Below are 288,358 nucleotides of genomic sequence, written 5' to 3'. Positions count from 1 at the left end.
AGGGGAAATCTTGCCTGACAAATCTGTTGGAATTCATTGAGGAAATAACAGACAAGGTAGACAAAGGAGTCAGTGGACATTGTTTACTTGGACTTCCAGAAGTCTGTTGACAAGGTCTCACACATGAGGCTGCTTAACAAGATAAGAGCCCATATTACTGGAAAGATCCTAGCATGGTTAGAAGATTGGTTACCTGGCAGGAAGCATATAGTGGAAATAACGGGAGCCTTTTCTGGTTGGCCATTGGTAACTAATGGTGTTATGTGGGGGTCAGTGTTAGAATCACTTGCTTTCATATTATATGTCAATATTTTGGATGACAGAATTGAAGGCTTTGAGGCTAAATTTGTGGACAATGCGAAGATGGAGGGGCAAGTAATGCTGAGGAAGCAGAGCATCTGCAGAAGGTCTTAGGGAGATTGAGAGAACTGGCAAAGAGGTGGCAGATGGAATATAGGTAGGGAATTCCATGGTCATGCATTTGGTAGAAGGACAGAAAGACTTAGACTATTTTATAAATAGGGAGAAAATTCAAAAATCAGATGTGGGACTCCCTGTGCAGGATTCTCCAAAGGTTATCTTGCAAGTTGAGTTGCTGGTAAGGGAGGCAAATACAATGCTAGTATTCATTTCGAGACAACTAGAATATAAGAGCAAGGATGTAATGCTGAGGCTTTATAAGGCATTGCTCAGACCACAGTTGGAGTATTGTGAGCAGTTTTGAGTCTCTAAGAAAAGATGTGCTGGAATTGGAGAGGATCCAGAGGAGATTCACAAGAATGATTCCAGGAAGGAAAGGGTTAACAAATGGTGAGTGGTTGATGGCTCTGCACCTGTACTCATTGGAGTTTAGAAGAATGGGGGTGGGGGTTAAGGCCTAGATAGAGCGGATGTGAAGAGGATGTTTCCTATAGTCGGTGGGTCTTGGACCAGAGGGCTTAGCCTCAGAATAGAAGGATGACAATTGAAAACAGAGATGAAGAGGAATTTCTTTAGCCAGCGGGTGGTGAATCTGTGGAATTCATTGCCACAGAAGGCTGTGGAAGCCAAGTCATTGAGTATATTTAAAGCTGAGGTTGATAGGTTCTAGATTAGTCAGGCTATCAAAAGTTCTGGGTAGAAGGCTGGAGAATGGCGTTGAGAGGGATAATAAGTCAGCCATGATGGAATGGCTGAGCAGACTCGATGGTTTGAGTAGCCACCCTAATTATGCTCCTATGTCATATGGTCTAATGGTGTTATGGAATGTCATGGGTGAAAGTGCAAATTATGACGTTTAGGCCACTACAGAGAGTGCGTCACCAGAGACTCAATGCCAGAGGACAAGTTATAAAACCTGTGGAAGATTATCTTCAGAGAGCTAAATTTACATCAAGGCTCTAATTTTCAGGATAAGAATATCCAGGAGTAAAGAACCTTTTTGCAAGTAGTATTTTGGCTCTTTGGAGAATACCCAACATATCGATGAAACTGTACTGTATATTTAATAATTAACTGAGATTTTCTATAACAGTAGAACAAAGCAATAGGCCTTATTCCTAAGCAAATGCTTTAGCAATCTCAGACCGAGGGCTGAACTTGGACATACAAAATTTGTTCTGTGACAGGCACTGCTTTTGTGTCTGTTTTGAAAACAGCAGAACCTTAGTACCTGTCTCACTGTTAAAATACATTGAAAGTCATGAGAACTTTGTTTTTGTGTGGTAGGTACAAACTTAATTAGTAGATTATTTTATCCCATTCATTTCAACCTTGTTAAACCCTTAATGGCAGCACAACGGTTGCAATTGCTTCAACTCTTAAATAATGGTCTTATTGCCTTGGGTTGTAACTATTTACAACTTTCACAATGTGAAGAATTATAATTGAGAAATTTTTGAACTAATAGGTTTGTACATTTTCTTTTTCTGTGAGTGAACTTACTTTCCCTCTATTTTCTTTCTGTACCTGATCACCTTGCACAACCTCTCATGCTCCCAGAATACATCATCCATAATCAATAAACCTAACCTTTCTGACAAGGCTGAAGGGAGCTTGTTTATGCAAACCAATAATCACTACCTTCTACAAATGTGCAGAGGAGAGCATCCTAAAAATCTGCATCACTTTGTGGTATGGAAACTGGTCTGTGGCAGACAGGAGGGCTCGATAATGGGTTGTCAAAACTGCATAATGTATCATCAGCACCAGCTTACCTGCCATCAAAGACGTTTATACAGAAAGGTGCCAGGATAAAAGGACAGCAGTATCATGAAAGATCTCAGCCACACTACTTATAGACTTCAGATGAACGCAGTCCAGTTTGCCTTCCTCCAAGCGAACACTAGAGGGCAGCACCAGTGGGAGGGCTGGCTCCCAACCCAGCATGGACTCCAGCACCCCAGCCACACCTCTGCTCTTTCTCACACCACCTCGAGCGTCTCCTCTGCCATGTGGTTGCAACAAACAACACTGTGGCATGAGGTCCTAGTGGGTTTAACTAACAAGGGCATGCAGTTTCTCTGCCATCTGTCTCACCAATGAGCCAATGAATCAATGAATCAGAATCTCACCAGCCTTGTAAAACCCACTGCTCACAGAAGAGTTGTCAGGATAAGCAGTGCCCATTATGTTATGATATCTTCTGAAGTGGCTGCAGGTTAATTGATTTAGTTGTGGCAACTGTCAGAGACTCCTCCTAACATACACCAAAAATAAATATTTGATCTTACATACACTAATAATAGATATTTGATCTTCTATAAGAGATAATCAGTTATTTGTCTGTTGTTTACACAGTACAAAAGCTGTAAAGTACTAAAGGTTGAAAAGCTGTAAAGTACTAAAGGTTGAAATGCACTACTGAACAGTTATTCCTTTCCTTTTGGAGAAAACTGGAAATAATACTAAATAGGGCCATTTTACATGTAATTTGAAAACACTGGAAACTATTTAAGGCTGTGATGGGAAAAATGTGCAGCATTCTAAACCGTCAGTGCTGATGTCTACAGCATTGCAGTGGATCAAAGTGGCTGAATAAACAATCCTTCCTTAGTGTGTATCTAAGCATATCTAACCATAATAATAAAGTGCATGTTATGACTACATGGCTTTGGTATGCATCTCTGGGCTTTCTTTTATTGTGGGATGTCGATTCCAATGCACCCTTTAAGTTTCATGATATCTTAAACTATTTTATAATCAGTGAAGTTTTTTGACAGAGAAGTATAGGGATGGATGGGTTCTTGGTGGTTGCACGGACTCATTTGGAAAGAGTCTGTTTTTGTGCTATGATATAAAAACAGAAAATGCTAAATACACTCTGCAGGTCAGTCTGTAACAATGGAGAGAGGAACCAATTTAATCCTTCCCTGATGAAGAGTCAATGATCTAAAACATTAAGTTCTAATTTCTGTCCACATATCCTGTCTGACCCGCCCAGTGTCATTAGTACTTACTCTTTTCATTTTAGATTTCCACTTCCATTGTTGTATTCAGGGAGCAGTAGATTGTTAAGGCTCTGCACTGAGGGATTGAGAGCGATGCACTTCGGAGGGGCAGTATTGAGGGAGTATTCACTGTTAGGGAGCACTACTAAGGGAACAGGATATTGTCAGAGAGGGAATACTAAGGGAATGCACCACAACTGACGAGGTAGTGCTGATGGAAAGCGGAACTATTGGAGGTATAGTCATGGAAGGAGTGCTACACTGTTGGAGGGGCAGTGTGGAGAGTGCACTGCATTGTCAGAAGGTCAGTACTGACAACGTGTGGGAGTGCCATTGTCAGAGTGGAAGGGCTGAGAGACTGGGACAGAATTGAAATGCCAGTGGAGTGGAAGCACTGAGGTATTCCTTTGCAACATCAAAGAAGCTCTATACTTTGCGAGTGGCTTTACACAAGGAGAGCTGCATTGATTACAAGGTTTTGAGATTTTGTAAAAATATTCTTGAAAGGATTTACAGAATTTAAAAAAAATCAAACTCATACTTGTCTGCCTTGTGCCTACCTCTGACTCAACTGAATACCTCATGAATCTCCTACAGTTACAGTTCAAAATGCAATGGATTCCAGTTAATGGGGCCATTGGTTAATTGGGGTAGCAGCTTATTTGGGACAACTAAAAGAACCAAACCTAATTGAGAAAATAACCAATATTCCTTTTGGTTATTTGGGAACTGTGCTGCTTATTGGGGCAGGAGATTGTTGTTGAACAGTTTCTAACAGGTGTCAGTAACTTTCGCTAATGTGGGTATTAGACACTACAGAATTCTTAGAATGAACAGTTTTTATTTGTTGAATTTGTTGTGTTGAAAAGCAGTGATTTTTGTCACTGTTAGTAAGAAATAAGCAGTATGACAATTCAGAAAATGTTTTGCTCACTGTAGTTTCAAGCATTCAGGCTTTGAGACAGCAGGAGTGATTGGAAATGAAAATAAAATGATTTCACTAATTCAACAAGTTCGGAACTACAAAAAATTTGAAGGTATCGACAATCATCTTAAATTTTACAATGAATATGAAGATTTGTAAGATGCATTGTATGAATACTGTCCATTATCTATACCAAGTGATTTCGTTCATTTACAATCTATCGAAAGAACATGGCAGCGTACATTGAATTAATTCCTCTGTTGATCAATATTAGGAACTAATACAGTATTATATTAATGTAATAGTATTGGTAATGTCTAAGTTGTTCTGTAGTTTATTTAAATACATACTCAGTTAAACAGTAGTTTGTTTTTTTTATACCTTTTTAACTGTTTCCATAAAACTTGGGATAACTGGGGCAGCTGCTTAATTGGAACAGAATGTATTGGTCCCGATGTGTTCCAACTAAGCAGAATCCACTCTATATCCCACATTGTCAAGCATTTCTCTGTAAGCAAGAAACAATGTCATTTCTCATTGCTGACGCTTCTTCCTCATTGAAAGTTTCTTAAATCACCTTTATGCCATCAGGTGCAGGTCTCAAAAAAATATCCTTGGCTAGAAGGTAAATTTGCCTAACGTATATGCATAATCAACAAATGCCTTCAAATAATAAAGACCATCCTTGAGGAAGGCTTCACACTTCAAATTTCCAGCACTGATTCCACCTTTCCATCCTTAAATTCAACTTAACATTGGTTTGGGTGACTGCTGCACATATTTATGTTTGTGTGATTGTCAGGAAGCAAGTCTAAATAAGGACAGGTAAATTGAGAGGATGAGTGAAGGTAATTTGGGATGCAGTGGTGCAAATCCCAGCAGGATTCTGGGATTAAGGATGTCAAGAGCAAATCCAAGATCTATTTACTGTGACAGGAGTTCAGGGGCTAATTTAATGAATCTGATGAATTGTGTCAAGCAACTGAAGCTAATGGACTGTTATCTTAGCCATTACAGGCTCAAGATTTGATCTTGCCATGATTCTCAAGGGCTGGAGATGAGCTTAAAGTAATTTAAAACATATGTTAATCTGTTTAAAGGTGCTGTTTATGTGGAGTGATTAAAATAGTTGGAATAAAATTTGGAGTGTGAATGGAATGTAATAAAACACAAGGATTCAAAATGCTGCATTAACACAGATAGTAAATCATTTAGAAATGGGATGATCTGTAGTGTGATTCTACACTTCATACTGAATAAGCAGTCATCAGTCTACTAATTTTATAGTAGTTTTTATGATCTGAGTATGGACTCTGAGTTAAGTACAGACACAATGGATGCCATGCTATTAACTCTCTTTCACTCACAGTCAGCCAGATTCTGCAGTGTGTACTGACACAGCCTTACATTTACTCTACCCCTGCTCTAATTGTGTCTGCAAGACTAACACCAGATTTAAGTTTGCTGATGACACCACTGTTGCTGGCTGGAGCAAAGCTGGTGACTAATCAGCACATAGGAGGGAGATTGAAATTCTGGTTGAGTGGTGCCACCACAATAACAATGTCAGAAAACCAAAGAGTTGATTATTGACTATAGGAGGAAGATATCGGGGTCCATTACTGCTCAATAGGGGACTGGAGGCGGAGAGGGTCAATAACTTTAAATTCCTGGATGTTATCATATCAGGTAACTGGGACCCATTCCTGGGACCATTACACACGTGCCATTTCAAAGAAGCACCTCCACTTTCGTAGAAGTTTACGCAGACTTGACATGTCATCTAAAACTTTGACAAGCTTCTATAAGTGCACAGTGGAGAGTATCCTGCCTGGTTGCATCATGCTCTGGTATGGAAACACCAATGCCCAAGAACAGAAAAACTACAAGAAGTGGTGGCTACAGCCCAGTCCATCAAAGGAAAAACCTTCCCCACCACTGAGCACATCTACTAAGAGCACTGCCACAAGGAAGCAGCATCCATCATTAAGACCTCCATGATCTGTTCTCGTTGCTACCAACAGGACGGAGGTAGAGGAGCCTTAGATCCCATACCACCTGGTTCAGGAACAGTTGTTATTCTTTAATCAGGCTCCTAAACCAGCAGTGTGACATCATTCACTACAACACTGAACTGTCACTGAACACAACCAATCACTTTCGAGGACTGTACAACTCATGGTCTCAGTATTGATTATTTGTTTATTTATTTGTATTTGTACAGTTTGTCTTTAGCACATTGGTCGCTTATCACTTTTTGTGTACAGTTTTTCATTGCCTTCTTTGTTCTGCTGTGAATGGCTGCAAGAAAATGGTAGTATATGCTGACATATACATACTTTGATAATACATCTACTTTGAATTTTACATTCTGTAGGAAAACCTGATTCTTGGCATGAGCATGAGAACAGTGGAAGCTGTTGTACAATGAGGAGCTGATAGATAGGAGTGCAGGGAGGCAGTCACACCTAAGTTGCAGGAGGTTTGCAGCTGAGCGATTGTCAGAGGTAAGTGGGATTGGCAGACAGGGCAGAGTACTCCTGTGGCTGTTCCCTCAATAACAAGTACACTCCTTGGCACTGTGTTGTGAGGTGGAATGACCTACCTGGGAATACAAAGTCTTTGCAATGAGTCTGTCTGTGTGGCTCAGAAAGGAAGTGGGGAGGGTGTAGAAGAGGAGTGCAGTAGCAATAGGGGATCCAATAATGAAGGGAAGAGAGAAGAGTTTCTGTGGACATGACAGTAACTCCGGATGGTATGTTGCCTCCCAGGTGCCAGGGTCAGGGGCATCTCAGATTGGGTCCACATCATTCTTAAAGGATAGGTTGAGCCTCCAGAAGTAGTGGTACTTATTGGTACCAACAACATAGGTTGGAAAATGTTTGAGGCCCAGAAGAGCTGATAATAGGGAGCTGGGTAAAAAGCTAAAAAGAAAAATTCAAAGGTAATAATTTCTGGATTACTACCTGTGCTACATGCCAGTAAGGATAATAATAGGAAGATAAGGCAGATGAATGTGTGGATGAAAGAAGTGGGCAATCCTGTCTACCCAGCTTTCTTCCCCCCATGTTCATCTTCCCAATTTTCACCACCTCCTTCTGGTTCCATCCCCTTTCTCGATTACTCTGTTGTCGCTTCTCCACCTCCGTACCCCCTTGTACTGTTTTTTACTGGCAAACTTCCCTCTTTCTTCTCAGCCCTCAAACCAAAACAGTGATTTTCACCTTTTGCATCCACAGATCTTCTTGTTATTTGCTGATTTATTCAGCATTCTGTTTTTGCTTCCTACTGTATGGGCCATTCTTAATTTTAGAAGGCCAAATACATTATTTTTCTCTATAATTAATTAACTTGTGTAGTGTGCGTAGGCCTCTGTTAGTCTCAATAGACCATGGAGTTTCCAGGGCACAAGCCTGGGCAGGGTTTTTTTTAAATGGAAAACCGGCAATTGCCCAAGCTGCAAGTCTCCCCTCTCCACGCCACCGATGTTGTCCAAGCGAAGGGCATTAGGACCCATACAGCTTGGCACTGGTGTTGTCGCAGAGCAATGTGTGGTTAAGTGCCTTGCTTAAGGACACACGCAGCCTCAGCCAAGGCTTGAACTAGCGACCTTCAGATCACGAGACGAACACCTTAACCACTTGGCTGCACACCAACACTATTTATTTATTTATCTATTGATTGATTGTCTGTGGTCATTACTGAAAATGCTGAGGTTTATTGTTCAGTCCCATCGACCTTTGACTAAAGGCTTGGTTCAGAGGCAGTTATTTCTTGGATCTGGAGGCTCACACAGACCAGACCAAGTAATAGTGGCAGACTTACTTCCTGGTTGGACATTATGGAACCACACACACAAAATGCTGGAGGAATTCAGAAAGTCAAGCAGCATCTTTGGGAGGGGGTGAGGGGGGGGGGGAATGAATAGTCAACAGTTTGGGCCATTAAGACTGGAATGGAAGGGAGCAGAAGTCAGAATAAGTGGTGGGAGGGGAAGGAGTACAAATTGGCAGGTGATAGGTAAGACCAAGTATCGGGGAAGGTGGAGGAGGATAGATGAAGTACGAAGGTAGGAGGTGTTAGGTGGAAGAGTTAGAGGGCTAAAGAAGAGGAACTTGAGAAGATAGTGGTCCATGGAGTAAAGGAAAGGAGGAGGTGATCCAGACAGAGTTGAACAGCAGGTGAGGAGGAGAAAAGGGATCAGAGGGTAACTGGAGTGGGGAAAGGAAAAAGAAAGGAGAGAGAGAAATTACCAAATGTTAGAGAAATCCATGCTCACACCTTTGGGTTGGAGGCTTCCCAGATTTTGCTTCTCCAACCTGAGTCTGGCCTCATCTTATAGGTGAGGAGGTCATGGACAGATATGTCAGAATGGGAGTGGGAAGTTAAATTGAAAGGGGTAGGTGATGCTGCTTTTAGAGCAGACAGAAACAGACTTTTTTTTACATTCCATGTTTTTCAGAAGTGAAACTTGCTTTTCATCATTCCAGATTTATTGAATTAATTAAATTTAAATTCCAGCTTCTTATCTCGTTCTCCCTCCCCAATCTACCCACCTTCCCCCTCACTGGTCTGTCCTATTGTCTACCAGTTAATACCCCTTTCCCCTGAACCTTCTTAGGCTACATCCACACTAGACTGGATAATTTTGAAAACGTCAGTTTCACATAAAAACAATGGGCGCTCACACTACGCGTTTTTGAAAATATCTCTGTCCACATTGAAATGGAGGTTTTGGCAAATCTTCTACAGGGCATGTGCAGGACACATCTACCGAAAACAAGTGACATGTTTGGTGTTGAATCTCGCCATAAAAGTGTGCGTTTGTGTAGTTGCAGAATAGAAAAACTTGAAATGATGGACAGCTGTTGGCTCTCGCACAGGAAAACTTAAAATTTAAAAAAAAAACAAATACTGGCACGTAAGGAGGCAACCGACAAATTGGCCCGGTGGATGACGAACATTGAAAAACTGACTAACTCCGTTGCATTAATAAAGCACATTGTTAAATGTATGAATGCTTTAATATCTGCATCAGTGTTATCTTGTATTTCCATACAATGCTACATTAGGCTGTTACACATCTATTGTCAGAGAAGTACTTGCATAAGTAGCTAAACCACCTTCATACGAGCAAAGACAGAAGACAGGGCAAAGTGAGTATACTTATTTATTCATTAAGTTATGGGTCAAAGTATTTGGTGAGTACATTTCTAACTCTTCTGGCTTCAGTCTCGTTGCCGTCTGTTCTGAAATTGTTAGGTTGCGTTCAAGAAAACAATGAAATGGCGTGCTGCCGTCTGACAGCGTTTTCAGATTTCCCCAGTTACCCCATCCACACTGATCTGCCCAAGCAGCGTTTTCAAAAATACCCACCCTAGAAAGCGTTTCTGAAAAGCTCCAGTTTCAGGGGACAAAAACACTGTTTTTGTGTGGATGGAGGGTAAAAACGAATAGGAAAAGCTTCAGTTATGGATTTATCTGGTGTAGTGTGGATGTAGCCTTATTCTGCACCCTTTCTTTCCAGTACCAATTAGTACTAATTAGTAAACAAACTGATCATTTATGACTACACAATATTTATTACTCTCTTTGTACAAAGACTGCCCTGCATATCTCCTTTGAATTTAACTCCATTCATCTTAAATCCTTGACATCTGCTATTAGACGTTTCAAACCTAGGGAAAATGTACCAGATATAGAATCAGAAATGATCTGGCAAGTGTCGATGGGAGTAGGCTGTTTTCTGGCAAAGGTGAACTTGGAAAGTGGGAGGCCTTCAAAAGCAAAATTGTGAAAGTACAAAGCTTATATGTGTGTCAGAATAAAAGGTAAAGATAACAAGTGTAGGGAACCTTTGTTTTCAAGAGATATCGAAGTCCTAGTTAAGAGAAAAAAGGAGGTGCATAGCAGGTATAGGCAGGTAGGAACAAATGAGGTGCTTATGCAGTATAAGAAATGCAAGAGAACACTTGAGAAAGAAATCAAGAAGGCTAAAAGAAGGCATGAAGTTGTTCTAGCAGACAAGTTGAAGGAGAATCCTAAGGGATTCTATAGATATGTTAAGAGCAAAAGCATTGCAAGAGATGAAATTGGTTCCCTGAAAGACCAGAATGTGTGGAGCCAAAACAGATGGGGGATCTCAGATGAATTCTTTGCATCTGTATTTAGGCGATGGATACAGAGTCCATAGAGATAAGGCAAAGTGGTAACAAGTTACCCTGAGGCAAATCAGCATGAATAAATCTTCAGGGCCTGACAAAGTCCTCTCAGACCCTACAGGAGGCAAGTGTAGAAATTGCCGGGGCCCTAGTAGAGAAATATTCTTAGCAACAGGTCCACTGTTTAAAAAGGCTCTAAACATAAACCAGGAAATTATCAGCCGGTGAGTTTGATATCAGTAATGAGAAAGCAATTAGAAGGTATTCTAAGGGACTGGATATATAAGTATTTGGATAGACAGGGACTGAGTAAGGATAGTCAGCACAGTTTTGTACATGATAGGTCATATCTAACCAATCTTACAGAGTTTTTGAAGAAGTCACCTGGAAAGTGGTTGAAGGTAGGGAGGTGGATGTTGTCTACATGGACTTTGTCAAGGTCCTGCATGGGAGGCTGGTCAAAAAGCTTCAGTTGCTCAGCAATCTGGATGAAGTAGTCAATTGGATTAGACATTGGCTTTGTGGGAGAAATCAGAGAGTGGTAGTAGAGGGTTACCTCTCTGACCGGAGGTCTGTGGCTAGTGGTGTACTGCAAGGATTGTGCTGGGCCCTTTGTTGTTTGTCATCTATATCAATGATCTGGATAATAACATGATTAACTGGATCAGTAAATTTGTGGATGAAACCGAGACTGGGTGTGTAGTGGACAATGTGGAAGGCTATCATGGCTTTCAGTGGGATCTGCATCAGCTGGAAAGATGGGCTGAAAAATGGCAGATGGAATCTAATGCAGACAAGTGTGAGATTTTGGAATACAGCAGAAACAACCAGGGTAGGTCTTACACAGTGTATGTAGTTCACTGAGGATTGTGGTAGAACAAAGGGATCAGGGAATACAGGTTGAAAATTCATTGAAAGTTCCATCACAGGTAGATAGGGCCATAAAGAAAGCTTTTGGCACATTGGCTTTCATAAATCAATGTATTGAGTACAGGAGATGGGATGTTATGTTGAAGTTGCATAAGATGTTGTAGAGGCTCAAAATTAGGGTATTGTGTGCAGTTTTCATCTGCTGTCTATAGGAAAGATATAAACAAGGTTGTAAGAGTATAGAGAAAATTCACAAGGATGTTACCGGGTCTGGAGGATCTGAGTTATAAATAAAAATTGAATAGATCAGGACTGTATTCTTTCTAATGTAGAAAATTAGCAGGAGATTTGATAGAGGTATAAAAAATTTTGAGAGATATAGATAGGGTAAATGCAAGCAGGCTTTTTCACCTGAGGTTTTGTGGTACTACAACCAGTGGTTATGATTTAAGGGTGAAAGCTGAGAAGTTTAAGGGGAACACGAGGGGAAGCCTCTTCACTCAGTTGCTCATGTGTGTGGAATGAGCTGCCAGTGTGAGGTGCTGGCAAGCTCGATTTCAAGGTTTAAGAGAAGTTTGGATAGGCATGGGGATAGTGGAGATATGGAAGGCTATAGTCCTGGTGCAGGGCGCTTGGAATAGGTGTTTAAATAGTTCTACATGGACTAGTTGGGGCTGATGGCCTGCTTCTGTGCTCTACTTCTGTATGACTCTATGACTCTATACCTGTCAAAATCTTATAAACCTCTATCACCTCTCCCCTCAGCTTCCACTCATCCAGAGAAAGCTGCTGAAGCTCTTCTGCAGCCTCTCCAAAGCCTTAATATCCCTCCTATAATGGGATAGCTAGAACTGAATGCAGTATTCCGATGTGGTCTGACTAAAGCTTTATGAAGCTGACTCTCTGAATTCCTCCACTGAAAAGAAAGCATGTCATATGCCTTCTTTAGCACACTGTCAGTTTGAGCAGCCACTTTCAGTGGACTATGTGCTTCTTAGATTTCTTTAGTCTTCTTATCCCTCCTGAGGGATAAATAACTGAAACTTCATGATTGACATAGAATGCTACTGCACAGTCCAGACCCTTCAACCCATGATGTTGAGCCCACCTTTTAACCCACTGTAACATTAATCTAACCCTTCCTCACCACATAGCCCTAATTTTTTCTATCATCCATGTGCCTGTCTAAGAATTTCTTCAATGCCCCTCATGAAACATCTTCTATGCCCACCCCATGCGCTCACCTGCCACTTCCTGTGTAGAGAACTTACTTCTGACAACCCTTTATAATTTCCTCCAATCATCTTAAAATTATGTTCTCTTGTATTAGCCATTTCCACAAAACCAGTCTTGGATCCAAGTGCAAGGAGGCCATTCTGCCTATCAAATAATTGAAAGCTCACAGAGCAATCCTATTGCCCTACAATTTTCCATGCGACTCATTCTCCCTCTGAGAACATACTGTACATACCTGAATCAAAAGCTGTGGATGAACCAGAAAATTCACAGACTGCTGAAGGCAAGGTCTGCACCATTCAAGTCTGATGATCATGATCATATAAGAAGGCCAGGTATGACTTATGAAGCAGGGCAAAAAACAATTTCAGTTGAGGTTAGATGTGGAATCGGATACACGTCAGCTCTGGTAGGGTTCGCAGGCCATTACTTCCTACAAAGTAAAACCTAACATTATAAATGGTGGTGATGCTTCACTCCCAATGACATTAGTGCCTTTTATGCAGGCTTTCAAAGGGAGAATAGAACTACAGCTATGAGAATGCTTGTGGCATCCAGTGACCTTATGACCTTGACTCGGAAGCTAGTGTTACAACATCTTTCATGAGGGTTAACCCTTGCAAGGCGACAGGTCCTCATGGCTTAACTGGTAGGGCTCCAAAAACCTTTGGCAACCAACTGGAGGGTGTGTTCAAAGACATTTTCAGTCTCTCTTTGCTATAGTCGGAAGTTCCCACCTGCTTCAAAAGTCATGCCAGTGCCCAAGAAGAGCAGGGTGAGCTGCCTTAATGACCAGTAGCACTCACATTGACGGTAATGAAGTGCTTTGGAAGGTTGGTTATAGGCAGAATCAATTCCTGCCTAAGCAAGGGCCTGGACCCTCTGCAATTTGTATATCGCCACAACAGGTCTACAGCAGGTGCGATCTCATTGGCTCTTCATCTAGACAATACTGTACTGAAACTGATGTCAAGCTGCTGTTTATTGACTACAGTTCAGTGTTTAACACAATCGTTCCTGCGGTTCTGATCAAAAAGCTCTAAACCCTGGGCCTCTGTACCTCCCTTTGCAACTGGATCTACATCTTCCTCACCTGAAGACCAGTCTGTGGGGATCAGAAATAACATCTCCACCTTGCTGATAATCAACACTGGCGCACCTCAAGGATGTGTGCTTAGCACACTGCTCTCCTCTCTCTATAGCCATGACTATGTGGCTTGGCACAGTTCAAATGCCATCTATAAATTTACTGACAGCACAACAGATGGTGACAAGAAAGGGAACAGGAGATAGATCAACTGGTTGAGTGGTGTCACAGCAACAACCTTTCCCTTAACATCAGTAAGACCAAAGAATTGATTATGGACTTCAGAAAGGGTGAGATGAAGGAACACACACCAGCCCTCATTGAGAGATCAGAACTGGAAAGGGTGAGCACTTTGAAGTCCCTGGGTGTCAACATCTCTGAAGATCTACCCTGGGCCCAGCATATCGATGCAATTACAAAGAAGGCACAAAAGTGGCTATGTTTCATTAGGAGTTCGAGGAGATATGCTTTCTCATCAAAGATACACACACATTTCTACAGAAGTACCATGGAAAACATTCTAACTGGCTGCATCATTGTCTGGTATGGTGGGGACACAGACAGGATCGAAATAAGCTGCAGAAAGTTGTGAACTCAGTCAGCCCCGTCATGGGCACGAGCTCCCCATCATCCAGGACATCTTCGAGGAGTGATTCCTCAAGAAGGTGGCATCCATCATTAAGGACCCCATCATCCAGGACCCCTCCTCATTGCTACCATCAGGGACGAGGTACAACAGCCTGACGGCACACACTCAACGATTCTGGAAAAGTTTATTCCCCATCTGACATCTGATTTCTCAATGAATTCTACCTCACTATATATATTTTTCTTTTTGCGGTACTTATTTAATTTAACTTTCCTTTAATATATAAAAACTTACTGTATGTCATAGTTTTTATTATTATGCATTGCAATATACCATTGCTGTGTAACAACAAATTTCACAATATATGCCAGTAATACGAATCCTGAATCTGATTTTTTGGAGATTGTTCAGAATTAACATGAGATCACAGCAGTAAAACCAAATTCAGTGTGTGTTGATGTTGGGTGAATTAGAACGAGCTTAACGTTTTGAGTTCTGAGCCATAAATCCCAAATAGCTTTGAGTCACAATCTTTTTTCTTGTATTTTTGATGGCAAATTTTTCATGCTTGCTTTTCTCAGCCTCTGGCTTTTCTCCCCAAGACCTTTTAACGATGGGTGTGTACTACATGTAACTTTACAAACACAAGAACTGAAAGGAACATGGAACTTCAATGGCTTTCCAAGACAATGTGATACAGTAACTAGGTTGGATGTACAGTACAAAAGAATGTGGGTTGGTTTAACATGACACATCTCACTGGAATGTTTCCAATTGTATTTACGACAATAGAATCTGGAACCCAAATATATTTTACCTTAATAATACCTTGGTTTTTGCTGTGTGCCGCTCAAACATCTTATCCCTGGACACAATATTCAATTGTTAATTAAGTTTTCAATTAATTTGTTTTATGAAGCTACAGGAGAAGTATTTTTGCATTGTTGCCATATGAATGCTATTAGTGTACACTTGGAATTAAGTTTTGAGTCCTTTACATTTAGCCCTACCAATCCATTTTTGTTTTATATTTCTGTGTGTTCTTGATCCTTCAGCATCTGTGCTTAAAAATCATAGATGGATTTCTTATTGATGAAATAGGATGACATGCTTGCGAGAGAGCAAGTGATAGGGCTGGGCATTCCCACAATTCCCAGATCAAAGCCTTGCTGTTATACCACTTCTAATTATGAATGGTGATGCATAATTAAGCAGCTAAGTAAGCAAGAGGTTACACAGTAATGGCAGACTTAGCAGCTGAGGGTTAAACACAAGTCATCTCAAAGATAGCTTCTATTCCACTGTTCATAAGATTATTGATCAGACCTCTTGTATGATAAGGATGGACTCACCTTCACAATCCACCCTTTCAACTTACTGTCTACTTGAACTGCATTTTCTCCGTTAGTGCGACTATAACACAATATTCTGCTTTCTGTTATTGCTTTTCCCATGTACCAGCTCGATGTACTTATATTGTAGAATGATCTGTATAGATGGCAAGCAAAACAAAGATTTTCACTGTATCTTGGTACAATTTGCCAAGGCCATGTTGCAACCATATTCAATCAGAAGTGCTAAAATGGTTATCTAGGGGCTTCCTCCTGAGATCTTTACCTTCACAGAAGGTGGTCGACAGTCCAAAAGTTCAAAGTAAAGTCATTATCAAAATATGTATATGTCACCATATACAATCCTGTGATTTATTTTCTCAATATCTCCATAATAGAATCAATGAAAGACTGCACCAACTTGGGCATTCAAGTAGTGTGCAGAAGACAACAAATTGCAAGTATAAAAAGAAAACAAAATGATATCGTAAATAAATATCGAGAACATGAAATGAAGAATCCTTGAAAGTGAGTCCATTAGTTGTGGGAAAATATCAATGATGAGGCAAGTGAAGTTGAGTGAAATTATCCCCTTTAGTTCAAGAACCTGATCACTGAGGGGTAATAATTTCTCCTGAACCTGGGTGGTGTGGGTTCCAAGGCTCCTGTACCTTTTTCCTGACAGTAGCAGTGAGAAGAGAGCATAGCCTAGGTGGTGGAGGTCCCTGATGATGGATGCTGCTTTCCTGTGACAATGCTTCATGTAGATGTTCTCAATGGTGGGGAGGGCTTTACCTCTGATGGAATGGGCCAAAATCCACTAATTTATGTAGGATTTTCCACTCAAAAGCATTGGTGTTTCCATACCAGGCTGTGATGCAACCAGTCAAAATACTGTCCTCCACACATCTATAGAAGTTTGTCAAAGTTTTAGATGTCATGCTGAATCTCCACAAGCTCCTAAGGAGGTTGTGGCAATTTGATTCCTTTCTTTTATGTCAAGAAAAGGCTGAGATCATAGACTGCAACACAACCCCTAGAAACAGGGAACATCTCATTTATAGAACAGAAGGCTTGCACCCCAGGACAGGCTGCATTTTTATTCAGCTTGTTCCAATATAGTTGAATGTGTGAGCCCTTGCAAGGTGTCAGGCCCTGGTGGTGTGTATCTGATTCTGAAGAGCAGTGTCATTGCAACTGGTGGGAGTGTTCAGGGACTCCTTCAAACTCTCACTGCTGCAGTCAGAGGTTCCCACTTGCTTCAAAAGAGCGACGATCATACCAGAGCCCAAAAAGATCTGGGTGATCTGCCTCAATTATTATCGCCGAGTTGTACTCACATCTACTGGGATGAAGTACTTTGAGAGGTTGATCCTAGCCAGAATCAACTTCTGCCCAAGCAAAGACCTGGATCCACTGTCATTTGCCTGTTACCAGGGCCAGTAGTGGATGCAATCTTGCTGGCTCTCCCCTCTGTCTGAATTTACCTGGACAATAGCAATACTTACATCAATTACAGCTCAGCGTTCAACACCATCATATCCTCAGTACTAATCATCAAGCTCCAAAACATGGGCAAGCACGAGGAAATCTGCAGATGCTAAAAATTCAAGCAGCACACAGAAAATGCTGGTGGAACACAGCAGGCCAGACAGCATCTATAACGTTGACAGTGCTTTTCCTTATAGATGCTACCTGGCCCACTGTGTTCCACCAGCATTTTGTGTGTGTTGTCCAAAACATGGGCCTTTGTTCCCCCCCCCCCCCCCCCCCGCAACGGGATTCTTGACTTCTTCATCAGGAGACCACAGTTTGGAAAAAGTTGCAGGAAGTTTCAAAGCCTGTCAGCTCTATCATGGACACTAGACTTCCCGGCATCAAAGGTGATGCCTCAATAAGGTTGCATTCATCATTAAGGACACCCATGATCCAAGACATGCCCTCTTTTCATTGCTACCATCAGGGAGGTGGTACAGAGGTCTGAAGACACGTACTCCATGTTTCAGGAACAGATTCTTCCTCTCTGCCATCAGATTTCCAACTGGACAATGAACTGATGTACACTACCTCATTATTCTGTTCTTTTTTTGCACTACTTATTTAATTAAAATACATATATATAGTAATTGTGATTTACATATTTTTATTATGATGTATTGCACTGTACTGCTGTTAGCAAAACAACTATTTCATGACATATATCAGTGATATTAAGTCTGATTCAGATTCTGGAAAACTGTTCACAAAAGGCAGGATAAATCCAGTCCTGATAATCACTGCACCATTAATCTACTCTAAATCATTAGCAGAGTGATGAATAATGTCACTGAGAGTGATCAAGTAGCACTTTCTCTCTGTTTGCTCCCTCACTTCTTTCAGTCTAATCCCCACAACACTACACCTCACTTCCTATGAAAGCGGAGCTAATCCTCAGCACCAATGGGTAACTATTCAACTTACTGGAGTAATTACATTCCAGAACCTGGTGCTTGCCTCTTGATTGTGCCTGTGTAAGTAATTAGGTTGAGTTAAACTGCTGCAGGATGTGTTGCATTGCTTCTGGTTTCTCTTATTAATTTCTTCATTTATTGTCTTGATTTTGGCAGTCTTTTATTACGTATTTTTATATTTTTTTGTGTAACCACATGGTCTTGAATTGCCTTAAAGAACCCTTCTGTTTCTGGCAAGAGATCTCCAACTCTGAGCAGGGCATTCAACACTTCCTTGCCAACATCTAGTCTGCTTAGATCGTGGAGATGTCTTCCACGGAGGGTCATGCTCTTTAATTAGTTAACATTTCTTCTATAGTAATAATCTCTTCATTTATTCTGTGCTGTACTTTCATTTAAGTTCAGTTGTGTGTACCTCTTATCAGAATTGCATATGCTCACATGGAATGCTGAATTACGTTTTCCTTGATGAAACTATATCCCTAGAAGTTTTACCTGACTGTTGTGTAAATTTTTTATGTCTGTTATTCCTCTTCCACCCTCTGTCCTAGGTAATGTTAATCTAAGCGTGTTTGTGTGTACAGGGTATTTTCTAAAGTAAGTCATTTGAGTTCTTATTTCTCATTATAAATTTTCCAGATCAGTTTCAGACCAAGATAGTATGCCAGAAGAATATGTTAATATAGATATACAGAAGTGTTTATTGCCTTAGTTATATTTTTACTGTAGGTAGGTTCAATAGGTACATTTAATGCCAGAGAAATGTATACAATATACATCCTGAAATTCTTTTTCTTCGCAAACATCCACTAAAACAGAGGAGTGCCCCAAAGGATGAACGACAGTTAAACGTTAGAACCCCAAGACCCCCCCTCCAGCTCCCCCCTCCCATACACAAGCAGCAGCAAGGCAACAGTCCCCACCCACCAGTAAAAAAGCATCGGCGCCCCCCCAACGAACACTTGTGTGCTGCGAAGCATCCATAAAGACACAGACTTGCAGTAACCCGAAGACTACTCATTCACCTGGTAATTTGACATACCACAGACTCTTTCTCTCCCTAATAAGGGAAAAAAAGAGGTGTCCCCGTTTCACAGTGAGAGGGGAGACATAACAAAGAGCTCACTGATTTATGATGTTAAAAGTCTGTTGCCCCTTGGTTTTTCCGAGCTCTGCGCCCAGAGAGTTGGCCCCAGAATGCAGGTCTCTGGACACACAGCCCACGGCACACAACCCACAGTTCCCGATGTTCTGTCTTCTCCCATGACGCCTCAGTCAGGGGAACCGGCCTTGAGACAGTCTGTCTCCAGAGCCATGAAAATCCGGCACCTGAAAGCACACTAGTCTTCCAGGCCGCGTCCTTAAGATACCAAAAATCGGCCGATTGTGAGGCCCTGAGAGCGGGTCCCATTCCCGCAAAGAACCGAGGTCAGACTGTAACTTCAGGTCAGGGTCTTCAAAAGAACCTTGAAAAGGGGAAAAAAGAGATATCAAAGACAGAAATAGAGCTGTTTCTGAAGATGCAAGCAAAGGAGTCGCCATTTAGAGCCGTTTTGACTTTGCTCCACCCTCCATATCTATTGAGCTCTGTTTGCCGTATTTTCTTAAGCCTTGAATTAAATTCTTTCAGAAGTTTTCTCTTTATTGCATTATGATCTATTTTCTTTGCTGGTTGTTTTACATTCACAGATACTTGTATGTTTCACATTCATCCATTGGTTGTATTATATCCTGCTGTTCTGTTCTGTATTCTGTTAGCTCTATTGCACCTTTCTTTATGTTTAATGTTCTGCACTTATCCAACCCAAAGTTTCTGTTTATATCTTTAGAAAATAGTTCTACTATTTTAATTAATGGCTTTAACTTTACTGATGAAGGAGCGTATCATTTCAAATCGTCCACGAATAGAAGATGTGTTAAGGAATAATTCGTTTGGGTGTCTCTGATTTGATACCCTTTTTCATCTGATTCATTAAACTAGAGAGTGGGCTTCGAGAGTCAGTCTGGGAAATGCCTTGACTTATTTTAATAATGTGGTTGTTTATATTTGGTTGTTAATAGATAGGGTAATTATAGTACGCCAATGCTTCATCAGATGTTGCAGGAATTTCACAAGCATTGGGTGTAGTGTATATACATGAAGAACTTCCATTAACCATGAATGTGGGACAGAATCAGGTAGTCAATATAACAACATGAAAGATTCCTGCTTTTCTGCTGGGCTTGACGAGAATTATAGAATCTATTGTCAATTGTCTTTACATCATTTCATACTCTTATGGCATCCTTCCTGCTCTTCTGAAAGTATGTTGTGGTTATTTAAGTGAGTGGCGATTAGTTATGAGATGCATGATGTTAACAGTTTTATATATAATTTGTATTATTATTATTTGTAAAATATTTTTTTTCTCAGCTCAAGCTGGAAAAGCCTAACGCACAGATATAGCAAGCACACTCATTTCCCAGTTGCTAAGAAGTTTCAGACTATTCTAGTAGTGTTTGGTATTGTGCCTTTCTGGAGATTTACATAGATATTACTGTGCAGCCCTGTTTGTTTAGTGCTATTGTGTAATGAGTTTGGTATGATACCAATTGTAGATACTACTATCGGGACAATGTATATCCTGTTCAGGTTCCATAGTCTTTCAATTTCCTCTTTTAATTCAGCATATTTCCAGTGTTTTTCACTTATTAATTTCCATATGTTATGTGTTTTTGCAATGGCTATATCGATAAAGTAAGATGTTCTTGCTTGTTTAACCTGTATTATTATATCCGGACTGTTGTTATGGGTTGTCCTACCTGTAATAACCCATTAGTTATAACATAATTTGTGGAAATCTGACTCTAAGCACTGGATCAGGCTTATATTTATAGGAAGGTATGACTTATGAGTTTATATTTTAAAGCAAGATTTTGGTGAATGATGTTTGCCAGTTGATTGCGCCTGTGTAAGTAATCAGATTGAGTTAAACTGCCGCAGGATCCTGTAATGTGTTGGATTGTTTCTGGTTTCTCTTGGCGTTTTCAGTATTTATCATTTTGATTTTGTTGGTCTTTTTATATGTATTTTTGATAATCTTTTTGTGTGTATTGCCACAAGCAACCCTTCTGTCCCAGGAAGAGGTCTCCAATTCTGAGGCAGGTGCTTCCTTGTTGACATCTGGACTGCTCAGATTATGGAGATGTCTTCTATGGAGGGTCATGCTCTTCTTTTTAATACTGTTATTATTTTTTATTATTATGGGGGGGGAGAGAGAATTGTCAATGTTTTGAGTCAATACCCTTGTACCACAATTGATGTTGCTTAGTCTTTGCTAAGGTTCCTCCAGCACCTTGTTTGTTGCTTTAGGTTCCAGCATCTGTAGTCCTTTGTGTCTTCACTAACTTGCTAGGTTTGGATTTCACCGCATCTACTCAGTTGCAGGCAGTATCACCAACTTGTTCCAAACGAGGGCCAAGAGGTGAATTCCAATATGAGCTGAAAGTGACTTCTGAACATCGAGGCAGCATTTGATTAAGTGCAGAATCTTTGAGGCCTGGTTACACGGAAGCCAGATGAGGAATCAGTCGAGGTGAATAGGCATAAGGGAGGGGAAATTTAAACAAACCAGGTGATCTTTACCTCAAATTAAAAGTTTCAAGGCAGATTGAAAATCTACTGCAGATACCGGAAGTCTGAAATAAATATGGGTTTCTTGCCCTTGAGGTTTGGTCAAATATAGGTCAGGTACTGTATCTTAAATAATTAGAATTTGTCCATGCTGTGTTAACAATTAGCAGCCTAAATAGCAAAAATTCCCTTAAATTTCAACAGATATTTTTGTTTGAAATTGTTCACCCTTTGTAAAGAGACTGAAAGTACCGCTGTCGAGCCAAATCTAGCTGTTGCACATGCAACTGAAGTACATTGGATAATGTGTTGATTTGCATAGCTTTAATGGCACATATAGCTCATATAAAATGAGATTTATTACACTCAGTCAACAGCAGCTTTGGCCAGGTTTTCCAGTAAGTTAGACTGCGAGCTTTGTGAGCCAGGAAAACCAAGTCTAAGCACTATCCGACCTGTTGCTGCAAAATGCAGTGTTTCACTAGAAACTCTAATGGATGGAATGTTTTGAAGGTGACAGTTTAATAGACCAATGTGATTTTGAAAATGAGTCAAATCCTTTCTCGGAGCATGACTGGCAATGAAGTGGAATAAGTGCGCCCTCCAGGTAAACCATTTGGTGTTTGAGAAGCGGAGGTTGTATTTTAACTGGCCAAGAAATGTGAAAGTAAGGTTTTGAGTTACTATGGTTTTCCGTTTGTAAAATTTACTGTCCTAGCCATATAACGTGGCTCTTAGAAATCTTACCACTAAACAAACTGTGGGAATAGCCGGCTTGTCAGGCATTTCCCAAACAAATGAGGTAGGTGAAATACTTTTACCTAGCTATTGGCTGATTGAGCAGATCAAACAAAGGTTGGCAACAGATGAACACATCTAACCTCTATGATATTGAGCAAAGCTTTCACGGACCTGTATTTATACACCTTATAGGTACTTGGTTAACTTGTTTGAGTCCTAGGGTCAAGTAAGCCACCTGGTAGATTGAATGACACAGCATACAACAGCTACAATAATATTGGGATCATAAAGTCACAGAACAATACAAAGATGGGCCATTCAGCCCACCTAGTCTATACAGAACCATTAATCTGCTTAGTCACGCAGACCACAGCTCTTCAAACTCCTCCCATTAAACATTTAACCTTTTACCCTTAAACCCTGACCTCCAGTTCTAGGGTTACACAGCCTCGGTGGAAAAAGCCTGCTTGCATGTGTCCTTTCTATACCGCTCATAATGTTGTACACCTCTATCAAATCTCCCCTCAGTCTTCTATGTTTGAAGGAATAAAGACCTCACCTGTTCAAACTTTCCCTATAACTCAAGTCCTCCAGACCCAGCAACATCTTTGTATTCTTTCAATCTTGTTTATGTCCTTTCTGTAGATAGGTGAACAAAACCATATACAGTTCTCCAGATTAGTCCTCACATCAATATCGCATCCCAAGTCCTGTACTCAGTGCATTGATTTATGAAGGTCAATGTGCCAAAAATTTTCTTTGTGACCCTATCTAACTGTGATGCCATTTTCATGGAATTATGGATTTGAAGCAACAAGCACGAGATGCTAGAGGAACTCAGCAGAGCAGGCAGCTTCTATGGAAAAGAGTAAACAGTGGATATTTTGGGCTAAGACCCTTTATCAGGACTGAGAGGGAAGGAGGGAGAAGCCTTAATTAGAAGGTGGAGGGGAAAGAGGCTGGCTGGAAGGTGATAGGTGAGGTCAGGTTAATGGAAAAGGTCAAGGGTTGGAAAAGAAAGAAAGTGATAGGAAGGGAATGTGGACAATAGGAGAAAGAGAAGGGAGAGGTGACCCAGGGGAAGTAATAGGGAATTGAGAATTAAAAGATCAGAGTGAAGAATAGAGGAGAGGAGCGGGAATCTTTGTTCACTGTAAGGAGAAGATGGTATTCAGGCCATCAAGATGGAGGGTGCCCAGACACAACATGAGATGTTGCTCCTCTTCCCTGAGGGTGACCTCATTTTGGCACTAGAGGAGGCCTTGGATCAACGTGTCAGAAAGGGAATAGAAATTAGAATTAAAATGTTTGGCCACCAGGAAGTCCCGCTTATAGTCAATGAGTCATAGAGAAGTACAACACAAAAACAGGCCCTTTGGCCCACCTGGTCTACCCATCTACCCACTTGGAGTACTGTGTTCAGTTCCGGTCACCTTGCAAGGGTATGGATACTAGAAAGAGAATGCAGAAGAGGTTTACAAGGATGTTGTCTGGATTGGAGAATATGCCTTATGAAAATAAGTTGAGTGAACTTGGCCTATTCTCCTTGGAGCGATGGAAGATAAGAGGTGGTCTGATAGAGATGTATAAGATGATGAGAGGCAATGATTACGTGGATATCCTGAGGCTTTTTCCCCAGGGCTGAAATGGCTAGCATGAGGGGGCATAGTTTTAAGGTGCTTGGAAGTAGGTGCAAGGGGGATGTTGGAGGTAAATTTTTCACACAGAGAGTGGTGAGAGCATGAGGTGGATACAATAGGGTCTTTTAAGAGACTCTTACTTAGGTACATAGGGCTTAGAAAAACAGAGGGCTATGCAGTAGGGAAATTCTAGGTAGCTTCTAGAGCAGGTTACAAGGTCGGGTACAACATTGTTGGCTGAGGGCCTGTAATGAGCTGTAGATTTCTCTAATTGGACCATGCAAAAATTATCGCATCGACCTGCACCAGGACCATACACCTCTATGCCCCCACTATCTAAGATCCTATCCAAGCATCTCTTAAATGTTGAAATTGAGCTCACATGCACCACTGGCAGCTCATTTCACACTTTTACAATCCTCTGAGTGAGGATATTTCATCTCATGTTCCCCTTAATCATCTCACCTTTCACCCTTAACCCATGACCTCTGGTTGTAGTCCCATCCAACCTCAGTGGTAAAAACCTGCTTCAATTACCCTATTGATACCCCTCATAATTTTGTATACCTCTATCAAATCTCCTCTTAATCTTCTACGTTCTAAAGAATACAGTCCTAATCTATTCTGTCTTTACTTATAACTCAGGTTTTCCAAACCTTGCAACATCCTTTAAAACTTTCACTGTACTCCTTCAATGTTGTTTGCATCTTTTGTGTAGATAGATGACCAAAACTGCATGCAACATCTTCTATAATGTCAACATAACATCTCATCCAACCAATATATCGATTTTTGAAGGCCAATGTGCCAAAAGCTTTCTTTGCAACCATATCTACCTATGACACCACTTGTAATGAATTATGGACCTCTATTCCCAGATCCCTTTGTTCTACCACACTCCTCAGTGCCCTAATGTTCCGTGTGTAAGACAAACCCTGGATCGTCCTACTGCAGTGCAAAACCTTGTACTTGTCTGCATTAAGTTCCATCTGCCATTTTCAGCCCATTTTTCCAACTGATGCAGATCTGTTTTCATTCCGCTACACCCTCAATCTTGGCGTCATCCACAAATTTGCTGATCCAGTTAACCACATTATCATCCAGATCTTTGATATAGATGACAAGCAACAAAGGAACCAGCACCAAACCCTGCAGCACACCACTAGTCAGAGACCTACAATCAGAGAGGCAACCCTCTACTGCCATTCTCTGACTTCTCTCCCGAATATTCTTGACCAGTCTCCCATGTGGGACCTTGTCAAATGCCTTACTAAAGTCCATATAGACAACATCCACTGCCTTACCTTCCTGGCAACTTACTCGAAAATATCTCCAAGATTGGTTAGACATGACCTCCCACACATGAAGCCATGCTGATTATCCTTAGTCGGTCCATGTATATCCAAATACTTATATATCCAGTCCCATAGAATACCTTCCAATAACTTTCCCAAAACTGATGTCAGACTCACTGGCCTATAATTTTCCTGGTTTATATTTAGAGCCTCTTTAAACAGCAGAACATCATTGGCTATCCGTCAATCCTCTTGTCATCTCCTGTCACTGAGAATGATTTAAGTATCTCTGCTAGGGCCCTAGCATTTTCTGCATCTGTCTCCTGTAGGATCTGAGGGAACTCCTTGTCAGGCCCTGGGTATTTATCCACTCTGACTTGCCTTAGCATAGCAAACACCTCCTCCTCTGTAACCTGTACAGGGTCCTTGACGTTGAAGCTGCTTTGCCTCACTTCTATTGACTCTGTATCCATCTCCTGAGTAAATACAAATGCAAAGATTTATTTTAAGATCTCCCACATCTGTTTCAGCTCCACACATGGATTACCATTCTGGTCTTCCAGAGGACCAATTTTGTCCCTTGCAATCATTTTACTCTTAACATATCGTAGAATCCCTTAGGATTCTCCTTCACCTTGTCTGTTAGAGCAACTTCATGCCTTCCTAATTTCTTTCTTTAAGTGTTCTCTTGCATTTCTTATACTCCATAAGCACCTCATTTGTTCCTATTGGCCCATATGTGTTTATACACCTCATTTTTTCTCTAAACCAGTACCTCAATATCACTTGAAATCGAAGGTTCCCTATAATTGTTATCTTTACCTATTATTCTGACAGGCACATATGAGCTTTGTCCTCTCAAAATTTTGTTTTTGAAGGCCCCCCACGACCAAGTACATATTTGCTAGAAAGCAGCGTTTCTTAATTTACAATTGGCAGACAATTTCTGATACCATCAAAATTGGCCCTTCTCCAATTTAGAATCTCAACCCACGGACCAGACCTACCTTTTGGCAGATCTACTTTGAATCTAATGACATTATGATCGCTGGAGGCAAGTGTTCCCCTACACAAACTTCTGTTAGCTGCCCTGTCTCATTCCCTAATAGTATTGCACTCTCTCTCACTGGGACTTCTACATGCTGAGGAAGGAAATTTTCTTGAACACATTTGACCAACTCTATCCAATATAGTCCTTTTATAGTATGGGATTCCCAGTGAAAGTTAAAATTACCTAGTAAAACAACCTTATGTTTCTTGTTCTGCCTGTAATCTCTTGACAAATTTGTTCCTCTAAATCCCTCGGACTGTTGGGTGGCCTGTAATGTAGCCCTAGTAACGTGGCCATACTTTTCTTATTTCTCAGTCACTGGATATTTTTTTCATGCTCAGCGGGTAATGTTGCTTCCTCACTGATCCTGCAATTCGAGTTTGATCCTGAAGTTGTGCATTGTCTGTGGGCATTTTCACATTCTACCTGTGAGTGAAGGGTTTGCTGTATCATATAGGTGAGCTGGTAGATCAATGACTACTGTAAATTAGACCTTTATTGTAAGTGGGTAGCAGCTGATGGGCATGTGAAGGGCATGTTACAGGGTACAAGGAAACAAAAAGAAATGAAAAGAGAGTAATGGGATTGCTCTCCTGGTAACCAGCAGATACACAATAGAGCAACTGTAAATACAGGACCAGTTAAGAAATGAAATGCAAATGCAGTACATCTTTCACACTTCTTTACCGTTCATTTAACTATCCTTTCCCAGTATTTCTGTAACTTCCACTTTTGAATGAGGCCCCAATATAATGAGGCCCTTATGCAATTTCCTGGTGGAAGAGTGCCAATGCAACCACATTACTTGTAATTGGTGGGCGTCTAAAGGTACTGGAGCCAAAGCAATTGATGAAAGTACAGAAGGTTAAATTGAGAAGTTACAGATCTTTTCGGTTGTTTTTCAAACTTTGCTCAATTTCTGTGGTGCCTTCTTTGTAAGTATTCAACAAATGCAGTTTTACTCCACGTTGATAAGGGAGTGACCCATGCAGTTTGTGTTCTAATGTTCTCTTCGTCTATATTCAAGTGTATGGTAGAATGACAATTAAACTCAAACTTGGAACTTGAACTTGACAAGAAAGACCAACGGAATTATACATGGACTATTAGAAGTGGATTTACTCTTCTTGCTATATCCTATTATTCCTCTTGGCCAACTGTTCTTGGAATATTATTCCTATTTCGATCATTTCTTGCATGAGAACTGCCTTAGTTTCATCTGAGAAGTGTACTGAGCTCTGCTTTCTTTTTATTTTCATGGATATTTTAATTAATTTACAAACTTATCACTGAACTGTCAGATCACTGTATCTTTTAGTGGCTGCTTGGTTTTAAATCCTGCAGCAGACTTCCAAATACTTCAGTAAATGAGCTCTCAACATGTGTGTTTTAGTAGATGGTAATTCTATTCTATTTTATCCACAGCATGGGGACAGTTCCTTCAGCTCAATGGATCCTTACAGGAGTTTATGCTTTTGTTAAGACTTGGAATCTTTCACATTCCTGCAGCCTACCAATATGTCCTACCATTCCTGAATCCCTACCACTCATCTTTTTCAATCTAACAATACTGTTAAATGAAATGTAATCTAGTTTGCTTCAAATGTGATAAACATGCTGCACGTTCCAACTCTTCCTCATGGTGTAAGTTAACGGTATACAAAAAAAGAGCTCTGTTGCTTTGTTGATCTCAAAGACACAACCCTGTCACCAGACACAACCCTAAGATTCATTTTCTTGCAGACATTCATGTTAATCACAACAGGACAAACCCACAGTCAATGTGCAAAAGACAATGAACTGTGTAAATACAAAAATAACAGAAATAGTAATAATAACCAGGGGCAGCCAGCAACAGCACCACCTGGGATGGGATGTGCCAACAGCACCAGCCTCTGGCAACAGGAGGCAGAGTTCAGAGAACTCAGGCGCGTAGACTCAGAGGACGGGTGAGGAGCTGGGGCTCGGTTTCAGGCTCTGTGGGAGGGTCTGGGATGCTGCGACATAGTTTTGGGAAGAAAATATCCATCTGTGTAAAAATTCACCACCCATTCCTCCCACCCACTCTGGTCCTGAAACAAATCCAGACACATCTGTACCCAGATTGGTTGGTGTTCTGGTCAGTGTCATTTCTCCATGTTAGGGATGGCTGTACCTAAAATCTGGCTGCAGGTATAAAAAGCCAAACCCTTTCACTTTAGGAATGGAGAGATGTCTATGAAATAGAGTGATACATCCGCTGCTTGGGGATTGCCAAGGCATGCCTGGAGCCAGAGCTGGGCATGACAATAAGTGAACCACCAGTGATACACTGCTGTATAGGTGGGCAGGCACCGGGAGACCCGAAAAAGTTACAGCCAGCACTCAAAGTAACCCAGAAATACCACAGGTGTTTCACAGGGGAGCAGTCCACTTACTACTGGGACCACTCAAGCAGTTAAGAGCAGAAAGACACGCATGAAGTGGCCATTAGAAGTAAACACATTCATAACGCGTGTATATTTTGGAGTAATGGAACTTGAGACTGACGTAACAGCATACAGGGACAAACTCCATCAACAACACAATATCCGTCCACCAAATAAATGCACAACAAATAGCCTATCAATGTAGAGAGACAGTAGAAAATAACTTAATTCCTATAGACATGATAAACCAAATAAAGCATGAAGTTGCACAAGAGCGTGAAAGAAACCAACTTAAATGCCACGGCAATACTGCACAAATAAGTAATGAAGCTGCAACACACCGAAGCACTGATGAAAATGCAATTATTTCAACTGCTTCACAATCAAACATTAACAGCAACAACACAGATCAAGTGTCTCCATAGAATTCTAACGATGAAGCTGAGTTTTCAGACAAAATTATCATAATATTTAATGCCACACTAACAGAATATATGGGCATTAACCCAACAATAAGAACCTATATACCAAAACAATAGATGTAATCAAAATTTGAAAAAAAATTTAATACTCTCACCAATATTATCTTACCACAACATTTAGGAAAACTTGAAACATTTGAAGAACTACAAACAATAACTTACTGTGCAGCATTAACAGCAGTGCAGTACATTGGCTCCAAAATAGAGGCACTCTTTAATAGAAACTCAAAATTGAGTAATGAAGTGAGAACATCAAATTGGCAGAAGAGTTTAAAAACAAAATTGAAACCTTAAGACCTGAAATAGCCCAACTAATGCCATATAAAATGGATAACCCGAGCAAGAAAGTAAGAGAAAAGCTAAGAAAATACTAAAGAAATATAAGGTCCATACAAGGTATGATCAGCCTAACAAAAGCAACATGGAGTTTATAGATACACTAAAATAAAAACTTGGTGTATACAATGCCAAAGTGAATAGATAGATGAAATGCACCAGACAAAGAAAACAGAATGATCGATTCAGAAACAATGAAAATTGTTTATACAGGATATTGAAACTATACTCAACACACCAAAATGTCACCAACCCCAGCATAGAATTATCCACAAACACAGAGATAATGGACTTTTGGTCTAATGTCTGGTCAAATAGGGTGACATACAATCAAGAAGCAAACTGGATTAGGGAGGAAAAAGAACACACACACGCGATTGAAAAAATGCAAATAACTGAAGTTACAATGGACATACTGAAAGAGGTTATAAAAAACACCCACAACTGGAAAAGTAACAGCAGTAATAATATTCATAACTATTGACATAAAAATTTACTTGCTTTCATCCCTACTTATTAATGCATATCAACAGATTTCTTGGAAATCCTGAAAAAGTACCTGAATTTTTGACAGAAGGTAAAATATATCTTTTATATAAAGGGGAAATCACAAAAGATCCATCAAAATATCATTCTATTACTTGTTTACAAACTACATATAAAGTTGTAACATCATGCATATTGCAACTAATCACCACTCACTTAGATAACAACAATATACTCACAGAAGACCAGAAAGGATATTGTAAGGGTATGAAATGATGTAAAGAACAACTGATAATAGATTCTGTAATTCTAAATCAAGCCCAACAGAAAAGCAGAAATCTCTCATGGTGCAATATTGACTACCAAAAGCCATTTGACTCCATCTCACACTCATGTTTAATATAAGTTCTTAATATACATAAACTACACCCAATACTTGTGAAATTCCTTCAGCATCTGATGAAGCATTGGCATACTATAATCACCCTATCTATTAACAACCAAAAAAGAACAACCACTGTTATCAAAATAAACAGACATTTTCCAGGGTGACTCTCTGAATCCACTATGGTTCTGTCCAGCTTTAAACCTGCTCTCTAATTTACTAAACTGGATAAAAATTTGGCATCAAATCAGAAACAATGAAATGAGCTGTAACTTAACATACCTTCTATACATGGACAATTTGAAATTATACGCTCCTTAATCAGTAAAGCTAAAGCAATTCATTCAAAAAGTGGAACTATTTTTGAAAGATAAAAACATGAACTTTGGACTGGATAAGTGCAGAACATTAAATATAAAGAAAAGTACAATAGAGGCAGAGTATAAAACAGAGTAGCAGGATACAATACAACCGATGGATGAATATGAAACGTATAAGTATGTGGGATATCAACAAGCAAAGAAAATAAAACTTAGTGCGATAAATGAAAAATGCTTGACAGACTACTTCAAGACTTAAGAAAATCTGCCAAACAGAGCTCAACAGTAAAAATATAACAAGGGAAATAAACACTTTCGCTAAACCTATATTAACGTATTCTTTTGGCATAATAACTTCGTCCAAAATAGATCTGGAAAATTTACAAAAAAAAAAGAACTGAAATGACAAGTTTCAGAAAACATTATGTACAGTCAAATGCACTTAGATTAACACTACAAAGGGCAAAAGGGGGATGAGGAATAGCAGACACAAATCTACACAACATTCATATAAAATTTCTGAGGATGTACTTTCATCAACAAAAACAGGATTCAGCTCTCCATGCAACTCTGAAAAGAGATAAACAGTATTAAACATATATTTGAGCACAACCCAGAGAAATGAAGCCATTATCACTATTGAAAGAAAGGCTATCCAGTGGAAGATCATGACCCTCCATGAAAGACATCCCCACGATCTGAGCAGACTAGATGTTGATAAGGAAATATCGAATGCCTGGCTCAGAGTTGGAAACCTTGACCCAGAAACAGAAGGGTTCCTTGTAGCAATACAGGACCAGGTGGTTAACACAAAAATTATCAAAAATACATAATAAATGGCAAACAAATACAAGTTGATAAATGTAGAAAATGCCAGGAAAAACCAGAAATAATCCAACGTATTACAGTATCCTCCAGCAGTTTAACTCAATCTGATTAACTACACAAGTACAATCAAGTGCCAAACATCATGCATCAAAATCTTGCTTTAAAATACAAACTCATAACTGAAATCACACCTTGCTGTAAATACAAACCTGATCCAGTTTTAGAGTCAGAATGCCACAAATTATATAATGACCAAACTATTATTGCTGATAGGGCAATCCATAATAACTGTCTGTATATAATAATACTGGACAAACAAGCAAGAAATACTTACTTTATAGATACAGCCATTCTAAACACAGATAACATAAAGAAATCATTTAAGTGGAAAACACCAGAAATATGCTGAATTAAACGAGGAAATTGAAAGACTATGACGGATGAACAAGATATACATTGTCCTGATAGTAACATCTACAACTGGTATCATCTCAAAGTCATTACGCAATAGCATTAAACAATTAGGACTATACAGTGATATCTATGTAAATCTTCAGAAAGCCACAATACTAAACACCACCCGAATAGTCCAAAAGTTCCTAGCAATTGAGAAATGAGGTATTCTTGGCTATGCCTGCATCTCAGGTTTTACCAGCTTTAGCTGAGAAAAAATAATAAATAATAACAAATAAGTAAGCAATGAAATTCAAGAATATGAGAGGAAGAGTTCTTAAAAGTGAGTCCATAGGTTGACAGAACAGTTCACTGATGGGGCAAGTGCTGCTGAGTGATGTTGTCCCCTTTGGTTGAAGAGCCTGATGGTTGAGGGGTAATAACTGTTTCTGAACCTAGTGGTGTGGATCCTGAGTCTCCTGTACTTTCTTCTGATGGCAGCAACAAGAAAAGAGCATGGCCTGGGTGGTGGGGGTCTCTGATGATGGAAGCTGCTTTCCTGAGACAATATTTCATGTAGGTGTGCTTAGTGGTGGGGAGGGTTTTACCTGTGAAGGACAGGGTTATATCCACTACTTTCTGTAGGGTTTTCCGTTGAAGAGCATTGGTGTTTTCATACCAGGCTGTGATGCAACCAGTCAATATGCTCCCCAGCATGCATCTATAGAAATTTGCCAACGTTTCAGATAACATGTCAATTCTACGCAAACTTCTAAGAAAGTAAAGGCACTGCTGTGCTTTCTCTGTAATGGCACTTAAGTGTTGAACCCAGGACAGATCTTCTGAAATCTGTCCTGGATCCACTCTCCTTCTCTGTCACACTCCATCTCTGATTCCCTCCAACGAGACCTGGCACATGGACCTCCAGTTTCCTCCTCCTGAAGTCAATAATCAGCTCCTTGGTCTTGCTGACATTGAGTGAGCAGTTCTGGCATCACTGAACCAGATTTCCAATGCTGACTTGTCACCATCTTTGATTTGGCCAATGACAGTGGTGATGTCACTAAAATTTAAATACAGTATGGCATTGGAGCTGTGCTTACCCTCACAGTCATAAGTAGCAGGTGAGTAGAGAAGGGAGCTAAGCCTTGTGGTGCATCTGTGCTTATTGAGATTGTGGAGGAGATGCTGTTGCCAATCTGAAATGACTGGATGTCAAAGGTCTGATCTGGTGTTGCCTCTTGTATTGTTACAAGGTAAGGTTGAGGAACAGCTCTTTACTAGGTACTGTAGGACTTTTAGACTTATACCAAATTCTTCAACTTCACATGACTCATTTTCTCAATATCCAAACTGGCTATTTCTGATATAGATCATGTTGACAAGTGGTAGAATCTTGGGGGGAGGGGTGTGGAATTGACAGGAATGTTGGAGAACTAAATAGTTTGGAGCCATAAAATGAATGTATGTTTGATGACTGCTACAGATTATTTGAGATGAAGAGGCAGTATCTGTTCTGTCCCTTTGTATGACTCCATGATTCTACAGTGGTCTCTGCTCCTCCTGTATTCTGGTGGGTAGTGAAATCCAATACCTATAAAGGGTTAGTTAAACCCCAGACGTGCAAATGGATGAATGTGATTTTAATAAGGAAATAGTTTATCAAGAGGCCTACAGATTTCAATAACATTCACAGGAAGAACTAATGAGGCTTTGTTAAGTGAATAGACTGCTGCCTAGTTTCTCCGATGAAAGAATGTGTGTTCTCCATTATCATTTCCAGCTGACATTCCACATTCTAACCTGCCACAGTTGGGGTGTTGCTACCTGAAGTCCCACTGGCCACATTTATTGGAAATGGCATAAATCTCAAAGCAATGTGCTGATTCTGTCTGGAAAATTTTTTAACTGAGGTTTTATTTTCAGTAAAGTGCGGTGGTAAGTTTAAACCCTGAAGGAGTTGTACAATCAGGGAAGGAGGTTCAAAGAGAAAGAAGGGAGGTTGGGCAAGTGGCCAGACTTCAGTTCAGATCCTGTATTGTTTGGCTACTTATACAAACTACCTTTAAAGATTTTTTTGGCTATAATGTGATGTTATTTTTCTGCTCTTGATCACAATGGATAGCTTACAGAGTCATCAGCACAGTTATTTTCTACTCTTGGAATAGAAGTTTGTGGAATTTCACAATGAAGTATCCTTTGTGTTTTAGCTGGTTTCTGATTTGTACCCTGGGTAAAACACAAAACAGTCAACACTGAATTCACAGAGGTAGCAAAACTATTTTCAAATACATACAGACTTCAGAATATTGTCAAGAATGGCAATTGAAAATTACATAATGTTCTGTTAGATTTTGTTGAACTGACTTTCTTTGCTAACACCATTCATTTTGCTGATTTCACTTAGAGTGGAAATTTGATTTTAAGTGCTTGTATCCAGTAAATGTTGTAAGGGGCTGCGGTAAAATAGTACTGAACAATCCATAAAAAATGTAACACTGCAGTGTTTGTATCAAATATTTGGATGTCTTGGATTTACTTTACAATGGTTGGATTTCACAGGGCTTCCTCAATGTACCCATAGTAAATCACTAGACACAGGTTCTATATGGGCAGAACATCCTAATTTGATCGTGAACTTTGCTAAGTTAGTTGACTGTCAATTGGATGATCACTAAGTGCTGATGGAGAGATCTAGTGAGCATTTGAGTTATCGAATCATACAGCATGGAACCTGGTCACTTCAACCTTCTAACTGTTACAGCTTTTGAATTCTTATCCATATTCATCCTATTTCCCATCATTTGGCTTGTGCCACTTTTCAACCATCCTTTGGGTGAAAAAATTCTTCCTGAAATGGTTTATAAATCTCTCATCCTTACCCTAAAGCTATGTCCTCTGCAAAGCAAAAAGGTTTCTTACTTCCACCCAATAAACCCCAGGGCAGCAGGTTAGTGTAGTTGTAAAATCGATTGGGACACAATCTTCAGATTGTGTTGGTTGTTGATGCAAAAACAACACATGTTTTGATGTTTTAATGTACTTGTGATAAAAAGCTAAACTGTATATGCTCATTGCAATTATATATGTGCGTGCGCGTCCCAGAACCATTTTCCAAGGTTCACCACTAGTTGCCTTCTTCTCATCAAATCCTCTGCCTCTGTGCTTTGATGGAAAATAAAGTAACACACTTGAATAATACTATACATCCTGGCCCTTGAACAAAATAATTACAAAGCATCTAGGGCCTTCAACCTCAACTTACTTTATCAGGAGTACACAGAAACTCAGAGAAAGTTTATCTCCCATTTCCAATTGCTTGCTTACCCGGCCAAGTACCTCATGCTCTACCAAAGGCAGTAACAAGAGCAGGACTAGGCCACAAGACCTCTCAAACCTATTCCATTCCAGTATGATCATATCCAATCCATAGTAGCCTTAACTACCCTCTGTGTCATTAATTCCTCAATCTTAAAAATATTCATCCATATCCACCTAAAATATTTGTCCATATCTACCTAAAATATTCCTAATGATCTGGCTTCCACCATGCTCAGGATCAGAGAATTCTAGAGATTGACTGGGCTCTGAGAGGAGAAATGTTTACGCATGCCAGTTTTAAGATGCCTATTTCACTTTTTGCATGAGTCTTCCACGAGTGGAAACATCTCAACATTTACCTTGTCAAGCCCCTTCAAGTTTTTTTTTGCGCTTGAAGAAAGTCACTCCTCATTCTTTGACAGAGAATGTTGCCACTTTGACTTTGTCAGTCAAACAGAACCCATAAGAAACGGAATGGAAGCAAATCATTGTAAAATGTGAGGAGTTGCACGAGGGAGTAGTTTTGTGTGAGTGTTTATGGTGTGCCTAAAGAATTGTGTCGGAACAATAGTATGGGTAGCCCTGTACACTGTAAATAATTGCAGTGCTATCTGTTTTTATGTGTCCATGTTGTGTTTGAGCATATATCCTAGTGAATGTGTGTTTATCTGTGACAGAGTAATTGACTTTCTGTTTATGTCAATGTACACCATGTTGCAGTTCTATATGTTGTTGGTGAGATCACACTAGAAATACTAGGTACAGCTTTGGTCACCATGCTATAGGAAGGATGTGGATTAAACAGGAAGGAGCGTAGTAAAGATTTCTGTGGATGAACTAGAGGGCCTGAAACAAGGAGAGATTGCCCAGGCTCGGACATTATTCCTTGGATTGTTGGAGAATAACAAGCAACCTTATAGAAATGTTAAAAATTATGAGAGGCATAGAGAAGGTAAGGGATACCAAAACTAGGCCTTAGGCATAGATTTAGGTTAAGAAGGAAAAGATTTAAGAGACCTGTGGGGCAACGTTTTCACATATGAGTATATCGAATGAACTAACAGAAGAAGTGGTTGAGGCAGGTACAATACATAAAGAAGCATTTGGATAAGTACATGGAGGAACAGGACTTAGAGTGATATGGGTCACATTCAGGAAGTTTGGACCATTGAGTGGGGATGGACTGGTTGACCCAAAGGGCCTGAAACCATGCTGTATTGCTCATTGACTATAACATTGCACTTTGCCAGGTGGTGGTATGATGGACTGTGCAGTGGTGTCTTGTGCCGGTGCTGTGACAGGTTCCCCATAGACCTGTAAACTAGAAGCCAAACATTTGGTCTCAAGGAAGAATATAAAGACAAAAAGATGTAACTATAAGTTTTAATCAGTAATGTGCAAATGGGGTTATTTATGGGATGTTATGGCATTTTAAAGAGTATTGTACCAAATGTTTAGTATGTTTCACTGTAAAGGAATGATCAAACCTTCCTCCTGCAATGGCAAGTCCAGAAATTAGGTGCAACTCTGCAAAATCAAAGACTTGTCTCACAGAAGCTTAATAAACCCCTGTCCTAAAAGTAAATGAAGAATTCATAGGCGCAGACATAATGGTCGGTCATAGTGTAAATGAAATTTTACAGAAAAGAGCAAGACAAGGCAATGAGTTCCTGCAGTATAATCAAAAGGGTCCAATTCTTAAAGAACTGGGGTGTATGTTCATATATCTAATGTGGATGAAGAGCAGGTAGAGAGCTGGAGTGTATGTTCACATATCTGACAATGGCAAAGTATGTTCAGAAAGTGTTTAAAATGATTAGTTAAAGGGAGTTATGTTGAATTTCAACAAAACAGCTGTTCACCTGCATTGTGTGCATATCCAATTCTAGTTACTGTACGTCAGAAGGATTTAAAGTTCCGAGGGAGGGTGCACAGAATAGATACTGACATATTTGTGTTGCTTGTTTAGATAGAGAGGGAAAGCTGGAAATGTTCTTGAAGCAGAGAAAGATGAGGCATGATTTGATAGAACTGTACCAGATTGTGACTGTCTTGGCAAACTATTGAAAGGTAAGTTATCTGAGGCGAAAGGATAAAGAACTGAAAAATATAGACTTGAAATGTCAGGTGTCAGAAGAGTCAGGAATAACATGAGAGGGGAAAAAAGATAATATTCAGTTTTATTTGCTATTGAGGTACAGTGCAGAATAGGCCTTTCTGCTCCTTTGAGCCTTGCCACCCAGCAACTCCCGATTTAATCCTAACCTATTCACAGGACAATTTACGATGACCAACTGGTATGTCTTTAGACTATGGGAGGAAACTGAAGTATACAGAGGAAACCCTTTGATGTAGTAAAGAGAGAAAGAATTTAGTGTTAAGTTGCAAGGAGCACATGGAAGGGATGGATAGATAAAAGGAAATATATCCGATAGGTGTGATCAGGAATGCTCGGGCGGTTGCTATGCTTTTAGCCATCTGATTAATAGATTACGGAGGATATTTGGTCAGAGCAGAAACAAGGAATATGCTAAAGCTGTGGAAGGAAACCAACAGGGAGAATGCTCTACCCACCCTATTCCACCCTCTGCAACTACAGCTAGCTTATTTTCCCACATTCCTAGTTCTGATGTGGAGTTTTTGACCTGAAACATTAAACGTTGGCATTTCTCTCACCACAGATTCAGTCAAATCTTCAGAAAGTTTCTAACATTTTCCAGAATTGCTCCCTGACAGGGTGGTGGAAGTCAATCCAACCATTGCTTTCCACAGGAAATTGGAGAGCTGCTTGAGGGAGAATTATCAAAGGGCAGCTAAGGATTGGACTGACTAGATTGTTCTAGTGGAAAGCCAGCATGTGTTTGATGGGACAAATTGTTAGGAAGACTCTGTAATTCTAAAATCACATAATAGTGTTGGCAGATAAGCACACTTCTCTGTCAGTCTGCATTGTTTTGCCAGTTGTGTCTTTCCCATCAGGTGAACCTCGAAGTGGTTGTATTTTCCAGTAGACCTACACTGGTAGTTTTGTTCCCTGACTGGCTTTGAATGAGCTTCTGTTTTAAACATGGGAATTATGAAGTTTTTAAGAGAATTTCAGTTCCACATTAGAAAAGCACTTTTTCATCCACTACAAATTCAAAAGAACACTTTCAGCTACAATAGAAATAAGATACAAAACAATCTGTGGACTTTGCCCTTAAGCATGACCTGCTGCTGTGATAGTTTTAGGGTGCTACATGAATGGAGAAAGAACTGGTCCAGTTTATGTGTTCAGTGTATACTCACTGGCCATTTTATTAGGTACAGGTGAGGCACGCCATGTTGTCTTCTGCTGTTGTAGCCTATTAATTATTAACGTGTTATGATTTCAGAGATGCTCTTTTACACACCACTATCGTAGCACATGACTATTTGAGTTACTGTCACCTTCCTGTCTGCTTGAATCAATCTGGCATTCTCAATAGACAATAGACAATAGACAATAGGTGCAGAAGTAGGCCATTCGGCCCCTCGAGTCTGCACCGCCATTCTGAGATCATGGCTGATCATTCACTATCAATACCCAGTCCCTGCCTTGTCCCCATATCCCTTGAATAGACAATAGACAATAGGTGCAGAAGTAGACCATTCGGCCCCTCGAGTCTGCACCACCATTCTGAGATCATGGCTGATCATTCACTATCAATACCCAGTCCCTGCCTTGTCCCCATATCCCTTGAATAGACAATAGACAATAGGTGCAGAAGTAGACCATTCTCCTCTGACCTCTCTCATTAACAAGGTCTTTTCACCCACAGAATTGCCCATCACTGAGTGTTTTTTGTTTTCCAAATCATTCTCGGTAAACTCCTGGGACTGTTGTGTGTAAAGATCCCAGGAGATCAGCAGTTTCTGACATATTCAAACCACCCTATCTGGTACTAACAATCATTCAACAGTCAGTGTCAATTAGATCACATTTCTTCCCCATTCTGATGTTTGGTCTGAACAACAACTGAACCTCTTGAGCATGACTGCATGCTTTTATGCATTGAATTGCTGCCATATGATTGGTTGACTAGATATTTGCCTTAATGTACAGGTGTACTTAATGAAGTGGCCACTAAGTGCATATTCCTGAGTTTTGAAATTATTGTAATCGAAAAACTGCTTAGTTTTTGTAATATCTTAGTTTAAGTTTGAATCATTGTTGATCAGAAGTTCAAATTAACAGAAGAATAAGTCCAATACCAAGGCAAAGGGCAATATGAATGAAATTTGCTGCAGTTTGTTAAAGTATGTTTTGAAGCTTATTAGTTGTTTTGAAAATCAATAGTAGCAGCTTTGGACCATAGGAGCAGAATTAGGTCATTCAGCCCAATTTATATTTTAAAGAAAATGCTTCATCAGAACTAGAAAAAAGAAAGAGAACTACCAGCTTGTTTCTGTCTCTAACGTAAAGATACAGAGGTTCTTTGAGTAGTCACACAGAGAACAATGTTGAATTTTTCAGTCTTTCTGCTCTGTGCCAGTGATTCTGTTCCACATGAGCCTCCTCCAAGTTCTCTCCATCATCATATGATAATATCTAGTTCCCCTTAAGGACCCTATGAAATTTCAGCTTTCTAATTATGTTGATGAAAGTCAATCCCACAAAATATTCACACGCTTATGAGCAGAAATTTCATTTTTTTTTAGAGTTTTAGTTGTAATTAAAAAAAAGAGGATTGTTTTGCACTCAGCAGCACCAGCAGAGCTGGTACTATTTGTATCAAATGAAACAAAATGTAGCATATACAATTAATGCCATTTTTAAAAACACAGTTGGGTTAGTCAGTTCAACAACTTCAAGCTGCTCATTCTGCTTATGACCCTCTGTGCTTTGAGGCTTTTTCAGTCACCGTATTAATCTGAGCCAGTATCTTTAATGATTGGCCTTTATGCCAGTGATCCTTAGAGTTTTGTATTTACCAGCCTCTTTCACAAAACAAACTGTTAGGAATGATCACTTTAAAATGAAAAATAAATGTTTTTATATAATTCTATTAGAAGTCTATTATTGCCAATTAATTTGTGAGCACTTTAATGTATTCTGAAACAAAGTAGGCCTGAAGGCTTTCTAGAGGATGGATATTCAAATTCATTTTATACTATGTGGAGTGACATGAATCAGTTACTCCCAAGGACCCTTCATGGTAATGCACTGCTTTGTACTATTGTTATAAGCAAGATCAGGAGCTGCATTAAAAGTAAACCAACAATGGTTAATTTTCATGCAGTTAATTTAAGGCTTACAAGTAATATCTATCTGTGTGTGTATGCGTGTGCGTGTGTGTGTGTGTGTGAAACATATCCCTTTATGACTAAGACAAATCAAAGGAAAGAGTAATCCAGCCATGAGAAGTTAAAGGGGCAGAATTAGATAAGAGGATAAGACTTATGTTGCCAAAAAGAGCTGTAATATCGATGATTTGGAAAATTTCAGAACTCGACAAAGGCAAAGAAAGGGAAGTAAAATATGAAAGCAGACAGTCAGAAAACATTAAAAGAGATTGTAAGATCTTTTATGAATATGTAAAAATGTAAATGTATCTCTAATGTGAGATTGGAGAATAAGAAATCAGCAGAGAAATTAAACAGTTATTTTGTTCTTTTCCCCATTGACAGAGGACTCAAAAACATCTCTCAGAAATGCTGGAAGACTACAGGTTTCAAGTGCAAGTAATGAGCATCAGTGAAAAGCCAGTGCTGAGGAAATCAATGGCTGAAAGCTGATAAATTCCAACTCCTGCATCTAGGTTTTGGAAGGAATGGCAATAGAAATAATAGATGCACTGGTTGTCATCTTCCAAATTTCATAGGTTCTAGAGTGGCTCCCACATATTACAATGTAGTAAATGTAATCCTGGTATTTAGGAAATGATGGACATTGTAGACCAGTTAGCTAGACAACAGTAGAAAGAGAAATGATGGAATCCGTTATTAAAGACGTTGTAACTGAGTAATTGGAAAATAATGAGAGGATTGAGCAGAGTCACCATGGGCATGAAATGGAAGTTATGTCAGAGGTGGTACTGAGATTTTGTTTGCAGTTATAATTTGAAGAATATATAAATGATTGTGTTGTGTATAGATGTTTAGATTTCCTTCATTAAAGTTCCACACAAGAGATGATTTAAAACATTAAAATGCATTATATTTAGAAAAATATCATAGCATGGATTGAGATGGAAATTGAAGTAAATTTTGAGTTATTTTTGGGCTGTGAGGCTGGATCTCCAGCAAGTTATCCTGGGTTGGCATTTGTTCAAGACTGGTTTCAATACTCCTCTTGAGGAGATTAAGTAATATTTCCAAATTTGGTGATGATACCAAGGAGTGGAGCATGCAGACAGTGAGGAGGATGCAGGGAGGCTTCAGGAAGATATACTACAGATCGCTTTTGAATGGGCAAAGCATTGAAATATAATTATGAAATATGAGATCATTCATTTTATGAGGAAAAAAGTAGAAACATTGAGTCACTTTTAATTGGTGAGAGATTAAAAGGTATTAATGCTCAGAGGGATCTGGGTACCCTTGTACACAGATCACTGAAAGTTAGGATGTTGGTACAACAGGCAGTGAGGAAGGCAAACCATTTGTTAGCCTTTATTTTAAGAGGATTTAAATACAAGAGTTGAAAAGTCATGTGCCAATTAATCCTGGTGAGACTACATCTGGAGCATTGTGTTTGGGTGTGGCCTTTCTACCTCAAGAATGATAGTCTTGCAATGGAGGGAATGCAGTAAAGATTCACCAAATTTATTCCTGGGATAACATTTTTTTTCAGTCAAAGATCAAGATCAAGATTGTTTATTGTCATTCTTCAGCTCCCCAGAAACTGGTGGGGAAACTGTCCTCGCTGGACTTCAACACCTCCTTCTGCAACTGGATTCTGGACAGTCAGTCCATGTGGGCAGCAATGTCTCTAGTCCCATTATGCTGAACACTGGAGCTCCCCTGTGCTGTGTGCTCAGCCGACTGCTGTTCACACTGCTGATGCACGACTGTGTCGCAGGATATAGCTCAAACTGTATCGTCAAGTTTGTGGATGACACAACAGTGGTTGGCCTCATAAACAACAATGATGGATTGGAGTACAGAGAGGAAGTGGAGTGGCTGGTGGACTGGTGTGAGAAGAACAACCAAAGTCTTAACTTGAAGAAAACCGAAGAAATAATTGTGGACTTCAGGAAGGTGCAGTTAAATCATCCCCCTCTGCGAATACATGGCTCCTCTGTAGAGAGAGTTAAGTGCACCAAATTTTTGGGAGTTCACATCACAGATTACTTCAACTGGTCCCTTAATATCACTTCCCTGAACAAGAAGGCACAGAAACATCTCCACTTCCTAAAGAGATTGAAGAAATTGAGGCTCCACGTCCCCATCTCAGCTGTGTTTTACAGGAGCACCATTGAGACCGTCCTGAGAAGTTGCATCTCCATCTGGTCTGGGAACAGCCGAGCATCGGACCAGAAGTCCCTACAATGAATTATGAGAATAGCTAAGATGACACAGGGGTCTCCCTACCATCCACTGGGGCCATTTATCAAGAGCGCTGTGTACACAGGGCGCTTACTATTATTAAGGATCACACCCATCCATGCGGCATCCTCTTTGACTTTCTACCATCAGGCAGGAGACTCTGATGCATAAAAACAAGAACAGTCAGGATAGGAATCAATTCCTTCCCTCAGGCCATCGGGTTTCTGAACTCTAGGCCGCATCACATTCAAAGTGTCATTAGTTAATCTGTTCCATACCTGACAATATTTAATTTATGCACTTAACTTTGTTTATTTATGTGTAATCCATCTGTAGATTTCATCCCCTTGGTTTGGAGAAACATGGTCTCATTTGACGGTATATATACATGTACAGTTAAATGACAATAAACTTGACTTGACTTGATTTGACAGGGAAAAGGGAGAGCAAAATGATTGTAGCTCCAGATCAGATGTAGCACAATAAACTTAGAGAATACGAGAAAAAACAAAATAAATATAGACAGATCTTATGTAGTGTATATAAAGTGACACTAGGTAGAGGCGTATCTGTATTAAGGTGACCGTGATAGAAAATGATAAAGTAGTGGTGGTGGGAGATGTGGTAGAGTGGGGTAATAGATGAAGGAAAAGAACTTGCTTTGCTGTTATTATTTTGTTGCTTTTATTCTGTTGTTGTCTTGTTGCTTCTTTTGTTTTACTGGATATTGTGGATACAGCCAATGATCTCACTTTAAAGACTCTTTATCCCATGTTTTCATTACTTATTGTTATTTCTTTATACTGTGCGAGTATAAAGAAACAGCAATAAGTAATGAAAACATGAGATAAAGAGTCTTTAAAGTGAGATCATTGGTTGTAGGAAAAGTTCAATGATGGGACAAGTGAGTTTTGTTCAAGAGCCTGATGTTTGAGGGGTAGTAACTGGTTTTGAACCTGGTGGTGTGGGTCCTGAGGCTCTCATACCTTCTACCTGATGGCAACAGTGAGAAGTGAGTGTAGGAAGCCATCAATGTTAGAGGTATAAAATGCTGGAAACTGCTAGCATTGTAGCAATGCTTCAAAGTAAGTTGAGTAGAACAAATAGTTCAGATTTCTACTTTCATGCTTGCTCTCAGGACCTGGTGCAATAGATAGAATAGTGTAGTCTTCCGATACACCTAGCTACTTGGATTCAATGTAAGCAACAAAAGTTTCAAGCAATCAGCAATTGTACCAGGAAAAACAAGGTATTTGCAATGTCTGGAGAGGACAATATGGAACAGGAGCAGCAGAAATCCATTTCTTGAGGAGCTATAAAGGCTAAATAGAACCAGTGTATTTTAATTTAGAACTACCATTATATCTGACAGCATGTTGAGGTGTGTCTGCCTGAATGAACATGAGATCTGAAAGATATTGGTTGAAATATAACCTAACATAGCAGTCAGATGTAAAGGTTCTGCTCAAGTGTACCAGATCCACAATTCTTTTTTTAAATTCCTAGAACTCATTGCAGCCTAATTTATCAGATCAAAAGATTTGCATTATATGCAACATTTATTGCAGATGTGTGGAATGTTTCAGGAATGAACTCATTCGCTGCATAAAATGAACTACCCTGAAAGGGAGTGACCATTGACACAGCGGTAAATTTGCAATGATCATGAGCCCTGAAATCTGCATTGAGTTGATAGATGATTCAATCTGTTTCTGGTGATGTATAAAGCAAGAGAATCGATTGTGCTACCATAGGAACCCACTGGCCTCCATCAAAAGATATTAAAATGAATTTTTGGTTTAGTGCCACCTCTAACACGTCACATTACTTAAGTGGGGCATATCCTAAGCGCTGCCTTTCGGGTAGTGTATTGATCTTGGTGCTGCCATTTTCATATCTGGTATTTCCTTACGACATGTAGCAGGAGACCATTTGACTTATTGAGTCCCTGGAAGCTTTAAGCATTCTCATAAGCCCCATTCCCTGATGAAAGTCAGTGTATTCTACAAATCCACTATTGCATGCCTGATTCCACTGTTAGCCTCCTACACCAGGGGCAGCTTAATGTATCCAATGGACTTCCCAGTCACCATATCTTTGTGAGATTGGAGGAAACCAGAGCATCTCAGGGAGAACATGCAAGAGGGCCCCACACAGTCAGCATTAGCGGGCGGAATCAGACTCAGTCCACTGGAGCGGTGGGGCAGCACCACGGGCTGAGCTGTGCGCCACCCACCAATGTGGTAGTGCCCTGCCCCTTGGAAGTGTGACACTCACTTTGTCTGCCACTCAGACTGTGTGGCTCTAGCTCCACACCCTCAGACAGGTGACACTCCCTCCCCCACCCCCTCTCTCAGACAGGTGACACTCACTTGGAACTTCCCTTCAGCCAGTTCTGCCCTGGCTTAGACCTGTTTCTTGCACAGTCAGTCCTTGCTCAACACTGCTTGATTGCCTTGCCCCCGTACAATGTCTCATTCATTCAACCCCTCCCCCAGACTCACCCTGCCTTTCAGAAATCCAGGAAAGGCCCAGTGACTAGGGATGGGAAATAAACCCAAGCCTTGCCTGTCCCTAATTACCTCTGAACTTTCTGGTAAAGATAATGGCACAGTGTCATTGAGATGAGGGTTGCAGAGTTTAGAGCCAGTGACAATGAAGGTATAGAGACATAGTTTGTGATATTTCTATGTACTCACCCTTATCCTCCTTGGTGATAGTGGTTCCTGTCAGTGTAACTGCAGTGTGTTTTGCAGACACTGCATACTGCTGGTAGAGGGTTATTATGGTTGGTGAGGTTCCAGCCACTGGACTGCTATGCCCTGTATTGTCCCAACTTCTTGGGAGTGTTTTGAACAGTAGTTATCTAAGCACATGTGCGGCTAAATGGTGGAATAAATAGAAATGTTAGGAACATAGGAGTTGAGCCACATACAAAAGTCACCTCAAGGCACTGAAAAGTACTAAGTTATCCAGATTCACCAGAAGGACAGGGGAACCAGCATCCATGTCCTCCTGCAGGTGAATATTCCTGTTGTTGAGGACCCTGTTATTCTGGGCTGGCTAACTCATTCACGTGCCCAATTTCTGAAACATACACTTTGTTTCATGCTCTATCATGGGAAGAGTTTGTCAGGCAGATTGAAGAAAAGATTCAGAGATACAGTGTCTATAAAAAGTATTCACCACCCCCCCCCCCCCATTAGAAGTTTTCATGTTTTATTGTTTTACAACATTGGATCACAGTGGATTTAATTTGGCTTTTTTTGACACTGATCAACAGAAAAAGGCTTTTGTGCCTAAGTGATCTCTACAAAGTGATCTAAATTAATTACAAATATAAAACACAAAATAATTGATTGCATATGTATTCAGCCCATATAATATGACACACCAACTCATCACTGGTGCAGCCAATTGGTTTGAGAAGTCACATGATCAGTTAAATGGCGATCGCCTGTGTACAGTCAAGGTGCTTCAAATGATTGTAGTTAAAATACACTTGTATCTGGAAGGTTCAACTGCTGGTAAGTCAGTATATTGGCAAAAACTACACCATGAAGACAAAAGATCACTTCAAGTAACTGTGCAAAAAGGTTATTGAAAAACACAAGTCTCACAAAGATGGATACAAGAAAATTTCCAAGTCACTGACTATTCCTTGGAGTAAAGTTAAGTGAATCATCAAGAAATGGAAAGAATATAGCACAGCAGTAAATCAGCCGAGAGCAGGCTGTCCTCAAAAACTGAGTGAATGCGCAAGAAGGGACTAGTGAGGGAGGCCACCAAGAGACCTCTGACAACTCTGGAGGAGCTACAAGCTTCAGTTGCTGAGATGGGAGAGACTGTGCATACAACAACTGTTGCCTGAATGCTTCACCAGTCACAGCTTTATGGGAGAGTGGCAAAGAGAAAGCCACTGTTGAAAAAACACAAACATGAAATCTTGGCTAGAGTTTGCCAGAAGGCATTTGAGATAGGAGACTCTGAAGCCAGCTGGAAGAAGGTTCTATTGTCTGATGAAACCAAAATTGAGCTTTTTGGCCATCAGACTAAACGCCATGTTTGGTGTAAGCCAAACACTATAGATAATCAAGAACACATCAACCCTACTGTGAAGCATGGTGGTGTCTGCATCATGTTGTGGGGAGGCTTCAGTGCAGCAGGCCCTGGAAGGCTTGTGAGGGTAGAGGGTAAAATGAATGCAACACAATCCAGGGAAATCCTGGAGGAAAACCTGATGCAATCTGCAAGAGGACTGTGACTTGGGAGAAGATTTGTTTTCCAGCAAGACAATGACCCCAAGTATAAAGCCAAAGCTACACAAGACTGGCTTAAAAACAATAAAGTTATAATCCTGGAGTGGCCAAGTCAGAGTCCAGACCTCAATCCAATTGAAAGTTTGTGGCTGGATCCCCATGCAATCTGATAGAGCTTGACCAGTTTTGTAACGAATGGGGAAAAATTGCAGTATCCAGATGCACAAAGCTGATAGAGATCTATCCACACAGACTCAAGGCTGTAATTGCTGCCAAAGGTACATCTACTAAATACTGATATGAAGAGAGTGAATACATATGCAATCAATTATTTCGTGTCTTATATTTGTAATTAATTTAGATCACTTTGTTGAGATCTATTTTCACTTTGATACGAAAGAGCGTTCTCTATCGATCTGTGTCAAAAAAGCCAAATTAAATCTATTGTGATTCAATGTTGTAAAACAATAAAACATGAAACTTCCAAGGGAGGTGGATTGAATACTTCTTATAGGCGCTGTTGTCCAAAGCTTCATTGAAGAAATATATATTTTCTCTAATTCTGGGAGCTTGCCTAGAGGGGAGAAAATGAAAATTCAGGATGCATCAGAAACAGAGAAGGCCTGTGTATGTTGTGGAAGGAAAAGAGCATCTCACAAACTGTACAATCTCTTCTCCAGCAACCATCATCTGCTCTATCTGTGGAAGAGTCTGCAGTTTCCACATTATGCATAGAATCCACAAAATCTGAAAACCATCCATACTGTTGAGGTACTGCCCATGGAGAAGACAAATATATATGATAAAATATTTTGAAAAATAACCATAATACGTCAAAATATTTCAAAGATTATTCATCATCATTCACCTCTGAATATAAAACAGCACTGGTCTCCTGCATCTAATTACATTGGTGTAAGTTGAGAGAATTTCACATAATCCTCTCCAACATGAATTACTATCAGCAAAAGAATTTAATATCAGGAAGTAGTCCAATATGATTTAATAAACCAAAATCTAGAGAGTAATTTTGCAACCAACAATCTCTCTTCACTTTGAATCGTAAAACTGGTTCTTTGTTATTATCGTGTTTTTCCAAAATTTGTTGTCATTTTTGTTCCTTAAGTTGTCCCCTGTTATTGTAACTACAGTTGATGTTTAAAATGTAGTAGATTACTTTTGTTAGTAAAATATCTTGAAGAAAATTAATTGAAATGAGCATGTCTAAAATATTAACTTAATTTTCTGAAGAGAATTACCTAAATGCTGGGAAGTTCTAAACTGGAAATTTCCTTGTTTATTGTTATTCACGTCTTGAATGTGAGAATCACTGGTAAGGCTAACATTTGTTACCCTACCGTTACTGCCCTTGAAAAGGTGATGGGGGCCATTACTTTGATCTACTGCAGTTATTCTGGCAGAGGTGGACCTCGGTGTCTTCAGGATGAAGGAGCTGGTATATTTTCAAGGCATGGTTTATGATTTGGAAGGGTATCTACAGATGGTGATGCTCCCATGCTTTGTCCTTCTTGAAAGAGATAATGGGTTGAAGGTGCTGTCAGAGTAGTCTGGGCAAGGAAATGTGGTGCATTTTCTAGTTTGTGCACATGGCAGCCACTATTTGCTGGTGATAAAGGGAATGGATGTTTAGGGTGCTAAACAGCAGGCATTCATCTGGGCAATTGGAGAATATTACATCATGCACCAAACCTGAGTCTTATAGACAATGGAAAGTCTTTGGGGTGTCAGGATATGACCTACATGGTCCAGGATATCCAGCCTCTGACCTGATCTGTATCCATTGCATTAATATAGCTGGTTCAGTTCCGGTTTTGGTCGGTGGAGAGAAGTGAGGGGGAAGTGGAGGGGAATCTCTGTGATGGTGATGCCATTGAGTGTCATAGATGGTTAAACAATTTCTTGCTGAAGTGGTAATAATCAGGGGGATAGTCTGGCCTTCAATGTTTTGCCTGACCTGTTATGGGAGATTTTATTTGCCACTTATATGCCTCCATCTGAGTGGTATTGAAGTCTTGCTTTTTTTAAAAGGGATTGTCCAATTGTGTTTGGCTAAAAAGGATTGCTTGGAAATAAATTGAAAATGGTAAATGTAGATAGTTGACATTTCCATCACTCTTGCAATCGGATCAAGTGAGGCGCATTTCTTTTCAGTTCCTTGCAATTCTACATTGTGCCTACTCTCGGATATCAATCAACAGCCTATGACCTGAAGGTCAGAATATCCTCTTGGATTGTGAAGTGATTTCCATCAAAGACCTTCTGCAGATACCTATTTCTGGTATTTAGAGGCAGAGTGTAGTTGGTTACATAATTTACAATTATATTTGCAATCTAGGGTTGAAGATAAAAATAACACAGGGTTCAAAGTAAATCCCGTACCAAAGTTTGAAGAGACAATAAAATTGCTATAAATACATTACATAACAGAAGGTGATTTTCAGATAATGCTACGATCATTACATTCTCCATTTGCCTATTATGTAATTAAACAGTTTAGATTTGGCGTTTTGCAATCTATTAAGTCTGTCTACTTAAAGCATAGTAAGGTTCAATGTCAGATGGTTTGGATTGAGATTCTAGCAGTTATGCTTTGTAACTCCAGAAACCAATCAAAAGAAAATCACAGGAGCCGGCATGTGTTTTGTCTACTTAGTTGCTCTTTAGTGAGGTGCTCGCATAAGACGTGGGTTTGTAATGATGTATGCCATTCACTTACTTCTTACATACAACCCATAATAAATTATGTATGACAAACAACAAAAGTTTATTTAAACAATATTATTCAAATATTAATAAAATATTGAATACATTCCTCCCTACTTAGCTATTAACTCTAACTCAGTACAGAATGCATCTCAACTCAAATATGTAATGTAATGCTCTCTAGTCATTATATATATATATATATATATATATATATATATATATATTGCTTCGATCTCACCTCCGTGGTGGTTGTAGGAGTTGACTCTGGGACTGCAGGAAGTGGTTCTGCAATCTCTGGACACCACCCTTCTCCTCTAAAAATTGACTCTGCCAGGGCAATGCAGGCAATTCCCAGGGATGGAGAGGCATTGTTTCTGGCACTTTCTGGATGTTGGCATCACGATCAGTACATGTCAAGCTCATCAATCTGCTTATCTCTCCCAGGCCAACAGACAAAGCTTCAAACCAATGCTTTCATTTTGACCACAGCTAAATGACCGGCATTTTGCTCCTCAAAACATTAGCTCTCAGTTAGGATGTACAACATCTGTTGATTCCTATGTGAGGCAACTCTCATCAAGGGCAAGTTCATCCTGAAGCTAGTAAAAAATGGAGAACTGGAATTCCTGTTTCACATTCCAGCCATTTTGGGTTGCTATGTAGACCTGAAGCAGTGTAGGGTCTTTTCTGGTTTTTCTATATTATCTCTGCCATAATAGGGAGACTTTCGATTTACATTGGGAAGAATATGTCAAGAGCGGTGTTTTTTTCGTAAATTTTTCTGGTATTTCCTTTTCAAGGGCTAAATGGGACAATCCATCAGCATTTCCATGATTAGTTGTCCTTCTGAGTTTGATCTTGTAGTTGTGCCCTCCAAGAAACAGAGCCCATCTCTGCATTCATGCTGCTGCTGCTAAACCCTTCTTTTGACTGAAAATGATCACTAGTGGTTGAGGGATCAGTGATGACAGTAAACTCTCTCCCATTGAGGTACTGATTGAAATGTTTTACACCTCAAACCAGACACAAGGCGTTTGCGTCAATCTGCATAATTTCTCTCTGCGTTGGTAAAGGAATGTGATGCAAAGTCTATGGCTGTTTACTTCTTTCACTCATAACATGTGTTATGACTACACCTATACAGGTGTACGCCACTTAACGTCCATTCGGATAACATCCGACCACATATACGTCCATAGTCCCAATGGGAGAACGTGACGTAGCGGATATAACCAATCTCATGTATCGCGCGTCTCTTGAGTCTAATTCTGTTTAATTCTCTTTTCAAAATATTTCTGTAAAGTGCATCATGGCTTCCAAACGCAGCAAAACCATTCCTAGTGATAGCAGCAGCAAGAGGCAAAGTATATAATACGGTGTTCGCACAACGTCCAAATCACATAACGTCCGATTTCACAGAATGTATCGTGGACGTAAAGCTGTACTATAAGGCAAGGCATCACAGGCAAGTTTCACTGGATGATGTGGATCTTAATGTGTGAGTACAGTGTCTGATGTCACCACTTCCCTTGCCTTTTGGAAAGCCACCTCACACTGCTTTGTCAATTGCCATTTCTTTCCAGTCTGTATTAATGAGTTCAAGGGGTGGAGCACAGTAGCCAGGTTTGACAGGAACCTGTACAGTAATTGAGAAATCCTAATAAGGATCATATCTGTGACATGTCCTTTGTTCTTGGAGCATTCACCACCATTTGAATATTCTCAGGATACTTGTGTAAAATTTGTGTGTCAGTTATGTGACACAGTAAGTTGATTTGGATTGAAAGAACTCACACTTCTTGCATCATGTTCTAAGCCTGTAAACTTCTGGTCTTTTTAACACTGTGCTGAGGTGTTGGAGATGTTCCTTTTCATCCTTACCAATGACAATGTCAGGTAACAATGAGAGCCTGGGCAGCCTTGCAGCTCCTGGTCCATAACTTTCTGCCAGATTGCCAGTGAAGATGCTACTCGAGGAATTAGCCTATTATTGTGATAAAGACCCTTCCAAGTGTTTATGTGAGAAATGCTCAGATGGAGAGGGCATACAGGAGTGAGATATGCCAACTGGTGGAGTGGTGTTGCATTACTGGAGAGTAAGATGAAGGAACACATACCAATCCTCATAGAGGGATCTGGTGAAGAGAGTGAGCAGTTTCATATTCCTGGGTCTCAAGATCTCTGAGGATCTAATCTGGTCCCAACATATCGATGCAGTTATAAAGAAGGCAAGACAGCAACTATACTTCATTAGGAGTTTGAAGAGATTTGGTATGTCAACAAATACACTCAAAAACTTCTTTAGATGTACAGTGGAGAGCATTCTGACAGGCTGCATCACTGTCTGGTATGGAGAGGCTATTGCACAGGACCAAAAGAAGCTGCACAGGGTTGTAACTTAAGTCGGATCCATCTTGGGTACGAGCCTACAAAGTACCCAGGACATCTTCAAGGAGCAGTGTCTCAGAAAGGCAGCGTCCATTATTAAGGACCCCCAGTACCCAGGGCATGCCCTTCTCTCACCATTACCATCAGGTAGGAGGTACAAAAGCCTGAAGGCACACACTCAGTGATTCAGGAACAGCTTCTTCCCCTCAGCCATCCGATTCCTAAATGGACATTGAACCCGTGATCACTACCTTAATTTTAAAATATATATATTATTTCTGTTTTTGTGCAATTTTTAATCTAATCAATGTACGTATACTGTAATTGATTTACTTATTTAACTATATCATTATTTTTTCTTCTTCTATATTATATATTGAATTGAACTGCTGCTGCTAAGTTAATGAATTTCACGATACATGCTGGTGATAATAAACCTGATTCTGATTCTGATTCTGAATTGCTTTGGACTCCGAGTTCTCCCTGTACTATTTATATCGCTACAGACAATATATATAAATATCCTACTATGATAGTTTAAGAACTTAAATCTAAATTAATTACCATAGCTGGCCCTGATGCTGTCAGGTTGTCAAAAATCCAACTGGCTCACTAATGCCCATGTACATGGATGGCAGGGTTACGAAGGACTAGGTCTGGGTGGAGGCCGATAGGACTAGGCAGTTTAAATGGTTCGGAATGAACTAGATGGATTAAAGGACTGTTTCTGTGCTGTACTTTTTTATGACTCTTTGTAGGGCATAACAAATTGATTCCTTACCGGGCCAATAAATATAACTAACGCTAGAAAGGACAGCTAAGATTGGACTTACCTAGCCTGTCCAGTGATGTCAATACCCTACACTTAAATTATTCTCTGATAGTGGAGTAATTTTCTGCATTTGATGGCATTAAAATGACAACTGTAAAAGATGTTGTTCAGAGGATGCTGGTGTCAGCAGCATGGCCAGCATTTGTTGCCCATCTCTAATGTTCTTAAGAGGTGATGGTGAGCCCCCAAGAGCTCTGAAGCTTGAAGCTGGCAGTGAAGGGAAGCAATCTTTGGTGCCCCATTGCAGTGTCTATCTCACACATCCATTCTGATTCAACGGACTACTAATATGAAATTGAAAGGTGTTAGTATTCTGAGGGAAAAGTGCTTGTATATTGATCACTGGGAGTTAAAATGCCAATACAGTCAACAATTAAGAACACAAACATTATATGAGCCTTCATTGGAAGAGAATTTAATTACAAGAGAAGAGACGTCTTGCTTCAATTATGCAGGACACTGATGAGGCCACATCTAGAACATTCTGTGTAGGACTGGTCACTCTATTGAAGGGAAAATATTCTTGCAACAGATAAACTGTAGTAAAAGTTCACCAGATTGATTCCTGAGATGGCTGGTTTGTGTCGAGAGCAGAGATTTTAGCAGACTTGGTCAAAACTTAGAAGAATTTAGAAGAAGGAGACATCCAGAATTCTTATGGTTTTGACAGGGTAAGTAGTTACTGGGATGATTTTTCCTGTAACTACCTACCCTGTTTAGAGCTTGGAATCTCAGTCGTAAAATAAGAGGTGAGGGTTGTTCATTCTGGCTAGAGATAAGAATTTGTTTTTCATTTTAGAATGTCTAACCAGGACTGTGGAAGTTCAGTCATGGAATGAATTCCAGTGATTGATAGGCTTTGAGATATTAAGGGACATGAAGAATATGGGAGTAGAGAAAAATGGAACTATGATAAAGGATTGGCTATGATCTTATTGGTTTATGTTCAGTAGCAGGTGTGAAGATCCAAATGGCCTCCTCCTGTTTCTAATAATTGTATTCTTTTGTAGAAACTCTGTGTTGAATTTTAATATTTATTGTGTCTTATGATTAGCTGGACAAAGCTATGAAATTTGCAGAGCTAGAGAGCATCAATTAAAAAATATATATCTAGTAAGTCAAAATGAACTTTTGATTAATTACTTCGGATGTATAATTTCATGTGGAAAAAGATTGTAAGCCTTTTGTGCTCTACATACCAATGTATAAAACTGGCATTGTTTTGAATGATTAGAAACACCATTCTATTGTATATTCTGCGATCAAGGCACTATTTATAGCTATCAGAATCATTCCCATATGGAGGGGCTCTCTGCTCCCATTCTCTGTGCTCCTATGTGTTACATTAATTACATCTGCTGCTCTACTGTGGCTTATAAACTCACACCTGCAGGCTCACTTAAACTGAAGAACTGCATCCAATTTTACCTCTGAAACTCTGCGATTATGAAAGCTGAGCATTATGTTATTGAGAGAAAACCTTTCTTACTGCTGTTCTGTTCTTGGGGAATCCTCCATTGCATTTTAAGTGTAGTGAATGCAATCTGAAAAGTAACATGTGCATCCCTTTTTACCTTGTTATTCTTTTCCAAATCAAGTTATGTGCCCAGCACGTAAGTGCAATTATGAAGAAAGCTTGGCAGTACCTCTACTTCCTTAGGAGTTTGAGAAGATTTGGCATGACATCTAAAACTTTGACAGACTTCTATAGATATGTAGTGTAGAGTATATTGGCTGGCTGCATCACAGCCTTGAATGCAAAAACCTACACAAAATAGTGGGTACAGCCCAGTCCATCATGGGTAAAACCCTCTGAACCACTGAGTACATCTGCGGAAACGCTGCCTCAGGAAAGCAGCATCCATCATCGTGACCCCCCACCACCCAGGACATGCTGTCTTCCAGCTTGTGGTAAACCATGTATACCTGTCTGGGCACGCCCCTCTGCTGACTGCTCCTGTGGCTCGTCCCACAGACCCCTGTGTAAAGGCAATTGGAGGCACTGCTCCCCCCCTCAGTCTCCGAGATGCTGTGCTCCATTTTGCTGCTAATAAAAGCCTATTGTTCACCTCCCGTCTCCAAGTTATTGATGGTGCATCACAGCTGCTACCATCAAGAAGAAGGAGCAGGCACCTCAGGACTCACACTACCAGATTCAGGATCAGTTATTACCCCTCAACCACCAGGCTCTTGAACCAAAGGGGATAACTTCACTCAAGTTCACTTGCCCCATCATTGAAATGTTTCCGCAACCTATGGACTCACTTTCAAGGATTCTTCATCTCACGTTCTTGATATTTATTGCTTATTTATTTATCTATCTATTTATTTATCTGTTTGTTTATTAATCAATTTATTAATTTATTATTTATTTTTTTATTTATGCAGCTTGTTGTCTTCTGCAGTCTGGTTGAATGCTCTAATTGAGCGGTTTTTCATTGTTTCTGTTATGGCTATTATTCTATAGATTTATTGAGTATGTCCACAAGAAAATTAATCTCAGTGCTGTATATGGTGACATATATGTACTTTGATGATAAATTTGCTTTGAACTTTGAGATGATTCTGAAGAACAGTTTTCACTTTTTGTTTTCTAGCTCGCTAAACTCTACAAATATCCTCATTCCATGTTATTTAAATCTTGATGTAATGTGCTTCCCAATTTGCTTTTCTCCTATCTTTTCAGTCTCTCTTTCATAACATTTCATAGGAATGTGCTTGTTATAACCCTGTTTTGGACTCTAAGACTATAGAATATTCTATTCCCAGCACTTTAGAAAACAATGTCCAAGTCTTTGTCCTTTCCCAATCCCTAATAATATATCAGGATCATTGGCTAAAAATTTCTAGTCAACCCAACTAGTGTGTTGGATGGGCACTCTCAATCAAATCTATATTCCATCCCTGAAAACATAATACTTATGTTACTTCTAGGAATTTGTACACTGAACATTCTGGAATACAGAAATGTGTCCCAAAAGTTTGGAATTAAGACTGGAAGGGAGAAGACTGGTGGAAAAAATGGGAAGAGGATAATATTGAGGGTTGAAGAGGTTGACAATTGGAATAGGGAAAAGCTCTAAAAAATGGGGAGCTGGTGAAATGTCTGGGGAGACTATTCATTGTCCTTACTTGTTGGAGGATGTGGGTTGGGAAATGAATGTGATTGCCAGTGGGCTTCAGCAGAATAGAGCAATCACTACACATGGAAACTGAGATCCTATCTAGAGGAAGTTGAATCCCTTGAACTCTTTGGCTGTGTCCCAGTTAGGGAGGGACCTTTTAACTAAAAACAGATTGGGCCTCTGCCCCCTGGTTAAGACCTATGTTTGAGACCTGAGATGCTTTCAGGGTTTTGCATGAACAGTAAAATTTCAGGCCATGTACATGTGAGCATCAGATGACATATCATGTCACTGCCACACAATGTCCCTGTGTACTTAAAGGTAAGCTTTACTTTAAAAAAAATGGGTTGCTCATAAAATTGTACCACAACAAAATTCCTTACCACCTCATATGTTTAATTTTTCAGTTGAGATTAATACAAAGAAAGCAATGTCATAATGATTTCAATAGACTGGGCAAATCAGCTTTATACTGGAGCCCAAGAAAAGGAACTCGTTGAATGTATATGACATGGTTTTTTAGAGCAGTTAATGGTAGACCCCACGAGGGAACAGGCAATCCTGGACGTAGTGTTGTGTAATGGAGTAGGCTTTATTAATGAAGTAGACTTTATTACACTTCATCAGGTGGCAGTGACCATAATATGATAGAATTCATATGAGAGAGAGATTCCTGTATTACATTTTGAATGACCATTCCAGACCGTGATATAACTTTCAGCAGTTTTAGTGTTCAGTGACAAGATGAACCTCTTTAATCTCGTAAGACACTCTTTCTTTATGATGTGCTGGGCCCAGGAATGTGATTGCCAGTGATCATCTAATATGATCTAATGTGATCATCTAATATGTAAATGATCAGGAGTTTAAAGCTGTTATATAGATGGGCGATATAGATGGGCGCAAGTTTGTTCTCCTTCCCCTTCCTGAAGTAAACGTTCAGCTTCGTAGCTTTGCTGGCGTTGAGTGAGATGCCGTTGTTACAGCACCCCTCGACCAGGTGTGCTATCTCACTGCTACAAGGTGACTCATCACCAACTCTGATGCACAGTGGTGTCACCGGTGAATCTGAAGGTGGCACTGGAGTTATGCTTAGTCACATAGCCACATGCATACAGGGAGTAGAGCAGGGGGCTGAACACGCAGCCTTGAGGTGCACCTGCATTGATAATCAGCGAGAAGTTACAGATTTGCAGATGATACAAAAATAGGTGGGGGAAAGGGAGTCTGCAGGATGACTTGGACAGGTTGGGAGAGTGGGCAAAGTGGCAGTGGAATACAGCAGTGTGATGTGTAAGGTTTCATATTTTGGTAGGTTGCATAACAGTGTAGACTATTTTCTACAGGGGGAAGGGACACAGAAATTGGAGGTGCAAAGGGACTTAAGAATCCATGGTCAAGGATCCCTTAAGGCGAACTTGCAAATTGAGTTGGTAGTAAGGAAGAGAAATGCAATGTTGGCATTTAGTTTGAGGGGACTAGAATTTATAAGCAAGGTTACACTGTTGAGGCTTTATAAGGCATTGGTCAGATTGCATCTGAAATATTGTGAGCAATTTGGGCTCCATATTTAAGGAAAGATGTGCTAGCCCTGGTGAGGTTCCAGAGAAGGTTCACAAAAATGGGACTAGGAATGAAAGGGTTAACATATGAGTAGTGTTTGAGGGCTCTAAGCCTGTACATGATAGAATTCAGAAGGATGAGGGGAGAATTTAATTAAAATCTACCAAGTATTGAAAGGCCTGAATGGAGTAGAAAGGAAGAGGGTGCTTCCTATAGTAGGAGAGTTTAAGATCTGAGGGCACAGCCTCAGAATAAAGATATCTTTTGGAAAGGAGATAAGGAGAATTTCTTTAATTAAAGGGTAATTCTATGGAAACATGAAATTGCAGTGATTTTGCACTAGTGAGCAGTAGATGGACCAGTTGAGCTCACCATTGACCATCAAATTAATTAGAAACCTGCCTTTTGTAAATCCACCAGTGTGACCTGATTTTCTGAATCCAAAAGCCAAGGAGCATCACAGGGAGGAGAGCAGAAAAACTCTCATGAAACAGTGCAGAAAACGTTAACAGCTGGTGAAGCCCTGTCGGAAGGCATAGCCAACCTTCTTTGAATGTGACAGAACGTCACTGAGATTTGCAGTTATTCAGAACTATTGTAAAATGAGATTAATACATTAAAAAATCTAAACAGTTGAGATTATTTGAATAGACTACTCTAAACAATAAATTACCTGATACTTGTCCAACTCCCTCTGTTACCCCAGTGAATTCCTCTCCAGTGAATTGAATCACTCAGGGTCCCCCAATACAAACGCTATGAATTTTCACGGGTTCATGTGAAACTGTTGTCCAGAGTTGGAACACAGACAGGAAATCACCAGCAAGGAGCAGTTTGGAAGTTCAGGGCTTCCGTGCTTCGGCGGCAGTTAAGTGGTAAAATGACAGCTGTTCCACAGGTCTCTCCCAGCAAAATTAGGCCCAGTGGGTGACTGAATGCTAAATTGCAAGAAGAATACTCGTAGAGCACTGATGTGAAAATTACAGAACATATTACTTTCTAACTACAGAACGATGGAAGTTGTGGAAGGCAATTTGTGATTCATTTAGGTATAAAAAATAATCAGAGGTTGGAAATGGGATGCTTGTCTTTACATACGGAGCTTTTCATTACGAGATATTGACCATGGAGGGAAGGTCTGGAATGGTATGTCTACATGTGGAATTTATACAAGCCAGAGTTACGTTCCATGGGATAATTTGATTGAATTTTTAAGATTAAGTGATTTTTTAAAATAAATTATTAAGGGAAATCGGATATTAATGTGCTCACACAACACTGAAGATCTCACTGAAAGGCCTTCTCCTAATCTTAGCGTCCCAGACAACCAGTAGGAACATACAGAACAAGTAGGTGAAGAACTCAACATTGTTTCATGGTCCAATACTGTTGTTTCACCACATTCCAATCAGTACCTCAAACAGCAGAACAGAATGAAGAACAACCTTCCCCAATCTCTGTGCTACTAAAAGAAAGCACAAACTGTTGTGGTCTTTTGCACCAACAGTAATCTAGTGGCTCTGGGTGTGAAGGAACTGTCCTGTATTTGTCTGGAGTTTCAGTCAGCTATTAAGAGGATAATGGTTGCTTTAGAAAATAGTCTCAGTGATTCTGTCATAGAATTATATAGCATGAAACAGATCCTTTGACCCAACTGATCCATGCTGAACAAGGTGCTTATCTAACTCCCTCTGTCTTTCTTCACAAACACTTGGCCCCTAACCCTCTAAATTTTACCTATTGATGTAGCTGCCCAAATTGTAATATTACTTGCATCTACAACTGCCTCTGGCAGCTCGATCCATATAGCCATCACTCTATGAAAAACATTTCCCTCAGGTTCCCCTCCCGTTGTAAATCTGTGTCCACCAGTCTTAGACTTTCTTTCCCTAGGGAAAAGACTGCGCCCATCCACCCTATTTATGCCTCTCACTATTCTATAAATGTCATCCCTCAGCAACTTATACTTCCAGGAAAAAGGCCCAATTTATTTAGTCTTCTTTTAACTCAACGAGTCCTGTTTCAGTAATATGCTCATGAATCTTTTCTGCATCCTTTCCATCTTAATGACATTCGTCCAAGATATGGGCGACCAGAACTTTACATATTAGTCCAAGTGTGGTCTCACCAATAACTTGTACATTGGTAACATAACATCCCAATTCCTGTACTCAGTAGCCTAACTCAGTATGTCAAAGCCACCTTCGCTACCTCGTTTACCCATGTTGCCACTTTCAGGGAACTATAACTTTGAAGTGGACACACAAGGAACTGCAGGTGTTGTAATTTGGAACAAAAAACAAACTGAACTGTTCATCGAATTCCACAGTTTAGGCAACATCCGGGGAGACAGAGGGATGATCAATATTTTTGGTCAAAACCTTGCATTGGGACTATGCTCAAGCCTTGATACAAAGTCTTGACCCAAAACTTTGACCGCCCCTCTGCACTCACATATCTTGGCTGACCTACTAAATTCCTCCAACAGTTTGTTTAACATTGGCAATTTGAAGGCTTGAGTTCGAATCCATTTGCTTCCAGATATCAGAAGCTTGCTAGGCCTTCCTTAGAGGTTAGCCAATGTAATCCCATTGTGAGAATGGATATTACTGTTGAATTTTTGAGGTACTTCCAAAAGAGGAATAAATTGGATAATTGATATCAACATTGTTTGAATTATTCAACCTTGGTTTAGCTGATACCTACTGTTACTCATTCAGATCTGTAGCCCTTTGGGCATAGAATGAGCCATGTTGGTAGATAACTGATTAATAACTGCACTGCTCTTTCTCTTATAGTTGTATTTTAGTGTTTATTTATTTCCACATTTTTTTATTTAACTACAAAAATATTCTCTGGTGGTCATCTGAATGCTACTATCCAAATTAGACCATTGAAGAAACAGTCTTGTTCCAGTGATAGCTTATGAAATAGTCATGCTTCACTTAGCATGATAATGTCCAAAATATTTCATGCTGATTGAAGTAAATGCCCTTTGTATCAAAGAGGGGGTTAAATGGAGTCTAATGTCTTGACAGTTGATGTTAAATATTTTTATGTGCATAGACATCAGCTTGAGCTCACTCTTAAGAAGAAATATATGCAGTATGCTGTTGATATAGTGTGAATTGGCTGAGAACATTTATACATTTATATATGAGAACATTTATACATGTGTTGAACCTTTAGCCAAATTGCCCAGTAGGTTTATATAGATGAGGAAAGATTAACGTTTATTTCACTCTTAAAACTGTTCACATTGAAAACAATTTAACATTGAAATGAAAATGCCTGGAATTAATATTACAGATTCCTGGTGCCCCCACACACTGCAGCCCCAGAGACCACACATGTGGTATACAAATTTGTAAATCACTTATCATTTGCGTAGACTGGCAGACAATCCATCATTAAGAGACCTCCTCCAACACTTCATCGCTGCTACACCTCTGTAGTTTCTCTCAAGAATCTTGACAGAAAAGGAATTGGTTTCAACCATGAATAAGCTGCCTATCCAAATGCAATAACCAGTTATTTTCTATATTATTGGAAGCATGTGTAAATTTTACTGGAAATGCATTTCTTATCAAGACTGTTATTTCACATTTTAATATCATAAATTTTATCCATGCATTCAGAAAACAGTCTGACAGCTTCTTGGATTCAGTTTAGATCTGAAGGATACATCAGATAGGTAAAAATGAAGGTGATTTACATGGAAAGTAGAAATACTTAACTATTTTTCTGATTGACACTCTGTTCTAAAGAGCTGAAGTTTACTTACTGCATTTACCATTACAGATGCAATGAATTACTCAGCACAACCTGTTGCAAATACAAGCTTGCCTTCATACAGTTGCTCTTATTCGACTGTTGTCTCATGGAAAAATTGTCTAATTCAATGCTCTTTCATGAAAGTATTTGTTTATTTTTAAGTTGGGGAGACATTGCATGCAGATCATGGAAACTGGCATTTCAATTAATTCACAAGTTGCCCAATTGATGCTCCCTCCAGATCTCTGAATGTGACATAGAGGACCAGCTGTCCCAGCTGTAGAGAAAAAGATCTACAGCTTTCCAGGTTTTTTTTTGTTCTAGCTGCTTCAATGCACTTGCTGATTGCTTATTCAGGGGAAAAAAATGAGATAGTTAATTATTTGCTTTCACTTATAGTGGTGATCTGTAGGGCAAGTTGGAATGAGCATTTTGAAAATGTCTCAGATAGATGTCTCATTCTTCCAAATGTTAAATGAGCCTAAAAGATGCAAGGCAGAGGTAAAGTATATGATATTTTCTTTGAAGAAATCTGTACAGTCCCTCTAGTCAATGTAGACCAAATTCTTGGTGAGAGGACAAAAACCCAGTGCAGAATTTTTTCAAAAAATTCCAACAATATGTTAATTCAATTTGTAATGTTGTTTTTTGACCCTAAAGGCCATTGGTAAACTTTGTATAACTTGGTCCCTACCAAAGCACCTGGTGTCTAAGACTCCTCCCCTAAATAAAATGTAATGTATGTTCAGATTATCATTCTTACAATGCCGAGGGAGCATGGAATTCTAAATACAAAAAGCAGTTGTATAGAGCAAAAGCATTGTAGCTGAGCAACATCATTGGTTGCCACCTGTGAAAATCACACTGTAGTCAGTCAGATAGCCAGAATGCACAAGTGCTCCTCCCATCTCATTATCTTCAACACGGGCGCCCCCCTCGCTGTGCGCCGTCCCTTGCTGCATATTCTGCTTACACATGATTGCACGGCCAAATGCCCAAGTAGGCATGTTGTCAAGTTCACCAATGACACGACGGTAGTGGAGTTCATCACCAACAGCAATGAGGTGGCCAGTGAGAGTAGGTGGAAGAGCTTGAGGCCTGGTGACAGGTGAGTAAACTCTTCCTCAACGTAACTAAGACAAGGGAGATGGAGTCCTACCGAAGGCCCGAAACATCGACTACTTTTTTCCACAGATGCTGCCTGGCCTGCTGAGTTCCTCCAGCACTTTTGTGTGTAGCATTGATTTCCAGCATCTGCAGATTTTCTCTTGTTTGTCAGATTTGACGGTTATTGTCCTCAGCAGAATTCATACCACTCACACCTCGTTTTACAGCAGTGAAAATTGGGAGCAGTTTCAAATTCCTGGGAGTACACATCACCCACAACCTCTCATAGTCCCAGAACACATTCTACATACCTGGAAACTATACCAATTTTCTGAGGAGACTGGACTATGTACACCTCTACTAATATCACTTTAATGTCATCCTAACAAGCTACATCACTGCATGGTACAGAAACTGCACCGCAGCAGACAGGAAGAATCTACATTGGGTAAAACTGGCCAATGCATCACTGGAACCAGCCCACCCACCATCAAAGACGTAAATAGAGAAAGGTGCTGGAAAAGCACCTGTAGCATCATGTAGGATCCCACCCACCCTGCTCATGAACTATTTGTCGCAGTCTCATCAAGGAGGAGGCTACAAGGCATTCACACCAGGACCAACCATCAGACTCAAAAACAGCTACTTCCCCTAAGCAGTAAGGCTGATCAACAGCTCAATGCATAAAAGCATGCAGATATGAGGTGCAGTTGTTATTCAGACCAAACATCAGAATGGGGGAATAAATGTGATCTATGTGACTTTGACCATTGTTGTTGCCAGAAGGGCAATTGAGTATCTGAGAAATTGCTGATTTCCTGGGATTTTAATGCACACAAACTCTAGAGTTTACAGAGAAAAATGCAGAAAAGCATAACATCCAATGAGTAGCAGCTCTGTGGGTGAAAACACCTTGTTAATGAGAGAGGTCAGGGGAGAATGGCCACAGTGGTTCGAGCTGACGGGCAGGTGACAATAACTTAGAAAACCATGTGTTACAACAGTGATGTGCAGAAGAGCATCTCTGAATGCAGAGCACATCGAACGTTGAAGTAGATGGCTTACAGCAGCAGAAGACCACGAACATACACTTAGCGGCCACTCTACTAGATACAGGAAATACCTAGTAAGGTGGCCACTGAGCATATAAGTAAAAGTCTCAAGACAACACAAGACCTGCCAATTCTCCCAATATTCCATTGTCCAAAGAAAATAAAAATCTCTCAAAATATTCCAAACACACTATTTGAATTAATACTAATTTTTGGTCTATCTGCCGAAGGTGGCAAATTTCCATTCACTTTTTCCTGCAGTTCATAGCATCATGGGAATATTTCAGAAGTCCAGGACCCTGCATTGTTCACTCACTCTTTTAAAAGGCAAACTTACCATATATGCATTCCCCACCGATGTAGCCTAATGTACTCCCAGCATTTTCTGTTTTTACTTTAACTTATTATGCCAACATCAATCATATATATTGTCTTACAGTTCCCAGTGACATACAGAATCCTGTTGGCTGAGTTCTGCTGTTTTCTGAATATACATGGCTAAATAGAAATATATACTTTTGTCAATTTGCACTTGTCGAGATCTGCTTTGAATTTGACCGATTACATTTAAAAAAGATTTGTAAAAAAATAAATTAGCTGAATATATAGCCTGAGTTTTTCAAGGTTCATTTCATTGTTTCTGATTACAAGATGCTATGAGGATACCTTTCTCAATGTGACCAGAAAAATGGACAAACCTGCTAACCTGCTTTCTTAGCAGAAAATTTTACTTTCCTCCCACAGCAGATCAAGGTCTTAGCCCAGTGTTGCAAATGCCAGTTTCCTAAATTCCTAAATCAGCCTCTACTCTCACTGTGTCCCACCATAACACCACCCTCTCTCATGGCATACCCTCCGTAACCCCTTGCCCAATTTCCACTACTTCCTCTTCTAGGGAAGATCTGATCGGTAAAATGGGATGTGTTGCACCTTAACCAGGAAGGGACCAAAAGCCTTGCAGGGAGGTTTACTAATGCCATTGAACCGGGTTGCAGCTCAGTTAACAGGGAAATAGGACTCAGAGCAGGTGTTTGGGTGGAGAGGAAAAATAGTAAGCCCAGTAGGCAGAATAGGCAGGTAAGTATACATCAGGGGAATTCAAAGCTAAGATGTATCTATTTAATGCAAGGAGTCAAAATGGTAAGATAGATGAACCCAAGGCTATAATTTACTCAGGGAAATACAATATTATTGCTATCACTAAGACTTATTTGAAGAATTGAAAACTGACATCTCAATATCCCAGGCTATAAAATATTCAGATGAGACAGAAGGGGAAGTGAAAGAGGAGGTGGTATTCACTGACTGCATTACTTCATTACTGAAAGAGGATATCCTTGAAATGTAGAGCATAAGAACAAAAAAAGCATCATCACTTTGCAGAGGTTGTATTATGGTCTCTCAGCCATCAGAAAAAGATATGGAAGCAGACATCAGAGAGGTGCAATTGGGTTATAGTACTGGAAGACATTAATTTCCTGAATATTAGCTGGAATTGCCACAGCATTAAAGGCTCAGAGGGTGTGGAATTTTTGCAATGTGCCCAAAAGGTATTTTTGATACAGTAGAGATAGATTCTTTGTTGATCTAAAAGGAAATTACAGTGTCACGGTAGCATTACAAGAGAAGTAAGAAAGAATAAAAATTGTTACATCAAACAGTCTAACTTCCCTGGCTATACATTGACTCATTATAGTATCTAATGGCCGAGGGTAAGAAAGACCTCATATTGTGCTCTTCAGAGCAGCACAGTTGTCTTAGTCTATCACTAAAAGTGCTCCTCTGTTCAGCCAAGGTGGCATGCAGCAAGTGAGAAACATTGGCCAGAATTGCCAAGGTTTTCTTCTGCCACAACCTCCAGTGTGTCCAGTTTGACTCCTATAACAGAGCCAGCCTTTCTAATCAGTCTATTGAGTCTATTAGCATCGTCCATGTTGATGACATTGCCCCTGCACACCACCACATAGAAGATTGTACTGTCAACAACAGACTGGTAGAAAATGTGAAGGAGAGGCCTTCAAACTCTAAAGAACCTCAGTCTCCTCAGGAAGTAGAGGCGACTCTGGCCCTTCTTGTATACAGCCTCTCTGCTTGTAGTGCTCCACTTAAGTCTGTCACACAGGTGCAGCCATTGGTACGTGTAGGTCCTTACCACATCTATGTCCTCACCATCAAAAGTAACAGGGAGCAGTGCAGGTTTAGCTTTCCTAAGTACCTTCTTACTACCTTCTATGTAGATAGATCAGTAAGAAAGAGAGACTTACTGAACCTTGGAAAATGAAGCAGGTCAATTGAAGGTCAAATGGGGGAGCATTTTGGGGGTAGTGTCCATAACCCTATATACTTCAAAATGAATATGGGAAAAGGATGGTGCTAGTCCAAAAATAAACATTTTAAATTAGAATAAGGGCAATTTCATTAACATTGGGGAGCACCAAGCTAAAGTTGACTGGGAGCATTTTCTTGCAGTCAAGTCTGCATCTATATAGCGGGAAGCATTCAGCTGAGGAATAACAATAAACTCCATATGTACCTGTAGGGGTAAAAGCCAGGGTAAAAAGTTCAGGGAAACACTCACGCTGAAGATGAGTGAGGCCTATCAAGAGCACATAAAGTGTGGAGTTAGAAGGTAAAACAGTGGTCCTAAATAATTACTTGTCATCAATATTCACTAAAGTAATGGGCTTTGTAGATGAAGAATTTAGAGAAGGGGAGGTGAAAATCCAGTGCAAGCCTTAATGAATAAAGAGGAAGCATTAATGCCTTTGTATTCTTAAAGATGAATACAGGACTGGGTGGGATTTATAAACTACTGGTGAAGGCAAGGGAGGAGATTGCTAGAATTGTAATTGAGATGTTTAAATACATTACACTGACAAATGAAGTTCCAATTGACTGGAGTACAGCAACTGTGGTTGGCCTTTTCAAGAAGGTATGCAGGCAAATGCCTGGAATTTATTAGAGCTGTAAGCCTAACAGCAGTAATTGGGAAGTTACTGGAGAAAGTGCTGAGGGACGGATTAATGATCATGTGGATTGATAAAGTTTGATCTGGAAGAGCCAGTGTAGATTTACCAAGGGTAGGTCATGTCTGGCCAATCTAATTGAATATATGGAAGAGGGAGCCAAGTGTATCTGTCAGGGCAGTGTAGTTGATGTGATTTTCATGGACTTCAGTAATGCATTGCACAAGGTTTCACATTGGAAATTGGCCCAAATGTGTTGGGCCTGTGGGATCTACAGCAAGTTGGCAAATTGGTTGCATAAGTGGCTGGTAATAGGAGACAAGATGATTGAATGCCTATAGCTCAGGGACAATGCTGGAGCCTTTGCTGTTTGTAATATGTATGAATGATTTTGGATATGGACCTAGGAGGCATAATCGATAGGGTTGCAAATAATCTGAAGTCTGTCAGAGTTGTAGATAGTGTGGGGGGCGGGGGTAGTCTCAGGCTATGGAGTGACTTCCAAGCATTGATGAAATGGGCTGAGAAATGGCTGATGGAGCTTAATCCAGACAAGTGTGAGGTGATTATTTTGGGAGATTCATCATGAAAAGTAGGATCTTATGGAATATTGAAGAATAAAGGACTTGGCTGGGTAAGTCCACAGATCTTTGAAAGTAGCAGAATCAGAATCAGGTTTAATATCACTTGTATATGTCATGAAATATAAATTACAATAAGAAATACATACATAATATATATACTCTATATTATGTCACAAATAATACTTAACACTATTGAGCTAATACAAAGCTGATTACTCTTATTCTGTTTCTGAACCAACTTCCTATTTTAACCAATATACAGTACTATGTAAAAAAGGAAAAAAATAAGTAATGCAAAAAGGAAAAAAAAAATAGATGTAATGCATGTGGGTTCATTGTTCATTCAGAATCTGGTGATGGTGGGGAGGAAGCTGTTCCTAAAACATTGAATGTGTGGCTTCAAGCTCCTGCACCTTCTCCTCAATGGTAGAAATGATTAGAGGAAATATCCAATATGCTGCCTTCTTGAAGCATCGCCTGTTGGAGCTGTCCTCGATGCTGAGGAGGCTAGTGCCCCTGATGGAGCTGGCTGAGATTGGTAACATACCAAGTCTCCTCAAGCTCCGAATGAAATATAGCCACTGTCATGACTTCTTTGTAATTACATCAATATGTTGGGCCCAAGATACATCTTCCTGGATGTTGACACCCAGGAACTTGAAACTGCTCACCCTTTCCATTGCTGATCACTCAATGAAGACTGGTGTATGTTCCCTTGACTTCCCCTTCCTGAAGTCCATAATCAGTTCCTTTGTCTTAGTGGTGTAGAGTGCAACCTTGTTGCTTTGACACCACTCAATCAGTTGATCTATCTCACTCCTGTACACCTCTTAGTCACCATCTGACATTCTGCCAACGGTAGTTGTGTCATCTGCAAACAAATCATAATCGGATGATTCTGATTCTGAATATCCTTTTGCTCTGCTGGACAAAATCTTTCCCTACTGCTAGTATGTGTTAGTTTTTTCCTTTACTTGACATATTGGCTGTCCTGTAGTTTGGCTGAGTGACATTGTCAAAGAAATCGTTGACATTTGAAGCAGAGCATTTCACCTAGTGTGCCCACTTCTGCCAAAAATGTGTTATCAAGGTCAATCTATTTCCTAGCACATGATCTGCAGCCCAAAGCTCATCAAGGATTCATCTAAGTTTTTCTCTAACTCCGCCACCTGTTCCAGCAGTGAATTGCAAACACTCACCTCTCCTTGAGGGAAAAATATTTTCTTTATCTTTTCTCTAATCATAGTGTATTACAGAGTCATCCATGCCAACCACATTGCCCATCCAAGCTGATCTCATTTGCCTGTATTAGGCTTGTAGCTCTCTAAACCTTTCCTATTCATGTGCCGGTCCAACCGCCCTAGAACTCTTATCAAAATATTTGTCTCAACCACTTCCTCTGCCAGCTCATTCTATACAAGCATCACTGTCAATGTGAGGAAATTGCTCCTCAGGTGCCTTTAACACTTTCACCTCCCACATTCAACTAGAGCTCTCTAGTTTCTGATTCCCTTTTCCTGGAAGAAGATGACATGCATTCACTATATTATATCTATCATGGTGCTACAGTAGTCACACCCGTAAGGTCATCTCTGAAACTCCTCTGCTCCAAGGAATGAAGTCCTAGCCTGCCCAGCCTCTCCCTATAACTCAGGTCCTCAAGTTCTGGCAACATTCTCAATTGTTCTTTGCATTCTTTCCTGCTTTGACAACTGCAGCATCATATCTCACCCCCTATACTCCAAATGCAACGCCTCAATTCATTCTTGCAACACCAAATCATTCTCACAAATGATCAACAATAGTGGGCCCAGCACCAATTCCTAGTTATGGGCCCTCACTCTGCAAAACAATCTTCCACTATCACTCTCTGCCTCCTCTCATCTAGCCAATTATGCATCCAATTAACGAGCAAGACATTCCCTCATCACAGATGCTGAGCTCCTCCACCAAATTCATTGTTGTTCCAGATTCCAGTATCTACAGTGTTGTGTTTCCTTATCTATCCAAATGCTGATAGATCTTGTCCTTTTTATCAATGAATGTAAGCCAATTTCGATAGTTATTTTCCTTTCAATTAAGGAAAATGTTTCTTTCCTGTTAACCCTTTTGTATAATTTTATACATCTTTAGCTATATCTCCCTTTGGTTATGATTGTTCGAAATAAACAACAGTGGCAGGGAAGCTCTCCTCATATCTATAAATCAATAGCTCGGACAACGTCCTCACAAATTCTTTACTCTGCTCTCTCTAGTGTTATCACATCCTTTCTGTAATGAGGTAGCTGGAACTGTGTTTTGTCCTACATTTTGTGCTGTACATTTCTTCATGCCAAGACCATAAGACACAGAAGTAGAATTAAGTCATTTCACCTTTCAAATTTGTTCCACTATAGATCTCCTCTTTAAATATACTCAATGACTTGGTTTCCACAGACAGACTCATCAGAAAAGCAAATGGTATTCAGTCTGGAGAAGAATGAAGTCAAGCACTTAGAGAGGGCAAACAAGCCAAGGGAATGATAAGTAGGATATAAAAAGTATAAAATAAATATACAAAATACAAAATAAAAAGTAGGATATTAGGACAATGAATTCCACAGATTTATCACCCTCTGGCTAAAGAAATTCTTCCTCATCTCTGTTCTAAAGGGGCACCCTTTTATTCTGAGGCTGTTCCCCTATGGTCTGAGATTCTTCAACTACATTCACACTGGTATGAGAGAGTGGGCAATCTCGTGATGTGCTTGATTAAGGGAACAGGGATGGAGATACTAAAGACAAAAGATGTTGGAAACATTCTGTAGTTCAGGCAATATCTGTGGAAAGAGAAACAGGTAACATCTCCAGTCCAGGTCTCTTCTGACCAAGGGTCCTGAACGTGAAATGTTAATCGTTTCTGTTGTCTTGACAACAGAGACAAGCATTGTATCTAACAATATTTAATCCGCAATCCAAATTCCTGCTACCTGAAGGGATCTGTGGACATGCGCTCCAACATCCTAATATCCTACTTTTTTTTTGCATTTCCTTGGCTTGTTTGCCCTCTCTAAGTGCTTGACTTAATTCTTCTCCAGACTGAATACCGTTTGCTTCTCTGATGAGTCTATCTGTATCTCTCAGTAATCTGGAACATTTTTCCTCACTATTAATCCCATCGCTAACTTTGCTATCAACATTAAACAATTTGATTATGGTCCTTACATTTAGGTTGAAATCGTTTAGGTTAAACATGAAAAGCAAGGGAACAGAGTGACATCAGTGACAGAGTCATCGAGCTTTATGGATGAGGTTTGGCCCAAGGAGTCCATGCTGACCACATGCCCACTCAGCTCATCCCAATTTCCTGCGTTCTGTCCGTAAGCCCCTCACATCTATTTACCTAACTGACTACTTCTTAAATGGTACTATTGAACCCAGGTCAACCGTTTCTTCTGGCAGCTCATTTCATACACTCCCCATCTTCTGTGTGGAAAACGTTACCCTTCGGTTCCTTGTTAAACCTTTCCCCTCTCACCACAGATCTATTTCCTCTGGTATTGGACTTCTCTACCCTTGGGAAAAGACTGCTACCCTTGATTTTATAAATGCCCCTCATGATTTTTATATGCCTCTATAAGATCAACCTTCATTCTCTTACCTTTCAAGGAATAAAGACCTAGTCTGGCCAATCTCCCCCTGTGACTAAGGTCTCTATCAGCATCCTTGTAAATCTTCTTGCTTTCAATGAACCGTCCTTTGTTCTACTACACTCGGTGGTGCACGTTCATAGTGCAAGTTCTATGCTGGTGTGACTTTTCAAAATGTGACACCTCACACTTACTTGTATTGGAATCTATTTGCCACTGCTCAGCCCACTCCCCTAACTAATCAGATTCCTTTGTAATTTCTGATAGCCTTAACTATCAATGGCACCTCCTAATCTTGTGTTAACTGCAAATTTATTGATCAATCCTTGCCCATTTGTATTCGAATCATTTACATAAATAACAAAGGTCTTAATGGTGGACTCAGTGTGGCACATCACAAAAAGCTACCTCCCTACTACACTTCTCACTGCCTCAGTAAAGCAGCCAGTATAATTAAAGACCCACACCCACCCCAGGTATTCTCATATTTCCTCCTACTATTGGGCACAATATACAAAAGCCTGAAAGCACATAACACTAAGCTCAAGCGCAGCTTCTATCCTACCATTATCACACTCCTGAACGGACCTCTGTTATGATAAGATGGACTCTTGGCCACACAGTCTACCTCAATACGATCTTATTCTTTATTGGATGTTTTTGGTTGCTTATACACCATATTTTATATTGTTATTGTTTTACCTGATTCTCACTCAATACACGGTGTAATGATTTGATCTGTATAAACAGTATGCAAGACAAGCTTTTCACTGTATCTTGGTACGTGTGTCAATATTAAACCAAAAAAAAAGCCCTTCTGGCAAACCGCAATTCACTGGCCATAATTCCAATAAAATACTTAAAACCACCACTCTCTGCTTCCAACCTCTGGGCCAATTTTGAATCTACAAAATGAGCTCTCCCTGGATTCCACTGGATATAGCCTTCCAGACCAGTCTATCATGCAGGACTTTGGTGAGGGCCTTGCTAAAGTCCCAATACACAATATACCTTTTGGTAACCCTTTTGGTTACCTCCTCAAAACACTGAAAGGTTCGGCAATTATGACTTTGCGCACACAAAACCATGCTGACTCCTTCTGGTCAGATGCTGTCCACCCAAATGCTGGTAGAATCAGTCCCTCAGAATTACCTCCAGTACAGTACACATTACTGATGTTGTGCTAACTGGCCCACAGTTCCCTGGATTGTACTCGTTACCCTTTTTAAACAAGCAATTTTAGCTACCTCCCAGTCTTCTAAAACTTCATGAGCGCCTAATGGTGAAGCGAACTGCAAATAAATTAGTCACTAATCATGCAAAGGCCTTAACAGTTCCTTCTATTGGCTACCATAAAGTCTGACAATACCTTTGGTACACATTACAAAGGGACTTAGGAGTCATCGTGCAAGAGTCCATAAAGGTTAACTTGCGGCTGAGTTGGTGGTAAGGAATGCAAATGTAATGTTAGCATTAATTTCAAGAGGACTAGGATATAAAAGCAAGGATGCAATACTGAGGCTTTATAAGGATATTGGTCAGACCGTACTTGCAGTGCTGAGGGCCCCTTTTTGCCCCTTATCTAAGAAAGGATTTGGTGGTATTGGAGAGGGTCCATGATGATGATTCCCAGAATGAGGAGTATTTGCTGGAGTTAAGGAGACTGAAGGGTTGCTAATTGTAACCTATCAAATATTGAAAGGCCTAGATGGAATGGATGTGGAGTAAATGTTTCCTACAGTGGGGAATTCTAGGAGCAGAAGACACAGCCTCAGAATGGAGGGATGTCCATTTAGAACAGAGATGAGGAGGAATTTCTTAACCAGAGGGTAGTGAATCTGTGGAATTCAATGCAACAACTGTGGAAGCCAAAGCATTGAGTATGTTTAAAGTGGAGGTTGATAGGTTCTTGATTAGTCAGAGTGTCAAAGTTTACAGGGAGAAGGCAGGAGAATGGGGTTAAGAGGGATAATAAATCAGCCATGTTGGAACGGCAGAGAAGATTCAATGATCTGAATGGTCTAATTCTGCTCCTAGGTCTTATGGTCTTGTGATATAATGTACTGTAAGGCTGCAAGTAACTTCTACCTGGCAATATGAATGTTCTATAATATATCTCCACTTCTTTTTCTTATCTCTTGAGCAATCATGATTTTCTTCTCAGTGAACACCAAGGAGAAAGAGTTACTCTACGCATCTCCTGTAGCTCAAGATTGACAGATGATGCAATAGCCACAGCTCTACACTGTCCTTACACACCTGGAGAAGAGGGATGCTTATGTGAGAATGCTGCTCTTGGACTACAGTTCAGCATTCAACATTATAATTCCTCCCAAGCTCGACAAGAAGCTCAGAGACATCGGCCTTCACCCTGCCTTGTGCAGCTGGATCCTGGACTTCCTGTCAGATCCCTGATAGGTGATAAGAGTGGGCTCTCTCACCTCTGCCCCTCTGACCCTCAACACAGGTGCCCCGCAGGGCTGTGTCCTAAGCCCCCTCTTTTACCTCTGTATAAGCATGACTGTGTCACCACCCACAGCAGCAATCTGCAAATTTAATTAGGGGGCTTAGGACACGGCCCTGCAGGGCACCTGTGTTGAGGGTCAGAGGGACAGAGGTGAGAGAGCCCACTCTTATACCAAGGCGCCTGAAGCTGTTCACCCTCTTAACCCCAGATCCATTGATGTCAGCCTACAAAGAAGTCAAAGAAGTGGCTGTTGCATCATCTGTCAATCTTGAGATACATCACTCTGACACAGTGGTGTCAAGAAAATAACCTCTCCCTCAATGTAAAAAAAAAGGAGCTGGTTGGGGACTACAGGAGGAATGGTGACAGAATCACCCCCATTGACATCAATGGATCTGGGGTTAAGAGAGTGAACAGCTTCAGGCTCCTTGGCATACACATCACTGAGGACCTCACTTGGTCTGTACATACCGGCTGTGTGGTGAAAAAAGCACAACAGTGCCTCTTTCACCTCAGACGGTTGAAGAAGTTCGGCATGAGTCCCCAAATTCTAAGGACTTTCTACAGAGGCACAATTTTTATTGTCCTTTTTTATTGTCACAAAGGGATTCACCCACCTCTGAACTCCTAACTCCTTTGAGTGCTTCGTCTTTCTTGATCAGAGCCTCACAACCTCTCGTCAAACAAGGTTCCCTAAACTTGTCAGGTTTACCTTTTTTCCCTAACAAGATCATGCTGCTCCTGTACTTTTGATAACATACTCTTAAAAGTCTCTCATTTGTTGTTTGTTCATTTCTCTTCAAACAAGCTCATCCAATCTTTTCGATCCTGCTTCATTCCCCCATAATTAGCTCCGCTCCAGCTTTGGTCCCTTACCTCCGGCCAGGTCCTACCCTTTATCATCAATGTCCTTAAAATAATAGAATTATGGCCACTAGAGTCCCTTAAATGTCACTTCAGTATAGTGCTTCATAAAAGGAGATCTCGTTTTGCATTCTTCTGATTAAGTTCCTCTATAATAACTCAGGAAACTTTCCTGCGTTCATTTCACAAATTTCACTTTGTCCATGCTCTTAACACTGTTGATCACCCTTCAACAGTGCTGAAATTAAAAATAAGACCATAAGATATAGGAGCAGAAGTAGGCCATTCAGCCCATCGAGTCTGCTCTGCCATTCAATCATGAGCTGATCCAATTTTTCCAGTAATCCCCGCTCCACTGCCTTCTCCCCATACCCTTTGATGCCATGACTAATCAAGAACCTATCTATCTCTGCCTTAAATGCACCCAATGACTTGGCCTCCACAGCCACTCATGGCAACAAATTCCACAGATTTACCACCCTCTGACTAAAGTAATTTCTCCACATCTCTGTTCCTTCAATCCTGAAATTGCGCCCTCTTGTCCTAGACTCCCCTACCATGGGAAATAACTTAGCCATATCTAATCTGTTCAGGCCTTTTAACATGTGGGATGTTTCTATGAGGTCCCCCCTCATTTTCCTGAACTCCAGAGAATACAGCCCAAGAGCTGCTAGATGTTCCTCACATGATAACCCTTTCATTCCTGGAATCCTTCTTGCGAATCTTCTCTGAACACGCAATAGTCTCTGGAGTTTACAGAGAATGGTGCAAGAAACAGCCAGTGAGCATCAGTTCTGTGGGTGAAACAGCTTGCTAATGAGAGGGTTCAGAAAAGAATGGCCAGACTGGTTTAAGTCAAGTCAAGTCAACTTTTATTGTCATTTCGACCATAACTGCGGGTACAGTGCACAGTAAAAATGAGACAACGTTTTTCAGGACCATGGTTTACATGACACAGTACAAAAAACTAGACTGAACTACGTAATAAAAAAACACAGAGAAAGCTATACTAGACTACAGACCTACACTGGACTGCATAAAGTGCACAAAAACGGTACAGGCATTACAATAAATAATAAACAGGTCAATAGGGCAAGGTGCCAGTCCAGGCTTCGGGTATTTAGGAGTCTGATAGCTTGGGGAAAGAAACTGTTACATAGCCTGGTTGTGAGAGCCCAAATGCTTCGGGGCCTTTTCCTAGATGGCAGGAGGGAGAAGAGATTGTATGAGGGGTGCATGGGGTCCTTCATAATGCTGGTTCCTTTGCGGATGCAGCGTGTAGTGTAAATGTCCATGATAGCAGGTAGAGAGACTCCGATGATCTTCTCAGCTGACCTCATTATCCGCTGCAGGGTCTTGTGATCCGAGATGGTGCAATTTCCGAACCAGGCAGTGATGCATTTGCTCAGGACGCTCTCAATACAACCCCTGTAGAATGTGATGAGGATGGGGGGTTGGAGATGGACTTTCCTCAGCCTTCGCAGGAAATAGAGATGCTGCTGGGCTTTCTTTGCTATGGAGCTGATGTTGAGGGATCAGGTGAGATTCTCCGCTAGGTGATAGTAATCAAATAACCACACATTAGAAAAGGTGTGCGCTAAAGGGAAACTTATAATGCATAACAAATTGAACCTTCAAGTGGTTGGACTTCAGCAGCTGAAGACCATGAGCATATAATCAGCGACCTCTTTATTAGGTATGGGAGGTTAAAGGTCCAGACTCTTTTAATAAGCTTCGCCATAGGTTAAACCTCAGTGATAAGATTCACCTTATGATGAGTACCATCCATATTGATGATTATATGTGATACAATAAAAAATCCAATAAATAATATATATTAGCTGTTTACTTAGTTTACTGGAATATTAGTTATCGAGTGGCCAAATTCTGACATAGTTAGAAGATTATTAGATAGTCACAGTTTGTCCTTATTGCTCATGTCAAATTAGTAGGTTCTATTGATACAGCGGCATGCAAAAGTTTGGGCACCCCTGGTCAAAATTTCTGTTGCAGGCAGTCCCTGGGTTACAGACGAGTTCCGTTCCTAAGTCCGTCTTTATGTCGGATTTGTACATAAGTCGGAACAGGTACATCCAGTATTATTTCGCATTAGTCAGTCAAACACTTGTCTTAGTATATAGTATATATTTTACCTCTCTATGCATATAAAACACTTTCGAAACCACTGCGTTGCTTGGTAATAATTGTAGCTTTCATCTGGGCTGGGCCTTTCACATGCTCCGTTATTCTCACTTTATCCTTTAAAATTGTTCTGATCATTGACCAACTGTAGCTTAATGCTTTTCCAATTATGTTTTCACCTCTTTCCAATTGCTTTATTATTTACACTTTATTTTCAATCGTGATTGTTTTCCATCAACGGAACAGAAACACAGTGGATTCATCAGCAGCTGCGGGCGGCGGGTCCTGAGCTCCCCTGGGTCCTAAAGTCCACCTGCAGTGAGACAGGTTAAATGGGACAAGTGGGGACGGTGCTGACTGGAAAAAGGGGGGTCAGGGTGAATCTTGCTAAGAAAAATTTAAGCCAAATACAAATTTACACACTCAACACTGTGTCAACGGCAACGTGATCTGACTTAAAATGGCAGATGGTGTTCTCCTTCCTCGAGCTAATGAATTTTTAATATAATAGACTTTATGGCAGGCCATTCATAAGTATGAGTTGTTTGTAAGTCAGATGTTCGTAACTTGGGGACTGCCTGTATTGTGAATAGTTAAGCGAGTAAAAGACAACCTGATTTCCAAAAGGCATAAAGTTAAAGGTGGTTCCTGGGAACCACCATCTCTCAGGATCTGAAGTGGGAGCAGAACATCAGCTCCATCCTGAAGAAGGCCCAGCAGCGGATGTACTTCCTGCGGCTCTTGAGGAAATATGGTCTGCCTCAGGAATTGCTGCTGCAGTTCTACACTGCAGTCATTGAGTCTGTCCTGTGCACCTCCATCACTGTGTAGTTTGGAGCCGCCACCAAGCAGGATAGAACCAGACTACAGCGCACAGTGAGGACTGCCGAGTGCATCATTGGAGCCTCCCTGCCCTCTATTGTGGACCTGTACTCTTCCAGGTTGAAGAAGAGGGCGGGAACATCATAAAGGACTCCTTCCATCCCGCGCACGGACTGTTTGAACTGCTTCCGTCTGGTAGGCGCTTTAGATCCCTCCAGACTAAGACTAATAGGCACTGGAGAAGTTTTTTCCCTACTGCGGTCACTTTGCTGAACAGTTAACTGCTGGTTAACTGTCGGCTAACTATTACTTGGATTGCACTACTTGTATGTCTAATCTATATTTTCATTTATATTTATCATCTGTTATAAGCAGAGAGACAACATCTGCCGGAAGTAAATTCCTTGTATGTGCACAGGTACTTGGCGATTAAAGTCTGATTCTGATTCTGATTTCTTTAATATTTTAAGCAAGGTTACTTCTTTATTTCCATCTTTTACAGTTTCAAAATAACAAAATAGGAAAAGGGCACCCTGCATAGTCAATACTTAGTAACACCCCCTTTGGCAAGTATCACAGCCTGTAAACACTTTTTGTAGCCAGTTAGCAGTCTTTCAATTCTTGTTTGGGGGATTTTCACCCATTCTCCTTTGCAAAAGGCTTCCAGTTTTGTGAGATTCTTGGGCCGTCTTGCATGCACTACTCTTTTGAAGTCTATCCACAGATTTTCGATGATGTTTAGGTTGGGGGTCTGTGAGGGCCATGGCAAAACCTTCAGCTTGCGTCTCTTGAGGTAGTCCATTGCGGATTTTGAGGTGTGTTTAGGATCATTATCCTGTTGTAGAAGCCATCCTCTTTTCATCTTCAGCTCTTTTACAGACGGTGTGATGTTTGCTTCCAGAATTTGCTGGTATTTAATTGAATACATTCTTCTCTCTACCAATGAAATGTTCCCCGTGCCACTGGCTACAACACAAGCCCAAAGCATGATCGATCCACCCCCATGCTTAACAATTGGACAGGTGTTCTTTTCATGAAGTTCTGCACCCTTTTTTCTCCAAACATAGCTTTGCTCATTGCAGCCTAAAAGTTCTATTTTAACTTTATCAGTCCACAGGACTTGTTTCCAAAAAGCATCAAGCTTGTTTAGATGTTCCTTTGTGAACTTCTGACTGAATCTTGTGGTGAGGATGCAGGGAAGGTTTTCCTCTGGTGACTCTTCCAAGAAGGTTATATTTGTGCAGGTGTCACTGCACAGTAGAACAGTGCACCACCACTCCAGAGTCTGCTAAATATTCCTGAAGGTCTTTTGCAGTCAAACGGGAGTTTTGATTTGCCTTTTTAACAATCCTACGAGCAGTTCTCTTGGAAAGTTTTCTTGGTCTTCCAGACCTCAACTTGAGCTCCACTGTTCCTGTTCACTGCTATTTCTTAATTACATTACAAACTGAGGAAACGGCTACCTGAAAATGCTTTGCTATCTTATAGCCTTTTCCTGCTTTGTGGGCATCATTTATTTTATTTTTCAGACAGCTAGGCAGCTGCTTAGAGGAGCCCTTGGCTGCTGATTGTTGGGACAAGGTTTGAGGAATCAGGGTATTTATAAAGCTTTGAAATTTACATCACCTGGCCTTTCCTAACGATGACTGTGAACAAGCCATAGCCCTAACAAGCTAATTAAGGTCTGAGAGCTTGGTAAAAGTTATCTGAGAGCTCAAATTTCTTGGGGTGCCCAAACTTTTGCATGTTGCTCCTTTCCTTTTTTTTACTCAAAAGTTGTACAAAACAAAAATAATACACTAGTCTTGCTTAAAATGCTGAAAAGAATGTTTCATCTTTAGCTTTATGACTTTTGGAGGTCAGTTCATCTTCTACTCACTTAACTATTCACAGTAACAGAAATTTTGACCGGGGGTGCCCAAACTTCTGTATGCCACTGTATCCTCAGATAATTTCTGTACACATTTTATTAATTTCTATGCACAAAATTGAGAGACTTTGAGTATCCATTGAAGCAAACTGGCACTGTTGAAACAGTGCTCATGTGAAAGGTGATCTTCTATTTTGTCAAGCAACACCATGAGTGTTACATAAATAGAGATCATTTATTTATAATGCTTAGAAAAATAAAATTGTACAAGAGATTATTGTTTTTAAAATAGCAGTTAATTCACTTGTGAATTGCCACAAAGGTTTCAATGGCCAAAGCAATTTTGACCCACTGGCAATTCACATCTTCTTTGCTGAGATCAGATGTCATTCGTGCTGAAAGTTCATGTTTGATCCAGTGGCTGCGGTCATTAAATGATATTTAATAACTGCAATTAGGACGGCGTATTGCTCTTATCCACACACCCAAATTCAAAACCACTACTGTTCCTTTCAAAAGTGGATCACAAAGTACTGGGAAAACGCCCCCAACACTGTCTCTGCAAAATTCTCTAGATTCAGTCAAAGGATAAGTGAATCAAAGTCACTGTCCTCTCCCAGGCTAACATCCCCAGTACAGAGGTCCAGATAATACTCATTTACTTTGAGGGGGCCACTATGCACATGAAAGTCACAAAAACAGGAAGAGATTAAAAACTGAACTGTGAAAAGTAATTCAAAGGTGTGCTCAAATTCTCCACGAAGATGTGTAACATCTCCACTGACTCCTGGGAATTTCAGGCTCATGAGTTGCCCAAGTAAAGAAAGATAGTATTGAGAAACTTCGGTGAGCATCATGAACAGGAGAAGTATAACTACCCTGCCACCTGTTCCTTCTGCCACCCTTTGCCCATCTGATAAAAATATCTGTGTGTTCCACATTCATCTTACCGGTCAGCTCAAAGAATCAGAGAGCCATTGACCCATCATGTCTATGCTGTCTAGGGTTATTGAAGGTCTCTCACTTACCAAGTACACCTTTGCCAGAAATCAACCTGTCCCAATCCACACTTGCCAGATCCTTTCTGATATCAAAAGCGGCCTTTCTTCAATTCAAAATCTCAACCTGCAGATCAGACCTACCTTCTTCCACATTTGAAACAAATGGCATTATCATCACTAGATGCAAAGTGTTCCCTTACACAAACTTCTGTCACCTGCTCTGTCTCATTCCCTTAAGTGAGATCGAGTATCACACACACTATTGCTGGGACTTCTATGTACTGATTAACAAAACTTTTTCTGAACATACTTGACAAACTGTATCCCATATAGTCCTTTTATAGTACGGGAGTCCCAATCAATATGTGGAAAGTTAAAATCACCTACTATAACAACCTTCTGTTTCTTGCAACAGTCTGCAATTTCTCTACAAATTTGTTCCTCTAAATTTCACAGGTGGTCTATAATATAGCGCCATTAATTTGGTTATACATTCCTGTGCCACCCATAAAGCTTCACCAGACGAGTTCTCCAATTTGTCCTGACTGAGTACTGCCATGACATTTTCCCTGACTAGTAATACCACCCCTCTCCCTTTAGTCCCTCCCACTCTGTCGTGTATAAAACAACCAAACCCCGGAATATTGAGCTGCCAGTCCTGCCCCTCTTGCAACCGAATCTCACTAATGACTACAATATTATAATTCCATGTGTTGATCCATGCCCTTGACTCATCTGCCTTTCGTACAATACTTCTTGCATTGAAATATACACAGTTTAGAACATTAGTTGCACAATGTTCATCCTTTTGATTGCTGACTGTTACTGAGGTCTTAACAATATGTCTCCACTATCTGTTCTTGCACTCTGGTTCCCATCCCCCTGCAACTCTAGTTTAACCCCACCCCCTGCAGCACTAAGAAATTTCCCACTAGGAAATTAGACCTCTCAGTTCAGGTGCAAACAATCTCTTCTGCCTAGGTCCCACCTTCCCTGGAAGAGAGCCCAATGATCAAAAAATCTGACACCATTTCTTCTACACTAATTACTTAACCATGTGTTATACTGTATGATCTTCTGATTTCTGGTCTCACTAGCTGCTCACAATCCCACTTAAAAATGCTGATGTTTTGATCCAAGATGAGTGAGAGAGGGAGAGAGAAAGAGAGGTTTACATTGGTTCTATCTGTGGTTTGCATTGGTATTATCTGTGGTTTATTGAATGAGCAGCACATAATGGTGGTTTTTTGCATCTGCTGGGCATGTATATTGGGTGACCAGTTGTATTCTATTCTACATAGCAGCTGTTGTAGTGCTCTTGAGATTGGTGAGCATATTGGTGTAAGGAGTCAGGGAAGGAATTGCTGGGATCAATCCCTCTGAGCAGTGATGTCCTTTATGCATGTTCACGAGGAATTGCTGCGTTTTATGTTTCATTGCAAAATGGCTCACTCTGGACACGTCAGATCCGTTGGTAAAAACTGATACACCAAATGGACCAGACTGCTAGTTTGAAGAAGCAAAAAATTGGGACTATGTTTCATGATAAACTCTTTGCGGTGCTCGGCCACAGTAGTCTTGTTGCACTCTTGTTCCCCCCATCTGGAACCTCCAATGATTATGTGGCAACTTATCAAGACAATTCTCCTCTGTGATCCTGACTACATACCACCAAAGGCAGATGTTAAGCAGGCACTTGAGATACTGACTGTTGCCATCAGCAGACAAGAAACACCTTTCACCTTTCAAATTATTGTCGGACCTTCATTCAGGCTTGTGTGAAGAAATTTCTGCCCAATTATCATCATATTAACTGCAGCACCAGGGATACCACATTCTTGACCACTGCTATACCATGCACTTCAGGAAATCGGATCACCTGGTGGTCCTCCTCCTTCCTGGATACTGATAGAGGACAAAGAGGAAGGCTCCAGAGATAAGGTCATCAAAGAGGTGGTCATAGGATGCAGAGGAGCAGTTAAAGGATTGCTTAAAGTCAGTGGACTGGGCCATGCTCAAGGACTTATCAGAGGATCTGAACTAATGCACCACTACTGTCACAGACTTTATCAAAACAATCATAGGTGATTTGTGTTCCCACAAAATTATCAGAAGCCCCAGATTAACCATGTGATCCGCAATCTGCTAAGGGCTAAATCAGTGATGACCAAGTAATATCCAAGAGGTCCAAGTATGAAGAGACAATTCCAAACTGAACGAATCCGTGAATGATGCATGGCAGCTGTGGCAGGGCTTGAGTGCTATCACCTCCAACAAAGTGAAACCAAGTGATATAGGTGACAACAAGGCTTTGCTCCCAAATGAGTTCAATGACATTTATGGTCACTTTGACTATCCAAACATGGGGGCATCTTCACAAACTCCCACAGCCCTTGGTGACCCTGTGATTTCAGTCTCTGAAGCTGACCTGAGATCATCCTTCAGGAGCATGAATCCACAAAAAGCACTCTGCCCAGCGGGATACTTGTCTGGGTATCAAAGACCTATGCCGATCAACTGGCTGGAGTGTTCACTAATATCCTTAATCTCTTGCTTTAGCAGTCTGAGGTACCCATCTACTTCTAGCAGGCCTTGATTATACTGGTACCTAAGAAAAATGCGGTAACCTGCCTCAATGACTATCAGCCAGTAGCACATATCAACAGTGATGAAGTGCTTTGAGAGGTTGCTGATAAAACATATCAACTAGTGCCTGAGATATGGCTTGGATCCATTCCAATTTCCCTACTGTCACAACAAGTCAACTGTAGATGCCATCTCATTGGCTCTTTACTGAACCCTGGAATACCTGGACAGTGAAGTTGCATACATCAGGATGCTCTTCGTTGACTACAGCTCTGCATTCAATACTATCATTCCCCCACCCCCCCCCCCCCAAACTAATCAATAAGATTCAAAACCTGGGTTTCAATATCTCCTTGTGGAACTGGACCCTCGATTTCCTCAACTGCAGACCCCAGTCACTTCGGATTGGCAACAACATCTCCTCCACAATTCCATCAGCACAGGGTACACACAAGGATATATGCTCAGCTCCCTGCTCCATTTGCTTTTGTACTTATGACCCTGAAGCTAAGCACAGCTCCAATGCCATATTTAGGTTTGCTGATGACATCTCTGTCATTGGCTGTATCAGCATATAGGAGAGAGATCGAAAAAATGGCTGAGTGGTGCCACAACAGCAACCACTTACTCAATGTCAGCAAGACCATGGAACTGATTATTGATTTCAGGAGGAAGAAACTGGTGGTCCATGAGCCAGTGCTCATTGGGGGGGGGGGGGGGATCCGAGGTGAAGAGAGTCAGCAACTTTAAACTCCTTGGTGTTATTACCTCAGGGGATCTGTCCAGGGTCCAGCATGTAACTGCCATGATGAGGAGAGCACAGCAATGCCTCTACTTTCTTAGAAGTTTGCGGAAGAGTTGGCTTGTCATCTAAAACTTTGACAAACTTCTACAGATGTGTGGTGAGGGGTAGATTGACTGGTTGGATCATAGCCTGGTACGGAAACACCAATGTACTTAAGTGGAAAAGAGTACAAAAAGTAGTTGATACAGCCCAGTTCATTATAGGTAAAGCACTCCCCATCAAAGAGCACACCAGGACTGAGTGCTGTTATAGGAAAGCAGCATCCATCATCAGTGCACGCCACCATGCTCTCTTCTCACTACTACCAACTGGAGGAAGATACAGGAGCCTCAGAACCCACACCACCAGGTTCAGAAACAGTTATTACCATCAACCATCAGGCTCTTAAACTAGAGGGGCTACCCACTCAAATTCACTTGCCCCATCACTGAATTGTTCCCACAACTATGGGGTCACTTTTGAGAAACCTTCATCTCATGTTCTCAATATTTATTGTTTGCTTATGATATTATTATTTCTTTTTTTCTTTCCTTTTGTATTTGCACAGTATGTTATTTTTTTTGCACACTGGTTGTTTGTCCATTCTGTTGTGCGCAGTCTTTCATTGATTCTATTGTGATTCCTGCATTTACTGTGAATGCCCGCAAGAAAGTGAACCTCAGGTTTGTGTATGGTGACTTATACTGTATGGACTTTGAAAAGAAATTTACTTTGAACTTTGATTAACCTAGTCTACCCCAGGAATGAAGGAGTCATGTGTACTTCTTCGGAGCATAGGATTGACCATGAAGAAATTTTCATCATCCATAATTTCATAATGACCTAAAGATGGAAAGGTCAGCTGTACAAATTGTCACCCTTAAGGATTGTATCAAATGATTTTCAGGTTGATAGAAAAATGAAATGATGATCTGCAACGATCCTGTGAATAGACTGCTCTTTGTATTTGGTGTTCCTTGTGTCTAAAGTGGTTCAGGAGGGACAGATTGCAGTGGACTTTGTTAGATCCAGTGATCCTACAAATGTTGGTTACACTGAGTCCCTGTATGTTGGAGCGCTCCCCATAGTATCACCACAGAGGAACCCATAGAATAGATGTGCCAGCTAGATAAAACATTCCTACTCACTGGACTTTAGGAGGTTTTGTAAACCTCAAAGCCGTCCATTCATCAAACCAGCAGCATGTGTTACTTGTTCTACAAGTACTGTTTCACAACAAATGTCAGTGGAAGCTCATAGAATCAGAATTATTATCACTGATATAAATCGTGAAACTTGTGGCAGCAGCACAGCACAGTACATTAAAAATACCATAAGTTAAATAAGAAATATTTTAAAAAGTACAAAAAGAGAGTGAAAAGTGAGATAATGTTCATGGGTTAATGTTCCTTTCAGAGATCTGATGGTGAAGGGAAAGAAGCTGTTCCCAGAATGTTGAACATCCTCCTTGATGGTAATAATAACAAGACACTGTGTTCTGAATGGTGAGGGTCCTTAGCTAAAATTCAAGGCAATAGTGGCAGGAAATTGGCATTATGCAAATAAGAGTTTTTTTAGTACATGATTGACACTAGGAAAATGTCAGGCATACTGACGTGAAAAGCGCATGCCAATTCCCACTGCAATTTTGTTCCTGGCTGATTTAATCTGAACGTGATTGCCAGTGCTAAGCTAACCGCACTGCATGGAATTGAAATTGGCCTGTATATGAGAGGGGTTCATGCTGCTGAACAGAATTCTATCAAACAAGACTGACAAGAAGAACACTGTGTTACTATCATTGTACTAAAACATGGCCAAGCAGAACGGTATGCAATGCCTACTGCTTGTGCGTTGGACTGCACTTACCCGGCATCTGGCATCCCAACTCACAAGAGTAGTCTTACTGGGCTGGTTTAAGTGAGAGGCAGTGCAGATGAGAAAAGAACAGCAAGGGCAAAAGTTACTGTATATGAATTTGGAATTAATTTGTTTTGTCCTCCATGGTAGGCAAATAGCAGGCACATCAACACATGTATCACATTCTCCCTTCCACATGCCACACGGACACTTCCAATCACTTGCAATTTCTCTGTCCTACCTCAGTCACTCACGCCATTCCTTTCTGCATTGATCTCTCACACATACGTCATTTCTCCCTCCCTCACACACATTTTCTCCCTTTCACACAGACCCTTTCCCTCTCTTACACATTTGTATGCATTCCCACTCATACAGACACACCCACACTCCATCTCACCCTCTCTTATACACACTCAGTCATTCTCTTTATATAGTCTAACCACACTTTGTCTCTATCCCATGTACAAATATCTTACTATGCTATCTCCCATCTCTCTCTCTCTCCCTCACACACACACACACACACACACACACACACACACACACACACACACACACAAACACACACACACACACACACACACACACACACACACACACACACACACACACACACACACACACACACAGTCTTCCTCTTTCTCTGTCTCCTACGCTCAGATGTGCAATGTCCTCTCTCTCAAACACACACAGCTCTCACTGGAACACTCACTCTCCCTCTTGTGCTTGTGCGCACACAGGTACACCCTTCTGTGCATAAACACGTGCTCTTGCACAAGCTTCAATGTACCAAGCTCATGCATACATATCAATACACAAACCCTCACCCTCACTCTCTCACAGACTCTCTCACATTCACAGAAGCAAATATTACCACATGTACACAAAGCTCCAACTCCGTGTCTCAATACCTCACTGTGCAACTGGATCCTCGATTTCCTCTCTGGCAGACCCCCAGTTAGTACAGATTAGCAACCATACCTCCTCCACATGCTCCACCAGCACACAGGGCTGTGTGGTTAGGTCCCTGTTCTACTTATAAATCTATTTAGGATTGTATGTCTAACCACAGCTCCGACGCCGTACTTAAGTTTGCTGATGACATCACTGTTGTTGGCCAAATCAAAGGTGGTGACAAATCAGCAGAAAGGGAGATTAAAAATCTAGTTGAATGGGGCCACAATAACAACCTTTTCCTCAGCTTCAGCAAAACAAAAGAGCTGATTATTGACTACAGGAGGGAGAAACTGGAAGTCCATGAACCTGTTCTCATTAGGGAAGTGAAGGTGACGAGGGTTAGTTGTTTAAAGTTACTTGGTATCAATATATGAGAGGTTCTGTTTGGGGACCACCACGTAAGTATTATCACAAAGAAAGCACAACAGTATCTCAACTTTCTTAGAAGTTTGCATAGGTTTGGCAGGTCACCAAAAACTTTGGCAAACTTCTATATGTAACCTTCTCACTGGGCTCATATGCAAACTTGGCTCGATAGCTAACTCGGCTAACAGCCACGTGACTCAGCAGTAAGAAGGCGGCTTTTCATAACTGATATATGTCTAGGGTCGGAATGATTTAGGATTCTACCAGATAGGAGAATCGCGATGTTCCAGTTAAAGAAACCTTGATTTGAGCGAATGCTGAATAAATAATGCTCGTTCACAATTGTCGGTTGTCAAGAAATAACAGATTGTTCACTGCATAAAATTATAAAGAAAATATATTTACCAACTTCAGCTTTATCAAACAGTTAATAGGGAAAGAAAAGAAAAGGGCCGATTACAGTTAAACTAGCCCAATATTCACATGACTGTTGGAGGTCATACTGGAGTATTCCAGGGTGTATCTCTTATTCACGTGCTGGACTCATAGTCTGCATGAAAACACCCGCCACATTTCCAAACTCCACTCGAAGACCATCTCGAGCGAGCTGGCCCTCTCTCTCTCTCAGGAGTATTTCCCTTCCTCCTTGGAGCCATTCATCTGCACAAAGCACTTCTTGCAACAGGGACTCTCATTCTAATGGCATTCTTCCCTTCTGTCCCACTCCACAGCTCCCATCAGAAGACCCCAAAACAAACTATTGTCCTTCAGAAAACTCCTCCCTACAGCTCTCTAGAACCTTCTCTCATATCCTACAGTCGTGATTGGCTGACTCACATTCCTAAGCTGGACAACATGGGTCCTTACCTTAGCCGAAGCCAAAACGTACTTTCCAACATGGCACACTGTTTTTACAGAAAACTTCTGATATAAACTACCTCACAGCATAGCAGTGGAAGTCTTAACCAGGGCATTGCACTCTTCCCCCACCAAAACTAGTCATGGCTTTGGAACTTATTAAACCATTATAATAACATAGTATTCAAATGAATTGTAGTTTAAGCGGGTGCTGCTGAACATCATTGACCTCGGCTGGTGCTAACTAACAAGACGTCCCTCTGAAAGGTGTGTCCCCTGTTACTTTAATAGTGTGGCAAATGGAGCAGCCAACATCAAACTCGTCAGTAGAAAAGATACTTTTGTGCTCCAGCATCTTCTCAGACTCTTCTTCCTGATCATGAGGAACATCAACCTGGACAGTCGATACCAGGGAATTGGAGGTTTCCATCACTCTAGCTACTCCTCCAGGATGTAACATGACAGGTTTGGACTGGGTGTTCCCCACAGTTTCTTGTTTCTGCTCATCGTCCTACTTGCACCTTCTCAAAAGCAGCTCTGAACACAGGGTGAATGGACAAGGTTTTCAAAAAGTCCTCTCCATTTCTCTCCCAGCATGCTCCCATGAGCCTTCTCATGATGGAAGTATTCATTCCCTCAAGAATGGAAGCTTCACTCTTTTCAACAGGATCCGGACACACCAACTCTGATGTGTCAAAAATCTCAGTTACTCCAACATCTTCTTCCTAAAACTCCAGTTTCAATGACAAGTAACCATCATACGGGTACACATCAGTACTAAGCCCACAAATCTCAACGGTAAATGCGTCAAATACCAATTGTAAGTGGATCTATAAAGCAAAGTAACTTGAGAACCTGTGTCAAGTATGGCTCAAGTATAAACACCTTCAATACATAAGGATACATCAGAGCTTGGTCCCACTTCAGGAATAGTGTTTTGCACTTCAGTATTTCCCTTGAAACCACTGACTTACTTATTGAAAATTTTCCTGTCCCTCACAGTCTCGTTGTCCCCTCTTCTCCACAGTTGTAACCGAAAATACCAGTCGCTTCTCTTGTCAAGCAACCCTTTTCATTGGCATCGTAGGTCCTATAGGTGGGTCAGGTTTCCTAACAAATGTGACACGTTTAGCTGAAATGTTAGTAGAGTTCCATCGAGTCAGCTCAGCTCGAAGGTTTTCCACCTCATTCCTCAAAAGCTCTATCTCTGTTGCATCAGGGGTCACTTTAGCAGCAGAAGCAATCACTGAAGACACTACTTGGCTTTTGGAAATGTTCTGCTTCTCGGTCAGGTTTTCCTGCTCTCCAATTTCTTTGACTAACTCGGTAAAAGATGGAGGATGGTGCATATTGCGGGGCATTCACAGACAATCATGTCATGTGACAGCATGATCTTTATAACTTACATCATCCTCAGGCAATTTCTCTCAGACAGTTGAATGCCTCTTTGTGGCACAAACAATGCAGCAGCTTCTGCAACCTGAAAAGGTAGGCAGACAGCTTCTGTCCTTCCTCTAGGAATGTGTGCCTAAACTTCATCCTAAGATCAGCTGTTCTTTCCCCGTACTTTGCAGAAATGAGAACAACTTGCCTTTAAAGTCTTCATCCTCTGCTACATGCCCCACTTCTCTAAAAATACAGACTGCTCATGCCCCTGCCACTCCAGAATCTCTCAACCTATCAGTAAACACCACTTCAGTTACATCACTGCTAGTCTGGACTAACATGACATCCTCACCAGCTGATTGGTCAAAATGCCATTCAATCAGCATAACTTTTCCCCACACAAATACAGAATTTAGCACTCTCAGTGGCAGTTCATCAGGAATTTGGACATTAAACCCACTCAGAACACAAACATTATTTGTGGATAATCTCTTTGAATTGAACTAAACCTTAATCCCTGCAGCATCCATAACAAAGTACCTTAATCACTTTCTCCAACACTAGTAAGAACGCAGGTTTTAACACAGAAACTGCTTAATCAACCATAAAACACCATTCAGACAGCATCGAGAATCTCCAGACGAGCCCCCACAAACATAACCCTCTAACCAGGGCTCATGTGCAAACTTGGCTCGCTAGCTAACTCAGCCGACAGTCACGTGACTCAGCGGTGAGAAAGTGGCCTTTCACAAACAATATACTTCTAGGGTCGGCATGATTTGGGCTTCAACCAAATAAGAACACCATGATGTTCTGGTTATTGAAACCTCAATTTGAGTGAATGCTGTGTAAATATTGCCCAAATACTGTCGGTCGGCAAGAAAAAACAGATTGTACACTGCATAAAATTATAAAGGAAGTATATTTACCAATTTCAGCTTGATCAAACAGTTAATAGGAAAAAATAAAATAAAATAAAAGGGCCCATTATAGTTAAACCAGTCCAATCTGCTCATCACTGTGGCAGCTCATACTGGAGTATTCAGGGTATCTCTTATCCACATACTAGACACAGGGTCTGTGTGAAAACACCTGCCATGTTTTCGAACTGCCCTTGAAGACAGTTCAAAAACTCTCTCTCTCTCTCTCTCGTATTGTCCTTCCCCCTTGGAGCCATTTATCATTTTTTGCAACAGGGACTGTCCTTTTAATGGCATTCTTCTCTTCCGTCCCACTCCGCAGCACCTGCCAAAATACCCCCAAACCAGACTACTGTCCTTCAGAAAATTCTTCCCCACAGCTCTCTAGAACCTCTCTCCTATCGCACAGTTCTGATTGCATGACTCACATTCCTAAGCTGGACAACATGTGTCCTTATCTTAGCCAAAGACAAAACACACTTTCCAGCATGGCACACTGCTTTTACAGAAAACTGCTAATACAAGCTACCTCACAGCATAGCAGTGGAAATCTTAACCAGGGCATTACAAAAAAATGCATAGTGAAGAGTATCCTGACTGGTTGCGTCGTGGCCTTGTACGGAAACACTAGGAATGGAAAAGGCTATAGAAAGAAAAGACCTCTTACTTGTAACACTGTGACTCGAAGGCAACGTCCATCAATCAATACACCCTTTTCTCACTACTACCATCAGACAGGAGGTACAGAAGCCTGAGGTCCCACTTCATCAAATTCAGGAACTGTTATTATTCTCCCATCCTTGAAGTGGCATGGATAACTCCATTCACCACTACTTCAAACTGATTCTACAATCTATAGACTCATTCTCAGGACTGTTTACAACTCATGTTCTAGGTACTATTTTTTTTGAACAGTTGGCTTCTTCTTCACATTGCGTTTATTAGTCAGCCTCTTCACATATAGTTGGTTCATAACATTATATTATATTTCTTTTTTTTGTTGTGGATGCCTGCAAGGAAGTGAATCTCGCAGTACTAAATGGTAGCATACATGTACTTAGATAATAGGATCATAAGGCGTAGGAGCAGAGTTAGAAGGAAAACAAAGGAAATGTTTTGCAGGACATTCCTTTTGCCAGGGAGGAATTAGTTGCAGCCTTACAGTACATTATACCATATGACCATAAGACATAGGAGCAGATTTAGCCCTTCAGACTATTGAGACTTTTCTGCCGTTCCATCATGGCTGATTTATTATCCCTCTCAATCCTATTCTCATGCCTTCTCCCTGTAACCTTTAACACCCTGACTAATTAAGAACCTGTCAGCCTCCACTTTAAATATACCCAATGATTTGGGCTCCACAGCCAACTACGGCAATGAATTCCACAGCTTGACTACCCTCAGGCTAAAGAGATTCCTCCTCATCTGTATTTGAAATGAACATCCGTCTATTCTAAGGCTGCACCCGCTGGTCCCAGACTCGCCCCACTTTCGGCAACATCCTCTCCACATCCACTCTATCGAAGCCTTTCAATATTCGATAGCTTTCAATGAGATTCCCTTCATTTTTCTTAACTCCAGTGAGTACAGGCCCAGATCCATTAAATGATCCCCATATGTTAACCCTTTCATTCACAAAATTATTCTCATGAACCTTCTTTGAACCATCTCCAATGCCAGCACATCTTCTGTAGACAAAGGGCCCAAAACAGCTCTCAACACAAGTGTGCTATGTCCAGTGCCTTATAAAGCCTCAGCACTGCATCCTTATTTTTATATTCTAGTCCTCTTGAAATGAATGCTAACATTGCATTTGCATTCTTTACCACTGGCTTGCCCTACAAGTTAATCTTCAGAGAATCCTGCACGAGGACTTCCAAGTCTGTTTGCACGTCTGATTTTTGAATTTTCTCCCCATTTAGAAAATTGTCTGCTCCTTTGTTCCTTCTACCAAAGTACATGACCTTACTTTTGTAGATTTTCGTAAATAAAATAACAGTGGCATTTTACATTTAAGTGAAACCATTACAACTCCCTTTATTGTCAACCAAACGCAGACCGTAAAGTATGATAAAAGAACTTCATGTCATCGTGTCAGACCAGCCTCTTAAAGTAAACTCCAACTCAATGTTGATGGCTGTGAATTATGCTCATGTTTCCACCCTTTGCATTACATACACATTTTCCAACACTGTATTCTATCTGCCACTTCTTTGCCAATTTTCCTGATCTGTCCAGTTCCTTCTGCAGACCCCAAGCTTCCTCAACACAACCTGCCCCTCCACCTAACTTCATATTGTTCGCAAACTTGGCCATGAAGCCATCAATTATGTCATCCAAACTGACATATAATGTAAAAAGAAGCGATCCCTACACAGACCCCTGTGGAGCACCACTAGTCACCAGCAGCCAACCAGAAATGGCTCCCTCTGCCTCCTGCCAGTCAGCCAATTTCTTATCCATGCTAGTATCCATGGCAGATGGATGTAAGTTTACTTTGAACCGTACACTACACATTTGGAGTCTCTCACATTAGTATTCACACACAACTACCCTCCTTTGCTCTCACACATTGCCACCGCTCTGGAATTTCTTTTCCCTCCCCTTTTCCCTATTAGCATGTCTGATAAGGTAAAGCCTGATTGGGCAGCTGCTGTTCCTGGGTCTCCACGTTCAGAAAATGTGCAGCCCCTTCTTCAGGAAACAGCAGGCTGCTGATGGGGCTTCAAATAGACAGGGCTGCAGAATGTAAAGCTGAGCATTCTCTGTGACCTTGCCCAGAGTAACTGTGTGGAGTTTCTTCAGGTTACCAGGGACGCCAGTGAGCCCACAAAACATGGATCCTTGTCACTGGGCAACAGCTACAATTTTTCTTCATATTCTGCTCTTTATGCTACTGGTAAATAACATTAAGTCATTGTTAATCTAACTGAATTTCTGAGTTCCAGCTTCTAACAGTTCTTTTCTACATTCTTTACCGCTTTTTTGTAAAATACTTTGGAGAGTTTGATATCAACTTTTGTACAGTGTGCAGGTTATTACAAGCATTATTTTTACTTGGCAAAGTTTCACATTTATATTCCACAAATTAAACTTTCTATTGAGTGTTTAAAAGTAAGTCTGTTATCAAGCAATTGTCATCTGTTGGTAGTTAGGTTTGAGAACTGTAAAAGGGTTTTGCCCTGTAAATGTTTTCGAATGTGCATTAACTGTTGTATGTGGTGTGAAGAGTAATACTTTGCACACGCCAGCACGTCCTCCAAACACCTTCAGAAGCACTGGCAAAGGAAAGGAGATAGACACTTATTTTTATTTTGTTCTTCCCTACTCATTTGAAAGGAAATATTGAAACCTGCAGTGCAGGCATTTAGGTGTAAGTTTTCTGCTCAAGCTATTGAAATAATAGTAATGTAGCACAAAGTATGCAAAAGGTTAACGGCTAATCGTGATTCTTATAAAGTGGAAATTTAGCTGTAACTACTTTGCTGTCGGGGTCATTGTTACTGTAGGATGATTTGTTATTTCAAATGTGGTGAAATTTGAGAACTGGCACTCTCAGTTTCTTTCATTCCTACCCTTCGTTCCTTAAGGGATGGCCTTCTGGTAAATCGGTAACTCTGACAAATAGCACCAGGAAAGGGCTTTGCCTTTTTTGAGTGCTTTTGGCATGTTTGATCATATAAAAGGTGCATAGCTGTTCTTGCTATCCTAGCTTACTCAATTTAGTTAGCGCTTTAATTTCTTTTCCTGGACAGCTAATACAGTGGTGCTGAGCTGGTGCCGACAGGATTCCCCGAGAGAACCTTGTTAGTGTAACATTAGAAGGTTGTTACAGCACTGTCCGCTTTGCCAGAGCTGAAAATAAATAATCATTAGTGCATTTATACTGAGGTGAGAGTGCTCAGCTCCTCTGCCCTACAGTTGTTGGAAGGTGTGTATGAGAAGACTGGTGAGACTATATATGAGTGAATGATATTTGCTGCGTTATGACCAGACGCTACCTCCTAGTGAGGAATTGCCCAGAGACTGGAATTAGGAATGCTCCAGACTAAATAATGGAGCACAGGACAACGTTGCCAGAGAATGGTCATAACCAGGATTCCAAATACTCTGGTATTTTTAGTTACCTGAAAAGATATTGAGATCTTTGTATGGTCAACCAGCTGTTGGAAATTGGGCCTCAGTTAGAAAACAAAAAAAAATATATAGCCACTTTCCTTCCCCACTTTGGTGTCAAAGGAGGGAATAAAAGGTAGTTTAAAGCAACTACAAAATAGAACTTCAATAAATACATTGCATGTCTGCCAAGAATTGTGAACTTGGTTTGGGATTATGATTAGAGTCTGGCTTTCTATATGTTGGGGATAAAAATAGACAGTGCTCCATGGCTGAGAATGGAGTTGAAATACCCAGAGCAGGAAAAGCTAATTTTCATTACTGTTCCTTGTGAGTTTGCTCACCTCAGCCTTTAAGACCTTGGGCTAGGAATCAGCTGGTGTGTGTGTGTGTGTGTGTGTGTGTGTGTGTGTGTGTGTGTGTGTGTGTGTGTGTGTGTGTGTGTGTGTGTGTGTGTGTGTGTGTGTGTGTGTGTGTGTGTGTGTGTGTGTGTGTGTGTGTGTGTGTCTGTTATTTTCTCTTTCCTATGTCTCCCCTTGATTCACTATTATTTCTGGTATGTTTTTGCACCATTTGCAATATATTCAGATATAAAATATTTCTGTAAATGGTTTATATTTTGATGTAATTTCTGCTGTTTCTGCCTCCAAGGAGCTCAGAATTCTTTTTTCATTTTTACATCATTCTGTAAAATCTTATTTTTTTTTATTTCTTGATGAGTTACCCTCACACTCTATTTTCTCCCCCATTCACAATTGTTTGGTGATTCATGGCTGCTTTTTCATGGCTGCTTTTTAAACTCTTCCACTTCTCAGACTTGTTACTCTGGGTAACTCTACAAACCCAGCCACCCCCTTCTTTTAATCTAATGCTCTTCCTTAATTAACTGTGACGGATCACTTTGTCTGATTCACTTTCATTTCTTCATTGAATATATGTTTGCTGAGAATTATGTGCTTTGAAAACAAATTTCTCTTATTTTTATTATTATCATTTGGCAAGGACCCCAAGGTAATTTCTTAAACTTTGGGTCCTTTTAGTCTCACACCCATGCAAATACCTTTACTTCAATTCATTGTTCTAGTTGCATAAATGAAATTCTGTTATACTGTGATTATGTTTCTCTAGAGAATAATTTTTCTAGTTTCTACCTAATCCTCTTGTATTACCCAAGACAGTGTTAAAACTAGACTGATTCCATGACCTATTGTTGAGAAAGCCTTGCATATTGCATTCTACTCACGCTTTTTTCAGCATTAATTTGTTTATATAAGATTGATATCCCTCCCATCCCTTTGTTACAATATTTTAAAAAATTTCTTGATTAGTCCTCCATGGAGACAATACATTAGTCCCACTTCTATTTTTTTGCCCCTCATTTTCTCTGATCTTTGTGATTTTGGGTATGATTGTCGTTTTATTAGAGGTCCCCAACTGAAACAGTATTAGGCATGTTAAAAATGATCCCATACCACAGTTTAAAGGACACCAAAGGTTTTCTGGGTCTGCTTTCCCTCTTTTCAGACGCATTATAGCAATAAACTGTTGGATACTGAATCAAAAGCAGAAGAGGCTGGTGGTATTTAGCAGGTCAGGCAGCATCTTTGACTTTCTACCATTAGGCAGGAGACTCTGATGCATCAAGACAGGAATGGTCAGGATGGGAACAGTTTCTTCCCTTGGGCCACTAGGTTTCTGAACTCCCTGCCGCATTGCATTCAAAGTGTCACCGGTTAATCTGTTCTGTAGCTTACAATATGTAAGCTGTGCACCTTAGTTTGTTTATTTATGCGTAGTTCATCTATAGATTTTATCCTTACCTTCCTAAGTTATTGTATGTTATATGTGCATTTTGTACAGTACTGTGCCTTACACCATGCTCCGGAGAAACACTGTCTCATTTGACACCTATATAGTTAAATGACAATACACTTGACAGGGAGGGACACAGGTGAAGAGGGCGGATATCTCTTAAAGATTAAAACCAGAAAGACCATGGATGACCTAGTCAATGAATGGACGGGAGCAGTTAAAAGAGTGATAACATAGACAGAACAATCTACTCAGAATAATGTAGGCATTGTGAAATGCAGAGCAGGAGATATGCCCAGCAGGTCAGGCAGTTTGTCTCCTTTTGCACTTTAGTTGCTTGTCAGCAATTTTCTGTTTCTGTATAATTTTTCATAAACTCTTACATTTTTTGCTGTAAATGCTTGCAAGAAAATGAATCTCGGGGTAGTATAGGAGAACATATATGTACTTTGTTAATACATTTACTTTGAACTTTAATGTATACATTGATGGGATCTCTGAGGGTAATTCATCAGCCAAGATCACCTTCTAATTCTGAAGACACATGTTCAAGGGATATCTCACAGGGGCCCGTCCCATTTCAGCTGAGGCTGCAGGGGTAAGACCAACTGGGAGTAGTGGATATAATGCAGAACAGGTCAGATTTTACCCATGCAAGTCCTTTCCTCCATCATCTCTCAATATCACAGAGAGTGGACTTTGCAGGTGAAATGTGTTGAGCAATGGGCTGAGGGTGGATTGAAAATGGGAGAATGTGAGCTGAGATAAAGGAGTAGGGAGAGGATAGCAGAGAAAGCTTTGAATGGTGAGCAGAGGGTAATGCTGATATCCAAATAAATGATTGGAAAGTAGATGAGAAGCTTTTTTTTGGGAGGAATGGAGTGATGAGGGAACTAGATGGGAATAAGGACTAATTTTGAGAGACAGAACAGAAGCAGGAGTGTTAATGAAAAGTTTAGGAATATTTGTGGATATTTTGCTGAAAGGTGTATGGATTTAGGAATGGTGAGCATTCCTACAGGGAGACTGGTTGGTTCTTCTGGCTGTCCGGGAAAGAAACTGAAATACTCTATAACTTTTATTCAAAGAAAATGCAGACTTTCAGCTGGGGCCTAAACCTGTGTTTGAGGTCTGCAAATCATGTGGATCCCACATGAGTTAACTTTCTGGACCAGCAGTCTTTGGAGGCACGTCAAATACCTTACTAAGGTATGGAGAGTCAATATCCACTGCCCTGCCCTTATCGATCATCTTTGTCATTTCCTCAAAAACTCATCCTCAAAACTTAACACTTCACTGGTCAACATTTAATGTACAGTCAGTGATTTTCACAGTAGTACTAATAAAAAGTGCAAAGTCTTGCTCACTTTATATGTACTTGCACAGTTGTCACATGACAAAAAATTAATGTTTGTGATTGGAGTTTGGCTCTGCACAAGCTCAATGACAGACCCTCCAAGTAAGCTTCCAGAACTTCCAAGGTTGCATCTATTGCATCGTACTGCTGCTGCTAATTTAACAGATTTCACAACACATGCCGGTAATAGTGAACCTGATTCTGACTCTGAACAATTTACATGTTCTTCCTTTGTTTTGTGCCTATCTGGAAAGACAAATTTCAGAGTTGTGTAGGGATGCATGTTTTGATGATAAGTGAAACTTTGAACCTTTGAACATCACTGGTCACAGAACTCAAGCCAGAATAGTAGCCTGCCACCTCTGTCTTCTATAGGCAAGCCAGTTATGAATCTAAACTCCAATTCACGTCCACCCCATGCATCCTTATTTTCTGAATCAACCTATCATAAAGGACCTCATCAGATGTCTTGCTAAAGTCCATGTAGATGATGGCCACTACATTACACCATCAAAAAACATTCAAGTTTGTAAGACGTGACCTTCCCTGTCTCTAAGCAGGTCATGCTTTTCCAAATACACTTAAATCCTATTCCCAGTACCTTCTTCAATAACTTCCCTACCATTGATATGAGGCCCACTGCCGTAATATTGCTTGATTTATCTGATTTCCTTCTTAAACAATGGCACAAGGTTTGCTACTGCCCATAAAATTATGAGAGGCACAGAGGCGGTAGACGGTCAGAATCTTGACCCCCCACCCCCCGACGAGAAATGTCAAATATCAGAGGGCATGTTTTTAGGGTTTGAGAGAGGGAAGTTTAAGGGTGATGTAAGGGGCAGGTATTTCACACAGAGAGTGGTTGGAGGCAGTAGGGGAAGCAGGCAACTTGGTGAAGTTTAAGAGGAATTTTGATAGACATGAAAATGAAGGGAATGGAAGGATATGGGCAATAGTCAGGAAGGGGAAAAAGGATAAATTAATATCAAGAGTGACACAACATAGTGGCATGAATGTCTTGTCCAGTGCTGTACTGTTCTATAAACTGTACTCAAAGGTGGAAAGCACAGTGAACTAAATCCTAGCAGGATGAACTGAACCTACCCAACATAGCTGAAAACATCCCAGCATAGAGAGCTGTACCCCAACACAGTGAACAATGTCCCAACATAATGAAGTGAACCCCAAATGAGTGAACTTATCTCAGCAAAGTAAATGCCAACAGCATAACAATTGTACTGTCCCATAACGATCAACCATACCTTCAATGCAATGAAGTGCTCTCAGACACAGCTAACATAATGAATTATGCCTGATCATATTGGACTACACTCCGATGCAGAGAACCGTGACCAGCGCAGTGGAATGCATGACAAAATATGTGACCTGCATCTCCATTGCTTGTGAAGTTTATCCAGCGCCATAGAGTGAACTCCATTGTGGACCCCTACAACCCAATGAAAGGACCCTAAACCTCTTATTCCTGTCAAGCCTCCACTTGGATGTATGTGCTGTATGTACTGTATATTATGTTAAACACTCCCCATTGATGTGAAGTCCCATTCTCACTGTTCTTTGGGTAAAGTATCACACCACAAATCAGAATTCCTCAGCATAAATATTAACAGAATATTTGGGTGAAATATCTTGCAGCCACAAACCCTCCTGAGCTCGTTCTCAAATTCAATGGTTCATTACTCGTGGAATTTGTATAAAAATGTAAATAAAGCTAGCATAGTACTTTCAGCATTAAATGCTTATTCAAATTCCTTCGAAATGTTACATGGGGTTACATGGGATGTAGAGCACAAAAACAGACCATATTGTGAAAGGTTACTGGTTATAGATGGAAATGTGGAGTTGAAGTTACAGTCAGATCTGCTCCAATCCTACTAAAAGATGAAGCAGGCTTCAGGGGCCTATTCACCCTCCTAATCTCTGTGTTCATTTGTAACCTGTCCACTTTGGTGTTTATGCTCCATTCAAGACAACCTCTGTCTTTCCCCATCTTAGTCAGCATAATCCCTGTTCCCTTCTCCCTCTTATTCCTGTTGAAGCTCACTTCGGAAGTACCTATATCTCTTATTCCCCATATTAACTACTCCCTGTGATGTGACTTCATATTCTTACAGCCCTTTGGTTAAAGGAGTTTGCTTTCAAAGTGTACGTGTATTGGCCTCTTGAGTTATACTCTTTCTTTGAAGTGGAAAAATTGATATATAAATTCTTCTTGGGCTTCCAGCCGGGTATAGGTATTAATTATAATAGTTGTTTCAAAGACAAACTCTGCCATCTTCTTCAGGGATGATGCCTGAGCCTGTCTAAAATGAAGGCCAAAGAACAAAGAAGCCTTATCTTCTCTTTACACAATGATTCAAAGCAACGAAACTTGCGCTGACCTTCCTCTCTATAGAGGTAAGTTATAAAGAATCTAATGCTTTGCGCAGACAGAAGAAAAGCCTTCTTTGTTCTTTGGCCTTTGTTCTAGACATGCTGATGCGTCATCTCGGAAGAAGTTTGCAGAGTTTGTCATTGAAACGTTGAAGCCCAAGAAGAGTTTATTTGTCATATACGCTGGGAGAGCACTAGATCTTGGAAATGCTTGCAATGCATTCTACTCCATTATAACCAGATGTATTCTGACATTTTAGAATGTCTACTTACTGTCATTTGAAACTTTTAGCCAGATACCTGATGTAGAAAATGACAATGTAACTAAACAGTAACTAAACAGCTACAGAGGTGAGATGCTTGAAGTATCATGCTGTGTGTTTACAACCCTGTAATCACCCCACATCCATCCACCTTCCCCCGCCACTCCACTGCTAACTTATGTATTTGGCATCTAATGATTATTTCCCTTGAGACATTTATCCCTAAGTTCCAAGTGACTCTTTTTAAAGATAGCAGTATTGTATGAAGAATAGATCTGTAAACTAGAGTTGGTTCAGCTTTGGGTTCAAAGTTTGTTCTTTCATTCAACATGAAGGAATATTTTCTTCGTAGTCATTCTCATCATGAGGAATTGTCACTAATTCAACAAGGTAAGGCTGATACTTTGTGCTCAAGTGCCTGATTATACTTCAAAACAACTGATCTGTTGGATCTCAGCAAGTCAACGAGCATATGTGGGAGGAAAAGAATTGGCAATGTTTTAGGTTGAAACCGGATCCAGGTTTTTGACCCGAAAAATCAACAATTCCTTCCCTCCACAGATGCTGATCAATCCACTGGGTTCCTCCAGCAAATTGTTTGTTGCTTCAAATCCTGGCATCTGCACTCTCTTGTGTCTCTGCCTAGTTATACCCAGTGACCTGTGCACTGCTCAGCATTCAGTTCCATACCCGAGAGAAGAGCTCGTCTGTCTACAGCTTATGATGATTATTTAGTGACTGAAATAGGTGCTCAGAACTATTTGACCTGCTGCTCAATAGTCTTGCATGAAAACTTTGCAGCCCTGCTGTGTGATTTGGTAAATGTCCACTGGAAAACAGGAGAATGCACACAGGATAAATATGTTAAGGTATGTAAGAGGATTCTAGGTGGCATTGTCAGGAAGGAGAGGTAAATAAAGAGAAGGATTGAGAAGTGATCAAAAAGGGAAGGGAGTCTAGGCAGGAGTTGTTGGGAAATGGAGACGCCAGTAAAGAGAGGGGAATAGGATGTGTGGTAATGAAGGGGAGAAGAGTTGACTTTGGAGTCACTGCCACAGGAAGGGCTAGGCTTAAGTGTCTTTGCTGTGCTTAGCCCTAAGCTGCAGCCTATGTTATGTCAGCCTCATGGTTGGTCTTTATCTGGAGTCAGTACTGTTGCAGTTGAATTCAGTCATTCTTGAGGCTAGATCTCTGTGCACCTGGATTGGATCTCTGTGAGTGAGCATTCTTGATCTGGACAGCTGTGCAGCTCCCTGAGAAGGTGCATTCAAGATTTAAAAAAAGTATTTTTTCTGACTTTGATTTTCCTTCCATCTGTGACTATCACGGGATTGATTGCATTCTGTGTTGGTACAAGTGGATTTAATTCTGGAGATCTGAGAGTATGTTAGTATAGAAGCATAGAAAACTTACAGCACAATACAGGCTCTTCGGCCCACAATGCTGTGCTGAACATGTACTTACTTTAGAAATTACCTAAGCTTATCCATAGCCCTCAAATTTTCTAAGCTCCATTTACCTATCCAAGAGATTCTTAAAAGACCCTATCGTATCTGCCTCCACCACCATCGCTCACCAATTCTGTGTAAAAAAAACTTACCCCTGACATCTCCTTTGTACCTACTTCCATGTTGAAGCATAATGTTTAATTCCAAAATGAGATATCCTTCTGAAGAAATGAATTATGATTAGGAGTAGGTCACTTGGATTCTCAAGCCTACTGCACCATTTAATAGAACTGTGATTGACCTCAACTCTTACACTCCAATCTATCAGTCATTGGAGTTGCGGAATCAGAATTCATGGGGAGACGCACTGTGGAAGCTTCAACCCACTGAGCCCTTGTTGCTCAGCAACAACCCAATTATGCTAATCCTATATAAGACCCATTTTAGTTTGCCAAACTTTCTTCTCAACTGCCTCCAAGATTATGGCAGTACTATCGATCCTTTGGTTAAATTTGAAGAAACTTGGAGGTCATTTACTCAACATATATGATGTAAGCTGACCTTTTCCAAATCCTTTTCAATAACTTTTTGTTTGTGTATAGAGGAGCTGAGTTAATGAGAAATAATGATTTTAACCATGGCAGCCCAGCTTCTGTTTTGGTTTTTTTTTTGTTTAGAGGGACTCTTTTTTTTCTGTAAAAATATTTTTTGAATCTTTTTCATGTTCAGTTCAGTTATTAAGAGATTGGGAGGCTTAGAATACACATGTCACTCAGGGTCTGTGGCTGTACACGTTAACCGTTATTAATGTAATCCTGATCTCTTTGTATCATTATCATTGTTATGTTTATCAATTCAAAACTTAATAAAAAAGATTGAGAAAGAAAAAAAGATTATAGCACTCACCTACACCTAAACAATTTACAGTGGACAATTAACCTACATGTCTTTGGGCTGTAGGAGAAAACTGGAATACTTGGACGAAACCTGTAGGGTCACAAAGAAAACATACCAACATCACATAGCCAGCAGACAAGATCAGGATTTAGCTCTACATTTCCACCACTTTGAGGCACCAACTCTGCTAGCTTTGTCACTTTGCTGCTTTGAATGTTTTTTTATATATATTCTTGATCTATTAAGAATGTATCCACCTCCTTCTTCTTTAAAAATATTCCAAATATTCAATCCCCATTTGAGAAAAAGAAATCCAAAGATTCGCAAACCCTTTGAGAGAAAAAATTGCAACTCCTCTAAATGCCTCTAGTCTTAGATTCTTCTACAGGTGGAAACATCTTCTGTTTACCCACTGTGGTTAGACTTCTCAGTTATCTTTGCTTCAGTCAAGTCGTCTCTCACTCTTCTAGATTCTTGTAGAAACTAACACCAATTGTATCAATCAGTCTAGGAGCTTTCTTTCAAGTGTTTCCAATATATTAACACTTTTCCTTAAACAAGACTAACACAGTCCATTGCTCCAGATGTGATGTCACCTGGAGCACACAAGATAACTAAAGGATAATCTCTGATTTTAAGTTACCAGTAAGAGATCATAACATTTTGTCTGTCTTCCTCACTACCTGCTGTATTTGCATACTAGCATTTTACAAATTTTACACTGGGTTGTCTATATCTTTCTACATCTCAGAACTCTACAATCTTTCACCATGTAGATAATGATTTTTTTTTCCTTGTTAAAGTGGAGATTTCACAATTCTCCACATTATACTCCATTTGTCAGATCTCTGCACATTCTTGTTACCTATCTATATCGTTTTATACTTTATTTGACTCCCTCACAATTTACTTAACTAGCTACGTTTGTTCCATTCACTGGAACTATCTGTATCCCAGTAATGATCTTTGTGACACACTGTTCATTAGATTATGCCAACCAGAAGGAGAAACACTTATAAGTACTCCCTGTTTAATGTTAGCCAGGCACTCTTCTATCCATGGCTATGTGTTTCATCCTACACCATGAGGTTTTATTTGTTATAATAATTTTTGACGTGGAATCTTATCAAATGATTTCTGGAAATCTAAATATAGTACATCTATTGATTTTCCCTGTAGCCTTAACAAAGTCATAAGTACAAAAGGTTCTTCCAGAGTAACACACCCAAAATGCTGAAAGAACTCAGCAGGTCAGGCAGCATCTATGGAGAGGAATAAACAATTGATATTTTGGGTCAAAGCCCTTCATCAGGACAGGAAAGGAAATGGGAAGAAGCTAGAATAAGGAAATAAGGGGAGCAGCTGGCAGATGATAGGTGGGGGGAGGGGTAGTGAAGTGAGAAACTGGAAGGTGATAGGTAGAAGACGTAGAACTGAAGAAGAAGAAATCTGATAGGAGAGGACAGTGGAGCATGAGAGAAAAGAAAAGAAGAGGGTCACCAGAGTGGAGGTGAGGAGAAGAGAAAGGATAAGAGGGGAGATAGAATGGGAGATGGAAAAAAGAGGTGAGAAGTGTAACTAATGAAAATTAGAGAACTCAATGTTAGTGTCATCAGGTTGGAGGCTACTCCAACCTGATGGGATCCCACTCTATGTGACTCTCTTGTTCACTTGTCCCTCCCCACTGACCTCCCTCCTAGCACTTCGTTTAATTCTACTTTCCATTCTGATATCTCAGTGCATGGCCTTCTCTACAGTCACGATAAGGCCACCCTCAGGTTGGAGTAGCAATACCTTATACAGTATTCCATCTTAATAGCCTCCAACCACATGGTATGAGTACCGATTTCTCTAATTTCCAGTAATTACTCCCACTCCCCTTTATCTTTTTCCATCCTCCATCCTGGTTCCCCTCTTAGACCATCTCTTCTCCTCAGCTGCCCATCACCTCCCTCAAGTGTTACTCCTCCTTCCCTTTCTCCCATGGTCCACTGTCCTACCAGATTCCTTCTTCTTCAGCCCTTTTCATCCCTTATCACCACCCAATTCTCATTTCATCCCTCCTCCCTCACCTACCTATTTTCTCCCTCACCTTGATACATTTAACAATCTCAGCTAATTTCTGATGCAGGGAATGACTAAGGGCATCAAAGGTTACAGGGAAAAGGCAGAAGAATGGGGTTGAGGGGAAAAATAAATCAGCCATGATCGAATGCTGGAGCAGACTCGATAGGTTGAATGGCTTAATTCTGCTCCGACGTCTCATGGTCTTATGGAATAAAAATGGTATATTTTTGGACTTTCATTGTCAGCTCATTGAATATTCAAAGATAAAGCTGTGAGACTATTTGCAGGCACTTGATACTTCTATTCTCCAAAACTAAGTATATCTGTAGAGAAAAAAATCTTCATGTGTATTGTACTCGTGATAAAGTGGATGAGCTGTACCATACAGTCAAGCACTGCGGAATTACTGATGGAAAGTCTCTCTGAGCAGTGAATTGGAAGGTAGCATGGCCTGATAGGCACTGAAGTGGGTAATGGCCATGACTGCAGAAAGCATTGAGAGCAATTAAGATTCACTGAAACTTCGGAAGTGGCCAATGGAGAAGAGAAACATGTGAGTAGAGAGTATAGAGTGTTGGTGTGTAGCTGCATACTGTTAACATGCCAAGGTTGGGGATCACATTTCAGCTTACCCTGTTCATTGCATACCTTTTAGTATTAAAACCAAGCTATCGTTCTAAGCATCATGAATATTGAACATCAACTGAGTTTGTTCATCTGTTCTGAATAACAGCTCCGAGCCAATTAAAGTAATGAATTTAAATGCCATAATTTGCCCTTTCATATTATCCTAATTTAAACAATATACAAAAAAGCCAGCAAGTACCCTCAGGCTGTGAGACATGGCATGTATACTAATTCCCAATTGGATTGAAAGCAGGGTGAGAGGGAGATGAGCCCCTGTCTGGTCACATGTATTCTAAGTGGAAAAAATGGGCCATACTCCAGCAGTGAGGAGGAAGGGTTTTGTAATCCTAGGAATGCTGACCTATTACAGTGAGGGAAACTACTGCTGTTTGCAATTAAAATATGGTATGTACTTGGAAAATGTGTGTAAGTTTATTTGGAGGAATGCATAGTTAAACTCTCTACAGGTAACACTGTGTGTTTTTTTAAAATACATTAGACGGCACCACCTGCAGTTTGCAGAATTCAAATCATTGTGTTGATTCAGTGTAGTTTATTTGTAGAACAAAATATTTGTTTCAAAATTGTTATGAATATTTCTGCATAGATCGATCTATGTAAAAATTGCAGGGTTCCTTTATAACATGTGAATATAGGCATTGCTGATCATTTTTTCCTTGGTGAAGCTGGAGTCAGCCTTTGAAGGACGTTGCAAATTTTGAAATAGTGCATTCATCTGTGACAAACACTCCTCGGACAACATGATCCGTGTTCCCCTTCAATATTCCAAAAGGAGCATTGCACACAGAATTTTGTAACATCATCCTCTGCACCCCTGAGGTGGAAGTTGGGTCAGGTTTGCAAAGGTGGCCCATTTGTGAAAGAGATTGACTGGAATTCTGGAACTGAAAGACCCATTATGTTCAAAGGCTCTAGGAGAAAGTGCTTTAATAACCTTCATTTATCTGTGTCATAGAATCATAGAGAAGTACCGTGCAGAAACAAGCCCTTTCAGCGCATCTAGTCCATGCCAAAAACTATTTAATCCGCCTATTCTCAGCGACATGCACCAGGACTATTGTCCTCCATATCTTACTATTCAAACTTCTCTTAATGTTGAAATTGAGATTGCATGGGCCACTTGTGCTGGCAGCTCATTCCACACTCTTAAGACCCTCTTAAGTGAAGAAGTTTCCCCTCATGTTTCCCTTAAACTGTTCACCATTTAATCCTTAACCCAAAACCTCTGATGCAGTTCCAGCCAACCTCAGTGGAAAAAGCCTGCTTGCATTTACCCTATCTATAGCTCTCATAATTTTGTATACCACTATCAAAAGCTCTTCTCAATCTTCTACGCTCTAAAGAACACAGTCCTAACCTATTCAATCTTTCCTTATAACTCAGGTTGTCCAGACCTGGCAACATTCTTGGAAATTTTCTCCGTACTCTTTCAACCTTGTTTACATCTGTCCTGTAAGTAGGTAACCAAAACTGCACACAATACTCCAAATTAGGCCTCACCAACATCTTATACAACTTTAACATAATATCCCATCTTCGGTACTCGACTCATTGATTTATGAAGGCCAATGTACTAAAAGCTTTCTTTACGACCCTATCTACCTGTGATGACATTTTCAACAAATTATGTACCTGTATTTCCAGATCCCTTTCATCTACCACTGTGTCTTTATCCATCTTTAGTAAATCCCAAATCCCGAGACCAAAAAACCAGAAGACATACTGTAGGAGCAGAGTTAGGCCAACAAGCCCATTGAGTATTCTCCATCAGTCCATCATGGCTGATTTGTTATCCTTTTCAATACCATTTTTCCTGCCTTTTCCCTTTGACACTTTACTCATCAATAATCTATCAACCTCTGCTTTAAATACTTGGCCTTCACAGCCATCTGTGGAAATGAATTCCATAAGTTCACCACCCTCTGGTTAATGATCAATTGCAGTCCTGAAGAATGGTCTGAGACAAATGTCGGTTGTTTATTCATTTGCATAGATGCTACCTGACTTGCTGAGTTCGTCCAGCATTTAGCATCTGCAGAATCTCTTGTGTTTACGAAATTCTTCCTCATCCTTGTTCAAAAGGGACGTCCTTGTATTCTGAGGCTACACCCTCTGGTCCTAGACTCATCATCTCTAAGAAACATCCTCTCCACATCCACTCTATCTAGGACTTTCAATATTCGGTAGGTTTCAATGAGATTCCTCCTCATTCTTCTAAATTCTACCGAGTACCTACCTAGAGTCATCAAACCATCCTCACAGGTTAACCCTTTCATTCGCAGGATCATTCTTGTGAACATCCTCTGGACGCTTTCTAATGCCAGTACATCCTTTCTTTGATATGGGGCCTAAAACTGCTCAGAATACTCCAAGTGCTGTTTGATTAATGCCTTTTTAAGTCTCAGTATAATATAAACACACAAAAAACACTGGAGGAACTCAGTAGGTGAGGCATCATCTACAGAAGTTAATAAACAATCGACGTTATGGGCGAGACCCTTCATCAAGTCTCAGCTCGAATTGCTAACTGTTCATTCATTTCCATAGATTCTGCCTGACCTGCTGAGTTCCTACAGTATTTGTGTGTGTTCCTCTGGGTTTCCAGCAGCAGTAGAATCTCTTGTGTTTGTGCTCAGCAGCATATCTTGGCTTTCATATTCTAGACCTATCGAAAAGAATTCTAATATTGCATTTGCCATTCTTAGTACTGGCTCAAACTGGAAGTTAACTTATTGGAAATCCTGCACAAGGACTCTCAAGACCCTTTGTAACTTGGATTTTTGAATTTGATGGGATAATAACATGGGTTTAGTGTTACATTAATGTCAGTGGATCCTCGATGGTGACATGGACTCAGTTGGCTGAAGTGTCTTTTTATATACTCTATGAATGTACATTGCAGGATTCCGGAGACTTGGCATACTTCCTTCAGCCAACATTGAACCTTATCTCTTACGTAGTATCTTTACAGGTTCACCTTTAAAATATTCGACTGAATTCATTTGTTCAGTACATTTCTAGATTAATGCAATATGGGGTTAGGTTCCACTATGAAACTGCCTCCAAGAATTCAAAGTTAGGCCTCTTCTACTGTGACCTTTATCCCTAATCACTAATGGAACTGACAAACACTCCGGTGAAAAGCTGTGTGGTCCGGTATCATTGGCATCCATTTCCAAGCCTCCAGTTCGAGATACTTTGCAGCCCTAAAATAGACCATGTGGTGTTGGTAGGTTTGTCTCATGAGGAGAATTTAAGTAGATTGTCTCCAATCTCTCTTAAATTTGCAAGGATGAGGTATTTTCAATGATACTAGAAAGTTCTAATGGGCTTGATGAGACAGATGGAGACATAGTGATTCCTTTGAATGAATATCTAGAAGCAGGGATCAGATCCTTAAAATGAGGGGTCAGCCATTCAGGACAGTGATAGAAGGTTGTGTAGAACAGAAATGAGCCTTTCAGTCCACCTGATCATTTTGGCCTTCCACTCTAATCCCATTTGATCTATGTCCTTCCATATCATGTCTGTTTGGGTGCCTGAAATGTTGTGGGTGTATTTAATTCCACCATCTTCTCTGACAGCAGGTTTCAGATATCAACCACCTTCCCTCAAAATTCTTTTTTTTCCTCAAGAAGTCTATGTCCTCTTGTTTTTAATGCCTTTATCATGGGAAAGGAAGAGTACCTACTCTGTATAAATGGCTCCTATAATTTTATTTACTTCTATCAGGTCACTCCCTCAGTCACCTTTACTCCAGGAGAACCAATCCCAGCCTTTCCGATCTTGCTCTGTAACTAAGATTCTCCAATCCCGCAAAAATTCTGGTGAATCTCTTCTGCACTCTACAGTGGAACTACACCTTCTTATGTGATGACCTCAACCACATACAATACTCCAAGTGTGGTTTTGCCAGCGTTTTATGAATTTGCAGCACAACATCCCACATCTTCAAAGGCAAGCATTCCATTTGCTTTCTTCTCCACCCTCCTTAACTATGTTGCCACTTATAGAGAACTATTATCTTAAACCATTTAAGGTCTCTCCTCTGGACCAGAACTCAGAGCTGAGAAGCATTTTCTTCAACTAGTGGAAGGAAAACATTTAAAAATCTCTATCCAAGATGATAATGAAAGTTTATTTGCTAACTAGATTCAAGATAGAGACTGATACTTTTTTTAGCATTAAGGAACTCAAAGTTAATGCAGTAAAGTGACATTCTGTAAGCTCATAGCACCAAATGCGCTACTCATGCTTATACTTTCTATATTCTTTTTATGTATTCATTTACTTTTATCTAGGTAAGTATTTGTATTTTTCAGAGATGTTATTTGAAATGCAGCATCATGCAGTTTGTAAATGATATGACTGATAATAAAATCTACAAAATGTTGTGGATCCTTGCACAATGCTCAGAGTAACTAGTGTCTCTACATCTTAACTGTGAACAGCCAGACAGAAGCACTAAGATCTGGGCAGACCAGTTTTTCATCCTCGTTTTATATAGTTGAACCCACCCGCAATGTCCATTCAGTCCCAATCTCAATCAAAACCGACACTCCACACCATCACCACCCAAACACCTCCACAGCCCAAACCCAATCCTTCCTGAAATCTCATCTCCAGTCCTAACCCTATTCCTTGCCCCCAAACAATCCCCAAAAAACCCCCACCTTGCACCTCATGTTACTCAAATGTCACTGCAACTACACCACAACCCAAACGCAACCCCACCTCACACCGCTTTCCCAATCCAACCTAAGCCCAGTCTGCACCCCTTTCTACCTTCAACTCCTCCCCTCATCACCCCAACTGCCCCTCTACTTCCACCACACTCTCATTGCCTTTGAATATGGCTGAGATGGAACCGGTGAAGAAAATGAAGGGCAATACTTGAAAATATGATGTAATGTAAATTGTGTTGACAAATTAACACGGACCTCCATCAAAGTTTAGCCTTTTGTTGCAACTCCTTCACACTTTGTTTATTCAGAAACATTATTTGCTGCATTAAATGTTTCATCTGAAACTTAAAGCCCCTTCATGAAAGAAAGAAATGCTGAAATAAACACTGATCTCTAGCATTGGGATCTAATCTAATTAAAGTATCAACATGCACACATTAAAGGACTTGAATTGCCTATGAATGATCCACTTAAACTGTGAGAAAAACAATTTAATTTTATTTTTAATTATGGATAATCTACCTCCAGGGCTAAATATCCACCAAACACTCAATCTGACATGAAGCTGGGGATGTAATTTTCATGGACGTTCTCTGCTATGGTATCTGTTGTATTGAATGTCCTGTGCCTTTCAGAGTTGGCAGACAGCCCACTCAGAGGAGGATGGAGATTCACAGTGGGATGCCTGGGGCCAGTGGAGTGACTGCTCGCGGACCTGTGCTGGAGGTGCTTCTTACTCCCTGCGGCGATGTCTGAGTAGCCGGTAAGCGCCTCCTTTCCCTTTAGTTCCCTGTCTGGTTGGCTCCGCAGCGTTGATGTCAGTGCAGTGTGTCAGGCTAAAACCAGAATCCTGCCTCAGTGTTCTGCTGGCCTGACCAATGAAAGGTGCTCCTGCCACATGAGCTGTACTCTGGGCCTGTTTGGAACAACTGGTGAATGGCTACTAAGCTGCAAGCTATGTCACCCAGTGCCTTTACTCCCTGTTCTTTTATAGGCAGATTGAGAGTCTGTGACTGATAGCTGCAGAAGTCAGAAAAAAGTTTGATGCCATAACTTCTCTCAAACATAGATGTTGCTGGGGGTCAGTAGAGATCAGCGCTGTGGGAGGATTCAATCCCTAAACTGCCCATCAACTGCCAAAAAAATGGCACCGTCAGAAGGCTGAATGCAAGTGGAAGTGAAGATGAATGAATGTTACCTGGCGATCACCTTCTTGCAGAGTAATCACAATCACGCAGAGTAATATTACATTGTTTTGAAAGCCTTAATCCTGAAACAGACTGTTAAGTTAGAGAAATGCTATTCCTCAGGACTGAAGAAGATTATTAACTCATAGACTGACTGCCCACTTCGCTCCGTAGGTGCTGCCTCACCCGTTAAGTTCCTCCAGCATTTTGTGCATTGCTCCAGATTTCCAGCATCTGCAGTCTCTCTCTGTCCTGATTTCAGCCAAAGCTCTGCTGAATATTGGCTACATTCTAAGACGTGTTGTTCGGTTGAATGAGCCCATATGTTTTTGATGCCATGGCCTTGGCAGCTGATGTATTAGGGGAGGAATAGGCAGCCCATTCCTCATGGCATTCAGTCATTGCTGAGTGATCTTGCTTGGTGCAGACCCAAACGTTTCAATAGTTCTTAGCTAAGCTCTTTTAATTTCCACAAAACTCTCCAAGTTATAAATAATTTATATTTGTAAAGCTGAAGCAGGTGGCATTAAAATCCTAAACTGTTAATTCTTTCATGTTATAACAGAAAATTTCAAACCATTCACTATGAATTAATTAGTGGGGATCATATACTATTACACCTCTTATTCTTGCTGTAAATCGTTTCCAAATGTAGAATTAGCTAAATATATCAATTTTCACTGGGCTCATACTTAATCTGAACAAGGTTTCAGCAATTCTTTCCCTTTCCAACCATCCCTGCTATTAGCTTAGTTGATATTTTATCACCAGCAAGCACAGGAATGCCAGTGAAAGCACACAAAGGTAGTCCTACTAAAAAGCTGTGGTTGCAAGAGTTTCAGGAGACGTATGCAAAATAATGTATTTTTAACCGATCTCAGACAGTGTTGCTCACCCTCTCATTCCTGTCCCATTCCTTGACCCCTGTCCCGTTCTCTGACCCCTGTCCCGTTCTCTGACTCCTGTGCCGTTCTCTGACCCCTGTTCCACCCAGATCCTAGTCCCCTTTTCCATGCTTGCAATTTTGCTCTGTCTTTTATACTGTGCCTTAAGGTCTTCTTCTCAGCTGACCTTGCTGTTGTGGTATCCTTTTTATGTGTGTCAGGTTTGTGTGTTATAAGTCAGGTCATGCATCTGATGTTTATGTGTATCTGTCATCATGATTTGTATTTTCCTTGTGGCTGTCAATTGTCATCCATGATCTATAAGTTGTTACCTATTGATGTCCTTCCTTGGAGGTGAACACTTTGTTGTTGGGTAATGATGCCCTTTACTGCTGATGATTCGTTCCCATTTTTAACTTGCGTGTGAACTTATTGCTCATTTATGCACAAAGCTTGTTGGTGCCTGTAACAAGGTCATAGAGCCGTAGTGAAGTACAACACAGAAACCGGCCCTTCAGCTACTTCAGTCCATGCCAATGCCATTAAACTACCTACTCCAATCGACCTGCACTGGGACCATAGTCCTCCAACTATCCATGCACCTATCTAAACTTCTCTTAATCATTGAAATCGTGCTCACATGCACCATTGTTCTGGCAGCTCATTCCACACTCTCATGACCCTCTGACAGAAGAAGTTTCCCCTCATGTTTCCCTTAAACTGTTCACCTTTCATTCTTAACCCATGACCTCTGGTTGCAGTCCCACCCAACCTCAGTGGAAAAAGCCTGCTTGGCATTTACCTTATCTATACCCCTCATAATTTTGTATACCTCTATCAAATCTCCTCTCAATTTTCTATGTTCTAAAGATCACAATTCTAACCTGTTCAATCTTTCCTTATAACTCAGGTCATCCAGATCGGGCAACATCCTTGTAGATTTTCTCTGTACTCTTTCAACCTTGTTTATATCTTTCCTGTAGGCAGGTGACCAAAACTGTACACAATACTCCAAATTAGGCTTAACCAACAGCTTATACAACTCCAACATAGCATCCCATCTCCTGTACTCAATACATTGATATATGAAAACTAATCTGCTGAAAACTTTCTTTACGATCCTATCTACTTGTGGCATCACTTCCAATGAATTGTGGACCTGTATTCCCAGATCCCTTTCTTCTACCACACTCCTCAGTGCCCTACCATTCTCTGTGTAAGACTTACCCTGATTGGTCCTACCGAAGTCCAAAACTACGCACTTGGCTGCATTAAATTCCATCTGCCATTTTTCAGCTCATTTTTCCAGTTGATGCAGGCCCCCTTACAAGCCACAATAGCTGTCCTCACTGACCATTACACTTCCAATCTTGCAGTCATCCACAAACCTGCTGATCCAGTTATTTTTGATATAGGTGGCAAGCATCAACACCCAGCACTGATCCCTGCAGTACACCACTGGTCACAGGCCCAGTCAGAGAGGCAGCACACTCCTACCACTCTCTGGCTTCTCCCACAAAGCCAACATCTAATTCAATTTACCACCTCATCCAGAATGCCAGGTGACTGAACCTTCTTGACCAACCTCCCATGCGGGACCTTGTCAAATACCTTCCTAAAGTTCATGCAGACAACATCCACTTTCCTGGTAACTTCCTCGAAAAATTCTATAAGATTGGCTAGACATGACCTTTCACGCACAAAGCCATCCTGACTATCCTTAATCAGTCCATGTCTATCCAAATACTTATACTGTATATCCGGTTCTTTAGAATACCTTCTGATAACTTTGCCAGGATGTAATTTCCTGGTTTATCCTTTTTAAACATTGGCTATCCTCCAGTCCTCTGGTACCTCTGCTGTTGATATGAGCGATTTAAATATCTCTTCTTGGGCCTCAGCAATTTCTGCATTTGACCTTTTGTAGGGTCTGAGGGAACGCCTTGTCAGGCCCCGGGGATTTATCCACCCTGATTTTGCCTCAGGTAGCCAGCACCTTCTCATCTGTATTACCTCCTCGTTTGCATTCTGTACAGGGTCCGTGATGTTGATGCCGCTTTGCCTCACTTTGTGTCTGCCTCCTGAGTAAAAACAGATGAAAAGAATTCATTTAAGATCTCCCCCATCTGACTTGTCTTCACACATGGATTACCATTCAGGTCATCTGGATGACCAGTTTTGTCCCTTTCAATCTGTTTGTTTTTAATATATCTGCAGAATTCCTTAAGATTCTCCTTCATCTTGTCTGCTAGAGCAACTTCATGCCTTCTTTTAGCTTTCCTGATTCCTTTACGTGTTCTCTTGCATTTCTTATACTCCATGAGCACCTAACTCATTCCTGCTTGCCTATACCTGCTATACACCTCTTTTTCTCTTGATCAGAGCCTCAATATCTCTTGACAACCAAGGTTCCCTACACTTATCTTTACCTTTTATTCTTACAGGCACATATAAGCTTTGTTCTCTCAAAATTTGAGTTTTGAAGGTTTCCGATTTACCAAGTACACCTTTGCCAGAAAACAATCTGTTCCAATCCACACTTGCCAGTTTATTTCTGATAATATCAACGTTGGCCTTTCTCCTATTTGGAATCTCAATGCAGGGCCAGACCTGTCTTTTTGCATATTTACTTTAAAACTAATGGCATTGTGGTCATGGATACAAAGTGTTCCCCTGTACAAAATTCTGTCACCTGCCCTGACGCATTCCCCAATAACAGATCCAGTATCACACATTCTCTCATTGGGACTTCTAGTACTGATTAAGGAAACTTTCCTGAACATATTTGACAATCTCTATCCCTTCTAGTCCTTTTACAGTATGGGATTCCCAGTCAATCTGTGGAAAGTTATAGTCACCTACTATAACAACCTCATGTTTCTTGCAACAGTCTGTGATCTCTTTACAAACCTGTTCCTCTAGATCCCTAGGACGGTTGGGTGGTCTATAATATAGCCCCACTATTATGGTCAGACCTTTCAATTTCTCAATTCCAACTATAACACCTCACTGGTCGATTTCTCCAGTCTGTCTGACAGAGCACTGCTGTAACATTTTCCCTGACTAGTAATGTTGCCCCTCCTCCTTTAATCCCTCCATCTTTGTCACATCTGAAACAACAGAGCCCTAGAATAATGAGCTGCAGGTCCTGCCCCTCCTGCAACCAAGTCTCATTAATGGCTAAGGCATCAGAATTCCAGGTGCTGATCAATGCCCTGAGCTCACCCAACTTTCCTATGATACACCTTGCATTGGAATATATGCAGCTCAGGACAATAGTATAACCATGCTCAACCTTCTGATTCCTGATGCTGTCTGAGGTCTTACCAACATCTGCCTCCACAACCTCTCCACTAACTGTTCTGGCACTCTGGTTCCTATCCCCCTGCAACTCTAGTTTAAACCTCACCATGCAGCACTAATAAAACCTCCCGCTAGGTTACTAGTCCCTCTCCAGTTCAGGTGCAAACTGTTCCTTCTGTACAGGTCCCACCCTTCCTGGATGATCCAATGATCCAAAAATCTTATGTGTTCCCTCCTTCACCAACTCCTTAGGCTCATATTAAATTGTAAGATTAATGATTACTGTGAAAAGAAATGTCAGTGTGAGAAACAATAAAAGGTAGAATATAGATGTGGGAACTGAGAGAAGACAAAGGGAAATAGTTAGGCAGTAGATCTGATATACAACTTTATGAGTGCTTTGACCTGGAAGCATCATTACAGGTCTTCGTGCATCAATTCCACATTTACATTGTCGAAAGTGAGGAAACCCAATACTAAGGACAGGTTCAGAAGATTGTTGAGGAGGAACTGTTTGTCACATGGCGTGGACCCGCTTGGTTTGGGATGAGCGGTGAGTCATCTGCAGTTAGATTGAGCCTCAGGTTGAATACATGCTGGTGGGTGTGTTAAGGGCAGTGTCAGGCCCAGGCTCAAGGTCAATTTCAGGGAAGGTTTGGTCCTGGGTTCTAGAAAACTGATGAGAAACATGGCTGGCGTGGGATGGGAATACTGCTGATGTGACTGAAGATGGGGCTCTCCATCCAGTTCCTCAGAACAGATTACGGGATTTGAAGCTGAGCCAAACTAGTTGCAGGGGAAATATGATAGGTGAAGGATTTCTTAATCTGCTGTTGTTTAATGAGTGTCCCTAATTTCCACCACAGTGCTCCAGAAGTATTGTTTCATAGAAAGAGGCATAGTTGTCTGCACAACTAGTGCAGAAACTGAATGAGGGAACTAGTAACTCATGGCCAGCAGTACTCAGTCAAATTTCTGGATTGTAGCAAAATGATCTGGTGATTGGATTTTGTGTAATCGTGAAAGAAATGCCAAATATTTTGTATTTATATTTCTATGCATTTGTTAATTTCAAGGTGAGTATTGATGTATGTATATCATTGGAGACTGAGGCAATGGGAGCATGGAGAATAGGATATAGCACATCAGTATCAGTCACTCTCCACTCTGGAAGTCACTGATCCACAGTACACTGGTTCACAGAGACTTGACATGAAAACATTCATTCCGGTGTTTGAAGTGCACGATCACCTGCAATCTATTCCATCTGTTTTGGCACCCCTGACTGCTTTAGCACTGCATCAATTTATGTAGTTTCTGCTCTAATCTCTTAAATCTTTCTGCACCTCCTCCCTCTTATCCCCTTTCCTTCCAGACCTTCTGTGAAAGCTATCCACTCACCAGATGAGAGATGAGATGTCATCTCCCTGAGCATCTTGTTTATCACCACATTGTGCATCTCTGAAACATTTTTGTCAGACTTTCCGAATGAGTACATTATTTATTTATAGAGTCGGGTGCGGTCATTGTGTCATACACCATGGAAGCGCATCATTCAGCCCATCATGGTCTTGGCAACCGATGATCATTCATTTGTATTAATCCCATCTTCCAGTCCTTGGCCCACAGCCTTCTGTGCTTAGGCGATTCAAGAGCTTCTCCAGCCACTTTGTAAATGTTGTCCATCATGCACTCGGACGATGTTTCTAGGGAAAACATATATCCACTCTGGATAAGAATGGTTCCTACTCAGATCCCCTCTTACCCCTTACTCTAAATCTAAAATTTTCTGCAAGTGTACTGCATCTTTACCTCAGTCGTATTCCCTTCAAAACCCTTCTCTTCAGAGAAAACAGCTGTAGTTCCTCTCGACTCCTCTATCGCATCTAATTCATTCACACATGTTACAAATAGCAAGAGTCACAGCACAGATCCCTATGGAGCACCATTAGTCAAAGGATTCCAATCATAAAACCACACCACTATTATCACTTCATGTCTCAATTTTGAATCCTATTTACTTATTTGCCATGGATTCCATGGGCCCTGGACCAGTCTTCCATGCGGGATCTTGTGACAGGCTTTACTGAAGTCCCTATAAGTCACATCTACTGCACGGCCCTCATTGGTACACCTTGTTGTACATTGACGACTACATTGGTGCTGCTTCCTGCACCCATGCTGAGCTCGTCAATTTCATTGACTTTGCCTCTAACTTTCACCCAGCCCTCAAATTCACTTGGTCCATCTCGGACACTTCTCTCCCCTTTCTCGATCTCTCGGTCTCCATCTCTGGAGATAGACTGTCCACTGACATCTTCTATAAACCCACTGGCTCTCATAACTACTTCGATTATACCTCTTCCCACCCTGTCAAATGCAAAAATTCTATTCCCTATTCCCAGTTCCTCCGTTTCCGCCACATCTGCTCCAAGGATGAGGCTTTCTGTTCCAGGCCATCCCAAATGTCCTCTTTCTTTAAGAATCATGGTTTCCCTTCTGCCGTCATCACTGATGTCCTCACCTGCATCTCCTCCATTTCCCACACTTCAGCCCTTACCCCATCCTCCCGTCACCACAACAGAGACCATGTCCTCACCTATCACCCCACCAGCCCCCGGATCCAGCTTATTATCCTCTGCAACTTCCGCCACCTTCAACAGGACCCCACCACTAAGGACATCTTTCCCTCTCTACCCCTCGCTGCTTTTCACAGGGATTGTTCCCTCCGCGACTGCCTGGTCCACACGTCCCTTCCCACAGATCTCCAACCTGGCACTTATCCCTGCAAGCGTAAGTGCTAAACCTGTCCCTACACCTCATCTCTTACCACCATTCAGGGCCCCAAACTGTCCTTCCAGGTGAGGCAACACTTCACTTGTGAGTCTGTTGGGGTCATCTATTGCATCCGGTGCTCCTGGTGCGGCCTCCTCTACATCGGTGAGACCCGACGCAGATTGGGGGACCGCTTCGTCAAGCACCTCCACTCCGTCCGCCACAACAGACAGGATCTCCCGGTTGCCACTCACTTCAACTCTCCTTTACATTCCCATTCCGATATGTCCATACGTGGCCTCCTCTACTGCCATGATGAGGCCAAACTTTGGTTGGAGAAACAACATCTCATATATCGTCTGGGTAGTCTCCAGCTCCTTGGATGAACATCGAATTCTCCAGCTTCTGGTAATTCCCTCCCTCTCCCTTCCCCCATCCCACCTTCACTCTGTCTCTTCTTCTAGCTGCCCATCACCTCTCATGATTCTGCCTTCTTCTACTACCCATAGTGCTTTCCCCTTAGATTCCTTCTTCACCTCTCCTGCCTATCCCCTCCCTCCCCCACCCCTTGATCTTTCCTCTGATTGGTTTTCCATCCTCCCCCCACCTTCTTTATAGGGCCCCTGCCCCCTCCTTCTTTAGTCCTGATGACTCGGCCTGAAACGTTGACTGCTTCTTTCAACGGATGCTGCCCGACCTGCTGAGTTCATCCAGCTTTTTTTGTACATCTTGATTTGACCACAGCATCTGCCGTGTACTTTGTGTAAGCTAATCTTTAATCTTCAATTAACGTGCCTTATGGAGAGATACACAAAGCCCTTAGAAGACACGATTTAATGAATTCAGAAATAAAAACAGAAAATGATAGAAATATTTTGCAGATCAGGCAGCATCTGATGACTCAGGTCAGAGATACTTTAGTCCAAACTGGGAAAGAGAGATAAAGGGAAGTTTAAGTTGGAATGTAAGTGGCAGGAGGAATGGATAGGATAAGTTTATAAAGAGATGAAGACAGGTCAATAAGCAGGTGATTATGCTTCTTGCCCATGTTACGTGTTGCTAACCATAGAGCTGTGGAATTTCACTGACTACAAAACGATTGCAAAAGACTACAGCCCAGTCCATGACAGGCCACAGCCTCCCCACCATTAAGTATATTTACAAGGAACACCGCCATCAGAAAGCAGCATTCATCATCAAAGTCCTCCACCATCTTGGTCATGACCTCTTCATGCTACCACCATTGGGGCAGAAAGTACTGCCCACCATTGGGACAGAAAGTTCAGGAACAGTAATTACGCAATGAAACATCAGACTCTTGAACCAGCATGGACAACTCCAGTCACCAATACTTTAAATTGATTCCACGACTAAAAGGCTCACTTCCAAGGGCTCTTCCACCTCATGTTGTCAGTGTTTATTCTTAATTTGCATAATGTGTTTTTATTTGCATATTGGTTGTCAGTCTTTATCTGTTTATGTATTACTTTTTTCATAAGTTCTACTTTTTTTTGGTTCTTAATTTTGTTTTTTTTTCTCTCTCTGCACATTGAGTGTTTGTCCGGTCTTTTTTTTAATGAGTTCTTTTGGGGGTTTCTTGTTTTGTTGCTCCCTGTTGCAAGATGAATCTCAAGGTTTTATAGCGTATACATACTTTGATAATAAATGTATTTTTAATTTTGACCTTATTTTTTCCCCTGTAATTACCTGCAAGAAATTAAATCTCATTAGTATATGATAACATAAAGTACTTTGATAATAAATTTACTCTGAACTTTGAGGTTAGGCTCTAGTAAAGGAGAAAGGAAATCTAAGCTGAAATCATAGATCAATGACAGAGTGAAAAGGGCCAATACAGATGCAGAATAGATGAATAAATTACCAAAATTTGAAGGATTCTACAGTGACTCCCACATGCCCAGGCAAAATATGAGGTCTTCCTTTGCAAGCTTTCATTAGGCTTCACTGCCTCGAGTCTAAGAGCCAAGAGGTCACAGACATATTGGTCAGAGAGCAAGTACAATGGAGAATTCAAGCTGGGGTAACAGGGAGCTCAGGGTCATTCCAGATCACCCAATCTGGATTGGCTTCTCAAACACAGAGGAGTCCATATTGTGAACACTGAATGTAGTTTGCCAGATTGGAAGTACACGTGAATTGCTGCTTCACCTGTAAAGACTGTTTCGGCCCCAGATGTTGGTAAGAGGTGTTGGTTCTCTTCTGTTGCATGGAAGAATACCATAGGGCAAGGAATTGACCAGAAAGTTGTGAAGAGAGCAATTCCTTCAAAATACTGAAAGGAGAAGGAGAAGAGGGTGTATAAGATGATGAGAGGCATTGATCGTGTGGATAGTCAGAGGCTTTTCCCAGGGCTGAAATGGGTGTCACAAGAGGACACAGGTTTAAGGTGTTGGGGAGTAGATACAGGGGAGATGTCAGGGGTAAGTTTTTTACTCAGAGAATGGTGAGTACATGGAATGGTCTGCCGGCGGATACGATAGGGTCTTTTAAGAGACTTTTAGATAGGTACACGGAGCTTAGAAAAATAGAGGGCTATAGGTAAGCCTAGTAATTTCTAAGTCAGGGGCATATTTGGCACATCTTTGTGGGTGGAAGGGTCTGTATTGTGCTGTAGGTTTTCTATGTTTCTAATATATGTCTGCTGAAGAAAATTTGTTGGAGTTGACATAACTTGCAAGGGATGTGGAGGGTGGTGGGATGAAAAGTAAGAATTCAGAACCTCAGCCAAGAGAGCATTAGGGAATAAATGATATACAATTAGACAGTGTGGAAAATCTTATCATCAGTCAAACACAGCCAAAAGAAATAACTTTAGAGAATGAAATGGGGCCCTTACAGGTAGTAGATAGGTAGATAGTCAAAATAGCTGTGTGAGTCTGTTGGATTGTAACAGCTTTTTATGGCTAGCCTATCCATAAAAAGCTGGGACAAATGGGACAAATGAGATGGGACAAAGATGTCCAGAAATGGAAATGAAGAGTCAGAGGATGGAACATGTGAAGGTGACATCAGCTGAAGTGAGGTCATTTTAGAGTTCTGAATGAATGAAGCAGCTCTGAGACAGTCATTGATGCATGGGGAAGGGAGTTGACGGACTGAAACCAAACTGTCCCACATTTCTCACAAGAGGACAGGCATAGAAGCAGAGAGGCCCCAGACCCTCCTGGTAACTTTGAAGTAGAAAAAACTGGAATTATTCATCAGGACAGTCAACAAAAATGGAAAGAGAAAGTGAGTCAATGGGCAAGATCATGTTTGTAGTTCACTGCTCATTGTGTACAGTACATAAGCACGGATTAGTACCAGCATTCACGCAAGCACATTCCTTATCATTGTAGCACTCAGGGATGGAATACATCAGGGTGAGGTACAATTGTGTATGTCCTCTTGTTCCACCCCTTGGCTGTTTGACTGCTGCATCAATTGCAGTTACTTAACTGCATATAAAAGGTGAGTGGATATAAGGAATTTTTTCTCATAGAGTCATAGAACACTGCAGCACAAAAACAGGTCCTTTGGCTCACCTAATCTGTGCTGAACCATTAATCTGCCTAATCCCATCTTCCCATTTATTGCTCTTAAATAAGTAACCTATCCAATGTATTTATAAATTAATTTATTAATTTTTATGAAATGTTATTTTTTTAATCTTTTAAATATTCTCTAAATGCTCCTGATCATTGGGGACCTTTAAGAATGGAGGAAAGACTGTCTGACCACAAGAGACACCAGAGGCCCAGAGGTGGCTCATGGACCACTCCACTTAAAAGTTGCAGAAATTGGTCCTTGAGATGATGGGAGCCATATACATTCAAAACAACAAGGAAATTCATAGAAACTTTCCCCTGCACAAAAGGATCTACAATCAGAGAGCATACATTATTAGTAAGGGGACCAGAGCTTTAGTGGGGATCCGAGGAAGATTTTTTTGCCCATATTGTCAATGAAAAGGTGAATTTATTATCAAAGCATATATACTTCTCCATATACAACACTGAGGTTCATTTTCTTCCAGGCATTCACAGTAAATACAAAGAGACACAATAAATCAGTGATTGATGGACAACCAACCAATTTGCTAATGACAATAAACTGTGCGAATACAAAAATATATATATATATATACATATCAAGAACATGACATGAAGAGTTCCTGAAAGTAAGTCCATGGGTTGTATTCTGTTCAATGTTCGGGTGACTGAATTTGAGTGAAGTTATCCCCTGCAGATCAAGAGCTTTATGGTTGAGGGGTAGTGACTGTTCTTGACCCTGATGGTGTGGGTTTTGATGCTCCCGTATCTCTTTCCTGATTGCAGCAGTGTGTGAGCATAGTCTGGGTGCAGTGGTCCCTGATGATGGAAGCTGCTTTCCTGTGACAGGGTTTCATGTAGATGTGCTCAGCGGTGGGGTTAGCTTTACCCATGATGGACTGAGTTGTATCCACTACTTTTTGTTGGATTTTCCATACAATAGCATTGGTGTTTCCATGCCAGACAGTGATGCAACCAATCAATATTCTCTCCATCACATTTCTATAGAAGTTGGTCAAAGTTTTAGATTACATCCTGAATCTACAGTCCAGAAACTTCTAAGAAAGTAGAGGTGCCTCCATGCTTTCTTTGTAATGATCCAGGACAGATCCTCTGGATGAGAACACCAAGGAACTTAAAGTTGTTGATCCTATGCACCTCTGCTCCTCAAGAGGACTAACTCATGGACCTCTGGTTTCCTCCTCCTGTAGTCTATAATCAGTTCCTTGATCTTGCTGACTTTGACTGAGAAGTTGTTGGTGTGGCACTATTCTACCAGATTTTCAACCTCTCTCCTACCCGCTGATTCATCACCACCTTTGATTTGGCCAATGTCATTGGCAAACTTAAACATGGCATTGGAGCTGTGCTTAGCCTTACGGTCATAAGTATAAAGTGAGTAGAGCGGGGAGCAAAGCACACATTCTTGTGGCGCACCTGTGCTGATGGAGATTGTGGAGGAGATGTTGCTAACCGGGATCTGCAAGTGAGAAAATCAAGATGCAATTCCCAAGGAGATACTGAGGCCTAGGTCTTGAAGTTTATTGATTATTTTTAAGGGAGTAATATTGAAGGCTGAGCTGTAGTCAATGAAGAGCATCTGTTGTTGGCCTGTTGAGATGGTAGGCAAAGTGGAGTGGATCGAAGCTACACACGTAAGATGCTGGAGGAACTCAGCAAGCCAGGCACTACCTATGGAAAAGAGTACGTTAACGTTTTGGGTAAAACCCTTTGGCAGGGCCTACTGAGCTCCTCCTGCATTTTGTGTGTGTTGCTTGGATCTCCAGCATCTGCTGATTCCCTCTTTGTGATTGGAGTGGATTCAAGTTGCTTTGCAGGCAGGAGTTGATTTGATATGTTTCATCACAAACCGCTTAAAGAACTTCATCACAGTGGATGTAAGTGCTACTGGATTTGAGGCAGGTTACCATGTTCTTCTTAGGCACTGATATTATTGTAGCCTGCTTGAAACAGGTGCATACTTAAGACTGCTGAAGCAAGAGGGTGAAGACAACCAAGAACTCTAAGCACAGGTCTTGGCCGGGTACCCCTTCTAGGCCAGATGCTTTTTGTGGGGTCACCCTCCAGAAGGATGCTCTCATGTCGGTCTCAGAGACTGAAATCACAGGGTCATTGGGAGTTGTGGGTGTTCTTGAAGTTGCCTCCATGTTTAGACAGTTAAAGCGAGCAGAAAAGGCATTGTGCTCATCTGGGAACAAAACCTTATTGTCACCAATGGCGCTTGGTTTCACTTTGTAGAATGTGCAATGTGACAGCATTTAAACACTGCCATGGCTGTTGAGCACCCTTCTGTGATTCAAGTTTAGTATGAAATACTACCTAAAGGGTGTTAGAGGTAGGTTCTGTCACAATGTGCAGGACAAATGTAATTAACCTTTTGAAATGCTGTTCCTTACTAGACCATGCGCTTGATGGCAAGCATGGGCACATTGGGCCAAAGGGCTTCAGACAGTGCCATGTGACTCCATGATGCAATAACCACGGCCACCACCACAAGCTGAAAGCAGGTTGTGGAAAATCCTGCCTTCACTTCAGCACAATGAAATTCATTTTCAACATTCTTCTCTTGGATTGGTTTATTGCTGCATCTTCCCAGCTCTATGTACTGTATCCAACTGGTTGCCGTAGCCTTGATCTGACTTCTGCTTCTGAGAGTAAACTTGATATGCTTCGCTTTGCTAGATCCCAGTAACTGAGATCTCTGACTCGTAATTGCATTCATTGTGATTTCAGGAATTCCCTGAAGATCATTCCTCTTGCAAATTTGTTTATCTGTATTTTTCAGTGATTTAGTAAAGTTTTAAAAGAGTACTAGGATATTAATGAATTTGTTAGAACAAATGGAAGAGAACTGCTTTAGTAATTATAATGTATTGTAATTTTATTTGAATATAAAATATGGCCTTGCTGCTCTTGTCTTTCTGAATCTGTCAATTAATTTGGTATTGCCCATACTGTTCACAAACAATAAAACTAACACTTGCTGAATGAGTGACTAAATAAAGACTTCATTCAGCATCAGACCCATCTCTGTCAACGAAAGTGTAAAGTTATCCACAACCTCTAGTAATTCTGTGTCCCACAAACCACTCTAAGATTGCAGGGAAAAGTTTGTGGTTTCACACTGTTTGCTGCTCCTTACAGGAGGCTTTTTGTATTTAGGTATGTCTGACATAGCTTGTCGAGGAATGCTAAGTTCTTGAAATAATAAAGCTCAAATAAATAAGTTTTGGACATGTTTAACAAGTAGATGCTTGAGGAAGGGGAATCCTGAGAGAATCCAATTTAAACAAAGTATTTGTAAATTTCTGCATGGACTGTTAAGTGTTGTGTGCAGTGATGGATAGCAAACATGTTCACTCACGTGCAAGTGTTCTGTGTGGCAGCTTCAAAGGAGGTCAAATGGTTTGGTCGCAGTTCCTTGTTTCACTGACTTCTTCCACACTATGGACTGCTTCTCTTCCTTCTGAAGCCCTACAGCTGCTGTAAGCTGTTTCAGACTCGGAGTTTAATTCTCACAATGCTTCATTCAGACCATGGTCCAATTCAGCTCTTTGCTTTTTCGTCATATTTCAAGGTGATGATGTTAAATAATGCAGGACTCCAAGAACACGACTAATTTGAATTCCATTAGTAGCAAACTGCCAATATTATATTAAAACAACAGTCCGAAATATTAATGGTATGCTTGTACTTGCAATGTGAATCCTGTCAACGTGAGTTTGGAACAGTTGCAAGTCAAACTAACTGCACTGGGTAAAGTAAGTTAGAATAAAATTACAATGCAGCATTCCCTTAGTACTGCCCTTTTTATAATGCAGTACACCATCATTGTAATCTCTTGAGCAGTACTGCAGTCGCAGAGTGCTGCCCCACCAATAAACAGAGTTCCTGCAGTCTTGACCCTATGCTGTATGGTTTTTCCACAGTGTTCTACTGGAGTGCCCAATTGGAATTTAGTGCTCAAGTCATTGGAATAGTAATTGAACTACAGCTTTTTGACTTTGATGCAAGGCACCACCTACTAAGCCTTGGTTCAAATGATTGAAATTACATTATAGCTCAGGACTTGTGAGCAGATTATTTGTATCATATCCCTTTAAAGCTGCATGATTTTAACTCATTAAATTGGGGCAATTAGATCTGAACCTGTCAACATTCAGACTTCTGAAATCTGAGCTCCATCAGTCCTCCTTGAAGATCTCTGAAATTCACCCGTCAGGCTTCATGGGTAGGTGTGAATGATCCCACAGTACGAATTAAGAAAAGGCAGGAGTTGCAAACAGCTGGGGTCCCAAGAGACAACACTAGTCATTTCATACCCTTTCAAAAATGAACTACTTATTCTTACTAACAACATACACAAAATGCTGGAGGAGCTCAGCAGGCCACTCTTACTCTTAGGTTTCTGCACATCAAACAATTCAAATTCCTTGCCAGTATTTTACCTTCAGTATCAATGACCCTAATTTTGTTTAATATCTTCTTGTATGGTATCTATTTTACTTTTGCCTATTTTACAAGTTGCAACCTCAAAAAGCTCTAATAGATTTGTGAAACATGATATCCCTTTCACTTACCTATTTTGATTCCGTGAAAGGATTCGGTGCCTTTATATGACAATTAAACTCTTCTCGAGCTGCTATCAATTTTAACCGATGTTTCGATGACAAATTCTGAGATCCTCATCAGAGATGATGCCTAGGCATGTCTAGTCCAGTTGTATATACACCCCTGTCGTCTATCCTTCCTGATTGGTTAGTCCTTAACCAATCAGGTTTCCATTGTCCCATCTTGTTTACAACCGATTTCCAGTTCTTACTTAGAGCAACACCTTCACCTTTGTTAAAATTCTTTTCCTCTAGTAGTTTTATTTCAATGGCTTCCTTCACCAGGACATTCCAAAAGCCATTGGCGCAGCACAGTAGTTTTGTGCCGTTAATGTAAATCCCATGGCTGTTGCGAATGCAATGTCTGCAACTACCAATTTTGATTCAGCTCAGGTCTTATTCTTTTTTCGTACTTGCCCCATTATCAGTTTCTCAGTAATGAATATAGCATTTTCCCTTCTATTGATCTGAGGCTAACTTGTCTGTTGTTTCCACTTTTTTCTCTCTCCTACTGATTTTTTTAGGCCATTCTGCCTAATTATATTTGTCATTTTACAATGCATAGAATTTCAGATGGTAACAACCTGTCCACTCTTAATTTCCTTTGGTACATCCCTCAAAACTCAGCTGCCACTTATGTCTATGAAGACAGCTCCAGTCCTACTCAAGATGCTAATTATCATCCAGGATAAGGCATCCTGCTTGATTGGTATCTCATCAACCATCTTAAACATTAGTCTGTTCTACCACTGTCAAATTAGGACAGGCATCAACAAGACTGAAAGAGTACAGAGAAAATCTATAAGGATGTTGCCAGGGCTTGAGGACCAGCTTTATAGCAAAGGTTGAATATTATAGGACTTTATTCTCTGGAGCAAAAGAGAATGAGGAAAGACTGGACAGACATATACAAATTATAAGGGGTACCGATAGGGTTAATGCAGGCAGGCCTTTTCGACTGATGTCGGGTGAGACCAGAACTAGAGGTCATAGGTTAAGGTTAAAAGGTGAAATATTTAAGGGGAAGCTGATATGGAACTACTTCAACCTGAGGGTGGTCCAAGTGTGGAAGGAGCTGCCAGAAAATGGTGGATGCTAGTTTGATTGCAACATTTAAGAAACGTTTGGATAAGTATATGGACAGGAAGGCTCTGGAGGGCTATGGTCCTGGTGCAGGTCAATGGGACTAGGCAGAACAACATTTTGTCTTGGACCTGATGGGCATGAGGGTCTGTTTCTGTGTTGTTGTGCTCTATGACTCTGTTGATATGGCTGTAGTGTACCAACTACTAGGTGCACTGTAGTTACTTGTCTAGGTCTCCTTGATAATGCTTCCCAAATCTGCAACCTCCATTTCTAAGGACAGCAAGCACCATGGAGATTCACCTCCAAATTGTACACCATCCTGAAAATGGTTATTGCTGTTCGTTCATCATTATTGGGTCTAAATCCAGGCATTTGCTCTCTAATGGCATGATTGGAATACCTTTGACAGAAGTACTGCAATGGTTCAAAAAGATGGTTCACCACCACTTTCTGAAGGATGGCATTGCCAGTGACACCCAATTCCCATGATCGGAATAAAGATAATAATAAATACATATATTTACTCTAGTTCATTTTGTTGAATCTGTCCAAAGTTATTCCGTGGCTTTTCTAATGAAGGGCTGCAGTTCTGCAACCTAAAAGCTAGGTCCATTAGAAGAAGCTTGAACAATCTGCGCAAATAGAGGCACAGCACTTACTTGGAGTTGTTAGGTATAAATGTATCTAATAGGGCTCAACAGTGACCATGCAGGCATGATGTTTTTCCGTTGGCTGTGGTGTCCATAAATAGGCAATGTGGTCTCAGAATAAGAGGTCATCCGTTCAGAACAGAGGTGAGAAGATATTTCATTACCCTCTTTCAGTCTGTGGCTTGAATACTGTCCACAACTTGTTGCATGGATTGATTCATCAGTTGAGAATTAAACATTGAACATTGTGGCACCATTAGCACTTCTGACCTTACCATGAAGGCAAGATAATTGATTAAATAACTGAATGTGGTTCAGTCTAAATGCTACACTGAGGAACCCATGGAAAACAAATAAAACTAATGATACCAGAATCCTAAACAAAAACACAAATGCTTTAAGAACTCAGTCTGTCAAGTGTTATCTGTGGAAAGAGAAAGCAGTCAAGTGTTTCATGTCAGAACCAAAAATTTTGACTGGTTTCTATAAATGCTACTTGTTGGGTTGAATTCTTCAAAAATTCTGTTTTTGTTCGAGACATTTATCATTCACTTCTGACAACCACAACCACCAGATTTCAACCATTCCAGCTCATCTCTAGAATTCAGCTCTTGAATCTTAGATTTGACTTTGGACTGGGCCTGTGACGAGGTCTGGTGAGTGAACTGACCATCTGTAGTTGCACCTTGAAAGCAACATCAGAGGCAGTTTCCATTCACTTTGCTAATGATTGTGAGAAGGGGCTGGGTGGTAATTAACTGGAATGGATTTGGTCTGCTTCTTGTGAACAGGGCAGGTAGTATATGAGCAACTTTTCACATTACAGCTGGTGGATGCTAGGGTTGTAATTACATTGGTAAATCTTTGCTAGAAACGGAGCTGTTTCTGGAGTACAAGGTTGATATTTAGGAAGTTTACTGGTCCCAAACACTCTTTGTTATCCAGTGTTGATGTATCTGGAGTGAATTAAGTTGGCTAAAGACAGGCTTCTGTGATGGTAGGCATGTTGGGAGCAAGCTGAGGTGGATCATCTACCCCGAACTTAGGATGTTTGCCAATACGTCACATTTTTTTTTGGTGCTCACCGGCTGGGATCCACCATTGTAGCACTGGAATGTCCCCCTTATTAACATCTTAATGCCTCCCACTATTTCCAACTAAATGTCACAGGATTCAGAATTTCAGTGTGATCTATACCTGTTAGTTTTGAGAGAGTTGAGTGCTGTCTATTGCATAGTGTTTTGGCTCTCTACAAATGAACTTTATTGCAGCTTCATTTGGCTTCCCACTCGTCATTTTTACTCTGTCTAGTGCTGCTCCCAGTATGCTCAATGAATTAGCCTTAATCCTTGGCTTGTCAGCAATGGAGGAGAGACAGATATGTTAAGCACGGTGGTTTACAACTGTAATGCTCACAATGCGTCATGGATGCTCATTTTGACCTACCACATCTGTTTTAAGTCTATCCTATTTAGCACATTTGTAATGCCACACAAAATGAGGAAGAGAGTCCTGAATGTAAAGCTGGGACTTTGTCTCCACAAGAACTTGGCAGTGGTCACTTCTACCAGTACTATTGTGGAGAAATACAACTGGTACCCTCAGGGTAGAGTAGTAACTCCTTATATTCTGTCTGGGTAGCCTCCAACCAGATGGCATGAAGATCGATTTCTCCTTTCAGTAAAAAAAATTCACCCCCTTCTCTTTTTCCCACTCAGACCTTTTACTTCTTCTCACCTGGCTATTACTTCCCCTGGGTCCCCTCCTCCTTCCCTTTCTCTTATTATCCACTCTCTTCTTCTATCAGCTTCCTTCTTGTCCATCCTTTGACATTTCCCACCTACCTGGCTTCACTCTCACCTCCCAGCTAGTCTCCTTTCCCTCCTCCCACCTTTTTATTTTGAGATCTTCCCCCTTCCTTCTCTGTCCTGCAGAAGGCTGTTTATTCATTTCATTTATGCTGTCTGAACTGCTGAGTTCCTCCAGGATTTTGTGTGTGTTGCTTTGGATTTCCAGCGTCTGCAGACTTTCTCATGTTTATGGACTGGTACAAGTACTTTGTGAGGACAAGTTGACTTGCCCTTGTGTTGATACACTCACTAACTGCAGTAAACCGAACCAGGCAGTGATGTCCTTTAGCATGTGGTGCTGTCAAGCTTTTCTTGGTGATGGACAATGAAGCCCCACACAGACTACGTTCTGCACCCCCTACTACTTCCAGTTCTTCTTCCAAGTGTTGTTCAACAGGAAAGGACACTGATTCAGTAATGGTGAAACAAGATGTAGGAAGGATTTGTGATCGATAAGTCTGACAATGCCTGCAAGGAGTGATTCTATCAGTATGTGCCAGGCAGCTCTTTGACTGGTCAGTGAGACAGCTCTCTCAGTTTAGATGCCAGCCCCCAGATGTTTGTGAGGAAAACATTTTAAGGTTGACTGCAATAGATGTGACATTGATTTGGTTCTTAGGTTGATGCCAGATGGTCTGTCCAGTTTTATCCCTTCTCTGGTGAAAAAAAACTAGTGATAGCTCTGAATGATTTGCAGAGAGGGCATTTCTGTGTCAAATGCTTGGGATGTGTTAGCCTGGTTTCCAGTTATGGGGAGCTCAGAATGGGCCAAGAATTTGCTGTGTGGCAGCTAGAGTGCAATGCCCACACCATGTCAAATTAATTCATGCACCGACTTCTTCCACTTTTCAACATATCAGAGGGGAAGGAGGTCATCTTGATTTTCAAAAATTGCCTCAGAAGAAGAGAAGGAAATAGCGACTGTGCTGCTTAAGAAAAAGGGCAGATTAAACCCACAGTTCTTGCAGCAGAATTTCTTGTCATTGGGAGGGCATATAGCCAGATCTTGGGCACGTTATTATGCAGATGAGGAATACAGATGAAATGCAACTTACTGACCTCTATTTGCCAGTAACACAAAGTACTTTGGTTAATACAACTGCAAATAGAAAATACCACCCGCTGAGTTCAAGTGGTAACCTCAGGTTGGCTGTAAATATTAACTTTTTGGTTTAAGGTACAGTAACATAAAACCAGCCAATTCTTCAAACCTCAGGAAAAGCCTTTTTATCACCATGGCACCAAAATGAAGTCAGTTTTTAAAAATATAATTATATGCTTGCACTGTGATTTCAAACATCCCTCCAGTACTGTAGTATTTTTGTTTTCAGTGTTAAATTTATTAACTCCTTTAATTTCAAGAAAAGATTAAAGAAGAATTTCTTCAACCACTCTGCTATAAAGTAAGACCTTATTGAGAATCTGTGAATACTTTTCACCATAAAAATGTAAGTAGGATAAAAGTACACACCATCTGGGCCTTTGAATCTGCGACCTCAGCTCTTTTTCCTTCCCTATCCCAAAATCCCTTAAATCCACCAATACTCAGAAAATTTGCAACCTATATTTTGAATGAACAAAATATCTGAGCCACCACAGTCCTCCGGGGTAGCAAGTATTAAATGTTCCCCACTGTCTGAGTGAAGTTTTTTTTCTTGCTTTCAGACCCAAACTTCCTACCGAATGTTCTGAAACTGTACGCCTTGGTTTTTGATCACAGACAAGATAAATGTACAGTCTGTTGAGCATTCCAACTATTTTGTAAGTTCCATTTTACTAAACTCCACAGAGAATACATTCTATCCACTTTGTCCTCAAAGAGCAAGCCCAGTGTCCCCGGAAGCAGGCTGATGAACTTTACTGCGCTCTCTTTTAAGCAAGTATATCCTTTCACAGGTAAGAAGAATGAAACAATAAGCAGCACTCTGGGTGTGATCTCACCAAGGCTCGATATCACCGTGCTAAGACACATTTATTCCCTGTGTTTAAGTATAAAAGGCATCAGACCATTTGTGTTCCAGATCACTTACTTTTATCAGCAAATTTGAAAATCTGATATTTAGTCCCCCCAGTCAAATCCTGGCTGCATTGATTCCTCAGGTACCTAGCTAGTCACAGCCAGCCAACCTGGGAAATCAATTTATTCCCACATTATGACTTCTGTTCCAAATCCAATTCTCAATCTTTTTCAGTATTTTGTGATTTTTTTTATTAAACAAAATAGACTTTATTCAAAAATAAAATTATATACAATAAACTATTCAAAGACTTTCAATCCTTTACAACTGTTTCCATTGCTATCTTTACATTTTCACACTTTTCACTACCCACATGGCACTCTGTTATTCCATATTTACATACACTTGTTTAGGGGTATGCACCCAACCCCCCTACCCCTCAACTCCCGTGGGAGAAGAACCCTAGACTGTGGTCCTTATTGCTGACCAACCTTGTGGATCTTACATTAAATCCGTACTAGCTTCTGGAAAGCTCAATAACCCCAAGCATTTCTCTGCACCTTTTTGTTTTCTATGTCCATAACACCCCTTGGATTCTCCCACTAATCATCTATAATATGTGTAATTTGAGGTAGCCAATTAACTTACTAACCAGAAAATGGCTGGACATGGAAAGAATTCATTGCACAAAGAAGAAATTCATGCATTCACATAGAGAACATGCATGCACTATACAAACAGCACCCAAGGGCAGAATGAAATCCTGGAGTACACATATGAAGTATCTGCCCCACCCACAAGACTGTGCTACCCCCAAAGCTCAAATCCACTACTCTACCTTTATGTATTCTGCTAGTCTCAATCTCAAGGAGCTCCAGTATATGCCCTGCAGAAAATCACGCCGACTCTGCTCGACCCTATTATTCTTTTCAGTGTTCTGTTACTAAATCCTTCACTGAAGTTCTAGCATTTTCACTACTACCAATGTCTGGCTAATAAGGTGGTAGCTCCACTTACTTTCTCCTTTTTTGTAAATTGCATTGTCACATTTCCTAACCCCCAATCTTTTGGAGCAGCAACTCCAAAATCCAATGTATTTTGGAAGATGAAAATTTGAACCTTCATGCCTCTACACTTAATTCTTTCAAAATTCTAGGATATAGACAATCAGGTCTTTGGAGATTATTGGTTTATAGTCACTAAAGATTTTTCAGTATCTTTTTATTATCCCATAAAAGGCTATGGACCTTGTGCAGCTAAATGGAATTAGTATCTTTAAAAATCTTTAGATGCAACAGTTGGCATCAACATTGTTGGTCAAAGTGCCTTTTTCAGTGCTCTTCAACTCTATGACTGATTTCCTTTGGTTCAGCTCTCTCACCCTCTGTTCTCTGGTATTACTGCAAGTTTTGAAAGCAAACACAACATAATTGTTTAATTCCTGTTTTTTTTTCATAATTCTCCACTTCTGGAAGCTCTGTGGTAGGATCAGCAGATTTGCTCTCCCTTTTCTATGCCTATAGAACCATGTGTGTTTTTTGCCAGTTTTCTCTTATATTTATGCCTTTTCTGGACTTTGCTGAGTTTTAAAACGTTCCCAAGCCTCAGGCCTTCTGCTAATTCAGGCAAATTTATAAGCCTCTTCCTCAGATGTAATACTGTCTTTAAATTTTCTTGGCAGCTTTGGATGCACCATCTGAAGTTTGCTTTTTATGCTAAAAGGAAGATTTTTGTTCTGGAAATCATTTATTGCTTCTTAAAATACTAGACACTACCTGGCAACAGTCATAATTCTAATTAATTCTTCTAATTAATCACAGCCTCATGCTAAGTTTCCTTTGTAAGATCTGAGATCTTGATTTTGGATTAAATACATTGCATATCAATGTATGATGTATTTCAACCAGACTTGTTTGGAGAAATCCCTGCCCAATTACCATCAGCATATAACCTGTAGAATGAGAGGTCCCAACACACTAGACCACTGCTACACTAAGATAAGGAATGCTTCCGGTTCCACACTTTAGGAAATCAGAACACTTGGCTGTCCTTCTACATGTATACATGTTGCATACAACATCTCCACAATCTCAACGATTTCTGGCTGTTGGCTAATGGAGCAAGGAAAGCAACTAAGTACTTTGTTAACCACAATTTTTCTAGGAAACGATTAGTGTATCACGAGTAATAGTCTGTAACTCCCCTTTGGACTTGGAGGCAATTTGATGTTGCAGAACCAAGGCAAGGTGAGGCGGTGGGCCCATCACCAAGAGCGTGGAAGTGTGTTAAAGATCGGGCACAGGTTGAATTGAAGACACGGGATCCAGGCCCTAGAGTGTGTTGATGTCACTGAACACGATGTTTGGACAGAGATTTACAGGCCAAATCAAGGCATTGAAGTCCGGCATATCCAAATGTTGTTCGGACAGAGATTTATGCGCCGGGTCAGATTGAAAAGGTCAGGGTGTTGAGGCCCGAGGCGAGATACGGGCCTGTTCAGATCGCTGCTCCGTGGCATTCACTCAGCTCCTCGCAGAACTATGGGATTCTCTTGCGGACTTCAGTTCAGAAACATTTGCATGTGGTTACTGTTTGCCTGGTGTGTTTTTTCACTGCTCATTGGCTGTTTGACAACCCTCTGTTTATGGGTTATTTTGTTCTTCTATTTTTATGGATTCTTTTTTATGGGCATGGTGGTTTTTTCTTCTGTACACAGTGGATGTTAGACAGTCTTTATATACAGTTTTTTTGGGGGTCTTTATTTTGTGGCTACTTGTTAGGAGACAAATCTCAAGATCGTATAATATATACATACTTTGAACTTTGAATCTCCATCACCACAGCTGCACCATAAAACTGTGTGCTAAGTCCTTTGTTCTACTTGCTTTACACTTATGACTGGCTAAACACAGCTCCAATGCCATATTTAAGTTTGCCGATAACGCCACTGTAATAGGCTGAATCAAAGGTGGTGATGAATCAGCACATAGGAGGGAGACTGAAAATCTGGCTGAGTGGCGCCACAACAACAACTTCATATTCAATGTCAGCAAAACCAAGGAGCTGATTATTGACTTCCGGAGGAGGAGGTATTTGGAGGTCCATGAGCCATACCTCATTGGGGGCAATCAGAGGTGGAGAGAGTCAGCAACTCCAAATTTCAGAGGACCTCTCCTGGGCCTGTGTTGGTGCGTGGCCAAGTGGTTAAGGCATTGGTCTAGTGACCTGAAGGTCACTAGTTCAAGCCTCAGCTAAGACAGCGTGTTGTGTCCTTGAGCAAGGCGCTTAACCACACATTGTCCTGCGATGAACTTGCCCTGGAAGGTCGCGTGGAGAGTCTCCCATACAACCCTGCCCAGGACTGTACCCTGGACACCTTCCTAGGCCCATGGTCTCTCAAGACTAACGGATGCGTATGTCCTGGGCCCAGCAGGTAAATGCAACTTTGAAGAAAGCATGCAGAGCCTCAATTTCCTGAAGAGTTTGTGAAGATTCAGCATGACATGTATAACTTCGACTAACTTCTATGGAGAAAAAAAAATGACTGACTACATCACAGCCTTGTAAGGAAACACCAATGCCCTTGAAAGGAAAATCCTACAAGAAGTAGTGGATATGGTCCAGTCCATCACGGCTAAAACCCTCCCCACTATTAAGCAAACCTATACTGAGTGCTGTCACAGAAAAACAGCATACAGGGACTCCCACAACCCAGGTCATGCTCTCTTCTCACTGCTGCCTTTGGTAAAAAGGTACAGAAGCCACAGGACTCACAACACCAGGTTACCCCTCAAACATCTTACTCCTGAATCTGAGGGTTTAACTTCACTCAACTTCACTTGCATCATCACTGAATTATTCCCAGCATCTACGGACTCACTTTCAAGGTCTCTTTATCTCATGTTCTCAATGCTTATTGCTTATGTATTTATTATTATCATTTATACAACTTGTACACTTTGTTGTCTTTAGCAATCTGGTTGTCCACCTGCCAGTGGAATCTTCCATTGATTCTATTATGGTTATTGGATTTATTGAGAATTCCCAGAAGAAAATGAATCTCAGGGTAGCATATGGGTGACATATGTGTACTTTGATAATGAATTTACTTTCAACTTCGAACTTTTTGAACTTCGTAATGTATTATGCCCACACTTCCTCAAAAGCATCTTTGCAGATAGATTATCATTTAACAGTACAAGATCTTCCCTAGTTGGTTCCTCAACATATTTATTAAGAGAATCAATCTGAAAACATTCTGCAAATTCAACATCACTAACACTATTTGACTTGCAAGACTGGATATAGATTATAGTCATCCATGATTACAGCATTACTTGTCATGTGTTCCTCTAAATTCCTGATTTATGCCAACAAGTCCACATCCTTAAAAACAAATCTTCCCCAATTTTAACCAAGAGGCAGAGGACTTGAGTGATACAATTCTAATTCATTGTAAATATGAAAGACTTCTGGTTTAACTCAACAAAATGTTGAAGGAATTCAGTAGGTCAGGCAGCATCAATGAAGAGAAACAAATGGCAACATTTCAGATGAGACCCTTCATCAGGAATAGAAACCAAAGTGAAGAAGCCAGAATAAGAAGGTGGGGGAGGGGCGTAGGGTACAAGCTGGAAGGTGGTAGGTGGGTGGGGGAGGGGGAAAGAAGTGAGAAGATAGGAACTGATAGGTGGAGAAGGTAAAGGGATGAAGAAGAAGAAATCTGATAGGAGAAGAGATTGGACCATGGGAGAAAGCAAAGAAGGAGGGGCATTAGTGGGAGGTGATAGGCTGGTGAGAAGAGAAAGAGCGAGAGGGGAGCCCAAATGGGGACTGGAAACATAGAGAAGGTGGAGAAAGGAAAAATTACTATAAGTTAGAGAACTCAATGCTCTATCGCGTCAGGTTGGAGGCCACCCAGATGCAATATGATATTGTCTCTTGGCATCCTTGACAATTTTACGGGGATCATCTTGATTTCTTAAAAAAGTCAGGGTCAGCTGATTTGAACATTGCAGTCCTGGACTTTGATAGGAACTCAGTCTTCTTGTCATCCATGGTTTCCAGTGTCCTGGACTTTGATAAGAACTCAATCTCCCTGTCATCCATGGTTTCCAGTTTGGGAACACCTGGAATTTCCTCTTTATTTTATAGCATTCCACAAGTGATGATAAAGTTAGGAGGATGGTGGTACACCCCCCAAGGCTGGCTGCTGAGTGCAAGGAGAAGGAAGACATCCTGGTGGTCTGATTGACTGAAATGTGGAAAGAGTTAGCTTGGTAGACATCTTTGATGGTTGTATAGCAATAGTTGAGGGTGTTTAGGCCTCTAGTAGGCCAGGAGATGGGCTGGTAGTATTTTGGTAATACCCTCTTGAAGTTGACCTGATTGAAGTTGTTGACAATGATGATGAGGGCCTCATGGTATCCTGTTTCACGGATGTTGACCCCAATGTTCATTCAGTGTGGGTTTCACACCTTCCAGGGGTGAGAGATAGACATCCTCCTTCTTCAAAGTACAGGAGTTCCCTTTCTCTACCACTGATGCCGCCCTTACCCGCATCTCCTCCATTTCCCATCTTTTTGTTGTTAATGATAATAGAGTTCCTCTTGTCCTCACCTATTACCTCAGCACCATTCCCCACAACTTCTGCCATCAGACACATCTTTATCTCCCACCCCCAATCGCTGCTTTCTGCAATCTAAGCAGAGTGATGCTGCCTGATACTGACTATGGTCTGGTGATTAGGAAGTCAGAGATCCAGTTGCAGAGGGGGCCTTTGATTCCCAGAGACTGGAGTTGGTGATGAGTTTGCTTAGAATTATAATATTGATGGTGGAGCTGTAGTCAATAAACAATAGTCTGACATAATTGGCTCTAGGGTGGAAATGCTCAAAAGATGAACGTAGAGCCAGGAAGAGGGTGCATCTGCTATAAACCTGTTTCAGTGATAGGTGAACTGTAGTGGTTCAAGCTTGACTGGAAGGGAAGAATTATCGGTTAGATGCAATAATTTATTGATCCCCTATTGTTTTCTGGCTGTTCAAGTTATCATCATTATATATTCTGCTTTCATGTGGTGCTTCAGAATGTTGGCCAAATTTTGTAATATATTACATGTAAATGTATTTTTACAAACTAAGTATACCAAATAATGACTTGGATGCATTGTTGTAACAGGCGTTGTTTTTCTGTGAGAATTATCACCAATAAAGATAGCAGTACCTCTGGTTATTTGTGTATGTAGACAGCAGCGCTGCAGAATCAAATCCTGCTATAAGTACTGAGATAATTTTGATAGCGTTACTTAAAATTGCCGGTCAAAGTGTGAGGATTCATGCCCATTTCAGTAATACTTGAAGTGAATTGCAGAAAGAGGTTAGGTATTGTTGAAAAAAACTTAATAAAATACAGCTGTGCTGCCCGTTATTAGCACAGTGTCATTTGGCAATACAGCAGTGTCAGAGACTGTGGTTTGTAAAAACAAGAATTAATCTTGAGTTAGAATAATGAAACAGTCTATCCCGTGTTGGGTTCATTTATTCACAAGTGAATGGCAGTTCCTCTGGTTGTTTTTATGCGATGTAATCTGGTGTTATAACTTTGAGGGATAAGTGTAGCATAGGGACATGAGGAACCAATTGATTTAAACACTAACTGTTTTCTAACAATTAGGGGGATTTGCACAAAAATGCAGGGCTGATACCCATCTAATTATCAAAAGGAAAACAGCGCTGGCAAAATCTTGCTGCCGTATACAGATGGAGATCTAGCAGCCAATATTGATGTGGTTTTGTTCACAGTACACTGTACATGCTCAAATGTGACTGCATAAATATGACTTACCGGAAACTAATTGCATGCAAGATATATTGTATTTTATAAAAATAAAAACCTGGACAACGATTTTTCCTGCCAATTTTCCTCTTTTTGGTAGCAGTATTCTCACATAATCTTTTTTCGTTTTTTTTTGAGTTTACTTCAAACCATGCAGGTTTGGAGTGTGATATTCATTCTGGGGTGACCTTCTAGGAAGCAGATAAAGCTGTGCAAAATACATTTATTTGGTCTATTGGTGCTTCATTTGGGAGAAGGATCATTCTACACAAGGTGGACAGAACACTTTATTGTTGGATTTTATTGTTGACTGAATTTCGTGGTGAAGTAAGAGAGTAGGTGTATTAAGGCACTGAATTGGATTTTGTCTGAATAGTCAAACACTACCACATAGTTTGAATTATTAACATGTGATATAGGTATGGAGATAGTTAAGGAACAAAATTAGCTCAAGTGTAGTAGACAGAAAGTAATAATGAAAACTTGTTTTAATGATTGCTAAGACATACATATGCACTTTTTGAGAAGCAATCTGAATAATCAAAATGCTCTTGTTTTCAGGGCTGGAGACCATATGATGAGGCCTCCAATGTTCTTTGAAGAATATCTACCTGCTGTGGATAAAGGGGAAGTGGTGAACGTACTGTACTTATAAACAATTAGTAAGGAGCTGTGTCAAAGGTTATTGCAGAAAATAAAAGCTCATGGTATAGGAGTAAGATGTCGGTGTGGATAGAAAGCAGGCTGGACAAGAGGAAACAGAGAAAAGGCATAAATGAGTAAAATGTGTTTTCAGGCCGATTGAGCAATCTGGCACTTTGCTCTCTCCAAGTGAGTTTGGTGAGTATTTGAGTGAAGTGTGTGGCCCCGAGGCAAAGTAGCTTGAAAAGTCCACAATCAACTCCATTTCGTACTGAACCTGCCATTAAAGCGTTGATAAAGATTGAAGTCAAGGAGGGCGGGAAGCAGAAGGCGAGAGTGTGTTCTGCTCCATCTGCCTGCAGAAGACTGGTCTCTCTCTCGCTCTCTGCTGCTGGAGGAAGGTGCCAGACAGACCAGTCTCTCTCTTACTCTCGCTCAGTTCTCCCGGAGGAAGGTGCCAGAATTTTGAGCCTTGTGTAAGGTTTGAGGATTGGACACTGTGGTTCACCCTTCTGATGTGTTTCTGGTTTCTGGTCACTCCAATTCTGTGTGGGTTTGATCAGGACGGACAGGCGTTGTGGGCTGCAGAACGACGCAATGCTGGATTGAGCTGAACTGAGCCGAAGTGAATATTTCTGGTCTGTTTCAATGACTTGTGGCTCTATGTTTTATATTCTGTGCTGTTCACTCACTTTTTGTGCCATTTGCATGATTTGTCCTTTGCACGTTGGGGGATTTAATGTTTTTTCTTTGAACAGATGACATGGTTTTGCTTGTTTGGTCTGTGGGAAGACAAACCTCAGTGTTGTATATTACATACATTGATAATAAATTTACTTTGAATCTAGTTTGCAGAGTAATAAAATGAATAGGGATCAATGCTCATTTTTCAAGTTTTTATCATTTATATAAATGATTTGGATGAAGGTACTGACACAAAGATAGATAGAAAATCAGTAAGTTATGACTGGAGGACAACTTATAACTTGTAATTGGAGGATAGCTAATGTTGTTCTATTGTTCAGGAAAAGGACTAAGAATAGGCTGGGAAATTATAGACCAGTGAGTCCGAGGTTAGCCTTGGCTAAATTATTGGAAGGTATTCTAAAGGGCAGATTATACAGTTGGTCCTCCTTATCCGCAGGGGATTGGTTCCCAGACCCCCACCCCCCGTGGATACCTAAAATCGCAGATGCTCAAGTCCCTTATTTAACCTGAATCAGTGCAGTGGTCTTCAGGACCCAGCAGAACCCCGGACTTTATTTAACATGTTCAGAGTGGTGGGCATTAGGACCCGGCGTAGCTCTGAATCCGCCGTGTTTCTGTTCACAAAAACAGTCACGATCGTGACTGAGAATGAGGTGTAAGTAATAAAGCAATCGGAAAGAGGTGAAATGCCATTGGTCATTGGAAAAGCGTTATAGTTGGTCAACGATCGGAACAATTTTAATGGAGCATGTGAAAGCTATGATTATTACTAAGGAACTAAGGTTTAATTATTGGGTTTTGGGTTTTTGATCCTCCACATCAACCCGGCATGGTGGAGAGCGCACTCGATAGCGATCTGTCACTAGATCAAACTTCCCAAGCCCGGCGCTGAAACATATGTTCTTAAGAGTTTTATATGCATAGAAAGGTAAAATATATACTATATACAAAAGCAAATGTTTGACTAACTGACGCTAAATAATACTGGATGTACCTGTTCTGACTTAGTAAGAGAACTTATGATTTTTTCGATCCCAATCCACGATAACCCACGCACATCCTCCCGTATACTTTAAATTATCTCTGGATTACTTATAATACCTAATACAATGTAAATGCTATGTAAAATAGTTGTTATACTGCATTGTTTAGGGAATAATGACAAGAAAAAAAGTCTGTACGTGCTCGAACAACAAGTGCTGGAAGAGCACTTCCAGGTTTTCGCGACTTGCGGTTGGTTGAATGCGCGGATGCGGAATTCGCGAATAAGGAGGGCTGGCTGTATAAGTATTTAGATAGATGAGGGATCGACAACATGTCTTTGTGCATGGGAAGCAACGTCTAACCAATCTTATAGAACTTTTTGAAAAGTTTACCAAGACAGTTGATGAAGGAAAAGCAGTGGATGTTGTCTACATGGACTTTAGGAAAGCCTTTGACAAAATTCCACATAGGAGGCTGTTTCAGAAGGTTATGTTGCTTGGAATTCAGAATGACGTAGTCCATTGGATTCAACTTAGCTTAGTGGGAGAAGCCAGAGAGTGGTTGTAGATGTTTATCATCTACCAACAGGAAAGAAATCAATAAGATTGAAAGAGTGCACAGAAAATTTATTCAAGTGTTGCTGGGACTTGAGGATCTGAGTTATAGGGAATGGTTGAATAGGTTAGGACTTTATTCCCTGTAGTACAGGAGAATGTGGGGTGATCTTATAGAGAATTATGCAAAATATACAAGATTATGCAAAAATAGAGTAGATGAGTATGGATAGGATGAATACATGCGGGCTTTTACTCTCTCAGGTTGGGTGAGATGAGGACTAGAGGAAATAGTGAAAAGGGAAATATTTAATGGGAAGCCTATTCAACAGAGGGTGGTGTGATTATGGCAAGAGCTGCCAGAGGAAGTGGCAGAATTGGGTTCAGTTTCTACCAATTAAGAGAACTATGGACAGGTACGTAGATGGGGATGGCTTAAAGGGAATAGTCCAGGTGCAGGTGGATGAAATTAGGCAGAAAATCAAGTTGGCATGGACAAAGGGTCAAAGGGCTTGTTTCTGTGCTATAGTGCTACAAAAATGTTTTCTTGGAATACAGGCATGTTAAGGGAATTTGCAAAAACCTGCTAAATCAAGCTTAAATAGGAAAGCATGAAGTGTCCATCAACAAGAAAATTTTCAACAAAAAATGTAATAAAACATGCAGAGTGATCTGGGTGTCCTCCTGCATAATTTGCAGGAGTCAGAGTGGGCAAATGGCCTCCTTTATGTGCTCTGAGACTTACTGATGATTACAGTAAGAAATGTCTCTTTCTGGTGTTTACATATTACCTGCACAGTTAGTATCCACTGTCACTGCAGAGTGCACACACTATTTTGAGTAGCTAAGTGGCTCCTGATTTTACCTTGAAAGAATCTTGCTCTAACCATAAAGTCTCACTATTTTGTTCTTGATTCCATCACTAGAGGAAATGGGTTCTTGTCATTTTTTAAATAATCCAGGTCAAGGAATCTGTCTCTCATGATTTAACGCTTGACATCATTACAGAGATTCTGTCTTCTAATCCCGGCATGGAGTTTCTTCCTGATCTTGGTATCCAGAAATGACTAATTATCCAGGAGTAATACACTCAAGACTAAGTGCCTCTATAGCATTACTTTCACATATGTATATTCCAGCTACTGAGTTAAAGGTTAACAATCTATTAGACTCCTTGATGTTCATTTTGTTGTTTGGTTTATTTTCACAATAAAATTTGGGTTAACTCAATAATCCACAATAAATTCTGCAATGCTTCCATGAAACCCTCTGAAAAATGGCAGAAATATTGTTTGCAAAAATTCATAGCCTGACTGCTTTTATTACATCCAACAAAATATCGTCTGTGCCATGTATTCTGAATTTTTGGCAGCAATGTATTGAAATCATTTGAAATTTACTCTGCTGAAATTATGCCAGCACTGGCAGGAAAGTAGCATGGCTGTTTGGAATGTAAGGTTTTAACAATATAGTTGAAATTTAAAGCCTCCTTTGCACATGCTGAAACCAAGGTTCCCTCCCTTCTCTGCTTCAACTGCTGATTTATTTCTTTGTCAGTTAACTCAGTGAGTGTCCCATGTAGTTGCACTCTCAAATCTTGATCATTTCCACTCCTGTTAAATTCCTGTCTTACTCGGCCTCTTAGGTCAGAAGACATATTATCCTCTATTCTTCTCTCAGGACCCAGGAACACTCTGCCTCCTTTCTCCCATCATAGAAATTTGCACTTTTGAAAAAGCAACATTCTCTAGAATCTAATAACAGTCAGCTAAGTCCTTAAGATGGAAAATGCGCAATACGAGCAGATGTTCAATGAGAAGTGCCCAGAGAATGATCCATCTGGGCTTTCTCCTAAGAGCTACACTGTCACAGAAGCTAGTGAGAGTGTGGATTTGAGAAAAAGGGATTCCTCAGAGAGATTGGTGGGTTTGAAATGAAGAGAAGGTAGATGAAGTGGGAGATGAGAGTCTAAGTGAATGTTTGCAATTGTAACTTGTGGGATATTGCATAAAAATAATGGTTTTAATATGATTTATTGTTTATATGATGCATTGTCTCTTACAACACTAACGTCAACAATTGATTGGACAACTTCACACATTGTTGATTCAGCCAATAATAGTAGTGTCATCAGTAAACTTATATATGGCATTGGAGCTGTGCTTAGCCTTACAGTCATAAAGGAGGTAGAGAAGGGAGGTAAGCACATAGCCTTGAGGTGCACCTGTGCTGACAAAGATCAGGGAGGGAGATGTTGTTGCCAATTCAAATTGACTGGGGTCTGCAACTGAGGAAATTGAGGATCTAGTTGCACAAGGAGATATTCAGGCCATGGTCTTGGAGCTTATTGATTAGTTTTGGTGGAATTATGGTATTGAATGCTGAGCTTTAATGTAGTCAATAAAGAGCATCCTGATGTATGAATGTTCACCACACAGATGTCCCAGGGTTGAGTGAAGAGTAATGAAATGGTATCTGCTGTTCACCTGTTAAGACAGTAGGCAAATTGGAGTGATCCAGGTTGCTTCTCAGTCAGAAGTTGATATATTTCATCACCAACCTCTCAAAGCACTTTATTACAATGGATGTAAGTGCTACTGAATGATAGTCATTGAAGCATTCTTCTTGGGCACGGGTATAATTGAAGCTTGCTTGAAGCAGGTAAGTACCTCGGACTGTTGAAGCAAGAAGTTAGAGATGTGAATGAACACTTCAGCCAATTGATTAGCACTTGGCCAGGTGCTTTCTGTGGGTTTGTCCTCCTGAAGAAACGCTCACGTCAGCCACTGAAACAGAAACTACAGGGTCAGCAGGGGCCGTGGGAGTTTGTGGAAGTGCCTCCATGTTCTGTTGTTTGAAGAGAGTATAAAAGGCATTGAACTCATCTAGGAGCAAAACCTAGTTGTTGCCTACGTCACTTGGTTTCACTTTGTAAGAGTAATAGCATTCAAACCCTACCATAGATGTCAAGCATACTTCTGTGATTCCAGTTTGGTCCCAAATAGCCACATCGCAGGTGAGGTGGATTTCTGGAGTTTGTGCCTGGATCTCTTGTATTTTCCTTGTCTGCTAGTTTTGAATGCCACTTCAGCTGATTACAGTTCATCCAGTGCTCCTGACTGTGGAAGACTCTAAATGATTTTGCGGGGACGCACGCAGCCATGAGAGTGATTTTATAAAGTCCATGAGAACCATGGTGTATTTGTTCAGATTTTCTGATGAGTCTGTGAATATGACTAGGTCCCCTAACTCAAAACAGTTCCATATCTGCTCCTTTGCCTCCCATGACACACCTCTTCATTGTCCTTACTTCTGGAGCCTTGCTCTTTAGCCTCTGCCTGTATGCTGGCAGGAGGTGGACAGCCAAATGATCAGATATCCTAAAATGTGGTCGAGGGTTGGAACGGTAGACATGTCTTGTGGTAGTATAGCAGTGATTGAATGTGTTGGGATCCCTGGTGCTACAGGTGATGTGTTGATGATAATTGGGCAGAGATTTCTTTAAGCAAATTTGATTGAAGTCCCCAGCAATGATTTGAAAGGCAATGGGGTAGGCTGCTTCTCGTTTGCTGATCATGGCTTAACAACAGCCTTTGGCGGTATGTAGACTGCAGTCAGGATCATGGAGTAGAACTCTTTTGGTAAATAGAACAGCTACCACTTCATCATTTGATACTCCAGGTTAGGGGAACCAGAGCGTGACAAGGCCACCGTGTCAGAGCACCATGAAGAATTTATCATGAAAAACAGAACCCCACCTTTTGCCTTCAATTCAGCAGTCCGATCCATCCAGTGTATTGGGAAGCCATAGGGTCTGACTGACATATCCAGCATATCTGAGGTAACCATGTCTCAATGAAATGGATAATACAGCAAATCCTCATTTCCTTCTGATACACCAATCTGACCTTAGGTTCTTTATTTTATTCTCCAGAAACTGTACATTTGCTATCAAGATACTGGGTAGGGGAAGCTTTACACCCCATTGTATTAGTTTGGCTTGGACTCCTCCCCTCCTTCTCTCTTTTGGTGTTATAACTTTGTCCACTTAAAGATGCTGTACCTATATTCCTGAGAGTTGAGTGCACTGAGTCCTTCAGGATATTGTAAATTCACTACTTCTTTAAGACAGTTTAAAAGCACTTTGCTTTTTTCAGTGAAAGTAGCTCAGAATAGGTATATCTACAAGTTCTATCAGCAGCCCACAAACATCACTGTGTATCGCCAGCTCCAACCTGCAATATTTTACTTAACAGTAACAGTATAATGTAACTTACATGAATCAGACAGTAATCATTTAATTTTACTATAGCTCTGTGGTAAATAGATTATTCACAGATAGATGGTGTGGCTTCACACAGAAAGTGTTGGAAATTGAAAATGTCCAAACTATCAAGACATACCAAGACAAGCAACATTGGAGAAATGCTGTCTACTCCTGCAGTTTTGAGGAATGGTGACTTCACTGCTGTAATGTAGCATTCAATTTTGTTCTCTCCACTCCACAAAGTGTTGTGTTCTTTATTTTCCACCTAGGCTGAAGATACAATGTGGAAACTGTGTACACGTCAATCTCAATGAATCAGTGTGATGGTCAGTCACAAGCCAGTATGTTAATTCCCAAAGGATGGATTTCAAAAGTTCTAATGGCTTCCATGAAAATTGGGCTGGAATTAATGGAAGCTTGTCATTAATAGTTGTATACTGCATTTGCAACTTTTTTATGTTAAGGGAATGAATTAGGCCCAAACTTCAATTGTTTTTGCATAATACTAAACACTTTCCTTCATTGGGGAATACAGGAGGTCTGGTCTGGGATACAGCTGCATGCTTCCATTGACTCTGCAAAAACTACCTGACATTACTACACACTGCTTTAATTCTGTTAACCATTTTTACATTATATTCACTATCTTCCCCCAAATCCCATCCTCTTTAATGATTGATAACTTCCTGCATACTTATGAAAGGCTTTGCTAACATCCACATAATGTACATGTATTTGCATACATTTCCCACTTTGTACCCAAGCGATTCAGACTATATGTAGAGACAGAAAGAACTGGGGAATTTTGTGTGGGTATATGCAACTTGTTTACTTGACTATCCAATGACACTCTGGATGTAAATATGCACTATGAGTACATGTCAGTCTTCTGTACATGTCATTTCATGGCTGAGGCAAGTACAGTTGTATCATTTAAGACACTTGAATAGGTACACAGAAGGTAGGACCAGGTGGGAGATTGGTGGGGAGGGACGAATGGAGAGATGAATCACAGATGGTGCAATCCCTATGGAAAATAGAGAGTGGGGGGATGGAGAGGTAAAGATGTGTTTAGTGGTTGGTTTCCGTAGAAGATAGCGGAAATTCCAGAGAATGATGTGTTGGGTGCCAAGTCTCATGGGGTGGTAGGTCAGAACAAGATGAACTCTATCCTTGTTAAGGCAATGTTAGTCCAATGTTTTAAAGCTTTCTTGGGCATTCATATCTTTTTGTGTCTATTTGCTTCATTGTGTTGAGGAATATTGAAGAATTCAGTCTAGTGCAAGGTACAAATGCAAATGTAGTTTACATTGTATGCTGTTAACAAAGTTTACAGCTTCACAGGAAGATCTTAAGCCTGAATCACTCTAATACAGTCAGTTTTTGTTGCACCTTGCTTATTCTTCATTAGTAACAGTGATGAAAAAGTCAAATGAGCCTCATGGCTGGGTGACACACTTACTGTTGTGAAAAGCAGAAGGGAATAAATTAAATAATTTACTGGAATATCTTCTTGAAATTGATATAGTAATTTCTGTTTAGTGTTGCACAGCGAACATTGTGATGGACTACAGAATTGTTTTTTATTCTATCATATTTATTATATTTTTCTTGTTTCTGTAGAAACTGTGAAGGGCAGAATATCCGATACAGAACATGCAGCAATGTGGTAAGTCCAACTCCTTTGACTATGTCCTCTGTAAACTGGACCCAAGTAAGAAGTAATGTATGTGGTCATCCTTTCAGTCCTTCAGGTGAGATTAGGATGGGGAGAAGCCATTCTTTCTGTTCCATCTGACTGCAATGGAAATAAGTGCACCAGTGTTGATTGTCAGCGAGGATGAAATATTCCAGACCATGCTCTCTTCTCAATGCTGCCATCAGGAAGAAGATAAAGAGCCTCAGGACCTACTCCACCAGGTTCAGGAACAGTTATTACCCCTCAATGATCAGGCTCTTGAACAGAGGGGATAGCTTCACTCAACTTCACTTGCCCCATCACCTATGGACTCACTTTCAAGGATTCTTTCATCTCATTTTCTCAATATTTATTTCTTATTTATTGAATAATAATAATAATTATTATTATTATATATTTTTTGTTATACCTCTTTCTTTTTGCATTTGCACAGTATTTTTGCACAATGGTTGTTGGTCCATCCAGCTGGGTGTGATCTTTCATTGATTCTATTGTGTTTCTTGTATTTCCTGTGATTGCCTGCAAGAAAGTGAGCCTTGGGGTTGTATACGGTTACATATATGTACTTTGATAATAAATTCACTTTGAACTTTGGAGTTAAAGATCCAGTTTCAGAGGCCCAGCTTTTGGAATTTGTTGACTGGTACTGAGGGTGTGATTGAGTTGACTGTGGAGCTGTAATCAATAACAGCAGCATGACTTAGGTATTACTGTTGTCCTGATGATCCAAGGCCACATGGAGAGCCAATGAGATTGCATCTGCTGTCGACCTATTGTGGTGATAGGCAAATTGCAGTGGGTCCAGGTCCTTGCTTAGGCTGGAGTTGATTCTATCCATGTCCAACCTCTCAAAGTGCTTCATTACAATAGATATGAGCACCACTAGGTCACAGTCATCTTGGCAGCTCACCCTGCTCTTCTTGGGCACAGGTATGATTGCTGTTCTTTTTGAATCAGGTGGGAACTTCTGACTACAGTAGTGAGAACTTGAAGACATCCTTAAACATTCCCAACAGTTGGTTGGCACTTCAGAGCCGTATCACGTACAGCATAGGGTTGTGAGGGTTCACCCTCATGAAAAATGTTCAGTCATGGCGTCCAAGGCAGTGATCACAGATCAGCAGATGCAGCTGGGATTCACACAGATGTAGTTTCATTCTCACTTTCAAAGTGTGCATGAAACAGATTGAGCTCATCCAGGAGTGAATTAACACAGCCATTCGTGATGTTAGGTCTGGCTTTGTAGGAAATAATGGGCTGCAAACCCTACTAGTACTGACGTGCCTCTGATTCCACCTCAAACCTCAAGAACAATTGTTTTTTTGCTCTTATGGGGGACAAAGTAGTTATACTCCTAAACCCCTCTATTCCATAATTCAAAAGCCCCGTTTTGAAATTCCTGCCCTCCTTTATCTTTCCAGCTTCATTTGCCATTCCCCACCCACTTTTCCAGCTGATCGATATTCCTCTGTAATTCCTTAGAAATACCTCCACCGTGACATCACCTGCAAACTTACTAATGTCAAAGAGCCCAAGAGCCTGAAGTCATCAAACAGTACAACATAAAAAAAGTACCTTTATCGAAAAAGGATTTTTAATTTTTTTTTTCTCTTTTTCTCTTTTCTGTTTTTTTCAACATGATATACCTAGTTTTTGTTGTTTCATTTATATATTTGTATCATTCATGATTTGGGAAGACTTAACTATATTGTACTAATTGCTTGTGTATCCTTTTATGTTCATTTTAATTTTGTAATTTTGTAATCCCAATAACTATGTATTAATCTTATCATGTTGATATTAATAAAAAGATTGAAAAAAAAAGAAAGAAAGGACCTTTATGCCCAACTTGATCACGCTGACCAAAATGTCCATTGTCCCATTTGCTCACATTCAACCCTATCTCGCCAAACCTTTCCTATCCATGTACTGGTCCAAGTGAATGTTGTTATTGTACCTGTTTTAACTACTTCTCCTGTCAGCTCGCTCCATATACTTTGTGGAGTTATACAGAATGGAATCACTGAGTCAGCACCAATGTCAACTATCTTTTAACACAAATCCTACGTTAATCCCATTAAAAAAAAATCTCCCCATATTTTCTCATATCAACTCGCCCCACGTTCTATAACCCACCAACAGACTAAGGACAATTTACAAAGACCAACATTCATGTCTTTGAGTTGTGAGGAGAAACTAATTCACCTGAGGAAGCCCCTGTGGCACATAACATTCTTTGAGATATTTCTTGCTGATTGACCCAGAATCCTAAGTTGTTCTTGGATTGATCAGAACTTGGTCTACACCATTAGAGTTGAAGTCCTTTTGAAATTTACTGGGCCTACAGACTTCTCTTCCCTTTTTCCATTTTGGATTAAAGTAAACCTGATGTGGGAAAAGTAAGATAAAGTCATTGAGAATGATGAGAGTGATTTACAGTGTAACTGTCACAGAGGCTGGAGAGTTGAGAAATAGAGCCTTCCCTTTCTTTGACACCTAGTACTGCTAAGTAAATAGACATCTCCGGAGCTATATCTCTCTCCATACCTGGGAATGCTTGTTGCAGTCTTGACCATAAACTTTTGCCTTCCCCCTCCAGCTGAGAACAACTTCATCCTTATCTGCATAAAGCCTTGTGCAATCTTCATCCTTCACAATACAAGTGTTGCACGTTTAAACAAACTAGTCTGAAAGCGACAGAAGCAAAGTTTGCTGCCCTAAGAAAGCACACATTCTGATTGGATGTGGCCAGATCAGATGAATGAGTACATGGTCATAGACGTTTTCACTTCCACAAAGACTTTGCCACATTTCCTGGGCAAAAGCACCGCGGAAGTATATTCCCTTCATTGTTCTAATGATGATGTGTCCTTGGTAATTATATGGAAGAAAAATTTCTGCACAGTATTACATATATCAAATATGTGAACACCATTGTTACATTCTGGGAATTGAAGCCCTGCTAATTTATTGTGAAATTGTGAGTCATGCGGGTAGAGTACAAAATATTCACCACCAATCACAGACTTCATTTTCTAGAGATATCAAATATCTAGGTACCAGATTAACTCAGGTTTACGATTAATAATGACAAAATGTATATCCGTCATCATCAGAGTTTAAATTGTTCAGTGATTAGATATATTATGACTTCAGTAATAATGCTATCATTTTGAAATTGTAAGAAATAAGTGATGTGTATCGAGAGGAGCTCATTAAATTCTGAAAACCTGGTGACAAAACATTGCAGCCAATTAGTGGGATGGTGCTGAATCACTGGGGGGACCGAGTCAGCTATCCATACTCCAGAGAGTTAGAGCATCAAGATTCCAGACACCGGTGCAATTGGGTGCGTGTCTTAACAGGACCCCCTCCCCTACAGCTGACACCTGACAGCCCTGGCTTGGAGAGATGGTGATGGTATTTGTAGATGAGAGCCAGATTCAAGAAGTCCTTTTCCGGCACCCAGCACCCTTCCTCAGGTCCAAATCCTTCCCAGTCCACGAGGTGGTGCGGAACACCCCGAACAGTTTGTGAGTCCAAAATTCTTCTTACTCTGAAGACCTGCTCCCCATTGATAAATCTGGGTGGTGGCAGGGCTAATGATGGTGGGTCTAAGGGGCTGGTGCTGACGGGTTTTAATTTAGAGATATGTAAAGTGGGATTGATCTTCAGGATCTTGGGGAGCTGCAGGTGCAAGCTACCAGGTTTTTTAACTTTTTGGAGGACTTTGAAGGATCCAATGAAATTGGGTACCTAGACTAGACTCAGAGAGGCAAATCCTGAGTGGACAGCCAGACCTGTTGCCCAGGCTGCAAAGCAGGTCCCTGTCTTCTCTTTTGGTTAACCTTGGTTTCCACCATCTGGGTAGTGGCCAGCAAAATCTCTCTTGTCCTAATCTATTTCTGTTGCAACTTTGGACGAGATCTCGGCTGCAGGAACCCCAGCCTTGGGCTCCTGTTCCGGGAAGTGTGGCAGAGGACAACCAAACTGGCACTCAGATGATGACATCCCATGCACTGAATATTGTAAGTTGTTGTGAGCGACCTCTGCCCACATCAAATGGTTGCTCCACTCCTCAGGTCTTTCTGAGGCCAGGAATTTTAGCGTTCATTGGTTGGCCCGCTCTGTCTAGCTGTTGGAATGCAGGTGAAACCCAGAGGAAAGATTTCATGTTGCCCCAATCAGCTTACAGAACACCATCCAGAGACGTGAGGCAAATTTTGGACCATAATACCTGACAATCTGCACCAAGAATTCATGGATCCTGAAGACCTGGTCCAGGGCAATCTCGGCTGCCTCTGCCGTAGATGGTAGCTTGTCCTAGGCAATGAGTTTGCAGGCCTTTGAAAAATGATTGGCAATTAACATGATAGCAGTCTTCCTTTCGGATGGCGGAAGACCCATGACAAAGACCACGGAGATGCGCACTCATAGTCTGTCTGCAACTGGTAGAGGCTGGTGGAGCCCTTGTTCCGGGTGCACACCTCGCATGCCTGAATATATTGTCAAACTTCTTTCACCATTCTGGGCCATAAATGCCTTCCCTTGATGAACCCGAGGGTTTTGGCAATGCCTGGGTGAGTGGTCATTCTCGAAGAATCTCCCATTGGAGTGCCTGAGACTGGACAGAACTTGGGACAAGCACAGGACCATTCTTAGGAGCCTACCCTCGCTCCTGGGCCGTGCGAACAAAGTTCATTGATTTCCCAGTGAATTGGTGCTATTGCTTTGGCTTGGGGCAAAATGGTGGTAGGCTCTTTTGGGTTCGTTGATCTGACAAGACAAGGCGTAGGGTTTCTGGTTGACAGCTCAGGACAAAACTTAAACAGTTAAAGAAAAGACACCACTTGGTATGCTTTGAATTCAGTCTCTTGAACTCCTTAATGTAAGATAGGTTGTTGTGTTCTGTCCAGGAAATAAAAAGGTTCTTGGCCCCCTCAAGCCAGTGACACCATTCCTCCAAGGCTGTCTTAACCGTAAGTAACTCCCGAATCCCGATATCATAGTTTCTCTCTGCCAAGGATAGCCACCTGCAGTTTACCGTCCAAAGGTGATCGTTGAGACAACACTACACCCACTCTGATATCTAAGGTGTCCTCCTCCATGATGAAGAGAAGGACTGGGTTAGGTGAAACCAAAATGGGAGCTGTCATGAACTGCTGTTTGGCCTCTGTAAAAGCAGCCTCCACTTCAGTAGTCCAGACAAAAGGGCAGGTGGTTTTCTTAGTTAGAGCTAACAGTTGAGCTGCCACCAAACTGAAGTTCCTGATGAACTTCCAGTAAAAGTTAACAAATCCCAGGAAATGTTGGATTTGTTTGACACAAGATGACTTTAGCTAGTCTCTGATTGTCTGGGTCTTGGTAGGGTCCATTTTGAGATTGCCATTGGAGATGATGGAACCCAAGAAAATATGGCTGTTATGTGAAATTCAGACTTCTCTAGCTTCACAAATAGTCCATAGTCTAGAAACCTCTTCAAAATATTCCTGATGTGAGTGACATGCTCCTCCATGGACTTCAGGAAGGTTAGCTCATCATCTAAGTACACAAAAGCATACTTATGGAGAGTAAGCCAGAGCACCTCATTTATAAACATTTCTGGAATATTATCAAGACTGGAAGGCATAACCAGGTGCTCAAAGTCCCTGTCAGTGTGTTGAATGGAATGCAGTTTTCCACTCACTCGACCCAATTGTATGCCCTCCTCAAGTCTAGCTTCATAAATATTCTTGTCCCTTGGAGAATCTTGAAGGCAGTGTTCATGAGTGGAAGGGGTTAGCGATTCTTGACCATTATGTGCTTCAGCCGTCTATAATCAACGCATGGCTGCAGGCTCCCATCCTTTTGTAGTATGAAGCAGAAGTTTGCGCAGGCTAGTGAGGTGGAGTGCCAAATGAAATCCATGGCCAAATAAGCCACCTTTATATACTATTCCATCGCTTCTCTCTGGACCTGAGAGTGCATTTAATCAACCCTGCAGACAAGAAGTAACATGGAGTCGGTCTATAGCACATTTGTAGAGTCGATGCGGTGGAAGAGGTGAGGCCTTTCCCTTACTGAAGACCTCCTCTGTCCTTGTAGAAGGAAGGGATTTCAACTGGTTTGAGTGTTGCTATCTTCTCCAGACCTTCCTTCAGTGAAGGCTTCTTAGGTTGCAGGGGTGATTCAACAGAACACAGAGTCTCCTCCCTACGTTCACTAGACTCATTCTTTAAAACAGTGGCCAAATCAGAGTCCAAATCCTAATCTGCATCCTCACGTGATGGCAGTGAGATGCTGCAAATGGTCCTCATGACCTAGGGAACATGCTCCAAGGGTATGCAGTTAAGATTTCCCTTTAGTCAGGACCTTGTGGCTGGATCCCTGAGGCTTTGCTGCTAGAGTCCCAGACTGCTTGGGCGCCTCCTTGGCTTTCTCCTGAACTAGAGATTTTCCCCACTAGACTGGGTCCAAATTTACACAGTCCCACTGACTAGGATGTTGAGGGCAGGACTAGGTCTCCAGAAGGCTTCAGGTTACCCTGTACTGAAGTCTGCCCCTCTGTTGGTCGTTGGTCTAGGGAGAGTCTGGGGGTCCGAACACCACACCGCAAACATACCCTCTTACAATGACTGGACCAAGCAGTGATTCTCCCCTCCCTCCAGGCAATAGATGGGTTATGTTGGGATAGCCAAGGGTGCCCAAGGAACAGGGGTATGAATGGAGAGTCAATGATGTAGAAACTAATGTCTTCCACATGATCCCCCATCCTCATCTGTCGAGCCAATGGGTGGTCACCAAGTCCAGGAAATTCCCTGCTGACCCTGAGTCCACAAAATCCTCACCTGTTTCCGGCTGTACCCCGGGAGATCGCCATGTTTAGGGTGACACCTGAGTCCATTGGGTTGGGAGTGGTGGCTGCTACCATCACAGTACTCCTGACACTGGACAATGTTAGTAGTTTTCCTGACAGCTGTAGCCTTGAGTATTCAGCCCATCGGTGACCAGTCTCCCCACAGTAATAGCAGCAGCCACGACTCTGATGATGGGATGTCTCGTTGGCATAGAGTCTAGTGTAACATTCTGCATGGACTGGACAGAGTCCTGAGCAGGAGACAGGCTGGTCATGATCCAAGATTTGTGGGTAGAATCGCTAGCCCTCATTAATGTCCTGATGTAGTTCCATTTTTGCTCCACCAAATGATTATCAGCGTGGGTGGACTGGTTAATCAGGGCCTCTAAGTCTTCTGCTGGCTCCTCTAAGAGTTCATCCCAGAGACAGTGGTGGTATAGAGTTGGCAAGGCTTCCCTGTTCCAGCCACTCTCATGGGCCAAAGTCTGGAACTCGATAGTGTAGTCACTGACAGACTGCTTTGACGCACCTTCCGATGGTCCGAGGTTCAGCTTGTTCCAGTGGGACGATGGAGCACCCTCCTCATGTAGGCAATGAATTAGTCCAGATCCATGTTAATCTCCGACTATCACTCCCAATGCACGATGGCCCAGGCTCTCCTGGTCAGGAGAATGATCATGAAGGCCACTTTTCTATGCTCAGAAGGGAACTGGGAGAGCTGGAGTTCAAACACCAGTGAACATTGAATGAAGAAGCCATGGCAAGAACCTGGATCACTGTTGAATCTCTCCAGGATCAGAAGATGCACCAACTCCACAGTGTGACCGACAGCCTCAACAAAGCGACTCTGGCTTCCTCCTTGTGAAAGTTGGCACACATTGACCTGGAGGTCGTGTATCTCCAGGCTCTGTCTAGAAATCCTCTCGCTGTAACTGGCCACAGCAGATGAAAGACTCTGATACCCCACTGGGTCCATGTTGGTTCAATCGTCCTGTGACAAGATACCTTGACGAGGATGGGTAGGACCACACACTGGAGTATCCAAAACTAGGATCGGGACATGGTACAAGACTGAAATGAGAACTGAGCATTGAACAAGATACTAGGTGTTATCCCTAGTTAAGCACTGAACCCCTGTTCAAGTGCTCCTTAAATACTGAAATCCTGGCACCAAAACATGGAATCCAATTCACAGGACTGTCCTGAATCCTTTAAGGTGCTGTGCCAGCTATCCATACTCCAGAGAGTTAGAGCGTCAAAATTCCTGAAGCTGGCACATTTGGGTGTGTGTCATAACAGTCTGAGTTTGTCCACAACTACAATTGTAACCTGGTTGCTATGGCAACTGAACCATTGCATTGAGTCATTGCCATGTGAAATCATGTTCAAAATGTTTTATGTCAACAATGTGTCAAAATGTTTATGGCAACAATGACAAACGAAATAGTTAAACAGTTAAAAATTACAGCTTGCATTTTTATTGTAGAGCTGCTGGAAGTGCTCATATCAAATTTTATTTTTTATATATTGAACTAGAAGAAAAGGGAATTAAATGTCAGCTAACTGCAGTAATGCAACAACTCTTCTGGGGCTTTTGGAAAGCATCAAGTTGGATAAGTCGCCGGGAATGGATGAGATGTACCACAGGCTACTGTGGGAGGTGAGGGAGGAGATTGCTGAGCCTCTGGCGATGATATTTGCATCATCAGTGGGGACAGGAGAGATTCTGGAGGATTGGAGGGCTGTGGATGTTGTTCCTTTATTCAAGAAAGGGAGTAGAAATAGCCCAGGAAATTATAGACCAGTGAGTCTTACCTCAGTGGCTGGTAAGTTGATGGAGAAGATCCTGAGAGGCAGGATTTATGAACATTTGGAGAGGCATAATATGATTAGGAATAGTCAGCATGGCTTTGTCAAGGGCAGGTCGTGCCTTATGAGCCTGATTGAATTTGTTGAGGATGTGACTAAACACATTAATGAAGAAAGAGCAGTAGATGTAGTGTATATGGATTTCAGCAAGGCATTTGATAAGGTACCCCATGCAAGGCTTATTGTGAAAGTAAGGAGGCATGGGATCCAAGGGGACATTGCTTTGTGGATCCAGAACTGGCTTGCTCACAGAAGACAAAGAGTGGTTGTAGATGAGTCGTATTCTGCATGGAGGTTGGTGGCCAGTGGTATGCCTCAGGGATCTGTTCTAGGACCCCTACTCTTCATGATTTTTATAAATGACCTGGATGAGGAAGTGGAGGGATGGGTTAGTAAGTTTGCTGATGACACAAAGGTCGGAGGTGTTGATAGTGTGGAGGGCTGTCAGAGGTTACAGTGGGACATTGATAGGATGCAAAACTGGACTGAGAAGTGGCAGATGGACTTCAACCCAGATATGTGTGAAGTGGTTCATTTTGGTAGGTCAAATATGATGGCAGAATATAGTATTAATGGTAAGACTCTGGCAGTGTGGAGGATCAGAGGGATCTTGGGGTCCAAGTCCATAGGACGCTCAAGGCAGCTGCACAAGTTGACTCTGTGGTTAAGAAGGCGTACGGTGTATTGGCCTTCATCAATTGTGGAATTGAATTTAGGAGCAGAGAGGTAATGTTGCAGCTATACAGGACCCTGGTCAGACCCACTTGGAGTACTGTGCTCAGTTCTGGTCGGCTCACTACAGGATGGATGTGGAAGCCATAGAAAGAGTGCAGAGGAGATTTACAAGGATGTTGCCTGGATTGGGGAGCATGCCTTATGAGAATAGGTTGAGTGAACTCGACCTTTTCTCCTTGGAGCGACGGAGGATGAGAGGTGACCTGATAGAGGTGTATAAGATGATGAGAGGCATTGATCGTGTGGATAATCGGAGGCTTTTTCCCAGGGCTGAAATGGTTGCCACAAGAGGATACAGGGTTAAGGTAATGGGGAGTGGGTACAGAGGAGATGTCAGGGATAAGTTTTTTACTCAGAGAGTGGTGAGTGCATGGAATGGGCTGCCAGCAACGGTGGTGGAGGTGGATACGATAGGTTCTTTTAAGAGACTTTTGAATAGGTACACAGAGCTTAGAAAAATAGAGGGCTATGGGTAAGCCTAGCAATTTCTAAGGTAGGGACATGTTCTGCACCACTTTGTGGGCCGAAGGGCCTGTATTGTGGTGTAGGTTTTCTATGTTTCTATGTTCTATGTAACTTTAGCAATCCAAAAGCAACATCAGTGCTCAAGGCTAAACTTGGTGAAACATGTGGAACTGAACACTAAGATATGGGGAAGGGACGTTTGGAGAGTATAAAAGGACTAGTAAAAAGAGACACTGAAGGAGAACGAGAAGGGGTGTCAAAGAGAGGGGCAGAATGTACAATTAGTCATATTTTGGAAAGATTTTAATTCCTGAACCTCACATTTTGCAAGGGCTCGGTGACTGACCGTTAGGTGAGAACTGTCATCTTGGGAATCAGGAGGCATTAACTGGGGACTCACAAGCGGGAGCACTGGCACTCTGGAACAAGGTGAATTCATTAGAAACCTTTAAGAGGGAGAATTCCATTGGGCATGAAGGATACGTGCAGTAGGCTAGACTGATGGAGCAAAGAACGAAGATTTCTTTGTTGGAATCTGAAGAGCATTGCTGCCTGAATGGTGCTGAAGGAAGCATTTCAAGTTACTCCTCCATGTAAGTTCCAGAGGGAGCCATAATCTCATCCCTGGGTTAAAAATTGCACATGGACCCTAATTGTCCAAATGAACCAAGCTCAAGAGAGGAAATGGATCTCTGTTAAAAGAATCATCATTTAGATCAGAAAAAGATTAGAAATCTTTTATTTCCCATTATTTGTTTCTGATTAAATGTTCTTCTGGATGATAATTACATCCTCTGATCTAAAAAGCCTAAAAAAGCCTAAATGACCTAAAAAGGTCATCTAAGTAAATCTCGGGGTTTTAGTAAACATACCCATTTACATTGGTGATTCTTTTTGGATTATATTTTTTGCCTTTGAAAAGCCAACTTATTGTAAGTTCTACTATATTGAATAAAACAATTAGTTTACAAAGGTTGTGATAATTTTGGATAAGAAATCCCACAGCTGACAATGTGGGTTGAGAAGACTGATCTGCAGGAAGTGCTAGCTGAGCACATTGAGAGAATTACCTGGAGATCAAAATAGGGGAGAGAGCAGAGAGCTGGGTGTATGGTGTTGCCTCCCCATAATACAGCTGGACCATAGCACAGTTTGAATTGACCGAGAAAGCGGAGAGCATTAACAATTCCTGCATTAAAATTCTCTTTTTAAAGAGTTGCCCTCACCTGGAATATATTTTATATCTTCTTCAGTGCACCTGGCATTTATTAACCATGTGCCAATTAAAATTTCAAGAGGTGACTTCATTTTACTGAGGTATCGGAGCTGCTTTACAGGATTTTAAGAATCCATATTGCGTGGCTCTCAAAATTTATTCTGCAACATCTTGTGCGGACCTCCCTCCTTCATGACTCAAAACCTGGCATTCATATTTTGTTCCTGCAGTATGACTGGCCAAATAATGCACCTTGCAGCTAAAGTCACCACAAGCCTTTGTCTTTCAGCACATCCCGTGCAGCTGTTTCTCAAACCCCTGTCAGAGTGATGCCAACTGCATATATTCTTCCAAGTGCCGCTTGACAATTTTTACTGCCATCTGGATAACCATAGTTATCCTGAGAAACACAGTGAGTCCTAATAAGGAACATGATTTTAAAATGCTTCCACTATTAAAAACTTCAGCCCCTGAAATCTACTGAGGACTTGAGGGTTATTGCATTCCAGTAACTTCATTATCCCAAAGCCCTGCCCTCCATCATGATATTGACAACAAGACATTTGAATAAAAATCATTCACGTGCCTATACCAACTGTATATTTTGAAAGGTGATAAATTTATACTGAATTAATAATTTTCTGTGGGTATTTAAATACAACATTTGGTTTGCTCACTTTGATTTGGCTATTCAGGGCATGGAGCTTCAGATGAGCAATTAAACACAGGTGTCATCAATCCTTTTAGTGAACTGATATAACATAATTATATTGATCAAAAAAAGCCTTAGAATGGTTTCCCACAACTGGGATATATATGCAGGACTTCAGACGATATGGAGCTTTTCCTCCTACAATTCCTGGAACTTATATTGCCCATTCAGGGTCTGTATTTTTTCCCACTTACTGTTTCATGTAACCTGATCATCTATAAACCTAGAGTCTAGTTCAAAGTTCAAATTCCACACAGTATCTAGGAATTTAAAATCCGATTTACAGGATCAGATAGCAAATCAATAAAACTGCAGATGCTGCAATTCTGAAATAAAATGAGAAAACTCTGGAAACACTCAGTAAAGCAACAAATTTGTTACGGGGAGAGAATCTGGAATGGGATCTGGTGTCAGTAAAAGTGACCGGAAAGAAAAAGTTATATTGCCGAAAATGTTCATCTGCATCACTAATGTCCTTCAAGAAGGAGATTCACTCTATTTACCTGGTTTGCTGGTACGTGACTTCGGTAACTGAAGAGAGAGTAAGTCGTGAGTAGGACACAATAGATCTGCAAAGGTGCATAGCTAAGAAAAGTGAAAGGTCAAAACCTTGCTAATGGAATCATGAGGTTTTGTGAGATGGAAATGCGGAATATTGCTCAACTGAAGAGAGATGACAGAAATCTGTTACATAGAAGGATCCAGCACCCCATACCTGAAACCGAGAATGTTACTATTTACCTATAGAAAGGATTTCAGAAGTTTTATGTGATGCAGGCTTTTATTTCAGAGCGGATAAAAGTCGTGAAGTCTTCTACAACAGTACAGGGCGTTGGTAAGAACAAATACGGAACCTGCCGATGCTTGAAATCTGAAATTTAAAAAAATGAAATGCAGGAAGTGCTCAGGAAGGAGGAACAGAATTAACATTTCAGGCCAAAGATCCTTTGTTTGAATAATGTTCCAGCAAAGGAATATTTGAACTGAAACATGAAACATATTTCTCTACACAGATGCTACCTGACCTGCTGAATTTTTCCCATGGTAATTCCATAACTGTCCAAATAAAGATGCAATTGACATCCCAGTTCAGAATGATAGTTTTATGCTCCATCCCCCAGTGGTGACACAGAATTGATTATTTATCAAGTTTGGGCCCTTTGGCAGTCACTACTGTTTCTGGATGCTCTCAAGCCACATTTAACACTTACATCAATGTTTCCACTGGTCTGGGTAAACCTCAAGCCGCACATACTGCCAGATGTTCTTATGAAGAATTTATCAGGCAAAAAAACAAAGTATAATATTCAGACAGCTCCAAAGAGCAAATAAAAAATAAAAATACAGCTGCTGTCTCAGCTTGGCTTCTTTGCTGGGTAGATTTTGGTGGCTTTTTGAATGGAATTGATTGGATAGATAGGGACATTTCCAAATAGCAGAGGACATGACCTTGAAGCTCGCCGGTCAGGGGAGAAACTGGAAAAGGCAGAAGTAGTGTAGAACTAATTCCCACAGAGGACAGTAAGTGCAAACTAAATTCATCATTTAAAACTTGATATCAATAGACTTTGGGCAGTCAGTGTAATGAGGTTATAGATCCAAGTTTGAACCAAGTTCAGAGAAAGGCCACCGTAATTTGGCTGAGGGGAGGAACAGGCTGGAGGAGCTTGAGTTGTGGGCAATATTGTCATGTGTTGCCTATCCCTAATTGCCCTTGAAAGGGTGATGCTGGAGGATTATTTTGAGCATTGTGGTCTTCATAGAATTATTGAGAGATGGAGCACAGGAATGCCCCTTGGCCCACTGAGTGCATGCCAACCATTATCCCCCATTTACGTTGATCCTACATTAATCCTTTTCTCTCTACTTTCTATCAACTCCCCCAAGATTCCACCATTCACCGACACATGAGGAGCAATTTGCAGTAGACAGCCTAGTGACCCATCAGTCTTTGGGACATGGGAGTAAACCAGAACGTACAGAGGACTAAGAATGGGCAAACTCTATACAAACAGCGAATGAGGTCACTGCAATAGTTTGCTTAGCATCTTCTGAAATGTGCCATTTCCCCTGGGACAACTGTGGCACCACTGCCATGAATATTTAAGCCTAAACCTTCCTGAAAACTCTCAGCTGGAGGGACACCATCCTTTCGTTTAGACACACATTAGTTATAAGACAGTTATTTGGAAGCCCTGATTTCTATTTTAGAAGAGCAGTTTAACATACCCTTCTTATTTTATACACATCTTCCTTGTGAGCAGAAATCATTGTACCAGATTAATTAGCACTTGAGATTGGCAGACTGAAATAATGCTTGCATTTGGCTATTTACTAGTACAATGTTGCATACCATTCATTTGGATCATTTTGCAATATCAATGCATTGAGGTAGTACACAGGAAAAACAATTATAGAATGCAGAATGTAGTGTTAAAGTTACAGATAACGTATTGTGCAAGTATACAATAAGGTTCAAGGGCTTGACTGTTCTGAGGTCAAGAATCTATCTTATCATATAAGAGGTCCGTTCAATAGTCATGAAACAGTGAGATGGAACCTGTTGTGAAAGAAATCTTTGAGGAAAGTCCACCAACTGTTTTGAGGAATTGTTGCAAAATCAGAGTTAAGCTCAAATATATTAAAATGTTCAAATCTATATAATTTGAGGTTCATTTTTTTGCCCTTCTCCAATGTCTCTAGTCCAGCTATTTATGAACTATTTAGAAAGTCAAAAGCAGTTAAAATTGTTAGTGTAAAAGTGATGTCTTTCACTATTACAAATGTATTTCCATTTGTAGAGGAATATACAACTGTTTTATGCTCTTTTAACAGTGATCAGATAACTGTGGAGTCAATGCATGTGCTAACACTACCTGCAATGTGCCTCACCATTTGTTTTCTCAATTGTTGTTGGGGGAAATAATTATTAGATGTGGGCAGGATCTTTCTTTTTTATCGCCTGGCACTGATACCATGTTTCTGGATGTTTGTATTGACAAACATTTCTGCTTTTGTGAATCACACTGATGTGTGCATAGTAATATTGTCAAAATTCATGACTTCATTAAAGATGATTCATTATTCATGACAATGAGAGTCCAAGGACAAGAGGTAGTCATTCAGCTCCTCAAGTTTCTCCCAGCTTTCAACAGGGCTATGACTGATCTATAACCAATTCCATTCACCTGTCTTTACCCCATATTCTTAATATCTATGATAAATAAAAAACATTCTCAGATAATCTGATTTCATTTACAAATATCTTCCTGGAAAGCTGAAAATTTAGAACTATGTAGAGAGATTGAATAACTAGCAATGTTCCAGAGGTGGCTGAGGTAAGACTTAACTGAGATTTGTAAAATTATGTAGAAAATAGGAAGGACCTATTTCCTGTAGCAGAAGGGTTAACAACTGACATGGGGGGCATTGATTCAAAGTAATTGGTAGAATGAAGGTTTAGAGGGTCACAAAGGTACATTAGTTCATCTGGAAGATAGTGCGGGTTTGGAAAGCACGGCCTGAAGGAGAGAAACTCTTATTACATTTCAATAGTGTGATCTTGATGAGCCAAGATCTGTAGGGTTGCTGAGCAGATTCTGGAAGAGTAGTTTGGTTGGCACAGTTAAGTAGCTTCTTTCTGAATAGCACATGTTCTGTGAACCTAAGATTCTATGGTTCACTCCTGAAATGTCTGTCCCTACCCACTGCACAACATTAGCCCAGCTGAAATAGCCTCTCTCCACCCACCACACCAGATAGCTGTAACATTGTGAATGCGTCAAACTAACCACTCCAAACCTCAGGGAACACATCAAACCGAACCCCTGCCTCTGTTAGTAAATACATTAAAAGCATGACTAATGTTGTTTTAGAACTGAAGGCGATGAAGAAGTCCTCTGTATATGAATCTTAACTCTGGCTCATTTAAGCTAGGTTCCAATAATCCCTCTTTAGAGGATTTGAATTTTTCTCAGAAATTTAAGATCAGTAGGAATTTGTAATTCTGTGCATTTTTATGCAGAGGATGGACCAAGGAAAATATGTATCCTTTATCAAGTTGGTGCAAGTTGACACTTATTTAAGGGGTCTGTGCCAGCTTTATCAAATATGCAATTCTGTGTCCGACTGCACTAGGTGATTAAACCACCCATTATTTATTTCCCCATGAAGCACAAATGTCAGAGTTGAATCAATGCTCTCAGAATAACCCAATATTTTTTTTATCCTGCTGATGTTCTTTGTTCCTAGGACTGCCCTGCAGAAGCTGAGGAATTTCGTGCCCAGCAATGTTCTGCCCACAATGATGTCAAGTATCAGGGCCAGTACTATGAGTGGCTTCCTGTCTACAATGACCCTGAGAAACCATGTGCACTGAAGTGTCTGGCAAAGGGAACGTCACTGATTGTGGAACTGGCACCAAAAGTGCTTGATGGTACCCGGTGTTACACTGAGACCTTGCACATGTGCATCAGTGGAAATTGCCAAGTAAGTAACCAGAATGGTACGCTATAGATGGAAACACAGTCACCTTTAATTGATCATCTTTCGTGATTAGCTTATCTCTGAGTTTATCTCTCAGCACTTCCTGCAGATATACATATCCAAACCCACCCGCCTATACTCATTCACTTGACACCCCAACACACTCTCACCCACTGTGCACATCCTCTCACACTTATTCCACTCACTCTTTCACCCCATCCCACACTCATGCCCTCAGTCATTCACCTCTTTATGTATATTCACAGGATAATTACAGCAGAGAATTAGGCTACTTGGTGTATACCAGCTTTCTGTGAAGGCAACTCATGCTGTGCCTCCCATTCTTTACTGTCAGATACTTATCCAGTTCCCTATCAAATACTATAGTTGAATCAGCCTTGACTGTTGTTCCTGGCTGTTAATTCCAATATCCATCACTCCATGCTTATAAATTTCTTTTCATTGTGACTCTTCTGTTTTTTGTTAATTGTTTTCATTCTGTGACCCCTGGCCTTTCTGCTAGTGGCAACAATTTTCATTATCTACTCCTGTCCATATACTTTATCTCTCTCAGATCCCACTACAACTTCTTCTTTTCCAAGCAGAAGAACCACAACCTCTCCAGTCTATGTAAGGCACATGTGATCTAAGATGAGCTGATTAACTGGATCCAAAATTAGTTTGGAGATAGGAGGTACAGTGAGGTGATGGAAGGTTGAAATGACTAGATGTCTATAACTAGTGGTGTATCAAAGGGCTTGGTGGAGGGACCTTTGCTGTTTTTGATATATATTAAAGTCTTGGATGTAGATGTCAGAGGATTATCAGTAAGTTTGCTGGTAACATGAAAATTAGTGGTGCTATGGGTAACGGAGAAGGTTGCTTAAGGTTGTAGCAGAATATCCATAGATCAGATGGGAAGATGGGCAAACCTTTGGCAGATAGAATTTAATCCTGACAAATGCACAGTTAAATTAGTTGTATTTTATCAAGTCTCATAGGGTCAGACTAAATGGAAGGTCATTGAGCAATATTGATGACCAGAGAGATTCAGAAGTTGAGTCTGCTGTCTCTGAAAGTGGCAAAGGAGGTTGAAAGGGTGGTAAAGAAAGCCTATGTTGTGCTTAACTTCATAGATGGGAGCAGAGAGTATAAAAATTGAGGTGTTATGTTGCAACTTCATAGAATACTAGTTGGACCACATGTGGAGAATTGTGTGCACTTCTGGTCATTTTACTACAGGAAGGAGGTGTTTCTGCTGGAGAGAATGCAATGGAGAGTCACTGGATTGGATTCACTGTGGAGAGGTGAAACTGAGGGGTGATCTGATAGAGTATATAAGAGGCAGAGATAGCAGAGACAGACAAAGTATTTTTCCTATTGTTCCTGTTGTAGGATTATCGGAAATAAGAGGGTACAAGTTTAAAGTGAAAGGTTGAAGTTATTAAAGGGGATCTGAGAGGTAAGCTTTTATAATTGGAATGCACTTCCAGCGGAAGTGAGGGTTTTAAGTATAATTCTTCTCTTTAGGCAGACATAAATGCGAAAAACGTAGAAGCATACAGTCCTAATGAGGGAAAACAAGATAGGTGAACTGGTGGAAAGGTCAACAAGAAAGTGGTGGGCTGAATAGCCCATTCTAGTGTCATGTAACTCTATCACCCTCTCTATAGCCTTAATATCATTCCAAAAGTCTGCTCTTGATGGGATAATTCAATATTTAAATCAATGCTGACAGTGTGATAACTGCCATCTGTCCATTTCTCTTCAATTCTCTCTTTGCCTATCCTGAAAGCGCTGTCTCATCGAGACAGTTCTGATTCATCTCAGTAAATCTTTAGATCTCAGATTATTGCTCTTTCAGTTACAAAAAAATGCAAGTCGGTGAAGGATTCTCGGGCAGCTTCAAGAGCTGGGGAAAATTGCAGGAAGGACTGAGAGCAGCTGTGCAAGGCATCATCCACCAGGCTGTGCTGTACGTTTATTGTGGTTGCGGGTGTGGTTGTAAGTGTTCGAGGGGTTCAGTGTCCAGCTGGGTTGAGAGTATCTCATGAATTTAGTGTTTTGTGAGGGAACTTTCCTTTGCAGACATTGGAGCGGGTTTGCAGGTGGTTCCATGCCAAGCTGGGGTGTGGGCCAGTTTTTACGGTTACAGGTCCTTTCACAGCACGGTCTGAATTTCCTTTTGTGGATATTGGTATAAATTTTAAATTGTGGTGGTCCAACAAATAAGGTAAATGTATTCATGTTTGTTGTGATACAATTGCACACACTGAGCACTGGAAGCATTTCTTAGGAAGCTGGGTGGGTGGGGGGCAGGGTAGGGGACTGCTGAGTGATGCTTGAACACCAGGAGTTAAATAACGAAGAGAGATTTCATGATTGAAGTTATGTGTCATGGAGATTCAAAGATTAAAGAGTTACTAAATCAAAGTTTCAAGATAGTAAGGGAACAGTTATTGTGACCTGAAGAACTGCTGTTTTGGGAGCATGGGAAGGGCCTGTTGGAGTTAGGCCTCTCTGTCTATAGATGTTTGGTACTCAGTGCTGCAAATGGTTCAATTGTTAATTTGCAATCAGATTTTTGTTATCTAAATCTATGAAGTGGAGCTCACCGGAAATGGTAGTTTCAAGGGACACTGCAGGGGTTCAGGTAGCCCTGGGTACCCAGTCCTGGGCTAACCCAGATTCATCATAAGGCCAAGGCTGTGGCGGACACACATGCTGTTACATATGTTGCCCCTCCATCATAGACTCAAACTGGTCCAAAAGCAGAGCCCAAGCATGCGGGGTTTACATGAGAGATCTCGCTCTCTAGTACAACACCAGCCTGCTGAGATAATGGACAGATCAGGGATTCCCAGCCTGGGGATAAGGAGGAAAAAGTTGTCTAACATTTTTTTTTAATTATGTTTAGTTTATTTCTTTTACTTTTTACTCACTGAGTTTTTTTTTTGTATTTCTGCAAAGGCATCTAAGAAAAAAAATCTTGTGCAGTTGACAGCAGATAAGCCCTCCCCAACTCCCAGCCAATCACTTTGTTTCCTGTCAAAAGGCTGCTTGGGTCATCTGGGTCGAGCCCTCACCTGGAAGCCCCATTCACTCCAGAAGCCTCACTGCATGCCCAAGGTGTGGAGATCAGCTCACTTGACACTCCTCGTACAGCATAGGTGAACATGGACAGGAGAGGATCATGCAGCAGTGAGTCAGGTTGAGCCCAAAGTAGTCATCTTAAGGGGTCTGGATCAAAGGCAGATAAAGGCGTTATACCACAGATTCACTATGGTCTCATTAAGTGGCAGAACAGGCTTGAGGAACTGAGTTGTTACTCAGACAGTTATCGACAGTAAGGTGGTGGAACTCATGTTCCTGTTCAGGCTGCTGAATTTTGGGCCTTATCATGCCGACAGCATTCAGTACACCCTTAGCAAATCACCAGTTTCTCTTTTGGAAGTAATTATTTTTATTGACATTGACTTCTCATAGTTCCCATACTGGTTCTCAGTGGAAGTACATTGACAAAGCCAGCAGAGCTACAACCTGTTTGCTATCTTCAGGGAATTTGCACATGCTCCTAGAGACTGACTGGTTTTCATCCAGTTAGTTCAGTTAGGGCCCAGATCCCGAGGACAGGCCGGCTATAACTGACAGCAGATTAAGCTCTCCACAACTTCTAGCCAATCACTTTGTTTCCTGTCAAAAGGCTGCTTGGGTCAGGTGGGTCGAGGCCTCTTCTGGAAGCCCTTTCACTCCAGAAGCCTCACTGCATGCCCAAGGTGTAGAGGATCCATTTACTTGACACTCCTCATACAGCCTAGATGTCCCTTGCCCCTAGTGAATGGTAAGATTGGGATGAATTAATGGTGAGAGTAAAATAGGATTAGTATGCATGGTCATGTTGAACTCAGTAGCACAAAAAGCCTATTTCTGTGCTGAATGACTCTGTTTCTGATAATTATTTAGACAAATTTATCTGGCCTTGAAAATAATGAAGATATTCCATCCCATTGGTTTCAATGGTGTGTCCATTTATTTGTGTACTTGTGGGAAATATTTGGCTGCTCTTCTGTACATTGTGCATTGTCTGTTGCTTTTGAAGAGTAACACTGCCTTATAGACATGACTGTCACTTGCAGTACAGATGTAACCCGTAAGATGCAGTAACACCCTGGTGTTCCTGGCAGGTTGTTGGCTGTGATCACCAAATGGGAAGCAGTGCCAAAGAAGATAACTGTGGGATCTGCAGTGGCAATGGCTCCACATGTAGACTTGTACGAGGACAGTACAAATCTCAACTCTCATCAAATAAATGTAAGTACTGACCTGCCGTGACAACAAAAAAATCCTCCATTTTAACAGTCTAGTAATATCTGTGAAATGGTGTTGCAATGGGTCTGAGCTTCCCAGGAAACTCATCATTCAGTAGATGGAGCCATCTTTCTCCTTAATTAGGATTGATACCTGAGCCGAAGGGTTTCAGCCCAAAACGTCCACTGTACATTTTTCCATAGATGCTGCCTGTCCTGCTGAGCTCCTTCAGCATATTTTGTGTGTGTTGCTTGATACCTGAGCCATCAGGTTCAGGATAAAAAGGATCTGAAAGTGTTCACTGAAGCCCAGTGAAAACACTGCACTTGCAGTGCATAGGTCGAAGCCAATCAGAATGAATTACTTTGGTATCCTGGATGAAGCATATGTTGTTTTGACAATGTGTGATCTCATTCCTAAGTATCAGAGACTGGTTGTTTCCATTCGCTACACTTCTGCCCCACCACAGGAGTGCCCTCATTCTGCTTAGACTCTGCTCCACTCTGGCCCCAGGACAGCACAGTGGCGTAGTGGTTAGCACAACAGTTTTCAGTACAACTGACCCGGTTCAATTCTCGCCACTGCCCGTTTAGTATGTTCTCCCTGTGGCCACGTGAGTTTCCCCTGGGTGCTCCAGTTTCATCCCACAGTCCAAAGTCGTACCGGTTAGTAGGCTAGTTGGTTTTTGTAAATTGTCCTGTGATTAGGCTATGGATTAAATTGGGAGATTGCTGGACGGCATGGTCCAAAGGGCTGTAGGGCCTATCCCACGCCGTATCACAATTAAAAAAAAAATATATATAAGGGCTGCTCCTGCTCCATTCCTTGTCCATAGAAATGTTGGTATGAAGATGTGCTTTGGCCAGCTTTCAATGTCTCCAGCTGTCTAACTCACACCTCGAACAGGCAGGATGGAGCAGACAAGGAGCCTCAAGGGCTACACAGAAGGTGAAGCTATGTGGCTAGGATTCCATGTGGTCCAGGGGTGAAACTATTTGACAGATTCAGCTTTTACTAGCAGGATCCAGGCTGATCAACTTTTGTGATGTTAGTTGAGGAATAATTGTTGGCCCCAGGATATTGAGACAAATCTTCCACTCTTCAAATAATGCTTTCCTTTACATCAGTTCTTAAATCAACATTTCATCTGACAACAGCACACTGGACTGCCACAGTGGATTATTTGCTGAAGTCTCTGGAATGACACTGAGACAAAGATAAGATATGAAGGATGATTTGGAATCGTGACGTTGGGCTTAAGGGGCGACTTTGAAAGTATATGGGCTAAAGGTTAAAGTGTGGCAATAGAAGGTACAATATTTCAAAGTTGTAAGAGCTGAGGAAGTTACAAATGTAATTTGAAGAAACCTTTATGTCAGGACTCAAGATGGAGGCAAGATTTTAAAATCGCTGAGCATCAGAGAGCCAGTGGAGATGGACAAGGATGGAGTAGTCAGTGTGGGAGAGAGAGTGGTAGAACGGGTGTGGGCCATGAATAAATTTTTATAACTTGGAATTGAGGAAGACCAGCAAAGGGAATTTTGAAAATGACTTGTTCTGTTTGAAGATGAGTAAGGGATTCTGTCCCTTTCCTGGAGATCCTTCTCCCCTTGATTAATACAGAAAGCATTGAAATGATAGCTACATGTATGCAATGCTTTATAAGTATTGTTTTAACACGCATTGTCTACTCTCATAGCTTATGATCTTGAATGCAATAGCATTTTTGGACATTTCTGAAGGGAGAAATGGTGTTTAATTTTATTCCTTATTTTGGGATTTTTCTTGGCAGTACTTTACGTAGCCTCAAAAATCCTGGACCTAGTTGAGAAATTGACCAATTCCATATGATTTCATTACTTTCAATATTACAGAAAAACTCTGTCCTGTGCCTTGTCTTTTAATGAGAACATTGAGATTTATTACTTTGTTGTCAATTACATTTTGGTACTCAGGCATTAGCAAGTGAAATTGAGAGACCCAGGTTCTCTCTGTGTACAGTGTTCCCTCTGTGATCTCCTGAGTAGTGATCTGGGTCACTTCACCATTCTCTGTTGTTGTATTGTATGCCTTGTCGATGGATGAAATATGACAACCATGGGCATGCCAAGAATGTCACAAGCATTTCATACATTTGTAACTTCTCAATTTGTTGAACATTTCAACTCAACAGACTATAAGTGTGATTTTGATCTCCTGATACATAGCTTAGATTTTGGACTGACATGTTGATATATTTAGATATTGGACTGCATGAGGGATTTAAAATAAGTATGGTTAGATGTGTAAGTGCATTTTGCCAATAAAGGTGAAGCCTGACCAAATTTAGTCAAAAGACACAAAAGAACTGCAGGTGTGAGAAATCTGAAATAATAGAAGAAGATGCTGGAAATAGCAAGCTGGTCAGCAATGCGAGAAGATAAACAGAATTAAACTTTCAGGTCAATGATCCTCCATCAAAGTAAACGTTAATCTGAAATGTTTGCATAATTTCTCCCTCTATATATGACGCCTCACCTGCTGTATGTTCCAGAATTTTCTGTAATTTATTTCTGATCAACATTAGTGAAATAAACCAAAATAATACTTCATATTAATTCATTAACAGTCAAACAGAATTCTGCTGCTGAACGGTCTTTTATTCTGTTCTCTGGTTAGTTGGCCTGTTGGCTTACAGAACTTCATTGGTTTGAGGAGAATGTTTTAAAGTTGAATATTGCAGTTGCTGATGACTAGACTTGCTGCAGGAGCATCTGACCCTCACTCACTAGCATTCCACTTGATAAATACTCCTATCATCCTGTTGCATACCTGTTGGAGCTCAGTGGTGCCTTTGACTGGCGAACTGTAGGCTGCTTGGGTCTAACTGCTGCACACGGGACATACACCAACTTAAGCATTAACAGACAGGTGCATAGTACTTCTCTGGTGACAATGACAGGTCAAGGCTGGAGTGCAGATTGCACTGCATCACCCAGCTGATCTACAGTAGTTCTGTTTATCACCATTCCTTATCATCTTGTTCATTAAAAAACAACTACCCAGCAGTCATAAGCAATAACATCACAGTGATCCACAGAATTAGAACTGGGGACAAGAATGGAAAATACATGGTAAGAGTCCTATGTTGCCTAGTTATGTGCATTCTGATTTTTGTGGCCATTTGGTGTTGGAGAGAACCAGGGAGCTCCATCTGGAAACAGATAGTATCTGTTACTAGTCTACCACTCACAATCATGACCCACCCAGTGTCCTTATTATCTGTAATCAGTTTTGAAAGAGTGATCGCCATACGAGTTCCAGTATACAAACACCTTCATCAGAGGAGGTGTATCAGTTTTCTATTTTGTTGTCCATCTGTCCACCTAGCAACTTAATTGGTTATCTAATGACTTACTGATTTGTAAGGCTCTCTATCAGCTACCATGCATTGCAGAAAGTACAACTATGCTCTTGAACTCCTTGGGCAGAACACTTCAGTTTTAAGCAGAAACATTTCAGCAACATTAAATGCTTTGCCAGTGAAAGGACCACACTGTCTCTTAATACTTGTTTCAGCTTGCCTCATACAGCAACTCCCACTGTTTGCTAGGTGAGAACAGTGGGACTGTTTTTGAAAGACACTGTAATTTCTGTTTTTTTGTTGATTTTTTTACTCAAATGATTATAGGATTTTTTGATAATAATGTGACATTGTCATGAAGACTGAGTTTGTTAAATTTATAAGCAGTGCACTAATGCAATTGCCTTATGTACCCTGCTGGCAGATAGGGCCCTGTGTTGTCATTAAACAAGTATATGTAAAAGGAAGCATAGCGTAAATTATGAATATTCAAGTCAGATCTCCCTTCCAACCAACCAACCACCCAACCTCAAAATCCCAAGTCGTGGACTGAGCCAGAAATGCCTGTTCCTTGTAGGGATATAATTTAATCTGAGTCCTCCCTCTACTCATTTGTACGAGTTGAGCGTAACTCCCAGGACAGCCAGTGTTGAAAGAAAAGGAGGCTGCTTGCTGACAGAGATATCAGGGGTAGGAATTCACCAAGAGACTGCACAGTTCTAGCCACCTAGCAGCTGTTGTGGAAGCATTTATTGGTAGGGTGGATATTTGATCCCTCAATAATGTGTTACCGAACTATTGACACCACAGAGACCCATTTCATTGAGTCGTGCATGCTGCTTGGCCGATCTGTTTTGGTGTGGTGATGCCCATGGGCAAGGGTGGAAATTTAGGATCCTGATGTTTCAGCTGTAAAACACAGAGATGGGCAGCAGATAAGAGCAGAAGTGGGGCTGAGCAGTAACAATCTCCCTGCGGTGGATCAGCAGCTGCCAAGGACCAGGCTCAGATCCAGTGAATGGTCATTTGGGATAGAGACTGGAGGGCAGCCCAGAAACAGAACAGTTGGTTCAATTATTCTTTGGCACTGTCCTGTCTCTGGCTCTGGGATCTGAGAAGGTTTATAAAGCAGTATTGAAGAACTCGGCTCACACGTTGCTTTTGCTTGTCTTCACACCAGCACTGGAAATAGCCATCTTCACTGCCTGAGCAACCAAGAGCTCACCAACTGTGTGCATAACATCACACCAACAGCACTCAACAGCACAGCATGCCAAGATCAAGGGACCTAGTGGCACATGGCATTCCCTCTGGGGGATGATCTCGCAGGGGAATGCCATGGAGACCAGGTTGCCTGCACTGAGCATGAGTCTGTGGTGCAGAAGGAGAAGAGGGAAGCAGTAGTGATAGGAGACTCAATAGTCAGTTGAACAGACAGGATATTCTGTGGACATGAACGGGACACGCAGGTGGTATGTTGCCGCATAGGTGCCAGGGTCAGGGATATCTTGGATCACGTCCACGGCATTTTGGAGGGGGAGGGAGACCAGCCAGATGTCTTGGTACATATTGGAACCAATGACATAGGAAGGATAGGAAGGAAAAGCAAAGAGGTCCTGAAGAGAGAATTTAGAGAGCTAAGCAGGAAGCTGTGAACAGGACCTCCAGGGTAGTAATTTCTGGTTCGCTACTTATGCTACGCGTCAGTGAGGGCAAATACAAGATATTTATTGACAGAAGCTGGTGCGGGGGACAGGGCTTAAGGTTGTTGGATCATTGGGATTTCTTTTGGGGGAGACATAACCTGTACAAAAGGGACAGGTTGCACCTGAACCTGTGGAGGACCAATAGTCTTGTGGGAAGGTTTGTTAGAGTTGTTTGGGAGGTTTTAAACTAATTTAGCAGGGGGATGAGAACCGGAGTGAAGAGACCCAGGATAGGACGGATGGTAAAAAAGCAAAGGTAGCATGCAAGCAGACTGTCGGGAAGGGTGGCAGTTGATAGGACAAAATTGCAGCCAGCAGCAGCATGAGTATCAGTGCATTAGGGATGCAGAATCAAAAAGGGTAGTAAATGCAGTACTTAATGCATGGAGTATAACAAATAAAGTGGATGGTCTTGTTGCACTTTTACAGATTGTCAGGTATATAGCCATCACTGAATTGTGACTGAAGGATGGTTGCAGCTGGGAGCTGAATATCCAAGGCTACACATTGTATCAGAGGATGGTAGGCAGAGGGGCTGCATGTCTCTGCTGGAAAGGAATGGCATCAAATCATTAGAAAGATGTGACGTAGGATCAGAAGAAGTTGGATTCTTGTGGGTTGAGTTCAGATAGTGCAAGGGTAAAGGGACCCTGATACAGGCCTCCAACCAGCAGCTGAAATGTGGACTATGGATTACAAAGGAAATAGAAAAGGTGTGTCAAAAGGGCAATGTTATCTCTTGGGAGATTTTAACATTCAGGTTGATTGGGAAAATCAGGTTGATAATGAATCCAAAAGAGAATGAATTTGTTGAATACATATGAGATGGCTTTTTAAAGCAGTACATCATTGAGCCTACTGGGGGATCAGCTATACTGGATTGGGTATTATGTAATGAAGTGGAGGTGCTTAGGGAGCTTAAGGTAAAGGAACCCTTGGGAGTGAGTGATCACAATATGATTGTGTTCAACTTTAAATTTGACAGGGAGAAAGGAAAGTCTGATGTGGCAGTATTTCAGTGGAGTTAAAGGAATCTACAATGGTATGCAAGAGAATTTGCCCAAAGTAAATTGGAAGGATGTGCTTGTAGGGATGATAGCAGAGCTGCAAAGGCGTGAGTTTCTGGGGAAAATGAGGAAGGTGCAAGATAGATGTATTCCAAAAACTGAGATGTGCTCAAATGGCAAAATAATACAACCATGGCCGAAAAGGGAAATCAAAACTAATGTAAAAGCAAAAGAGAGGGCATACAACACAGCAAAAATTAGCAGGAAGATAGAGGATTGGAAAGTTTTTAAAAACCTACAGAAAGCAACGAAAAGAATCATTAAGAGGGAAAAGATTAAGTACGAAAGCAAGCTAGTGAACAAAATCAAGGTGGATAGAAAAAGCTTATTGAAGTATATTAAAAAAAGGATATGTGAGTAGATATAGGACCGCTAGAAAATGAGGCTGGATAAATAATAGTGGGGAACAAGGAGATGTCAGATGAACTAAATGAGTATTTTGCATCAGTTTTCACTGTGGAAGACACTAGCAGTGTGCCAGATGTTGAATGGTGTGAGGGAAGAGAAATAAGTGCAATTACTATTACAAGGGAGAAGGTGCCCAAAATGCTAAGACCTAAAGGTACATAAGTCATGCAGACCAGATAATCTGCACCCTAGGCTTCTGAAAGGGGTATCAGTCAAAATTGTGGATGCATTAGTAATAATCTTTCAAGAATCATTGGACTCCGGCATGGTTCCAGAGGCCTGGAAAATTGCAAACGTCGCTCCACTCTTTAAGAAAGGAAGGAGGTAGCAGAAAGAAAATGACAGACCAGTTAGCCTGACCTCAGTGGTTGGGAAGATGTTGGAGTCAATTGTTAAGGATGAGGTTATGAAGTACTTGGCGACAAAGGACCAGATAGGACAAAGCCAGCCAAGTTTCCTTAAGGGAATATTTTGCCTGATGAAACTGTTGGAATCCTTTGAGGAGATTAGAAGTAGGATAGATAAAGGGGATGTAGTGGATGTTGTATATTTGGACTTTTAGAAGGCCTTTGACAAGGTGCCACACATGAGCCTGCTTATCAAGTTATTAGCCCATGGTACGACAGGAAAGTTACTAATATGGTTAGAGCATTGGCTGATTGGTAGGCGGCAGCCAGTGGAAGAAAAAGATTTTTTTCTGGTTGGATGTCAGTAATTAGTGGTGTTCTGCAGGAATCAGTATTGGGGCAGCTCCTTTTATGCTGTATATCAATGACTTAGATGATAGAATAGATGGCTTTGTTGCCAAGTTTTCAACTAATACGAAGATTGGTGGAGGTTCAGGCAGTGTTGAGGAAACAGGACAGTGGCAGAAGGACTCAGACGGGTTGGGAGAATGGGCAAGAAAATGGCAAATGAAAGGCAATGTTGGAAAATGCATGGTCATGCACTTTGGTAGTAAAAATAAATGTGCAGATTATTTTCTAAATGGGGAGAAAATTAAAAAATCTGAGATGTAAAAGGACTTGTGTGTCCTTGTGCAGAACACCCTAAAGGTTAACTTGCAGGTTGAATTGTTGGTAAGGAAGGCAAATGCAACGTTAGCATTAATTTCAAGAGGTCTAGAATATTAAGATCATGGAAATGATACCCAGCCTTTATAAGGCACTGGTGAGGCCTCACTTGAGTATTGTGAACAGTTTTGGGCTCCTTTATCAAAGAAAAGATGTGCAGGCATTGGAGAGGCTTCAGAGAAGGAATTTCTTCAGCCAGAGGACGTTGAATTTCTGGAATTTGTTCCAACAGGCAGCTGTGGAGGCCAAGTCGTTGAGTGTATTTAAGGAAGGGATTCATAGGTTCTTGCTTGGCCATGATATCAAAGGTTATGGGGAGAAGGCCAGGGACTGGGGCTGAGGAAGGGAAAAAAGGATCAGCCATGATTTAATGACGGAACAGACTTAATGGGCCTATTTCTGCTCCAATCTCTTATGATCTTATGAACTTATGGTCTAACATTAACTTAACTTTACATCAGAACATGTCATCAACCCTCTGCAGGAGATCAGGCCTGCTTCAATGAATGGGGCAGCAAGGTGACCTTACAGAATGGGGTGGCACACTGACCTCACCATACAGTAGATATGATTTGGCTGTCAGATGTGGGATATCCGGCAGACTTACAGTCTCCCTGCTGGCCATATCTGCTGCAGGTGCATCGAGCTGCAGCTCCTTAGAGACCGTGTTAAGGAACTGGAGATGCAGCTCGATGACCTTCAGCTTGTTAGGGAAAGTGAAGAAGAGATCAGTAGGAGCTACAGGCAGGTGGTCACAGGAGACAGATAAGTGGGTGACTGTCAGGAGAGGGAAGGGAGAGCATCTGGTAGTGGAGAGCACCCTTCTGGCCATTTCCCTCAACAATAAGTACTCCGTCTTGAGTTGCTGTTGGGGAGACCTACCTGGGGGAAGCAACAGTGGTCGTGCCTCTGGCACTGAGTCTGGCTCTGTAGCTCAGAAGGGTAGGGAATGGAAGAGGATGGCAGCAGTGATAGGGAACTCTATAATCAGGGGAACTGATAGGCAATTTTGTGGGTGCAAAAAAGAAACATGGATAGTAGGTGCCAGAATTCATGATGTTTCTGAACGTATCCACAATATACTGAAATGGGAGGGTGAGCATCCAGAGTTTGTGGTGCATATTGGTACAAACACCATAGGGAGTAAAAGGGAGGAAGTCCTGAGAGCAGAATACGGGGAGTTAAAAAGGAAGCTGAGAAGCAGGATCTCAAGGGTAGTAATCTTGGGATTGCTGCCTGTGCCACGCAACAGTGAGAATAGGAATAGAAGGAGGTGGTGGATAAGTGCTTAGCTGACGGATTGGAGCAGGAGGTGGGGATTCCGATTACTAGATCACTGGGACCTTCTCTGGGGTAGTTGTGAACAGTACAAAAAGGACAAGTTGCACTTGAATCCGAGGGAGACCAATATCCTGGCAGGGAGATTGCTGATGCTATAAATTTGCAGGGAGGTGGAAATCGAAGTGAAGCGGTAAAGGATGGGATGGTTGGCAAACAAATAGAGACAGCTTGAAGGGAGCTTGTGAGGAAGGATGGGCAGATGATAGCCTGATGGTTTGAGATGTGTCTATTTTCATGCAAGGAGTGTCATAAACAAGGCAGATGAACTCAGAGCGTGGATCAATACATGGAAGTATGACATTGTGGCCATTACAAAGACTTGGATGTCTTGGGCAGGAAAGGCTACTGAGTGTGCCAGGCTTTAGTTATTTCCAAAAGGACAGGGAGGGAGGCAAAAGAAATGGAGATTTGGCATTGCTAATCAGGGATAGTGTCACAGCTGCAGAAAAGGAGGAAGTCATGGAGGGATTGTCTACTGAGTCAGTGTGGGTGGAAGTCAGAAACAGGAAGGGGACATTAACTCGACTGGGTGTTCTTCATAGACCCCCCCCCCCCCAACAGTAACAGGGATATCAAGAAGCAGATAGGGAGGCAGGTACTGGAACAGTGCAATAATAATAGGGTTGTTATGATGGGAGATTTTAACATTCCTAATATTGGCTGGCATCCCCTTGGAGCGAGAGGCTTAGATGGGGTGGAATTTGTCAGGTGTATTCAGGAAGGTTTCTTGATGCATTGGGTAGATATGCCAACTAGAGAAGAGGCTGTACTTGATCTGGTATTGGGAAATGAATCTGGCCAGGTGTCAGATCTCTCGGTGGGAGAGCATTTTGGAAGTAGTGATCACAACTCTATCTCCTTTACCATAGCGCCAGAGAGAGATAGGAACAGATAATTTGAGAAAACATTTAACTGGAGTTCACGGAACATTTGCATGGTGTTCTGCATAGGTCTGTTCTTTTGAGGCAGGGATATGATCATAAGGTAAAAGAACCATGGCGTACAAAGGACGTGGAAAATCTAGTTAAGAGGGACAAAAAGCATATGAAAGATTCAAGAAACTAGGTACTGATAGAGTTCTAGAAAATTACAAGGCTGCCAGTAAGGAACTTAGGAGAGCTAGAAGGGGCCATGAAAAGGCCATGGCAAGCAGGATTAAGGAAAACCCAAGGCATTCTACAAGTATGTGAAAAGCAATAGGATGAGTCGTGTGAGACTAGGACCAATCAGGTGCGTTAGTGGAAACGCGTGCATGGAGTTGGAGGAGATAGTGGAGGTTGTTAATGAATACTTTGCTTCAGTACTCACCAGGGAAAAGGGCCTTGGCAACTGTGGGGATGACTTACAGTGGACTATAACACTAGAGTGTATAGACATTCAGAAAGAGGATGTGCTGGAGTATTTAAAAAACATTAAGTTAGATAAGTTGCCGGAACCTGGCAAGATATACCCCCAGGCTACTGTGGGAAGCGAGGGAGGAGATTGCTGAGCCTCTGGCGATGATCCTTGCGTTATCAATGGGGATGGTAGAAATACCAGAGGATTGGAGAGTTACAAATGCCTTGTTCCCTTGTTCAAAAAAGGAGTAAAGAAAACCCAGGAAGTTATAGACCAGTGAGTCTTACTTCAGTGGTGGGCAAGTTGTTAGAGAAGATGCCACAAGGCAGGATTTATGAGCATTTGGAGAGACATATTTGATTAGGGATAGTCAGCATGGCTTTGGCAGGGGCAGGTTGTGCCTTACAAGCCTGATTGAATCCTTTGAGGAAGTAACAAAACACATTGATGAAGGTAGAGCAGTGGATGTAGTGTATATGGATTTCTGTAAGTCATTTGATAAAGTTCCCCATGCAAGGCTCATTCAGAAAGTGAGGAGACATGCGATTCAAAGACACTTTGCTTTGTGGATCCAGAATTGGTTTGCCCGGTAGTTGTAGATGGTTCATATTCTGCATGGAGGTCAGTGACTAGTGGTGTACCTCGGTGATCTGTTCTGCGACCCCTCCTCTTCGTGATTTTTCCAAATGACCTGGATGAGGAAGTGGAGGGATGGGTTAGTAAATTTGCTGATGACACAAAGGTTAGGGTGTTGTGGATAGTGTGGAGGGCTGTCAGAGGTTAAGTGGGACACTTAATGCTGATAGGATGCAAAACTGGGCTGAGAAGTGGCAGATGGAGTTCAACCCAGAAAAGTGTGAATTGGTTCATCTCGGTAGGTTAAATTTGAAGACAGAATATTAATATTACTGGTAAGACTCTCGGCAGTGTGGAGATCTTGGGGTCCATAAGACACTCAAAGCTGCTGCACAGGTTGCCAGTGTGGTGTGTTGGCCTTCATCAGCCATTGGATTAAGATCAAGAGCTGTGAGATAATGTTACAGATATACAAGACCTTAGTTCAACACCACTTGGAGTACTGTGTTCAGTTCTGATCACCACACTACAGGAAGGATGTAGATACTATAGAGAGAGCACAGAGGAGATTTACAAGGATGTTGCCTGGAATGGAGAGTGTGCCTTATAAGAATAGGTTGAGTGAACTTGGCCTTTTCTCCTTGGAGCGACAGAGGATGAGTGGTGACCTAATAGAGGTGAATAAGATGATGAAAGGCATTGATTGTGTGGATAGACAGAGGCTTTTATTCCCAGTTCTGAAACGGCTAATACAAGGGGGCATAGTTTTAAAGTGTTTGGAACTAGGCAGAAAGGGGATATCAGCAGTAGGTTTTTCATACAGAGAGTGGAGGGTGTGTGGAATGCTCTGCCAGCTATGGTGGTGGAGGTGGATACAATAGAGACTTTTAAGACTCTCTTGAATAGGTAAATAGAGCTTAGAAAAATACAGGGCTATATTGTAGGGTAAATCTAGGCAGTTTCTAGAGTTTGTTACATAGTCGGCACAACACTATGGGCTGAAGGGCCTGTAACGTGCTGTAGATTTCAATGTTCTATGTTCTACAGTGTAGCACACCAACCTCAATGTACAGGGCAGGGAAATGACCACATTCTACAGGACATCACACTGAACTAACTGTATGGGATATCACTCAAACCTCACTGTAGGCGCAGGACACCAATGGGGTAGGTAGTGCTGAGGAAGCAATGTGACTGCAGCAGAACTTAGACAAGTTGGAAGAATAGGCAGAAAAAACTGGCAGATGTACTACAAGTTGAGAAATGTATGGTAATGCATTTTAGTAAAAGGAACAATAATGCAGACTATTATCTAAATGGGGAGAAGGTTCAAACATGGGACATCACCCTGACCTCACTGTAGGGATATCACACTGACCTCACTGTATGTGACATAACACTGACCTCACTGTACGGACATCACATGGACCTCACTGTATGTGACATCACACTGACCTCACTGTATGGGATATCACACTGAACTCACTGTATGTGACATCACACTGACCTCACTGTACGGGATATCACACTGAACTCACTGTATGGGACATCACACTGACCTCACTGTACGGGATATCACACTGACCTCACTGTATGTGACATCACACTGACCTCACTGTAGGGATATCACACTGAACTCACTGTATGTGACATCACACTGACCTCACTGTACGGGATATCACACTGAACTCACTGTATGGGACATCACACTGACCTCACTGTACGGGATATCACACTGACCTCACTGTATGTGACATCACACTGACCTCACTGTATGGACATCACATGGACCTCACTGTATGTGACATCACACTGACCTCACTGTACGGGATATCACACTGACCTCACTGTATGTGACATCACACTGACCTCACTGTATGGGATATCACACTGAACTCACTGTATGTGACATCACACTGACCTCACTGTACGGGATATCACACTGACCTCACTGTACGGGTCATCACACTGACCTCACTGTACGGGACATCACACTGACCTCACTGTACGGGACATCACACTGACCTCACTGTACGGGATATCACACTGACCTCACTGTATGGGATATCACACTGACCTCATTGTATGTGACATCACACTGACCCCACCGTATGGGTCATCCCTGGATACAAAGCACTCGCACTTTAGCAGCACAAAATAGTAGGGTTAACTGTACTCCAGTAGTTAGCAAATATTTTAGCTTCTTGCTAGAGTGGTGAAATGGACTCCTATTGGAGGAGCATCCTCTTTGCTTGAAGGATTATAATTATCTGTTTATTCCAGTGATTTTGAAAAAAGCACTAGACAGTGGCACCAAAAACAAAATAAAAGCTGTTTCACTTCATTAAAAATGTTTCCTTGAAGTACTTAAATCTTTGTTTATTATACTGATGCATGCAAAACTGCTTTAATCAATCAATTGTGAAAGTATTTCTTTGGTCATTTCACAAATGCCAGCATTGGAGTGTTGGAGGAAATATTGGCCTTGTCAGATTGAAGCATCAATAGCCGAAATGTAAACTTGGGAATTTTATATCCCTATGTATTTTCAATTACTTCCTGAGTCATTGCATCAAAGTACAGTTGAATCCAGCCATGTTTCAGCTTGGTGGAAGTTTCTCCAGTTGTATGTTGAAGATTGCTTGATGCGGTTTGAATTATTAGGTCCAATTAATTTGTAAGTCAATATTCGTTTACTCAACAGGGTCTTAAGGGATCTTATGTGCTTAATAAAATATATTTAAACAATTTGTTTTCATTCTGTGCATCATACTGAAATTGATTTCTCTGAATGAAGGATAACTGGGTAAACGTTTATATTTAATTATACTCTTGTGCTCTGGTGTCTCTGTGTAATCTGGAAAACAGATTGTATTTACAAAAATGTATTTCAGTACAATGCAGATCAGAAAATTTTAACAGATACTTTTTCAACTAAGGTGTCTAATACTTCAAATTCTTTCACAGTGGATGACACTATCATTGCTATTCCATATGGAAGTCGGCATGTCCGAATCGTACTCAAAGGCCCAGACCATCTGTGTAAGTAGGCTCGGACTTTGTCCAACTCGAGTCCTTTTCAATCTGCTGCCTTTGCTGTGTTTTTGGATCTCATCCTGAATGATATTATGGCAAATGTTTCAGTATAATTAGGAACATCCTTCCAGCCTGTAGGCATGGATGACATTTATCAATATGTACACTTCAATCAGTATTTTCATGACCAGATTTATTTGTTAGTAACATCTATAGATTTGGGTTGTTTATCTCTGAATGATAAGTAAATGCTTTTCTGTGATGCTCTAAATGTTGCATTTTATGCACTGAGAACGGGAGACAGGGATGTCCAAGTGAATCATTTCCATTTGATTATTTTGCTCTTCTAATAAGAGCTTTTGAATTGGATGTGGTTTCTTTGAGATGGCCCTTTCAATATGAATGGTATGAACGCCGAATTTTCCAGCTTCAGGTAATCCACACTCCTTGTGCTCCTTTCTGTCTTTCTGTCTCTCCCCCTCACTCTCTCAACCATCCCCCTTCCCCAACATTCCCAGTTCCACCTCCCTGTTAAACATACACTACACCTTGTGGTACTCCTAACCCCTCTCTCCAAACTGTCCCCAATCCTTCCCTTGCCTGGTTCCACTTAATCTTTCCTTAATTCACAGATTCCACCCTCTGCCTCTACTTTCATCCTTACTCCTTCCCACCCTCTCAGCCTGGCTCCCTGGCTCCATCTTCCCTCTTTATTTCTCTTTCCTTATCTCTTTCGACTTATCATGCACCAGACACTGATCCTTGATTCCAGTCCTCTCCCTCCCCTACCTAGCTCTATTTGTCCATGATCTTTCCTCACCTGCTTCCACCTATCATCTGCCAATCCCTTCCCCACACCGCTGATGAGAGACCTTGACAAGGATGGTTAGGACTCAAATACTTAAGTATCCGAGGCAAGGACTGAGACTCGGTACAAAGCTGGAACAAGAACTGAAACACAAACAAAATTCTGGACAATATCTCTAGTTAGGCTTACAATTGAGCACTGAGGCATCATTCAGGAGCTCTTTAAATACTCAATTCTTGGCACCAAAAACATAATTGCCAATTAGCGGGACAGTCCTGAACTCTTAAAGGGACCGTGCCTGATAGCCATACTCTGGAGAGTTAGAGTGTCTAAACCACATAAACTGGCACAGTTAAGTTTGTCTTATAACTGGACCCCCTCGCCTAGGCTGACGCCTGACAGCCCTAGCTGCTTGGAGAGATGGTGATAGTAGTTGTGGAAGAGAACCAGATCCAAGATGTCTTTTGCAGGCACCCAGCACCTTTCCTCGGGTCCAAATCCTTCCCAGTCCACGAGGAAAATCCCAAACAGTTTGTGAGTCCAAAAGTCTTCTCACCTTGAAGACCTACTCCCCATCGATAAACCTGGGTAGCAGCAGGGCTGATGCTGGTGGGGCTAAGGGGCTGACAAATTTTAAATCAGAGATGTGGAAGTTAGGACTGACCTTCAGGGTGTTGGGGAGCTGCAGATGGTAACTTATTGAAGGCAATGAACTGCAAGCCGATCGACAATTATTGCAATGATGGTCTTCACCTTGGACGGCAGAAGACCTGTGACAATGTCGATGGAGCTGTGTGCCCATGGTCTTTTTGGAACATGTATGTGGTGAAGGAGCCCTTGAGGTCAGGTATGGGACTATTTGTTCCAGGCACACACCTGGCATCCCTGCTCGTACTGCCGAACCTCGTTCATCATCCTGGGCCACCAATACTTTCTCTTGATTAACTCAAGTGCCCTGGCAATCCCTGGCTGAAAGGTCATTCTCGGTGAGTGTCCCCATTGTGGTACCTGGGACCAGGCTGAACTTGGGATGAGCAGCCAATGCCGAGAACCATTCTTAAGAGTCCTCACCTGTGCTTCAGCCTTGCAGACAAGAGCGTTGATTCCCCATCAAATTTGCACTACCACCCTGGCTTGGGGCAAAATGGTGGTAAGCTGCTCCTCCCATTCAGGTTCATCAAACTGATGGGACATGACCCTGGTTGGTAAGTCACTGGTCGTTAAAGAACAAAATCTACCTGGCCTGCCTAGAACACAGTCTCTTGGCCTTCTGAATATAAGCCAAGTTCTTGTGCTGTCCAAACGATAAAAGGGTTCTTGGTGCCCTCAATCCAGTGACACCATTCCTCCAAAATCAGCTTAATCACAAGAAGCTCCAGATTCCTGAAGCCATAGTTTCTCTCTGCTGGAGGGAGCTGCCTGGAGAAGAATGCACAGGTGTGCAGTTTACTGTCTAAAGGTGACTATTGCGACAACTCCGATGTCAGAGGCGATCACCTCCACGACGAAGGGAAGGTCCAAGTTAGGTGAAATCAAGATGGAAGCTGATATGAGCTCCCGGTTGAGCTCTGCAAAAGCAGCCTCCACTTCTGTAGTCCGGCCAAAAAGGCCCGTGGATTTCTTGGTTAGTGCTGTCAGAGGAACTGCCACCAAGCTGAAGTTCCTGTAGAACTTTTGGTAAAAGTTAGTGAACCCCAGGAATCGTTGGATTTGTTTGACACTGGATGTTTGCGGCCAGCCTCTGACAGCCTTAGTCTTGTTAGGGTCCAACTTGAGATTGCCATTGGAAATGATGAAATCCAAAAATGAAGTGGTCACCACGCGAAATTTCAACTTCACCAGGTTGACATAAATCCCACGGTTTAGAAGCACCTTTAAAATGTCCCTGACATGAGCGAATTGGTCCTCCATGGACATCAAGAAGACTAGGATATCGCCCGTGGCATATTTATGGAGGGTATGCCAGAGCACATCATTTCTAAAGGCCTGAAAAACTGTTAGAATGTTCACAAGGCCGAAGAGCATAACTAGGTATTCATCCCTAGTCCCTGTCCCTGAATGCAGTTTGCAGTTTGAATGCAGAATGCATCACCCTCCTTTATGCGGATCAGATTATACACTCTCCTCAAGTCTAGCTTCATGAATATTCTTGCCCCTTGGAGAATCTCAAAGGCTGTATTCATGAGTGGAAGGGGATAATGATTCTTAGCCATTATGTGGTTTATACCCTTATCATCAATGTGTGACCGTAGGTTCACATCTTTCTTTTGTATGAAGAGAAAGCCTGTGCCAGCTGGTGAGGTGGAGGGCTGAATGAAGCTCATGACAAGAGCCTCCTTTATATATTCCTCCATTGCACTCTCTCTGGATCTCAGACCACGTATAATCAACCCACAGAGAACTACCAAGCAGCAGATCTACAGCATAGTCCATAAGACATAGGAGCAGAATTAGGCTATTTAACGCATCAAGCCTGCTCCGCCATTCAACCATGGCTGTTCCTTTTTTTGCCCTCCTTAGCCCCAATCCGCAGCCTTCTCCTGGTAATCTTTGATGCTGTGGCCAGTGAAAAAACTATCAAACTCTGCCGTAAGTACATCCAATGACCTGACCTCCACAGCTGCCAATGGTAACAATTCCCACAAATTCATCACTCTCTGGCTAAAGAAATTTCTCCATATCTCTGCTTTAAATGGACGTCCCTCTATCCTAAGGCTCTTGTCCTAGACAACTACATGACGAGAAACATCCTTTCCACATCTACTCTGTCTAGGCCTTTCAAGATTTGAAAGGTTTCAATGAGATCCCCCCTCAACTTCCTAAATTTCAGCGAGTACAGGCCCAGAGCGTTCCACATATGATAACCCTTTCATTCACGGTTCATCCTTTTGAACCTCCTCTGAAAATTCTCCAATGCCGGCTCATCTTTACTTAGATAGGGAGCCCAAAACTGTTCACAATACTCAAGATGAGGCCTACCAGTGCCTTTAAAAGCCTCAGCATCACATCCCTGATCTTGTATTATAGAGCTCTTGAAATTTATGCTAACATTGCATTTGCCTTCCTCACCATCGACTCAACCTGCAAGTTAACCTTCAGGGTGTTCTGCACCAGGTCTCCCAAGTCCCTTTGCATCCAAGATTTTTGGATTTTCTCCTTGTTTAGAGAATAGTCTGCATATTTATTTCTTCCACCAATGTGTATGACTATGCATTTTCCAAAGTTGTATTTCATTTGCATTTTCTTGCCTATTCTTCGATTCTGTCTAAGTCCCTCTGCAGCCTACTTGTTTCCTCAACACTACTTGCCACTTCACCAATCTTTGTATCATCTGCAAACCTGGCAACAAAGTCACCTATTCTATCACCTAAATCATTGATATACAGTATAAAAAGAAGTGGTTCCAACATTTTCCCCTGTTGAACATCAGTAGTCACTGGAAGCCAATCAGAAAAGTATCTTTTTATTCCCACTCCCTGCCTCCTACCAATCAGAAAATGCTCTAACCATGCTAGAAATTTTCCTGTAATACCATGGGCTCTTAACTTGGTAAGCAGCCTCATGTATGGCATCTTCTCAAAGGCCTTCTGAAAATACAAATATACAACATCCACCACATCCCCTTTATCTATCCTACTTGCATTCTCCTCAGAGAATTCCAACAGGTTTGTCAGGCAAGATTTTCCCTTAAGGAAACCATGCTGACTTGATCCTATTTTGTCCCGTGTCACCAAGTACTCAATAACCTTATCCTTAACAATTGACTCCAACATCTTCCCCACCACTGAGGTCAGGCTAACCGGTCTATAATTTCCTTTCTGCTACCTTCTTCCTTTCTTAAAGAGTGGAGTGACATTTGCAATTTTCCAGTCTTTCGGAACCATGCCAGAGTCCAATGATTCCTGAAAGATCATTACTATTGCTTCCTCAATCTCTATCACTACCTCTTTCAGAACCCTAGGGCGCAGTTCATTTAGTCCGGATGACTTATGTACCTTTAGGTCTTTCAGATTTTTGAGCACCTTCTCTCTTGTAATAGTAACTGCACTCACTTCTCTTCCTTCACACTACAATATCTGGTATACTGCTAGTGTCTTCCACGGTGATGCAAAATACCCATTTAGTTCATCTGTCATCTCCTTGTCCCCTCTTATTATTTCCCTGGCCTCATTTTCTAGCTGCCCTATATCTACTCTCAACTCTCTTTTTTTAATATATTCTTGAAAAAGCTTTATCTATCCACCTTGACATGATTTTCTAGCTTGCTTTCAAATTTCAATTATTCCCTCCTAATCATTGTTTTAGTTGCTTTCTGAGGGTTTTTAAAAAATTTCCAATCCTCTATCTTCCCGCTACATTTTTGCTTTGTTGTATACCCTCTCTTTTACCTTTACATTAGCTTTGACTTCCTTTGTCAGCCACGGTTGTACTATTTTGCCATTTAAGTATTTCTTAGTTTTTTGGAATACATCTATTCTGCATCTTCCTCATTTTTCACAGAAACTCAAGCCGTTGCTTCTCTGTTGTCATCCATGCCAGCATCTCCTTCCAGTTTACTTTGGCCAACTCCTCTCTCTAACACTGTAATTTCCTTTACTCCACTGAAATATTGCTATGTCAGACTTTACTTTCTCGCTATCAAGTTTTGAGTTGAACTCTATCTGTGATTACTGCCTCCTCAGGGTTTCTTTACCTTGAGCTCCCTTATCTCCTTCGGTTTCAGTATCTCCACAACACCCAGTATAGAAAGCTCAATGACAAACTCTTCTAAAGATCTCTTTCACAGGCATTGAACAAATTAAATTTCTTCGGACCCACTTCCAACCTGATTCTCCCAGTCAACCCACATGTTAAAATTTCCAATGACTATCACAACATCACCCTTCTGACACACCTTTTCTACTTCCCATTGTAATCTGTAGTCTACATCGCAGCTACTGTTTGGAGGCCTGCATAAAACTGCCATCAGGGTCTTTTACCCTTGCAGTTTCTTAACCCACAAGGATTCACCATCTTCTGATCCTATGTCACATACTTCTAATAATTTGATGACATTCTTTACCAGCAGAGGCATGCCCGCCCCCACCTACTTTTCTATCCCTCCGATACAATGTGTAACCTTGGATATCAGCTCCCAACTGCAACCATCCTTCTGCCACGATTCAGTGATGGATGAACATCATACCTGACAATGTGAAGAAGTGCAACAAGGTCATCCACCTTATTTCTTATACTCTGTGCATTGCGATATAACACTTTGGGTACTGTATTTGCTTTTGATTCTGCATCCCTAATACACTGATACTCACCCTGCTGGCTACAATTTTATCCTATCATCTGTCTGCCCCTCCTGACAGTCTGACTGCACACTATATATATTTGTTGTATATTTGTTTTTATACCATCTGCCCTATCCGGAGTCCCTTCACTCCAGTTCCCATCCCCTACAGCTTTAACAAACCTACCTGCAAGAATATTGTTCTCCTTCCGGTTCAGGTGCAACCCATCCCTTTTGTACATGTCCCCAGACAGTCCAAGGCTCAGCTCACTCCAGCAGGGTGTTGGAAACCTTCCTCATGGCAGCCACGAATTCCTCCAAATCCAAGTGAATCTCTGACCTTTGTTCCCAATGCGCAGTGGCCCAGGCCAGGGCTCGTCCAGTCAGAAGAGAGGTAATGAAAGCCACCTTTCTGAGCTGCAAATGAACGGGGATGGCTGGAGTTTGAATACTAATGAGCATTGGGTGGGGAAGCCGTGGCAAGAACCCAGGTCACCGCCAAAGAGGTTGGAAGATGTACTGACTCAGCAGAGCAGCCAACTGCCTCACGTGAGCGACTCTCGTTTCCATCTTGTGAAATTTGACACACGACAACCTGGAGGTTGTATATTTCCAAGCTCCGTCTGGAAGTGCACTCACTGTTGATTGGGAAAGACTTTTATACCCTGTTGAGTCCATATTGGCTCATTCGTACTGTGACGTGAGGCCTTAACAAGGATGGGCTGGACCAAAATGTTGGAGTATCCGGGACAAGGATCAAGACATGGGGGTATAAAGTTGGAAGTAGAATTGAGCACAAACAAAATGCTAGACAAAATCTTTAGTTGGGCTTACGATTGAGCACTGAAACTCCGCTCTTTAAGTAGTGAATACTTGGCACCCTAAACCTGACTGTCAATTAATGAGACGGTCTTGAACCCTTAAAGAGTCCATACTGTCCATACTCTGTCTAATGAGTTGGAATGTCTAAACCCCAGAAGCTGAAGCAGTTGGGTGCGTTTCATAACAATCTCTATATACTGGCTGTCGGTCCTGATGCAGTGTCTTGACCCAATCCCTTGTCCTCCATAGATGCTGCCTGACCTGCAGGGTTCCTCCCGCAGTTTGTTTTCCATTGCTCCATGTTCCAACATCTACAGTCTCTTCAACTTCCTTTCAAATTGTAATGTAGGTTTGAGTCCCAGTCAAACCCAGAGTTGAAAAATGAGTCAGGTCTTATATTCTCATTTGTTAGTGTCTATAAAGGTCAGTGAAGGAGAAATCACTCTGGTCTGGTACCTCACATTGAAATAAGGTCTGCCCTTCTCATTTATATGCAAATGAAGGAATGTGGATATTCCTTTTACCCTTTTTAACTTGTTGAGAGGAAAATCCGGAAATCTGTTTCATCTTTTTGAAAGGGTGTTTGGGAATCTGCTGATACACTTAACAGTCATACTTCTCTTCATCAGTCAGGCCTTTGTGTATAAAAGCTGAAATATCATGTTGCAGGTGTATCAGTACTTTATTAGGCCATATTTAAAATATTGTGAGTAATTAGGTCACATCACTTTAGGAAGGAAATGCAGGTTTTGGAGAGGATACAGAAGAGGTTCACCAGTATGCTGTCTGAATTGGGAAGTAGTAGATATTAGATTCTGGACAGTACCATGATAGATACTGGCTGGTGTGTTAGTAACACTAAACTTTGTGAATATTTGGCGGTGAGTAGGCACACTCTGCTTTGGAGACTGTAATTCGAGATAAATTGTATAAAACCACTTGATACCAGATAGTAGGGCCATGTAACATGTACACTGGCCCTACAACATGGTATCTGGACTTTAGTGTTTCTAACATATTTCCCAGTGTCTGATATTCAATATTTTATATCCAGTGTTTCTGACCCATAGTCAGAATCAAATATTTACTGTTTCTGAAAAACGTTGTTCCTTTTCTGGCAACAGACAAGGTTCTGGAGAACAGGAGAGTGGCTAATGTGGTGCTATTGTTTAAAGGGCATCAAAAGCAAGCCACGAAACTATAGGGCAGCAAGTCTGATATCATCGGTGGATAAGTTTCTGCAGGGGATTATGAGGGATAGGGTCTACCACCATTTAGGGAGATAACATTAATGTGTGATGCTGGACAATCAGCATGGCTTTGTGTATGGGAAGACATAATCCTTGGAGTTGTTCGAGGAGGTAACCAAGAGTGTGGATGAGGTAGGGCAGAGGATGTAGTCTATATGGACTTCAGCAAGGCCTTAGACAAGATTCCTCTTGGCCGGCGAGTCTTGAAAGTAAAATCACATTGGATTCAGGGAGAGATGGCTGATTGGATTCATAATTGGCATAGTATTAGGAATCTGAGGGTGTTGGTCAAGAGCTGTTTCTTGGCCTAGAGGTCTGCGTCTAGTGGTGAGCCACAGGGTCAGTGCTGGGACCTTTCTTTGTAATTTTTACAAGGTGTGGTTATTAAGTTAGAGGAAGATACTAAAATAGCAGGTCTTGGCGTTACTCCAGAAGGTTAAGAAAACTTGCCAGTGGATCTTTATCAGTTAGGTACTAGGGCTGATAGTTTTCAATCTAGTTAAACTGAAGAATTGCACTTTAAGAGGTGAAACCTGGTAGGACTTGTACAGTGGATGCTGGGGCCCTGGCAATGTTATGGAACATGAGACCAAGGAGTGCAAGACCATAGTTCACTGAATGTGGTGTTTCAGGTAGATAGGATGCTGAAGAAGGCATTCAACACACTAGCCTTCAGTGAGCGTAGGAGTGCAGAAGTTATGTTGCGATTGGGTAAGATGAGGCCTCACTGGAATATTGTGTCAGTCTGTTATAAGGAAGATGTTATTAAACTAGAGGGAGTGCTGAAAAAATTACCAGGATATTGCCTAGATTTGGAGGCCTGAGTTAGAAGGAGGCGTTGCATGGATTAGGACTTTGTTCCCTGAAATTTAGATGGGAGGTGATCTGATAGAGGTATATAAGACAGGGTGAAAGCATGTAGTCTTTTTACTCACGTAGGAGATGCAAAAGACAAGAGGGCACAGATTTCAAATCAGAGATGAGAAATTTAAAAGGGACATCAGGACAGCTGCTTCATACAGTGGTTGGTGCATATTCAGAATGAGCGGCCAGAAATGGTGGTTAAAGCAGGCACATTAGCAACATTGAACAAATACTCAGATAAGTACAGGGATGGGAGAAGTTTAGAGAGCTATGGGCCAAGTGCAGGCAGATGGGTATAGCTCACTGTGCAACACAGGATGGCATGGGCAATTTGGGCTAAAGGCCTGCTTCCACACTGTAATGACTCTGTCTGTTTTGTGTTTTCGATACATTGCTCAGTGTCTGATGCTGAGTGCTTCTGTCGAAATCCCATTTATAAAGGCCAGCATATATTTCCCACCCCTTTGAGAAGGCTGAGGTCAACCACCTTCTTGATCCATAGCAGTCCATCGGTTGAAGATGCTCCCTCTGCACAGATTTGGAGAGGGAGGTTCAGGATTTGGTCCCTTCGTCTATGTATTTAGGTTGGAGGATGAGGGACCACTTTGAGGAATCAGTTTTTTTACAAAGTGTACCTCCTGAATCTGGTTTTATGTGCTGACAGTCTCAGTGAAGAACACTGCTCATGGGCACATGTTAAGCAGTGAAGTAGTGAATAGTATTCTTGCACGCATTGAACAACTTTGATCCTCCCTAGCCGTAATGTGCTATCCCCATGCGTTGGACACATGTAGGTCCCACAAGATTTGCAGACCACTCAGCTACTACACATTTAGATTTCACAGTCAATTTCCCAAATAATGTCTCTCCCCTTGTGCATATAAATGTTGCACTGAGAGATAGAATTTCCAGTTCGATGTGTCTAAAGTCTGTTCTGAATTACTTTCTTTAAATAATTTTTCCAAGATTTGGAAACAAAGACTCTTTTGGGCCAGAAAGGGGAGAGCAACCTCAGCGCACCCGGATCCTTCAGCAGTGTAAACACCAGCTTCGATTTCCAGAAACTTCCGGAGAAGGAGATTCTGAGAGCAACTGGACCACTCGGAGCAGATTTCACTGTGAAGGTAAATCATCGTCTTAAATTATTCAATTCTACTTCCACTAATAGCAAGTATAATTTTACATGCTTTATTCTAACATTTTGAATGAGAAAAGATCTGCTGCTTCAAACCCTGAATTCGAACGTTTCATTTCATACGAGTTCAGGATTGAAATTACTGATATAAAATTTGGAAATTTCCCAATTAATTTATTAATTTATTTTGCTTAATTCCAGCAGGTTTCTTAAGTGTCTTTTCCAGGGGGTTTTAAATTAGCATTCTTTTGAAATTCATTGTGAGTTCCAGTTGGAATGAATACTAATAAATGCAGGATAATGAAGCTCTGTCATCAATGCCCTCTTCAAAGCTAGAAATCCACCTAAAGGAACCAGACAGAAAGTACAGGCAAATTACATGCTAACTATCTAGGATCACTGTTATATCACTTGGTGTAGCTTGGAGCTAAATCATCAGCTCAACCACCGAGCTGTTTGTTAGCATTAATAGACAACAAGATCTTGCTTTCCCTCCCCTTCTGTCACAACAGCAGTGGTGAGTTCCGCCTTAGTCCTGGGTTTTTTTAAGATTAACTCCCACCAGTGATAAGAAAGGTGTTGGGGTGCAGCATGAAAGGAGCCGTTCAGTACAGACTCAGCAGCACTGATTCGGAACTGTATCAGCTACTGAAATGATTCCTAAAAGTAGCAGAGGAAAGGGCTCTGCTCACAACCCATAAAGGCATAAATCATTGCTAGGACTTTTCTGCCGTGCCAAGAAATCAGGTCTATGCTGTAGAATGGTCACTACTCTTCGACAAATGACGCTAGAATATCCTGCTCCCATCTTTCTTTGACCACCTGTACCATTTCAGTTGGAAAAATTACACACTAGAAATTCGTCATCATGGGGTAGAGAAAATGGTACCATCCGGCCGTGAAAAGGATCAGAACGAGCAAAAATCAACCATACGCATACCCCCCCATTTTGGATTTTTATTAATGCTTGAAACAGTATTCCAGTGAGGATTCCCCCACAGTGATGTCAGCAATTGCCCATTGCCCATATTTATTCTTCCAACATGACTTTCAACATTGCTGTCTCAAACAAAATGTTGTTCACTCACAGGACGTTCAGCTTTTACTAAAGCTGCTCCCACTGCATTCCCACTGGAGCTGCATGCACACTGAACTGGGTTGATGGAAAATATCATGCTCACAATGAGTTTGAGTACTGAAGCACGAATGGTGAAAGTGAGCTTTCAAAAGTGGAATTATTAGCAGCTGTATGGCATCAGGCAGGGATGTGACAGCTACATGTGTTCAATTTCTTTAACTAGATTCTGAGGAAGGTTTTAGGAAGGTGAATTCCATGATGGAAAGAAGTTCTTTCAGTTACGCTCCATGGAAATTGAACATATTATTAGCTTTCCGAAACTGCATATGTGATCCTGGAAACCATTCCAAACCCTCTGCCAAATGTTACTAGTGTACAACTGTGGTGATCAGATAAGATCAATATTTCAACCATTATCTGAACCTAAAATTGACATCCAGCCTTTCAAGACAGATTGTTCTTATTTAGAGTTACGTTTACCTCTGCTTTAACCCGTGCTTTATAATTTTATCATGGCTTCCAGCTAACACCATTTGGTGATATTATTGGTTGTTACACTGCACCACTTGTCTGCTGTCATGGCTTCCAGGTAACACTATTCAATTGTATGATTGGCTGTTACACTACACCACTGGTCTACTGCCATGCTATATTAAATGATAAAAAAAAACAATGAGGGAGAGAAATAAATAATTACATTAACAAAGAGCCATGCAGCTTTAACACAGTTCAATATTTAGTGCTGTGATTAGTTCTGGTAACTGAGGAGATGAGGTGAACATTTTTTCAAAAGTATACGTACGTAAGATAATTACCTCATTGTTGGTCTTTTCCAGATACAATACATGGGCATGGGAGAAAGTGTGGTCCAATTTTTCTTCTATCAACCAATCATACATCAATGGAGGGAGACTGATTTCTTTCCATGCTCTGCGACTTGTGGTGGAGGTACAATTCCTACAACTGTTTGGTCTCAGTCAAAGCAGTTCTTCCATCAATATTGATGGTGTTGCAACTATTTCTGCTGTTCACTGCTTTTATTGAGCCACTATCTCATCTATTGAGCACTATTGGTGCCACTACGCCATTCTTGATGAAGCCCGTTGAGTTCCCTCTTTCAGAATCAGAATCAGGTTTATTATCACCGGCAACACAAGTGAATCTGAAGATGCTGGAAATAAATAAAAACACAAAATGCTGGCAGAACTCAGCAGGCCAGACAGCATCTATGGGAGGAAGTAGTGACGATGTTTCGGGCCAAAACCCTTGTGTCGTGAAATTTGTTAACTTAGCAGCAGCAGTACAATGCAAAACATGATAATATGGAAACAAATAACAGTAAATATATATTTAAAATAGATAAAATAGTGCAAAAAACAGAAATATTATATATTTTTAAACAAGTGAGGTTGTGTTCATGAGTTCAATGTCCATATAGGAATCGTATGGCGGGGTGAAGAAGCTGTTTCTGAATCGCTGAGTGTGTGTCTTCAGGCTTCTCTACCTCCTTCCTGATGGTAACAATGAGGGGAGGGCATGCCCTGGTGATGGGGGTCCTTAATAATAGAAGTCACCATCCTGAGGCACCACTCCTTGAAGATGTCTTGGATACTACAGAGTCTAGTACCCAGTTTTCTGTAGCTTCTTTCAGTCCTGTGCAGTAGCACTTCCCCCTCCCCATACCAGACAGAGATGCAGCCCGTCAGAATGCTCTCCACGGTAACTGTTGAGTGTTATAGGTGACAAACCAAATCTCTTCAAACTTCTAATGAAATATAGCTGCTGTCCTGCCTTCTTTATAGCTATGATAATATGCTGGGTTCGATCCTCAGAGATCAGAATACATACTGTGTTCCTGCTATTTAAAGTTCATCTTCCAGATGTTGCTCAACATGGAGGAGCACAGACTCATCAGCTGAAGGCGGTTATATGTAGTAATCAAGAAATGCATCAAATATTCCAAGTGAAGTACCAACCCATGAAGAAAAATCAGGAAAAAATTTTTGATATTATTTCTTTGACTCGTGTTAGAATGGGTGTTTATAATTTTGAGTAAGTTAGGGATAGGAAAAGCCTGCATAAGACAGAGATTACTGGAAGTGAAAGGCCCACAGTCACCTCATGATTTCATGATTTCATGATTTATTGATTTCATGCACTGGGTAGCCTGGTGGGACATTTTTCTTTGTGTTGTGAGTCTGCATTTTCAAATTTTCATATCTGAAATGTAAGTGCCTTATATTTGAGATCCACTGCATTAGGATAAGCAATAAATCAAATTAGATTAGCTTCCACACTGGTTAAATGACTAGACAAACGCCTGAGTTCTGGATTATTGATACAGAAGCATGTGTTTGTATCCCAGCAGAATGCTGGGGGATTTAAATTCAATTATCTGTATTTTTTTTAAATCTCAGAATTGAAGCCAACATCTAGTCTTAGTTATGGTGACCATGAAGATATTGTTTTTTTTAATCTTATCTGGTTCACTGACTTGCATGGAATAAAACTAACTTAACCTGTTTTTCTGTGACCAGACCCTCACAGGAAATTGATTCTTTACCGTATCCTCAATTCAGGAGCAATTAAGAATGATCAATTAATACTGTCTTAGTCAATAATATCCACATCCCATGAATGAGTAAAAGGGAAAGTCATATTATGTTCTGTAAAAAGACTGAAATTTCTACAGGCAGAACCTTGTGCAAAATTGCTTTATTTGACAAAATAACTCATTGGAATTGAACAGATCTTTTTTATTTTAAGGGCAATCTTCCTATGTACAGATGAATAGTGAAGAACACCTTTTGAAGTATATTTTCCATTTTAATTTAATTTTGCCCTTTGGCAAATTGGAAGGTTTTTTTAAAGTCAAGTACTTCATCAAGGGGATTTCCAAATATTAAATGTGGAGGAGCTGGGCAATTTATTGCTGAGTGTTTTCTGTACTGATCCGATGATGAGGGCATCAGAGCAGTTGTCAAAATCATGAAAGTTACGTTTCTATCACTTGTGTGAAATTTGTTGGGATTGGAAGGACTTTCTGAGCTTCCAAGCTAATTAGTACTCTTGCATTTTTTGATGGTTGTACCTCAGTTCATATTTGTATTCATTCTTAACATGAGTTCTTGGGAGTGTAACTGGAGCACACATTCCATTAACATTGAGATGTTAATGTTAATTATTATTAACATCTTACTGCTAATCTTCTAACATTGAGAGAGTGAGAAGAAGATTCGAGTAGGCACGTAAGCATTTAGAAAGAGAGGAAACTATCAGTGGGGGAGGGAGAAATGAAGTAGGGAGGCTGAGGAAGGAAATTCCACATCATTAACCCTCAGGCAGTTGAACCTTCAGTTGAATTAAAGCTATGAATATGATAATCTTATCAGAAATGACAGAAACTTTCAGCTCCGGAAGTGTTTTGGCCCAATGTATCTGTGTTGGGCAAATTGGTATGGTTGAGGTTAATCTGAATTGCCAGGTTGAAGATCAAAAGAAATGCTAGTAAATCCAGAAGAATTTTAACATATTTCATGCCATATGCCGGTGATAATAAACCTGATTCTGATTCTGAAAAATCAATAGATGTTTATGTTCATATGTATCTTCACCCAGCAATAAGCAAAATTTCTGTCTGAAGTGAATGTGATTGAACAAAATCTTGGTTGGTGGTTGGTTTTAACTCATTGCCCTTCCGCTGTCAGGGTACCAGCTGACATCGGCTGAATGCTATGATCTGCGAAGCAAGCGTGTGGTGTCTGACCAGTATTGTCACTACTATCCTGAAAATGTAAAGCCCAAGCCCAAATTACGGGAGTGTAGCATGGATCCCTGTCCGGCCAGGTTAGTACAACCTCCATTGTATATCACCACACCAAATGTTCACACTAGTGCTTTGCAAAATTCTCCCCCAATGTCTGATGTATTTCCGTGCAGACTCTCAGGTCACAAATAAAACTCTCCAAAGTCGACAGAGATAAAAGACTGAGCCAAAAATAGCAAATCCTTTCCTGTTTTTGTTGGTACACTTTTTACAGATTAAAGTTTCAGAAGGATTTGATTTCATCATTTCTTTCCTTTATTGATTTTTAGGTAGAATAATGTAATTTAATAATGCTGGCAGAACAAACAATAGGTTTATAAGAGATATTTCTGAATCAGGTACATTATGGGCTATGATCTTTGCTGCAAGAATTGACAGACATTGTGAAGTAACAGGAGTGCTTTATCTGGGCTGGTTATTTGACACTCAATTACACAATCAGCTTGTGATCTGCAGTAGTATGGCGTTCTCCATTCTACACACAAGTCTTATCAGACTGATGGTTCAAGGAGGTGGGTTACCACTGAATAGGAACCTGAAAGGCTCTGTGATATTCTTTTTGAAGACAAGCTTCCTATGCCCACAATCTGCTGAAATATGTTAGCTTTTAATTCAGGAATGCAAAATAAAACTGCTGCCAAATTCTTCCGTACAGAATTAATAATCTTCTTCAGAACAAGGCTAATAAGGACAAGAATTTTAAACAAAATATCTCATCAAATTTAAACCTCTTGGCACATAATATACAGAAACAAAATAATTTTTTCTAATCACCATTTTACAAACCAATATATTCTCAATTCCTCCCTGCTCATCCCTTCTTTCTCTGCTCCCTTCTCCCATTCAATTTTTCTCTTCAATCTTCTCTGTTCTCTCTCCTCACAAATGCCTATATCTCTCACCTCTTCTCTAATTCGTTTTCCTCTTCCCCTCTTTCTCCAACTCTTACCCCATCCCTTCTGCCATATCTATCTATACCCTCCATGTCTTCTGTCACAGCTCTTCTTTCCCTTTTTGTTTTACCTGCTCTCTTCTCAACTATGCCCAACCAATGTCTCCACTAACCCCTAATATTATCTCCCTAGCCATCTGTTTCTTCCGGTCCTCTCTCTCATTTACCCATTTATTCCCTCTAACCTATTTCATATGCTTCTCGTCTCGTCCCTCTCACTATCCATTTCCCCCTGAATTACCACAACAGCCCTTGCTCACCCCTTCCTCTCCCTCTCACGCTTCCCCCTCTCTTATTTTCCCCTTCTTCTCAACTTTTTCACACTCTCTCAGCCCTTCCCATCATAATCCCACACTACACTTAGCCCACTGCCCATCGCTCTTTCCCTTCACCTCAGCCATTCTTCCTAACTCCCCTCTTCTCTCCCATCTTCCTCAATACCCCTCACCACTTCTCTACTCCCCTCTCTCTCCCCTTTCCCCCACTTCCCTCCCTCTTTCTCTTTCCCACTACCCCTCTTCCCAAATTCATTCTTGAACCATAAACCCACAAACATGACCTCTCTTTTTGCTCTAGTTATTTATATTGTTACATATTTATTGTAATTTATAGTAATTTTTTATGTATTGCACTGCACTGCAGCCATAAAACAACAAATATCACAACATGTCAGTGAAAATAAACCTAATTCTGATTCTCTCTGCCCCCTTCCCCCATTTTCCTGTCTTCTTCCCTCCAATATCCCCTCCCCCACTCCACTCTCCCCTCATCTCCTCTCTTCTACTCCATTTATGGTCCTATCACCCTTTCCCATCACTGCACTGCAGCTTACTGCTTTCCCTGTCCCATTTCTCCTCTCTGTTTTCCTTCTCTCCAATTCCCTTTCTGTCTTACACTCACCCCACCTTCCCTGGTACCCCTCTTCTTCAACCTTGACTTCATCCTTTGCCCCTCACTCCTCTGTCCCCCAATTCCCACCTACATTCAGTGGATGTGAAGGAGAAGAGGTTGCTGCAGGGAAACGGATGGGACGAGGCCAATGGGAGTGCTGTGAAAGCTGGCAAAGACTCCATGGTGCATGGTCTCCTTCTATGAATAACTATGAAACAAGAGATCCTTGCATAGACATATAGTATTTAGGCTGCAAGTGATCTTTGGGATTTTATTTTACAATTTCATGCTGAATTTTCTTTCAAGGGTTTTGATCTAATTCACAATCAAAGGGAAGTTGATGGGCATGCACAAAAGAAGAAGGGGTTGCAGAATGCAGGCAAGTTAGGTGAAGGGAAGGCAGGACTGAAGAGAGAAATGTTTCTCAACTTCCCTTTAAACCAATGTGCATTCAATCCATATAACCATATAACAATTACAGCACGGAAACAGGCCATCTTGGCCCTTCTAGTCCGTGCCGAACGCTTACTCTCACCTAGTCCCACTGGCCCGCACTCGGTCCATAATGCTCCATTCCTTTCCTGTCCATATACCTATCCAATTTTACTTTAAATGACAATACTGTACCTGCCTCTACCACTTCTACTGGAAGCTCATTCCACACAGCTACCACTCTCTGAGTAAAGAAATTCCCCCTCGTGTTACCCTTAAACTTTTGCCCCCTAACTCTCAAATCATGTCCTCTTGTTTGAATCTCCCCTACTCTCAATGGAAAAAGCCTATCCACATCATCTATTCCCCTCATAATTTTAAATACCTCTATCAAGTCCCCCCTCAACCTTCTACGCTCCAAAGAATAAAGACCTAACTTGTTCAACTTAACCTGTAACTTAGGTGCTGAAACCCAGGTAACATTCTAGTAAATCTTCTCTGTACTCTTTCTATTTTGTTGATATCTTTCCTATAATTCGGTGACCAGAACTGTACACAATATTCTAAATTCGGCCTTACCAATGCCTTGTACAATTTTAACATTACATCCCAACTCTTATACTCAATGCTCTGATTTATAAAGGCTAGCATACCAAAAGCTTTTTTCACCAACCTATCCACATAGGATTCCACCTTCTGGAAACTATGCACCATTATTCCTAGATCACTCTGTTCTACTGCATTCCTCAATGCCCTACCATTTACCATGTATGTCCTATTTGGATTATTCCCACCAAAATGTAGCACCTCAAACTTATCAGCATTAAAGTCCATCTGCCATCGTTCAGCCCACTCTTCTAACTGCCTAAATCTCTCTGCAAGTTTTGAAAACCTACTTCATTATCCACAATCATCTGCATACTTACTAATCCAATTTACCACCCCATCATCCAGATCATTAATGTAAATGACAAACAACATTTGACAAAATACAGATCCCTGAGGCATACCATTAGTCACCAGCCTCCAACCTGACAAACAGTTATCCACCACTACTCTCTGGCATCTCCCATCCAGCCACTGTTGAATCCATTTTACTACTTCAATATTAATACCTAATGATTGAACCTTCCTAACTGACCTTCCGTGCGGAACCTTGTCAAAGGCCTTACTGAAGTCTATATAGACAACATCAACGGCTTTACCCTCGTCAACTTTCCTTGTAACCTCTTCAAAAAATTTGATAAAATTTGTCAAACATGACCTTCCACGCACAAATCCATGCTGACTGTTCCTAATCAGACCCTGTCTATCCAGATAATTATATATACCATCTCTAAGAATACTTTCCATTAATTGACCTACCACTGATAGGCCTATAATTACTAGGTTTACTCTTAGAACCCTTTTTAAACAATGGAACCAATCCTCCGGCACCATCCCCATTTCTAATGACATTTGAAATATTTCTGTCAGAGCCCCTGCTATTTCTACACTAACCTCCCTCAAGGTCCTAGGGAATTCCTTGTCAGGACCCAGAGATTTATCCACTTTTATATTCCTTAAAAGTGCCAGTACTTCCTCCTCTTTAAACGTTATAATTTCCATAACTTCCCTACTTGTTTCCCTTACCTTACACAATTCAATATCCTTTTCCTTAGTGAATACCAAAGAAAAGAAATTGTTCAAAATCTCCCCCATCTCTTTCGGCTCCACACACAGCTGTCCACTCTGATTCTCTCAGGGACCAATTTTATCCCTCACTACCCTTTTGCTATTAATATAAGTGTAGAAACCCTTTGGATTTATTTTCACCTTACTTGCCAAAGCAACCTCATATCTTTTAGCTTTTCTAATTTATTTCTTAAGATTCTTCTTACATTCTTTATATTCCTCGAGCACCTCATTTACTCCATGCTGCCTATATTTATTGTAGATCTCTCTCTTTTTCCTAACCAAGTTTCCAATATCCCTTGAAAACCATGGCTCTCTCAAACTTTTAACCTTTCCTTTCAACCTAACGGGAACATAAAGATTCTGTACCCTCAAAATTTCACCTTTAAATGACCTCCATTTCTCTATTAAAACAAATTGTCCCAATCCACTCTTCTAAATCCTTTCGCATCTCCTCAAAGTTATCCTTTCTCCAATCAAAAATCTCAACCCTGGGTCCAGTCCTATCCTTCTCCATAATTATATTGAAACTAATGGCATTGTGATCACCGGACCTGAAGTGCTCCCCAACACATACCTCCATCACCTGACCTATTTCGTTCCCTAACAGAAGATCGAACACTGCCCCTTCTCTAGTTGGAACCTCTATGTATGGCTGCAAAAAATTACCCTGCACACATTTTACAAACTCCAAACCATCCATCCCTTTTACAGTATGGGCTTCCCAGTCTATGTGTGGAAAATTAAAATCTCCCACAATCACAACCCTGTGCTTACTACAAATACCTGCTATCTCCTTGCAAATTTGCTCCTCCAATTCTTGCTCCCTATTAGGTGGTCTATAATACACCCCTATAAGTGTTACTATACCTTTCCCATTCCTCAATTCCATTCAAATAGTCTCCCTAGACGAGCCCTCTAATCTATCCTGCCAGAGCACCACTGTAATATTTTCTCTGACAAGCAACGCAACACTTCCCCTCTTGTCCCTCTGATTCTATCACACCTGGAGCAACAAAATCCAGGAATATTTATTTGCCAATCACACCCCTCCTGCAACCATGTTTCACTAATAGCTACAACATCATATTTCCAGGTATCAATCCATGCTCTAAGCTCATCCACCTTTCTTACAATGCTCCTAGCATTAAAGTAAATGCATTTAAGAAATTCTCCACCTCCTCCTCTCTGTTTATCTCTAACAGTACAAAGAACTTTACTGTCTTTTTCTTCCTTCTCCAATACATCTGATCCTACACTCTGGTTACTCTCCCCCCTCGTATCTAGTTTAAATCCACTGGAGCCTCTCTAGCAAACCTACCTGCAAGAATATTTGTCCCCCTCCAGTTCAGATGTAAACTGTCCCTCTGGAACAGGTCCCACCTTCCCTGGAAAACTGCCCAATTATCTATAAATCTGAAGCCCTCCCTCCTGCACCATGTCTTCAGCCACGTGTTGATCTGCACTATCTTACTATTTCTAAACCCATCTGCATGTGGCACTGGTAACAATCCTGAGATTGCTATCCTGGAGGTCCTGTCCTTTAACTTGGCACCTAGCTCCCTAAACTCACCTTTCAGGACCTCTTCACTCTTCCTACCCACATCATTGGTCCCTAAATGGACTATGACATCTGGCTGCTCACCCTCCCTCTTGAGAATACTGAGAACTCGATCCGAGATATCGTGGACCCTGGCACCAGGGAGGCAACAGACCATCCGGGATTCTCGATCTGTTCCACAGAACCTCCTATCTGTCCCCCGAACTCTAGAATCCCCTATCACTACTGCTCTCCTCTTTTCCCTCCTTCCCTTATGAGCTGAGGGTCCAGTCTCGGTGCCAGAGATGCAACCACTGCAACTTGTCCCTGGTATGTCATCCCCACCAACAGTATCCAAAACAGTATACTTATTGTTGATGGGAATGACCACAGGGGTGCTCTGCTCTTCCTGTCTATTTCCCTTCCCTCTCCTGACAGTCACCCAGCTACCTGTCTCCAGACTCCTAGGGGTGACTATCTCCCCGAAACTCCTGTCTATTTCTGCCTCTGCCTCCCGAATGATCCGAAGTTCATCCAGCTCCAGCTCCAGTTCCCTAACACGGTTTGTCAGGAGCTGCAGCTGGATGCACCTTTCGCAGGTGTAGTCATCAGGGACAACAGTGCTCGCCCTGACTTCCCACATACTGAAAATGGAACACTCAACTGCCCTAACTGCTGCCTCCATTACCTACTCCTAAACTAATCAGATTAATTAAAGGAGCTTACCTGGCTTTACCTCACCTGGAGTGAACCTCGTCCTCAGCCTCTGCTCACTTTTTAAATTCCCCCGCTGATCTCAGAGGCCGACTTTCACACGCCTGCGCAGTCTAGCCTCTTTGCCCTGATCAGTTAAAAAAACAGCTTCTCTCCAAGCTTCTTTTACCTCTTCCCTTTCCGCCTCTTGCTTCAATTTAAATGACCGTTGAAAACTTCCGCTCCTTTTTAAACCTTTGGTGTGCTACGTCATACACCTGCGCAGTCTAGCCTCTTTGCCCCAATCAGTTCAAAAAAACAGCTTCTCTCTGAGCTTCTTTTACCCCTTCCCTCTCCACCTCTTGCTTTGATTTAAATCCTTGTTATCATAAATACAGAAAACATCAAAACTTTAACTCCTCTCTCACAAACAAGAGAAAATCTACAGTTGGTATTTGAACTTTGTTCTGTTGGAATGTATGTAAAAGATTATGAATGACAAAAAGGAACAGATCCCTTGATCTCTAAGTAAGAATTTCTAAGAGAAAGCTAGTTCCATTCAGTGGCAAAAGTCTCTATGAATGACAATAGACAATAGAGAGTAGGTGCAGGAGTAGGCCATTCGGCCCTTCTAGCCAGCAACGCCATTCACTGTGATCATGGCTGATCATACACAATCAGTACCCCGTTCCTGCCCTCTCCCTATGTCCCTTGACCCCGCTATCTATAAGAGCTCTATCTAACTCTCTCTTGAATGCATCCAGAGACTTGGCCTCCACTGCCTTCTGGGGCAGAGCATTCCACATATCCACCACTCTCTGGGTGAAAAAATTTTTCCGCATCTCTGTTCTAAATGGCCTACCCCTTATTCTTAAACTGTGGCCTCTAGTTCTGGACTCACCCATCAGCGGGAACATGCATCCTGCCTCCAGTGTGTCCAATCCCTTAATAATCTTATATGTTTCTTATATGTACTTAATAATCTTATATTTTTAAATGGAGCATAAGAGATGAGGATGATCTGCTCATTACGACTTCTACATTGTGCATTATCAACATCGGCATACCAAAACTGATAGGGAAACAGATCCTGGAAAGGTGTAATAAGTTGTCGTGATGGGAGATTATAATTTCCCAAATATTGATTGGTATCTCCCTAGGGCAGGGGGTTTAGATGGGGTGGAGTTTGTTAGGTGTGTTCAGGAAAGATTCTTGACACAGTATGTAGATAAGCCTACAAGAGGAGAGACTGTGCTTGATTTGGTATTGGGAAATGAACCTGGTCAGGTGTCAGATCTCTCAGTGGGAGAGCATTTTGGAGAGAGTGATCATAATTCTATCTCCTTTACAATAGCATTGGAGAGAGATAGGAACAGACAAGTTAGAAGAGCATTTAATTGGAGTAGGGGAATTATGAGGCTATCAGGCAGGATACTGGAAGCTTAAAATGGAAACATGTTCTCAGGGAAAAGTATGGAAGAAATGTGGCAAATGTTCAGGGAATATTTGTATGGAGTTCTGCATAGGTATGTTCCAATCATACAGGAAAGTTATGGTAGGGTACAGGAACAGTGGTGTACAAAGCTGTAATAAATCTGGTCAAGAAGAAAAGAAAAGCTTACAAAAGGTTCAGAGAGCTATGTAATGTTAGAGATCTAGAAGATTATAAGGCTAACTGGAAGGACCTTAAAAACGAAGTTAGGAGAGCCAGAAAGGGCCATTAGAAGGCCTTGGCAGGCAGAATTAAGGAAACCCACAAGGCATTCTACAAATATGTGTGAAGCAAGAGGATAAGTTGTGAAAGAATAGGACCTATCAAGTGTGACAGTGGGAAAGTGTGTATGGAACTAGAGGAACTAGCAGAGCTACTTAATGAATACTTTACTTCAGTATTCACTATGGAAAAGAATCTTAGTGATTGTAGTGATGACTTGCAGCAGTCCGAAAAGATTGAGCATGTAGATATTAAGAAAGAGGATGTGCTTGAGCCTTTGGAAAGCATCAAGTTGGATAGGTCACTGGGACCAGAAGAGATGTACCCCAGACTACTGTGGGAGGCGAGGGAGGAGATTGTTGAGCCTATGGTGATGATCTTTGCATCATCAATGGGGACGGGAGAGGTTCCCGAGGATTGGAGGGTTGCAGATGTTGTTACTTTATTCAAGAAAGGCAGTAGAGATAGCCCAGGAAATCATAGACCAGTGAGTCTTACCTCAGTGGTTGTTAAGTTGATAGAGAAGATCCTGAGAGGCAGGATCTATGAACATTTAGGGTGATTAGGACTAGTCAGCATTGCTTTGTCAAGAGCAGATCATGCCTTATGAGCCTGATTGAATTGTTTGAGGATGTGACTAAACACATTGATGAAGGAAGAGCAGTAGATGTAGTGTATATGGATTTCAGCAAGGCATTTGATAAGGTACCCTATGCAAGGCTTATTGAGAAAGTAAGGAGGCATGGGATCCAAGGGGACATTGCTTTGTGGATCCAGAACTGACTTGCCCACAGAAAGCAAAGAGTGGTTTTAGACGGGTCATATTCTGCATGGAGGTTGGTCACCAGTGGAGTGCTTCAGGGATCTGTTCTGAGAGCCTTATTCTTCGTGACTTTTATAAGTGACCTTGATGAGGAAGTGGAAGGATGGGTTATTAAGTTTGCTGATAACACAAAGGTTGGAGGTGTTGTGGATAGTATGGAGTGCTGTCAGAGGTTACAGCGGGACATTGATAGGATGCAAAACTGGGCTGAGAGGTGGCAGATGGAGTTCAACCCAGATATGTGTGAAGTGGTTCATTTTGGTAGGTCAAATATGATGGCAGAATATAGTATTAATGGTAAGACTCTTGACAGTGTGGAAGATCAGAGGGATTTTGGGGTTTAAGTCCATAGGACGCTCAAAACAGCTATGCAGGTTGACTGCAGTTAAGAAGGTGTATGGTGTATAGGCCTTCATCAATTGTGGAATTGAATTTAGGAGCCGAGAGGTAATGTTGCAGCTATACAGAACCCTGGTCAGACCCCACTTGGAGTACTGTACTCAGTTCTGGTCACCTCACTACAGGATGGATGTGGAAGCCATAGAAAGGGTGCAGAGGAGATATACGAGGATGTTGCCTGGATTGGGGAGCATGCCTTATGAGGATAGGTTGAGTGAACTCAGCCTTTTCTCCTTGGAGTGACAGGATGAGTGGTGACCTGATAGAGGTGTATAAGATGATGAGAGGCATTGATCGTGTGGATAGTCAGAGGCTTTTCCCCAGGGCTGAAATGGTTGCCACAAGAGGACACAGATTTAAGGTGCTGGTACAGAGGAGATGTCAGGAGTAAGTTTTTTACTCAGAGAGTGGTGAGTGTGTGGAATGGGCTGCCGGCAACGGTGGTGGAGGAGGATACAATAGGGTCTTTTAAGAGACTTTTGGATAGGTACATGGAGCTTAGTAAAACAGAGGGCTATAGGAAAGCCTAGTAATTTCTAAGGTAGGGACATGTTCAGCACAACTTTGTGGGTCGAAGGGCCTATATTGTGCTGTAGGGTTTCCATGTTTATATGTTTTCTATGTTGTCATATGGTTATTGCTTTTTTTGTAAGTATTAAATTGAATGTATGTTTTTGCTTATAAATTTTGTTAACATTTTTATGGCATGTAGGGTTTCCCAATATCACATTTTTCCAATTACGAACAAGAGAAAATCTGCAGATGCTGGAAATCCAAGCAAGACACACAAAATGCTGGGGGACCTCAGTAGGACAGGCAGCATCTGTGGAAAAAAGTATGGTCGACATTTTGGCCTAATACCCTCCGGTCCTGCTGAAGGTTCTCGGCCAGAAACATGGACTGTACTTTTCTCCATAGATGCTGTCTAGCCTGCTGAGTTCCCCCAGCATTTTGTGTGTGTTACGTTTTTTCCGTGTCCTTTCTTTCATTTCATTCACTTCTCATTACTCTGTTGAAATCAATTTTCCCTGATAAATATGATATTAATAGAAGAAGCATTAGTGTTCTTTATTGTTTAATGGATATTGAAAATTGAGAGGCTGTGAGCATTTGGCAGCAAAGGTGAGAAAGGCTTCTGTTGTGCAGGCATAGCTCTCCTGCTCAGGAACAAGAACTGGCTCTCAAACCACTTTTGCCATTCATTTAGATCATAGCTGTTTAGTATCTTAAATCTATTTACCAGTTGCAGGGTAGAATGTGTTGAAGCTCAACATATGCTTTCATCACCACATGTAAAATTGACCTTATGCCTTCTAACTGTCACTAAACTGCATTCACCAAAGACCCACACCAATTTACATGCCAACCCAGTGTTGACATGTTGCCAACCACTACAGAAACCTCAGCACGCCAGAACTCCAGACGGCATCAGCATGGTTTGAGAGATGAGAACATTTCTGATGTGTGGACTAGTACAGGACAGTATAATCATATCTATTTGTGCTCCCTTGTTATTTGAGCTCTTTGGAATCAGGAGAGGAGATTGCTGTTTAATGTGAGTGCTCTAAGCAGCAATAACATCTCACCCTCAAGCTGAGCATTGGTTCTGGAACATTTCCCAATATCCCTAATCCCTGAAAATGTGAATCCAATTTCCTTTTAAATGAACCAATTGAATGCACTTCTACGGTTCTACTGAGCAACTTATTCCAAATCCATGCAAATCAAAGATAGTGTGGTTGCTGAAAATCTGAAATAAAAGCAGAAACTGGCGGGAGCACCATCTGTATAAAAAGAAACAAATACTATTTCAGGAATCTGATCCTTAATCCTGAATGCTTATAAAATAAGAAGTTTTCTTTCTAACTCTTCAGACAGTCAACTTAAAAGCTATTTTTTTTTCTGGCATCATTAGTCCAAATATGGAAAGTTTTTCTACTCCCAGATGATTTACATAAAAAGTACATGAAAAGTACACCTCTAATCTCTACATGTTCATGTCTCTGTCAAAATGTCTCTTGACTGTTCCTATCATCTCTGATTCTACCAGTTCAACTGGCAGCATGTTCCAGGAGCCTATCTATCTCTCCTCTCTTGGCTTAAAAGAGCTTGCCTTGTAAATCTCCTTTAAATTTTGCCCCCTCCCCAAACCTATTGAATATAGTGTTCCAAATTTCTATCTTGGGAAAAGGATTCTATCTATCTATGCCTCATTGTTTGACACACTTCTTTCTAGTCAACCTCACACCTTCCAACAATCCAGAGAAAACCATCCCAGTTTGTCTATTTCCCCCTTATAGCTAATATGCTCCAAACTAGGTAACATCTCAGTGGATCTCCTGCATCTTCTCCAAAGACCAAAACCATCCCCATCACCACAATCCTTCTTTTCATGTAGCAACCAGAACTACACACAATACACCAAAGTTTTATACGGTTGCATCGTGACCTCCAGATATTTTTACTCAATAGTCCAACTGATGCAGCTTTTTTCCTGCCCTATTAGTTGTATCGCCTGACAATATGGACCTCAAGTTGCTTGTAGATGACCAACTTGTAACCACTGAAAAGAAACAACAAGCATCTATCATGGTCCTGACTGAAGAGTGGCAAACATCCAAGTTCCGGCACACCAGTTCCCCGGAGCATTGTTAGCTACCACTATCCTTCTAAGACTCAGACTCCCAATTATTGCCTGCCACATTTCTTCATGGAAAACCTGTACTTAAAAGACCTCAGTGCTCAATTGTAGGAGTTCTAGTTTTAGTTCTACTGTTTGTGATTTTACCTTTGGATTCTGTTTGTGTTGTCTTAGATCATAAGACCATAAAATATAGGAGCAGGATTAGGTCATTTTGGCCCAGCAAGTCTGCCCTCCATTTTTTCTCTCAGTCCTAATCTCTTGCCTTATTCCCGGATCCCTTCATGCCCTGACCAATCAAGAAACTAGGAACCTTTACCTTAACTATACATGAAGATTTGACCTGTGGCAAAGAATTTCACAGATTCTCCACTGTCTGGCTAAAGAAGCTCCTCCTCTCTCCAGTTTAAATGGATGCCCCTATATCCTGAGGCTAAGTCCTTTGGTCTTAGACACTCCCATCATAGGAATATCCTATCTACATCTACTCAAAGCCTTTCACCATTCGATAGGTTTCAATAAATTCACCCTTCATTCATCTGAATTCCTGTAAGTACAGTCCCAGAGCCATCAAACACTCTTCATATGGCAAGCCATTGATCCCTCTCCAGTTTCAGCACATCCCAAAACTGCTCACAATACTCCAAGAGAGGCCTCACCAGTGCTTTATAAAGTCTCAACATTACATCCTTGCTTTTACATTCTTGTCCTCTGGAAATTAATACTAACATTGCATTTGCCTTCCTCACCACTGACTCAACCTGCAAATTGATCTTTAGGGAATCCTGCACAAGGACTCCCAAGTCCCTTTGCTCCTTAGTTTTTTTGTATTTTCTCTCCATTTAGAAAATAGCCAGCCCTTTCATTTCTTCTACCAAAGTGTATGACCATAGACTTCCTGACATTGTATTCCATCTCCCATTTCTTTGCCCATTCTCCTAATCTGTCTAAGTCCTTCTGTATTCTCTATTTCTTCAAAACTACTTGTTCTTCCACCCATCTTCATATTGTCTGCAATCTTTGCAACAAAGCCATCAATTCCATCATCCAAATCATTAACATGTAATGTAAAAATAATCCATCCCAGCACAGACCCCTGCGGAATACCACTGGTCGTTGATAGCCAACCAGAAAAGGCTCCCTTTATTTCCACTTTTTTGTCAATCATCCACTACTTTAACCATGTTAGTATCTTTCCTGTAATACCATGGGCTTGTAGCTTGTTAAGCAGCCTCATGTGTGCTCCTTGTCAAACGCTTTCTGAATATCCAAGTACACAATATCAACTGATTTTCATTTGGTGATCCTGCTTGTTATTTCTTCAAAGACTTACAATAGATTTGTCAAGCAAGACTTGACGAAACAATGCCGATTACAGCCAATTTTATCATGTGCCTCCAAGTACCCTGAGACCTCATCCTTAATAATCGACATCAACACCTTCCCAACCACTGAGTTCAGACTATATGTTCTTTTCTTCTACCTCTCTCGTTTCTTGAAGAGTGAAATGACGTTTGCAATTTTCCAGTCATCTTGTTTGAGTCTGAGTTAATTCTAGACCTTACTCTGTATTTGGGTTCATCATCATCCATAGCTCTCTCGTTACACCATCCTTCTACGATATGGCTAATAGTAAAGTCAATATTTGTAATAGGCATAATGTGGAACAATAGAGTCATACAGATTGGAAAAAGGCCATTCAATCCATCACTTCCATGCTGTAGGCATCCATCTATACTAATATTATCTTTCTCCACTATGCTAGGGGAATTCAAGTGCACATCTAAATAAATGTTTAATTTTGTAAGCAATTTTGCCTCCATTACTCTCTTAGACAGTGTATTCCAGGTACTGACCAATCTTTTAGTAAAAAAGTTCCACCTCAACTCCCCTCTAAATCTCATTCTTACCAAGGAAAGCAAGTCATACCAAAGTGCATTGCCTCACACTTATCAGGATTAAATACTATCTGCTGTTTCTCTGTCACCCCACCTCCCCCCCACCACTTTCCAACCGATCAGTATCATCTTGTAGCTGAAGGTAATTCTCCTTACCATAAAGAACACTACCAAATTTAGTGTCATCTCCAATCCTGTTGGTTGTACTTCATGTTCGTATATCAACTGTTAACGTACAGATTTGTTCATGCAGTCAGCCCATTGACCATACCCCTTTTTGGAACATTCTCCATGAGGACTGCAGTAACCACAATGCTTTAAGTTACTCAAAATATTGGGACATGTGAATGAATTACTAGCCCAATATGTTTTCAGGAACTAACAACTAGCTTTTACCTCTCTCCATTTTCTGCTGTCATGGGAGATGATTTATCTGCTAGGTGATTAGATATCAAATTGGACAAGGCGAATTCAAGAAAAAGATGTTCCAGGACTTTGAGAATTTTGATGTATTTTAGCAAGAGAATGGAGATGATAATTATCACACACAAAATGCTGGAGGAACTCTGCAGATCAGGCAGCATCTATGGAAAAGAGTATAGTCAATGTTTCGGGCCGAGACCCTTCCTCAGGACGCTGGGGATTTCCACCATCTGCAGATTTTCTCTTGTTTGTAATTCTCATAGGTGCTGCCTGATTTCCTCCAGCATTTTGCATGTGTTGCTTGGATTTCCAGTTGTTCATGATAATTATCACAGTGTCTTTCATTCCCTACTAACTTGTGAAATGCTCAGACACGTGTATGAATCAAAATTTAAGTATCAGTAACTATATTAGTTTCTGAGTCCAACTAATGTCTGATTTCATCCAATATTTAAAACAAAGCCATTGTTTTACAGCCCATTGTCTGATGAGGTAATAACAGTTGTTTGACAATAAAGACAATCATAGAATCATTATGGGAAAGAAACATATCATTCAGCCCATCAAGGCTTCTACCAAAGATTTATCCTCATGTACACATTGTTCCACAACCTTTAGAGCTGTGTCATTGGTTTATCTTGTCTTGCTCGTTCTCTTCCAAAATGTATCACTTTGCACACACTACAGTAATTGATTGCATGATTTGTTGCGACCATCTCCACTCAGACAAATGCCATTGTTATTCCCAACAGTGATGGCTACAAAGAGATCAATCCCTTTGACCACTTTCACCCACTTCCTCGGTACGTAACGTTCAGTATGACACTGATCTACTGGTAAGACAACTGCAGAATGAATAAGAGAATGTGAGTAAATGTGAGAGAAAGTGACAGAGAGAGAGAGAGAGAGAGAGAGAGAATGAAGAAGAGATAATGGTTTAAAATCATTGGGATGGATGGATTGAAAATTCATTGAAACCCTTGGTTACATAAAGTGCTGAAACAATGTATTGCTAAAAATGTAAGAGTCAGTTGCTTGTAGCCATATTTCCACTGAGATTAACACAGAAAAAATGCTGGAGGAACTTAGCAGGTCAGGCAGTGTCTAAGGAAACGAATAAACAGTCAATGTTTCAGGCCAAGACCCTTCATCAGGACTAGAAACGAAAGGGGAAGAAGACAGAATAAGTAGGTGGGGAGAGAGGAAGGAGTACAAGCTAGAAGGTGATAGGTGAAGCCAGGTGGGTATGGAAGGGAGTTGAAGTGGGAAGCTGGGAGGTGATAAGTGGAGGAAGAAAGGGGCTGAAGAGAAAGGAATCTGATAGGAGACGACAGTGGATCATGGGAGAAAGAAAAGGATGAGGGACATCAAGGGGAGTTGATAGGCAGCTGAGGAAAAGAGAAGAGGTATGAGGCAAGCAGTTTGTTCTTCTCCTGATTGCTGGTGGTTTGTTGCAAGGCTTACGCCAATTGTAAAGATGTAATTGTCCTTGTACTTATTTCCCAATCTGTTAATTGCTTTAATTACCATTCTGTTTTCCTTTTTCCCATCAGCTGCTGCATGATTCTGCTCCTGGATTTATAAAGCATTGCTGTGTGTGGTATAATGCATCTGAAAGCTGTCATACCATGCTCAGTTACTTTATCCACTGGCTATGTTTTGAGTGTTTGCATAGATTCTAATGTTGACAGCATTGAAAGAACAAAGCTGTCAACATTCAGCTTACTTGAGGTCAAACCTTTGCAAGTCAAGTTTATTGTCATTTAACTATATACAGGTATATAACTATTTAATGTATATAGAAACGAGACAATGTTTCTCTGAACCGGGGTGTAAAGAACAGACATACACATAACACTCATAACATGATAACTTAAGAAGGTAAGGATAAAATTTACAGATGAATCACACAGAAATAACAAAATAAAGAGCATTAATATTAAATATTGTATGGTACAGAACAGATTAACCAGTGACACTTCAAATACAATATGGCAGGCAGTTCAGAAGCCTAATGGCCTGAGGGAGGAAACTGTTTCCCATCCTGACCTTTCCTGTTTTTATGCATTGGAGTCTCCTGACTGATGGTAGGTCAAAGGAAAAGTTGTCCACCATTGAAGATGTGGTATTAATTTCACAAACTGTGCATAGATATCTATTTGACTCTGACTCCCTCCCTATTCCAGATTCTATACACCAAATCGCAGCAGTGTGCACAGCTTTCATTGCCCTTGCAACTCCAGTTGCAGATGTAAGGCATCCTTCATAAACATCTACTTCCTTAACCAGCTGCCGTGTTTCTAACTAATATTTGCAGTTTATCTCCAGAGTCCAATCAAATATGGCACCTGGCGAGGAATTATTCTTGTCCCATTGTCAGCACAGTTTATTTATTTATTTAGAGATGCAACGCGAAACAGACCCTTCCAGACCAACAAGCCGCCGTGCCCAGCAACCCAGCTATTTAACCCTAGCCTAATCACAGGGAAATTTGCAATGAACAATTAACCTACATCTTTGGACCCTGGGAGTAAACTGGAGCAGCCGTGGTCAAGGGGAGAATGTACAAACTTTCGTACAGAGGACGCCGGAATTGAACTCTGAACTCTGATACCCCGCGCTATAATAGCGACGTGCTAAGTGACACGCTGCCATGGTGCCCTTTTGCAGCACCCTACCTGTACTTGCATCAACGGAAGCTGGAACTCCCGGTTGAGCCTGCAGTGGGTTTCCATAGCTTCTGGATGTACAGCTGGGAAAGGGAAGAAGATTAAGGGAAGCAGTGGGAGGTGAGGAAGAGGAGGAGAGGAGGGAGAGGTTAAACATTACGAGAGAAACAGGAAAGCAAACGAAGCATCTGGGAAACCGCTGGCAAAAGCCTGCAGGGCAACTGGAAGATTCTAATTTTTGTGCAGAAGTCTCAAACTTGATGTTGTTTATGACTGTAAATGTCTGCAGTCGGTCACAAGACAGCCAGCAGGTTCCAGCCCAATAATGGAACTTCATAGGGAGCAGTGTACATCACATCACCGGCATGCATTGAAATAGACAGACAGACAGACAAACATACTTTATTGATCCCGAGGGAAATTGGGTATTGTCACAGTCACACCAACCAAGAATAGTGAAGAAATATAGTAATATAAAACTATAAATAATTAAATAATAATAAGTAAATTATGCCAAGTAGAAATTAGTCCAGGACCAGCCTATTGGCTCAGGGTGTCTGACACTCCTAGGGAGGAGTTGTAAATTTTGATGGCCACAGGCAGGAATGACTTCCTATGATGCTCAGTGTTAAATCTCGGTGGAATGAGTCTCTGGCTGAATGTACTCCTGTGTCTAACCAGTACATTATGGAGTGGATGGGAGACATTGTCCAAGATGGCATGCAACTTGGACAGCATCCTCTTTTCAGACACCACCATCAGAGAGTCCAGTTCCACCCCCACAACATCACTGGCCTTACGAATGAGTTTGTTGATTCTGTTGGTGTCCGCTACCTTCAGCCTGCTGTCCCCGCACACATCATCAAACATGATAGCACTGGGCACCACAGACTCGTAGAACATCCTCAGCATTGGCCGGCAGATGTTGAAGGACCTCAGTCTCCTCAGGAAATAGAGACAGCTCTGACCCTTCTTGTAGACAGCCTCAGTGTTCTTTGACCAGTCCAGTTTATTGTCAATTCGTATCCCTGGGTATTTGTAATCCTCCACCATGTCCACACTGACCCCTTGGATGGAAACTGGTCACTGGTGCCTTAGCCCTCCTCAGGTCCACCACCAGCTCCTTAGTCTTTTTCACATTAAGCTGCAGATGATTCTGCTCACACCATGTGACAAAGTTTCTCACCGTAGCCCTGTACTCTGCCTCATCTCCCCTGCTGATGCATCCAACTATGGCCGAGTCATCAGAAAACTTCTGAAGATGGCAAGACTCTGTGCAGTAGTTGATGTCTGAGGTGTAGATGGTGAAGAGAAAGGGAGACAGGACAGTCCCCTGTGGAGCCCAGTGCTGCTTACCACCCTCATACCCTCACATGTGGAGCCAGCTCTGATCGTGGGTCCATCAGAGTCAAGATCAGCAGAGGGGATGAGGTCAACACCTGTGGTTAACAGGGTGTGTGTGTGTGTGTGTGTGTGTGTGTGTGTGTGTGTGTGTGTGTGTGTGTTGACTATCAACACTTATTTACACTAACCCAATGCTAATCCCAGTCAGTTCTCCGCCCCACCCCCCATTTCCTTCAACTCCCATCAGATCCTGAACATGAAGGGTAATGAACGAGTAGCCAATCAGTTTGACGTCTCTGGAATGTGGGGGAAAACACAGAGCACTCAAAAGAAACTCACATGGTCACAGGAAGAACTCAATAAAAGTATGAGAAGCATAGTCCCGGGGTAGAAATATCAAATATTTGAGGATGTGCATTCAAGGTCAGGGGGGGAAGTTTTATAGGAATGTGTGGGACAGAGTGAAAGGTGTTTGGTATGTGCTACTGGGAGTGTTAATGGAAGCAGATTTGATAACAGTGAATAAGGTGTGACTTGATAGACACACGAGTGTGCAGGGAATGAAGGAATATGGATCATGTGCAGGCAGAAGGGATTTAGTTGAATTTGACATCACGTCGGCACAATTATTGTGGGCCAAAGGACCTATTCCTCTGAGAACATGACTACACACACACATACAGAATAGCGATGTTTTTATGAATATATTTTAAAGTGTCCAGCAGAGCATCTGTCAGAAATGATGTAATTTTTGTAGGTACAGTATTGGCTTCCTAACTGGATTTCCAGTTTTCTGAACTTTTAAGGATCCTTACAAATTCATTTTTTACCAATATTAGATACATCAATAATATTCGGTGGTGGGAAATAGTTTTAGCGTGTGGAAAAGAGAACAAAGCAGGAATAGGGATGTTAGGAATGTGCAATAGGGCATTCTGCATCACAGAGAGAAGGTAAACAATTCTGGTTTGAGGCCTATCCAGACCTGTAGGTCAAGGTTGTGATGAATAGTTTCATCCAAGGATTAATCTATTGCCCCATCTGTGCATTTCTGGTGATTCATGCTTCTGCTTAAAATTCACAGTCATTGAATCTTCTGAAATGACAATCATTAATCATTTTCAGGCTCTAATATCAGTGGCTTTATTCACAAACCACAAAGTGCTAAGTCATCGCAAGCTGAGGCAAACAAGTTGTGTCACTTACTGTAAGGTTAGCAGAGCTGGGACTTTTCTCTCTGGAGCGTAGAAGAATGAGGGGGGACTTGATAGAGGTCTACAAGATTATGAGAGGCATAGATAGGGTGGATAGTCAGTACCTGTTTCTCAGGGCACCAATAGCAAACACCAGAGGGCATATGTACAAAATTAAAGGAGGGAAGTTTAGGGGAGACATCAAGTTTTTTACACAGAGAGTTGTGAGTGCCTGGAATGTCTTGCCAGGGATGGTGCTGGAGGCTAAAACATTAGGGGTATTTAAGAGCCTCTTGGACAGGCACATGGATGAAAGAAAAATAGAGGGTTATGGGGTAGTGTGGGTTTAGTACTTTTTTGTAAGGATTATATGGGTCGGCACAACATGGAGGGCTGAAGGGCCTGTACTGTGCTGTAGTGTTCCATGGTTCTATGGTATATTCTGCAGTATTAAGTCTTACCAATAACTAATGTATCTGACAAAACACTTGCTTTTCTGTGTTGGCAGGTGGGACAGTAGCCCTTGGACTGCCTGCTCAAGCTCCTGTGGAGGAGGTGCTCAGATTCGCACTGTCTCCTGTGTGGAGGAAGATATCAACGGACAAATCAACAATGCAGACGAGTGGAAGTGCATGTACATACAGAAATTTCCTGTCATGCAGCCCTGTAACCTCTTCGATTGTCCTAAATGGTTATCGCAGGAATGGTCTCCTGTAAGGAAATTTCAGTCTTGGGTTGAATTGTCACAAGGTCAACCAGGGTGAGAGTAGTCAGCAACACTTTAATTAATGTTTCATTGAGACCTGCGCATTATGGACAAGGCCGATATTCATTGCCTGTCCTCTAGATGTACTGCGGAAGATAGGGGTGAGCTGGTGCTTTGAATTGCTGCAGTCCTCCTGCAGTGCTTTTGGTGTGGGAGCTCCAACATTCAGATCCAATGATGAAACAACAGTAAGTTATTGCAGGTCAGGATGGTGTCCAACAGCTGCAAGTCAGCATGTTGTCATTGTCATTGGTAGAGCCTGCGGGTTTGGCATTGTTGTCAGAATAGCCATTACGTACTGATGGTGGCAGTTTAAGGTTTTAGGGTGTTATTGGAGAGGGACCCATACTCCTGGGAGCATTTGGAAAACTATTGTCACTTCAAAGTGTGTGGCTTGATCTTCATCACATCAAGATCATTCTGTTACATCTGTAGGTTTTAAAAAAAATTTCACTCATGGGAATCACTGCTAGATCTAGCATGTGTGTAATTCAAAATAGAAGCAGATAAATTTGTTAGAAAAGGAATGTGAATAATTAATAGCAACACACACACACACACACACAGTGCTGGAGGAACTCAGCAGGTCGGTCGGGTAGTGTCTACGGAAGGGAATAAATAGACAATGTTTTGGGCCGAGACCCTTCATCAGAACTGGGAAAAAGAGGAGAAGTCAGGGCAAGAAGGTGGGGGGAGGGGAGAAAGAAGTACAAGGTGGCAGGTGATAGGTGAAACCAGGGGAGGGGGAGGGGTGAACTAAAGAGCTGTGAAGTGGATTGGTGAGAGAGATAAAGGGCTGGAGAAGGAGGAACCTGATTGGAGAGGGTAGAAGACCATAGAAGGAGGAGAAGCACCAGAGGGAGGTGGTGGGCAGGTGAAGAGGGGAATGGTGAAGGGTGGCAATTACCAGTAGTTTGCGAAATCAATGTTCATTCCATCAGGTCGGAGGCTACTCAGATGGAATATAAGGTATTGCTCCTCATTGCGGCAGTAGAGGAGGCCATGGACTGACATGTTGGAATGGGAATGGGGCTGTTTTTTCTGGTGGATGGAGCGTAGGTGCTCAGTGAAGTGGTCTCCCAATCTAATTCAGATCTCGCTCCCCCCACTTCAGCATTCCTCATTTCCGTTTCCCTCTCTCACCAGCCCATCATCTCCCTCCCCCTTCCTGCGTCGTGTTGTCTTATTGTCACTCTCCATGTTGTCTCATAGCAATGGGAGTTTTTGAAATATGCCACCATACTAACTGAACACTTTCTTATTGTAATGAATTTGCATTGCTACCATTAGAAACTGAATTAGGTCTTAAATGCATATTCCTTTCATTTATACATTGTATATGTGCAGACTGCAAATGCTGTGATAGACACTCCGCTATTCCAATTTTCTCCAGCATTATTCAGCATTCTCTGACTGAATCCCAGCAATCAATATCCAAGATTTTGTTACTAGGATTGTGCACTGCTGGATTGTGGACAGTGCTGGATTGTGCACTGCTGGATTGTGCACAGTCTCAAATATCAACAATGCTGGACTATAACATTTTAAAAGAGCGGTACACTGCTCTGAATTATATTAGAGACTTGGTCTTCTTAAGAGCTGTCATTGGAATGATGATCATATTCAAACAACATGCAGTTTACTTTGGGAATTTGATTTTGCTTAACTTGTTTGATTCACTTTCTGAACTCCCAAGTTATTTTCCTGCAACAGATGCAGGATCTCTGATCTCTTGTATATCGATGGTCTGTTTCTTTTAGTGTACGGTGACATGTGGACAAGGCCTCAGATATCGGGTGGTCCTCTGTATTGATCACAGAGGACTGCATGCTGGTGGCTGCAACCCCAAGACAAAACCTCATGTTAAAGAAGAATGCACAGTGATGGTTCCATGTTATCAACCAAAAGGTACGTCCAGCCATTTCATCCTGCATAATGTTCACCAGTGTATTGGTTCAATCCATGTGTATACCTTCTTGACAAAAGCTTTAATAGATCTTTAAGAGTGAACTAATGTTTTCATTAACATTGTGGGTGGAGAAACGTTGTATGGAGATGCACAGTATTCTGAAAATAATATCACACAGCACAATTTCCAGGATGGTGGTTTGGATGAATATTTTACCTGTGCATTAATCAGCTTAATCAGTCAGGGAGTCTCCTTGAGGCTGGCTGAAGTAAAAGAGTGTTCACTGAAACTGCTTCAATGTTCTGGTGGTGGAAGCATAGTGCTTCTGCTGAAATGGGTGCAGCCCACTTCAACACACTGCAGGCTGGAGTAGATGTGATTGTGTTAATGTTTTCCTACTTTTGGAAGGAATTCTAAATATGTCAAAATAAAAGAAGGTGTTATTAACGACATTTACTGGCTTACGTACAGTATATTTAACCAGGATATATTTTAAAATGTCAAATAAAGTTTGACAAGCCGTGAACAGAAGGGATAGGTGTAGAGAGGCAGTTGACCATATAACCTTGGTGAGAATTTTACAAAATATGTAGAGAAATATAGTCAATGAATTGTGTATATTTATCTGAGTGATTTTAATAACTTTAACCAGGTAACATTACAGTCCATCAACTCCAACAGCTGGCTGACTGCCTCAGGGAAATGGAAGTGCACAAATGGACCAAGCAGGTCCATGATTTAGGCCATGGTTTATTTGCAATCTCTGGCAACATTTAAGGACTTATCAAAAAGGATGATGACAATTGTATTGGGCCCTTAGAACTATCTCAGTCCTCTTGTACCTTGCAAGTGGCACTTTGCCCAGCAGAGTCACTACTGAGGCAACAAATGGTTGGCTAGAAGACTCATAAATGCAATAGACTGCAGATTCTGGAAGTCTTGAGCAATACACACAAAACAGGTCAGCAGGTCAGGCAGCACCTGTGAAGGTGATTAAACAGTCAACATTTTGGGCCAAGATCCTTCATCGGGACTGGAAAGGAAGAGAACTGAAACCAGAATGAGAAAGTAGGAGGTGGCGGGTGAGACTATGTGAGGAGGAAGGAGGGTGGATGGGGAAGGGTGCATGAAGTAAGAAGCTGGATGGGGATAAAGGGCTGAAGAAGAAGGAATATTATAGGAGAGGATGGGGAATCGTGGAATAACAGGAAGGGGAAGAGTAACATGAGGATGTTGATGGGCAGGTGAAGAGAATAAAAGGGATAAGATGGTAACTAGAGGAATGGAAAGAAAAGGGGGGAGGAGGGAGTAATGATTGGAAGTTAGAGAAGTCGATCTTCATGCCATCAGATTGGAGGCATAATTGCACTATTGTAGAAATTGCACCATTTTGGATTGCAAGACCGTGCAGCGAATAGTGAGGTCAGCTGAGAAGATCATCAGGGTCTCTCTTCCTGCCATCACAGACATTTTCACTACACGCTACATCCGCAGAGGAAACAGCATTATGAAGGACACCATGCACCCCTCATACAATCTCTTCTCTCTCCTGCTGTCTGGGAAAAGGCTCCAAAGTATTCAGGCTCTCACGACCAGAGTATGTAACAGTTTCTTCCCCCCAAGCTATCAGACTCCTCAGTACCCAAAGCCTGGACTGACACCTTGCCCTACTGTCCTGTTTATTATTTATTGTAATACCTGCACTGTTCTTGTGCACTTTATGCAATCCAGTGTAGGTCTGTAGTCTAGTGTAGCTTTCTCTGTGTTTTTTTTATTACGTAAAAATAGTTACGCAATAGTTATGCAATAGTTTGGCTTCATTCGGTCAGTGGAGGAGGCCATTTACAGGTACATCAGAATGGGAATGGGAAGTTGAATTAAAATGGGTAACCACTAGAAGGCAAAGAGGTCTCCCAATCTAACTTGGGTCTCAGTGTTGTAGTGGCCACATTGCGGGCACCAGATAAAATCGATGATCCCAACAGAATCCTAGATGAAATGTCACCTCACCTGTAAGGACTGCTTTAGGCACTGAATGATGGTGAGGGAGGAGGCTTAAGGGGAGGTCCTGCTTGCAGGGATAAGCACCAGGAAGGAGATAAATGAGGAGGGACAAATGGACAAGGAAGCCACGTAGAGAGCTATTTCTATGGAAAGTGATGGTGGAGGTGTCAGAAATGGACCAAGTAAATATGAGGGCAGGGTGTAAGCTGGAGGTAAAGTTGATGCATCAATGCAGTCTTCTATGTTTTTTTAAATTCATTTATGGGATGTGATGTCACCAACTAAGCCAGTATTTATTGCCCATCCTTAGTTGCCCTTGAGAAGGTGCTGATGAGCTGTCTTCTTTATCTGCTGCAGTCCCTGAGGTGTAGGTACACCCACAGTGCTGTTAGGGAGGGAATTCCATGATTTGACGTGAGTGACTTGAGGGGAATTTCCAAGTGTTGGTGTTCCCAGGTATCTGCTGTTCTCGTCCTTTTAGAACATAGTGGTCGTGGGTTTGTTAGGAACATTGCTGTGTTGTTGCAGTGCATCTTGTAGATGGTACACACTGTTTGTCGATGGTGGAGGGATTGGATGCTTGTGGAAGGGGTACCAGTCAAGTGGGCTGCCTCATACTGGATGGTATCAAGCTTCTTGAGTGTTGATGGAACTGCACTCATCCAGGCAAGTGACGAATACTTGCCATTGGCGAATACAATTGAATACCCAATTACACTCCTGACCTGAGTCTTTTAGAAGGTAAACAGGCTTTGGGGAGTCAGGAGGTGAGCTACTCACTGCAGGATTCCTAGCCTTTAACCTACTCTGGTAGCCATGGTGTTAATATGACTAAACCAGTTCAGTTTCCTGTCAATGGTAACCCCCAGGATGTTGATAGTAGGGAATTCAGTGATAGTGTTGCCACTGAATGTCAATGGATGATGGTTAGAGTCTCTGTTATTGGTGCCAACACCAAGAACACAGCAGGCCGGGCAGCATCTATAGGGAGAAGTACAGTCAACTTTTTGGGTCGAAATCCTTTGTCAGGACTAATGGAAGAAAGAGATAGTAAGAGATTTGAAAGTGGGAGGGGGAGGGGGAGACCCAAAATGATAGGAGAAGACAGGAGGGGGTGGGATGAAGGTAAGAGCTGGGAAGTTGATTGGCAAAAGTGATACAAGGCTGGGGAAGGGGAAGTATCATAGGACGGATGGCCTTGGAAGAAAAAAAGGGGGAGGGGAATTGAAAGAAAGAAAGAGAGAGGTGTGTTGGAAGAAAGAAAGGTGGAGGGTTATTTCTCTAACTTCCATTAATGCCCCTCCTCCCCTTCTTACCCCATCCTTAATTTTTAATTTATTTTTTCACTCTCTCTTTTCCTCTCACAATAACTCCTTGCCTGTTCTCCATCTTCCTCTGGTGCTCCCCTCCCCCTTTCTTTCTTCCAAGGCCTTCCGTCTTATGATACTCCCCCTTCTCCAGCCTCGTATCCCTTTTACCAATCAACTTCCCAGCTCTAGGCTTCATCCCTCCCCCTCCTGTCTTCTCCTATCATTTAGGGTCTCCCCCTCCCCCTCCCACTTTCAAATCTCTTACTGTCTCTTTTATCCATTAGTCCTGACAAAGGGTTTTGACCTAAAACATTGACTGTACTTCTTCCTATAGATGTTGCCTGGTCTGCTACATTCAGCCAGCATTTTGTGTGTATTGCTCTCTTATTGGTGATGGTTATTGCCTGGCATTTGTGTGGCTCGAGTGTTACTTGCCACTTGTCAGCCCAAACCTGGATATTGTCATGAATGGTGCAGTACATTGTGTAGTCATCTGCGAAAATTCCCACTTCTGACCTTATGACAGAAGGAAGGTCATTGATGAAGCAGCTGAAGTTTGTTGGTCCTAGGACACTTCCCTGAGGAACTCCTGCAGTGAGATCCTGAGGATGAGATGATTGACATCCAACCACCACAACCATCTTCCTCTGTGTCAGGTATGATTCTAACCAGTGGAGGGTTCCCCCTAATTCCCATTGACTCCATTTTAGCTAGGGCATCTTGATGCTATATTCGGTCAAATTGTGCCTTGATGTCGAGGGCTATCATTCTCACCTTACCTCTGGTATTTAGCTCTTTGGTCCATATTCACATGGTCCATTTCCAGAGAAACAGTTGGGGAGAGTTAGCTGTGTAGGTTTCAAACATAGACTGTTCTACGTAGCTGATGAAAAGGCAGGCATAGCGGGTCCCGTGCAAGGGGACTTGGTTTGGAGAAAGTGGTAGGAATAAAAAAGAGAGACCATTGAGAGTAAGAAATAGCTTTTCCAGACAGAGGAGGTTGGTTGAGGAGGGGAATTGGTTATGCCTATTGTTGAGAAAGTAGCAGAGAGAGATTTAAGGTCTTGCTGTTAGGGACTATACATGCACAGAGAGCAACTGACTCTCGACCCAAAACATCGATGGTTTATTCCCTTGCATAGATACTGCTTGACTTGCTGAGTTCCTCCAGAATTCCTCCAAGATTTTCAGCATCTGCAAAATCACTTGTGTTTATAAAGTGGTGGAGAACATGTGAAGCGTCACATATGTGGGAAGGGACTGAAACAAGGGGGAAAAAATGTTCCTGTGGAAGGAAAGGAATTGTCAATATTTCGGGTCAAAATTATGTATCGGGATCTCTCCAGCGTCATTCTCTCAGGAGCTAATGTTTACCTGAACCTCGATTGTATTTATGTACTTAAAAAAGCTCCATTTACCCACAGTTATTTTCCACATTTGTCTTTATACTTTATTTCCCCCTTCTTTTACATTATTATAATCCACCTTTGCTGAATTTTATTTTTTATCCCAATTTTAGAGTCTACTGCCAATCTTTGCCTTCAACTTATTACCCTCAAACATCCTTGGTTTATCATGATCTTTTCATCCTTCTCCTGGAATCTTTCCTCATTACTGAGATACATTTTTGCTGAATGTCATGAATTATATCCTTACCATCCATCATCATCCCTGCTATTCCACTGTAATCCTCTTTATTTAAACACATCTCTTTATCACCTGGTTTCTTCTTTACACACTAAGTACACTATAAGGAAATACTTTAATCTGAGGTCAATTATTAAGCCTCCTTATATACCCATTAGGATTTGCCATTCTCCTCAAGTAATCCCTACATTGAGTCGACTGAAGGCTACTACTTGATAGGAGGGTATTCTGGGAAAATAAAGAAGGAAGAGCCCAGGATAAAAGGCCAAGTTGCTGTGGTGCAAGATCCTTGTCTTTCCTATCTCCAAAATATAATTTCACCCTCTTGATCTGTGATCAGAATCTAAAGAACCTCAGAGGAAATAAATCAGAAAATGCTGGAAAAACTCAGCAGGTCAGACAGCATACTTGGGGAGAAAATCAGAGTTTCTGAAATGTTAACACTTATGAGATCAGAATCATAATCAAGTCTAATATCATTGGCATATGTTGGGAAATTTGTTGTGGTGCGGTAGCAGTACATTACATAATAATACATAATTATAATACATAATAATAAGAACTGCAAGTTACAGTAAGAAGTATACAGGTGTGTGAGTATAAAAAGTTAAATAAATAGTACAAAAAAGAGAGGAGAATACGTAATGTGTTCATGGATTCGATGTCCATTCGGAAATTTGATGGCAGAGGGGAAAAAGCTATTTCTGAATTATTGAGTGTGTGCCTTCAGGCTTCTGTACCTCCTCCCTGATGGTAGCAATGAGAGTAGAGGACATATCCAGGGTGATGGGGGTCCTTAATGATGGATGCCGCCTTTTTGAGGCATCGCTCCTTGAAGATGTCCTGGGGAGGCTAGTGCTCATGATGGAGCTGATCGGGTTACAACTTTCTGCAGCTTATTTTGTAGTGTCTTTGGTGATGTACCAAATCTCCTCTGACTCTTAACAAACAAGAGAATATCTGGAGATGCTGGAAATCTGAGCAACACACACAAAATGCTGGAGTGACTCAGCAGGTTAGGCAGCATCAATGGGAAAAAGTACGATCGATGCTTTGGCCCGAAACGTCGACTGCACTTTTTTTCTTAGATGCTGACTGGCCTGCTGAGTTGTTCCATTATTTTGTGTGTGTTGCTCCTCAAGCTCCTAATGAAATATAGCTGCTGTCATACATTCTTTCTAACTGCATTGATATGTTGGGCTCAGGATCGATCCTCAGAGATGTTGTCACCAGGAACTTGAAAATGCTCAGCCTGGTACTTCTGATCCCTTGATGAGGACTGGTATGTATTCCTTCGTCTTGCCCTTTCTAAAGTCCACAATCAATTCTTTGGTCTTACTGACACTGAGTACAAGGTTGTTGCTGCGACACCACTCAGTCACCTGAACTACCTTGTCTTCTCATCACTATCTGAAATTCTGTTGTGTCATCAGCAAATTTATAGATGGCAGTTGAGCTATGTCTAGCCACACAGTCATGGGTGTAGAGAAAGGAGAGCAGTGTGCTAAGCACACATCATTGAGGTGTACCAGTGTTGATTATCAGCAAGGTAGAGAGGTTATTTCTGATCCCCACAGACTGTGGTCTTTCTGTGATGTTGCCTGAAAACTCCTGCAGCAGATAAAATGGATGACGCTTCATTGCAGATGTTCCAGGTCAGGTGAGTAAGACTGGGACAGAACTGCCACATTTGTGTACCATGAGGAGTTAATCATAAAGCATACTCCACCTCCTCTGTCTTTGAAAGTCCTATCTTGGTAGTGAATTGTGAAGCCAGCGAGCTGCATCACTGCATCCAGAATGGCAGGAGACAGCCAAGCCTTTGTGAAACAAAAACAGTCCCTGATGTCTCTCTGGGTCTGAAATCTTGCTCTGAGGTATTTGATTTTATTTGTATGTTTACTAGCAGAATAGACCACAGTGGAAGTTGGAACCTTCTGCTCCTTAAGTGAACTTTTAATCTAACACAGCATTCTCTCTTTCACTGTCTTAAAGGGGAACTGCTCTTGTGACTGAAGACTGCCAAGCAAGATTTGTTGACTTTTGTTGACTGTCGATGATTCAAGCCAAGACCCTTCATCAGAACTGACGAAAGGTCCTGATGAAGGGTCTCAGCCCGAATCGTCGACAGTGATTCTCCTTATAGATGCTGCCTGGTCTGTTGTGTTCTAATAGTATTTTGTGTGTGTTGCTTGAATTTCCAGCATCTGCAGATTTCCTCGTGTTTGATCATACTTTGGCCTGTTCAGGAATTTGATCCAATATGTCAACTATTCCTTTCCTCCCAAAGATGCTCTCATCTGAGTTCTTCCAGCCAGTTGTTTGTTACTCCAGATTCCAGCATCTGCAGTCTTTTGTGTCTCCAGTATTGTGATTGGAATTCTTTGCATTTTGACTTGAGTGCTGACTAAATGACAAAGAGTTGTCTCTGTGCTTTTAATGGGTCAAAGTGAGATTATTTTCCTGTCTGAGCCAGTATAATCCGAGTCCTGTATAAACTGAAATCCTACGTGCATTCTGTAACCTCTCTAATTACAGATAAAGTGTGACATCAGGTCATTTGACATCAGGTTCTGTCTACTTTATGAGAGAGCAAAATGTGCTGTCAGTGTCTATTCTGATTTCAGATCAAAGTGTGAAAATACAGGGAACTTCAGATGGCTGGAAATCAGAAATAAAAATGAAAATGTTGGACGTACTTAAAAGCTCATGCAACACGAGAGGAACAAATTTCTTTCAGAGATGCTTTGATATGCTGAGTGTTTCCAGCTTTTTTGGATTTTCTATTACGGGTCAAAATATGATTAATGTGTTAATTCCTCTCTGATCATTGGCGCCACAGAGTCACAGAGAAATATAGCGCAGAAACAAGAATCTGAGCTGTCCTCCTTCTTCAAAGAATGGGAAATTCCCTTCCTGTACCATCTATGCTGCCCTCACCTGCCTCTCCTCCATTTCCCAAACATCTGCCTTCACCCCATCTTCCAGCTGCCAAAACAGGGATAGAGTTCCCCTTGTCCTTACCTACCACCCCAAGAGCCTCCGCATCTGGCACATCATTTTCCATAATTTCATAACTTGGGGAGATTTGGCATAGTGGATCAGTAGTCCAGAGGTCCAGTTATACACTGGGGATATACTTCAAATCCCCCCATGGCAGCTGGTGAATTTGAATTCAATAAAAATATCTGATGACCATGAAACCATCTGGTTCAATAATGTCCTTTAGGGGACGAATCCTGCTGTCCTTATCTGGTCTGGCCTATATGTGACTCCAGACCCACAGCAATGTGGTTGACTCTTTAATGCCCTCTGAAATGGCCTAGCAAGCCATTCAGTTGTATCCAACCGCTAAAAAGAAAATAATCAGGAATTAACCCAGACGGACAACCCAGCTTCAACCTATGCACTGGAAATGACAATGTCAAAACCAGCCCTGTCAACCCTGCAAAGTCCTCCGTACTAACATCTGGGGACTTGTGCCAAAGTTGGGAGAGCTGTCTCACAGCCTAGACAAGCAACAGCCTGATGTAGTTGCACTGACAGAATCATACCTTCCAGCTAACATTCCGGACTCCACTTTCATCATTCCTGGGTACGTACTGTCTCACCTGAAGCACAGACAATGGCACAGTGGTATACAGTAGAGAAGGAATTGCCCTGACAACTCTCAACATCGACTCTGGGCTCCATGAAGTCTCATGGCACCAGGTTAAACATGGGCAAGGAAACCTCCTGTTGATTACCACGTACTTCTCCATGTTGAGCAGCACTTGGAGGAGGCATTGTGGCTGGCAAGGGTACAGAATGTACTCTGGGTGGGGGACTTTAATATCCATCACCAACAGTGGCTCGGTAGCACCACCACAGACAGAGCTGGTCAAGTCCTACTGGACACAGCTACTAGACCAGGACTACAGCAGGTGGTGAGGGAACCAACAAGAGAGAAAAACACACTTGACCTCATTCTCACCAACCTGCCTGCCACAGAAGCATCTGTCCAAGACAGCATTGGTAGAAGTGACCACTGTACAGTGTTTGTAAACTCTAAATCCGGTCTCCACATTGAAGAAATCGTCCACCGCATTGTGTGGCACTACCACCGTGCTAAATGGGGTAGATTTTGAACAGATCTAGCAGCCCAAGACTGGGTATCTATGAGGTGCTGTGGGCCATCAGCAGCAGCGGAAATGTACTCAACTACAATCTGTAACCTCATGGCCCGACATATCCCCCACCCTAATATTACCACCAGTACAGGGGATCGACTCTGGTTCAATGAAGAGTGCAGGAGGGCATGCTGAGAACAACACCAGGCTTATCTCAATATGAGGTGACACCCTGGAGAAGCCACAATACAGGACTACTTGTATGTCAAACACCATAAGCAGCAAGTAATAGACAGCAAGAGAAAAATAAAAGGGATTATAATGGAATACAGATTTGAATAAAATGGACTAGGCAAATGGAATCCTTTCTTAGATAAGGGGCTCTAAAATGCTCCAAGTGCTAACAGACCAATGCTAATGTTGCATTTACCTTCCTTACTACCAATTCAACCTGCAAGTTAATCCTTAGGGAATCCCAAGTCCTTTTGCAGCTCTGATTTCTGAACTTACTCTCCATTTAGAAAATAGTCAATACCTTCATTTCTTCCAGAAAAGTGTATGTCCCTACACTAACTTGCTCTGTATCCCTTCTCATAATTGTTTGTCATTTCCAGTACCCATGTGTAAAGGAGAAGAAGACAATTGTTCCTCTGATTCCAATGCAGCACAGATAAAGCAATAAGATAAAGAACAGAACAGTAATAAAACTACAATAAATACAAATACATAGATAGCTTATATACAGTGCATCGATTAAATTTATATCCAGAAAGTGATATCAGGCACCATTATGCCTGAATTGAATTGACTTTATTACTTACATCTTTCATATACATGAAGAGTAAAAATCTTTACATTATGTACATCAAGTGACTGAGAGGAGATGATAAGGTAGTGGTGTTTGGGGTGTGGAGGAGTGGATTAGAGTGGAGGTGTTGATCATCCTTACTGCTTGGGGAACATAACTGTTTTTGAGTCAGGTGGTCCTGGCGTGGATGCTATGTAGCCTCCCCTCTGATGGGATTGGGACGAACAGTCAAAGAGCAGGGTGGGTGGGATACTTCATGATGTTACTGGCTGTTTTCCAGTGCCTTTCTTTATATATGCTCTTGAGAATAGGTAGCCTGGTGTTGGTGATGCGTTGGGCAGTTTTGACTATCTGTTGAAGAGCCTACCAGTCTGCTGCAGTGAAGTTTCCATCCCATTCAATGAAGCAGCTTGGTCGGACGCTTTTTGTGCTTCTTACAATGATGTGAATGTAGATGTGCATAGTTCAGCTCTCTTAACCCTTCTCAGAAAGTAGAGGCATTGACGAGCTTTCCTGATTGTGCAGGATGTGTTACACTGCTGTGCTGCCGACGTAAAGAGGGGTGAAAGTGATGCGAGTTCTCATGATGCCGATAACCATCTCCTTTGTCTTCTTGACATTGAGGAACAAGTAATTTGCTTGGCACCGGGCCTTGAGCTCTCCCACCTCCTTTCTGTGGGCCACCTCATCACTGTTGGTGATGAGCCCCACCACTGCCGTGTCATTCACAATCTTCACAATGAGATTGCTCAGGTGTTTGGCCGTGCAGTATGTGTGAGCAAGGTGTACAGTAGTGGGCTCAGCACACAGCCCTGGTGTCCATCCATGATGAAGAAGACGGAGTGGTCGTGCATCCGGACTACTTTAGGTCTGTTGGTTAGGAAGTCCAAGACCCTGTTGCACAGTGGTGTACTTAGACTAAAGGTAAGAGTTTATTCACCAAGCTCTTTTGGACAGCAGTGTTGAATGTCAAACTGAAATTGAGAAACAGCATTCTAACATAAATGTCCTTGTTTTCTATGTGTGTCAGGGCCAGGTGCATGATGACACCTGTTGTGGAGTGGTTCTGTCAAAAAACATATTGGTGAGTGTAATGGTGGTGGAAATGGAGTTTTTGATCTGTGCCATTACCGGCTGTAAAAAGCACTTTATGGTGATTGGCATCAGTACCACCAGGTGGTAGTCATTTACTTCTGTGGAGAGTAATGTTGAATGACGAACTGAAATTCAGAAACAGCATTCTGACACACTGTAAGTGTCCTTGTTTTCTAGGTGTGTCAGGACCAGGTGCATGACAGATAACATGGCTTCTGTCAAAGTAGTTCTGTCAGTAAGCATGTTGGTGAGTGTCCAACGTAGCAGGAATGGAGTTTTTGATATGTGTCACTTCAAGCCATTGAAAGCCTTTCATGATGATTAGCGTCTCTGCCACTGGGCGGTAGCTTAGCTCTGAAGCTGTAGAATTCTTTGGTACAGGGATGATGGTGGTTGATTTGAAGCATGTGGGGACAGAATACTGGATGAGGGAAGTGTTGAAGATGTCCGTGAAGACATCAGTGAGCTGGTGTGCACACTCCCTGAATAATCTGCTATGCTTTTACCCATTCTCCTAATCTAAATCTTTCTGCAGACTCCTGCTTCCTCAAATACTACCTGTCCCTACACGTATCTTCATATTGGTTTGTCCAGTTGAGTTACCTACCTTCAGACCTTCTAGCTTCCAATCACCTTCTCCTTAGTGATAGCAACTACACACTCTTCTGCCTCCTGACTGTCACAGTCAGCACCAGCAAAGACTGAACCCAGATGTGGAGGAATGGCAGACTCCCATGTAGAGATGGAAACAAAGGAGTATACATAGGAATTCCAACAGATCATTGGTAGCTTGACTGAGCAACACCACAAGACATATCATTCTCAGCACAAGGATCCTGCAATGAGAACTAATCAGGAGTCCACTTTGAATAATTGCAGATTACAGAAAACCCATGCTAGTAACAATTACCTTGACAAGCTTAACCAGAAAGCACAATATTTTAATGACTGTAGTTAAGATGACAATAAGTAAATACAGGTGCTCGAGAAACCTAGAAGTCCAACATTTTATGCTGTATCTCAGAGGCCCGTGGGGCTCATAGCACTTGAATTTCTGGCATGCTGGTTGTGTCTTCCACAGTCTGGCACAAAGTACTTATTGAGTTTGTATGGCATTCTTCATCCCCCATTACTACCTCTATGAGTATAGCGATCACTTTTGGTCCCCTTATCTAAGAACTGATGTGCTTGCTTTGAAGAAGATCTAGAGGATTTTTGTGAGAATTATTCCAGTAGTGGGAGGGTTGATGTATGAGGAGCATTTGATGGCCCTGACCTTCTACTGGCTGGAGTTTTCAAGAATGAGGAGGCATCTTATTGAAACATCGAATATTGAAAGGCCTAGATAGAGTGGATGTGAAGAGGATGTTTACTATAGTGGAGGAGTTCTGGGATCGGTGGGCACAGTCTCAGAACAGGGAGGCGTATATTTAGTGTAGAGATAAGGAATTTCTTTAGCCAAAAGGAATTGAATCTGTGCAATTCATTGCCACAGGCAGCTGTGGAGGCCAAGTCATCAAGTATACTTAAAGTGGAGATTGAAAGGTTCTTGATTAATCAGGGTATCAAAGGTACAGGGAGAAGGCATGAGAATGGGACTGAGAGGGATAATAAATCAGCCATGATGGAATGGTGGAGCAGGCTCAATGGCCTAATTCTGCTGTATTGTTTTATGGTCTATGAATTATATAAGGAAGCAAAAGTTACCAGTAAACTCAAAGAATGGGAGAAAAACTAATTTAGCAAAGGTGGACAATAATGTTGAGAAAAAAGGAGAAAATAAACCATGAAGACAAACTAATGAGAAAAATAAGCTGGATGAATGGAGCTTCTTTAGGTATATAAATGATTAAAAAACGATGTTCAAGTGAGTATTAATCCTTAGAAAAATGGGCTGGGGAGATGGTTATGGGGGAATTAAGGAAATAGCAGAATAGTTAAACAGAATTGGCAGGACATATATGTGGCAGAGGGTTGTACAATAGGAAGTAATCTGATCTCCCCATGAAGACTGAATAGAGCTAAAGGCAGCAGCTGTAAAGATCGTCAATGCATTAGATAAAATCTTCCAAAAATGGTGATGTTCTAAAGGGTGGAAAAACTGTCATTGTAATGATGCTGTTCATAAAGGGAGGGAGACAAAAGATGGGTAACAAGATGACAAAATATATTGAAAGTATGATTATTAAAACAAAAAAAGCTTCTGCTTAGGCAACAACAATCAAGTGAGTCTTTCAACAAGTATAAAGTGTGTAGGAGAACAGAAATACCCTTAGAAATATTAAGGAGAATCATAACGCATTTTATCAGTATAGAGGGAGGAAGAGAGGTGCCAGCCAGGGAACGAATGGGTGCCATCACAGTCTAAAGGGGTAACCTCTTTATAGAGCCACAAGATGGAGGTGGAAAGTAGTGTGTTCATGGATACGTATGTTCATTTTCCAGAGCATTTTAGTATCAAGAAGGTGGTGGTATTAGATATCTTGAAGTGTTCAAGGGTGGATAAATCACTGATCAAATGATATAGCAACACGCACAAAACGCTGGAGGAACTCTGGAGGCCAGAACAGTACACACAGGAACAGGCCACTCAGCCTATAATGCTGTGCCAAACCAGCTAAACAGCAAATTAGAAACACCCAAACACTAAACCCTCCTACCTACACCATATCCATATCCCTCCATCCTCCTTACAACCACGTGCTTACCCTAATGTCTCCTAACAGTCACTGGTGTATTTGCCTCTACCACCATACCAGACAGCACAAATTTACCCCTCATATCCCCCTTGAATCTACCCCCTCTCACCTTCAATGCAAGCCCTCTGGTATTAGACACTTCAACCCTGGGGAAAAATACTCACTGTCCACTCTATCTATGCCTCTTGGAAACCTCTATCAGATCTCCTCCAAGCCTTTGACGCTCCAAAGAAAATAAACCACGCTTTTCCAGCCTCGCGTAATAGCACATGCCCTCTAAACCAGGCAGCATCCTGGTGAACCTCTTTTGCATCCTCTCCAAAGCCTCAACATCCTTCCTATAGTGCGGTGAACAGAACTGTAGATGACATTCCTGATGTGGCCTAACCAGAGTTTTATAAAGTTGCAACATAACCTCTTGACGTTTGAACTCAATGCCTTGACTAATAAAGCAAGCATCCCATAAGCCTTTTTAACAACCTTATGAAGGGTCCTGATGAAGGGTCTCGGCTTCCAGCGTTGTGTGCGTATTCTTTGATCCACAGCATTTGCAGTTGTATTTTTGTGTTTTAACCACCTTATCAACCTGTGTAGCCACTTTCAAGGAGCAATGAACTTGGATCCCAAGATCTTTCTGCTCAGCAGTGCTGTTCAGGACCTTGTCCATAACAGTGTACTGTCTCCTAGCATTTGCTCTAATGAGATGCAACATTGATCTGGGTTAAACTCCATCTGCCGTTTCTCAGCCCATATCATGCTGTATCCTTTGCCAATCTTCTACAGAACTCCACCAGTCTTGGTATCATCCACAAATTTACTTACCCACACATTTTCACTCAGGTCATTTATATACACCACAAACAGCAGAGGAACACATTCTAATTACAAATCTCCAGCTTGAAAAAGTCCCTTTGAACACTACTCTCTGCCTTCTATGGGCAAAGCAGTTCTGAAATCAAACAGCCAATTTGTTGTGGATGCCATGCATCAGTCTTCAGGATTAGCCTCTCATGACGGACATTGTCAAACACCTTACGAAAATTCCACGGCCCTAGCCTCATCAATTTTTTTCATCACCTTGTTAAAATCTCAATCAAGTTGATAAGGAATGACCTGCCACACACAAAGCCATGTTGGCACACCATAATTAGGCCATGAGTTTCCAAATGCTCATATTATCCTATCCCTAACAACTTTCTCCAGCAATTTCCATACAACTGATGTGAGACTCATCTATCTTTAGTTCCCAGGATTTTCCTTTGCTCCCGTTTTAAATAGAGGTACAACATTAGCCACTTTCCAGTCCTCCAGGACCCTGCCTGTGACTAGAGAGGACACGATACAGATCAAGGGCCCAGCAATCTTGTCTCTTGCCTCCTTCAATAACCAGGGGTAAATAGCATCAGGCCCTGGGTACTTATCCACCTTAATACTCATTAGGAGGCCCAACATTTCCTCCTCCTTGAACTCTAATTGCCCTAACATATTTATACACTCAACATTGATCTCCTGGTCCTCTAGATCCTTTTGATTGGTAAATACTGAGGCAAATCTCATTAAGTACCTCACTCACATTCTCAGCTCCAAGCAAATATTACCCCTTGAGTGGTTCCTCCCTCTCCCTAGATATCCTCATATTCTTGATGTATGCATAGAATACCTTGGGATTTACCTTAATCCTACTTAACATGGTCTGTCATGGCTTTCCAAATTCCCTTCTTTAGTTCTTTACTGACTTCTTTATACTCCTCATGTACTTTGTTTTATTCTAACTTCTGAAGCTTTGCATACTTTTCCTTGTTCATCTTTACTAAATTCATCACTCCTTTGGACTTACAAGGTTCTCTTATCTTTCCATCCCCATCCTTCTAACAGGAACATACCTTTCTTGCACTCTTGCAATTGATCTTTAAAACCCTCCACATGCCTGATATGTACTTGCCAGAGAAAAGGTCTTCCCAGTTAACACTTAGTTCCTGCCTAATGCCCTCAGAATTTGCTCCACTCCAATTTAAAATACTCTCACAAGGACCATACCTATTCTTATCTATAGTGATCCTCAAAGATAAGGAGTTGTGGTCATTGTTCACCCATTGAAAGATCAGCCACCTGGCCAGGCTCATTACCCAACACCAGCTCCAGTACAACCCCTCCTCTCATTGGACTGTCCACATATTGTTCTAAGAAACCTTCCTGGACACACTTAACAAAGTCAGCCCCATCTAAATCTGTTACACAAAGAAGGGCCCAGTTTATATTAGGGAAATTGAAATCTCCCATGACAACAACCCCAATATTTTTACATATTTCCTTAATTTGATTGTGTATTTGTTCCTCAATGTTCCAGCAGCCAGTAGTGGGTCTGTAGTTCAACCCATCAATGTGATTGCAGCCTTCCTATTCCTGAGTCGCACCCAAATAGACTCAGCATCTGACCCCTCTATTATGTCTCCTGAGTGCAGATGTGATCTATACCAGGATGCTTGAGGAAGCAATAAGGGTGATAGCTGGAACTATGAGGAGGAGGTAACAAACCAGATTGGTGAAGGCACGACTATACAGTGTCTATAAAAAAATCGTTTTACAACATTGCATCACTGTGGATTTAATTTGGCTTTTTTAACACTGATCAACAGAAAAAGACTCTTTCATGTCAAAGTGAAAACAATCTCTACAAAGCAATCTAAATTAATTACTTATATAAAACACAAAATAATTGATTGCATATGTATTCACCCCCATTAATATGACACACCAAATCATCACTGGTGCAGCCAGTTGGTTTTAGAAGTCACATAATTTGTTAAATGGAGATCACTGTGTGCAGTCAAGGTGCTTCAATTGATTGCAGTAAAAGAACACCTGTATCTGGAAGGTCCAACTGCTGGTGAGTCAGTATTCTGGCAAAAACTACACCATGAAGACAAACGCACACCCCAAACAACTCCGTGAAAAGGTTATTAAAAACACAAGTCAGGAGATGAATACAAGAAAATTTCACAGTCTCTGAATATCCCTTTAAGTAGTTAAGTCAATCATCAAGAAATGAAAAGAATATGACACTGCTGTAAATCTGCCCAGAGCAAGCCGTCCTCAAAATCTGAGTGAGAGTCCAAGAAGGGACTAGTGAGGGAGGCCACCAAGAGACCTTTGACAACTCTGGAGGAGTTACAAGCCTCAGTGGCTGACAAATGTTGTTTGGGTGGTTCATCAGTTGCAGCTTTATGGGAGTGTGGTAAAAAGAAAGCAACCGTTGAAAAAAATGCACATGAAATTTCAGCTAGAGTTTGCCAGAAGGCATGTGGGAGACTCTGAAGTCAGCTGAAAGAAGGTTTTATGGTCTAATGAAACCAAAATTGAGCTTTTTGGCCATTAGAAAAAACGCTATATTTGGCATAAGCCAAACACAGCACATCATCAAAAACACACCATCCCTACTGTGAAGCATGGTGGTGGCTACATCATGCCGTGGGGATGTTTCACGGGAAGGCTTGTGAAGGTAGAGGGTAAAATGAATTTAGCAAAGTACAGGGAAATGCTGGAGGAAAACCTGATGCAGTGTACAGGAGAAATGCAATTTGGGAGAAGATTTGTTTCCAGCAGTACAAAGACCCCAAGCATAAAGCCAAAGCTACACAGGAATGGCTTAAAAAAAATCAAAGTTAGTGCCCTGGAGTGGCCAAGTCAGAGTCCAGACCTCAATCCAATTGAGAATTTGTGACTGGATTTGAAGAACGTTGTTCACATAAGATGCCTTTCACAATCTGGTAGAGCTTGAGCGGTTTTGGAAAGAAGAATGGGGAAAAATTGCAGTGTCCAGATGTACAAAGCTGATAGAGATCTATCCATACATACTCAAGGATGTAATTGCTGCCAAAGGAGCATCTATTAAATACTGACTTGAAAGGGTGGGTAATCAGTTATTTTGTGATTAATAATTGTAATAAATTTAGACTAATTTGTAGCAATTTGTTTTCACTTTAACATAAAAGAGTCTTTATTGTTGATCAGTGTCAAAAAAAAAAACAAATCAAATCCACTATGATTCAATGATGTAAAACAATAAAACATGAAAACTTCCAGGTGGGTGAATACTTCTTATACGCGCTGTATATAGTGTTGATATGGACATTAGTAAGGGGCATTTGACGAGATCCTACGTGATCAGCTGGTCCAGATGTGAGATCAAGGTGAGCTGGCTTGGTGATAGGAGGCAGAGGGTTGTGGTTGAAGGATACTCTCTCAATTGCAACATTGTGCCCAGTGATGTATAATAGAGATCAGAGGCCCTTGCTTGAGATTTTAATAGTTGGGTATGAAATTAAGGAGTTTGCAGAAGACGTGAAAGTTAATGGTGTGCATAGCAAGGAAGATCCTCTAAGACTACAGCAAAATCTAATCAGATGAAAAGTTGTGTAGTGTGTCTTATCCCAACAAGCGCAACGGGATGCATCTTGGGAGGTAAAATAGATGATTGGGCATTAAGTAATGCTGCTGAATGGAGGGGCCTTGGGATTCAAGACCAGAGTTCCCTGAAGGTGGCATCACAGGGAGTCAGGGTGGTGAAGAATGCCCATACCATTTGCCTTCATAGATCAGGCCATAAAATATAAAAGTTAGGACATTTACAAACACTGGTTAGACTACACTTAGAGTATTTTGTGCCATTCTGGTTGCCACATGTAAGAAAGATGTGATAGTACAGAGGAGATTGTTACCTGGACTGGACAACTTTACCACTTTGGAGAGATTGGGTTGGCTGGTTTGTTTTACCTAGAGCAAGGGAGACTGAGGGATAACCTGAAACGAGGTATATAGACTTATGAGTAACATATAGGATAGATAGTCAAAATCTTTATCCAATATCAGTGAGTGAGGCCAAGAGCTGGCTCAGTTTTACGCTATAGAACTCTATAACCCTATAATACTCCATTTGCCACAACATTGCCAGTCCTTCACTTCTCAATATCTCTCTAATATTCTTGTAACTTATTATCCCACCATTCAGCCAGTCATCTGGTGAATGCTGCAGCCTTGAGCCACTCTAGGTTTGTTCATTAATTTCCATGAAAATAAATTTCACAGTGGATGACATACTACAGGCCCAGGAGTATCAGGGATAAATCACTCCCAGTTTTTTGATGTTGCAAGTTCAGCGCTGGGAGCATAAAATCACCGAACTCGCTCCAGATGCTGAAACAGTTCCCTATCACAGTTCATCCACATTTCAGGCCTTTGCTATAGAATGATGCAACCATTTAGGCTTAGTTCCAGTGGGCATTTGGGACCAATCCACAAGGAAAGTCTTTTAATTTCTTGGAGGATGAATAGAAAAACTCACTTATCCAAAAATGAAACTACTCTTTTTTAATTTTCTCACTTCATTATTCTAATGAGTGGTTCAGAAATAAGTATCTTTAATTGTAACAACCTGTAGTCTGTGATGGTAATTTCTGTAATCTGATCAGTTGCTGTTTCTGTGAGATGCACCATATTGTGTCTGGACTGGGATTGTACTGCTGTTACACTAAGACTTCAACCCAGCAAATTATTCACTGTAAATTACATCAGACAGAAGCAAAATCAAAGCAGTGCTCTGGATTTGTATTACAAGCAGCCAATAAAACATAATGTCTATTATCCCTTGCATTCATCCCAAATTAAATTAAACCACTTCAGTATGTTTTCGCAGGAATCCCAATATCACACAGTTCTCCCACAGATCTTGGGGAATAAACTCTTCCTCCTCATTTTAAATACACCCTGGTGCAACTGGATGTCGGACTTCCTAACTAACAGACCTTCGATAGTTAGGATGGACAATCGTTCCTCCCTCCCTCTCTTCCTCAATATGGGTGCTTTGAGGATACTGCCAAAACCTGCCTTACCTGACACTCAGAGTTTGCAGCAGTGCCCCAAACTCTGAGCTCTGTAACTATGGTAGTCAGTATGGAGTTTATTGGGCAGTCTTGACTGTGCATGAATCCCATTATCCCCTGATTGCCTTCAATACTACACACCTCCATTTTGCTCTGAAAGTTACTTCTTTCCAAATGCAAAACTGATTCTTACTTTGTTGGGTGAAAAAGATTCCAATGTTTCTGCTCAACGCCAGGCTTTTGTGAACTTAGTGAGAACTCAGTGAGGACTATCTGCTGAAGTGATGGGATCATGTATGACTTTTTTTTTTACCCTTGTTTTGAGGAAAATAATCCACACTTTCCTAAGCTATTATGGCTATTTGGGACACTTCTATGGGATAAGAGGAGTGGCATTTTTACAGGAATAAGAGTTTCTATTTCTATGAGCAGGAAGATCAGAATCAGGTTTATTATCACTGACATGTTATGAAATTTGTTGTTTAGAGGCAGCTGTACAGTGCAGAAAATAGAAATATTATTAACTCTCAATAAGAAATATAAAATAAAGTACAAAAAGAGTGCAAAGTAGTGATGTAGTATTCATGGATTGTTCAGAAATCTGACAGGGGAAGGAAAGAAGTTATTCCTAAAACAATGTGTGTCTTCAGGCTCCAGTGCCTCCTTCCTGATGAGCAATGAGCAATGAGCAGTGGGCATGTCCTGAATGGTGCGGGTCCTTAATGAAGGACGCTGTCTTCTTGAGGCAGTGCCTTTAGAAGATGTTTTGATGGTGGGCTGGCTAGGCTCCACGATGAAGCTGGCTGAGCCAACAACCACCTAGGTTTTCTTCATTTCTGTGCATTGGAGCCTTGATACCAAATGTGATGCAACCAGTCAGAATTCCCACCACTATACACCTGTAGGAGTTTGCAAGTCTTGTAACATACCAAATTTCCTCAAACTCCTAATGAAGCAGAGCCCTCAGAGTTCCTCCTTGGAGATTGCATCAGTTCCTCGAGGTGCTGATGCCCAGGAACTTGAATCTGTTAACCCTTTCTGCTGCTGATCCCTCGATGAGGTGTGTTCTCCTTTCTGAAGTCCTTAGTCTTACTGATGTTGAGTGCAAGGTTGTTGTGACACTGTTCAACCAGCCAAGCTATCTTACTCCTGTACATCTTCTCGGTACTATCTGAGATCCTGCCTACAACAGTTGTAAGGTTGGTGAATTTACAGATAGTGTTAGAACCACGCAGTCATGGGTGTAGAGAGAGTGGAGTGGTGGGCTAAGCATGCTTCCTTGAGGAATGACTGTGTTGATTGCCAGCAAGGATATCCACACTGACTGTGGTCTCTCAGTGAGGGAGTAAAGGATCCATTTGCAGAGGGAGGTAGAGACGCACAGGTTTTAATGTTTGTGAAGGGTTGATGATGTTGAATGCTGAGCTGTAATCAGTAAACAGCAGTAGGTATTGCTGTTGTGCATGTGGTCCATGTGGTTTCTTGGTGTACGGTCAGGTAGGTTACTGGTTGGAGGTGTTGATCAGCCTTACTGCTTGGGGAAAATAACTGTTGTCCTAGTGTGGATGCTACATAGCATCCTGATGGGAATGGAACAAACAGTCTATGAGCAGGGTGGGTGGGATCCTACATGATATTGCTGCCCTTATTCTGGTGGGTTTGTGCTGGTGATGTGTTGGACAGTTTTGACTCCCATTATGGAGCCTTCCTGTCTGCCACAGTGCACAGTTTCAGTGCCATGCGGTGAAGCAGCACGTTAGGATGCTCCCTACTGTTCATCTGTAGAGGGATTTAGAGTATGGATGTACATAGACCAGTTCTCTCACCCTCCTCAGAAAACAGAGAAGTTGGTGAGCTTTTCTGGTTGTGCAGGATGTGTTCTTGGACCCTAAGAGAACGTGTGAGATGTGCTGTGCCGGGAGTCTGAAACTGCTTGCAGTTTCCATGCCGTGGTGCCAATATAAAGAGGGGTGTGAGTAGTGCAAGTTCCAGTGAAGTTGATAAACATCTCTCTTGTTCACCTTGAGGAGCAAGTTATTTGCCTGGTACCAGAACTCCTGTCTGTAGGCCATCTCATCATTGCTAGTGATGACCCCCACCACTGTCGTGTCATTGGTGAACTTGACAATGGGATTGCACGAGTGTTTGGCCGTGCAGTCAGGTGTATTTAGACCAAGGAGGAAGAGATTGTTCTCAAAGCTTTTTTTTTCTTTTTAGTGGAAGAATAGTATTGAATGCTGAACTGAAATCTAGAAACAGCATTCTGACACAAGTGTCCTTGTTTTCTAGGTGTGTCAGGGCCAGGTGTATGACAGATAATATGACATCTGTCGTAAAGCAGTTCAGTCAGTAAGCGTATTGGTGATCGTCTAGCAAAGAAGCAATGTCCAATTACCAGCTGTCCAAAGCACTTCATGATGTTTGGCATCAGTGCCACCAGGTGATAGCTGTTTAGTTCTAAGGGTGCAGAGTTATTTTTGGTACAGGGATGATGGTGGTTGATTTTGAAGCATATAGGGACATCAACCGGACGAGTGAAGTGGTGAAGATGTCTGAGAAGATGTCAATAAGCTGGTATGCACACTTTGAGATCTCAGCCTTGGTTATCGTCTGGCCTGGCAACCTCACGGAAGATTTGACTCTCTTCAGAGTCTTTCTCACACCTGCTGCTGTTACAGACGGTGTCTTCCCACCTGGAACGTGGGTGGCGTTTGTTGCCTGCCTCGAAGTGTGTACAAACGTTGTCTGGGTAGGCAGCATCACAGGTACAGTCAACACTGTGTTCCTTGCATAGTCAGTATTGCCCTTGATGCCCAGCCACATACACTGGGGATCATTATCAGACAGGTGTCCTTAAATGTCTTTGTCCCCTTTATGCCCTTGGGCAGGTGATGATGAACAGTTAACTCCCTGAGCAGGTAATGTGACCAGCATTTAACTGTAAGATGCTCACTTGCCAACAGAACCACAACTGCTAACTACAGATGAGTTTGTGCACCAACCTTTGTTGATATACACACAGAATCCACCTCCTTTTGGATTTCCCAGCTGTATCTACACCTTGGATTATAATATCTTGCAGTTCCTGGCCGATTGAATAACTAACAAATAAAAAAACAATCATTCTCAATGAACTCTCGAAGACAATTAAAATAAACACAATTACACGAAAGACTTTCTGAGAGGATTCTGAGACCCTGTCAGAACATTCATCTTCTTCCTTTCTTTCTCAACCCTGCAGTTGATTTGTTTCTTTGATTTATAGAGAGACTTCCTGTGGAAGCAAAGCTGCCCTGGTACAAACAGGCACAGGAGCTGGAGGAACTGCTGGTTGTTTCCGAGGAGCCTTCGTGAGTCTGTTGGAATTTTATTTCTATTTGGGGATTTAAAAAAAACTAAGTCAGTGAGAATGAGTCTGTTAAGTTGGTTCTAATACTGTCTGTCACACAGATCATGTAACGATGGTCTGATGTGTGTGTACAGCCATGGCCATACAGGAAGGGAGAGTCACGTTACATCTACCCAGGGTGGGATTGCTTTTCATGTTAGCTATTTTCCCTTCAGCAAAGGTTGTGCAAATTACCAATTAGCTGTCTGTTTGAATCAGCCTAACAATCCCATCTGACCTCTCCTGATCCTCTGCTGATGTTTACTTTTCAGTTTCTGGAGGCCGGGATATTGTGTTGGAGGTCACTTACTTTCTGACATGTTGCTAAAGCTTATTTGATACGCAGTTGAGCCTCACAGTGAATGTCAGCAGAAAGTATGCTAGTTCTCTCCAATAATTTCTCAGGATATTTGCATCACTTGGAAGGCCATCATTATTGTCCATACCTAATTACCCTTGCCGGCTGGTGGGGCGGAAGGTCCTGAGTTTGAATCCAGCTGGCTCCCGTGTATACTTTCTATCCGTGCTGAGTTGAGCACCAAGCTAGCAACTTGACCTCATGAAAAAGAAATTTCCTGCAACAGAAACATCAATTGCAGAAAGTTGATGGCCTATGCTCTCTCATAAATTGAAAGTTCTTCTCTAATTACCCTTGAGAAAGTGGTGGTGATCCACCTTCTTAAACCTTTCTGTACTCCTTTTGGTGAGAACACCCATAGTACAATTAGGGAGGGACTTTGAGGATTTGGACATAGATAGGCTGAAGGACCAGCAGCATATTTCGAAGTGGGAATTGTATCCAACTTGGAAGAAAACCTACATTTCTTGGAATCTAAAACACCAGCTCAGATCTATTGTGTCCTTTCCTCCTCAGGTACTGCTGTGGTCCTATCCATGAGACCCTAAGATTTAGAAGCAGACTTCTGCTGTTAAGTCTGTTCTACCATTCAATAATAGATGACTTTTTCAATTCCCTTTTCCTGCTTCATCCACATAATCATTAACACCCCTCCTTACCCAAACAAAAATGTGTCAGTTTCTACCTTGAATGCATCCACCCAGACTTCATGTTTTGGACAAGCTGCTGGCCTATGGAGAACAGATAGTTGGTTCAATCTTTTAAAATAATAAAATGGAGAGGCAAGTGAGTGTGGAAGCAGGAAGAGAGCTGGGCCTGCTCCATTTTCAGGGCTTTTCATGACACACTGGGTCAAGGTAACAGCTAAGGAAGAAGGTGGGTGGGAAGAGAACGGTCAGTGCTTTTAAGGACTAGCATTCAGAAGTGATCCATTCTGCAAAAAGAATTTGGAAAAGGAATCAATCACAGAATGGGATCACTAGCCAGTGGTGAATCTGGAGTCAGGAACCAGGGTGCAGAGTGGTGAGGGCAATGAGGGGTTGGTAGAGAGCATGACAGGTGGAGGCTGATGAGTTTGGAAGGATGGATGGAGCCCTTAAGGGTGCTCTCTCTGTGCCTGTTGTAATAAAAATGTTGTATTAACCCAGAGCACACATCAGGCAGTGTTCATACTCCCATCTTCCACGTCAAGTTGTCAGACATCCTGTTAACCATTTCATACAGACTCCAGAGATTGTGTTCTCTGTTTTCATTAGTGGGAGAGACTTGAACAGAATGGTATGTAAGTTGAAGGGAAGCTGATTTTCAAGATAAGAGCCTGGTAATGTGAAACTGAGTTATGTCGACATTTCTTCTCATAGGGGCTAGCAAATCTCTGGTACTCTCTGCCTCAGAGTTTTGTGGAAGCTTGGTCATTACTAGTATTGAAATACCAGATACACTTACAGAAGATCTGGGGATTTCAGGCCTTGGGACCTGGAACAGAGGAGTTGACATGGGACATGTTTGGGGGGCCAGGAAACCGCCCACCTGCACCTATTCTTTTGTGTTGTTGAGTCTCAGCTCCAAATGTCTTGTGTCACTACGGCCTGTGCAAACAACAAGCCAAAGCTCCTTATACACATGCACTAACCATGCGGATTAGGGAAATTAGGGATTATCTTTTCTTTCATGGTTAATTTTCCTGAACATTTTGAGTGCAAATTACCTCCTCATATTTAGAGAGATGTCTTGTTCAGGAGGAAGAGGAAGGAGAAGACTAGTATAAATTTGATTGATTTTTCCTCTTTGGAATGAAGCCTCATGGCTTGAAATGAAATGTCCTAATAGTCTCAGGGATATGCCTGTATCAAGGGTTCAACACTTCTGATTTAATTTGTTTAGTCCCCCTGGTCCTCACTGGCTATGCTGTTAGTACAGTTAATATGAATGCCATAACTGGCCATGAACACCCCCTCTAACCCCTCCCCCAGTTCCATGATGAACATATCTGAAGATTTACCTTGAGGCGCACCACCTCCACCACCCCCCTCCCTGCTCTTGGAGCTGTGACCCAGACCCAGCCCCATTCACAATCCTATTCAAATGGTTCTGGGGAAATGCTAAATCAAGCCCAAAATCATATACAGTAAAGATAGTAGTGTATTTTTATCACTTGTTGCCTATCTTTGGGGAAACTTCCCCAGAGATTCTCAGTCCCTTGTTAATTTTATTTGAAAACAAGCCCCTGTCTTTGAAGAATTTGTGTTTTAAACCAGCTGCTCCATTTTTAACCCTCCCAAACTGTGCATTTCTTGTCATTCCCTGTTTTTGATTTGGCATTTTATATTAATTTCTTGTTTTACAAGGGTTTGTGTTCATTCCTGCAGGCCCAGTGCACATAATTTCCAAATTAGTGGGCAGGGGGCAGAGAGCATTACTTGTGGCCCCGGGCTCTGCCTGTTTCACTCAAAGCTCCAGCAGCTGCAGCAGGACATTCCTTAAGGGACCATAACCATCGGGCAGGTGTCAGGGGATGGCTTCCAGTTGTGATTTGATCCATTTCAGCTTGGAGCACTCTGTTTCCAAGTCCTGCTTTGCTCAAGAGTATAGCTTCATAACAGGGCCCCTTTTCTCTCAATGGCACTTAGCAAATTTGTCCTTGGAGATGCTTCCTCTGAAAGAATCTCTTTCTACTTGCACCCAGGCAGGGCATTTATGTTTTACCACATACTAGAATAGCAGCACTATTTTCAGGAGTGATTTCTTGTAGATTATATTATTGGCTAAGTGATATAAGCATTTTTGTTCAAACTGTTACAGTTTTGGCAAGAGCAATATAGCAGCACCAGGCTTCTGTGCTCTAAACATTAAACCAACATTTAAATTTGGAAGCCATATGTGAGATCTCATTAGCTCTTTAGTGCTAGAGGAACAGAAAGATATTCCTGGCTACAATTACATAGTAAAAACAAAACACAATTTTAACTTAGGATCATCCTCAATATTTAGTATTTTGAATAAGTTTGTGGTAGTTTTGCTGCCATTAAGCTTGTTCTGTGATAATAGTGAGCACGTCAGTAGGAAGAGCAAATACGAATTCCCTGCACGTGAGCAATCTTTGAAGCTATAAAAGTCCATCAAAAATTGTGAAATATCAAATTTGCTTCAATATATCTTCAGAGCAACAATTTGTAATGATCTTGATTTTCACTAGTTCAGTTGGAAAACAGCAACTGTGTTCAAACTGTCCAAACTAGAGGATTATCTCTGCATGTTGCCATTTTCTTCAGCTCTCCCATTAGTGGTGTCCCCCATAGTCTGTTGCATGACCACACACCCTCAGGTTCACCTAAACACAATCCACTATCAGCCAACTCACAAGCTCAGCACTTGGAGCATTTTCACTCCCAAACATTTCACTCACACATCGCCCATACCGATTGACTCACAAACCCAACACACACACACACACACACACACACAGACACAAAATACTGACAACAATATAATTAAAGAAACACTGTATGCACTATGCTCACCAACTCTCATTCTATCAAATTCTTTCCTGCCCCTTTCTCTACCTAAGTCAAGAATAATTTACAGCCAATGTCAAAGACAACTAGTAAGGTGATACTCCTCTTGATGCTCAAATCCAAAAGCCCAGTCTGAACCTGAAGACCTGGGGTATGATAGAGTGTTGGAGTTGACAGGTTGCAGTTTACAAACCCAATCCTCTTAGCGGAGCAATCCTCCATGACCAATGTACACACCCCATCTCCCACCTGGAATCTGCCATGAGGCACTCCTCGCTCATCTATGAAAGTCCACTGCTGGCAAGAGAGAATGGGTAGGCATTAGTGCACTGTGGGTTTCTTTCTGTAATCTTGTTTTTCCATAATCCATAGGAGTGGGGGAGGGTTGATTGGAGGAGGCTTTGTGATTGAATGTATGTGTCTGCTGCAGGAGGTGAGAGTAGGGATATGTTGGGCATTGGAGAGGTGGGCAAACTGTGGTGGAGTTGGCTAGATATAAGCTCTCCATGTCTGGCAAGAAAGTGATAATGGTAGTTTGATATTTTTAGTTATTTTTCCAGTATCTTACGTTTTTATTTCTATCAGTCAGAAGATAGCCTTGGAGATATCTAAAATATGCTCTTCCATCATTCAAATGCTTTGCATTACTTTCCAAAGAGCCAGAGTATTATTGTTTCCATAGTATCTTGTTCCATTTCATGCTGTGCGATGGAATATTGACTGAAGAATGCATCTCATTATAACGGGGCGTACTCTTGGCTCCCAGTGCCTTTATTACATGGAGTGGGAAAAGAAATTATTAAGAGTCCTGTGAGGATTCCATTTCAAGTTAATGTTCAAACATCAGAACCTCAAGAGCCAATTTTCCACATTTAGATCAAAATACAGGTATAAAAATGAAATCCAAGTAAAAAAATGCATACAGTTAAGTTCAGTTTGATAAATACATACACTCAAGTGGCCACTTCTTTAGGTACACCTGTACACCTACTTGTTAATGCAAATATCGAATCAGTCAATCATGTGGCAGCAACTCAATGCATAAAAACATGCAAACATGGTCAAGAGGGTCAGTTGTTGTTCAGCCGAAACATCAGAATGAGCAAGTAATGTAGTCTAAGTAACTTTGTCTGTGGAATGATTGTTGGTGTCAGTGGCAGTCCTGTGGGAAAAATGCCTTGTTAATGGGAGAGCTCAGAGGAGATTGGCCAGACAGCTGACAGGAAGGTGACAATATCTGAAATAACCATGCGTTACAGCAGTGGTGCGCAAATGAGCATGAACATACACTCACTTTATTTCATTACACTTCCAAAAGATTTGCTCAGCTCTTTCATTATCAGGATATTGGGTAGCAAAGTAATCTAGATATTGAGAAATAACTTTAATTTAACAAATATTTCAACTAACATTGGGATTATATCAAACTCCTCTAACTAACCAAAATTAGCACATCAGCAAATGCACAAGCCATTAATTCATAGCGTCTTCTCCACCACATAACTTCAAGCTCTTTTCTACCTTCCAGCACATCACAGAAATGTAATGGTTCTGTAATTTCTGCATATTAATTTACACACACACACACACACACACACACACACACACACACACACACACACACACACACACACACACACACACACACACACACACACACACACACACACAGTCTGTGGCCTAAGGTAGAAGGAGTCCATTTTAGAAAACCTAGCACATTTATTTTTCACAATAGTCCCCTCCAACATTTACACACTTAGCCCAGCGGTCATGGAGCATACGGAACTTGGACCTCCAGAAAGTGTCCACCTCAGGGGTAATTGATAAGTTTGTGGCCTAGGGTAGAAGATGAGTTACTAACTTCAAACTTTCTGCATAATCACTCAAAGAGTTGACCTGCATGAGCATGTAACGAGAGCTGTATAACTCATCTCCTTCTACCTTAGAAAACAACTTATCAATAACCCTGCTGTGGACACTTTCTGGAGGTCCAAGATCCATCTGCTCCATGACTGCTGGATTAATTGTGTAAATGTAGGAGGGGACTGTGTTGTAAAATAATTGTGCTACATTTTCTAAAATTGATTCCTTCTACCTTAGACCACGAACTTAATCAATCACCCCTCGTACATACACACACAAAACTGAGTGTACATGCATGTACAACAAAAGGCACTTCTGTGACCTGGTAGGTGTGCATTCTGGACATCCAATGGATAGTGTGATGCTATTTTTTTATGCTCAGAGAGCTGGCTGATTTGAACAGGAGTTAACGAGAAGATATTGAATGTGTCCACTATAGAAATGCAGTGTGGCCTTGTTCTGATGTTGCAGTAGTTATGTCCTTGAGCTGCAGTATCCACAGTGGGAGGAGACTGTTGCTGGAATGTGAGTTGAACAAACGCACATTCTGGAATTGGGTCTCAGAACTACTGTAAATTTTTGGAGCTCCTATTTTGTTTCTGCTCATTCTAGGACACAGACTGTCAATAAAAACCAGAAAGAATATGTTGCTCACAATGGCTTCTTCGAGGTTTGAACTGCTTCCAGTCTGCCCTTATAACTGTGCCTCTTACAGAGTAGGCAGAACTGGAGTCAGTGGTGTGAGGGTGAGGTTTCTCACAGTATAATGAAGTTTTAATGAAGGGTAAATTGTTTCAGACATTTAATAGATTATCTAAAAGTTTGTGTTCATTGAACAATACAAAGATTTTAGAGGATTTATGTGAATTTGATCTTGTTAAAAAATCTATTTAAAGTAATATTACTGTTTCACACAAATTCAGATGTTCTAAGTCCAATGGCTTTCACAGAGAACCTGGTCATGGGATAGATCTTGCAGTTGGAGAGCATTTCAGAAATAGTGACTGCAACTCAATGACCTTGAGAATAGCCATAGACAAGGATTGAGGAAAGGAAAGTGCTTAATTGAGGGAGGGCTAATTACAATGCTATTAGGCAGGAATTCAGGAATGTAAATTGGGGAAAAGATGTCCTTACAGAAATGGACAGCAGGAACGTGGAGGTTGTGAGACAGGGAAAAGATGGTAGGGTAAAGGAACCCTAGACGGTAGGGTTGACGAGAGGTGGAACATTTAGTCAAGAGTTAGATGGAAGCATATGACCTCACATTTAAGGTTTAGGAAGCAAAATTCAGACTGGGCTCTGAGAGTTTTAAGAACGCCAGGTAGGAGCTTAAGAAGAGAATTCCTAGGAGAGCTAGAAAGGAATATCAGGAGACCTTGGTGAGTAGGATTAAAGAAAACCCCAAAGCATGTTACATGTACATGAGAACCAGGAGGATGAGCAGAGTGAGAGCAGGACTGCTTGGATAAAGGAGGAAAGCCTGGAGTCAGAGGAGGTAGTGGAAGTCCTTAATCAGTACTTTGCTTCAGTACTCATGAGGGAGAGAGACTTTGACAAATGTGAGTTCAAAGCAGAATGTGAGGCTAAACTGCTGGAGCATGTCAAGATTAAGGAAGAGGCAGTGTTGGAACTTCATAAAAAACATTAGGCTGGAGAAGTTCCTGGGATTGGACTGGATATACCCTAGGTTACTACAGGAAGAAAAGGAAGAGATTGCTAGGGAATTAATGGTCTTTGTGTTCTCACTGGAGGAGGTATTAAAGGAAAGTGATGAATGTAGAGTGATGGATGTGATGTATATGGATCTTAGTAAGGAACTAAACAAGGTTCCTCATGGTATGCTGATCCAGAAAGCCAAGAGACATGGGATCCTTGGAGAACTGGCTGCGTGGAATTGAAATTGGCTTCCCCTCAGAAGGCAGAGGGTGGTAGCAGGTGCAGAGGATTCTGCCTGGAGGTAGATGACTCGTGGTGTTCTGCAGGGATCAGTTCGGGGACCCCTTCTGTTAGTGAGTTTGTAAATGATGAGGAAGACTTGTGTTAGTAAGTCTGAAGATGACACAAAGATTTTTGGTATTCTGGATATTGTAGAGGGCTGTAGGCTAAAAAAATGATATAGAGAAAATACTGAGCTAGGCAGAGAAATGACAGATGGAGATCAATCTGGAAAAATTTGAAGCGATACACTCTGGAAGATCAAACTTGAAGGCAAAGTACAAGGTTAATGGCAGGATTTTTAGTAGTGAGGAGGAACAGAGGGATCCTGAGTTCCAAGCCATAGATCCCTCAAGATTGCTGCTCAAGTTTTATGTTGTGATTGTCTTCATTTGTTGGGGCATTGAGTTCAAGAGCCACAAGGTAATTTTGCAGCTCTAATTAGAGCACACTGGAGTACTGGGTTCACTCCTCATTAAAGGAAGGATGTGGAAACTTTGGAGAAGGTGCAGAGGAGATTTTCCAGGATGCTGCCTGGATTAGAGAATATGTTTTAAAGTTCAATGTTCAAAGTACATTTATTATCAAAGTACATATATCTGGGATTCATTTTCTTGCAGGCATACTCAATTAATCCATAATAGAAAAATAACCATAATAAAATCAATGAAAGACCACACCAACTTGGGTGTTCAACAGCGTGCAAAAGGAAACAAACTGTGTAAATACAGAAAGGCAGAATAATAATAAATAAGAAATAAAACTTGGAAACAAGAGATGAAGAGTCCTTGAATGTGAGTACATAGGTTCTGGGAACATTTCAATGGTGAGACAAGTAAAGTTGAGTGAAGTTATCTCCTTTGGTTCAAAAGCCTGATGAATGAGGGTAATAACTGTTCCTGTACTCGGTGGTGTGAGTCCTGAGCTTTGGAAGAAAGGCTGAGTAAGCTAGGACTTCTCTTTTGGACAACATTGAAGACTTGACAGTGGTGTACAATATTATGAGAGGCATAGGCAGAGTGGACAGCCAGTGCCTTTTTCCCAGGGCCACAATGGCTAATACCAGACAACATCTGTTTAAGTGAGTGGAGGAAAGTTTAAGGGATATGTCAGAGGTAGTTTTTTTGTTATTACACAGACGGGTGTGTGCCTGGAGTGTCCTGCCAGGGGTGGTGGTAGAATCAGACACATTAGGGACATTTAAGAGACTCGCAGATGGGCACATGGACGTAAGAAAATTGGAAATTTGTGGGCTATGTAGGAGGGAAGGGTTAGATTGATCTTGGAGTAGGTTTGTAGAGTTCAGCACAATATCATGAGTTGAAGGGCCTGTATTGTGCTGTACTATCTGTTCCATACAAATATAGTTCAGTAAGTTTAATGGTAGATGTGGAATGAGATAAGCTGGTCCAGAGTTAAGGTCTTAAATTGGGGGAGGGCTGTTTTCAACAGTATAAGGCAAGACATGACAAAGTAGATTGGGAATAACTTCTTCAGGAGAAAAACAATATAAGCAGGGAGCTTTTAATGGCACATTAAGAACCATCATGTCCCTTTAAAAGTAAGATGCAAAGATGTTGAAGTGGCAGTACGTTGATTTGTGAAGGGAATTTAAGTTTGATCAGTAAAAAGAAGGAAGCGAGTTGCTTTTGAGTGAGTTGCTTTGGGTTTTATAGGGGATGTATGAGAGAACTAAAAAGAGATTTAGAGGGCTAAAAGCTGTTATGAAATGGCCTCAAACATTTTACAAATAATTAGGGGCAAGAGGATAGCTAGAGAAAGATTAGGTCATCTTGGGACACAAATGAGCAAGCTGTGTGTGAAGAAAGGGAATATGGGCAGCATCCTAAATGAATATTTCTCGTTGGTTTTCACCAGCGAGAAGGATGGGAGATTCAGAGAGACGAATGCTGATCTTCCGGTGATCAATTCCAGGTTGCTATGGAGAACATCGTCATTATCCACAGTTGAGGTACTAGAAGATTAGAGAATACCTAATGTTCTCTTATTCAAAAAGAGCAATATGGATAAGCTGGGACACTATATGATAGTGAGCCTTACATCAATAATCAGGAAATTATTGGAAAAAAATTCTAAGGGGATTTAAAAAAAAAACTGGATTTTAATTCACCTGAAAAACCAGGAATAGATAAAGAAGAGGCTGTATGGATTTGTGCAGGGGACATGTCTCATAAACCTGCTTGATTTTTTTGAGGAGGTAAATGAAACCATTGATGAAAGCAGGAGGGTAAACATGGTTTACAAGGGCTTTATAAAGGCTTGTGACAGTCCTGCATGGAAGATTGGTCAAGATGGAAAACTGGTCAAAAAAGTTAGGGCACATGATTCAAGGAGTATTGGCAAGCTATATCTAAAATTGGCTTGGCAATAGATGGCTTGAATTCTTGTTGTTCTCATGTGTGTATATATATATTTTTTTTCAGCTTGCTGAAAATGATGACACAGGTGGATAAGGTAGTGTAGAAGGCAATTGGTATGTTTGCCTACCGAGACATTGTGATGTTACATTGTGACTGTAAAAAACAATTGGCACACTTGGTGCACATCTCAGGTCTCCACACTACAGGAAAGATGTGGTGTCTTTAAAAATAGTGCAGAAGAGAGTTGCCTGGAATGCAAAGCTTTACCTTTAAGGAGATGGTGTCCATCAGTCTTTGTCTGTATATGTATAACTTTTCATAAAATTCTATTGTATTTATTTTTTCCTGTAAATTCCTGCAAGAAAATGAATGTCAAGGTAGTGTATAGTAACATATACGTACTTTGGTAATAAATTTCCTTTGAATTTTGAAATATGAGAGATTGGGTAGTCTGGATTTATCATCACTGGAATCTAGGAGACTGAGGAGTGAACTTATCGACGTGACAGCCAAGGTTGGGGTAGGTGGCCTGAGTCCTTTTTTTCAGTTATGATGGTCTAACACTCGGTGGCACAAGTTAAGGGAAAGAGGGAAGAAATTTAAAGAAGATCCTGAGGAACAATATGGTAGTTAGCTGTTGTCTGGAACAAGCTGCCAGAGAAATTGGTAGAGGTAGATGAAATTGCAAAGTTTAAAAGATACTTGGGTAGATACTTGGATGAGAATGGAGTGGAGGGTTAAGGGTCTAATACAGGCACAAGGGTTTAGAATAGTAAGCATTATGGTCAGCACAGACAAGTTGGGCTGAAGAAACCCATTTTGTGCTTTACAACTCTATCACTCTAATATGTAACCTCTGACCTCAAGAAAGTTTAAATTTAAATTTGTCTATTTGAAAAGTGCAGTTATAATCCTTGTTGTTCTATAAAAGATATGTGTAGGTTTTGTTATTTCTGTGGCTGCCATCACATTCAATGCCATCTATGCACAGCTTTATTCCAGGACTCTGGTCTCCATGCAGCACAACATGCGGGCCTGGTACCCAGCTTCGAAAGGTCAAATGCCAGGTTCTGCTGCCCTTCTCACAGTCAGTAGAAGACTTGCCAGATGATGAGTGTGAAGGTCCCAGACCACAAACCGAGCAAAGCTGCTACGCAGGACCATGCAGCAGTGAAACAGGAGATTATGAAGGCGCAGAGACTGACCTAATGTATGCCAACCAACAGGGTCGGGAGCAGCTGTACACCTGGGAATATCAGGGCTTCACAGAGTGCTCCAAGTCATGTGCAGGAGGTAAGAAACTACGAGTTAAACCCACTCTACCCAGTTTAGCTAAACAAGATGTGGTGAACTACATATACCTGTCTGGACATGCCCCCCACCCCCCCACCGCTGACTGCTCCTGTGGATCCTCCCACAGACCATGGCTCCTCCCGCAGACCCTGGTATAAAGCCGATTGGGGCCTGAGCCCTGCCCTCAGACTCTAGGATGTGGCATGGTGGTCAATTGCTGCTTGTTCTTTCTTCCAGTCAATAAAAGCCGATATCTCGCCTCACGTCTCAGAGAGTTATTGATGGTGCATCACAAGGTCAAGCTATCCATCCTCATGTGCTGCTGGATATTTGTCAGCCCCTATCTCCTCGACTTCATTGGCCTATGATTTATTTTAATTTTCCCCAGATGAATGCATGAGATGTTTAGATTTAGACTTATTTATCACATTTACATCGAAGCATACAGTGAACTGCATTGTTTATGTTAGCTCCCAACATAATTAAGAACGTGCTGAGAGCAGCTCTTGGGTGTCACCACATATTCCGGTGCCGGCATTGCAAACCCACAATGTTCGGCAGAATAACACAAGCAGCAGCAACAACCAAACAAGCCCCATTCCCACCACACAGGTCACCACCAAGCCTCCAGTGCTTGGCCCTGTACTTTCACCTTCTAACTACCCCAAGACTCACCAGTCATGGGAATTTGACCTTTGGGCCTTGACCCCAGGATATACTGATCACAAGACCTTGACATTCAGGCCTCAACTGTCCCCTGCTCTGTGTTCACAGTAGGCTTCTGCCCAAGCACGTAGCATGCTGTTTGTTTTCTGTGAATGAGCTCCTAGCATGGCCAGCTCATCAGATTCAGTTGGAATTGAAGCATAGATGTAAGACAGGTGACCTGTACAGTCCCACAGAGCGAACAACCAAACTCTAAACTCTAAACTCTATCAGCATTTAACTTAGAGCTCTTTCCTAACCAAGAAGCAATAATTAATTTGGCATTCTTACCCAGTACACCTGCTTCTGCTACACACATTTTCACTCACTCAAAAATCATGGAATTCCTAATCATTTTCCATTTAAGTTTTCAGGAGCAGAGATAGGCCTCAGCTCTTGAAGCCTGTTCCATTATTTTATAAGTTCATGACCGATCTGACTATAACTTCAATGCCACCAGCAGTAACCATTCACCCTCTGTCAAGAATCTGTCACTACACAATGGGAAGGATGCGATCGTGTAGAGATTAACTAGAATGTTGTTCTAATTGTGAAGAGAGATTGCATAGGCCGACTGCTTTTCTGTGGGGCCAAAAAGATGGGAGAGGTGACTTGATGGAGGCATGTAACATTTACAAGAGTCATTTTCCCATGACGGGCATCAAAATGAGTGGGCATAGGTTTAAGGTGAGAGGAAAGGTTTAAGGGGAAAGTTTATTTGCACAGGGAGTTATTGACAATCTGATTTACACTGCCAGAGGATTGAATTAGTCCAGTAAACTTCTTTTGGGATGATGATAAAGATGCACTTGGTCAGGCATTTGAATAGGCTAGGCATAGTAGGATACGGCCCTAATGTAGGCAGATAGGTTTAGCGTAGATGTACAAAACACTAGGGATGGACATAGTGACCCAAAAGACCCCTATCAATGCTGTACAACTTAAAAACATAATTTCTGCCTTAAAAGTGTTCAGAGAACTGCTTCCACAACCCTTTGAGAAAGAGAGTTCCAAAGGCTCAAAGCCTTCCGAGAGGGGAAGATTGCTTTGGCCTCATTCCTGTTAAATGGGCAAGTGTTTAGTTTTAAACAGTGGTCCCAATTTCTCCATCCTCTTAATTCTCCTTTAAGAGTAAGCATTCTGTCCATTTTGAAAAGCCTCAGAATCTTTCATGTTTCAATTAAGCCCCCTCTCACTGTTCTAAATCCCAGCAGCTGAACTTTCCTCATGCGGCAACTCACTCATTCCAATTATTGGTCTAGTAAACCTCCTTTGGGATGTGGCAATAGCACAAGAACGTTGCTGTGCAAGCTCGTACTGGCAGTGTCTCCAGAGGCAGGCGTTGAAACCGAGTAAGCTAGCTCTGACCTCCAGAACAAGCACGGTTTATTCTCTTGGCCTCCACCTGGGGTTTCGATTCACTTCAATTTCACTACTTCGCCTAAACAATTATAGTTCCTGTCGTGAAGATCACAGATGTTTGTGGTCTTTCTGCACAAAGGTCATGTGCCTGTATTCTTGACCATCTCCACAGGTACAATGTTTACACTGGAGACTTAAATACTGTTAGGCCTTTCTCAGAATGGATGATTTCAGCTCTATAAATGAGAAATTCTGTGATATAAATAATTCAAAGAAAGGCAAGATCTTCTTAAAGCCTCACTATCTTAGGTTGCTGTTCGTAGACACAAGAGATTCTGCAGATACTGAAAAACTAGAGCAAATTTTACAAAATACCAGGGAAACTCAGCAAGTCAGGCAGCTGCTAATCCATTTCCTTTCAGCTGTCACTTTCTCATCGTATCACAGAGGCAAAGTCTCAGGATTTCAGCAGTATCTCTGATGGTGAACTGCAGATTGGGGAACCAGACCCTGCTCTCCCAGCCAAGGGTAGTTGACATTGATGTTTGCCTAGGGACATGAAAGATTACCCACCCACAAAAAAACCAGCATGTGTCTTCCTGGACAACTGCTGCTCCCATCAGTCTCCTCCCAGCTCTCTGTCAAGGTTCTGATCAAGGAACAATGGAATTGACATTTGGCAAAGTATTGTCTTGACATTTGGCCAAGATAAGTCTGCTAAACGTGTAAGAAATAATGTGACAGAACGGAACACGATTGTGACAAAAGGAATCTACAGTGGGCAGGAACTATCAGAAAGATGGCTAAACACAGAGATAGGAATGAGTGTAGAGCACAGGGGGAAAAACAGGAAAGGGTGGTGTTGGCATTGTCAGAAGTGTCAGGTTCAGCTGGGAAATTTGTGATCCCCAGGGAGGATGTGAGCTACATGAAAAATTGCCCTGGGCTGAGTTCAAAACTCAGACTTCAAAGTCAGGGCAAAGGCTGTTTATACAAGAGAGTATGCTTGGGTGACTTCAATCATCCAGGCATGAATTGGGGAAGCCCAGAAAGGACTGACACCCAAAGAACAGCAGCTATTGGAAATCTGAATGATCTGGGGATACTCAGCAGGCAAAGACAAAAGTAAGTCAGTAGGGGTGAGTACATTTACTCCAATGTGAATGTGGCCAAGCCCGTGTTTTCTGTATGAAACTTGAGTCACCTTCATTTCCCTTAGGAGATGAGGTCTGACCTACTGAGTATCTCCAGAATTTTTTTTTAATATTTCAGAAGCCCTAGCAGTAGATTCGATAAATTTATCCTGTGGAAGCCAAGTTTTGGACCTTTGCAAGGACGATGCGAATAGGCAAAGGCCAATCACAATAGTTCAGAACCACAGTTGCAAAAAAAAACTGTAAGGGAAGATATAATTATTTTAAAAAGTACTCTAAGCTGCAGGTGAGCCAGAGATGGTCGATATTTGTATCATTTCTCAAGGTATCTGTTAAAGACTTGCTCTGCCCCCTAAAAAATGCTCAATTACTCTGAAATAAATGAGATCAAAACACTGAATAGCTAAAACAGCTTAAAATATATCAAATCCCCGGTGTTAACTATTTCTAACAGCATGTGACGGGGAATAGTGCAATGATTTATGAGACACTGGTGCCCATAGTCGGGGATTTATCTGACACTGGATGGAGTAAGAAAGTGGAAACAGCCTCCCTTGGGGCCTCATTCATAAGGAGCCGCAGTGCGAACACTGGCAAACGCAGGGCCTTTAGTCTGGCATCATGTACAATAATGAATTTGGTTGTTAGGCAAAAGGTCTGAGGGGAACAACAAAATAATAATGATATAACAATGGATAACCTTGTTTTAAATAAGGCAAACTCTACCCTACCGGACTAGTGACTAGTGACGAATTAGTGACTACCTAATTTGAGAATGGTTCATTCTGTACCTCAGTGTACGAGATTTTGACAAAGGTCAAGATGCAAGATTACTTATTAAGACCAGATCTTTCAATGTCTGTCATTGATTTTTGGATTAAATAAGAATTGACTGAATGATCAAAGCAACTCACAAAGCCCCTGTATAATTATAGCAGCATGATTGGGCAAAGGAATTTTAGATTGCCATCTGTTAGTGGAATCAGCTCTTTAATTTTATAATGCAAATATGTCTAAATGAAATTCATTTATTTCACAATAAAAGTAAAACTTTTTATCTCTGGGGTATATTTATGTACATGTCGCCATATAACCCTATCACCCTGTACTTAGTGTTATTTAAACATAGTTTGGAGGATAATTTCACACTTGCACATTTATTAGTCTTTATCCCACTGCAGCACAAGGTTATTCACTTGGGCCACTTAGCATAAATCATCAGTAGGAGCCTAAAAATGTGCTGGGGGTTGTCATTTTCCTGCTGCTACATACATTCAAAAAGTTAAGCACTCAATCCGTATGTTATAAACACCCCCCATGGTTACATGTTCCTGGCACGTACTCACCATACGGAAGACTGTGGAGGCTAAATGTACTTGAAGAAATGGATAGGCTTCTGTGCACCAAAATCATTCAGGCATATGGGGAGTGGATATTGAGATGGGTGATCTACCACCATATAGTAGAAGGCTATAGAAGGTGAACTATAGAGAAGGCTCATAGTCCCTGTTCCTGCTTTCTATGACATCAAAAACAAAATATTTGCTTAATTTCCGCATTGTTTACATTTAAACTCCAGTTTTTGTTAAAAGCAGTCATAGAATCATCATTAAACAGCGTAGAAACAGAACCTTCAGTCCAGTGTATCTGTGCCAATCATCACATAACTATATATACTTATCCCTTTCTACCTTAGCCTTCTGTGTCATTGCTTTTGAAGTGTTTGTCCGGATATTTCAACGGTGTGAAAATCCCTGCTACCAAGTGCACCCTGCCCTAACTCTCAGTCAAAGCATTCCCAATTCCAACCACATCCAGGCAAAAGATTTGTCTTCAAATCCCCTCTAAATTCCTGCTGTTTGCTTAAGTCTATTCCCTATACTCACAGAAGCCTTTGCTAAGGAAAGATGCTTCTCATAATCCCACCTTACATTCCTTTTAATTTTGTACATCTTTATCAGTCCTCCCTTAACTTTCTTTCCTCCAAGGAAACAGATGTAGCCTTATCCTCGTCATCACAAAGAAGGCATGAGAGCACCTCTACTTCTGTAGGTTGGCATATCACTAAAAACTTCGACAAACTTCAATAGGTACAGAGTGGAGAATATCTCAACTGGCCACATATCAGCCTGGTATGGAAACAGCCCAGCCCATCATCACCATTGAGTACATATCCATGGAGTCACAGGTTGGCTCACACGACCAAGTCTAAGAATAGTTATTACTCTACAGTCATCAGACTCCTGAACCGGCATAGTTAACTTAATTCGCCATTACTCAGAGCTGATTCTATGACCTTCAGACTCACTTTCAAGGACTCTTTGCAACTCATTTTGGTGACCCGGTAGCGTAGAGGTTAACATGATGGTATTTTAGTTTGGGGTATCGGAGTTCAAAATTCAATTCCAGCAGAGTAGTGCTGCTCAAAGGCATAGCATAGTCAAGGTTTAAGATTCAATATTCAAGTTTATTTATCACGTGTATGTTGAAACATACAGTGTCATTTACGTTAACAACCAACACATCCTTGGGTATACTGGGGCCAGCCGGAAAGTGTCACCACACAGTTTGGCACCAACACAGCATGCCCACAATGCCCAGCAGAACAACACAGAACACCACAAAACACAACACAATATGCAACAAAATAGTAACAGTACAACAAGCCCCATTCCTCACTCCCACCCATACATATACACAGTGCTCGAACCCAAAGACAGTCTGTCTTCTTTGGCCTCCGACCTCCAGCAGACTCCAAATCTAACATGGACATGTAGACATTGGGCCTTCCAATGCCAGAGTGGACACAAAGATTCACAGACCTGGAGCTCCAGCCAACGTGCCTCAACACTTGGATTTCCTCAGCATCGATCCCAGGACTGAGCACCAGGCCTCAAGCTCCAGACTTGGACATTGGTCTCACCGATTCTGAATCCAGGAGGTCATTGGACCTTATTCCTCCTTCCTGGACAGAACTCCTGAATCTGCTGACAATTTGGCAACCCTGGTTAAAACATCAGCTCTTTGACCATGCTGGTCTTTCGGCCAGACATCCCAGTCCTGTCCAAAGATGGCCACATCCACACTGAGCATGGAGTGAAGACTTAAGACTTTGGTCTGCTTTTTAAATCTGCTACATCTATCTTAAACCCTCACCTGATGCCTTAAGTCCCCTCTCTGTCCCCATATCCATCCCCACAAATCCCAAAAAGCACTAGAAAAGTTAAAACTGAGCCACAACCTTAATACAGAAGTTAGTACTTAGGCTTAGCTATTTAACAAGGAACACAAATAGATAATAGAACAAACTGCAGGTAAAGATCATCGGGTGAAGAGATTTTTACAGAGTGTCATACTGAAAATGTATTGTAGCTTTCAAAGAATGATTACTCAAAAAATGTGAAAGAAAGTTTGGATAGAAGACTACTGATCATCATCCTGGGCTGACTTACGTACTCGTGGCATTAAAAGGTCGAGTTCATGGTGCTGTCTTTACTAAAGTGTTTGATGTTTTGATTTGCATCTAGGCATTCAAGAGGCAATAGTGATTTGTCTGAATAAACAGACGAAGGAGAGGGAAGATGAAAGGCTGTGCAGACTCCAGGTCCACCCCACCCAGCTGCTTAAAGTCTGTCATCTAGTTCCCTGTCCTCCCAGGTATCTCCACCTTCATTACAGTGCTGGTGTTTTATTCACAATAATCACAAATGCAAATGACTCCTGTATTAGGAAGTTAGCTTGACCAGCTAATGCCTTGGCTTTATGATAACTTTGCTACGTGACCTGAACCACACCTGAGGAATGAACCAGGGTTTCTGCTCGTAAGCAGAACCAGTGGCAGTAGACAATGTACTGATCTGGGCTTCAGCTCAGGCTCACAGCTGAACTCTGGATACATATGTGGAATGCAAGGGTAAGTGAGGTGAATCATTGCTGTTAGTCAAGGAGAGTGATTGTGTTTGTTCTTACTGTTAAGGTCATCCCTGACGCCTTCCTGAAATTACTACCTAGTAACCACTTTGAGAACCAGTTATTCATTCATAAGACCATAAGATAGAGGAGCACTAAGATGATAAGACCATAAGATATGGGAGCAGAATTAGGCCATTGGCCCATGGAGTCTGCTCCATCATTTCACCATGGTTGATCCAATTTTCCTCTTAGCCCCAATCTCCTGCTTTCTCCCTGTATCCCTTCCTGACCTGACCATTCAAGAATCTATTAACCTCTGCCTTAAAGTTACATAAAGACTTGGTGTCCACAACTGCCTGTGGCAAAGAATTCTACAGATTCACGACTCTCTGGCTAAAGAAATTCCTCCTCATCTCCATTCTAAAAGGATGCCCCTGTATTTTGAGGCTGTGCCCTCTGGTCAGACTCTTCCATCTTAGGAAACATCCTCTCCATATCCACTCTATCAAGGCCTTTCATCATTCGATATGTTTCAATGAGGTCACCCCTCATTCTTCTGAATTCCGAATTCCAAATAATTTGTAGCTTGTTATTGCTTGAAGGAAATAAAGTGGTCACTGAGTGCATATTTGTTGTTTTCTGCTGCTGTAGCCCATCCACTTCCAGAGTCAGTGTGTTGTGCATTCAGAGATGCTCTTCTGCACACCATTGTTGTAACACGTGATTTTTTTGAGTTATTATCACCTTTCTGTTAGTTTGAACCAGTCTGACCATACTTGTCTCGTGAGAAAGTTATTTCCATCCACAGAATTGTCGCTCATTGAATATTGTTTTTTGTTTGTTTTTTTTTTACCATTCCCTATAAATTCTGGAAGCTGTTGTGTGTGAAAATCCCAAGAGATACTCAAATTACCCCATCTGGCAGCAACAATCATTCATAGTCAAAGTCACTTAGATCACATTTATTTTCCTTTCTGATATTTGGTCTGAACAGCAACTAAACCAGTAGACCATGTCCGAATGCTTTTTATTCATTGAATCACTGCCACATGATAGGCTGATTAAATAGTTGCATTAAGAGCAGGAACATCTAATAATGTGGCCATTGGTGGTATATTTGGCAACCTGTCCTCCACAACCTTGTATGGTGAATTCCACAGGCTCAGCATTCTGAGAGAAGATATTTCTCCTCATCTGAGTCATTGACCTTTGATTCCAGAGTCTCCAGCCACAGGGAGTGTTCTCCCCCAATGCCTCTCGAGTCCTGTCATACTTTTGTACTTTTCAATTAGATCTCTTCTCATTTTTCTTATTTGCAGTGAATACAGGCCTAATAGAACCAGTATATACTAATATGGCAGTTCTATTATCCTACAAAATAGTTCAGTAAACCATCAGTGCACCCCCTCCATGCCAAGTATATCCTTTCCTATGTAAGAAGCCAAAATTCCTTACAATGCACTAGGTGTGGTCTTATTGAGCCCATGTGTGATGTTAGTAAGATATCCTTAATCGTGCTTCTTGCAATGATGCCTGAGATATCATTTGCCTCCGAAACTGTTTGCTACATCTGAATGTTAGTTTTCAACAACTAGTAGTTAAAGACACACCGGTCGCATTACACATCAACATTTCTAAATCTGTCACTATTTAATACTACTTTGCTGTTCCAATTTTCAGATGTGGATAGCTTCACATTGGACATGTATTTGCCCACGTGTATCCTCCTCACAGCTGATAACTCTGCCCGCTCCATTCAAGTTTGTATCATTGTCAAATTCAGAAATATTACATTCTGTTCCTTCATCCAAGTCATTGATGGACATTGCGAATACCTGGGACTTGAGCACCAAACCGTACCTCACTCTTCACATCCTGGCATGCAGATAAAGACCTTTTTATTCCTACATTTTTTTTCATTTTTGAACTTTACTAAAAACCTTCTGTCAATCCAAGTATGCTACAATCACCAGTACAGCCTTAGCTATTCCACCAGTTAAATCCCAAAATATCTCAATTTTTTTTATTCAACAACTTCTAAATTCCTGTCAATTTTCCCTAACTTAATTGATATTTTCAAACTGTCCTGTTATCACAGTCTTAAAATAGACTCTTGTATTTTCCTACCGCTAACATAGGCTAGCTTGTCTGTAGTTCCCTGTTTTCTTTCTCCCTTCTTTTATAATTAGCAGGGTTACATTTGCCACTCTTCAATTTCAAGGAGCTTTTCTGAACACTGCGACCTAAAACTTGTTAAGTATTATTTCCAGTTTAGGATCCATTAAAGATTTGAAGACCAAAATAAAAACAGAAAATGTTGAAACTCCTCAGCAGCTCTGGAAATATTTGAGGAAAGACAAAGTTCAAAGAAAATGGACTTTGGATTTATATCAAAAGTTTGGATAATATATGTATACAAGAGCATAAGATATTGGAGCAGGATTAGGCCATATTGTCTATCATCTACTCCACCATTTCATCATGGCTTATCCATTTTCCCTCTCAGCCTTAATCACCTTCCGTCTCCCTGTATCCCTTCATGCACTGACTAATCAAGAATCTGTCAAGCTCTGCCTTAAATATACCCAATAATTTGGCATCCAAACCACTTCAGACAACAGATTCCATAGAAGGGGGCGTGTCCAGACAGGCACATATTTCACCACACATCCAAACCACTTCAGACAACAGATTCCATAGATTCATCACTCCTTGGCTGAAGAAATTCCTTATCATCTACATTATAAATGGATGTCCCTCTATTCTGAGGCTGTATCCTCTGATCATAGACACCCCACCACAGGAAAATTTCTCTCCACATACACTCTAGATAGATTGAAGGCTTTTCAACATTAGGTAGGTTTCAATGCGGTCACCCCTCATTCTTTTGAATTCCAGTGAGTAGAGGCCCAGAGCCATCAAACACTCCTCATATGTCAAGCCTTTCAATCCCAGAATCATTTTCGTGATCCTCCTTTGAACCCTCACCATTGTCAACATGTCCCTTCTTAGATAAGGGGCCCAAAACTCCTCACAATACTTCAAATGAGGCCGCACTAGCACTTTACAAAGTGTCAACATTACATCCTTGCTAACATTGCATTTGCCTTCCTTGCCACCTGACTCAACCTGCAAACTTACCTTTAGTGAATCCTACAAAAGGACTTCCAAATCCCTTTGCGCCTCAGATTTTTGAATTTTCTCTCCAATTCTTCTTCCAAAGTGCATGATCAAACACTTCCTGACACTGCATTCCATCTTCCGCTTCTTTGCCCATTCTCCCAATCTGTCTACATCCGTCAGTAGCCTCTCTGCTTCCTGAAAATTACCTGCCCTCCACCTATCTTCCTATCATCTGCAAACTTAGCCAGAAAGCTATTAATTTCATCATCCAAATCATTGACATAAAAGAAGTGGTTCCAACACAGACCCTTGTGGAACACCACTAGTCACCGGCAGCCAACCAGAAAAGGCTTCCTTTATTCGCACTTTTTGCCTCCTGCTAATAACCCAATGCTCTATCCATGTAAGTATCTTTTCTATAATACCATGGGCTCTTAACTTGTTAAGCAGCTTCATGTGTGGTATCTTGTCAAAAGCCTTCTGCAAATCCCATTACACAACATCCTCCAATTCTCCTTTGACTCTCCTACTTGTTATTTCTTCAAAATTCCAAGAGATTTATCAGGCAAGATTTTTCCTTAAGACAGCCATGTTAATTTTGGCCTATTTTATCACATAACTCCAAAACCACATCCTTAAAAATCAACGCTAACATCTTCCCCACCACTGAGATGAGTCTAACCAGCCTATAATGTCCTTTCTTCTGCCTCTCTCCCTTCTTGAGAGTGGAATTACATTTGCAATTTTCCAGACTACCTTAAAATTCATTTTCTCCTTGCCATTCATAGAAGGACAAAGAAATACAATAGAAGCACTGAAAAACTACACACAAAGACTGAAAAATAATCAATATCAAAAGAAGACAAAATGTACAAATAATTAAAATAATAATTAATAACTAACTGAATAATTAATACTGAGAACATGAGTTATAGAACCCCTGGAAGTGAGTCCATAAATTGTGGAATCAGTTCAGAGTTGAGGTGATTCATACTGGTTCAGAAGCCTAATAGCTAAAGTGTAATAAATGTTCCTGAACCTGGTGGTCTTTCCCTATTGCAGCTGTTGTTGGAAACAGTGGCATTTTGCATAAATTTTGACCTGAAGTCTTATCTGTTTCCTTCTCCACAAATGCTGCATGACTCACTGAGTGTTTCCAACATTTTCTTTTGTTATTTCACATTTGACATTACTTTGAATTTTGAACTTTGAACATTGCCAGTATCTCCAGTTCTTGCCTTTGGATGGTATGCTAACACTCCAACGATGATCACTTAAGGGTATTTATTTTTCAGACATTCAGACTTTAGAACTACCCAGGAAGACTCTTTGGCCTATTAGGCCTGAGTTGGCTCTCCAATTAATATTTCATCATTGCTGTCGCTGCCATCTGTTGCATAGATTTCTATTATTAAAAATTATGTAAATTCATGAATATAAAGCAGTTGCTCCTAGAAATTATGTGGCACTGTTTATTTCAAATAAGTCTAAAGAACCTCAGAAGCACAGGAAAGTGAATATAACTGGGTTATACATATTCTTGAGGCATCTGCTTCCGAAGTTTAAAAAATTGTAGCATTGAAGGAAATTCAGATCAGAGAACGTTTGTATTTTGTCACTACAGTTTGGGAAATGATTGACCTCAATTTCAGTCCTCTGCTGTGGAAAGCTGCATTCCCAGGGAAAATGGAAGCTATGAACTTCAATATCGTTCAACTGGAACAAACCTCTGCATCAAGACTGTATTTCTGGCTCTCTGTACAGAAAAAAATGGACATTTTTCTTGAGTTGACATTGAGGGAAGACTTTGTTTCAATGTCTCTGTTTGTTTAGCCTTTCTGTCAATCTATCAGCAAGTACAATCCACGTAGTCAGAGCATGTACTGTAGTTAAAAGATTAATGTTTCCAAATCCTGTGAAAAAATATTATTCATAAATATCTGGGGAATGAGGTACAGTGTTAATCCTGACAAAGCCCTCATTATTCCAAAGAGCACTCATAATTTGGTTAACATTCTTACTGAAATGTGATAAAAAAAAAATCAAACTTCAAAGGAGTTCAATGCAATAATACTGATGGGGAATTTGCGTGCATTCATTGCAAAGACCATTAGTTTAGGAAAACTCTATGTCCATTTTATCTCCTGGAACTTTGATTGAACCTAAAAGACTCACTCACCATTTTATTCCATCTACAAGTTATCTAACAATGAGTCTATTGTCACCGATGGTATTCTACATTGCATTTGCATTAAAATATATCAAAAAGCAAAATGCTGACTAGAGAGGAAATCTTAACATAGGCTCACCAAAAGACAAAGTAAAACTCACAACAGATCGCCTTTGAAATCACTTAGCAATATCTCCTCTAAAGTTTATAAGAATAAGAGGAGAACTGACTGAGATATTCCATCATTCCCCCTTAGCCTATGACCTCTAGCTCTAGTCTCACCCAAACTCAGTAGAAAAAGCCTGCTTGCATTTCGTCTATTTGTACCCCTCATGATATTGTATGTATCTGTAAATTTTCTGCTTTCTCCTATGTTCCACAGAATAAAGTATTAACTCATTTAACCTTTCCCCATAACTCAGGTACACAAGTCCCAGCAAAATCCTTGTAAGTTTTCTCTGTACTCTTTCAATCTCATTGATATCCTTCCTGTAGGTAGGTGACCAGAGTACTCCAAATTTGGACTCACCATTTTATACAATTTTTCATCATAACATCCCAACTCCTGTATTCAATACTTTGATTTATAAAGGCCAACATGCCAAAAGGTTTCTTCACCACCCCATCTACATAGGGCACCACTTTCAAGTCATTATAGATCTGTATTCCTAGATCCCTATGTTCTACCATACTTCTCAGGACCCTGCCATTCACAGTGTATGTGTTACCTTGGTTTGTCCTCCTAAAGTGCAACACTTCACACTTGTCTGCATGAAACTCCGTCTGCCATTTTCAACCCTTTTTTCCAGCTGGTGCAGATCCCACTGCAAGCCACGATAGTCTTCCTCACTGTCCACTACATCCCCAATATTGGAGTCATCCACAGATTTGCTGATCCAGTTATCCACTTTATCATTCAGACTTTCTGGACCATAGCGCTTCTCACCTCTCCCAGCAATATACTTATCTAAACATTACTTAAGACCATAAGACATAGGAGCAGAACTAGGCTATTTGGCCCATTAAGTCTGCCCTGCCATTGCAACATGGCTGATTAAATTTTCCACTAGCCCCAATCTCCTGCCTCCTCAACATATCCCTTCATGCCCTGACCAATCAAGAATCTGTCAATCTCTGTGCTAAATATACATAAACACTTGGCCTCCACAGCTGCCTGTGGCAAAGAATTCCACAGATTCATCACTCATTGGCAAAACAAATTTCTCCTCATCTCTTTTCTAAAAGGGCACCCCTCTATTCTGAGGCTGTCCCCTTTGGCCTTAGACTTTCCCATCATAGGAAACATCCCCTCCACATCCACTCTATCAAGGCCTTTTACCATTCAATAGATTTCAATAATGTCACGTTCATCTTAATTCCAGTAAATACAGGCCCAGAGCCATCAAACGCTCTTCATATGACAAGCCTTTCATTCCTGGAATCATTTTTGTGAACCTCTTTGAAACCTCTCCAGTGTCAGCACATCCATTTTAAGATAAAGGGGCCCAAGACTGCTCAGAATACTGCTCAGCGGTCTCACCAGTGTCTTATAACGTATCAGCATTACATTCTTGCTTTATATTCTAGTCCCCTTGAACTGAATGCTAACATCTCATTCCCATTCCTTACCGCTGACTCAATCTGCAAATTAATTTCTAGGGAATCCTGCACAAGGACTCCCAATTCCTTTCACACCTGTTTTTTTTTATTATTAAATCTTCTCTCCATTTTAAGAATAATCAACCCTTTCATTTCTTCCACCTCAGTGCATGACGATATGCTTCCTGACACAGTATGCCATCTGCACTTATTTGCCCATTCTCCTAATCTGTATAAATCCTTATGTAGTCTCTCTAATTCCTCAAAACTACCTGCTCCTCCACCTATCTTCATATTGTCCGCAAACTTTGCAACAAAGCCATCAATTCCATCATCCAAATCATTGACATATAACGTAAAAAGAATCTGCCTGAACACAGTGGAACATCACTAGCCATCGGCAGCCAAACAGTAAGGGCTCCTTTTATTCCCACTCTTTGCCTCTTGCCAATTAGCCAATGCTTTATCCATGTTAGTATCTTTCCTGTAATACCATGAGCTCGTAGCTCGTTAAGCAGCCTCATGTATGGCACCTTGTCAAAAGCTTTCTGAAAATCCAAGTACACAACATTAACCGATGCTCCTTTGTCTATCCTGCTTGTTATTTCTTTAAAGAATTCCAACAGACTTGTCAGGAAAGAGTTTCCCTTGAGGAAACCATGCGGACAATGGTCTATTTTATCCTGTGCTTACAAGTACCTTGAGAACATGATTATCAACTCCAACATCTTTCCAACTGCTGAGGTCAGACTAACTGTCCTATATTTCCTTTCTTCTGCCTTTCTCCCTTCTTGAAAAGTGGAGTGACATTTGCAATTTTCCAGTGTTCTAGAACCATTTCAGAATCTAGTTATCTTTAAAGATAATTACTAATCCTTCCACAATCTCTTCAGCCACCTCTTTCAGAACCCTGGAGTGTACACCATCCGGTCCAGGTGATTTATCTACCTTCCAAGCTTACAGTTTCTCAAGAACCTTCTCTCCGGTAATGGTAACTTCACACCTTTCATGATACCTGACACCTGGAAGTTCCACCATACTGCTAGTGTCTTCCACAGTGAAGACTGATGAAAAATACTTATTCAGTTCATTCACCATTTCCTTGTCCCCCATTACTACCTCTCCAGTACTGTTTTCCAATGGCCCGATATCCACTCTACTTTTCTTTTACACTTCATGTACCTGAAGAAACTTCTGGTATCCTCTTTCATATTAGTGGCTGGCTTACTTTCTTAATCCATCTTTACCTTCTTAATGACTTTTTTAGTTGCCTTCTTGAATGCCCCATGACTATTTCCTCTAACGCCCCTGGGATTCACTGATTTACCTTATTCCGTTTACTGCACACATTCAAATATAACATCTTCAGTCCTGTATTCAACCTTTTTGATTTTCTCCACCTTTTACATTGCAACTTAACCTGTCTTCTGCAATTTTTCCCTATCAACAACCTCTCCTGACTACATATTTCCTCTGTTTGTAAACCAGCTGCCTCATCTTCAAAACTATCATCGGCCTTTCCTTCAATAGCTTTTGCATTGAAATACATGTAGCTCAGGACGTGAGTCGCACCATGCTCAACCTCTTGATTCCTCACTCTGCCTGAGGTCTGACCAACATCTGCTTCCATAACCTCTCCATTCATTGTTCTGGCACTCTGGTTCCCATCCCACCATGCAGCATTAACAAACTTTCCCACTAGGATATTAGTCCCCCTCCAGTTTAGATACAAACTGCCCTGTCTTTACAGTCCCCCCTTCCCTGGAACAGAGCCCAATGATCCAAAAATCTTATGCCCTCCCTCCTACACCAATGCCTTAGCCACATGTTAAAGTGTATAATCTTCCTTGTTCTGGCATCACTAGCACTTGGCATGTGGAGCAGTCCTGAGATCACAATCCTGGAGGCCTTGCCCTTTAACTTAGCACTTAATTCTCTGAACTCCTTATGCCGAACCTCATCATTCATCCTACCCATGTCATTTGTACCTACATGGACCATGATGTCTGGCTGTTCACCCTCCCACTGGAGAATGCTGACTACTTGATCAGAGATAGCCCAGACACTGGCATCTGGGAGGCAAAATACCATTCAGGAATCTTGTTCTCGCCCACAAAACCTCCTGTTCATTTCCCTAACTTACAGATCCCCTATCACCACAGCATACCTCTTCTCCCCTCTCCCTTCTGAGTCACAGAGCCAGATTCAGTGCCAGAGACCCAACTATTGTGATTTTCCTTTGACACAAAACCATCAATTCCATCATCCAAATCATTGCCATGTATTGTAAAAAGACCCGACCACTGTGACTTTTCTCCATTAGGTCATCGCCTCCCAACAGTATCCAAAGTGTTATACCTGTTGTCGAGGGGGATAGCCACAGACTCTGCACTGGTACCTTAACTCCTCTACCTCCCCCCCCCCACCCCCCGGCTTACTGACTGTTACTCAGTTTCCTGTGTCCTGCACCTTGGGTGTAACTACCTCTCTATATGTCCTATCTATCATCCCCTTCACCTTCACGAATCATCTAGAGTTCATTAAGTTCCAGCTCCAACTCCTTAATGCAGTTTGTTAGAGGCTACAGCTGGATGCACTTCTTGCACTTGTAGATGTCAGGGACACAGAAGGTCTCCCTGCCTTCCCACCTCTTTCAAGAGGAATGGAGTGTTCAACTATCCTGCATGGCATCTCTACTGTCCTAGCTGAGCAGATATAAAGAAGGGAATGAGAAAAAAACTAAGTAGAGCTTTTCTTTTTTGCCCTCTCTGACTGACTGAAGCCTCTCTTTTTTGAAGCTTTGGAGAGCTAAAGCCTCAAGATCACCAATTTGCTTCTGCCCACTCAGCCAACAGCACCTGTGTTTGCCCTGCTCTCCTTTAGTTTGTTCTTGCTAATCAATCCCAAACATCGACTGGTTGCTGGTCAAAGCTTTTTCTTGCTGTAGTGACCCACTGCTGCCTTTTCTACTTGGGTAGTGGACCTGAGTGAAATTCCCTCCTTCTGATGTCCGGATTGGTTAATAGTCAAAGCTCTTCTTCTGTGTGGTGACTCACTGCTGGCTTTTCTTCTCAACATTTTAAATGTTGAGATCGAGCTCCCAATTCCACTGGCAGCCTGTTCCACTCTCTCACCGCTCTGAGTGAAGAAGTTCCCCTTGATGTTCCTTTTAACATTTCACCTTTCACCTAGTTTTAATCTAGTCTCACAGAAACTCAGTGGAAAAGGCCTGATTACATTTACCCTATCTAATAATTTTGTACACTATCAAGTTTTCCCTCATTCTCCTACACTCCGGGGAATAAAGTCCTAACCTATTCAACCTTTCCTTATAACTCAGGTTCTCAATCTTGGTAACATCCTTGTAAATCTTCTCCGTACTCTTTCAATCTTATTGATATCTTTTCTGTAGGTAGGTCTCCTGGACTGCACACAATTCTCTGAATTAGGCCTTCAACATAAAATCCCAACTCCTGTATTGATTTATGAAGACCATTGAGCCATTAGCTACCTTTATGATCCGATAAGTCGATGCAACTCAGAAAATTAGTCCCACCATGCTCAGCCATTTGGTTCATCTGCTAGGGTTCTAATTGTCAGTCCTGCAGCTCTACATGTGCAACAGGAAGAAGAGAAAGCTGCAAGAAGCTAACCTTCGCCTCCGCTTCTCCTTGCCAAAACCTCAGCCCCCCAATCTAACACTGGCTCACTCCAACAACGGCCACTCTGCCTAAACCTAACTCCTCTACATTGTCCCTTGCCATGTGCTTAATAATCCAAATGATCTCACTCTCCATGAGAAATCCTGATAGGCCCCACTCAGCTTTTTAATCTTGTACTACTCACCACAAGCAAAGGTTTGTGTGATTACAAGCTCCACCAGGAGTCCAGTCAGGCTTCAATACTTTCAGTCTCTCACTGTATGAAAGCTGAATTTCATTAATATATTCTCATCTGACATTATCTGTCAACTGGCGTAAGTTGCTCTCCATATTTAACTGTAACCTTATACTAAACAATAACATTCTTGAATTCTGATCCCAAAGCTCCATCGGTAGTCTAACTTATGGGACAACATTCGTTAATTCCATTCCATCATCCCATCAATACCCACACAATAATACAAATCAAATGAAAAACACAAGAGGGCTTGAAATTATAAAATATTAAACTGACTGTGAAGTTTACCTTGGAGCAGGAAATATTCTTGACAAGTTGACATACCTGTGGGAGTCTAGGTTATCTTCAGATTTACTTCTAAACTCTGGACACAGATTTTATATTTCAGGCTTTATCTCCACAAGCACAACATAAGCAATAATAGGCATCCGTTAGTCTCGTGAGACCATGGTTTTGCGCCTTGGAGGTTTCCAGGGCGCAAGCCTGGGCAGGGTTGTATGGGAGACTGGCAGTTGCCCAAGTTGCAAGCCTTCCTGTCCAAGGGAAGGGCACTAGGACCCAAGCAGCTTGGCACCGGTGTCGTGGCAGAGCAATGTGTTGTGAAGTGCCCTGATCAGACACAACACGCTGCCTCAGCTGAGGCTTGAGCCAGTGTCCTTCAGATCACTAGACCATAACATAAGCAGTGAATATATAAAAAGGTAATTGCACGTGCTGGAGATCTAAAATAATAAAATAAAACAGGGACATAGGGACTGCTGGAAATACTCAGCAGGTCAGCTTGTGCCTCTGAAAAGAGAAACATAGTGAACATTTCAGGTTGAAAATATTTCATCAGAACTGAAAACAAGATAAACAAGCTTGTTAAGCTGCAGGGAGGGGCAAGTCTCTGATAGGCTAAAACCAGGATGATGGTGAGCATAAATTGGTCCGTGGGAGCAGTTGGAGGGTAAGAGCACAGATGAAAATAAATAAACAAAAGAGTTGTAAAATGTAAAGCAGAAAGACATGGTGGCAGGGTGGACAGATCTCCCATTCTCAGAGGGAAATGAACGGGAGATAGAATACAAACAACTGGCCCAATATTGCACATCGACAGCTGCTACAGATGAAGGAGATAAAGTTAGCTGAAGTTCTAGAATTCAGTATTGAATCCAGAAGTCTGCTACATACCTGGGGGACATTGTGTTGAAGTTCCTCAGGGTTGCATTGAGCCTCCCTGTGGAAGTACACAGACAAAGGTCAGAGTGGGAGTGGGATGTAGATTGATGTTGGGTTAATGATCTTCCATCAGAACTGCTTTCATTAATCTGAAAAGTTAGTTCTGTTTGTCTCTCCACAGACCAACAGAGCACTTCCAGATTATCTCTCCTATTTAATTTTATATTTGGACAACTCACTAGTCTGCTTTTGATCCAGTAAAATAGCAATATCCTAGAACTGAGTGTAGATAGGTATATAAATGTTCAGAATGCTTTGTTTTCTGGAAGGAACCCATGTAGACCAAACAAAGAGACCAAAGATCAGAAATCTGAGATGAAAATGTGCAATTAACGCATCCATATCTGATAAAGAGGCTCTGATATTTCTTGAGTGAATTGTTGTTCCATAATAAGTCCCATAAAGTCCACCAGCGTTGGACTATGACATTTTTATTTGATTGCCGGTCTATTGCAAGAACAATTGAAATGAAAAATACTCAGTAAATGAGCCACAGCAGATGTCAGGTCAAGTAAGCTTTAGCTTCTTTGTTTTCTTCTTGTATTTGGTTCAAATGGAAACTTCAGATCAAACACTGCACATGCAATCTTCCCTGAAAGATTGGAAGCACTCCATGTTATACAGGGATCATCCTATGCAAGTTTTGCCTTGAGAGTGTGGTAGGGGAGGATCTCCGTTGGTCAATGAGCACTCTATGATTGGTAGAATCATAGACAGCTGGAATATTGAGAAGTTGTTCATCTTGTAGGATAGTCATGGAGATGTGGGAGGTGACCAGCACTTGAGATATCTAAGTACTCATTTGAGAGCCACTTTCCTAGGGGAATCCATTTTGTTTTCCAAGATCAAAGTCTCACATACAGACACATTGAAAATGTCCAGAGAATTCCTCACTGCTGGTTTTGAGTTCAAATACCAGAATGATGTGAAATGATCTCCCCTAGGTTATATATATATACATATCTGAAGATTACCAAGCTGCTGGAGAAATCAGAGAAACAATTTAACCCAAAAGATGTGGTACAACAGCTGGAGCTGACAATTAGAGGAAGCTTAGACTGAACTTCTGAAGACTGAGGGAGAAATAATCAGGAAGAGTATTTCCTCCTTTTACTGTTATTCACGTGCAATTATGAAAATTCAAAAGCTTTCAAGCATAATCTCTTCCTATATAATTCTGCTTAGTGGAATACAATGTAGAATTATTACAGCATCCTGTTCCTGCTTTTCCACACAACTTTTGATTCTAAGAACGATGATGAGCTCCTTCTTTAATATATTAATTGACCTGGCCTCCACTGGTTTCTGCCATAGAGAATTCAACAGGTTCATCACTCTTTAACTGAAGAGACCTCATCTCCTTCTTACACAACTATGAGAAAATCTGCAGATACTGAAATTCCAAGGCAAAACACACAAAATATTGGCGGATCTCTGCAGGTCAGGTAGCATCTATGGAAATGAGGGAGAATCTCGGCTGGAACATCGGATAATTTATGTCCATACTGATTGTATGTACGTGAAGTGATGGTAGCAGTATCTGTACGTAAGGTGACTCTGACAGGAAATGATAAAGTAGTGGTGGTAGGTGGTGTACTGGGATGGGTTAATGGTTGAAGGTGTAGACCAGCCTGACAGATAGGGAGAAGTAACTGTTTTTCAGTCTTGTGGTCCTGGCGTCAAAATAAACATGATTCCATATACTTGTTGTCTAGTTACAGTAGACACGTTATCTTTGAGCAGGTTTCAGTGCTACTGCAATACTGTACAATTGACTTAGCAGGAAAATCAGCAGGAAATTTTCTGCAAAAAAAAAGAAATGAAATACTGAATACAAATGTGAGGTTCAGGCATTTTTTCCTCATTTTTCAGCCACCAATATTTGGGCCCTTGATGCTTATCTAGAAGCCTTTTCAGTGAGGGTTTCTGCAGACTTTACACCTCACACAATCAGCGGAAGCTAGTGGGACAATTCCTAGTACTATTGCCTCCTACCCTGCCTTTGTGATCAGTCTGTTTAGAAGATAGCTGATGAGATTCAATTCCGCCCCTTCGCTGAAGTCAGGCAGGTTGTTTTCTCATCAAACAGGATAAGTAATCACCAGATGTCCTCTCCTGTATGATCCAATGTCTAACTTCAGGGTCGGAACAAGAAAATTGGTTAATCTCTGCCTTGTGTGTAACAGATTCTGTGACTAAATGGAGTTTGCTTCACCCTTCACTACTTGTGCATTAAGGCAAACTCGGCCTGTGTGAAGGCAACATCATTTCTCAAGTAATATTTTATGCAATATTATCCTATAAAGATTTATCAATATCTTTGAAGATGTCAGAATATCTCTTTCATGTATGAACCAAATTTATATTAAAGTAGGAACTCAAAGAACATCAACTAACTTCCTGACAAAGATTGATATATTACAGATTTATTATTATGTTATATTGTTATCGTCACTGTGTGCCATATTTGAATTGCTTGCAACCACTGGATTATCTACTTTAGACCATAAGAACATAAGACATAGGAGCAGAAATAGGCCATTCAGCCCATCAAGTCTGCTCTGCCATTCCATCACGGCTGATCCCAGATCTCACTCAAGCTCAAACACCTGCCTTCTCAGCATGTCGTTTGATGCCCTGACTGATGAGGAAATAATCAACTTCTGCCTTAAATAGACCATATATCCATGGACTTGGCCTCCACCACGGTCTGTGGGAAAGCATTGCATAGATTTACTACTCTCCGGCTAAAAAAATTCCTCCTTACCTCTGTTCTAAAGGATTGTCCCTCATTTTTGAGGCTGTGCCCTTTAGTTCTGGATACCCCCACCATCAGAAACATCCTCTCCACATCAACCCTATCTATCCTTTCAACATTCAGTAGGTTTCAATAGCATCCTCCTGCATTCTTCTAAATTCCAGTGAGTACAGGCCCAAAGCTGCCAAATGCTCCTCATATGGTAATCCCTTCATTCCCAGAATTATCCTCATGAACCTCCTCTGGACTCTCTCCAAAGACAACACATCCTTTCTGAGATATGGGGCTAAAAACTGTTGACAATACTCCAAATGTGACTTGACCAGTGTCTTATAAAGGCTCAGCATTATCTCCTTGCTTTTATATTTTATTCCCCTTGAAATAAATGCCAGCACTGCATTTGGCTTCTTTACCACAGATTCAACCTGTAAATTAACCTTCTGGAAGCCTTGCACGAAAACTCCAAAGTTCCTTTGCACCTCTGATGGTTGAATTTTCACCCCATTTAGATAGTAATCCGCATTATTGTTCCTTTTACCAAAATGCATCATCATACATTTCCCAACACTGTATTCCTTTGGTGAAGGATTAGGGATTGCTGAGAAACATGCGTAGTTTGGCAGTTATAAAGAATGGGTCGGTATTTGTGATTATCCTTTACTGCACCTCGATGATCACTTGTTACAAGTTGTCCAGCACAATATTTTTCAAGTTCAATAATATAATCTGCCACAGAAGTTTATGATTATGATTTAATCATAGAATCTTAGACTTGCAGGTGTTAACTTCTTGCAAACTAACCTTTTTTTGGTGAAAACTACATAGAAACGTGAAAAATGCCCAGTGGAGTTTGATTTCTAATTTGTAACAGATGAATGGCAATTATTTTTTGGCTTTTGTACAGGTGGAAGCTTGGAAAGTGGAGTCCCTGTTCATCCAGCTGTGGCCTTGGCCTACAGACCAGAGATGTCTTCTGTATGTACCTCTTATCTCATGAAACTAATGAGACAGCGACCCTCGAGGATAAGAACTGCCCACAGCCGAAGCCAGACAATGTGCAAGCTTGCAATCAAGTCAATTGCCCCCCAGACTGGCATGCTGAGGAGTGGCAAAAGGTACACAGTCTAATCTGTCTGAACTACAATCTTACACCAATAAAGGGACTAGTCTGCCCTTATGTGTGTGTGCCAGTCTTCAACTGAGCTCCTCACTAGACCTACAGTCCTATTTTTGCCAATTTCTCTGCATAGTTAACATCAAACATTTGAAAGATCAAATGGAATTTGACTACCCTGCCCTCTCAGTTATGTTCTATATCTTGATAATTGACTGCAAGCAAAAATTCTCCTGTTTGCAATGCCAACAAAACTAAATGGGTGACCCCCGTGTCACTGAGCCATTTGCCAGAAAACACAGCTTCCATCCATTTGCTCTACTAAATTCATGTATAATTGGGAATAGTTCTGCTGCAGATGGTTTACTTTTACCTCTCGTGCTCTTGGGGGAAAGTGCTCTGGTCTCAACATCACTATAGATCATCTCTCCCAGGACCATTCTTCCCCATCCTTCCTGAACTACAGTTTTACAAATGCCCCATTGTATTGCACTGGGACTACAGGTCACAGCATGAAGAAATATGTGTGTTGGAGTAGCATATCTACAGCATAAATAGAGGAGAACAACTGGCACAGGTAAAATGCAGCCATATTCATTCGTATGCCCAGAATTGATTTAGAACCAAGAAAGATGAACTCTTATTGGCTTTGATAGTTTTTATTTGATTCAGAAATCAGAAAGGTTATTAAAATAGAATGGTTAAAAAATAATGTACTGCTATATAAAACACCATCATTTATACTAGTAAATAAAAGCAAAGTAATTTTAAAACTGGTGAGCAATTGAGATGGTGTTGTTCAGAGGAACCATGGTGTCCTTAAGAATGAATCTGTAAACGTTAACGTACAAACTCAGCAAGCAGTTAGGAAGATAAGTGGTACACTGGTACAGTGCAGGAGTAGAAATTGTTTTTTTCCAATTGTACGTAGGACCCTGGTGAGAGAGAGTTTGGAATAAAACATGGAACTATCAGATTATCATAAAATCCAGTTGGGTTTCTAACATCCTTCAGGAGAGGAAAAATGTCATCCTTACACAGTCTGATCTTCTTATTCTCATTCATCATTTTGTAGATGGCAAGTCTGAAGAATGGATGCAGGGATCAAGAGTGTTGTTTCAGGTTTAGAAGATAGCTACCTTGAAGCATGGAATTGTTATTGCCCAAAAGGACTAACTAGCCCATTGAAATATGCCAGCTCTCTATCAGTCCATTGGTGGAATTTTTAAAGGATTGAGAATGTCAATTCAATTTTCTCCACATATATCTTCTGCCTGTAATTTACCGGAGATGAGTTCCCTACTAACCATTGGCACAACCTGATCTTTTGGACATCCCTTTCTAGCCCAGCCCTTCTTTAGTGTGACACTCCTTAGCTAAGGAATGATGGGTTACAATTCGTTCTCCAGCATCTCAGACAATGATCTAATCTGTTGCAATGCCTCTAATGTAATTCTATTTTAATGTGTAAGTGTTCACAGAGCTGTGGGCGTGGTATTCAGATACGACGGGTCTCCTGCAAACAGAGAATGGCTGATGGGAGTTTCAGGTACTTGGCTGAGGAATTCTGCATCACTCCTAAACCGAATGGTCATCAGCTCTGTGCGAGCATAGGCTGCCCAACGCAGTGGCTCCTTTCTGAATGGTCACAGGTAGGACCATCTCAACCTGGATCCTGCAGAACTTCTAGGCTGGCATTGGGTTTCAGATTTAGAGTTGGGATTCACTCATTGCAATAAATAAAGGCAACCCAGAAGAAGATCAAAGAGGAGATTGAGAATAGTTAAATATCGATGCATGTGTAAAATCTGCTACAAAAATCTTTGCAAGTGAAATATTAGATAACTGAGAAACAAATAGAATGAATGTATTGGACTGGTGTGTTGTGCTAGAAGCTGTAAATCAATGAGCAGTAGTGATGCCTGAAAGGGAGTGGAGAAGTCCCAATGAAGGAAGGAGGTTGAGATAGGCATCAGAGCCCACAACTGTTAAAAGAGAGTTTAGCCCTTTGGTTTAATTGATTTTGGAGAATGCATATTGGCCTGTCATCTTGTTCTTTACATGATGGGAGCAGTTATTTCATGTTCACCTTAGACAATGGATGAAGAAACCTTGGAGAAATGTTTTATTTGAAAGGGAATAACAGTGTTTATTTATACTGTGCAAAATCTTAGGCACATGTTAAAAGAATACTGTTAAAACAAAGGTGCTTTTAAAAATAATGAAATAAAAAGTTTCTAAATATAGAAGAGTACTATAAAGTATTATAAAGAGTAGTAAACAGTAAAAAATAATCTAAATCAATATTTGGTGTGGCCACCCCTTGCCTTTAAAATAGTATCAATTCTCTTAGGTACAGTGTCATGCAGTTCTATAAGAAAATTAAGTTGGGACTGGTCAGCTGCCTCCCTAATGGATTTGTATGATGGACAAGAATATGCTCAGCATTAAGTGCTGGATTATTCAAATTGAGAAGGGACTTTGGTTTGATGTACCTCTCGTCTGCTACACTCAGTTTCCATGGATGCCCACTGCTTTTCTGGTGCTCAACCTTGCCTGTTTCTTTGTGCTTCTTCAGCACATCTTAAAACTCCTGTCTGGTGAAAACAAATTCCTGTTTGGGAGAGACCTTGCTGATGCAGGACGACCACCTTGTGGTTTGTTGCTACGCTCACTCTTGCCATAGTATATGATTTGATTTGGTTTGAAGGCCAAATTGTCTCACTTTGCCACACCTTCACCTGTTATTTTGGTTGTCGTTCATCCAGTTTGATCCTTTTCAGTAAATCGATTTAGTTCATTCAGCTCATTATATCATTGATTATTAGCACCTGTTTGTTATCATTGTTTAAGCATACACTGGGCTAAATACCTATAAATAATTTTTATCTGAAAAGTGGTCAATCATTTGATATGTTACTTTCTTGAATGAAATACAAAACATTTTCTAACATTTTTTTTGGAAAATGAGTGTTTTGGAAATCTAAAATTTGCTCTTTTCTACTGACACTAATGCAGAAGACAAAAATAAACACCTAAGACAAAAGTTATAGAAAAAATCTAGGGTGCCTAAGACTCTTGCACAGTGCTTTGCATATAGATATATATTACACACAAGCTTCTGGAGTTGAATTCGTATTGAGAGTTGAGGGTGCCACTAGGAGAGACGTAGAAGGATGCAGATGAGACATTGTACTGTAAGGACAGGAAATATTTGCTCTTTTATCGAGTCACATAACCATTGAATACCTTCTCAAGCTTCCAGCCAGGTACTGGTATCGATTATAACTGATTCTCTAAGAGGGCGGAATTTGACATCGAAACATCAGTTATAATCGATACCTGTACCCAGCTGGAAGCCCACAAAGAGTTTATTTGTTGTATATGCCGGGAATCACTAAATCCTTTTTCACTGAGTACTTGTCTGTATAAGCCTGATAATCCGTGGCCATTCATACCTTATAGTACTGTACATCAAAAATATCTACAGAAGCGGCACAACAAAGATATTGTGAAGATATAACTTTATTTTTGTCTGCATTTGGAGAAATGTTGTTGATCTTGCTTGTAGGAATTGTAATATATTTCAGCTAATATGACCAAATTTATAGGAGTACAGAGAAGCTTTTAGCTGCTAGTGGAAGTTCATAACAAGAAGATGTGATCTACCAACACTCAAGAAATTGGAAATAAGTTTTGTAAAGTAATAGTTGTCCCTTTAGTTGTCACTTTACAAGTGATGTCTGAAAGGTCAGCATGGGAAAGATCTAATGCTCCCATTATCCACCAGTTTAATGGCCAGCACTTGGACTTTTGATGGGGAAGTCATTGCCCTAGTCACGGCAGACAGGCCACAGGAGATGCCACACATCAGTGCCTTCTCACTGACCATTACCATTGTAGCAGGGTGAATGCTGAAGACCGCCAGTTGATTCTGCACCCACATAATTATCAATGTTATCGACCCAAGGTTCTCAAAGGTCTTGTCAAACTTCTACTTTTAATATTAGTTATTTTTAATAGTTGAACTTTGGACTGCACCTTAATGCCATGTCAATATCCTGAATACTGTTTCTGTAAAAGCATTTGCCGGTTATTGATAACGTAACTGAAAATGTCTTTATCAATGTGATTAGTGTTCCACCACCTGTGGGGAAGGTATACAGAGACGTGAGGTAGTTTGCAAGAAGAAGGGCCATGGTGGGATTTCGATTACTCTAAATGCTTCGGATTGCTCCAGTCTGTCTCATCCACCGCTGCTACAAGCATGCGTCATCATGCCCTGTGCTAGTAAGTTCAATCAGAATGTGCTTTACCTTGTTATGATTGTTTAAAACATCAATAAGAACTAATAGCTATTTGATATCTTTCTTTCTTATGGTAGAAAGATGTTGGTTTGAGCTTTAAGCATGATGGCTTTCTGCTGCAATTTTTTAAAATTGCTTTCCTGCTCAGATTTGATTGTGATTTTAGAATCTCTTGTTTAGCTCCAGGAGTAAACAGAAAGGAGAACAAACTTTCTCATCGACATGGACCTCACATACTGGGGCTACGAAAAGTTTATATCCAGCTAAGGAAAGAAAGGAAACTCCACTTCAATATCGGTGGGCAGGCATATCTGCTTCCCAAAACATCTGTGCTCATCAGCTGTCCTGTTAGAAGATTTCGAAAATCCATGATAGTGTGGGAGAAAGATGGAAAACACCTATCAAGCTCTGCCCATGTCACAATCACTCCTTTTGGTTATATCACAATAAACCAGCTGCAGCCAGTGAATGTCGGTACCTACACATGCGTAGCAGGATCTGCACGTGATCACTTTGTGATTAAAATAATTGGGAGCAATAATAAGCTGGTTGAATGGCCATCTGCCAGCAGACAGGAAGAGGTCACTGGACTTTCAAATGAAGCACTAAGTCCAAAAGATAAGCATCCACCCGGAGTGAGGAGGAATAAGACAGATAAAAATCAATTCTTCATTCATCCTCAAGCTCAATATGATGGAATTATTCATAAGCTGCTTGAAATTAAAGGCTGGCCTCAGGAGAGTCTGGACTCAATGGAATCACAAGAGTCCACAGAAAAGGACTTTGTTTCTATAGAGGATGCTCGTGTGGAATCCAGCATTACCCTAAATTTTGTGATAGATCAGGAGAGACTGGATGAAATCAGCAGGGCCATTTCAAGGCAGAGCGATGATCTAAAGGATGCCTACGCTACCCATGTAATCTCGCACTTACTTGCTGAAATTTCCAAGGTTGAGCCAGATGCCAATGAATCCAAACTGAAACTCCGTGAGAGGAACAAGTATACTAATTCGGTGGAGTCTTCCTTTCATAAAGTTACCACCGATGACCATGGATTATCAAAATTATCATCAATTGAACAGTCCCGTTCCAAGGGATCAATCCATGCATCTCCAGAACTATTCAAGGCACCAGTAATATGGCAGAAGGCCAACAGTAAGCCTTTAGCTTCATCAACAGAGGTCATTGCTGACATAGGCCGCACAGTGCTGCTGGCCAGCTGGACTCGGTCTTTGACACTGAGGTGTGAAGCAGATGGAAATCCAAAACCACTCATCAGCTGGACAAAAAATGGCCAGTTGTTAAAATACAGCCAGAGGTATGATCAGTTGTATTCCTAAGCTAATTGCCATAAGAAATTGGAAATTAAAACAGGAAGTGCTTGAAATACTCTGCGGGTCAGGCGGCGTTGGTGGAGAGAGAAACAGAGACATGACAGGTCATCAAACTGAAATACTAAACCTTGTTTCTTTTTCTCCATAGATGTTGCCTGACCTGCTGAACATTTCCAGCATTTTCTCTTGTTATTTCAATTTTATTCATTATGTTTGTTTACATAGAAAATTAACTGGTAATTATGTTGGAGTAGTTAGCACTTTTACTTACATTCCAAAACAAAGAAACTAACAACTGCTTTAAGTTCACTATGGTCAAAGCTGTTGATAATTCTGAATGATCTCCTGCATTCTCAGAAAGAACCTTATTTGTGTGTTTAGAGTGTGCTTTAGTAAGATTATTTGCAGAGTTATGCGATTATTTTTGAAAATACATTATTACGATATTACACAATTAATGTAACAGCGATTTTGCCAAGTTTTTTGTTAATTTAATTAGTTGTTCTTATTTGCTTAATTCATTTTTGTGAGTTATTGATATCTCTGGCAAGGCCAACAAGTATGGTACATCCCAAACTGTCGCTGAGAAGGTGGGGATGAATTATTACATTGTTACGTCATAGAGTTCTACAGCATAGAAATAGGCCCTTTGACCTCATTCATCCATCTTGTCAAGCTATCTACATAAGGTAATCCCCTTCCCCATGGAAGGAGTTGCGGAACAGGATGCAGGTGCATATCCCTCTGAACCTCTCCTGTATACATGGATGTCAAACTGTCTTTGAAACATAATAATGGTACTCACCTCTAACACTTCTTCTGGCAGCTCATTCCACATACTCCTTACCTACAGCGTAAAAATGTGGTTCCTCAGATCCCATTTAAATACTTCCCCTTTTAGCTTAAGCCTATGCTCTCTAGTTTAAAACTCATCTGGGTGTTTCACATCTTGGCCCCAGATAATTTGGTTTAATTTGACTATATATTGGATATTCGTGTATGGTTGAAAGACAATTACATCTGAACTTGAATTTGAACTGAGGAAAAGACTATGACCATTCACCTGCTCTATGCCCCTCATTATTTTATAAACCTCCATAACGTGACCCCTCAGTCTCCTACCATCCAGCTCTCTGTCACACTCACATCCTCTGATCTCAGTAACATCCTCTGCAGCTTGATGCCAACCTTTCTATACCCAGGCAGCCAGAACTGGGCACAGTATTCCAAGTGCGGTCTCACCAACGTCTTGTACAGCTGTAACATGGCATCTCTACTCTTGTAGTCATTGCCCTGACCCATGAAGACAAGCATGTCTGTCTACCTGTGTTGCAACTTTCAGGGGGCTATGTGCCTGCATCCTGTTCCACAACTCCTTCCAGGGTCTACCCTTAAATTCTGTCAGTGCACTGTGCTGAGCACCTTCACTAGGTCATTGATGCAGATGCAGATGACACTGCCCTGAGGAACTCCTGCAGTGATATCCTAGGTCCGGGGTAATTGGATTCTGATGACCAGGACCATTGTCTTTTGTGCAAGACATGATAGTAATCATAGGGGTGCTTTCCCTTTATACCAATTGATTGCATTTTAATCAGCGTTTCTTGATGCCTTGCTCAATCAAATTTTGCCTTGATGTCACTCTCACCTCTCCTCAGCAATTTAGCTCTGTGGACACAAAGTTGCAATAAAAGATGGACCCAAGTGGCCCTGGTAAGCCAATCACTCAAGGGTAGGTTACTTTTGATATCATTGTCAGTTTGCTGACATTTGAGAGTTTCAACAACTTAATCAACTTTCAGCACCAGGATATTTGTTGCAAGGCCCTGCATTTATTGGCCACCCCTAATTATCTTGGAAAAGGTGGTGGAGAAACTCTGCTGTTATACTGTGTGCCAGCGGAATGGAAGACAGCCAATGTCACGCCACTGTTTAAAAAAGGATGCGGTAAAAGGCATATACGTAACTACAGGCCAGATAGCTTAAAGTCTGTAGTTGGGGAAATGCTTGAAACTATCACTAAGGAAGAAATAGCAAGACACCTGGATGTAAGTGTTCCATCAGACAAACTCAGCATGGATTCACCAAGGGCAGGTCCTGTTTGACAGTCTTACTGGAATTCTTTGTACTGATGTAGACTTGGATTTCAGAGGTTACTCAATAAGGTGCCGCACAAAAGACAACAATAAGATCGGAATGCATTGAATTGGAGGTAACACATAGATGAATAGAGGATTGATTAGTTATTTGTAGATAGAGGGTTGTAATAAAAGGGAATCAGTGGTGAGCAAGGTGCCACGGAGGAGGTGTTAATTTTGCAACAGTTCATGATGAACAGTATTTTAAGGATTTGGAAGAGGGGACCAAGAGTAGCATGTCTAAGTTTGCTGATGACATTAAATTGAGTGGAAAGGCAATTTGTGCAGAGTTTGTGGATAAATAAAGTAAGTAGATGAGAATCTGGCCAATAGAGGACAACACTGGTAAATGCCAAATCATCCAATTTGAAAAGCAAAATAGAAAATTAAATTATTACTTAAAAGTTGAAAGGTTGCAGTATGCTGTTGTGAAGAGTGACTTGGAAATACTTGTGCACAGAATGGTTTGTAGTGATACAGGCTGTCAAGAAGGGAAATGAAATACTGGCATTCATTAGAGGGATTGAATTTAAGAACAGGGAGGTTATGTTCCAACTGTATAGGGTACTGGTGAGGACGCACCTGGAGTACTGAATGCCCTTCTGGTCTCCTTACCTGAGGAGAGGTAAATGTACTGGCTTTGGAGGCAGTGCAGAGGAGGTTCACATGGTTGATTCTGGAGAGCAGGAGTTATCTTAAGAGAAGTCACCTGATACTATTCTTCTTTCAGAAGAATGAAAGAACACCTAATAGAATCATATAAAATTCTGAAAAGAATAGATAAGGCAGTGGCTAGGAAGTTGTTGCTACTGATTTAGAAAGAGGAGACATAGCCTCAAAATTCAGGATATCGAATAGGTAGCCAGAGACTTTTTCCAAGGGCAGAAATGGCTAATAGCAGGAGGCATCATTTTAAGGTGATTGGAAGAAAGTATGGTGGGATGTCAGAGGTAAGATTTTTACACAGTGAGTGGCAGGTGTGTGGAATGTCATTCCAGGGCTGGTGGGAAAGGTAAATACATTAGGAACATTTAAGAAGCTTTGAGATAGATACATGGATAATAGAAAAATAGAGGGCTGTGTAGGAGGGAAGGATTAGATTGACTTTAGAGTAGATTAAATGGTTGGCAGAATATTGTGGACTAAAGGCTTATACTGTGCTGTAGTGTACTGTGTTCTATCTCTGTTCTTATGTACTGTTAAAAGTCCTCCTTACAGCCCTACTTGTTGGGATTTCCAATACTTAGGCCCAGAAATGAAGAGGGAATGCAATGTATTTCCAACTCAGGATGCTGTATTTGGCGGGGAATGTTATTGCTGCACTTGTTATTGTTAGTGTTAGACATTGTGTATTTGGATGACGCTGTCATTTTAACCTAGGCAGGGATTTGTGATGAGTTAGATTTGATTCACGCATTCATGTGGACACGCATACCTGGACAAATTTACACCAGCAGGCAAATGCCACTGTTGTAACTGAACTAAAACAACTTGGTTAAGGTTAGAATGGCAAGCTCTTTGAGTTGATGCCTTATGTTGGACACGTGCTGTGGCCAACTAGCTCGTTTATGATTATCATGCTTCAAAGAGTCAGCGCTGTATTTTTCTTTGGTATTTTTTATGATTATGAGTCTTATATACACAAGTGGTCCATTTTATAGGCTTGTAAGCAATTATTAACGAGAGCTTTCAAAAGCCATTGACGGGGTTAAGCAAATCAAATGAATATTTTGTGACAGATTTAAGTCAATTAAGAAATTAAACATGGGGAATGGTGAATAGCCAAACACAATATGTATTTATAGCAGGGGGTTGGAACATGTCTGGGGATAACAGACTAGATATCTTAACATTATTGTTAAGAAAGATCTTGCAATCCCTTACTGGCCGAGGGAATCGAGATAAAGAGTACAATAGTGAATATTCAGATTTCAGAACATAAACATCTGCTAGACCGACATTATTGAATTTTTGAGGAGATAATAGAGACGAGAGAAATTTCATACAATTTATCTGCTTTTTCAATCAGCCATTGACAATGACAATGTACTCTTAAGTGATAAATGAATAGAGTCACAGATGGAAGGAAGGTTGGACTTTAATTCTGTGGATTAGTTTTGGGAACACTGCTGTTCACTACTTACATTAATGTTTTAAATTCTGGAATTGAAATTGTCGAGTAATCTCTATATAGTGTGCTTAAAGGCAATACCCTAAACACATTCTTACAGCTCAGCGAACATGACCAGGGCAATTGATGATACCAAACAAACCCTTCCTAACGTGACCCTACTGGCACATCCACTCCCAATGCCCCTATAGCCATTACTACTGACACTTCAGACTGTGCTTGGATGCTGTGCTCAAACAGTAGGTTGGAGATGTGCTGCAGCTGCTTACATTGTTTAGCCACCAGCTTCCTGAAAGGAATTGAAGCATGCTTGACCGTGAGCTTCTCAATCTTTATCTGGCTGTCTACCATTTTCGTTTTCTTCTGGAGGGTCGCCTTTCCATGGTATTCATTGACCACAAACCCCTTGTGCACGCAATGGCCAAAATAACAGACCCTTGGACTGTATGGCAGCAACGTCATAGTACACAGCTGCTATACAACATATCAAAGGGGATAAATAACGCCGTGGCTGATTGCTTCTCATGGCCAGCCATTGAGGCCATACACATAGGGATTAACTATAACAACATGGCCACTGACCAAGCTACTGACCCAGAGGTCCAGGCTTACTGAACAGCAGTTATGGATCTACGGATGGCTGACATAAAGTTCAGGGAAGTTGGGGTGTGCGACGTCTCAATCGGTCCCCCTCGCCCATCGTACCTGCAAACTGGAGGTGGACTGTTTTTGCTCACATGGCCCCTCATATCCAAGCCAGAAGGTCTCACAGAAGCTGCTCTAGTTTTTTGTGGCATGGCCTTAGAAAGGATGTGCGTGATTGGGCTGCAGCCTGTATGGAGTGCCAGTGGGCAAAAATTAACTGTCAGGCCCAGGCCCAATCCACATCAGACCTCTGGGCTGTGATAACCGGAATCTCAGCATCTAGGCTACATCTTATCTTGACATATCACACACAGTACACTGGCCTATGCAAGCAGTTTCACCACTCCTTAAAGGCTGCTCTGAGGAATTCCTTGATGGATGGGTGTTGGCATGACATCTCCTGTGGCTCAGAACAGCTCTGAAAGAAGACCTGCAGTTGTTCACGGCTGGATTGGTATACAGGCAGTCGTTACGAGTGCCAGGTGATTTTATTCCTGATACCACGACCACTGGACTGCCTCTTAACTATGTTCTACCCTCCTCAGTAAATTCAATTCCTTTTCACCTATCCCTACCTCCCATCATGGCGTACAGCACCCTTGGGTCCCTTCTTACTTATATTCTGCCTCATTTGTTTTCATCCACCATGATGCACACCACCATCCTCCTTATGATGCCCCTTAACTTAGGCCCCCTTATGATGGCCCGTTCCATGTTTTGGAACAGAGAGAGAAGACTTTTATCATAGATAAGAGGATAAATCTGAATGTGCTTTGGTAGATCGCCTTAAACCGGCCCACCAAGATTTGGAGGATTCCACTCCCATGCCTCTGCCATCATGACATGAGCGTGTCAACACACCTCTGGATAAGCCAGAGGCATCTTCTGTTCCCCCACCCATGAAACATAGGACCCGAGCCAGGTGGCTCACACTGCTGGTATTAGTGAATTCTGTGAGGGAGGGTGCTGTGTATGGTAATGTAAACTGTGGAAACATACAGAATTCACAACCACCGACATTGGATTGGGGTTTACTTTCAGAGGATGGTCTGACATGCTGAGGTAACTACATAAAGTACTTTTACCGCACTTTGTGTTCAGTTTTTGGTGTTCAATAAATGAGTTGCTATGGTTTTTCTTAAACATAAAGTGCTTCTACTGTATTTTTTTGAGAAAACATACAAGTTTAGAATTTCTAATTTTGCAGACGATATCAATTTGAGGGATAGGAGTGAACATTGAAGAGAAAGGAATCAAAGCAGAGGATATTAATAAACTTGCAGAATTGGTACATGATGGACAAATAAAATTAAATGCAAGAAATGCAATGCATTTTGATGGAAAGAATATGGAGGTCACTAGATGTGGCAGTCTAGTTGGGTCAGAAGAAAAGGAATTTGGAAACAAAAGTGCACCACTCAGCCAGATTTTCAGTCTTGCTCCTCTATATGATTCATCACCACCTTTGATTTGGCCTATGTCAGTGGTGTCATCAGCAAACTTGAATATGGTATTGGAGCTGTGCTCAGCCACACAGTCATAAGTGTAAAGTAAGTAGAACAGGGACTAAGCACAAAGCCTTGTGGTGCACCCTGCTGATGGAGATTGTGGAGGAGACATTGTTGCCATCTGAACTGACTGGGGTCTGCAAGTGAGGAAATCAAGGATCCAATTGCACCAGGAGGTATTCAGGCCAAGGTCTTGGAGTTTATTGATTAGTTTTGATGGGAGGATGGTATTGAATGCTGAGCTGTAATCAATAAAGAACATCTTTGATGTCCAGATGTTCCAGGGTTGAGTGAGGAGCTGATGAAATGGCATCTGCTGTGGACCTGTTGCTTCGGTAGGCAAATTGGAGTAGATCCATGTCACTTCTCAAGCAGGAGTTGATATGTTTCTTCTCCAACTTCTCAAACACTTCATCATTGTGGTT

The 288,358-nt window shown here is 41.3% G+C and overlaps 1 protein-coding gene across 1 annotated transcript; it reads left to right on the top strand.

The window, feature by feature from the left end:
- Positions 1 to 92,486: 92,486 nt before the first annotated feature.
- LOC132396871 (ADAMTS-like protein 1) lies at positions 92,487 to 241,470 on the top strand. The gene is made up of 13 exons (XM_059974888.1): positions 92,487 to 92,679; positions 110,100 to 110,227; positions 146,955 to 147,000; positions 163,114 to 163,350; positions 167,532 to 167,658; positions 181,475 to 181,549; positions 191,532 to 191,689; positions 193,615 to 193,726; positions 196,486 to 196,624; positions 211,437 to 211,487; positions 216,399 to 216,603; positions 218,417 to 218,564; positions 241,382 to 241,470. The coding sequence occupies exons 1-13, from the start codon at positions 92,617 to 92,619 to the stop codon at positions 241,468 to 241,470; spliced, it is 1,578 nt and encodes a 525-aa protein (XP_059830871.1). The 5' UTR covers positions 92,487 to 92,616.
- The last annotated feature ends 46,888 nt before the right edge of the window (positions 241,471 to 288,358 follow it).

Source organism: Hypanus sabinus, chromosome 7 (genome assembly GCF_030144855.1).
Source record: "Hypanus sabinus isolate sHypSab1 chromosome 7, sHypSab1.hap1, whole genome shotgun sequence".
Lineage (NCBI taxonomy): Eukaryota > Metazoa > Chordata > Chondrichthyes > Myliobatiformes > Dasyatidae > Hypanus > Hypanus sabinus.
This window is presented reverse-complemented; position numbering and strand designations above follow the sequence as displayed.

Bases quoted from the DNA above. Each gene is read 5' to 3' on its own strand.
- LOC132396871 (XM_059974888.1), top strand. From the start codon at position 92,617: ATGGATCCTTGTCACTGGGCAACAGCTACAATTTTTCTTCATATTCTG. The intron at 167,659-181,474 runs GTAAGTACTGAC...ATTCTTTCACAG, and splicing joins TCAACTCTCATCAAATAAAT to TGGATGACACTATCATTGCT. The intron at 211,488-216,398 runs GTACGTAACGTT...CTGTGTTGGCAG, and splicing joins CACTTTCACCCACTTCCTCG to GTGGGACAGTAGCCCTTGGA.